At 39.8% G+C, this 288,358-nt stretch overlaps 10 protein-coding genes and 1 pseudogene across 19 annotated transcripts in view; 4 read left to right on the forward strand and 7 right to left on the reverse strand.

Moving 5' to 3' along the window:
* Positions 1 to 449: 449 nt before the first annotated feature.
* On the reverse strand, positions 450 to 6,955 carry LOC130922458 (prefoldin subunit 5-like). Its single transcript, XM_057847287.1, has 6 exons — positions 6,820 to 6,955; positions 6,454 to 6,556; positions 4,269 to 4,300; positions 4,094 to 4,168; positions 772 to 877; positions 450 to 633 (listed from the first exon to the last, which is right to left on the reverse strand). Exons 1-6 carry the CDS (start codon positions 6,883 to 6,885, stop codon positions 560 to 562), a joined length of 456 nt encoding a protein of 151 aa, XP_057703270.1. The 5' UTR covers positions 6,886 to 6,955; the 3' UTR covers positions 450 to 559.
* A 1,868-nt stretch (positions 6,956 to 8,823) lies between these two features.
* On the reverse strand, positions 8,824 to 51,566 carry espl1 (extra spindle pole bodies like 1, separase). Its single transcript, XM_057844863.1, has 32 exons — positions 51,431 to 51,566; positions 48,225 to 48,376; positions 44,554 to 44,850; positions 43,730 to 44,479; positions 40,404 to 40,505; positions 40,180 to 40,291; positions 39,934 to 40,061; positions 34,456 to 34,649; positions 34,132 to 34,374; positions 33,850 to 33,994; positions 30,641 to 30,800; positions 30,414 to 30,553; positions 30,129 to 30,263; positions 28,744 to 28,860; positions 28,493 to 28,664; positions 26,617 to 26,745; positions 26,379 to 26,535; positions 24,441 to 24,550; positions 23,246 to 24,327; positions 22,780 to 23,164; positions 20,789 to 20,911; positions 15,318 to 15,531; positions 15,006 to 15,205; positions 14,804 to 14,931; positions 12,087 to 12,209; positions 11,747 to 11,896; positions 11,509 to 11,676; positions 11,306 to 11,410; positions 11,115 to 11,230; positions 9,727 to 9,810; positions 9,470 to 9,634; positions 8,824 to 9,339 (listed from the first exon to the last, which is right to left on the reverse strand). The coding sequence occupies exons 2-32, from the start codon at positions 48,303 to 48,305 to the stop codon at positions 9,138 to 9,140; spliced, it is 6,417 nt and encodes a 2,138-aa protein (XP_057700846.1). The 5' UTR covers positions 48,306 to 48,376; positions 51,431 to 51,566; the 3' UTR covers positions 8,824 to 9,137.
* An 8,469-nt stretch (positions 51,567 to 60,035) lies between these two features.
* Positions 60,036 to 65,458, forward strand: LOC130922083 (odorant receptor 131-2-like). Its single transcript, XM_057846597.1, has 2 exons — positions 60,036 to 60,188; positions 64,679 to 65,458. The coding sequence occupies exons 1-2, from the start codon at positions 60,036 to 60,038 to the stop codon at positions 65,456 to 65,458; spliced, it is 933 nt and encodes a 310-aa protein (XP_057702580.1).
* A 5,332-nt stretch (positions 65,459 to 70,790) lies between these two features.
* On the reverse strand, positions 70,791 to 106,521 carry matn4 (matrilin 4). 4 transcript variants are annotated; one of them, XM_057845809.1, is made up of 16 exons: positions 106,391 to 106,521; positions 89,029 to 89,151; positions 88,726 to 88,901; positions 86,714 to 87,104; positions 86,447 to 86,569; positions 85,945 to 86,067; positions 85,754 to 85,876; positions 83,260 to 83,382; positions 82,903 to 83,025; positions 79,174 to 79,296; positions 79,012 to 79,109; positions 78,825 to 78,956; positions 75,309 to 75,492; positions 73,333 to 73,485; positions 73,163 to 73,267; positions 70,791 to 71,236 (listed from the first exon to the last, which is right to left on the reverse strand). In XM_057845809.1, exons 2-16 carry the CDS (start codon positions 89,126 to 89,128, stop codon positions 71,178 to 71,180), a joined length of 2,136 nt encoding a protein of 711 aa, XP_057701792.1. In that variant the 5' UTR covers positions 89,129 to 89,151; positions 106,391 to 106,521; the 3' UTR covers positions 70,791 to 71,177. The 4 variants fall into 4 exon arrangements, with proteins under 4 accessions (XP_057701792.1, XP_057701790.1, XP_057701791.1 ...); XM_057845807.1 differs by lacking the exon at positions 106,391 to 106,521 and adding an exon at positions 90,730 to 90,851; XM_057845808.1 differs by lacking the exons at positions 83,260 to 83,382; positions 106,391 to 106,521 and adding an exon at positions 90,730 to 90,851.
* Positions 103,800 to 141,174, forward strand: LOC130922084 (recombining binding protein suppressor of hairless-like protein). Its single transcript, XM_057846598.1, has 12 exons — positions 103,800 to 103,857; positions 106,353 to 106,419; positions 113,076 to 113,189; positions 113,262 to 113,332; positions 113,403 to 113,512; positions 116,646 to 116,835; positions 116,902 to 117,039; positions 119,508 to 119,623; positions 124,424 to 124,564; positions 124,704 to 124,871; positions 130,237 to 130,340; positions 140,094 to 141,174. The coding sequence occupies exons 1-12, from the start codon at positions 103,800 to 103,802 to the stop codon at positions 140,389 to 140,391; spliced, it is 1,575 nt and encodes a 524-aa protein (XP_057702581.1). The 3' UTR covers positions 140,392 to 141,174.
* Positions 140,113 to 167,499, reverse strand: LOC130921658 (potassium voltage-gated channel subfamily KQT member 2). 3 transcript variants are annotated; one of them, XM_057845805.1, is made up of 19 exons: positions 167,221 to 167,499; positions 166,843 to 166,990; positions 165,268 to 165,358; positions 163,993 to 164,119; positions 163,754 to 163,929; positions 160,724 to 160,849; positions 160,538 to 160,648; positions 160,262 to 160,357; positions 160,088 to 160,182; positions 155,884 to 155,952; positions 155,773 to 155,802; positions 152,523 to 152,602; positions 152,272 to 152,448; positions 151,587 to 151,634; positions 151,410 to 151,518; positions 146,927 to 147,058; positions 146,732 to 146,852; positions 146,482 to 146,660; positions 140,113 to 141,750 (listed from the first exon to the last, which is right to left on the reverse strand). In XM_057845805.1, exons 1-19 carry the CDS (start codon positions 167,351 to 167,353, stop codon positions 141,138 to 141,140), a joined length of 2,661 nt encoding a protein of 886 aa, XP_057701788.1. In that variant the 5' UTR covers positions 167,354 to 167,499; the 3' UTR covers positions 140,113 to 141,137. The 3 variants fall into 3 exon arrangements, 2 of the variants coding, with proteins under 2 accessions (XP_057701788.1, XP_057701789.1); XM_057845806.1 differs by lacking the exon at positions 151,587 to 151,634; XR_009064387.1 differs by lacking the exons at positions 140,113 to 141,750; positions 146,482 to 146,660 and adding an exon at positions 151,258 to 151,282.
* A 5,436-nt stretch (positions 167,500 to 172,935) lies between these two features.
* Positions 172,936 to 216,743, reverse strand: LOC130922188 (ral GTPase-activating protein subunit beta-like; annotated as a pseudogene).
* A 6,054-nt stretch (positions 216,744 to 222,797) lies between these two features.
* LOC130921589 (transmembrane protein 74B-like) lies at positions 222,798 to 233,867 on the forward strand. 4 transcript variants are annotated; one of them, XM_057845659.1, is made up of 4 exons: positions 222,798 to 222,921; positions 223,714 to 223,782; positions 226,487 to 226,615; positions 230,496 to 232,792. In XM_057845659.1, exons 3-4 carry the CDS (start codon positions 226,535 to 226,537, stop codon positions 230,943 to 230,945), a joined length of 531 nt encoding a protein of 176 aa, XP_057701642.1. In that variant the 5' UTR covers positions 222,798 to 222,921; positions 223,714 to 223,782; positions 226,487 to 226,534; the 3' UTR covers positions 230,946 to 232,792. The 4 variants fall into 4 exon arrangements, with proteins under 4 accessions (XP_057701642.1, XP_057701643.1, XP_057701641.1 ...); XM_057845660.1 differs by having other exon boundaries at positions 222,825 to 222,921; positions 223,730 to 223,782; positions 230,496 to 233,867; XM_057845658.1 differs by having other exon boundaries at positions 222,826 to 222,921; positions 223,559 to 223,782; positions 230,496 to 232,784.
* LOC130921588 (proteasome inhibitor PI31 subunit-like) lies at positions 231,553 to 252,128 on the reverse strand. The gene is made up of 7 exons (XM_057845657.1): positions 251,085 to 252,128; positions 245,306 to 245,458; positions 245,145 to 245,227; positions 241,924 to 242,106; positions 241,806 to 241,862; positions 238,139 to 238,300; positions 231,553 to 232,609 (listed from the first exon to the last, which is right to left on the reverse strand). The coding sequence occupies exons 1-7, from the start codon at positions 251,211 to 251,213 to the stop codon at positions 232,558 to 232,560; spliced, it is 819 nt and encodes a 272-aa protein (XP_057701640.1). The 5' UTR covers positions 251,214 to 252,128; the 3' UTR covers positions 231,553 to 232,557.
* Positions 251,803 to 263,917, forward strand: pigu (phosphatidylinositol glycan anchor biosynthesis, class U). Its single transcript, XM_057845654.1, has 12 exons — positions 251,803 to 251,970; positions 254,578 to 254,642; positions 254,713 to 254,772; positions 256,703 to 256,765; positions 256,841 to 256,950; positions 258,910 to 259,010; positions 259,065 to 259,162; positions 259,244 to 259,398; positions 261,726 to 261,869; positions 263,097 to 263,221; positions 263,287 to 263,429; positions 263,520 to 263,917. Exons 1-12 carry the CDS (start codon positions 251,841 to 251,843, stop codon positions 263,631 to 263,633), a joined length of 1,308 nt encoding a protein of 435 aa, XP_057701637.1. The 5' UTR covers positions 251,803 to 251,840; the 3' UTR covers positions 263,634 to 263,917.
* A 1,049-nt stretch (positions 263,918 to 264,966) lies between these two features.
* The window catches only part of LOC130921587 (cytochrome c1, heme protein, mitochondrial), a 41,356-nt gene continuing 17,964 nt past the window's right edge, over positions 264,967 to 288,358 (reverse strand). Inside the window, exons 1-7 of one of the 2 annotated variants that reach the window (XM_057845656.1) lie at positions 276,425 to 276,585; positions 272,319 to 272,509; positions 270,929 to 271,055; positions 270,690 to 270,847; positions 269,427 to 269,587; positions 265,315 to 265,415; positions 264,967 to 265,242 (exon numbers count right to left, since the gene is read on the reverse strand). In XM_057845656.1, the coding sequence (XP_057701639.1) occupies positions 265,138 to 265,242; positions 265,315 to 265,415; positions 269,427 to 269,587; positions 270,690 to 270,847; positions 270,929 to 271,055; positions 272,319 to 272,509; positions 276,425 to 276,508 (927 nt within the window). In that variant the 5' untranslated portion in view covers positions 276,509 to 276,585 and the 3' untranslated portion in view covers positions 264,967 to 265,137. Of the gene's footprint in view, positions 265,243 to 265,314; positions 265,416 to 269,426; positions 269,588 to 270,689; positions 270,848 to 270,928; positions 271,056 to 272,318; positions 272,510 to 276,424; positions 276,586 to 288,358 lie in introns of those variants that run through there. The other variant, XM_057845655.1, reaches the window with a different exon arrangement.

Genomic DNA, 288,358 nt, shown 5'->3' on the forward strand with positions numbered 1-288,358 from the left:
CTACTCTAACCACCTCAGCTCAAGAGTAACTACATGCAATGTTGAATTTTAAACAATGATATGTTTTTTTTCTCAGCACATCATCTATTCGATCTTATTATTACACTGTACTATGACCTATTACATCACCACATTAGTCCATATCAAGTCTCCAGTAGAAAAATAGACAAGTGCCAAATAAAAACTGAGAGGTTGAAATTCATGCTTTTTGGGTTATGTTTGCAGAAACGCTTGACTGCAATTAAGATTACCACTAAAATGTTTTGGACAACACTAAAACATTGCCGATTCCTGATTTTCATGTCGATCTCCAAGTTTTGGTTCTATCCTTCAATTATCTGTAAATGTCAAATGGGTTGACTTGAAGCCTCAAACTGCTGTAATTAAAAAATAATCCTTATTAACTGAAAACATGCTAGCTGCATGGACATACATAAGTAGAGAAAAACTAATTATATTCACTTCTTTATTCACAAGTTATGAAAGAAGACTTCATAATGCAGGACATTTTACAGTTCTTTTTCACTCACAACACAGCATTGTTTAAGTCTTGCCCCAATTAAGCCTTGGTGCTGGAAGTCTGTTTACTCTGTTGTAGCTGTTGGATCTTCATGTTCATGACTTCAATCACAGCTATCAGACACCAGAAAGGACACGGAAAAACAGATTAAAATGAGGTGCTTACAAAAACACAGACCTATTGCAGAAAAATTCAACCAAGCTGTTTTTAACGTTTCTACTCCTATGCTTGTAAAGATTTGCGGGACTCACCTTGTTTCATGGCATGTTTTTCCTGAAGGGCGGGCTGAATTTTTTCTATTTGCTTTGTGAGGAAATCTAGTTTCCGTTTGAAGAATGCCTTTGAATCTGCTACATTCTACAAGAAAGGCAAATACAAGTTATACCTTGATTACCCGGTTTAATATGTTTACCGTAATTTTTGGACTATAAGCCTCTACCCACCAAATTTGACACCAAAACGGCATTTGTTCATAGGTAAGCCGCACTGGACAATGATCCACAGCTGTCCTCACTGTAGTATGGGATCTTTATACCAAAAGATATTAACCGGTAAAACTTTATTTGATAGCGGCATCAAAAGATGAAATGAACCACCATGAAGCTTTAAACCAATTGGCTTCAAAGCTTCATTTGGTTGTCACTGCTCCCTTGGGGTACACAGTCAACCTCTGCTGCTACCTGCTGTCAACACTGTTTTCATCCAACATGCCTCCTAGCATGCATGACAGCTAGTACTGCAACAATTAATCGATTAATTCGAGTATTCGATTAGAAAAAAAAACATTTGAATTTTGCTGCCTCCACTATTCGTTTAATCAAAGTGGTGTTGTAATGGTTTGTTTTGAAAGTGTTTGCATTTAATTTTATTTATTTAGGTGGATAACCTTTCCTCTAGTCTGCCTCATTTCACATTTCTGAACCCAGTTGCTCCCTGTTAAGACAAGCCAAGTTTTTGTTTGAGCTATTTTTTTTTTTTTAATGCATTCGTAATTTAGTTTAAAGGTATATTTAGCCTTTTTTTGTAGGAATATGTGTTTGAATTATTTGTTAAGAGCATTGTAAAAATGTTGGCATCTTATAGCATTTAAACTAGTGTACTTTTGATATGTAAGTTAGCCAATTGTTCTTTTGTTGCACATATATCCTCATTTATTTTTTTAATACCATTTGAAGCCCAGGTCAGGTATTTACATTTTTTATGTTCCTTACCCGATTAGTCATACCAACTAGTTCATCGATTAATCGAGTACTAAAATAATCGATAGCTGCAGGACTAATTACAGCGCTACAGATGTAAATAACACTTGAAATTCATGCTCTAAGTTAAATATTTCTTCAGTTACTCTTCCAGTTGTTTCATTAATTGCTAGCTCTGGTATTTGGTAACACTTTATTTGACAGTGGCACCATAAAACTGTCATAAGACCATCATAATGATGACATGACACTGCCATGACCATTAAAGAATGCTTATGACAAATGTGATGTTGTGTCATCCGGGAAATTATCTTACTTTTGAATAGATGTAAAAGATCCGAGCTGGACAGAAATGGAAAGTTGGTGACATACTTTGCCGGATGATACTTAATGACATCTGTCATTAGTAAGGGTGTAACGGTACATGTATTGAACCATTTCGGTATGTGGTGCTCGGTTCGGAACGGAGGCGTACCGGATGAGTTTCTGACGTAATGTAACCCTTTTCGAGGCTGTGAGTCGATCGGGTTACAGTTTGTGTAGATTATATTTACTCCGTCTTCTCTACTATAATGAGGACCAACACGGTAGGACAGTATAACCCAAAAACGTCAACCACGCGACAACGTGGCCGCCGCGAGAAGGCAGTGAAACGCGGGCGTTAAAGTCAATCAGCCAATGCACACCAGTCGCAGTGCGGCCGCGTGTTAGACGAGTCCCGGAAGCGGCTCAACACAACGCACGCGAAAAGAACGGCAGAGTTTATTATTTGACGCGAGACACGACCCTCCTGCGTCAATACTACTCCCGGCAGCTAGGATCGGGTAGACCGGAAGTCACTCGTGTAAAAATACGGTGGATCCGGTCAATTTTCAAACTAATATGCAATCGTAACCCAATTTTTGAGTCCATCAGATCTCTTGAGTGGTAGATCGGAGCACATTTGACTTGTCTTTGATTTACTGCCGTCTTCTCTGCTATAATCATAACCAGCACAGCTCCGTGTTCAATACAAAACCCTCCTACCACAACAAAACAAAAAGGAACTAATATTCACATACGAAAAGTTATATGTTACGACCCTGGCCGTCTAATAGTTAATTTTATGAGATTCTTCCAGTCAGCTGATCGTCGCCTCCACCAGCTGGCTACTTCCCCTCCCACTGTGACGACAGCTGATCAACGCAGGACGGACCGACGATGTCACCGCCGATGATTGGCCACGGAAAAAGACGCCAAGCTTCTTAAACCTGCCGCTGTCAACGCTCTATGAGGTCACATTTGACAGCATTCTGCCACGGTCCTCCTCGCCAGCTGTTTGCTCGCCATTCAGGCTCGTTTGCATTTGATCGCTAGTCTGATACACTCCCGCTTTTTCGGTGAGGTCTTTTGTGTTTATTCGTTATTGGATCGTTTTTGTTCACCACTGTAAATAAGAGCACTGAAGCAAGTAAGGGTAACTCACCATTTCTGTTCAACCCGTTTTCTCCTGTTTTGTATAGAGATTGTTGTGTAAATAAATTTGTGTCCACTCGTACATTTGTGTGGCTTGTTTTATGTTACGCCCTTCGCGAGCCGTACGATATAAATGAATACTACATCACATTTGTAAAATATAAACTCATAATAAAATAAATAATAGCCCATTTAAATAAAATAAATTGGAATGAGCTAAAACACCTGTAATTAAGTAATAAGAATACATAGATCCGGCTTACACAATTAAATTTATTAATTTCTGTGTGGCGCTTTAACTTGAGAAAATCCATCAATAAAGCTTTTGAAAACCGTTCATAAGAAAAAAAAATGACTCATTGAGGCATTTCATTTGTAAAATACATGTTAAAATCTTTGTCATTGGGATTGCTTTTCTCTTTAGCACAGGACTTCTTTTTTCTTCTTTCAGAAAGAAAGCTGACCAATACGCGGGGTCTGAAAGGCAAATTGTTGTTGGATTATCTTTAAATACCCACTACTTTTTGAGCAGAATTCTAGCTTTGTATAGGCTAATGTTCCTATTGTTGAAAGCACAAAGGTGTGTAATAAACAACTAGCACATTTATATTTTGCATTTTGTTTTCTTACTGTACCGAAAATGAACCGAAACGTGACCTCAAAACTGAGGTACGTACCGAACCGAGATTTTTGTGTACAGTTACACCCCTAGTCATTAGCATTCATTAATGCCCATGATAGTGTCATAATTATGATGTATGGTAGTCTTATGAAGCCCCTGTCAAATAAAGTGTTCCTACTAACCCAAATAAACAAACAAGTCGCAGGTATCAAAATGAGGGGGAAAAAGTAGCAGCTTATAGTTAAAAAATTACAGGTGTTATACAGGAAATACATTATAACGAAAGTGTTTACTTACCTTTTCAACATAATATCCTGTCCCCACATCTACTAAAACACGCTCCACATCATTTAATGTTCCAGGCACATACATCTACATCAAGTCATGTCAAGGAAAATTGCCTTTAAAGACTCATTATTAAAACAATGCATTGACAAAAGGGCTAGTGATGCCGAATACAGCTCAAGGATACAGAACTAGTTAGTGGGACAAGTAATTCTTTGCCTGCAAGACAAGATAAAAGCTCGTCAATAGTTGAGATCGAATATAGCATCATAGTAATTCTAATGAATTCACCATAAATCTAGGGATTTTTAGCATTTGGGCGAAATTTCATGATTACTTGAAAATCCACAATAAACTTCACGGTCCCGTTTATGCTCATCGCACCCGGGCCCTGTTCACATTTGTTCCGCCCCTGTGTCCGTGCATTGGCAAGTTTTATTCATTTCGTTAGGAGTGGGAACCCCTTGGTACCTCACGATACGATACGCGATACAAAGCTCACGATAACGATGATCTGACGATATGGCGATACAAAGATTATCGATACATTGGTCAGGAAATCATTCTCGACTATTCTACAAAAAAACTAATAAACAGATTAACAAGCTTCTGCTGTGAATTGGAATGAGTTTATCACTAGTAGACGTCAAATCCATTTGAACTGGGAGGGTGGCAGCGAATGAACGTTCATTCGCTGCCATCCCTCCCACTTCAAACTTAACAGTGGCAGCCAATGAGGTAATTTTGGGCTATTTCAGGTCAGTTACCTGGTGATTTTCAGTTACTTCCTGTTGATTTTGGGATATTTTACGGGTCGCTTCCTGTTTATTTTGAGTTACAGAACAGAAAGTGACCTGGGAATCACACAAATGAATAAGCAGTGACTCAAATTCACCAGGAAATGACCCGTAAATGCCCTAAAAATCGGACTCAATGACTGAATGCTCTGGTTTCGAATGAACGACCGTTACCAGTAGGGCTGCAGCTATCGAATATTTTAGTAATCGAGTAATGGTTTGAAAATTCTATTGATTAATCGAGTAATCGGATACCACATTTTTTTTTTTTTTTTTTTTTAAAGGTACAGAGCAATTATAAATATACATGAGAAAAAAAGACATTTAATCCAATATTGAACCATTTTCAGTCAATCAATGTCTATTTTTTCTGCAGTTGTTGAAAACAGCCAACAATTGAATCTCAGATGTGACTAGAAAAAATAATTCACTGCTTTCATTCAAAAAACTTCTAGATCTTATTAAAAAAAAAAACAAAAACATTTCTTACCTGAAAATGTAATTACACTTGATAACACAAATCACATGAAAGCTACGTGTTTCAATTGAATTTCCATTTGTGTCAAGCTGTTTTTAAGTTCTAGTTAAGTTTTAAGTTAGTCTAAACTGTAAGTACCGAGTTCTTGCAGTGTTCAAAATAAATGTATGATGCCTGCTGCTGTATTGGAGCACATTAGGGACCAGTGCTACTTGGTGTTTTATTCAGCAATGACTACTGAGCTAAAACCGAGTTAGCTTTACTATATTTTACACCCTCATCACTCTAGAGCGCTGTTTTTACAGATTAAATAAAACCTGTATGTAAGACACGTTAGCCACGCATCGACAGTGGTCATAATCAATCGAAACCTAGCCCTCCGAAGGGCTAACGTTACGTGAGCAAGTGACAGTAACGTTATATTTATTAGCGCTGGGAACGAGAAGTGTACTGCTTAAAGATGGCGGCTGTTTACTAATGCTGCCCAGACGCAGCCAAGTCTGTCATTTCGCATCTAGTTCTAAATGCATGCAATATCTATGAGACGCATCGGACACTACCTGCTAACGCACTAGTATCATGCGGGCGTAGTTTGTAGCGTTTTTTTTATTTATTTATTTTTTTAATTGCTTCTTCCTCTACGCACGTGACGTCAGCGCGCTGTCCCGCATTAAAAGTAGTCCGGGCAAAACGTGATGCTTAGAGCTGACAAAATTGAACGATTCCTCAAGGTCAATAAAATTACTCGGATCAGTTTTTAAACTCCAGTTACTCGAGTATTCGTTTCAGCTCTAGTTCCCAGTCTAAAGGGATTCGGCGTCATGCACCGTCAATGCTATTATGGTGGAAGATTTTGGTAGCAACTAGTTGGTTCCTTTTAATTTTAGACATTGACACCTTTTTAAAATGATATCTCGGTTCTTGGCAGGAGCATATCGATAACCTTTTGTGATACAAAGTATCACGATATATCACCATTTCGATATTTTGTCACACCCCTAATTTCGTGTCTAAACGAACATGGTTTCGAACGTTGACCAACCTTTAACTAGTTATTAAGTGCTGAATTACCCAGTATGAAAACATATTCCACCTACCTTGATTACTTTTGTTAAGAGAATTCAAATTATCTTTTGCGTCAGCAAATTTGGCCTGGACAACTTTGAGCTGGCTTATTGAGGACGTCAGGAACTCTATCTCCTGCAAAACAAAAAAACGATTTAAAACAGTGGCAATACCAAAACTGAAGCATGTACAAATGTCTGCAAACAACCACGCCTCATTTGGCTTATAACGGATTTTAATGGTGCAAAATAAGTGTGGGAGGTGAAGCCATGCCATCCATCTAAAAAAAAAAACCGTGGAGTATACTGTATTTAGTTCAATTACAGTCAATACAGAAACAACATTGTTTTTAACAGGCATTAACAAAAATTACAACAACAATAATAAAAGACACTTGCCTGGTCTAATTGGCTCTTTAGTCCCTCAAGTTGAGGCAAAGTCAGGTCCGCGAGATTTATCGCCATATTGGGAGTATGAGTGAGGATTTTCAGCGATTGCTTCCGGTTCAAGGAAGTTGTTCGGTTGTGTGAAAAGACGCCTCCTGCTGGGCATTCACGGGCATGCGGTACATGCGCGCGTGTCCAAAATTAAATGTTTCTCATTTTTTGTAGCCACCGCACCAAACAAAAAACGTTCCAAATATTGAATCCCAGGCAAAAATGATGCAAAATATTGACAACCCAAACCTTTAGTCACTTCAAATGGCAACTCTGTGGCTTTAAGAATTACTAACAGCACATCTACAACCCCTAGCAAAAAGTATGGAATCGCCAGTCTCGGACGAGCACTCACGCAGACATTTTATCATGTATAACAAACTCCGATAAAAAGCTTAGAAAAAATAATGAATTAGTTAAAAAATGCAAATCTTTAGCATTCAGAAACACTAAAAGAAATAAATAAAAACGTTGTGTTCAGTAAATGTTACTTTTATAGAGTAAGTGCAGGGAGCTATATGTAATCACTCCATTCTGAGGGGGGGGGGGGGGAGGAATCATGAGAAACAAAGAACAATCAAAACACATCTCTAGTATTTAGTAGCACCACCTCTAGCTTTTATGACAGCTTGCAGTCTCTGAGGAATGGACTTGAGTATTCTTCATCAATTTGGTGCCACCTCTCTTTGATTGCAGTTGCCAGATCATCCTTGCAAGTCGGAGCCTTGCTGTGGACCATTTTTCCCATTTCCGCCACAGGTTTCCATTAGGGTGGAGATCTGGGCTATTTGCAGGCGATGACATTGACTGGATGGGTCTTTCTCCCAAAATTCTTTAACAGTTTTAGCTCTGTGGTATAATGCATTGTCATTTTGGAAAATGACATTTTCAATTAAAGGGATAAGAAAGTTGTCTAAAATTTCAATGTAAACTTGTGCATTTATTGAAGATTTAACCACAGCCATCTCCCCACTGCCTTTGCCTGACATGCAGCCCCATATCAACGACTGAGGATATTTGAGGTTTTCTTCAGGCAGTCATCTTTGTAAATCTCACTGGAACGGCACCAAACAAAAGTTCTAGCATCATCACCTTGTACAATGCAGATTCTTGACAAGAATCTTTACAATGCTCAAACAAAAGTTCCGGCATCATCACCTTGTCCAATGGAGATTCTTGACTCTTGACAAGGTGATGATGCTGGAACTTTTGTTTGAGGAGTCATTGATGGCTTTCTCCACTTTATTGTGGCAACAATAAGAAAATTAAAAAAAATAACAGCAGACTGAAGCCACATTCGACCGCTAACTTTTGAGTGATGACGTGACTCGCAGTTCCCAATTTACTGCTAAATCGACTCGCAGGGGTGTCAATTGTTGAAATACCCTTCTGAGATTGAGAGTTGGTACGCTCTGTACGCAGCGGCGGTTTGTGCTGCGATAAACCAGCACAAACGATCGACAGTTGACACAATTTGTCGTTTTCAATCATAATGGGGGGCTACTTCAGATTGACCTATAAGAGTAAATATCTTCAAAACAATAGCAGCACAAACAAAACATTTTACAGTAGGAACGTAACAATTGACATCATTTTTATATAAATTTGCATCTGATGGGGGCTAACTTCACCGAGGTGTTTCAATCTAGACAAGCATTTGTCTATTTTGCTTGTGCTGGGAGTCACACATAATACTGTACCTAACAATTTAAAAATCAGAAAAAGTCTAATTAGGTATTAAGTGTATACTTAGCCAGGCCTATTTAATAAACTTGAACTCAGTTCTTCATGAACTTCCTGACTTTCCAGCTCTGATTTCCATTAAACATGTGTTGTGGCAAAATCAGCATATTTTGCAAACACAAACTACTGAAAAAAAAAAAAAAAAACTTGTAGATAAATTATGGTCATGCAAATTATACACCACAATTTATCATGTAATTACTACTTTCTGGGGTAAACTCAGACCAAACATTAGATATAAACTCCCACAAGAAAATGGATTTATTAATTTACAAATAACAGTGAATTATGGAACACAAAAGTTTAATTAAAAAAAACATATCAGTCTCATACCAGACTAATTACAAAATTCCATAAAATTTTTCAGCCTCACTAAACTATCGTTAAAAAAAAGTAACATTTTAGCTCCGACCAAGTACTAATACAAAATCTCAAAACCAAAGGTGAAGTTTAATCACCTTGAAAAGAATTAGGGGGCTTGGGGAATTAATATACTGCTTTATGCGTCAATCGGAGCTATAGATAACTGGCTTGCACTACCTCAACTGAATTGGCAAACCGTAGACTACAGGTGCGGCTCCTATGAGGTGTTTCATGTGTGTGGCTTCCCGTGATGGCCCCATATAATCCAGCAGCGCACTCCCAGATGTTGATGCGAACCAGGAGTCCAACAAAGCTTTGGTGAAGCGATTAATATCTCGATCCGTTACGTCCCACAGGTTTCCCAAAACAAAGGGGCTGAAGAGGAAGGAAACAATTTATCACAGATTTAGTACAGTAACTATACTATATATACTATACTATATATAGTCCTATACAAGTGTTTTTTTTTTTTTTTTTTTTAATTCCATGAAAGCCATTTTCTCACCAGCCTGCCATGAGGTAATAGAGGATAATGCCTTGACCCTCCTGATCCCCCCGCACAGCCAAAGCGGCACTGCTGCAGCCGATCAGCAGAGATGCGGCTCTCATTGGTCGATTCAGGACTGCCTGCTGGTCAAGGAATCGTGCGCCTGCACCATGCCCCAAATAACTAAGTGTCCAAAGGGATGGGAAAACAAGGTTATCTGCATTTAAAAAGCAAAACCACAAACAAAGTACCAAAAAGGTTCTTCCAAAACTTACAGGTATAGATCCTTGGTTGCAACCGCTCCTTCCAGCTGTCCCGATTTTGGTGCATGTCCACACACACCGTCCAAATTCAGCTTACTTAAAAAACGGTAGCAATGTGGGTGAGGAAACAGAAAAGTAAGACGTCGTGTAAATTTGTCCTCAGGTCATACAGCACATCTTTCTTTAGCTTCCGTCAGTTACCGTATTTTTCAGACTATAAGTCGCATTTTGGGGAGAAATTTGATAAAATCCACCACCAAGAGCAAACATTTCATCTTTAAAGGCAATTCAAAATAAAAACAGAATAAAGAACAACAGGCTGAATAAGTACACTAACGTTATATGAGGCATAAGCAACGAACTGAGAACGTGCCTGTTAAGTTAATGTAACAAAGCTATTAAGGCTGCAGCTTTCAATTATTTCAGTAGTCGGTTAATCGATGAACTAGTTAGTTCGAATATTCGAGTAATCGGATAAGGAACGTAAAAAATTTAAATGCTCGAGCTTAGCCTCAAAGGGTATAAAAAAATAAATGAGGATCTAAGTAAAACAAAACAATTGGCTAATTTACATTGCAAAAGTCCACTAGCTTGAATACTATAAAATGGCAACTTTGTTTTACAATGCTCTTAACAAATGGTTCAAACACATTTTCCCACCCAAAAAAAAAACAACAAACAAAAAAAACTGCTTAATACACCTATAAACTAAATTACGAATGCATTAGAAAAAAACTAGCTCAAACAAAAACTTAGCTTTTGTTGGTCTTAACAGGGAGCAGCTGCATTCAGCCATGTTAAATGAGTCATGTGATATTCACTGTTGTGAATAGAAGGTATCCACCCAAATAAATAAAACTAAATGCAAACACTTTCAAAACAAACCATTACAACGCCACTTTAAACGAATACTCGAAGCAGTAAAGGTTAATTTGAATCTTTTTTCCTAATCGAATTACTCGAGTTAATCAATTAATCGTTGCAGCACTAATAGCTTTTAAGTTATTCAGATAACTATAACAAAGAACAAGCTAACAAGTTCACTACTTGCAGCTTGTAATCTGCAGAATATGGTTTTCTTTTTGGTGCCATTTTGTTCAGCCCTTCTCAGTTGTTTTTATAAGTTACCGCCAACAGTTGAAACAAAGGCCTTTAGTGCCCTCTTGCGGTTTAGTGTAAAAATAACATGTGAAAGGATATAATAACGTGTTAACAATTTCACACAAGTCGCTCAAGAGTATAGGTCGCACCCTCGGCCAAACTATGAAAAAAGAAAAAAAATGACATAGTTCGAAATATGCGGTATTTGATTTTAGCTTGGATTTTTTTGTTTGGGCTTCTCTACCACCAGGTCTTTCAAGCTTTATGGGCAAAAACCATCATGTAACCCTTTGTCTCACCTGCTAAGCAACTCTTTGAATTCTTTCTGCGTGTTTTCCAAATTGGCATCAGGGTCCAAAAGATAAAATGATTTCTGTGTGTCCACACCACTGTTCAGGATGGACTGAGGGTCATTCTGAAAGGGGAAGATGACAATGTCTTGATGACCGATTTCACACAGAATATGAATACAATCAATAAGAGATCACACCTCTTTCTGGACGCTCAGTCCTATCAACGACTGCAAAGATGGCATTCGGCTCACAGATCGGAACTTTAAGAAAGAGATGCTCTCCCATGGTAACTTCTGAAGGTGCTGTAAAGTAAATATCAGTTTGGAATCCATGAAAATCCAACCTCAGATGGCAGAATATATTGTTTGGTGTGACAAATCACGAATTGAGACTTCAGTACCCTATCCAGAATGAGGACCGTGTGACCACAAGGCACCTCTCTGTCTGGAAACTGCCAAACAGCAGATCGGAGAATCTGCTCACAATCGTCATCCCATTCGGGACAGACCCCCTGGGCAAAGCTTCTCAAGTCTTTTTGAGAGAGTAACGGGCTTGCAGAAAGAACAACCTAGACGAAAATTAACTTGCTGTTCTATTGCTCAACAGGTTTTTCAGATGGAAGGGACTGGGGATCATACCTTTAACATCTCCTCACTGGCTGTAATCCCCTTGGCACACAAAATCTTGGAAAGGTGCTTGGCCTGAGATGCGAGCTTTTTATCCATTGAAAGAGGCAGAAAAAGGCTCTTCCAGCATCCCAACAATTGCTCCATCTCTTTCAGCAATAGCTAGAACAAGTAATCCAGATTAAAATCAACACTTAATTTAGTAATATTTGGCACAGTACAATACCCTTGCTCATCCATGCAATAATAAAAATAAAGGTCATTTGATCACCTTGGACAATAAGTATTGGTCTTGCTCAATATTTTGTTTTGGATGTAATATTTAGTGATTAGAAGTGCACCTGTTCCATACCTCAACTCTTAAGTCAAGCGCCCTGCAGCCTTCCCACCACAGAGCTTTCTCAGACACATGGAGCACAGTCTTCTGATCCACTTTAATAGCATCCATCTCCTGGACCAGCCCTCTTATAGAGTGCTTTACAACAGAAGAGAGTTGTTGGCCAAAGTGTCAATGAATGAAACGTGATTTTAGTCACCAAGAAGTGAAGGCTGTGTTTTGTTGAGATAAATGCTCGGGATGCGCTGAAAAAACCGAGGTTGAAAACCTTCAACAATGCACAACATAAAATAAGATTTTTTAAAAATCCATTTTAAACACTACACTTTTTGGTCAAAGGTTGAGATGCATGACGTTTTGCCCAGACTATTATTAATGCAGCACAAGGTCCTGACGTCACATGCGTAGAGGAAGAAAGGAGAGGCGGCGGATATATTTGATTTCAACCACGCATGAATATATAGGTAACGAAGAAGTCGACGAAAGCGAAGAGAAAGGCACCAAGAAAAAGCAGAAAATGTCAAAAGTATGGGAGCATTTCAAGCTGGAGACCAAGGCGAACACGGTTTCATGTATTCACTGTAAGACAGCGCTTGCATAACTCTACCCCCACCCGGCCCTGGCTACCCCGCCGATGCTTCCACACCCCGCGACCGATGCCCGCCCCTGAAACCCGGGCCCGCTCCACCGAAGGCACCACGTCTAGCCCGAGAGCTGTTAACGTAGCGCTTATAAATAAAATTAACGTTAATGTACCTTGCTAATGTAACATTAGCCCTGCGGAGGGCTAGATTTCATTTAATTATGACTACTGTCGATGCATGGCTACCATGTCGTTCATACAGGCTTTATTTAATCTGTAAAAACACAGCGCTGTAGAGTGATGGTGTTAAATAAAAATAAAGCTAACTGTAAATTTTAGCTTGTTAGTGACTGATGGATAAAACACCTAGTAGCACTGGTGCCTAATGTGCTCCAATACAGCAGGTATTAGGGTTGTTCCGATCATGTTTTTTTGCTCCCGATCCGATCCCGATCGTTTTAGTTTGAGTATCTGCCGATCCCGATGTGATTGCTTTTTTTTGCTCCCGATTCAATTCCAATCATTCCCGATAATTTTTCCCGATCACATTTTGGCAATGCATTAAGAAAAAGATGAATAAAACTCGGACGAATATATACATTCAACATACAGTACATAAATACTGTATTTGTTTATTATGATAATAAATCCTCAAGATGGCATTTACATGATTAACATTCTTTCTGTGAGAGGGATCCACGGATAGAAAGACTTGTAATTCTTAAAGGATAAATGTGACTTTGTATATTGTGACTAAATATTGCCATCTAGTGTATTTGTTGAGCTTTCAGTAAATGATACAGCAGCCATTTAACTTCTGCCCAAATGCATGATGGGAAGTGCAACCATGACTGTGCGTAGGGGCACCAATTGATAAATCTTCTCTGCGTTGGGAAAGAACAGAGTTTTGAGAAAATGATCAATTACTACCTTTCTTCCCCACATTGCCTCCCACGTTATTTTTAATTGCTGAGAGAGGTATTGTAAGGCTTTAGCCACATAAAAACTGGTTCCAAAGGCTGTCAAAATTCTCTCTACTCATTATACGCTGCCTTTTAGCGCTATCTATGGGTAAAACGGCGTCTATATAGATTGAACGCGACAATGCGTGAGTGGGTCGTGCAGCGCATGCGTGAATTATTTAACGTGATTAATTAAAAAAAAAATTACCGCCGTTAACGCAATAAATTTGATAGCCCTACTTTAAGCCAAAACTACCCTGGATGAGTGTAAGACATTTTGTCTGTAACGTTAAATACAATTAGAAAACGATTTAAATAAAAAAATCATATATGTATTAAAGGCATGTCCGATATTTTTTTGCCGATTCCGATACTTTGAAAATGACGTGATCGCGATCGATCGGGACATCTTTAGCAGGTATCATACATTTATTTTGAACACTGCAAAAACTCAAAATCCTAACAGGACTTACAATTTAGACTTCAAGTTAAAACTTAACTAGAACTTAAAAATGGAAAATTCAATTGAAATACGTGGGAAAAACACCTAACTTAAGTGATGTGTGTTCTCAAGCATGAAGTGGTGAAACACCTGAGCTTTTTTTCCAGCCATCGAAGAAAACAAAGTTACTGGTATATGAATACTTGGGCTACTATAGAAAAGTTACAGACGGTCGCGGCTTTAAGGAAGAAGGCCAACCAAAATGTAAAACATTTGCGGACGGTGGCTGCCAAAGGAGGTAATACCTCCAATATGGTTTCGCATTTATGTGAACACCAAAATTACACCCATTAACCACGAAAAACGAGGGATCACTGCATTTTAAATTTTATTTAGAATATTTGTTATTTTTTTACATTTTAACTTAACATATGTTACAATTTGCTAATATGTTGTTTTGAAAAATTAAAATCCTGTTCAATGAAAAAACTTATTTATTCTTTTAACCCAGACACCTAAACAACATTTCAGAGCTGTAATTGCAATACCGTGATACCGAGAAATTTTTGCTTAAGGTTATCATACCATCAGAATAACATACCGGCACAAGCCTGATCTCTAGTAAATGATTGTAATTTGTAACTAGTCACCCCCCCTTTCAAATCTAAAATTTAGTAATTTCTTCCTCATTGTTACAATCCCGTAAAAGTATGAGACTTCTCAGATGCCAGCTAAGAATGCTTACCGGCTCTGCGGGGGTGGGAATGTGTACAGTCACAGGAGTGGACCCCTTTTCAAGACGGGTAAGAAGGATACTTCCACCCACCTGCCCGACCTTTACTCCAAGCACTGACATCACACACACAGTCACACCTAAGGAAGAGAGGAAGAATCATGTGGATGCCTTCTGCTTTTTTGCAGTCTTTTAAAAATACTGTCTTTGTTACCTGAAGGAAGATGCTCAATTTGTTGAATAAACTCTTGGCAGTGGTTTTGAGGGAAGGCTGAACAGTCAGCAGTTGAAAAGGAAAATATGCTCTCCAACTGAGATAACTTCTGATCAGTTATACTCGCAGTGGGACTGGACTCATCAAGTGTCAAGTTATCCATTTGATCTGTAAGCCCAGTGGCCGTTTTTCTTTGCTTCCTATAGACACGATCAACAAGTGAACAATTCAAAACACACCTAGCAGACGTCAGATGATGTTGCATAAGCACATTCTTGTATTATACCACGACGCATGGAAAAAAACACCTACTTGAGACAGTTTGCTAGGTGTCTGATGGTGAGATGCCGACTCGTGATGCCCAAAGACTGGGAATGAAGCATCGCTGTAGTTATGGGATGCTGTTGTCCCATCGATAAAGCCAGAAAGGAACAAAGCGTTGGAAAAATGGTAGGCGAGGGGAAGTGCTGAAGCTTTAGCCAAGCTGAGCGGAGTAACCCCTGAATGTCCTCCAATGAAAGATTGTCTACAACACAGAAGGAAACCTATTAATCAGATGAAAAAAAAACAGTTCATACATTAACCCAGTGGTTCTTAACCTGGGTTCGACTGAACCTTAGGGGTTTGGTGTGTAAGTCTAAGGGGTTTGCCGAAGGTAAAGAAATGCATTGCCATATTTTTGTACGCAGATTAAATCCAGACAAAGTGGCTTTTCAGGCCAGGTTTTGGACTGGTTTGCTCCCAATTTACAGGCTTAGTCCATTTCTTTCAGCTGCTCGTCCTCGATCAGATGGGAGGAGGAACTAGTTTGCTCAGTGGAAGGTTGACTCACATTTGGTATGAGGGAATATAACCGACCAATGGGCAGCGTTATCTCAAATTTGACCCTTTTACAAAACATGCTGTCAAAATAAGAAGAATTTGAATGGGAATTTGCTAAATTATTAGCTTGCTTGCTAGCTTAGACTTATTGGTTTTGAATTTGGGGAAAAAAGGTTTATTATTGAATTCCAAAAGGTTTGGTGAATCCACATGTGAAACTTGTGGGGTTCAGTACCTTTAGCAAGGTTAAGAACCAATGCAGTATATGAACAAGAACATATCGGGTTCTAATTAGACTAGTGTTTTTCAACAGTTTGAGTCACGGCAAGTTTTTACATTGGGGGGAAAAAAAGAAATCTTGCGGCACAACAAAATCTGAAAAATGTTCCAAAATGACTATGTACAGCAGGGGTAGCCAACTCCGGTCCTCGAGGGCCCCTATCCAGCTGGTTTTCCATGTCTCCCTCCTTTAAAACACCTAAATCAAATGATTAGCTCATCAGTAAGCTCTGCAGGAGCCTGATAACGATCCTGATTATTGGAGTCAGGTGTGTTGGAGGAGGGAGCCATTGAAAACAAGCTGGATAGGGGCCCTCGAGGACCGAAGTTGGCTACCCCTGATGTAGAGTATATTTAATTATAATATAATTTCTCAATATTTGTACGTCTGATTCTTGATGGAACGTGAAACAATGGAATAGGTTTCCTCTCATCCCCGGTGCAGGAAAAGCAGGGGGTTCTTTTGTGTTTATTTCTGGGACATGTTATGTAAGGGGGGAGGAGATTTAACATATTCATGTCACACTGCTGTTGCCATAGTTGTGCGCTCCCTGCTGTTGTAGAATTACGGTAAAAAGAAACCTAAGGGATGAATTGTATGCATATGTGATGAGAAGCACACTAAATAAAGAAGTGTTGTCCCACTCAAGTCTTGGCCTTAAATGTACTTAGGTTGAGAACGTAAATTGAAAAAAATTTTTTATAACTACGACTTGAACTAGGGCCTTTGGTCTTGGTCAGAAATCTTGTCCAGGGTTTAGTTTGGATTTCAAAGTTGTCCTTTTTAAAAACTTATCCATGATTGCCACCACGATTTCCGTGTGCGTCACAAGGAAGGTCCTCTGTCGCATGCTTGGTAATTGCTCTTCCTGCGTTCAAGAACTTGCTCGAAAGTATAGTCATCAGCCACCTTGCTGTCCACGTCAATGTGGACCCCAGCAAGTCGACTGTATATTATTTGATCAGACTTATCAAGTGTCGATATACACAAAAGTATCCTTTCCATTTTATCCATATGTGACAACCGTCATTCCTCCCCTCGAGTTTTATTCAAACTAGCAGTGTCAAACGATTAAAATTTTTTAATCGAGTTAATTACAGCTTAAAAATTAATTAATCGTAATTAATCGCAATTAATCGCAATTCAAACAATCTATAAAATATGCCATATTTTTCTGTAAATTATTGTTGGAATGGAAAGATAAGACAAGATGGATATATACATTCAACATACGGTACATAAGGACTGTATTTCTTTATTATAACAATAAATCAACAAGATGGCATTACCATTATTAACATTCTGTACTCTGAACCCGAGTGGTGTTCCGTTATTGGACTTCTGTGCTCGTCACGGTTTGTCTATAACGAACACCATGTTCAAACATAGGGGTGTTTACATATGTGCACTTGGCACCAGGACACCCTAGGCCGCAGTTCGATGATCGACTTCGTAATCGTGTCATCGGACTTGCGGCCGCATGTTTTGGACACTCGGGTGAAGAGAGGGGCGGAGCTGTCAACTGATCACCACCTGGTGGTGTGTTGGCTCCGATGGCGGGGGAAGATGCTGGCCAGACCTGGCAGGCCCAAACGTATTGTGAGGGTCTGCTGGGAACGTCTGGCAGAATCCCCTGTCAGAAAGAGTTTCAACATCCACCTCCGGCAGAACTTCTCCCTTGTCCCGGGGGAGGTGGGGGACATTGAGTCTGAGTGGGCCATGTTCCGCACCTCCATTGTTGAGGCGGCCGATCAGAGCTGTGGCCGTAAGGTGGTTGGTGCCTGTCGTGGCGGCAATCCCCGAACCCGCTGGTGGACACCAGCGGTAAGGGATGCCGTCAAGCTGAAGAAGGAGGCCTATCGGGCCTCTTTGGCCTGTGGGACTCCGGAGGCAGCTGACAGGTACCGGCTGGCCAAGCGGACTGCGGCTTCGGCGGTCGCCGAGGCAAAAACACGGACATGGGAGGAGTTCGGCGAGGCCATGCAAAACGACTTCCGGACGGCTTCGAGGAAATTCTGGTCCACCATCCGGCGCCTGAGGAGGGGAAAGCAGTGCACCATTGTGTATAGTGAAGATGGTGTACTGCTGACCTCGACTCGGGACGTCGTGAGCCGGTGGGGAGAATACTTCGAGGCCCTCCTCAATTCCACCGACACGCCTTCCTTTGAGGAAGCAGAGTCTGGGGACTCCGTGGTGGGCTCTTCGATCTCTGGGGTTGAAGTCACTGAGGCGGTTGGAAAGCTCCTCGGTGGCAAGGCCCCGGGGGTAGATGAGATCCGCCCGGAGTTCCTGAAGGCTCTGGATGTTGTAGGGGTGTCGTGGCTGACACGTCTCTACAACATCGCGTGGACATCGGGGACAGTGCCTCTGGATTGGCAGACCGGGGGGGTGGTCCTCCTTTTTAAGAAGGGGGACCGGAGGGTGTGTTCCAATTATAGAGGGATCACACTCCTCAGCCTCCCTGGTAAAGTCTATTCAGGGGTGCTGGAGAGGAGAGTCCGCCGAGAAGTCGAATCTCGGATTCAGGAGGAGCAGTGTGGTTTTCGTCCCGGCCGAGGAACAGTGGACCAACTCTACACCCTCGGCAGGGTCCTCGAGGGTGCATGGGAGTTCGCCCGATCAGTCTACATGTGTTTTGTGGATCTGGAGAAGGCATTCGACCGTGTGCCTCGGGGAGTCCTGTGGGGTGTGCTCCGGGAGTACGGGGTACCGAGCCCCTTGGTAAGGGCTGTTCGGTCCCTGTACGACCGGTGTCAGAGTTTGGTCCGCATTGCCGGCAGTAAGTCGAATTCGTTCCCAGTGAGGGTTGGACTCCGCCAAGGCTGCCCTTTGTCACCGATTTTGTTCATAATTTTTATGGACAGAATTTCTAGGCGCAGCCGAAGCGTTGAGGGGGTCCGGTTTGGTGACCTCAGCATTGAATCTCTGCTTTTTGCAGATGATTTAGTGCTGTTGGCTTCATCAAGCCGTGACCTCCAACTTTCACTGGAGCGGTTCGCAGTTGAGTGTGAAGCGGTTGGGATGAAGATCAGCACCTCCAAATCCGAGATGGTCCTCAGTCGGAAAAGGGTGGAGTGCCCTCTCCGGGTCGGGGATGAGATCCTGCCCCAAGTGGAGGAGTTCAAGTATCTTGGGGTCTTGTTCACGAGTGACGGTAGGAGGGAGCGGGAGATCGACAGGCGAATCGGTGCGGCGTCTGCAGTAATGCGGACTCTGCACCAGTCCGTAGTGGTGAAGAAGGAGCTGAGCCAAAAGGCAAAGCTCTCGATTTACCAGTCGATCTACGTTCCTACCCTCACCTATGGTCACGAGCTTTGGGTCGTGACCGAAAGAACAAGATCCCGGATACAAGCGGCCGAAATGAGTTTCCTCCGCAGGGTGTCCGGGCTCTCCCTTAGAGATAGGGTGAGAAGCTCGGTCATCCGGGAGGGACTCGGCGTCGAGCCGCTACTCCTCCGTGTAGAGAGGAGCCAGCTGAGGTGGCTCGGGCATCTGGTTCAGATGCCTCCCGGACGCCTCCCTGGAGAGGTGTTCCGGGGATGTCCCACCGGCAGGAGGCCCCGGGGACGACCCAGGACACGCTGGAGAGACTATGTCTCTCGGCTGGCCTGGGAACGCCTTGGGATCCCGCCGGAGGAGCTGGTTGAAGTGGCTGGGGAGAGGGAAGTCTGGGCTTCCCTGTTAAAGCTGCTGCCCCCACGACCCGACCCCGGAACATGCGGAAGATAATGGATGGATGGATGGACATTCTGTTAAAGCAATCCATGGATAGAAAGACTTGTAGTTCTTAAAAGATAAATGTTAGTACAAGTTATAGAAATTTTATATCAAAACCCCTCTTCATGTTTTGGTTTTAATAAAATTTGTAAAATTTTCAATCAAAAAAACTAGTAGCCCGCCATTGTTGATGTCAATAATTACTTACACAACGCTCATGGGTGCTGAAGCCTATAAAATCAGTCGCACCCAAGCGCCAAAAACACAACAAGTACACCTTTCTCTGTGCTCTCATTTTAATCTGTTTGAGCGGGGCATTTGTGCGTTAATTACGTCAAATATTTTAACGGGATTAATTGAAAAAATTAATTACCGCTCGTTAACGCGATAATTTTAACAGCCCTAATTCAAACACATTGTCGTGGACAGCAAGGTGGCTGAAAGCTAGAAATCCGAGCAGTAACTAACAGCTTCCACCTACTCCTTCCAACTGCAACTCCGCCCGACAACGTCCGCGTGCTGTTAACAAGGCTGAGTGTCCTTCAAAATACCCCAGGGGCCTCCCAATTTTTTTTTTTTTTTTTTAAATAACGATATTGAATAATTTCTCACGGCACACCTAACGATCTCTCATGGTACACCATCAATTTTGTTCTTTATATTTTTGCAATGGCATGCTTCCCAATGTGTCTTTTTACAGGTTAAAAGCCTGTCAAGTCGACACTCAGGTGGCTGTTCTTGTGGACACAAGTCCTACTCCTCAGTTATTCATGAACCCATCGTCTTGAAACTTGATCGCTATCAGCGTGAGCCGGTACGGTGAAAATTTGAATACTGACACTCATACGTTAACATTTTCCACTCTTAAATATTTGTAACTTTGTCAGCAGTGTACTCAACTGCTATGTAATCCAAACATGTTTATTATATTCGTGTTTCAGTGAAGGACAAGGTAAAGCCTCACCTGGCCCAGTGTCTGAATAAAATATATGTGGCTGAGGATCTCTTGCTGGATGTTTACTCTTCCTTAGAAAGTCATTCCTCTCCAAATCACAACTCAAATCCCTCCTCATCACTTCGACAAAATCTGTTTAAAGATGGAAAGAGCAAAACAGTTTTAGATAATGCTTGATTGCCCAGTTTAATGTGTGATGTTGAGCTACACTAGTCATTTTTAGCCATCTTTAACCAACTGTTACTACCATTCATCATTATGCAGTTAGCTACATTTAACTGCAGTACAGTGGCACATCTACTTACGAACGTCTCTAAATACAAAATTTTCAGGTTATGACACACCTCAACGTGAAAATATTGCCTTTTCATTGGCCCCGCACGCCATGAGGTGTTCCGACAGCTATACGTGAGTGTATTAACTTTTATTCAGTATAGACCCAAAGAAAGTGATGGTGAAAAGGGGTGGGGGGTTGTCCATACATAGACTTCACCATAAGTTGACGAGACAGCTCCTACAAACATTGCGCCACAGCCGAGCGAGGCAGAGCGTCGTGGCAGCTTTCACCGCGATAAACTCAAACACACATTACGTTCTAACACCAGATTTAGGTGGAAACAGGACTAAAGTTTTAGTGCATACATGCAGGCAGAAGTGTCTCAAGAGTGATTTGGTCGGGGATTCAAGGTACTTATTACATAAAATACCACCATTCATGCACTTTGAAACGGTGTGAAAAAAATGAAATGGATGGGGAAAAATTAGTGTAACTTTAGCCTGAAATATTCATGTAAAATGAATGATAACTGCCCGTTTTTTTTGTTGCTTTTAACCAAAAATCTAGACCGTTTTACATTCATATCCATAGAAATTCTGAGATTTAAGAATTATATAGATATAAGAATTTTCCACTTAAAAAGCTTTGTTTTGTGATGGCCACCATGTTGGATTTTGTATCCATACACAATCGCGTAACTTTACATTCATATAGGTAATTTTCGGCCAACTGCCAGTTTTTTTGACAAAAAGAAATTTACACATTTCTGCATCCATATGAGAACAAAAAAAAAAAAAAAAAAAAAAAAAAAACGGCTTTTACTCACTTTATGTAACATGTAACAAACACAAGACGTGCTGAGGCAGTAGTGACATTGGAATTCAACCTAAAGAAGCTGTGACTAGAAAATGCAAAATTTGCTTTTTTTTTCGGAGTAAAATTGAGATGATTCTGCATGCTTTCCTCAAGTATTACGTTTCTGATGTGAAAATTGATTTATTAGCTGTTGAAAACTTATGCCAAAATTGCACTAAATAAATTTAAGTCTCTATTTCGGGCAAAAACTTGTATATGTTAAATATTGCTATTGATCCTGAAAATACAGGTGATTATCCCTGCATTTGGTGATTTTGTGCATCTAGTGTAAAATCTGAGACTTTTATAGCCATTTTTAAGTTTTGTTATACTTATAAAAAAATAATTGTGATTTTATCACGGAACGACTTAATTTTTTGATGCCGCTTCTAGACTCATATGCCTAAGGGAGGTGCCTGTTTTGGTTTTAGGTGGCTAGCAGCTTTGCTCTTGAAAATATTCTAAGTTTTTGAAAACAGGCCCCCTATGGAGCAGCCCCGCACAGTTTCCCATCAACTGATAGTGAAGTCTATGGTCCATACAAAGCAAGAGATAAAAGTATGAAAAAAGGATGGGTAAATGACCATTATGCACAACTCCCATTCTATGTTTATTGTGCAATAATCAGATTGTAACATGTATTTGTTACATGTGTTGACGCATTTTTTTATGCTTTATAAAAAGATTTATGTCTTAATTTTGGGATGCTAGGAACGGATCAAGGCATTTACCGTACATGGAAAACGTGTCTACTTACGGAATGTTCAGTTTACGAAACCACTTCCAGAACCAACTAATTTTGTACATAGAGGTACCACTGTATTCATTTCAATTAATTACCCATCAGGTTATACATAATTGACTTTACCTTTACAGTCTTTTGTCTCAGTTTCTGATGTCTCTAAATACTCGAAGCTCAGGTTTAAAACGTCATTAGTTTCCTCATCAATTGACCTCATTTTGTCTGGCTCTTCCTCAAACTCCGACTCCTTGCCAGAAACTTTTCTGCCTCTTCTAAGTCTTGTTGAAGGACCTCGAAACACCAGAGTTTCATCTTCTGACGATGTGTCTCGAGTTAGCGCGGTGCTCTTATGCCGAGCCGGCCTTGTAGGCAGGATCTTCGCAGAAGGGGTAGCTGAAGAGGCTTTACTTTTGCGAGTAGCCTGTCTGGTGGTGGTGGTCTTTTTGGACAGTTTTTTAGTATATTCTTCCTGAGCATTGTACTCTACATCACTCTCATCACTAAAATCCACCTGCAAATTTAGACCGTTCAAATTATTAAGAGTTAATTCAAAACAAATAAAAGCCAGTTCTTAATTTCGTCATTTCATTACCTTGAAACGAGATTTCTTAGTGCGCCTTGGAGCAGCAGGTACAGTCTTAACTTTGTCTTGAGCGGGTGGTAATTCAAACACCTGAAACTGTACCTTGGGAGCAGTTTTTGGTGACTTCTGATGCTTAGCTGGGGCTTTTGCTTTCTGAGCAGGTGTATGGAAAGATGCGAGGACGTCTGTACTGAAGTCAAAAATGCTAAGCTCCCTTGCAGAAGACTTTGATTTATTCACAGGAGTCTTTGGAAACACAATTGGAGTCAGGACCTTTCCTTTGGTTGCGGAGCCTGGGACTTTAACCTTTGTTGGCTTCTTTTTTTCAGATACTGACAAACTTTTAGGCTCCTTAAGAGAGGATTGGTTCGTTTTCAGAACTTTCACATCTTTTGGTGCCTTCCAAGTCCACACATTTGAGAAAAGTTCCTCTAGCTTGCAGTTCTTTTTGGTAGACAAGATAATCATTGACACAAGGGCTTTGGTTGCCATGAGATTTGCTTTCACAGCTCTGAGTTCTGGAGAGTTCACGGAATCAACAAAGGCTAAACCAGCTTCGATTATTTTCGATATGTTGCAGACCTTACTAAGGCTGGGTTCAAGGCTAGAAAGAGCCATGTGAAGGTACACGCGGGCAATCACACTATGCATCAGAGAGGGCTTAGGGGACCGCTTTGCTGGGTTGAATTCGGCCAACTTAGCCTTGAGTTTGGCAGTGATCATCTTACAACGAGCCAATGTTTCCTTTTGAAGTTTAAAACTCACTTTGGCTTGAGCAGGATCTACCTGAAGAACCAAGGCCTGTGCTGCAGCCCAGCGGGCAGTAACACGGCCCAGGAAGGGCTCCGAACAGCAAAGGCACAAGCAGGTCGGTTTGTGCGAGAGGCATGAAAGCCAAAGATGAGGTTTGGCCTTGAGAGGCGGCGAGCTAGATTCATCATTCACAATTGCCTCTTTAACAGTCCACCTTGTACTCAGGATATCCTCCAGGTCATCCTCCTTTACAGGCATTGTGGAACGAGATTTCTGCGATGGACATCCTTTCCTCGGTTTGATTTTAACTTGCGACTTGCACTGGAGATCTGAAAAATCTGAACAGACAAAGGAATCCGATTTAAGACTGAACATCAAACGAGTAATAACAGAAATCACATTTAGAACGGGAAAGTCTAGTAACTTGAATGAACTACCCGTCTGTGCAAACCTGAGTAAAATTCCAGAAGGGTCTTGACTTTGTCTAAATCAAATCCACTTTCTGCTACCTCCCCGAGCATTAGTTCCAACTCCGCTTTCACTACCAATAGCTCGGCACATCTATGAAAATCAGAAAAAAAGGAATCAAGGTAATAGATAAAATAAGTGCCTAATAAACATGAGCAGTGATTGAAATTATGAAACGCGGTAAATGCGCTTAATCCAAGATATTTGATGACAATCAGTATGTTTAAATAGACAAAATGTTTTCAATCCGATCAGCGTTCGGATTAAAATTATGATCAGATGCACTGTGTTCATGTAGACTAAAAATATTGATTGAATTACTGTACGTCTTGCATGTTCATGCTACTGAACTTTAGTTGGAACAAATTATTTTGGAGTTTTTAAATAAGATTTATCGTCAATTTGCGTTTTTTTTTTTTTTTTTTTTTAATGTCAGCATAATTATGTAGTGTACACATTAATTTAAAAAAAATCTTATTTTTAAAGCAAGTGTTCACTAAAACGTTCAGTTACAAATAGGCATGTGCCGATAACCGGTTTCAAGGTATACCGTGGTACGACAATGTCAAGGTTTCAAAAATTTTCTATGACACCGTCCATAAGGTCTTGGCTATTTTTATGTCCCAAAAATGCATGGAGAAATTCCTCGCTTGCAGATGTAAGGCTCAACCCTTCCCCACCGGTTGTTGCCCAGCATCAGCAACTCAGCTGTGCTACACGATGGCTGGAGGAAGTGAAACTCTTAATCTTTGCCCCCCCTCGAAGAAAAAAGAAATCACTGGTATGGGAATACTTCGGATACTGAAGTTACAGGTGGCTGCGGATTAGAGGAGGGCCAAGCGACATGTAATACATGTTTGCAGAGGGTGGCTGCCGAGGAGGCGATACCTCCAATTTGATTTTGCATTTATACAAAATTAAAGGTTAGTAGACACTGTCATTAACGTTTCTCACCAGCTAAGGGTTAACTCCAGCATGTTTAGTGTGTCTAGCGGTGGTCAAACAAATGTTTTTTTTCCCCTTCTCTCTGGCAACTGTCTTGTTAAGAAAGAGTGTATGATTAATGTAAACATGATAAGAGTCATACACGCGTGCTTTTTATGGGAAAAAATATTTTTTTTCTGATGGTAATAATGTTGTTATTCAGAATATTTTGTTTTTTTTTGTTTTTATTTCAACTTATCATACTTTATGTTCCAATTTGCTCATATGTTTTGAACAACATTCACAACTAAGATAATGTTTACTGTGCAATAACCTAATTGTAACATGTATTTGTTACATGTTTTGATGCATTTTCAAAGATTTTTGTCTGAATTTTGAGCTTGGAATGGATTGGGGCATTTACATGGAAAACTCTCTGCTTAAAGAACTTTCAAGTTAAACTACTTTCAGAACCAATTACTTTTGTAGGTAGAAGTACCACTGTATTTCTATGAATTCTCTTGTTGTTGTAGATAAATTAATAGGTCTAAAACAGTTATTTTCAAACCAAAATGAAGTCCATGTCTGGTATGTCTTTGTGCTACGACGACAAAAGCACATGAACAGGACGTACTCGTAGTTACCAGTGAGGTAAGGTTCATCTTTCCCTGCGGCATGTGAAAGCAGCATGACCAAATATATCAGAAAGAAATAGAAGAGGAAGCCCTATTGCCTTCCGTGCCAACAAAACACCATTCTGTCCATTCACACATGAAAGGTTAGCATTATTAAATTTATTTTCCCCATTTTTCCACCATCGTGTCTTTCAACATCAGGGTTGTTTTCGGCTAGATCGGGTTAGAATATTCCTAATGGGTGTTGTACATTAAACCATTTTTTCCCGACCAGGATTTTAATCCGAATAAAAGTGTCCATGTAAACATACTGTACTTAGTGTGGCTACACTAGTATTGCTGCAGAGAGAGCAAGCACTTACTGGCTCAGCGCTTGTAACTTGATGGCAAGTTTCAGGGCTTCTCGGCATTGCATTCTAGCATCATTAATGGCACCACAGGTAGTTCTCAGCATGATCACTTTCATTGAGCAGTTCAACAGTTCCGACAGGAGCCGCCATTTAAACATAAGATTATTTCCTGCAGCAGATCATGACAAGTGTTACAATATAACCAAGGTCATAATTAATCAGAACAGTTTGTTCCAATGACATACAATACCTGTGTCAAAGAAGCGTACATCTGAGCCAATGACATGAGCCCCATAAAAGCCGTTCCCAACAAAAGAGGCTAGCAAGGAAACGAGAAGCTTCTGGCTTATAGCCAAGGTGGTATCTGGGCTTTTAAAACCTGCGATAGAAAAATATCTTCGTTCAAGCCGTAGTTTATAGCCACTTCATATTATGCAAGCGAAACACGAGCATGTGACTGTCTCCAATACAGTCCAATACAATCTTTGCATATTACAAGATGTGGTTTAGGAGTGGGAAACCTCTGGGTACATCACGATACGATACAAGGCTCACGATAAACCACACAATACGGCGATACAAGTTATCGATACATGGGCCAGGAAATCATTCTAGGATATTTTACAAAACACTTATTGAACAGAAAAAAAGCTCTCTCCATCCTTTTTTGGAATTGGAATAAGTATCACTAGTACGTGTCCAATCCGTTTAAAATGGGAGGGTGGCAGCGATTTGTTCATTCGCCGCCATCCCTCCCACACCAGAAACAGCGGAAGTAAACACCGGCAGTAGACAACATTCTTGTATCCGTCATGGGAAGCTAATGCTATGATAGCATATCGACTGTGGGCAGTACAGTGATCGCTCGCTACTTCGCGCTTTAAACTTCATGCCCTCAGTCCATCGCGGATTCCCCCCCCCCAAAACTTTCACTTGGGCTCCCTCCCTCCCTCTCCCTGCTTTGTTCGTCAGGCAGTGCACGTGCACTGGAGTTGCTTATTAAAGTTAACGATGATTGGCAGATGTTTGTTTGATCTTGCCAGAGCCACGAACTTCAAAAGCGCCGCATGTGTCAATCATCGTTTAACTTGTTAAACAGTTGCTGTGGCAACTCGTGTGTGAGTGAGCAGCTTGAGAGGATTTGAGTAAGACTCACTCAATAAAGCATTTAATAAAGCCAAGCGTTTTTCTACTATTTTATTCTTGTTTAAAAATAATTTGGTGGGACAGTAACATGTTTAAAATATATATATGACATTAAATATAATATTTTTAATAATTTTTTTTTTTTTAACGATACACGATAATATCGGTCACCGATAATTATCGGCCGATAATGGCAATTATGACGTCACACTGATAATCCAGATAATAAAAAAATTCAACCGATAATGCAATCCGATAATTATATATTTGATTTAGCCTCCAAATGTGCGCAACCGAAGAATTCAGCACGCCGCCTCCTCAACCCCTCCCCTCTCTGAAGCCCCTGAGGGAGGAGGGGTTGAGGAGGCGGAGTTACACGACAAGAAGTAGTTGAATATTATGGCGGCTGTTACTAAAAAAACGACGGTCTCGCCATCTGCGAAACATGTACCGTAGAAGTTCCACGAGGCAGAAAGAAAGCGTCCTCATTCAAAACCACTAACCTAGCAGCCATTTAAAACTGCATCACAAAGATTTTTGGAACGAATACGAGGCTGCTGCTAGCGGGAATGCTAAAGCTGTTGTAAACACTAACTAAGTTAAACTACAGGGCTTGTGACGATACAGAGTCGGGCTGTAAGGGAATGCAGCCCAAGGCGGGTGGTAAATTCGTATCTAAGGCTAAACACCGGCACGAATGGAGACCGACAGTCGGCAAGTAGCAGTCTTCCGACGGAGCCCACCGCTCTGGCCGGTCCGGCAGGCCGCCGCCGCCTCGCCATAGTCGGGGCGGGCCGAGCCCGGTTCCCCGGCCTCGGGACTTCCGGCAAACACCCCGGTTTCTCGAGGATCACAGTATTGAAATATCTTACAATTTGATGTGCTTTTTGGACCGTTCTACCCTCTTCAGAAACTGACAGTGGTGCTTGACTAACAGCACTGGATTAGAAACCCACTGACAGATTGCCCATATAGCCTACCATGCTTTATAATACGGCTCCGCTGGGTTTGTGGCAGGGAAGCAGTGTCCAAACTAAGGTAGGAGCTGCAAGTCTGGAGGGCTTGAGCTCGCAACATATACCAGCTCTTTGTACATTTTTGCTCGGTGGCCTCTTTAAGCACATCACACAGGTAAGAAACCCCACGATCCACCTGTAGAAGTGCAAATGTCAAACAAAATCAAATCATATCTTAGGCGTGGTTCTCATATTCTCAAATCTAAGTTACCTACCAGTCCAGTCATGTAACAGCACTGAGATTTCAGTAAAATGATGAACAGGGAGAGAGGGGAGGGCCCTTCTATGCTTGCATCACTTTTGACCATTTTTTCTGCTTGTTCAGTCTGAGCCTGAAAACATGACCCAAAATGTCATTTTCAATCATTTGAAAATGAGTTACGTAGCTGTACAGGTTGTCCATAAAGTCTGGGCATACAGTAAAAAACACTAACAACCTCTAGGTAGCTCACAATACAAGGCTCACAATAACGATGATCTCACGACATGGCGATACAACACGTATACATGATTAAGGAAATAATTCTAGAATATTCTACAATACAACTAATAAACAGAAAGACAAGCTATTTTGAAGCTTTTGCTGTGAATTAGAATTAGTTCATCACTAGTAAGACGTCCAATCCATTTGAACTGTGAGGGTGGCAGCGGATGAACATGTTTATTCGATGCCATCCCTCACACTTCAAATGCCAGTCATCGCCAGGCAATGAGTTAATTTTGGGGCATTCATGGGTCACATCCTGTTAATTTTGGGTTACTGAACAGGAAGTGACTCTAGAATTTCCCCCGATTAATAGGAAGTGACTTAAAGCCATCAGGAAGCAACCTGTAAACAGCCTAAAACAAACAGGAAGTTACCTGTAAATGCCCACAAGCTGTAAATGCTCTGGTTTCAGTGCCACTGATGGTGCTAGACGTCCAAGCAAGTAAAAATGGAGGTCTAGTTGTGCTGCAACGATTAATTGATTAACTCGAGTAATTCGATTAGAAAAAAAGCTTTAAGTCAAATTTTGCTGCTTAGAGTGGTGTTATTATGGTTTGTTTGGAAAGTGTTTAGACTTATTGATTTGAGTAGATACACGGTCCTCTACTGGCAAAAGTGAATATGACATAACTCCTTTAACATGGCTGACTCCAGCTGCTCCCTGTTAAGACCAACAATTTTTTAAATGCATTTGTAATTTAGTTTATAAGTATGTTTAGCCGTTTTTGTTGGAACATGTGTTTGAACGATTTGTGAAGAGCACTTAAGCAAGTTAGCCAATTGTTCTTTTGTTATACTTAGATCCTCATTTATTTAAAATTCTAATACAGTTTGAGGCTATGCTCAGGTATTTTATTTTTAAATAAAAGTAATTCTGCTTAGTTTGAAGAAACACTCGGAAATTTTATTTTGTGTTCGCATATAATGCACTTTTCAAAGTGCAAACTTGGCAAGCCATTGTTTTACATCTCCTAAAATTCTGCAACGCATCAAATGTTCCTAATCAGATTACTCAATTATTCGAACTCACTAGTTGATAGATTAATCGACTACTAAAATAATCACTTCATGGATACCCTTTATAAAAGTGAGTTCAGCTTCAACAAAACTTACCAGAGCCAGTTCAGAGGAGCCCATTTCCAAAAAGAGACTGGCTGACTGACAGAGGGAATATACACATCCTTCCGTGTCAGAAAGTTGGCGAGAAAGTTCAGCAGAAAGTTGATATGCTTCCAAAGCTTTTAATGGCTACATTAGAGAAATACAAGGAACAAATTTAACACACAGAGTGCCTGAACTATAAACCACATTAGATTGTACTTTTGAACCTGTATTAAGCTCTCCAGGTCAAGTGGATAAAGTCTCCATAGAATTGCAAGATAAAATACACTTTGTTACCTTTCCCATTAGTTGAAAGAGCGACGCAGTGATCACAATAGAGTTGTACGTCCATTTTGGATTCCTCACGCTGGGCAAAACTGGAGTGTGAAGAAGAGCAGCCCATTCAGTAAGCGCTCTTTCCAAAGGTTCACACAACTCTGCAGCACAAACAAAATTGTCACAACAAGATTCAAGTATGCATTGCGAAGATATGCTGCAAATTTAAAGGACAAATAAAAACATACTGTTCTGTGCAGCCAGGCTGAATTGCAGACCATCATGTACCAGGGTGTTGTCCTCATTATTCTGCTTGCCTTCGTAATCAAAATCATTGGTCCCTACTGGATTTTCTACACCCGCAGACTGCTTACGCATCTCTTGAAATCTCACATCCCTTTCAATTGCCTAGCAAGAAAGATAAAGAATGAACACTCACAAACATCTTAAACAGCAATAGTCGTTTCAAAACAACCCTACATAACAACAACCACCAGTTTTTCCGCGTCCATTTTTTTTTTTTTAAACAAAAAGTTCCAAACATGTTACTGTCCCACCATGCTGCCTTCATAATGTGAATTATTTTTTTAAACAAGAACACAGCAATATGCTTGTCTCAATTAAATGCTTCATTAAGTCCACTCAAGCTTTGACGCTCACGCTGCTGAGAAAAGCATCTCACTTACACAAGGAGTTGCAACAGCTCACTTATGACTGGGCTGCAACGATTAACTCGAGTAATTCGATTAGAAAAAAAGATTCGAATTTTGCTGCTTCGAGTATTCGTTTAGTTAAAGTGGCATTACAGTGGTTTGTTTTTAAAGTGTTTGTATGTAGTTTTATTGATTTGGCTGGATACACTGCCCTCTAGTGGCAACTCTGAATATGATAAATCTCATTTCATCTGGCTGAATACAGCTGCTCCCTGTCAAGACCAACATAAGCCAAGTTTTTGTTTGAGCTAATGTTTTTTTTAGTGCATTCGTAATTTAGTTTATAGGTATATTTAGCGGTTTTCTTTGTGGGAATATGTGTTTGAATTATTAAGAGCATTGTAAAAAAGATATATGTTACCATTTTATAGCATTCAAGATAGTGGATTTTGCTGTGTAAATTAGCCAATTGTTCTTTTGTTGTACTTAGATCCTCATTTATTTATTCTTTTATATCATTTCTCCTTATCCGATTACTTGAACGATTAATCGACTACTAAAATAGATACACATACAAGACTTTTTTCGCCATCTTTCTCAAACTAGAACTTAAAAAAATAATTAGGGCTGTCAAACGATTAAAATTTTTAATCGAGTTAATTACAGCTTTAAAATTAATCGTAATTCAAACCATTTATAAAATATGCCATATTTTTATGTAAATTATTGTTGGAATGGAAAGATAAGACACAAGATGGATATATACATTCAACATACGGTACATAAGTACTGTATTTGTTTATAACAATAAATCAGCAAGATGGCATGAACATTATTAACATTCTGTTAAAGCGATCCATGGATAGAAAGACTCGTAGTTCTTAAAAGATAAATGTTAGTACAAGTTATAGAAATTTTATATTAAAACCCCTCTTAATGTTTTCGTTTTAATAAAATTTGTAAAATTTTCCAATCAAAAAATAAACTAGTAGCCCGCCATTGTTGATGTCAATAATTACACAATGCTCATGGGTGCTTAAACCCATAAAATCCGTCACACCCAAGCGCCAGCAGAGGGCGACAAAACTCCAAAAAACACAAGTAACAAGTGGAGATTGCACTGTGCTGACATTTTAATCTGTTTGAGCGGGGCATGTGTGTTAATTGCGTCAAATATTTTAACGTGCAGGGGTCGCGTTAACCGGATATTTTCCGTCGTTGACCGGTTTTTTTAAAACTGTGACAGAAAAAACTGAAGTCCGTCCGTCATTTTGACAGGTTGCAATTCACACCCCAGACCACAGGGTGGCGAGTTAGCATATTAATTAGCTATTGTCTCTCTTAATGCATGACGTCGTTGGCTCTTCTGTCAGAATATTGTAGCCAGGGCTCTGATTGTAGCGTCACCGGGGTCTGGCGGCGGCACCGTGATTGACACATCAACGCGAGGTTCTTATTGGTGCACCCGGTGTGCCAGCGCGTCATCCAATTGATAGACAATATTGCCACCTGTGTATACACCCCAATCACATGACGTCACAACTCTGCCCCCCTGACCGGAGCCGCCATATTGTGTGTCAGCTCGTCATGTTTACACATTACCGCTACGTACACGCCTCCTATTACGGCGTGTTTTTCTGCTCGTTAATATTAATAATCAAAATGGTGAAGGCGTGTGTGGTGGTTGGTTGCTGTAACAGAGAAGATAGACGGAGAGACTTGAAGTTCTACCGTATTCTGAGAGACCCAAAGATGAGAGCGAGATTGACTGCTGTAATTCGACAAGAAATCTGGGCACCAAACGATCACCACAGACTATGTAGTAGTCATTTTATATCTGGTAAGATGCATTTAATATATATTTAGAAGATTTTGGGCTGACAACCACAATTAAGATCATTGTGTGACGTTGGTGATTGGGGTCTATATCGTTGCCTCTTTTTCTTTGGGGGCGGAGTTGTTGGCGGTAAGCAGAGTAAAAAGGGAGAAAAATACCACGACTTCCGTGTCTAATTTTTCGCCGCCAAGCAAGCGTTACAATATTAATTAAAAATGAATGAAAACTAAATACTATTGAATATGTCATCATTATCATTTTAAAAATTTAAGTGACGGGTAAAAATAGACTATGACCGGATTTTTATGACCCTGTCAGTCAAAATGACAGACAACGAAAATGTCTAGCGCAACCTCTGTTAACGTGATTAATTAAATTGATTACTGCCCGTTAACGCGATAATTTTGACAGCCCTAAGAGAAATACTTGTATAGGTTTTTTTGTTTTTTTTTAATAAATGGTTTTTAAGCAGGTCAAATGTCATAACTATGATAAGTTTTAAAGATGTTACTGTCCAACCGAATTATTTTCAAACAAGTAGAAAAATGCTTGTCTTTATCAAATGCTTCATTGAGTGAGTCCACTCAAGCTGCTCACTTACACACAATGAGTTGCCACAGCAACTGTTTAACAAGTTAAATGATAATTGACGCACGTGGCACTTTGAAGTTTCGTCTTCCAAGAGTCTCTGGCAAGATCAAACCGTAACAACTGTCAATCATCGGTAACTTTAACAAGCAACTCCAGTGCACTGCCTGAACAAGAAAAGTGGCAGGAGCAAGACTGAGCGACTATAGGAACGGATCGGGACAGCTCTATAAAACACTGCATTTATTTATTTTTAATTGGGGGAAGAAAAAAAACATCCGTGAGGGATCATTGTGTGTATATGTAAATTATATATACGAGAAGCTCCAACACAACAAGTTTAAACTTCATAAAGTCATGCGCATCTAACACAGCTCACCTCCTGAAGATTCTTCTCAAGAGTGCAGATAAAAACCCAAAGCAAAGCATGGGCTTTGTCGTCCTTTAGTCGGTTTGTGTTTTCAGGAGTCTCTGGTTCCTCTTCCAGGAGCCGTAAAGCCTCACAGGCAAAATCTACTGCTGTGCTGTCAATTGAAAGGGAAATAAACGATTAGCAAATTACATACATCACATTCCAAAATAACTGTAGGCATCACACTTTTTTCTTTGTAGTCATTGAAAGAAAGTCAGCTCATTATCAGTGACAAAAAGCAGCTCTTACCAATCAGTCTGTTCACTGAAATCCTGAAAACAAACAACCTGGGCCATTTCGCAGAGGTAAACAGCACGTTGATGTTTATGGGAGCTGTCCTCATGACAGATGTCAAGCAGATCGCAAAGAGTATTGTAGCGTTCCTTGGACGTGTCGCCTGCTTCCTCCTTATAGGCACGCAATTCTTCCTCCAAAAGGCAAAGCATTAGTCTTTCATCCAGAAGGCCAGGAGCAAAACCATCACAGAGAGTCCTGTTGAGGGCACGATCGACACGGTCAAGTAAAATGAATGAAAATTGATAAGAAGTTTGAACTATAAAAAATGACATTGACCTTAGTCTGAGGTCTGCTTCAGAGTTCCGTGCAGCGTCAATCTTGATTTTTACCCACAAAGAGATTGGCACCTTCATGTGCAAAGTTATTTTATCCCCAAGCACCTTCAACCACAGGATAACCCAGTCAAGTGCTCGTTCTAGGTGTCCCGCTCTCCGGGACGCCTGCACAGCGAGCATGAAGGGTGGGTTCAACTGGGGAGTATAAATAAAATAAATTACTTTTGATCATGTCATCGGAGTATACATTTATTCAACTATTCACTGACACTGATGGCAATAGATCACAAATTCATTTAACTGCAGGGTTTGCAGTGGGTGACAATTCTATGACCTTGAATGACTGTCATAATATTTGCAAAATTTCTCACTATATTAAAAATGCATTATGTAGTGGCATATCGATATGACACAGTATTAAATGGCCCAAACAGTACTGTAATTTTCGGACTAAGACGCTACATTTTTCCTTCATTTTGAATCCTGCGGCTTATAGTCTAGTGCAGCGTATTTGTTAATTCATTTGGGTTAAGAGGTAACACCTCATTTGATAGCGGCGTCATAAGACAGTCATAATTATGACATGACAATAGCATGGGCATTACTGAATGCTAATGACAGATGTCATTAAGTGTCATCCGACAAATTATATCACTAACTCCATTTATGTCCAGCTCGGATGTTTGACATCCATTCAAAAGTGAGATAATTTGCCGGATAAATATAAATGACAACTGTTATAAGCATTCAATAATGTTCACCACAGTGTCATGTCATAATTCTGATTGTCAAATGACAGTCTTATGGCGCCAAAGTGTTACCACATACCATAACAATGAAACAACTAGAACAGTAACTGAAGAAATAATTAGCACAAAACATGAATTTTGATTGTAATTTACATCTGTAGCGCTGCAAAGCTCGCTTGGAGGCATGTTGGACAACAACAGTGTTGACAGCAGGTGGCAGCAGAGGTTGACCGTTTCCCCCAAGGGAGCAGTGCTGGCCAAATCCTCTTGAAGCAATGAAACTTTGCAGCCAATTTGTTCAAAGCTTCATGGTGGTTCATTTGGTCTTATGAGTGTCATATGATGCCGCACTCAAAGTGTTACCGTTTAATATCTTTTGGTGTAAATATCCCAAAATACAGTGAGGACAGCTGCGTCTTACAGTCCAGTGCGGGTTATGTTTGAACAAATGCCATTTTCGTGCCAAATTTGAAAGGTGCGGCTTTTAGTCAGGTGCGCCTTATAGCGCAAAAATTATGGTAATAGATTTTTTTTACATATCGCATAGCACTGGTTCAATCAAATGTTGCCTCCAGTTCCCCTCGCATTTGTTCTCCCCATTCATTCTGTTTCAGACGTATTGCCTTCAGTTTTCTGAACTGGCAATTTGATGTCTGCCCATTTTCAACATATTTAGCAACACTGCACGATGATTTACCTTCTTGAGTTTGAGAAGCCTCAGGGCTAGTGCTGGGTCATGAATGGTCTTAGTCAATGTGGCTTAACAGTATAATTAATAATCTAGCAACCTGACCATGATAGATAAATAATTTGACAACAGAAATGATTTTAATTGGTCAAAAATTGCCGCATTTTTCAGATAATAAGACGCTCCTTTTTTCCTCTCCGTTTGTACTCAGGCTTATATAACAAAGCAGATTTTGGGGATTTGTTTTTAAACAAACACATTTAATATTTTCATTAAAAAAGAAAAAAAAAAGTGGGGGAGTGTTCCAGTTTGACAACACTCGAGTTCCCACGGGTATCCGTGCACGCTCGGTGTGTATTAATTTCTCCAAATGCACCCTTAGCTAGTTAGCTCCCGTAAGGTAAGACCCTCCCTGCCACTACAGAAGAGCAATCAAGTTTAACCATGGAAATTTATACATTTTAAAGGAGTCTAAATTTGGCCATGACATGGCTCTCAGCTGCTACACTAACACCGACAAAGCTTCTGGGGATTTTGCAGATGAATACGACTCCATCTGATGCGATATGCCACTAGAAAAGAACTATTTTAAAAAGGATGGGCATCCACAGTTCGTTACGACAAGAGGAAACGACACTAGAGCGTCATTAGCAATCTTTAACCAGCACTCAGAGGACCTTATTGCCCAGAACTTCTTTTCTTCGGTTCCTTCGGGCAAATCATATCACATTTTGTAATTGGAATGATTGTCAATGATACCGATGATGATGACAATAAAATTCCATAAATAAATAAATAAAAATTTGTTTCGGTTCGATGCTTGATCCCATTACAGAAGAACAGTTTAAGGCTAGGAGTGTTTTGACTTTGTTTTAAATTAAGAGTGCCACAACAAACCTGCTAAACAAAGGGTTGGTGCGAGCATTTAGCACTGGGCCTGAGTATATCAGAATCAATAGCGGGGATTTTTAAGACTTCTTTGTCCACTTCAAGCTTAAGAGGCAAAGTAAAGTAGATTATACTTTGTCTTCTTTGTAAATACAGTGACTGTTTTTTTTTTTTTTTTTTATTGTCAGTGTTTTTTTTAAGGCTTCAGTGAACACATGTTGGATTTGTCTGGCTCCCCGGGGTGACAGGTTGCTGCATAGGCTATGAATGAGAACGAAAGATGTGTTGATCAAGATATTTCTGTGTAACATCTCGCTACGTAAATATCCTAGATTAACATATGTATTCTTTCAGTCTATAGTCAGGTGCGGCGTATATATAGATTTCCTTCTTAAATGTCTTGAAATTTGTGCAGCTTACAGTCCGGAAATTACGGTATACACACACTGTATGTTAGGGATGTCCCGATCCAGGTTTTTGCACTTCCGATCCGATACCGATATTGTTTTGCACTTCCGATCCGATACTGGCCGATCCAGACCTATCTGAGCATGTGTTAAAGTTTAAAGTTATTTAGCCTCCTTACTTAGTTGTCAGACTCATGTTGAAAAAGGTTTTAGTACTCTTGATAACAACTAGCCAGCTGAATTAGGTGAGTTTGAATAACACACAACGGTTGGTAACAAGAAACTGACCTGTTTATTCAGTGACAAACACAAAACATTATAAATAACAAACAGAAATGGTATAGTCAGTCAGTAAAACGTGCAAATATTGTAAACTGTCTTTAAAAAGCAAAACACACCAACAACCTCAGTGCAAAATCCCACAAATCCCCCAAGCTATTAGATGCTTTTAATGTTTTGTGCATTAGTTACAAAAATTGTATAAAAAGCCTCTCAGGTTTAAATAAACGACTATTTCACTATCAAGTTAACATTTTAAAACAGTAAATACTCAAGTCCCCCTTCTGTATCAGCAGCTTTAAACTACAGTGGTACCTCTACATACGATCGCTTCGACACACGAACTTTTCGACATCCGACGTAAAATTTGACTCGCCATTTGTTTCTACATCCGACGACATGCTCGAAATACGACGACAATGGCAGCACCGCAGACGAATGCACGGAGGATTTTCTTGTGTGACAAATCAACACAGGTTTCAGAAAAGGTTGGTACAGGTGGTGAAACAAGGAAAAAGTTGATGCTTACCTTCGAAATGAAGATGCAAATGACAGAAAAATACGAGCGTGGGGTGGGCATCCGTGAAATGGCTCAACAATACATCTCCACGGTCCTCCTCCGACCATCGTTCGCCAGTCTTTATAAATTAAGCTGACAATTCTTATTGTCTCCAAAGAAATCGCCAGCTTCGCCACGTTTTCATCATTTCTTTCACAACTTATTCAACACAAAACGCCTGCTGTCTGCCGCAATTGATGGCGTTTTCAAGAGAACATTCAAAGTGAAAGTGAAACTCAAGCTCACCGGTCCGTCTCTGGCACGTGAGCCCCGCGGTGCGTTCAGGTACACAAAAAAACGTCCGCCTTATTAGAACCCGATTCGTTACACTATTACTGGAATTATTATTATTCTTTTTATTACATTATTCCAATTTTGATTTATAATTTATTTGTTTTGCTACGTGTAATTGCCATTTGTAATAGCACCAGCAGTATTTTTTAAGGATTTAGTGCAGGTTTTTGGGCTGTGGAACGAATTAATGGAATTATAATGTATTCCTATGGGAAAATCCTGCTCGACATACGACCATTTCGACTTACAAACAAGGTCCTGGAACGGATTAACTTCGTATGTAGAGGTACCACTGTACATTCAATTCATTTAATTTTGCGAATCAACTGTTAAAGTTGTTAAAATTGCTCCACTTATTCCATAATTTCCCTTCTGTCTACTTTCGACATGAGAAAGTTTTAAAACTGTTTTGAAGATAGATTTAAGTCAAGATTTTGCCGATTTAGGAGTATTTTAGATAATAAGTTAATAAAGTTCGCTTGGGAGGTTCACAACAGCCTACTAGGGAATTCTTCTGCTTTAAGATGGCAGGTGTTTACTAACGCATCTGGTTTTCAATACTTCAATGTTGCTAACGCAGTCGAGTCAGTCGTCCAGCATCTAGTTCTATATACATATGATATCTATTATCTCCAGTAAAACGACGTTGACGTAGTTTGTAGTAGCGGCTGTCAGCAGTAGTTATGTATTGTTTTTATCAAGCGGCATGAGTTGAGCTAAAGCCGTGAGTTGAGCAGTGGCATTACCCGGGTCTATGACAAGCTTTATGTTTACTTTCGGGACGCAATGCGGTCAGTTTCTCATTGCGTCCCGAAGACTGCGCTGTGTATTAGTTCCGCTTTACTTGACATATTTCAATAATTGGAATTTGGATGTTTGTGAATCGTTCTCGAATCTTCCACGGCCGAATCGTTCAAGGATGTAATGACGGCTGGGCATGTTGTACCATGGTTCTAAGTGTTGGATGGTGCGCTTTTACTCACGTGAGATAATGGCTCGTCATCCAGAATGAATTCTTCGGCAATGACTCTTGTTATTCCCTAGGCTTTGGGACTGTCGAGTGCCAGTTTGTCACGCATAGCAAAAGTTTCTGCCAGTGTTAGTTGTGTTGGACCTTTCTTTTTGTCTTCGGTTTTCTTAACATACTCCTCATATTGTTTGTGGTGGTATTTCGCTAAATGCTTGATTAGGTTGGTTGTATTAAAACTTCTTACAGCTTTACCACCACGCTTGACTTTATTGTGGCATATGTTGCACTCTGCCTCTTCGTCTTTGTCGTCCTTTAAGGTGAAATGATCCCACACAGCTGACATTTTTACAGATAAAGTCTCTCGGTAAATTGGGTGACGGTAATGTAAATGTAGTGTGTTAAAGGTGTGCCATAAAATGCGGACCGGATTTTAGGGAAATCAAAGAAAAACTGGAATGGATTATGTAAATCGGTGCGCTGGAAAACCCGGACCAGACTTTTAAAAAAAAAACTGGATCGGAATTTTTCCGTGTGCCGATCCGATACCGATGCGCATTTTTTTTGCCCATATCGGCGTCCGATCCGATCCAAATACCGGATCAGGACATCTCTACTGTATGTATACCCATAGATCTAAAAGCTTACCTTATCAATAGGGAATGAAGCATGGCAGTTGTTTCTTAGATCGTGACACAGGATCTCAAGAAGTGTAAAGGCCTCGTCATACAGACGCCGGTTGTACAAGGCACAGGTCAGGTTGTTCACCGAAACGACTGCACATGCAGGAGGGATAATGGCATGAAAACAATGTATGATCGTGTAAAGATTCGGTTTTGTTTTTGTTTTGTTTTTAAATCACCATGCACCCCCACACCATAGGGTCATACTCACCTGCTTTAAGGAGAAGATTTTCATCAGACCGTTTGTGCATTTCAGTCAGCATCTGTCCAGCTGCTGCATTACAGTAAAGCAGCACCCTGGTCAGTGTATCCTTTTCCTCCAGCTAACAGACAATGCAAACAAAATATATATTTAGATACATAACTTCTCCACAGGAGTTTTGGCAACTTTGTGTCAACCTTATTTATGATTCATGCCCAAAAGAAGCTCTTCACCTGTGATTGGACCATGCTTTCATAAGCAAATCCAAAGCCTTGCAAATAACTGACACAAAGGATCTTTTGTAGTCTGCTAAACTCGCTTTTTAACACGGAGCTCTGAAAATGAAAACAAATACAGATTTGTCTAAAAACAAAAGCTAGACATTCAATACTGTACAGGGGTACCTTGAGATACGAGGTGAATTTGTTCCATGATGACACTAATTTTATGCTCCAACGATTAATCAATCAACTCGAGTATTCTATTAGAAAAAAAGATTCAAATTAAATTTTGATGCGCCGAGTATTCGTTTAATTGAAGTGGCGTTCTAATGGTTTATTTTGAAAGTGTTTTCATCTAGTTTTATTAATTTGGATGGATACACTGCCCTCGAGTCTGCTTCATTTAACATGGCTGAATCCAGCTACTCCATAAGACCAACATCAGTTTTTGGCTGAGGCAATGTTTTATTTTTTTCCCTAATGCATTCGTAATTTAGTTCATAGGTATATTTAGCTGTTTTTTGTGGGAGTATGCGTATGAACCATTTGTTAAGAGCAAATTGTTCTTTTATTGTACATCGATCATTTTTTTAATGTTATATTTTTTATATAAATACCGTTTGAAGCTCAGCCCAGGTATAATAATTTTTAATGTTCCTTATCAGATTACTCGATTATTCAAACTAACTAGTTCGATTAATCGACTACTAAAATAATCAATAGCTGCAGCCCTACACTAATGCGAAATACTCACAAAAAAACTATGGATTTTTTAAAAATTAGTAGTCTTTTAAATAGTATAAATAATATACAATTTCATTTTACTGCTCATTCAGATATGGAGAATTCGTCTCTTGGCTTGATCAAAAAGTCTTTCTTTGCTATGACAATGAATACACGTTCTAGGGGTGGGACAATATAATCGAAAAGGTGATATAGAGAGATACTTTGTAGCCCAAAAGGTTATCGATATGCTCCCACCAAGAATAGACATATATAGTTTTAAAAAGGTGTCACTGTTTCAAAAGAGGAACCAACAGGTTGCTGCAGTACCAAATTCTTCCATTAGAATAATGTCTATGTTAGGTAATGTTAGCCATTGACGGCGCTCGACATCCAGTTCATTTTGACTAAATTCGATGCCTAGCACCGTCAATGGCACTGAAACCGGAACATTCACAGCCAGTCTTTTGTGGGCGTTTACAGGTCACTTCCTGTTAATTTTAGGGCATTTACAGATTACTTCCTGTTGATTTTGAGTCCCTCTTTATTTGGGGACACTCGAGTCACTTCCTTTTAAGTAACCCAAAAATCAACAGGAAGTGACCCGTAAATGCCCCTAAATCAACAGGAAATCACAGAAAATGCCCCAAAATTTACTAATTGCCTGGCATTGGATGTGACTGATGGCCATTGATGTCCAACCCATTTGAACTGGGAGCAACGTGCTTTTATTTTGAAATGTTTACCAAAAGTACGTTTGCTAAACCGCTAACAGTTAGCTTTACACCCCGCAAAAAAGCTCTTTTTATTCATTGCATGTGGTGTCTGTGATCAATTTTTTTCGTTTGCAAATGCTGTTAACCAGCGATTTTTCATGTGTTTGAAGTGTCACTTTTTAGCCGCAAGTTCACGTTTTGGAGAAGACAATGTTTTATAGTAGGCTAAAGTACGTTGTCTTTTCCCCCCCATTAGCCTCAATGTAGAAATTCTAACGTTTACAGTGTTTAATATACATGTTTGCTTATTTTGTATGTTTGAACTTTAATTCTTCGGCATGTTGTTGGCCAATTAACTTCTGTGAAAGGAACTTGAGTCTCATATGCCATCGAAACGTAGGTGTACACGCACGCGCAAATGTACGCACGCACGTACAAGATGATAAAACGCAACTGAATATTACAGCCTTCATTTTTATTTACAACTTCAATAAAAAAATGTGTTAGAGTGACTTACTAACTGGGTGACGGCGCTTTAGGTGTTCATTCACGGCTGACGTGCAGCCAAGCTTGGCATTGAAGAGACAGGACAACAGTGAACCCTCCTTTGTTTCATTGAAATAAGTCAATGTTTTGGCCACCCTGGAGCACTTTTTTGGTTTTGTGCAGCTTTCCCTGCTTGCATACCAAGCATCAGACATTAAAAAAAAAAAAAATCTCCCGAACCCCCCCCCCCGAAATTTTCTCCTCGGATATACACAATTCACGTAGGTCACCCTTTTTTACTTCAAAACAGCGAATTTCGTCGAAAAGTGAGATTTTCATGCCTGGATAATTGTTGTATCGCCATATCATGAGCCCTGTATCGCAAATTGTACCGTATCGCGAGGTACCCAGAGGTTTCCACCCCTAATATGTTTGTCATTGTTATTCTACTATTCAAATATCTTTTGCCATTGGGTAAAAACTGCTAAATATCAGGTTGTTCATATCTCAAGGCACTACTGTACATAAAATAGTGCATGTATAATCTATAAAAGGCCTTTGTTCTAATTCATCCCAAAAGAGTTTTAAGAAATTCTGGATCATTAAGCAGCTCACCATTGCTTTGCAAGAAATACATTTGCGTGTGACAAAACTAGGGCTGTCAAACGATTAAAATTTTTAATCGAGTTAATTACAGCTTAAAAATTAATTATTCGTAATTAACTGCAATTAATCGCAATTCAAACCATCTATAAAATATGCCATATTTTTCTGTAAATTATTATTGGAATGGAAAGATAAGACAAAAGATGGATATATACATTCAACATACGGTACATAAGGACTGTATTTGTTTATTATAACAATAAATCAACAAGATGGCATTAAGATTATTAACATTCTGTTAAAGCGATCCATGGATAGAAAGACTTGTAGTTCTTAAAAGAAAAATGTTAGTACAAGTTATAGAAATTTTATATTAAAACCCCTCTTAATGTTTTCGTTTTAATAAAATCTGTAAAATTTTCTATCAAAAAATAAACTAGCAGCCCGCCATTGTTGATGTCAATAATTACCTACACAATGCTCATGGGTGCTGAATCCTATAAAATCAGTCGCACCCAAGCACCAGCAGAAGGCGGCAAAACTCCATAAAACACAATTAACAAGTGAGCGTTTCACTGTACAGTCATTTAAATGTTTCCGAGCGGGGCATCTGCGTTAATTGCGTCAAATATTTTAACGTGATTAATTTTAAAAATTAATTAGCTCCCGTTAACGCGATAATTTTGACAGCCCTAGACAAAACATTTTCATTTTATAATACTCAATATTTAAAACCTTATTGACAGAAATGTTTGATTAATTTGTTTAAAAGTCAACAAAGGAAATATTTTTTAAAAAAGCACTAACCTTCAGGATCCTCATGATCAGTTCTTGATGCTCCTCAAGAAAAGAAAGCCACGCTAGCAGCACAGTAGCGTTAAATCCCTTCTTGTAACAATTTTCCACAACCCAGCATACCAGTTCGCATCCTTCCAGGACAGAGTAAGCTTCACATTCACCCAACTCAAGCGGAAGCGATCTCAAGACCCTGGTACATTCTCTCAAAGGCTTATCACTCAGCTCTTCGGGTGTTATCATAGAGTGGATTTTAATGGCCGATTTCCCAAGCTTCAAAGCTGCAGCCTGACAGTCAGGATTGTTCTTCACCTTGTCCACAATATCATTCAGAAAGACTGAGGCCAGACTATAATGTCCAGTTTTACACAGCATCTTGACTACAACAAGCGCCATTTCAATAAATGTGTATATGCCCAATTTATCAGTAAACTGTGTTGATCCATCAATCTTTCGGCCTTGGCCACTATGCCAAAAACTTGAGAAGAGAGTACGAATTTCATTGAGAACAAATGATGCATCCTCTTCACTCCCCGCTTCCCAGGTTTTCACAAACTCATTGACAGCAAACTCCAAGTATACATGAGCTTTGGACAGCAAAAGAGTAGCAGTTTCGTTGTCCAACAACAGATGGAAATTAAGGGCTTGAAACTGGAAACGCAGTTTGTCTTTGGGATTGAGGATGTTCTGGTCCACAGTTGTAGAGAGTCTATTCCACAAAACACTGAAGCAGTTCCGCACAAGAGAGTAATAGTGCTCATCCTAAAAAGAAGGCGGAACAATGTGTTATTGTAATACGGGATGGAAAATCAAGAATAAAAAGTCACTTAACAAACCCGCGGTAGTGATGCAAGCCTGGTATGAAGCAACGCAGCGACACGGCGGCAGAGATTGTGGACCTGTAGAGAGCAGAGCCTACTGACTACATGGAAAATGATCTTTTCCATGTACAGCGGACTGCTTTTGGCAACTGCGTAGACGTCATAATGATGAAGAGCGACCTCCACAAGCTCTACTAATTGGTTGATGTGATCATAATCCAGCGATACAAATCCAAGTTGATGGTGACAGGCTCTAATGACCCTGTCACACAGCGTGCGGCCATGATGACAAGGTAGACTCTTGTCCAGTTGCTAGAAAAATCACAAAACAAAAAGGTTTAGATTTTTTGCAGTTACAATTACATTTTCAAATTTTAAGGCATCTTTAAGTTACAAAAAAGGTACACCAATCTATATTTAGATACAAACTGAATGGTGTAACAATATAACATCTTCCAATAAGAATGTACAGTGATCCTCGCTACTTCGCACCCTCAGTAAATCGCAGATTAATTTTTTTCAATTAAAAATTAAATACAGATGAGCCGATCACGTAGTCTCTCTCCCTCCTGCTGCTTCTCTTCTTCTTTCTCAGGCAGTGCAATGGAGTTGCTTGTTAAAGATGATTGATAGATGTTAAAGCGGAAGTTCAGGATTTTTGACATTAGGCTTAATCTTGGAGTTAGCAGGGGTTTAGTGAGTTGGTGGAGTTGATTTGAACAAATTACGTTTCATTTGCAATTTATTTGTTAGTTTCAGGGCTCTGGAGTAGCTAAACGAGCGCGAGTCAATGGCACCATTATAGCATGCCAATAAAAAAACAACATATGCACACATGAAAATCATCGATGACCCATGCAAACAATAGTGTTGGCTAAGGGTGTAACGGTACATGTATTTGTATTGAACCGTTTCGGTTTGGGGTGCTCAGTTCGGAACGGAGGCGTATCGAACGAGTTTCTGACGTAATGTAACCCTTACTTTTCGAGGCTGTGAGTCGATCGGGTTACAGTTTCTTTGTGTAGATTATATTTACTCTGTCTTCTCTACTATAATGAGGACCAACACGGTAGGACTGTATAACCCAGAAATGTCAACAGCGCGACAACGTGGCTGCCGCGAGAATACGGTGAAACGCGGGCGTTAAAGTCAATCAGCCAGTCAATCACACCAGTCGCAGTGCGGCCGCATTTCAGACGCGTCCCAGAAGGGGCTCAACGCGACGCACGAGAGAAGAAGGGCAGAGTTTATTATTTGACACGAGACGAGAGACCCTCCTGCGTCAATATTACTACCGGTAGCTAAGATCTGGCAGACAGGAAGTCACTCGTGTAAAAATACAGTGGATCCGGTCGATTTTCAAACTAATATGCAATTGTAACCCACTTTTTGAGTCCATCAGATCTCTTGAGTGGTAGATCGGGGCACAGTTGACATGTCTTTGTTGATTTACTGCCGTCTTCTCTGCTATAATAATCACCAAAACGGCCCCGTGTTCAATACAAAACCCTCCTACCACAACAAAACACGTAGGAACTAATATTCCCATAGGAACTAAAATTATACATCATAAAATATACAATATAAAGAAATACTACATCACATTTGTAAAATATAAAAACACATAATAAAATAAATAATAGCCCATTTAAATAAATTAAATTGAAATGAGCGAAAACACCTGTAATTAAATAATAAGAATAATACACAGATCCTGCTGACACAATTAAATTTATTAATTTCTGTGTGGCGCTTTAACTTGAGAAAAGGTCCACTAATAAAGCTTTTGAAAACCATTCATAACAAAAAAAGATTCATTGAGGCATTTCATTTGTCAAATATATGTTAAAATCTTTGTCATTGGGATTGCTTTTCTCTTTAGCACAGGACTTCTTTTTTCTTCTTTCTTTCAGAAAGAAAGCTGACCAATACGCGGGGTCTGAAAGGCAAATTGTTGTTGGATTATTTTAAATACCCGCTACTTTTTGAACAGAATTTTAGCTTTGTATAGGCTAATGTTCCTATGGTTGAAAGCACAAAAGTGTGTAATAAACAACTAACACATTTATATTTTGCATTTTGTTTTCTTACTGTACCAAAAATGAACCGAACCGTGAACTCAAAACCGAGGTACGTACCAAACCGAGATTTTTGTGTACCGTTACACCCCTAGTGTTGGCCATGTTTTCAGGATAAAGTTATTAAAACTGACCATTGTATGTCAATAATTGCAATATGAACAGCAACATTCGTAATCCAGAAACTTTGCAGTGGAGCAGGGCGGAGTGATATCACATCGTTTTTTTTAATTGCTAATTTTTATGTCATACCCAGCAGGAAGTGACCACTTTATGTTTTACGTCGTTCTTCATAGGGGAATTTGTGGAAACTTTCCATTGCACATTTCTTCTGTATGTTTCCACAACCTCTTAATGCACATTTCGCCATGTTGCCGGTCGTCAGTTAACTCAGCAGACTGATGCTACATTCGAGGAAGGTGGGAAGTCAGAGTTTCCAACCTCTGATCTGGAAAAATATCATTAGTTTGCCTCCACTATTTGATCGCTTATGAGAAGTCAGGTTTGGAGGTCAAAATGTGTTTTGAAGGCCAAAAAAAAAAAAAAAAAAAAAAAAAAAAAAAAAAAAAAACTTGTGGCGATCAGCTATTTTTGCTGTTTACATTCGCTTGGAATGCTTTAAGGTCGCAACTGGTACCCTCCGAGTGGGATAAGTCCAACTTCCCACCTTCCTCTAATGCAGCGTGAGAACGAGTGACCGAAGCACTCCTCTTTATTGGGGTCGTATTACACATCCAAAAAAAAAAAAAAAAATAGTCCTGCAGAACGAAAAGAATTACAGCAGTTTGGTGTGACATTGTTTTTGCCGCATGGGTGTTTTGAAAAAATGATCTGTGTTTTGAATTTATTTGACTATGTTGGATCAGTTCTTAGATCTGTATCGTTTTTTATTGGCATGCTATAATGGCGCCAATGACTTGCGCTAGCTTAGCCACTCTGGAGCCCTGAACTTACAAACAACTTGCAAACAAAACGGAATTTGTTGAAATCAACTCCACCAAGTAACTAAACCCCTGCTAACTCGAAGATTAAGCCTAATGTCAAAAATCCTGAACTTCCGCTTTAAAGATGAATCTTTCCAAAGAAGCTTGGAAGCCCAAACTTCAAAGAGCCACATGTGTCATTGTTTAGCTTGTTAAACACTTGCTGTGGCAACTCATTGTTTGTAAGTGAGAAGCGCGAGTGGATTTAAGTGGACTCCTTCATTGAAGCATTTAATAAAAGATGAGCATTTTTCTACGTTATTTTTGTTTAAAAATAATTTGGTGCGACAGTAACATGTTTAAAACTTATAATTATTACATTTGACGTGCTTGAAAAGCATTTTATTACAAAAATATAAATACATAAAAGCTTTTTTTAAATTATACTTGGGGTAAAAATGTGAACAAACGTATCTCTTTCCAATGCTGAATCTGAATAATTACATTGAACACACACACACACACACACACACAAAAAATTGGTGGTGGGGGGTTTGTTGCTTTGCGGTTTTTCCACTGATGGCGGCAGGTTCTGGCCCCCATTAACCGCGAAAAACGAGGGATCACTGGACACTTGTCTATGTTGAAACAGAAGTTTTAGTCTGAATGGTTTCTAAACACAAACCTTGAGTTCTTGACATAACAGCAAGGACTCATCAGCTGAATCTGTCCGTTTGATGTACTCGTCAGCATGCAAAATTTTCATGATGGCTGTGGATAGCTTCGGGGGAAGACTTCTTTTTACAACCACTGGCAATATTCATGGAATCATCAGCCCTGTTGGATGTTTACTCAATTAGTTTATTGTGTAGGAAAAAAAGCAAATCAGACATGATAAAAAAACTGCAACTTTCTAGCTTTAAGAAACACAAAAAAATTGTAGTAGTCAGTAGAGACGTGCAAAATTTCCGATTCTTAGATTATATATAATATATAATATATTATATTATCACAAACATCCAAAGTCCGATTATTGAATTATACCAGGTAAAGCGGAGAAAACACAGTCAGCGCGGTTTTCAGGACGCAATGAGGAACGGACTGAGAGTAAACATCATGTTCAACTCATGCCGCTAGATAAAAAAAAACAAAAAAACAATAATACCTGACTGCGGCCGTCAGCCGCTACAAACAGCGCCCAGTTGCTAGTTGCTACAAACATACGGCAACATACAGCTATGGTAGATATCACATATATCTAGAACTAGATGTGAAATGAAAGACGACGGCCGTGTTAGATCTAGATGAGAAATGACAGACTTTCCCGCGCTAGTAAACAGGCGCCATCTTAAAGCAGTAGACTTCTCTAGAAGGCTCTGTTGTAGCGAACCTAATTACTTTTTATCTAAAAAAAAAAAATGGTTTACAATGGTCTAAGGAAAATCTGGCAAAACTGTTGGATAACTGGATGAAAGTCAATTACTCAGTCAAAAATCACAAATTTGCATTGGGCAAAGCGATCATGAGGGACCGTTTTTGTGGTGCACTCCAATGAAGACATCCAAATTTCCAATCAGTAATGATGCGGGACTGTATGTCTGGGGAAATGACTGGGGAGATAACTGTTGTTACATCTTCAACTCGTACACAAGTTTATATTGACAATTTGAAAACATTTCTTATCTCTTCAGTTGAAAGGATGTTTAGGGATGATGAAATTGTTCTAAAAATGACAATGCACTTTTCCATCGAGGGGTTTGTCAAAGGAGGCGCAGGGCCCTGTGGTGTGCTAGATTAGGTTTCTGACTGGCTGTACCCCAATTTACTTGCTTTATTCCATTTCTTTCAACTGCTTGTCCTCCATCTGATGGGAGGAGAAACTGTTTCGCTCAGTGGAAGGTTAACTTAACTCACACATGTTCAGAGGTGGGTAGAGTAGCCAAAAATCTTACTCAAGTAAGAGTAGCGTTACTTCAAAATAATATTACTCAAGTATGAGGCAAAGTAGTCATCCAAAAAAATGTACTCAAGTACAAGTAAAGAAGTATTTGGTGAAAATAATACTCAAGTAATGAGTGATATTGTGAGTAACTTGGTATGTTTGATTTTTTTTTTTTTTTAACCAATGGTATTTTACTGTTTATATTACACTGTACTATACCATTACACTGTATTATACCATTAAGCCAAAGAAATAATAAAAAAAATTTAAATGAATCATTGAATTCCGGCAAGAGAAAAAAAAAAAGCTGCACAACTGAAGAAACATTCATCCACAGAGCATAAGTGTCCTCTAGAAATTAGTTCCTAGTTTAAATAGTTGACTAGTGAATAGTTCCTATTATGAAATTTAAAGGATCTCCGGTTTTCTGTGGTCAATCGGTGCCAAATTAAAAACTAGGAAAGAGGGGGTCGCCACATTGGCTAACAGACTAGCATCACATTTGACATATTTACATAAAATAAATGCCCCTTTTTTGCCTTTAACCAAGAACCGAGACAGTTTTACATCCATATCTATAAAGAATTCAGGGATTTAAGCATTTATTCACAAGAATTTCAACGTAAAAAGCTCTTGTGGTGACAAGGCGGCGCCACAATGGCATAAAGACCAATAGCACATTCGACATATTTACGTAAAATGTATGCTAACTGCCCGTTTTTTTTGTTTTTGTTTTTTGTTTTGGCTTTTAATCAAGAATCGAGAGTTTTACGTCCATATCTATAAAGAATTCAGGGATTTAAGCATTTATTCACAAGAATTTCAACGGAAAAAGCTCTTTCTGGTGACAAGATAGCACCACAATGACAAAGACCAATAGCACATTCGACGTATTTATGTAAAATTAATGCTCTTTTTTTTGTTTGTTTTTAACCAAGAATCGAGACTGTTTTACGTCCATATCTGTAAAGAATTTAGGGATTTAAGCATTTATTCACAAGAATTTCCAATGTTAAAAACTCTGTTTCCACTCGGTCAGCTTTGACAGAGATGGGCCCCCTGTTTATCGGCCCAGCGTCCCGCCAATATCATTATGAAGTCTATGAAAGAGGCTAAAATCCACGCTTTCAAGTCATGTTGACAGTAGTGCTCTATGTCAAATACTTATTTTTTTTACGGTACTTCACAGACGCCATGTGATTGAACAGGCCAGCATGATCATGGAACGGCAAGCCTGAGTCCGATTGGTATAATGGAGTCATGTGATTATTGTTGTGACAACTCATTGGTGAAACTGCTACAGCAACAGTTGGCATCACTTTAAAAAAAGTAAAATCTAATATGTAGAATAAAGAGGAAAAAAATGTAACGACTATTGTAGCCCAACGTAGCGGAGTAAGAGTAGCGTTTCTTCTTCACAAATCTACTCAAGTAAAAAGTATGGCTTAGTAAAACTACTCTTAGTACATTTTTCTCAAAAAATTACTCTAGTAAATGTAACGCGTTACTACCCACCTCTATACTTGGTATGAAGAACTTGGGCAGCGTGGAGTCAAATTTTGACCGGTTTTAAAATATGCTGTCAAAATGAGAAGTTGAACGGGAATCCGCTTAGATATCTTGGTTTTGAATTAGATTTTTTTTTTTTTTTTTTTTTTTTAATTATCCACTTCCGAATGGTTCCGTGAATGCATATGGGAAACTTTGGGGTTTAGTACTTTTAGCAAGGTTAAGAGCCACTGGTGTGGATGCAAACATATTTGCTTCATTTATACACAGTAAAAGAACCGAGAGAACATCAACGAGGACGGGTGTTTCTATAATTTTAGCCTAGGGTTGTATTACGCCATATTTTCAAAGTGAGCCAATTTGGCTAACGACCACTCAACAGTAACATGACGCGACATAACTGACATGAAACGTTGTGAACAAGGTCATCGGCGACTTACTTTGATTTGAAGTCCTGTGCAGCAATACTAGTAGTTACATAAGTCAAAAAGACATTTCTTCTTATATGGCCACAAAACTAAACAGTAAGCAACGGCACTACGGCTGGCAAGTGTGTATTAAACTCGGAAAGAGTACTACCGCGCACTACTTTTGAAAGCATCGCTAACCAATCAGCTAGTACTGCCGGACTACACGGAAACGTGTGGTATTATGGGTAGCGTAGTTTTCATCGTCATACATGACACAGGAACGCCACCTTTTAAGGACCTCATTTCCCAAATTATCATTTATGCGCAAAATTCTGGCGCAATCATTTGAATGCAATACATTTTTTTCTGTGTTTTTGCACTCAATTCCATATACCGGTAGTCATTATTTATGGACTCACATGCTGTGGTTAAAATTTCATTCTAATTGCTTATGTATGGAAATAACTAATGAGAGAACATTACTTATTTTCCTCATTATAAATTTGCCCAGTAGATAGCAGCAATGCATCTTTAATATTATTGACAGGTTTTATACATCAAACAGTATAACTTTCAGGGGCGTCACTATGTTTTAAGAACAGGGGGGTTTAGCACCCAGAAGTTGCACAGGATGTAAGTGAACGTAGCGTACAAGCACAAAACTTCACCAACAGCTAACAGAGACTGATAATTTACACATATATGTATATATCAGGCCTGTCAACAATAACGCGTTAACGACCATGATTAATCTGGAAATATTAAAGCATTAAAAAAAAAAAAAAAAAAAGCAATTTACCGCTCACACTAAGTTTGGCCACAACTTCCTCCCGTAGTACCACACGCTGATGTTTACATTCTCCACGCGGCAATGCAGGACGTAATGCAGCCAGCCACGATGAGTGAGGATGATGACCAAATTCCGTTTTTTAAAAAGCTGCCTAATGGAAATCTGGATAAAACCAAAGTTGTGTGCACATACTGATGTAATGAACTGTCGTTTGATCGAAGCTCAACCAGCCTAAAGTACCACCTTCGGGCACAGCTAGTGTTAGCAATGACGCCAACACTGCGGGAAACAAGCCGCAGTCATCAAGCTACACTGGCAGAGTGCGGACTCGGACTTGTCAACAAAAGACAACAAGTAGGTTGACTACTGCTATCGCTACATGGGTAGACAGAGACTGTAGAGTGTAGACCCATTAACATAGTCGAAGACGAGGGCATTGAAAATGACAATGACAACAAACAACAACGACAAACCACTAGACAGGTACAAGGCAGTGCCAGCATGGACTCATGTCCACTACAGTGGTGGTCTGTGCACAGTGGTGCCCACAGTAAGCTGGCCCATGCAAAAAAAAAAGTATCTGGTCACACCTGCCACAACCGTTTCCTGCGAGAGACTGTTTTCTTTGACAGGGCACATTGTTCAAAAGATAAGGTCTGCTCTGTTATCTGAAAATGTCAACAAGCTAGTTTGGCTGAGCAGTTGGTTAAAAAAAATAGAGTATGACTGGCTAACTTAAGCAGTGTTTCTAAACACCTTTACACACAGTTTAGTGTAATGTTTTTCAGTTGAATGTGTGAAAATTGACAATTTTTTTTATATCTCACACAGCTTTCAGGCCATTTAGTTTAAAACTGCAAATGCTGCATTTATTTGTGTGAAATGTTCAATTTAACAGACAAGTTGTTTACACATTTTTTGAAACACTAGCTACTTGTTACTGCATTGTGCTTGTCTGCTCTTTAAATTGGCAGTTAATTTTGGGTAATATGCCAAACGGTACTTGAGCCACATTGTTAGTCTGAGGCACTTTAATCTGTTAAAGCTCTTTGCTGTATCATACTATTTATTTTATTTATCATTTTATACGAGCTGAGTTGTTAAATAAAATTTTAAAACTGTATTTGGTTAAGTATTAATTCATTCACACATCATACATTTCATCTTAAAACAAATTTTAAGTCAATTATAGTATTTTCCTAGATTTTTTTTTCTGAAGAGCAACTTTATTTATCCCAAGGGAAATGTGATTAATCATGATTAATCACACAGTTGACAAATAATTAACTAGATTAATTTTTTTTAATCGTTTGACAGCACTAGTATATAGACCCTACCCACCGACGTCACAAAACCACGTGCTCGCTGTATGGTTCCGCCCACTTGTCCGTCATTTTGTCTCTGTATTAGCAGTGGTTTCAATTGATCGAGGAATTTAAAATGCATTTCATGGAAGACCCGGTGCTTTCTGATGCCGTAAACTCACTGGATGTGTTGCATAAAAGGCGTTATGTGGAAAAGCTTCGTTCTATACAGTCGCCAGATCCATATTTGATGCCCAAATCGATGTTTTTCGACCCACTGTCTTCGCCCTGTCTGCCTGACATCTGCTACGCTGATATTTACAATTATCTTGTCCACACAAAATCAGCCTATTCTCACGAAAGTTTGAAAAACCTTAAGAGCTTGGAGGCTTATAAATACTTCGTTGCTGGTTGGGTGAAACAGGTCCTCGTCCACGAAAATTCGGCAGGAATCTATCTTGTGCTTGGAAAGGTGAGTTACGAAATTTTCAATTCAAAATCTTTTGTTCTTGCTAACATCCACTGTCAAGTCTAATGTATTTCATGTCATTTGTCAATGGAGCTAGGGCTTTTAATGTTTATACGGTTTAGCGATAGCACTCTCACTACATACATACGTGTATGTTGTCGGCGATTAGCCTAGCAATGATCTTAATTGTGGTTGTCAGCCCAAAACCCTCTAAATATATATTAAACGCATCTTACCAGATATAAAATGACTTCTACATAATCTGTGGTAATCGTTTGGAGCCCAGTTTTCTCGTCGAATTGCAGCAGCCCATCTCGCTCTCTCCTCTCCGTGTCTCTCGGAATCCGGTAGAACTTCAAGTCTCTCCGTCTATCTTCTCTGTTATTGCAACCGACCGCCACACACGCCTTCACCATTTTGATTATTAATGTTAACGAGCAGAAAAACACGCCGTAAATAGGAGGAATGTACGTAGCCGTAACAGGTCAACACGATGTGTTGACGGACAATTGGGCGGCACCAGTCAGGACAGCGGAGTTGTGACGTCACGTGGGTAGGGTCTATATATGAGAGAGATAGAGGCTAATGCTATTACTTTCGCTCACAACACAGTGATCGTTTGTTCCCAAATATTTGTAAATCGCACAGATTACATTTTGGGCACATACGTAACAAAAATGGCTGTAATTTCAAACCCTGAAAAATACTACTAATTACTTGAATTTATCTAATATCTTTGTCAGGCTAATTTGCCTTACACACACGCACACAAACATACAGTATATTCAAACATTTTACATACATACAGTCCAGGCCAAAGGTTTGGACACACAATTTCATTCATGCATTTTCTTTATTTTTGTGTCTATTTACATTGTACCTTTTCACTGAATTCAATTAAAACTATGAATGAACATGTGTGGAATTATGTACTTTGCAAAAAGGTGAAATAACCAAAAACATATATAATATTTTAGTATCTTTAAAGCAGCCTCCCTTTGCTCTGATTATTTTTTATTTTTTTCACACTCTTGCCATTCGGGGTTGGGACCTTCAGTTGTGTTGTATTGAATGAGGTGTGTCCAAACTTTTGGCCGGTACTGTACGTGAATGAGGTCAGCCCCTGTACTCGTCTATGCGTAACGTGAGAAACAAAGCTGATGCTCCAGAAGGAAGTCACCCCAAAGATAGAGGTAATAAGACTGCACACTTAACTCTACTAGGACCTTCACAATGCATTTCAGATTAACTAGCTAGCAGTAGCTATGTAGTAGCGTTATATTAGAGCTGGGATGTAACTTTTGACCGCAAAATGCGGAGCATTTGGTTTATTATTACATGGGACTTTCTGCTGTTAGCTGGGGGCTGGAGCTAACTAACTGTTACTATCACCAGTGATAAATACTCACTTTCTTGAGAAAACTTTTATGTCTATCCTTCATCCATCTATTCACGTTCACGCTCTGCTCTGTGTGCATCAGAGGTATACACACCCCCACAGTGCCGGTAAGAGCAAGGTCACAAAGAAAACGCAGGATCCTCAACCTCCCAGGCCTCTGGTAGAGGACCCCAGCTAGAGATGAAAAGCCACATACCCTACCAGGGGAAATGGGGGGGTTGGTGAGGAAAGAGGTACAGTGGGGCAAATAAGTATTTAGTCAACCACTAATTGTGCAAGTTCTCCCACTTGAAAATATTAGAGAGGCCTGTAATTGTCAACATGGTTAAACCTCAACTATGAGAGACAGAATGTGGAAAAAACCCCAGAAAATCACATTGTTTGATTTTTAAATAATTTATTTGCAAATCATGGTGGAAAATAAGTATTTGGTCAATACCAAAAGTTCATCTCAATACTTTGTTATGTACCCTTTGTTGGCAATAACGGAGGCCAAACGTTTTCTCTTCACAAGCTTTTCACACACTGTTGTTGGTATTTTGGCCCATTCTTCCAAGCAGATCTCCTCTAGAGCAGTTATGTTTTGGGGCTGTCTTTGGGCAACACTAACTAACCCTTTCCACCATGATTTGCAAATAAATTCTTTAAAAATCAAACAATGCTATTTTCTGTTTTCACCACATTCTGTCCCTCATGGTTGAGGTTTACCCATGTTGACAATTAAAGGCCTCTCTAATATTTTCAAGTGGGAGAACTTGCACAATTAGTGGTTGACTAAATACTTATTTGCCCCACTGTATATACCGTATTTGCCCAAATATAAGACTGTATACTGAATACTTTATCTGACAGCGGTATCATAATACCAAATGAACCACCATGAAGCCTTGAACCATTTGGTTTCAAAGCTTCATTGTTTCAAGAAGCTTCTTTTGGCCATCACTGGTCTTGGGGGAGACAGTCAACTTCCAACTGTCAACATTGTTGTTGCCCAACATGCCTCCTAGCATGCATTGCAGCACTACAGATATAAATAGCAATCAAAATTCATTTTCTGTGGTAATCATTTATTCAGTTACTGTTCCAGTTGTTTCATTCATTACTAGTTATGGTATTTGGTAACACTTTATTTGACAGAGGTGCCATAAGACAATCATAATTATGACATGACACTGTCATGAGCATTAATAAATGCTTATAACAGATGTCACTTAGTGTCATCCGACAAATCATCTCACTTTTAAATGGATGTAAAAGAGCTGGACATAAATGGAGTTTGTGACATAATTTGCCGGATAACATTGAATTACATCTGTCATGAGCATTCAGTAATGCCCATGATAGTGTCATGTCATAATTATGACGGTCTTATGACAATCTTACGACGCCACTGTCAAATAAAATGTCACCTACTAACCCAAATAAATCAACAAATAAGCTGCACAGGACTATAAGCCACAGGATGCAAAATGAGGGAAAAAAGTAGTGGCTCATTGTCCAAAAATTACAGTAGTTCATTCTGAAGACAAACCAGCTGCAAAAAAATGATGTTTTCACCAGCATTTAATAGCTGTAATGTAGTTAATTAAGTTTATTTAGTGGTGAACAGTGTTGCGTAATTTGGGGAATTTTAGACAAAAGGTTAAACCTGGGATTTACTGGACCATAAGAGATTTCCCCACAAGTGTTTCAGAGATTATGTTGTTGGTTGTTGAGTTTTTCAGGTAATTTTTTTCACTTGGATCTTAATCCAATCTGTGAAGAAAAAAAAAAAAAAAAAACCTCAAATGAGACAAACAAAGCTCATAACGTAATGTTAGCATGACATTAACATTCAAGTCCTAAGAGTAATTGCTGTTGTGATAACAAAACTGCTGTTCCTCTAACGAGCTCGTTGACCTTCAAGGTTCCCCGGCGGATTTGAGTTCCTCTGAGAATTGCCGCTCGTTTTTGACAAACCTCGCTGGAAAAACAACCGCAAAGGTCAGACGGCATCTGAGGACATGTTATTCGACGTTAAGTTCTCCTCCGTAGAGACTTTTGGGCGTCACGTTTCCTTTGTTTACGTGTATGCATGGGCTGTCAATCAAATCAGGAAGTTCATACATCTTTAAAACTTTCTATATCTTGAATTTGTGCTGTCAGTTAGTGTTAGCTAGCTGAGACCAAGACTTGCCCGACACCAGAACTCATCGACGCCGAGACTTTTATCAGGTAGACTTTTGCACAGATATTGATACTAGTATCGGCACCGATACAACACTAAAATGATGTGCTCGGTATCGGCGAGTCCTAAGAAATAACATGCTGATGCTGCTCAATATGTAGTTTTCAAGATTGCGCTTCATACTAATGGTCACCCCACCCAAGATGGGCGCCAGCTAAGAAAATGAGCACTTGTCGCTAGGGTTGCCAACAGTCCCGAACTGGGTGGGACAACTCAGAATTTTGGATGTTCGGATTGGTACCGCTGCCGTTGGCAATCCTATTTGTCATCCTTCCCGATTTGATGATAGATGTCCAATCGTGTGGCGTCCAATCAACCTTCTGCTGTGAATTTTAGATAGTTTATCAGCAGTAGACATTCGTTCATTCGCTGCCAGGCTTCCTACTTTGAACTGATTGACCAACTAGAGTCGTGAATGGCAGCTGCTGATTAAATAGCAGATGCATTGGCATTGATGAATTCATCTTTGAAAGAAATATGTGATTTATGACTTTGAAGGGAATGTTGCCCACCCTAAAGCCATTTTGATGGGGCAATAAAAGGTTTTTTGTGCTTCTGCCATGAATTGAAATGAGTTTACCCGTAGTAGACGTCTAATCTATTTGAAGAAGGAGCGTGGCATGTCCCACTTCAAATGGATTGGACGTCTATGGCAGCCATCGAGCTAAAGCAGATCCTTTGACAAGAAATAAGATAGTTATAGCTTAATTTGAATGTCAATTCATTGAGTTTGACGGGAACCCCGTCCCTACCAACGTGGCCTGTGGGCGGCCATGTTTGTAGGGGCTATGAAACTCTTTTCCTGCTTCTGCCATCAATTGAAATGAGTTTATCACTCGTTGACGGCCGATCCATTTGAAGCGGCAGGGTGGCAGCGAATGAATTTTTGTTTATTCCCTTCCAACCCTCCCGCTTTGAATGAATTAGATGTCTATTCACGTCAATGGCAGCCAATTGTTTAAGTAGGGTCTGATCTAAACATGATATCATTGACTTTACATTCAAGTGGGTATGCAGTCATTTAGTATTAAAATAACAGGTTGGCAGTGAACCCAAGCGGGTGGTATGTAAAATGCCAGGCGACCTCATGAGGGAACACGTCATTCTTGTGTCAACATGGAGGACGACATGTGTGTGTGTGTTTCGTGCATAAAAAGCGGCGCAGAGGGCGTGCGCGAGGTCCAGGTCGGTCCATCTGATACAGGTGAGTATCCACTTTATCCACTTTTTCATCTTTTAGTTAGTGGACAGCACATATAATTTATTATACATTTGGTAATACTGTGTGAGGCAGCTTTATAATATGCTAAAACAAAATGCTAATTACGAATAGCTCTTTGGTTTTTTTTGTATTGTGGTCCACGAACAAAGTTGACTTGCTTTTTTGTCTCATTCCAATAATTAGATGACATTTTTGAAGAAATTACATGGCAATACAATCTTGCTAATGTTTTGGGGGGGGGGGGGGGGGGGGGTTGGGTAAAAAATGTGAGGATGTGAAAAGTCATCTATTTTGCTAACATTCATATGACAGATGAATGATGTGAATAGGAAAATAGGTTAACTTTGAATTTGAATGTGTCACTTTGATTCATTGGGATTTTGGATTTTTCAATATCGTCAATGGGATTTCCTGGGGAGTTTTTTGTAATAAAAAAACCAAAACAATAGTCGGATTTTGGTCAAAAATGTAAAGGCATGTGACGTGTTAAGTGAATAAGTGATAACGTGAAAAGAATGTTATGATGTGAAAATTATATTTTTGAATGTGTTAATGGGATTTTATGACGGTTTTTTTTGGTCAAAAATAGTCAAATTTTGGTCTGAAATGTGAAAATATGTGTATATATTTTTGAATACGTACAAATGGAAATGTGTTTTGGAATGTAACATGGATAGAAATGACAGAATGTGTAGTGTGTCAATGGGATTTTATCGAAAGTTTTTGGTTAAAAAAGGTCGCATTTTGGTCAAAAATGTAAAAATATGTCAAATGTTTTGTGAAAATAATAGAATTGAAAACGTGTGAATGGAATTTGACATGAATAGCAACTATGTGAATGCTTAATGTTGAAAGTTTATGGTTAGAAGTGGTCAAATCGTGGTGAAAAATGTGAAAAACTGTTTTGTGAACATGTCCAAATAGAGATGTGTGAAACTTCACATGAATAGGACACTATCAATGTGTCATGTGTCAATGGGATTTCATGGGAATATTTTGGTAAAAAATGTGAAAATATATTTTAGTTTTAAGGATTTAGCTTTCTAGTTTTTGAGGATTTTTTTTCAATATCAGATGCAGCAATTTGTGTGTACGGGTGTTTTTTTGGCTTCTCATCCACACAAACACTTCTTTTTTTGTGGAATTTATTTAATCCCACGCTGTAGATGATATTTCATTGAACTCCTGTGAAACCGTTGTACTTTTCAGCATCCGTGCGGCGACATGAGCGAAGCGGCGCTGGTCAATGCCAGCGTGGTGGTCCAGTACCGCGACTCGCTGGGCAAAGCGGTGGTGAAGAACGTCATCGTGATGGCCATCGGACTCACCATCAACTACATAAACGTCAGCCTCATGTACACATTTTGCAGGCACCAAGTAAGAAAAACGGACGGACGAAAGCTCGGCCTGGACAAAATTTCGGCCAAAGTTTTTGGCCTCTGGATACCAATTTTGAAACTGTACAGATACCACATTTTTGCGGAAAAAATATATAGTATTTTTAAGATACTAAATTGCTGCATATTGAAGGAATCTGACCTTTTAGCCAGACTGCCAGAATTGCGCCAGCCGAACTGCCGGACCCGCGCTGGCGCAGCTCCAACAACCCGGGCCGACAGGACCCCAAAATCCCGGCTAAAAGGCCAAACTCAGCGCGTTCACCTTAGTCTTAACCCTTTGTTCTGACTTCATTTTGAAAGGTTTAAACAAGGCTCACCGAAAACAAGTTGACAATTTATTCAGGTCGACAGCGATCAAACAGCAAGGCGAAACAGAAACAGACTCAGACGGGGAAGCAAGGTCAACCTATAACCCTTCAACAAAAGGTTTCCAAGAAAAATGACCACGATTAGTTAAACATTCAGTCTTTTGAAGGCTCATGCGGAGTGGGCTGTGGCCAGAAGAAAGGTGTGTTTTGGATAATCTTCTATCGCAGTTTGGGCTGTTTAGTTCAACTGAGGTGAGATGTTGGGCCTGCCTGGATGCCTGAGAGCAGGGGTGCCCAATCCCGGTCCTCGAGAGCCCCTATCTAGCTTGTTTTCCATGTCTCCCTCCTCTAACACACCTGAATCAACTAATCAGGATCTTTATCAGGCTGCTGCAGAGCTTGCTGATGAGCTGATCATTTGATTCAGGTGTGTTAAAGGAGGGAGACACGGAAAACAAGCTGGATAGGGGCTCTCGAGGATCAGGATTGGGCACCCCTGCCTGAGAAGCCCCGTGCTATCAGACTTAGTTTTCCTTGTTCTCGGGTCTTACTTTGGTAGGCCCCACCGAAGATATGACGACGGTGTCTTTTCCTTTGCTTATCAGGTGAGGGCTGATATGGAATGTACTGACTCAGCGCTGGCTTGTCAGGAGTGCATCTGTGTATTATAACCTATATTATAATTCTTATATTAATATTAAACTATGGTCTTTTTTATTATCGTATTGGCCAGAATATAAAACGGTCCAGATTATTTGACGACGCCCTCTTTTTCAAGACTCAAGTTTGAAAAAAGACTTTTTGAACACCAAATTAGTTTTTATACAGAAAATTACATCTGAAACAAATTATTATAACAATATATTTGAGAGAAAAAGCATGTTATTTTGCCTCCATTAAATCTTAATATCTGAACATTTAAATATGTAAACTAAAGTGCAATCACATTCGTAAATGAAGGGGTTCTGGTTTTTGAAATATAAATAAACCAATCTATTGTGATAAAACAACAAAATTGCAATAACTGCATTAACCATCAAAGTGAAGTCTGACTGTAACTGTAGTCTTAAAACAAATCTGAATAAGGAAAAACATTGCCATAAAATAATGCAAACTGGTCAAACTTGAGATAAGCTGAGATCTGTCATGACAGAACATCGCTTCAATGATATATGGCACCATCTAGCATCGTGAATGGGGAGAGTAGCTGAGATCTGTGATGACAGAACATCGCTTCAATGATATCTGGCACCATCTAGCGTCGTGAATGGGTATAATGCCTAGAACGCGAATATAAGACGACCCCCTCTTTTTCAGTCTTATTTCAATGCAAAAAAACACTGTCTTATATTCGGGCCAGTACGGTATATCGAGTTTGTTAGAATAATACAAACAGTTAGACGGTGCCTACGAGAAAAGGCACTATCTCCTTCAATTACTCACTTGAATGTAAAGTCATGACTTATCGTGGCTCATTGTCTACTATTGACGGGTCTAGAAGTCCAATCCATTTGAAATGGGAGGGATGGCAACGAATGTAAACGTTCATTCGCTGCCACCCTCCCACTTCAATGGAGGAAGTCGACGTGATGTCACGATGACGTCACCTTGCTTAGCAACGTGTTGCCATTTTGTGAAGGGGGAGCACACAGCTAAACATTCCATAGACAAACGTCTGAAATTAATATATTTCAGGTGTGTTTTGCGTCTATTTTCCTAAAAACGTCTTAAACGTGGCTTACTATTATCACGAGTCACTGCCGACAGACGCGAGGAGGCGATGCAATTTAAAATGAGCGGTTATTGGCTTACAAAGCTGCCGATACAAAGTCGCAGCTGATAGCTGGTTAAACAAAGGAATGGCCTGCAGTGGAGTTCGGAAACATCTACAACTCCCTCATAAAGTCACCCAGTAAGTTGACCTTTATCATTTACGTGGAATATGTACTGTGTGGAACTGAGAAAATTGGTAGTATATGGCGGAAAACACTCAGGTGACTTGAAGTTCCGCTCTGAGACCGCCAATTTGGCCAGATTTCAAAATTGTCCGATATGCATGTGTCATACATCATTGGAAAGCTTAAAATCTCAATTTTCTGGGGGACGAAAAATTTGAACTGGAGGGCATTTTTGAAAAAAAAAAAAGTTTTTTAAACAGCAAAACCCTAACTGGAGGCGAGAGCACGCGAGAGCAGAATTAAAGACACCACGATTTTAACGAGATATTATCGCATACTTACCTCCATGTAGCATGTATCACTGAGTGTCAAGACACAGCTGTGAATGGACACAGCCAGATTTTTTTGGGATTTTATGGGTGAAACATGGTGATATAACAAGGGTCGCAATGCAGAAATCGCAGGCAATAAGGAGTGGTTGAGATTTTCTTTTGCATATAGTTACCCTTTTAAACATTATTTTTCAAATTTTCTTTGTTTGGATCGATTATTTACCATCTAACATATCGGGGAAAATGCGACAGTAACAAAAAAAATACAATTAAGCGATAGTTATGAGGTAGATATCCGTGACTTTTTTACAGACGCCAAATTTTTAATTGTGACGTAATTCGTTTAATAGTTTAAAATATGCGAGTGAATAATTTTTTAAAGTCGTTTTCTTTTTTTAAACTAAATATTAGACATCAATTAAGGATTCTAAGCTAAAAAATGACAGACATTTTGAATAATAAATATAATTATCTTCTTTTTATGGTAAGGTTGAAACAAAAACGGTTGCGCGGCGTCTGTAAACGGGGGTTTCCAGTGTAAAACGGGCAAATTAAAAATAGTTCAGGGGCTTAATGCGCCATGAATCTGCTATGGCAGCATATAGACATATTGTTCTATCAAACACAACAGTTGATTTGGCTTAGAATACAACAGTTTCTCTGCAAGAGGAGTGCAAGGGCAGAAACTGCTTTTTCAGTCTTGTCTGTGTTTTCCGCCATATACGAAGTGATTATTTCTGCCGTGACCGGTAATTCGCCTCCAAGCGTTATTTAGCCGTGGGCATGTCACGGCAAAATAACCAATTCCCACCAGGCCAATAATATACCGATTGACTAATCAGAGCAGTTCACGGCAAAAGAAAAATAACGCTTTGCGAGTTGCCGGTTACGGTAATAATAACCACTGCCTAGTCTATTGAATCCTAGCAGCTAATTGGGGCAAAAAAAATCGACTCACCAGTAATAAAATGTCAGCTGCAAACGTAAATGTGCTTGGATCTAGGTTCCCACAGGCGAAAATAGTCCACGGAACCGTCTTCTTTTACTCTTCCTCGATTAATTGCTCTCAGCCATTTGTTTCTCCTTTTCTTCTCACGTGGAAGAATGAAGAACTTCAAATGCGGCTCCGAACTCTTCCTTGTGTGACAACTCGCAACACAGCAACTTTTAGTCATTCCGACGGAAAAAAGAACGCAAATAAAATGAAAGTTAAACGCGTTTGTATTACAATGCACGACAGAGCAACTGCTTGTGACTCGTCTTTTGCCCCATTGTCAATGTGCCGACGCTTTGTTGTGGCTGGTGACGTCATTAAATGCCCGGATGTCCGACTTCCTCTATTGGATTGGGGGCCTACAGTTGATAGACACATTTCATTTCACTGCAAAAACATCGCTTCTACCAAAATGGCCTTAGGTGTGGCGGCCATGTTGGTAGGGCGATTTTTCCATCAAAGTAAATTCACTGACATTTGAATGAAGGAATAATTAGCTTATTTCTTATTTCTGTTTCTTTCCGACAACGCTATACGTCCAATCCATTTGAAGTCTATTCATGATTACTCGTTTCAATTGACGGCAGTAGCATATAGACCTGTCATTGCTCCTACCAATATGGCTGTCCTGTGGTAACGTTCACATCAACATTCAAAAGTAAATCCAATTTCATCAATGTTGCTATTTAATCGTTTTCTAATAAGGCGCTAGATTCCAATCCGTTTGAAGAGGGAGGGTTAGCAGGGTTAGCAGCGCATGAACAATCAATTCACAGCAGAAACATAGATAGCACGATCGGCTATCTAGAGTGGGGCACGTGCTCGTAAACTAGATCCAAAAATGTACATATGATAAGTTGTTTCTCATCACCCCCGATACCGACGACGTCATTTTAGCATCGTATCGGTATCGATACCTATGGTGCGTTTTGCAGATCTTCTACTCCAACCCTCGCTACATCCTGTTCTTCACGCTGGTTCTGAACGACATGATCCAGATGAGCGTGGGCATCACCCTGTTCGTCATCAGTTACGTCCTCTACCGGATCACCGTCCTGTCGTGTGCCCCCTTCATCCTGATGGCCATCATCACCACGGAGAACACACCCCTCATCTTGGCCTGCATGGCGGGAGAGTGCTACGTGGCCGTGCGCATGCCGCTCCACCACGCCCGCATCTGCACCGTCCCGAGAACCCTGCTCCTCATCGCTGCCATTTTGACTGCCAGTTTCATCTCCGCCTTCCCGGACCTTTTTGTCACACTGGCCATCGAGCCCGCTGACTACTTCTCCAGAAAGATCTTCTGCCTTCGGGAAACCGCTTTCCCAAGCCCATTGCTCATCCAGAAACGGGACATCACCTACATCGTCTACCTGGTCCTGGTCTGGTCGGTCATCTTTTTCACTTACTTCCAGATCCTGTTCACGGCCCAGACGGCCAGCAAGGATGCCAAGAAGGCCAGGAAGACCATCGTACTGCACGGCGTTCAGGTCCTGCTATGCATGACCACGTACGCCGTGCCGCTTGTGAAGGACGCGTTGCTCCGAGCCTTTCCTGAGAGCTACTCGGACTCGCTGTTCGCCTGCTACGTCATCGTGCAGGTGTGGCCCCGCTCCGTCAGCCCTATTATTTATGGCGTGAGGGACAAATGCTTCAGAAAGTACCTCAAGCACTACCTGGTCTGCAGGACCGCACCACATGGAGACATGTCTTGATTTGGAAAAACATTTAACTTTGCGCTCCCATTGCTCACCTCCTGTAGGGTTTTGGTCACTTCCTGTTCATTTTTGGGAGTTTTGGGTTTTGATTCCTGTTGATTTTGGGCCACTTTTTGTTGATTTCTGGTTACTTCCTTTAAATTTTGGGGCATTCCGGGGTTGCTCCCTGTACATTTTGGTACATTCAAGGGTCCCTTCCTGTACGCTTTTGATTGCAGGTAGTCCCCAGGTTAGGAAAGAGTTCCGGTCCTACGCTGGCGACCAGTGTTATTAATAACGTTGTTAGAGTATAACGGCGTTACTAATGGCGTTATGTTTTTCAGTAGTGAGTAATCTAATTAATTACTTTTCTCATCCTGGCAACGCCGGTACCATTACTGAGGATGTAAAGGCGTGCGATACTAAGTGTTACTACGTTGGTTGAATGACACGAGAAAAGTCCGAGAGACACGGACTCACGAAGACTGTAGCCGATAACCTGCACACTACGCCCACATGATGCTATGGTAGATATCACATAGGACTAGATACGAAATGATAGACTCGCCGGCGTTAGTAAACAGCCGCCATTGAAAGCAGTAGACTTCTCAGGAAGGCTCTGTTCTAGAGAACCTTCCTAGCGAATATATGAACGTGGGGTGCGCATCCGTTAACTGGTTTGACAATACGGCCACACTCAAAAAAATGGAGTGTTGAACTGACATTAAAAATTTGTGGAAAGAATTTGCACCTGATAATATTGCTTTCCTTCAGCATTTAGCAATCGTGTCCTTTTAACATAAAGCACACATGTCTAGCCAATATTAGGCACTCACGTTGCGCGAATATAAAGCACTCTTGTTGAGCCAACATAAGGACCTCATGTTCACCCCAAAATAAATGTTGAACCGACATTAAAGAAATACATCATTTGCACCTGATTAAATTGCTTTCCTTCAGTATTTAGCAATTGTGTTCTTTTAACATAAAGCACGCGTTGAGCCAACATAATATCGCTTTAACGGGCGGTAATTAATTTTTTAAACTAACCACATTAAAATATTTAGCGCATGCACGGAACGGCCCAATCACTCATTGCCGCAAACAGCCTACAATGGTGACGTTCTACGTATATACAGAGTTAAGAGGCAGTGACAAGTGAGTGGAGTGGATACAGGCATTCATTTGGACCGTGCTTTTATTTGCGTAAAGCTTTGCCATCTCTTCCACAACAATTATAACTACTGAGGCGAGCAACGTGGGGAAGAATGACAGGAGTTGATCTTTTTCTTAACACCCTGCATTGTACACAACACAGATAAGATATATTATTTGCAGCCGCCACGCACAGTCATGGTTACCCACTTCCCATCATGCATTTGGGCAGAACAGTTTTGTCACTACATTATCATTTACTGAAAGCTCAACACATACACTAGATGGCAATATTTAGTCACAATATACAAACTCACATTTATCCTTTAAGAATCTATCTGTGGATCCCTTTCACAGAAAGAATGTTAATAATGTTAATTTAATCTTGTGGATTTATTGTTATAATAAACAAATACAGTACTTATGTACAGTATGTTGAATGTATACATCCGTCTTGTCTTATCTTTCCACTCCAACAATAATTTACAGAAAAATATGGCATATTATAGAGATGGTTTGAATTGCGATTAATTACGATGAATTAATTTCTAAGCTGTGATTAACTCGATTAAAATTTTTAATCGTTTGACAGCCCTAATTTTAACGTAAATGGCCGTCAGTGGCATCAATTTATATATGCCTCAATGGAATCCAGTACATTGGCATCAATAGTAGCGACATTCATGATAGTCAATGGCATGGACGTACATAGCTGTCAGTGGTATTGACTTACTTAGGCGCCACTTCAATGTCAATGGGCTGTAATGGTAAGTGGTCAAAAATCACAACCACCTATGTTTTCCTGTTATTTAAAATGAAGAGAAAATGTTTGCCATTAAAAATGAATGGAATTCCGGTCATTTTGATATTTAAACGGTGCCGGTAAGTCAAACGGTTTGGAGTCTCCACTGTGCCGAAAAAATGTGGATAATAAGATTACGAAAGAAAGAAATAAAAATAAAGTTGAGGAATTTTACTAGCTGGGCCTTAGCCTTTCAAAGTCCCATCTAATAAAAAAATCTCTTTTCACATACAAAATAATAATTCAATGGTGACGGTACCAATGAGGTGTCCCTTACATTTTCAGGGAGTTGGCAATCCTACTTTTAAATCTCACGAGAAATCACAAGACTATTGCAATTAGTTGGAAAGACACACTAACATTATGTTGCATCAACAATATCTAATCAGGCTCCTCATTCACTTTTCATGTTTATGTAGAGACTGCATGATTCAATCATGCTCACCTTGGAAACATGATGGTTTCTTGCTGAAAATGCACACTGTCTTTTAGTATACTTTACAACCTGCCTGATTCATTTTTTGGAGTGCATGGTAGATTGTCTACGATCTCAACGGTCCTCCTCCGACTTCCGTTCGCCAGTCTTTATAATTTAAGGTGACATTTATTATTGTGGTAACATCGCCAAAGAAATTGCCAGCTTTGTCAAGTTTTTATCATTTATGTCAGAACTTACCCGACACAATACGCCTACTGTCCACCGCAGTTGACGGTGTTCTCAACAAAACAATAAAAGAGAAAGTAAAATCTCAACCGCACTCTCTATCTCACTGTCATGTCAGCGACGCGGTGCATTCAGGTACAGCACTAAAATCATGTCTGCCACATTAGAACCCGATTGTTACATTATTACAGGAATTATTATTATTATTAATTTACTATACCGGTTTTTATTAATAATTTATTTGTTTTGCTATGTGTAATTGCCATTTGTAACAGTACCAGCAGAATTTATTAAGGATTTAGTGTAGGTTTTCGGGCTTTAGAACAAATTAATGGAATTATCATGTATTCTTATAGGAAAATCCTATTCGTCATACGACCATTTCGACTTACAAACACACTCTTAGAACACATTAACTTTGTATGTAGAAGCACCACTGTATACTGTACATAAGTTTTTTTAAAATTATACTTTGGGGCAAAAAGAGAAAAAACATGTCTTATACGTGTCTCTTTCCAATGCTAAATGTGAATAAATACATTGAACACACACACACACACACACACACACACACACACACACACACACACACACACACACACACACACACACACACACACACACACACACACACACACACACACAAAAAATGGCGGAGGGGACGCTACTTCGCGGCTTTTCACTTATAGCGGGAGTTCTGGTCCCCATTAAAAGCGAAAATCAAGGGGTATTTTATTTAAAGATGGAGGATACACTGCCCTCTGGTGGCAATGTTGGGTGTGGCTGGACTGTCGACTATACAGTAGGTCTAGGACACTCGTCTGACATAGACAGCTGCCCTCTCGTTTGGCCGTAAGGTACATATTATGTTTGTGTATGCATTTATAAGGTAATGCATTTTGTAAGTTTAGAGCTACAGTTTGTGGAGATATGTGTGAGAAATTTGCTATGAAAATTGTAAATACATTAGCATTCGTAGCATTTAAGATGGTGGACATTTGCTAGGCAAATTAGGCTAATTTAATCTACTAAATTCACATTTTTATCAGACGAGATGGACGTTTGAACACCAATTATTTTTTCTCAGGTGTTTTATTGGTAAAATTTGTATCGTTTTGAACATAAGTGTATATATGTGTGCTACAGCTTCACAAATTGTCCAAAGTGAAGGAAGGAAAAAGCATCAAAACCCCAATTGCTTTGTTTGCTGTCTGTCAAGCTGAACAACTTCACGTTTAATGAGGACAGAATGCGTCAAGTTAATGAAGTTGAAAATGAGATACTGTGTGGTACAATAAGGTTCTGTTTATGCAGCTTAAAAAAAACGACTGGAGACAATGTCGGACGAGACTCCGCGTCGTGAAGTCGAAATCGCGTATGTTGAATCCATTGTAACCCGGGTACTACCTGTATTTCCTGTTGATTTTGGGACATTCCGTGTCACTTCCTGTTCATTAATGATTTCCTTTTGATCGCTGCGCGCATACAGGTGATTTTTTTATTTTTTTATTTTGGGTTGCTTCCTGTACATTTTGGGGCATTCCGTGTCACTTTGGTTATTTCCTGTTGGTTTTGAGACATTCTGTGTAACTTTGTTCTTCGTTCGTCACTTCTACTTTATTTTCAGGCACTTACAAGTCACTTTTTGTTTATTTTGGGTTATTTCCTGTACATTTGGGGATATTCCAGGGTTACTTTCTGTACACTTTGAATTATTTCCTGTTGATTTGCGGGCATTCAGTGACACTTCCTGTTCATTGGTCACTTCCTTTTGATTTTTGGGTACTTACAGGTCACTTTTAGTTTATTTTTGGGTTACTTCCTGTACATTTTGGTACATTTCATTGTCACTTCCTGTACACTTTTATTTCCTGTTGATTTTGGAGCATTTCCAGGTTACTTCCTATTAATTGGGGGGGTCGCTTCTTATTGGTTTCAGGTCACTTCCTGTAGATTTTGGACCATTTCCTCATGATTTTAGAGTATTTCTGGCCCGCTTCCTGTTCATTGGCCTCGTCCTCTTGATTTTTGAGCATTACCACGTAACTTTCTTTCAATTTTGGGTACTATTAATTGAATTATTTCCATTATTTTCAAACTTACATGTACCCCTTTTCACTTCCTGAATGCGCCGGTCCTCTTTGATTGGCTGATGACTTGACCCACTCCCAACACACACATGCACACTCACAATCACACAGCCCCGACAGAAATACATGAAGACAACATGCCGCCTCCACCGCCCTCCTTCGAAGAGGGGGAATGTTGAAAGTTTTTTTTCGGCCAGCAGCAGTCACTGTAAGTAATTAAGAAAGACACCAATGTTGTAGAGGTGGGAAACACGCCACTAATTTTGCTACTGAAGGTCCGACCTGCATCAGAGTTATCATAACATTAAACAGTGTGAACTTGCTAACTTGCGAAACTCGAGTAGGAAGTTGCTTAGAGAGAAGAGTCCTACTGTACGAATTCCAGGTTCTCTCCAGTATGTTTTGGATAATTTTCTGTTGATTTTAGGCTATTTGGATGTAACTTTCTGTTGGTTTGGGGGCACTTAAGCTCAGTTTCTCTTGATTTAAGGGCCTTCCTGAGTCACTTCCTGTACATTATGTGTCACTTCCTGATAATTTTGGCGCAATTCGATGGAGGTTTTGTTTTGTCAAAAACAATGACCACCAATGGAAAAACACTGAAAGAGTTCATAAAAAAATAAGTTTTAATTGGTGGTATTTTAATTATGTTGTATGGAAAACGATATACAAGTATTTTTTAGGAGTTGAAAATGTTAGTATTGTGTCAACAGCAATTAGTTGTTTATTTTAGTTTCACAAACACAAAAACAAATTCAAAAGGCAAATGAAGAAAAGGCAAAGAAAACAAAACATTTTTCGTCGGAAAGTTACAAATTGGACTTTCTTGGATCCACCGAGACGCCAAAAACTTTCCTTTTGAAAGTCCCATCGGAGGTTTAAAATGGTCCAGTGGTAAAAAAATAAAATAAAATAAAAATCATCCCAACGGCAACAACAAGACTTCCTGTTCTTGGATAAATTAGCGCAAGGAAAAATACAAGCGAGGCTTCACTACTTATGTCCTCGTGTCCCGCTTTCCACATGTCACTTCCTGTCCAGCAGCTGCTGTTCCAGCCGCTCCAGTCGGACGCTCATCGCCGTCAGTGCACGTCCGGATGTTAAGGAACCAAAAAATATATTGATAAAATATTTATTTTTGCCCCCCAACATTTCAAAGTAAAAAACTTTCTCTGTTTTCCATCTGTCCCAAGATTTAAGTTTAATTTTAATTTACCTGGTTTCAAAATCAATTTATTCCATTTCCTTTTCACATTTCAAATTAGGAGACCGCCCTTTTTTATTCATCTTGTGTCCTGCTTACAAAATAAAACTAAAATAAATTACTAGAAAAATATCAAGAATCAACAAATAAACAAAATAAAGCAAAAATTAAAATAAAAAAAAAACCCATTGTTCTAAAGTTACAAAATTAAACTAAACCAATATGAAAAATAGATAAAAAGAAATAAAATGTGAAAGTAAAAATAAATATAATATGAAATAAAGTAAAAAAAAAAAAAATACTCAAAAGATAAAAATTAACAAATAATTAAACAAAAAGGCAAAATAAAATTAAGAACATTTGTTTAAAAGGTACAAAACTACACAAAAATAATATACATAAAAATAAAGAAAATTTGAAGTAAAAATTAGGGCTGTCAAAATATCGCATTAATGGGCGGTAATTGATTTTTTTAGTTAATCACGTTAAAATATTTGACGCGATTAACGCAAATAGATTAAAATGACAGCACAGTGTCATGTCCACTTGTTACTTGTTTTTTTTTTGTCTCCCTCTGCTGGCGCTTGAATGCGACTGATTTTATGGGATCAAGCACCATGAGCATTGTGTAATTATTGGCATCAACAATGGTGAGCTAATAGTTTATTTTTTGAGTGAAAATTTTACAAATTTTAATAAAACGAAAACATTAAGAGGGGTTTTAATATAAAATTTCTATAACTTGTACTAACATTTATCTTTTAAGAACTACAAGTCCTTCTATCCATGGATCGCTTTGACAGAATGTTAATGGTAATGCCATCTTCTTGATTTATTGTTATAATAAACAAATACAGTACGTATGTACGGTATTTTGAATGCATATATCCGTCTTGTGTCTTATCTTTTCTTTCCAACAAAAATTTACAGAAAAATATGACATATTTTATAGATGGGTTGAATTGCGATTAATTGCGATTAATTAATTTTAAAGCTGTGATTAATTCGATTAAACAAATTTAATCATTTGACAGCCCTAGTAAAATATAAAGTAAAAAATTAAACGTTTTTTTTATAACTGCAAAATAAAAAAACAAACAAACAAATACAATAATTGAAAACTATAATACAAGAAAAACTATAGCAAAAACTAAAATAAGTAATTAAATAAATGAATGAAATAAAAACAAAATTGCTGGAACTTAAAGTAAAAAAAAAAAAAAAAAATTGAAAACTATAATACAAGGAAAACTATAACAAAAACTAAAATAAGTAATTAAATAAATGAATGAAATAAAAACAAAATTGCTGGAACTTTTTGGTCTTAATTCCATTCATAGTGTTTGGAGGAAGAAGAATGATTTGTACCATCCCAAGAACACCATCCCTACTGTGAAGCATGGGGTGGTAGCCTTTGTAAAAGCACTAACAGGTCTTTGAGGCTCACAATTCTAGCTAATAGACAGGTGTTCAAATATGTATTTGCAGCAGTATAATACAAATAAATTGATAAGTACACTGTGATTTCTGGATTGTTTTTCTTTAGATTGTCTCTCACAGTGGATAAGCACTTACCATGAAAATTTCAAACCCGCCATTCATTTCTAAGTAGGAGAACTTGGCTGTTCAATACTTTTTTTTCTTTACTGTATGATTGCAAAGCATCCCCACAATAAAGTAATAGAAATTAAATAAACTGATTGTCTATCCCTGTCAATAAGTTAAGTCCCACCTGTAAACTTAAAAATTGTGTGAGTAACAGAGCAGAAAAAAACTGGTTAAATTCAGGAGGGCATGAAAAGGATATGCGATTGCGTAACACGCTCCAGGTCGCTAAGGGTGGCTTGCTGAAACTCCACCAAGTTCTCGCAGGCGCACGGATCCTTCATCTCGATCTCGCCTTGGCTTTCCTCTGCGGACGGACGGTTCAGACAAACAGAGCAACGGGCTGACCTTTCGACGGCGCTTTCGCCCTACCGGGACACACGTTGAGCTTCAGGTTGAGCGCGATGGCTCCGATGGCGCTGAAGTCGGAGGCGTAGAAAAAATGTTTCTCAGCAGGCTCCGAGGCTATCTGCCTGAGCTCCACCTCTAAGGCCTTGCCCACGCCCACCGCGTACATGGTAATACCTGTCGGCCGTTGGCAATGTGGACAAAACATTCAACAAAAATTCAAGGAAAAAGTCAGGAAAGGACATCAACTCCTTGAAAGTGGGAGAAAACAAAGAAAATGGCCAGAAAAGGGAAAGAAATGAGGGGAAAAATTGCAAGAAAACTTAAAATGGCTAGCAAATGGGGGTGAAGTTCAAGAAAAATGCACTGGAGGAAAATGCAGATGAAGGATATTGGAAGAAATGGAAGAAAAAGTAGGAAAATAAGTGAAAAAAAATAAAAAGCAAGCATTGTTGTTTTTGCCAGCCCTTTTAATTTTCGTCTTTGTCTTTTGGATGAAAATACTTTTTAGTAGTGATATTTTAGTCATTTCAAAATGTGTTCATCTTGGTCTAGTTTTAGTCAGTGAAAACTCAAGACAAATTTCATCTAGTTTTAGTCAACAATCACTCAAAATGTTTTCGTCTATAAACTTCAAACGTTTTAGTCCATGAATAAATACAGTAAATCAGTGAAAGGTTTCCAATTACCGTACTGGCCCGAATATAAGACAGCCCTGATTATAAGACGACCCCCTTTTTCAAGACTCAAGTTTGAAAAAACAGTTTTTGAACACCAAATTAATTTTTATACAGAAAATAATTACAGTACATCTGAAACAAATGATCATAACAATATATTTGAGAGAAAAAGCATGTTATTTTGCCTCATTCAAATCTTAATATCTGAACATTTAAATATGTAAACTAAAGTGCAATCACATTCGTAAATGAATGGCTTCTGGTTTTTGAAATGTAAATAAACCAATCTATTGTGATAAAACAACAAAATTGCAATAACTGCATTAACCATCAAAGTGAAGTCTAACTGTAACTGTAGTCTTGAAACAAATCTGAATAAGGAAAAACATTGCAATAAAGTAATGCAAACTGGTTAAACTTGAGAGTAGCTGAGATCTGTCATAACAGAACATCGGCTTCAATAATATCTGGCGCCATCTAGCGTCGTGAATGGGTATAATGTCTAGACTGCGATATAAGACGACCACCACTTTTTCAGTCTTATTTCAAAGCAAAAAAAACTGTCTTATATTCTGGCCAATACGGTATATATTGTTAGTTAATTTTATTGCTGATACTGCGTTTCGGGGCCATCAACATGATTTGCCCACCTCCCACAAAAGTCAAACTTCGACTATGAAGAAAACTGTTATAAAATGGTTGGAAAAGGTAAAAACAGCAAGCAGATGGTGAAAAAAACAAAACTAAATGGGGAATGTTGTGAAAATTGAATGAGCTGGAAGAAAATACAGATGAGGAAAACCATAAAGGAGGGAATGGGTAGAAAATCAGAAGGAATGGGAAGAAAAAAAATTGAACAGCAAGAAAACTGGAAAAAAAAGTCAGAAAAAGGTTAAGTAAGCAAATGGGAAAAAAACAAATGAAATAGGTGAAATTTTAAGAAATCTGGAGGAAATTGGGTGGAAATGGGAAAAAAAGCAGGTCAGAAAGAAGAAGAAATGGGAAGAAAATTGAAAAATGAGTGGAAAAGAACAGGTAAGCTGGAAGAACATGGTTGGAATAGGTAAAAAAACAGCAAGCAGATGGGAAAACACAGAACGTGAACTAGAAGAAAGGGGAAAAATTGAAGAAAACTAAAAATGGGTAGAAATTGGGTGGGGAAGGTCAAGAAAACTGAAGAAGCTGGAGGAAAATTTGTACGAAAAAAAATGTAATTAGAACTTCAAGAAAAAAAGGAAAACGAAGAAAAACGGGTAAAAAATGAGGAGTGAAATAATGTACGAAAGCGGGTGGCAAAAGAAGCGGCTGCGGCGTACGGACCGGCTTGTTTGGCCTGCGCGGCGATCTCGGCGACATCGTCCTGCGAGCGTCCGTCGGTGAAGACCAGGCCGATCCTGGGAATCCCGCGGGAGAGCGGTCGCGCTCCCTCCGCCTCCGAGAAGCTGCGCTCCAGCATGTGGCTCAGGGCCAGGCCCGTCATGGTGCCCTTCTCCATGTACTCCATCTACCATAACAACATTTACAACCTTCTCCACTTCTCTAAATCCACCATTGCCTTCTCCTTTCAAAGAAAAATCAGTTGCATTTGGAAAAAACTACCATACATTTCTATACTAAAATGAAATTGAAGTACATCATTCAAATGATATAAAACTTAAAAGACCGTGAGGTTAAGCGGAACAGACATGAAGTAGAAAGAAAAGAATTAAAAATAAATAAATAAATAAAGAATTAAACCAAATATAACATGAAATATCTAATGACAATGGATAAGACGTAAAATTAAAGTTATAAAATGTTAAAGTCAAAGGAATATAAAAGTAAAAGTGAAGTAAAAGGTAGGGTAGGGCAGGGTAGGATAGGGTACAAGCAGGAGTGAAAGTGGCTAGAATTTCTTGCTGGAACTGACATAAGGTTCGCCACGGAGCCAGAATTAAATTCAACCCTCCTAAAACCACAGAAATGCAAAGAAAACTGCTTTTGGCAGTTATACCTATAAAACACAACAGGTTTTACACATTCATTAGGCTACTGCAATACACATATACAAGAAACTGATTTTCATTCAAAATTGTATTTTTTTCAATGATGTGCAAAATAACAGTTAACAAAAAAAACATACAGTAACACCAACCACCATCTCCTAATTTTTATTTTCCCTCATTTTCTCACATCTTAATGCAAAACCTAATTTTTAACTACCTAAGAACAGAAAAATGTACAGTACTTTAAAATGGAAGGTAATGTAAAAAATGACATATATTTTATTTAAAAAAAAAAAAAAAAGTACCACACATTAAAAAAAAATACAAATGACTTATATTGTGCAAAGGCAAATATATTATGTTATAATAAAATATATAATATTAAATATATAATAAATACTGTATATATATGATATATTTTGAAGCTAACACAAACATTGCCTTTGACTTTTTATAGTAAATGGAAATAAATAAGTAGCTTAAAATAACTAAATGAACAAAAATAAATCCAAAGTGCACATCAACTATATTGCCAAATATATCACCTTTGAGACCAGCATTTCTGGACCTCATTGCAGTACAATTTTTTTGTTTAAAACTAGGACTGTCAAACGATTAAAATTTTTAATCGAGTTAATCACAGCTTAAAAATTAATTAATCTTAATTAATCGCAATTCAAACCATCTATAAAATATGCCATATTTTTCTGTAAATTATTGTTGGAATGGAAAGATAAGCCATAAGACGGATATATTCTTTCAACATACTGTACATAAGTACTGTATTTGTTTATTAAAACAATAAATCAACAAGATGGCATAAACATTAACATTTTGTTAAAGCGATCCATGGATAGAAAGACTTGTAGTTCTTAAAAGATAAATGTTAGTACAAGTTATAGAAATTTTATATTAAACTCTTAATGTTTTCGTTTGAATAAAATTTGTAAAATTTTCAATCAAAAAATAAACTAGTAGCTCGCCATTGTTGATGTCAATAATTACACAATGTTCAGGTGCTGAAACCCATAAAATCAGTCGCACCCAAGCGCCAGCAGAGGGCGACAAAACATCGAAAAATACAAGTAACAAGTGGACATTACACTGTGCTGTCATTTTAATCTGTTTGAGCGGGGCATGTGCGTTAATTGCGTCAAATATTTGAACGTGATTAATTAAAAAAATTAATTGCCGCCCGTTAACGCGATAATTATGACAGCCCTATTTAAAACCTTATTGTGTTCAATCTCACTTTAGTTATATTTGTTTTACCACCACAACTGCATGTAAGGCTAAATATATAATTTATGATACGAATTAGAGAATATATATAGAAACTAGGGCTGTCAAACGATTAAAAATTTTAATCGAGTTAATTACAGCTTAAAAATTAATTAATCGTAATTAATCGCAATTAATCGCAAATCACACCATCTATAAAATATGCCATATTTTTCTGTAAATTATTGTTGGAATGGAAAGATAAGACACAAGATGGATATATACATTCAACATACGGTACATAAGGACTGTATTTGTTTATTATGACAATAAATCAACAAGATGGCATTAACATTATTAACATTCTGTTAAAGCGATCCATGGATAGAAAGACTTGTAGTTCTTAAAAGAAAAATGTTAGTACAAGTTATAGAAATTTTGTATTGAAACCCTTCTTAATGTTTTCGTTTTAATAAAATTTGTAAAATTTTCAATCAAAAAAGAAACTAGTAGCCCGCCATTTTTGACGTCAATAATTACTTACAATGCTCATGGGTGCTGAAGCCTATAACATCAGTCGCACCCAAGCGCCAGCAGAGGGCAGCAAAACTCCATAAAACACAATTAACAAGTGACCGTTTCACTGTACCGTCATTTAAATGTGTCTGAGCGGGGCATCTGCGTTAATTGCATCAAATGTTTTATGGTGATTAATTAAAAAAATGAATTAACGCCCGTTAACACGATAATTTTGACAGCCATAATAGAAACTAATTTTTTAAAAAATTGTTTAAGAAATGTGTTTACGGACCACATAAAGCTTTAAAAAAAAAAAAAATCAGAATTTTCTGTTCATTATTTCTGGGGCCAGTCATTATAATAACATAGTAAAATAAAATGGGCATCTTCAACTCTTTCCTTTCTTTTAAAGATCTGATCAGTTTTCCGTTGCGTTGCCCTTCTTTATCGAATCAACTCAACAAGTTTGTTCTTTTTTTTTTTCTTTTTTTTGTTGTCCCAGAAACATGTGGATTTGAACCGATCAGAGCTAACTATCCATAATTTTCACATGTCGGTTTGTCAGCCACTTGAACGGACAACTGGAGTCCAGGCAGGGTGATTTGCTGCGCGCATTCGCACATTGACGTGAGTCGACTGTCTTGTCGGACTCGGATACACACACTTGGAGAACTCCGTGGAATAAATAAATAATAAGTATTGTTGGAAATGGTTGACGCTTCACAAGCACTTTATGAAGTTTTATATAGTTATGCGTGTGTGGCAGCCTGGAAGTTTATTTTTAACATGGAGGTTTGACAGTTGCCGTCATATTTTCCGGATCAAAGTACTGTTCCGCCACTGAATTTTATACTGGAACGGTGTTCCGGACCATTTCGGCCTACTTTCACCCCTGCATAAAAGTGCAGTTGAAGTAAAAGCAAAGAAAAGTAAAGTAGAAATAAAGTAAAAGGAAAGTAAAATTAAAGTAAGAGCAAAGAAAAGTCAAGTCAAGTAATGTAAAAGTAATGTAAACTAGTATAAAATAGTATACAAAACTAAATAAAATAGAATAAAATAAAATAAAAGAAGTCAGCTGCATTGATTCCAGGCTTCCTTCCCAATTGAGGACCTTCATGACAGCGGCTTTGACGTCATCAGCATTGTGGTAGCGGTCCAGGGTGAACTCGGTCCTGACCCGACTGGAGTACTGCACCAGGCCCACGCGGGTTCCGTGCTCCGACACGTCCAGGGTGTCCACCACCTATGAGATACCAGTTCAGCTGCGTCTCTACACGTCATCTATCGGCGGGCGTCACCTCATTGACGAACTTCTTGACCAGTTGAAAGTTGCGTGGGCGGACGCTCTTGGAGCCGTCGATCAGCAGGACCAGGTCGATGACGGACAACTTGCACGCTTAACCGGCACCACAATTAGCCACGTGTCCTCAACACATACCCTTACGTCGGTCGGTCCTTACTCCCGCATCTCTTGCCGTCCTCCCGCAGCGTTTGTCCTTCCGGGCAGGCGCAGTAATACGAGCCTGGCACGCTCACGCAGCGGTGCTCGCATCCGTGATCCAGTGAGTTGCACAAGTCTGAGGCTGCGCCAGAAAGACACTTATTATGGATTCCTGTTTGTAGTATTAGCATTTGGGTGGACTCTTTCTACTTGCTCAAACAGTCTTTTTTACCTTCAAAGGCTGTATCTTGACCTTGTGCTGTCAGTTAGCGTTAACTAGCTAAGACCAAGACTGGCCCCATACCAGAATTCACCGATTTTTGGTAGACAGACGGAGACGAAACCCGCAAAATGTGGTCTCCAGCTCAAGTTACAACTAGTGTTGCACCGGTATTGATACTAGTAGGGCTGTCCCAAACGACTCATTTTCTCCCGATTAATCAGCCGACTATTTTTACGATTAGTCGACTAATCTTTTCATAAAAATTTTTTTTTTTTTTACTAATTTAGCAATGAAATTTTTGTTGACGCTTATCAATTCACAAAAACATTTTGGAACACTTAAATTCTTTATAAAGTACAAATAAACATAAAATACAATAATAAATCACAAACAATGAGTTCAAATGCTGATAGAATTAACTTGTGCAAAAGAATGGAATGTAAACAGATTCAGAACACTGACTTCACTTTTCCAACATGATTCAAAACAATTCTTAAAAAAATACCTAGCTTGTGCAAAAGAATGGAATGTAAACAGATTTAGAACAATGACTTCACCTTTCCAACATGATTCAAAACAATTCTTAAAAAAATACCTAGCATTAATATTATAGTATACTGTAGTACTATATATAATAGTATTATAATAATTATTCATTGGCAATCAGACTTTTCATAAAGGGTGTCATTTTAAAGGTATTCTTAGTGTAGAATCTGAAATATGTGGGATTAACTCCAGAAATCGTTATTTATATGACGAACATGACATGCTTTTATTTTTAAATGTTCACCGGAGTACGCTCGCTAAACCGCTAACTTATGCTTTACATTCCACAAAAAAAAGTGCTTTTTGTCATTGCATGTTGTGTCAGTAATAGATTTTTTGTCCTTTTGTAAATGCTGTTAACCAGCGATTTTTCATGTTTGAAGTGTCACCTTTTAACTGCAAGTTTTGGACAAGGCTGCCTGTTTTATAGCCGGCTAAAGTAGGTCGTCTTTTTTCCCATTCACCTCAATGTAGCAATGCTAACGTATATAGTGTTTAATATAGATGTGTTTTCTTATTTTGTATGTCTGAACTTTAATTCTACAGCGTGTTGATGACAGAAAAGAACTGGAGTCTCATATGCCATCAGCACGCACGCACAAATGTACGCACGCGCGCGCAGCGATAAAACACAGCCGTGAAAATGACCGCCCTCATTTTTATTTACCATGCGATAAATGGAATCATTGCATATCGCGACAGGCTTAGCAACTTCAATAAAACATGTCATTAGTTAGTTAGATGGACTTATAATCTCCTGTCGTTATCATTCACGGCCGACGTGCAGCCAAGCTTGGCATTGAAGAGACAGGACACAACAGTGTACCCTCCTTTGTTTCTTTAAAAATAAGTCAATGTTTTGGACTCTCTGGTGCGCTTTTTTGGCTTTGTGCCGATTTCCCCGCTTGCATACCAAGCGTCCGACATTCGGAACTTTCCACGCATATATATATTTTTAACCCTTCATTAACCGTAGACGGGATGTTGTGCTCGTCGACAGATTTACGTCATCGATGACGTCGACAATGTCGACTAGTCGGGACAGCTCTAGATACTGGTATCAGTACTGATATGGTACTAAAAGGATGTGATTGGTATCGGGGAGTACGAAGAAATAACATCCCGGTGCTGCGTAATATGTACTTTTCGAGATCTAGTTTCAAACCGCTGGATGCCCTTCCGGATACACACACGCTGAGGCCATTTTGGTAGGGTGTTGAAAGGTCTTTTCGTGGTTTTGCCATGAAATGAAATGATATTATCACTAGTAGATAGTAGATGTCTAATCGGTTTAAAGTGAGGGGGGGGGGGGGCAGCGTCAGCCCTCCCACTTCAAATGAATTTGGACGTCTAGCTGCATCAATGGCAGACAATAAGTGAAGCTGTGTCTAACCCAGTGCTTCTCAATTATTTTCTGTTACGCCCCCCCCCAAGCAAGACGTAAATGTTTCGCGCCCCCCCAAACTATCTGCCGCCACTGTAAATAGTATCATTTGTCTATAAAATTACTATCATAAATACGCATCTGCCTAACACTGTGTCCTTTTTTTCTAATAAAGAAAAAAAGTAACATAGATCAACTTATAATAAAGTATAACTTTATTAACGTTGTTTTGTTTGTAACAAAGACTTGACGAGCATCAATTTGCCTGAATTAAAAAAAAAAAAAAAGTCAACGTTCAAACTGTAAAAATACACTCAAGGTACATTTTTGACCATTTGATACAGAAAAATAAAATGTAATAAAATCAGTAAATAATAACATTCGAATTGATTAGAAACATTCACTCATGAGGATAATATGCCAAAAAATTTGACCGTAAAAAACAAAAGTGAATAAAAGAAAAAAAGAGTGTCCTTGGACAGAAGGACAGTTTTTATTTTTGTTGCTCACACTCAGTATTACCTCCTTTGCAATGGTGTGGAGTTATTTTGCAATGAGCATGCGATCAATGCTCACTGGTTTACTGATATAACACTGACAAAGCAGGACGACTGTTGGCAATATTCGGCACGTTTTCGCTGAAAAACAATCAAGCGGCTTATCAATGAGATTGGGGTCGAATGTCTTTAAGTGGCGTCTTAATTGATTTGGCTTCTGGCTGTCCGCTATAAATATTTTTGGACACAGTAAACAGTGGTCTTTCCTCATCACACACTGTATTAAAAGTCAAAGCTAAAAGGAAACGGCACGAAAAAGGCGCATTCTCGGCAGCCGAGGTAGAACCGTAGGTGAGGGCGGTCGACGTGACGATCCCAAGCCGAAAATGGCACTTCTCGGGCGGCGACGTGAGAACCCGACAAGACCGTGGGTCGCTGCGTGAGTGAGTCCGGTCGGAAAATGGCTTTCGAAAACGGCGGCGGCGCACTGCTCTTCATATCTGTTTTCTGTGTGCTGAGTGCTCTTCCTTAGTTCAAAAATACTGAACGCACTCTGTAAATGAGAGCGCCACTGCCACCCACTGAGTGGATGTGCAAGTACACGTTATTCCAGTACGGCCAAAAAAAAAAAAAAAAAGCATGTTCCCCGAGGACACATGCGCCCCCCCTGGCATCGCTCTGCGCCCCCCCAGGGGGGCGCGCCCCACTATTTGAGAAGTACTGGTCTAACCAAACCATGATAGTACTGACCTTCTATTCAACTGAGTATGCAGTAATTTAGTGTTTTAAAAAAAAACTATACATTTCTCCAAAATGGGGTATTGGTACAATATCAGCCGATAACACACAGCCTGATTTTGGAATCGGTATCGGAGGCCCAAGAATGGTATCAATGCACAACACTAGTCTTTTTTACTTGCTTTAAATGAATGATAGCCCTCTTTAGATTTTGCTCCCAACGTTTATTGGACGTATAGTGCCATCAATGACCCAATGAGTTAACAAGGAAGTGACTAGAAAATTGTTGTCAAAATGGCGGCCTTCCTAGTCCAAAGACATGTATGTCCGCCAATCGTAATATTAAGAATTGGGACATACCGGTGCAAGTCTTGTTATCGGGGTTGAGCGCAAAGCCCGGTTCGCAGTCGCATGTGAAGACGCCGGGAGAACTCACGCAGATCTGCTGGCAGTCGTGCCTGCCTTGGACGCACAAGTCGATGGCTACGACACACAAATTGTATCCATGAAACCACAGATGTCACAAACTCTTAAAATTCAATTCATATCTCCTCACAGTCATTTTTTTTAACTGTGCATGGAGTCATTGTCTCCAATTGAATTAAATTGGGTTGAATTGGTGGTCTTTTCTTGCTACACATATATCAAGAAATGTATACGTTTTTGCCTGTTTGAGTTCCGCACAAGAATTTAACCTATGTGTGTGTGCATACATACGCGCGCACGTCTTGTTGTCATGGTTAAGCGCGAAGCCCGGTTCGCAGTCACATGTGAAGACGCCGGGGGAACTCACGCAGATCTGCTGGCAGTCGTGCTTGCCCTCGGCACACAAGTCGATAGCTGTCATAAATGCAAATTTGGATCATTTCAACGCGCTGTCGGTAGGTAGGTGGGTAGGTAGGTATGTGGTTTGAACCTAGACTGGTATGTAGGTAGGCAGGCAGGCATGCAGGTACTGTAAGTAGGTAGATGCTAGATTGGTAGGTAGGCAGGTAGGTAGAAGGTAGATCCTAGGTAGGTAAATATGTAGGTAGATAAATACTAGATTCCTAGGTAGGTAGATGTTGGATTTGTCAGTAGGTAGATGATGCTAGATAGGTAGGGAGGGAAGTAGGTAGGTAGGTAGGTAGGTAGGTCGGTAGGTGTGTGGTAAGGAGGTACGTAAATGGTAGGGAGGTAGGTAGATGGGGAGGTAGGTATGTGCAGTAGGTAGGTAGAAGTTAAGGAGGTACGTAAATGGTAGGGAGGTAGGCACATGATGGTAGGTAGGTAGGTAGGTAGGTAGGTAGGTAGGTAGGTAGGTAGGTAGGTAGGTAGGTTGGACTGGTCAGTAGGTAGATGATGCTAGATAGGTAGGTGCTTGGTAGGTAGGTAAATAATAGATTCCTAGGTAGGTAGATGTTGGATTGGTTGTTTCAACGCTCTGTCGGTAGGTAGGTCGTTGGTAGGTAGGTAGGCAGGCATGTAGGTACTGTACTGTAGGTAGGTAGGTAGGCTGGTAGATGCTAGATTGGTAGTTAGGCAGGTAGGTACGTATGTAGTAGGTAGGTAGGTAGATGCTAGGTAGGTAAGTATGTAGGTAGATAAATACTAGATTCCTAGGTAGGTGGATGTTGGATTGGTCAGTAGGTAGATGATGCTAGGTAGGTAGGGAGGGAGGGAGGTAGGTAGGTAGGTAGGTGTGTGGTAAGGAGGTACGTAAATGGTAGGGAGGTAGGTAGATGGGAAGGTAGGTTTGTGCAGTAGGTAGGTAGGTAGGTAGGTAGGTAGGTAGGTGTGTGGTAAGGAGGTACGTAAATGGTAGGGAGGTAGGTAGATGGGAAGGTAGGTATGTGCAGTAGGTAGGTAGATGTTAAGGAGGTATGTAAATGGTAGGGAGGTAGGCACATGATGCTAGGTAGGTAGGTAGGTAGGTAGGTAGGTAGGTAGGTAGGTAGGTAGGTAGGTAGGTAGGTAGGTAGGTAGGTAGGTAGGTAGGTAGGTAGGTAGGTAGATGCTAGGTAGTTAAGTATGTAGGTAGATAATTACTAGATTCCTAAGTAGGTAGATGTTGGATTGGTCAGTAGGTAGATGATGCTAGAGAGGGAGGTAGGTAGGTAGGTAGGTAGGTAGGTAGGTAGGTAGGTAGGTAGGTAGGTAGGTAGGTAGGTAGGTAGGTAGGTAGGTAGGTAGGTAGGTAGGTAGTTGTGTGGTAAGGAGGTACGTAAATGGTAGGGAGGTAGGTAGATGGGGAGGTAGGTATGTGCAGTAGGTAGGTAGAAGTTAAGGAGGTACGTAAATGTAGGGAGGTAGGCACATGATGCTAGATAGGTAGGTAGGTAGGCAGGTAGGTAGGTAGGTAGGTAGGTAGGTAGGTAGGTAGGTAGGTAGGTAGGTTGGACTGGTCAGTAGGTAGATGATGCTAGATAGGTAGGTGCTTGGTAGGTAGGTAAATAATAGATTCCGAGGTAGGTAGATGTTGGATTGGTCGTTTCAACGCTCTGTCGGTAGGTAGGTCGTTGGTAGGTAGGAAGGCAGGCATGTAGGTACTGTACTGTAGGTAGGTAGGTAGGCTGGTAGATGCTAGATTGGTAGATAGGCAGGTAGGTACGTATGTAGTAGGTAGGTAGGTAGATGCTAGGTAGGTAAGTATGTAGGTAGATAAATACTAGATTCCTAGGTAGGTGGATGTTGGATTGGTCAGTAGGTAGATGATGCTAGGTAGGTAGGGAGGGAGGGAGGTAGGTAGGTGTGTGGTAAGGAGGTACGTAAATGGTAGGGAGGTAGGTAGATGGGAAGGTAGGTTTGTGCAGTAGGTAGGTAGGTAGGTAGGTAGGTGTGTGGTAAGGAGGTACGTAAATGGTAGGGAGGTAGGTAAATGGGAAGGTAGGTATGTGCAGTAGGTAGGTAGATGTTAAGGAGGTATGTAAATGGTAGGGAGGTAGGCACATGATGGTAGGTAGGTAGGTAGGTAGGTAGGTAGGTAGGTAGGTAGGTAGGTAGGTAGGTAGATGCTAGGTAGGTAAGTATGTAGGTAGATAAATACTAGATGCTACATAGATAGGTAAACACTGGATGGTCAGTAGGTAGACGATGCTCGATAGGAGGTAGGTAGGTAGGTAAATACTAGATTCCGAGGTAGGTAAATGCTGGATTGGTTAGTATGTAGATGATGTTAGGTAGGTAGAAATATGGACGGATAGATTTGTGAGCGTTGTACGTGGTCACCCACGGCGGCATGCAGCACCGTCCTCCATCAGCAGGTATCCGTCTTGGCAAGCACAGTGGAATCCGTTCAGCACGCTGACACACTGGTGCTCGCACGTGTGATTACCAAATGCGCAAAAGTCCAACACTAAAGAAAACACAACCACGTCATAAGTTTGCCCATAGAAGTCAAGTCAGTGAATAATAGTGCCCTACTTGTGCACGTCTTGTTGTCGGGGTTGAGCGTGAAGCCCGGTTCGCAGTCGCACGAGAAGACGCCGGGAGAACTCACGCAGATCTGCTGGCAGTCATGTTTGCCTTCGGCGCACAAGTCGATAGCTACGACACATACAGAAATGGGCATCTTTTTGACTGAATTGCTTTAAATATCTACCATTCTCTTTTGAATATTTGATTAGAAAAACAAAAGTACTGTACATTTTTAATGGAACCCCAATGAGCCAGTACGACAACATGGCTAATGTAGGCTCAAAATCAACAAGAAGCGACGTGAATTGCCCCAAAATTAGCAAAACGTGTCCCAATGTCAACAGAAAGTAACTCAAAAGTTCCCCCAAATCGATGGGAACTTACTCAAAATCATAGATATCACATCCTGTATATAGAGCTAGATCGGTAATGCGTGACCAGCATAAAAGCGGTCCCATGCAGTTCCTCTAGAAATGGCATTTTCCAGTCACAGTGATTCAGCGTTTACCTGTGCAGGTTTTGCCATCGTTGTTGAGCGAGTATCCGGGCAGGCACAGGCAGCGGAAGGAACCCGGAGAACTTTCGCAAATGTGCTCACAGCCATGTTCGGACTCCACGCACAAATCCACACCTGCGACGATAAAAATGCTGTTATCCACAGTAGTACCACATTAAAACGAATCATACTATTCCCCAATCCCGATGACGTCATTTTAGTGCCGTATCGTTATCGGTGCAACACTACTCTATATATTTGATATCTATGTTATCTCACCGCAAAGTTTATCCTGGAACTGCAGTCCGAACTGGTGGATGAGGTCAAAGGTCTCCACCAGGAAGACATGGTCTTCGAAGGGTGGCGATGCCATGGCCCTGAGGGAGGCCATGTCGGCACGGGCCACGCCCACTGCGAAAATCTCCACGCCCTTGCCGCGAGCTTCGGCCGCCACCTCCGCCACGCGGTCTTGGGGGCGGCCGTCCGTCACAATCACTGCCACATTGGGCACCTTGCTCCTGTCACCACGCGGCTCACTGAAGGCCTCGTTGATGATGTAGCGGATGGCCAGACCCGTCATGGTCCCCTGGGCCAGCGGGACCATCCGCTGGATGGCGTCTACCATGTTGGACATGCTGTCGTAGGAGTTCAAGGAGAACTCGCTGCGGACCTAAAAACATGCAATTATTTGCAGAAAAATTGTTAATGAATAAAAATATGGTTTCTTCTTAAGCCTAAAACCCCACCAAATCTTCAAAAATAGAATTGCGCTAAACTACATTAAGTCATACCTCAAATGAACTCTCTTAATGCCATGTTCCTCAAGTGGTCATCATTTTCTCAAAATACACGTTTTAGTAACCGTAGACCCAAAATATGCTTTTTATTTGGCCTGAAACCTTGGCCAAATCTTCAAAAAGGGAATTGCGTCAAGCCACATTGAGCCATACCTTAAAGAAACTTAATGCCAAGTTTCTTGGATGATCATTATTTTTTGTCAAAATACACACTGGGGTGATTGTAATGACCAAAAACATGCTTTTTTTTGGGTCTGAAAACTCACCAAATCTTCAAAAATTGAATTGCACCAAACCACATTGGTTTCTCAATTTGCCCTTAGTTTCTCAAAATACACACCCGGATAACTGTAATGACCAAAATATGCTTTTTTTGGTTTTTTGGACTCACACCGCATCAAATCTTCAAAAATTGAATTGTGCCAAATTACATTGAGTCATAACTCAAATTAACCGAGTTAATGCCAGGCTTCTCAATTTCCCCGTATTTTGTCAAAATACACACCCGGGTAACCGTAATGACCAAAAATTTGCTTTCTTTTTTGGCCTACAACCTCATCAAATCTTCAAAAATTGAATTGCGCTAAACTACATTGAGCTATACCTTAAATAAACTGTCGCAATGCCAAGTTTCTTGGATAATCCTTATTTTGTCAAAATACACACTGGAGTGTTATGATCAAAAACTTGATTTTTTTTTGGGCGTGAAAACTCACCAAATCTTCAAAAATTTAATTGCACCAAACCACATAGAGTCATATGTATATGAAGCTTCTTTATGCCAGGTTTTCAATCTGCCCCTATTTTCTGCAATTACACACCCGGGTAAGCTAATGACCAAAAATATGCTTTTTTGTGTGTGGGGGGAGGTGGGGGGACTGAAACATGATCAAATCTTCAAAATTTGATTCGCGCCAAACTACATTGAACCATACCACAAATAAACCGGGTTAATGCCAGGGTTCTCAGTTTGACCTTATTTTGTCAAAATGCCCTGCTGCATTGACCCCAGATGTTCTTTTTTGGGGCATGCAAGTGCAGGTACAGGTAGTCCCTGGCTTAAGAACGAGTTTCATTCCTACGATGGCTACGTAACACGAATTTCCGCGTAAGTGTGAATTAACCCTTTAAGAACCCCTGAGTCTCAAAATAACTATCCAAAAACATATATGTATGTCATTGCACTGTCCTTGCCAAGATGTTGGAGCTAAATCATAGATAAACAGCGAGCTAAGCTCCGAAATGACGATGTCAGACGTCCGTATGGTTTGCTGACTTTATTCAGGTACTCACTAAAATAAAAATGAAATTAAATCAGTTTCATCTTCAATAACAGCAATTCAAATTTGTGTTTATAACTAACTGCTGATACAGTAATAACAACCCACACAAACAATTAGCATGTACCAGCATACCTCAAATGAGCAGTCTTAATGCTGGGTTTCTCCAGTCCACTGTGGTCAAAGGCAACCAATTTGTCAAAAGTGGGCGTACCTGACTAGAGTACTGGACCACGCCCACTCGGGTGGCATTGAGTCCCACGTCTAGCGTGTCCAAGATATCAATCATGAACTTCCGCATGCTCTCAAACTCGTGCGGCCGCACGCTTCGCGAGCCGTCGATCAGGAACACCAGGTCCACCGGGCCCGACTGGCACTTTTGCTCAGAACCTGCCGCGTGCGACACATTGTTCAAAATGCTAATACTTATATAAGTATGTTGCCACAGTGACATTCTTATCAGTCAACCAGACGCTGAAAGAGTATGTAATCAAAATGTATTATTACGTGATCTCACCTGCTTGGGGCCGGGCTGTGACGACGGCAGCCATGTTGAACAGCAGAAAGGCCGCAGCTGTGGCTACGCACTTTGACGTCATGAAGACAGCTGCCCGCATAACACACGCTAGAATAATGTGACCTGCAAAAGTATAAGAAAGTTGAATGAAATTCAATGAAAATTTTAAAATAAACAATAAAAAAAAAATAATAATAAAACAACAATTAAAGCAAAACTAGGTAACTTTTCAACCTTTATAAAAATATTTTCATAACATTTGTGATAATATGTCGACTGACAGCTAGTTGAATGACACCTCTTTTATATCTTGAAGGGGCCTGTATTGCTTTCACAGGCACTAATTAACTTTGAGGAGGGTGGCAGGAACCCTGCCCCACATAAAACTACATATGTGCTGACTGCTCTATGGCAGATGGCAGAGCAACAAAAGAGACAAAAAGGTTTGTCTGAGGAGGAAAAAAGAGAGACTACCAGGGTATACAGAATAAACGTAGGCCTGGCTTTCTCTTGCTGGTGTGATGCCCTCCCACCCCCTCAACTGAACTGTGGAGTGGGGGGGTTCGCCACACTAAGTCACACAGTTGCTAATCATCATATGCTAATGTTACTATTCATCCTTCACACAGCCGCTGGAAACAGAAATGTTCTTCAATCCATCTGCAGGCGACCGGGAGATTGATTGATTGATGAATTTACGACACTTTGCGGGTGTGCGCTGGTCCTCATGGGAAACGTAGTCTTCCTTAAGGCAAAACACTACTGCTTTTGTCCATGGACGTCGCTAAAGTTGACCAAAATTGTAAAAATACCAACTGTTTCTTTAAGAATGATCAATTAGGAATGAACTATTCCAAATGTTAAAAAAATTAAAATAAAAACCTAACAATTGTCAAAAAAAATGAAAATAAATTCATTAAGATTCAAATGAAAAAAATCTCAATTTTTCCATCGAAAAAATATATTAACATAATATACAACAAAACTTTAGAAAAGTTGACAATTAAAAATTAACCATTCAAAATTAAAAAAAATAAAAATGGGATTCAATAAATTAAAATTCAAATGAAAATCTAAATTTTTTATTTAAAAAATAGATCCATTAAAATTTATATAAAATTAAAAAACTAAAAACAAAAAATTGATAAAAATTGAAATGAAGCTTTTAAATATAAAATTAAAAAAATTAAAAGTTAAATGAAATTCAGGAACATCTGCAATGTACTAGGGAAAAAGTCATACACACAAAACTGCTAGAACCAGAGAAAGAATAATAAAGCTAGAGGTTAAGACAGAAAAAAAATAAAGAAATTAAAAGAAAATAAATGAATACATAAAGTATATTAAAAAAAATAGCATAGTTAAGATAAAATAAATCAAATAATTAAAAAGAAGAAAAACATCTGGAATGTTGAGTACTCCCAGGTGTTCTCTGTCACTCGCGCTGTCAATTTGAAAAAAAGCTTTCGACTTTTCCGCTACTGATTAAAGGTTGCCGAAGAATTCCAGACACGGACGGCGCGACGTTGTGCTCCCTCTCTCGTAAAAAGAAAGCTTGAAACAGCTGCTGTTAATGGAGTGGAGCTTCACGGGAGGACAAACGCCAGCGGGCGCCAACAAAGGATACTTGTCCCTCCGTTCGCTCGCATCTGCTTAAACTTCCTGTCTGCCCCGCTTGCTCAAACTTCTGTTTTTGCTCACCCAATAAACGGCCCAGGAGACGACATCCTTGAACGTCTACTAGTGATAAGCTCATTTGCAAAAGCATGAAAAGACCTTTCATCGCTCCTACCAACATGGCAGCCATGTTGGTAGGAGCGACATTCCCATCAAAGCCAATGCACTGACTTTCAAAATAAGCAATAACTGCTTTCTTTCTCTTTTTAAAAGATTATTTTATTAATGTCAAAGCATATTCTACTGATTCATTGACTCAACGGATATTTTGACATCATCTGCTCGCCGCTTTGAAAACATGTCAGGCGTTACAATTACAACAAAAACACTCCACAATTGCTTTCATTCATCATTTGGCGCCACATGTGCGCCCAGTGCACAAAGAGGCCTTAGAAAGCCGCAATAAGCCCTTCCTGTCGCTATCGTTCCCCGCCGCATGCTAGCGTCCTGCTCGGCACACACGTTCATTTATCGGCAAAGGTTATCTTTCAGTAAACATAAAAAAGCATGCGAAATTACCAGAAAGTCATTTTTTCAGAGGTGGGTAGAGTAGACAAAAAATTCTCTCATGTAAGAGTATAAAATATAAGTAGTAATATTACTCAATTAAAAGTAAAATTATTCATGCAAAAAAAAAAAAAAACTGTAAAAATTATTTGGTGAAAATAGTACCAAAGCAATGAGTAACATTGTGAGTAACTGTTTATGATGTTTGATTTGTTAAAAAAGCAACACTAGGTAACTCTTCAACCTTCATGAAATATTTTCAGAACATTTGTGATGATATGTCGACTGACAACTTAATGAATGATGCCTATTTTATATCTTGAGGGGGTCTGTATCCCTTTCACCAGCACTAATTAACTTTGATGAGGAACCCTGCCCCACAAAAAAAAGAGTACAAAAAAGCTGACTGGGTTATGGCATAGGTCTCCTTCCTTTCCCATTATTATAAAGACAGAAGTCGATGCGAATGCTTTCGTGCAAATTCTACAAAGATGGCAGAGCAACAAAAGAGACAAAAAGTTATTTCCGAGGAGGAAAAAAAATAGGAAGGCTACCAGGATACTCAAGAATAAACATCGTTTTAGGAGTGGGGGGGTTAGCCACACTAAGCCACACGGTTGCTGACCGTCATATGCTATTGTTTATCCACAACTGGATTCATTACCTTGTTACTATTCATCCTTTATTACTATTCATCCCTCACACAGCCACTGTAAGCAGAAATGTCGTTGTATCCATCTGCATGCGACAGGGAGATCATGATTTTACAACACTGTGCGGTTGTGCGCTGGTCCTCATGGGAAACGCAGTCTTTCTTAACCCTTTAAGGTCTGGGCCTATTTTGTCTGATTTTGCATGCCTTTGAAGTTGCCTTTATATTTCAAAGAAAGAATTGTTTACGATGGCCTGGTTTGGTCCCTTTTTTTGTGACACCTTGAACTTCATGTCCAAACTGTTGTTTCCTTCACTGACCAATTATAAATCATCATTTTGGGCCCAAAAAGACCAAAAATTCCAAAATCGTTTTGTCAAAATTTTTAATATTGATGTCCAATTGACAACCAAACATGCATAACGAACCGTTTTGAAACTTTGTAATATTTATTCAACATGTTAGGATGAACATTCAACCAAAAAATTTTAGAATAAATAGTCTTATATTTGACAATTCAACATAAACAACAGGTATAGCCATAGGCGTTTTTTGCCTTTATACATGCTCTAGTCAAAACAGGTTATATACAGCAGACCAAACAGTGAAGAACAGTGAAAAAATATATACCATCTAACACAAAAAGTGTTTAGAGGCCATCTCTTTATGAGTTTAGGTATTGCGGCCCATCACCTAATGAAAACTATGTACACACAATCAAGCTTCTTGAACACACATTTATATACACAAATTGAGAAGACTGATTGTGGGGAAAAAAAATATATATATAACATTGGAAAAAAAGTATTTTCAAAAATATTTACAATAAACAAGTTAAATTTTTTTCAGGCATGCCACTCCGAAAAGCAGTTTCGTCCTGGAATTAGACACAGGGCTACATCACACTTCCATGGGGTGTCGGTCCTCTTTCTACCCTTCCACCCTTCCATTTTCATTTCACTTTACTTTCATTGTCACTATAAATGTACATGAAAAAAAGTCAGTATTTATGAAAATAATAAAGTATAAAATAAAAATATATACAGCAATAAATAATAATGGAAATCTATATGTATGACAATAGAAAGAATACCATAGCTGAATATGTGCTACATCCCTAATCTTCATATAGAAAGAACACCACAAATTATAAATTCCTGCCTGGGATACACACAGCGCACGTACGACTTTGATCTGATATGCACATTTTATTATTATATACACAAACACCCACTTATATTGCATCAAAATTAACTTTGTCTTGCAATATCAAAAGAAACGTTTTCAGCATAAAAAAAAAAAAAGTGAGTTGGCTTACCTCTGCTCGTCGATGGCGTCACCCACGTGTTCAAATCCGTCACTATCTTCACTCGAGGACTCTTCTGAAGAAGACGATGATGACGAATTTGGACCATCCTCTTCCTCAAGTTGATCAAAAAGCACAATTGCTTGCGCTAAATTTAGTTTTCCGTTCATTCTCAAAGTCACACAAAGTCGCTGCTCGATCCACACGGCCGTCGCTCGCCACTTTGCTGCTTCAGAACACTCCTCCCTCTCGTTCAGTGGAACCTCGCACGGCAGTTATATTTATTTAAAAAACACATTTTGTGCTTCCACTGTGACTTCGAAAGGATTCGTTTGATTTGTGTTTTTTTCATGGAGCTTCCGTTTTGAAAAAGGACAAGAAATGATGGAAATATAGAAATAAACAAATGATCCATGCAGCGTTTTAATGTTTTTTTGAGAGGACAATAAAACTATAAAACTTAAATGACAATATCTCACGTTTTAGTTGGTTGATTGACTTCAAATAATAACGAGAGTAAACCGCAACTTCCGCACTTTAAAATGAGACCAACCAACGGCATGTGGGTGACGTAATTAAAACGTGAGGGCGCTTCAAAGACGACGTGCGCTGACCGGCGCGTCCTTCGACTCTCAAGGGTTAAGGCAAAACACTAACGCTTTTGTCCACCGGCATCGCTAAAATTGACCAAAACTGAAAAGTTACCTGGTGTTGCTTTAAACATTGGTATATTTCTTTCTCAGCACAATGTGACAGAGAACACCTGGGAGTACTCAACATTCCAGATGTTTTTTAAAAAATATATTTTAATTTTAATTTAAGAAACTATTAAATAACCACATTGAGCAAAAGAAACTGAAAACAAAACAAACAAACAAACAAAAAAAACATTGATTTCCGGCGCAAGAAAACAATCTACAGAAATGACACATCATTCGTCCGAAGAGCATTAGTTCCCTCTAGTGGAGAAAACATACGGTGGGGCCAATAAGTATTTAGTCAACCACCAATTGTGCAATTTCTCCTATTTGAAAAGATTAGAGAGGCCTGTAATTGTCAACATGGGTAAACCTCAACCATGAGAGACAGAATGTGGAAAAAAAAATTGAAAATCACATTGTTTTATTTTTAAAGAATTTATTTCCAAATTATAGTGGATAATAAGTATTTGGTCACCTACAAACAAGCAAGATTTCTGGCTGTCAAAGAGGTCTAACTTCTTCTCACGAGGTCTAACGAAGCTCCACTCGTTACCTGTATAAATGGCACCTGTTTTAACTCATTGTCGGTATAAAAGACACCTGTCCACAATCTCAGTCAGTCACACTCCAAGCTCCACTATGGCCAAGACCAAAGAGCTGTCAAAGGACACCATTGACAAAATTGTAGACCTGCACCAGGCTGGGAAGACTGAATCTGCAATAGGTAAAACGTTTGGTGTAAAGAAATCAACTATGGGAGTAATTATTAGAAAATGGAAGACATACAAGACCACTGATAATCTCCCTCGATCTGGGGCTCCATGCAAGATCTCACCCCGTGGCGTCAAAATGATAACAAGAAAAAAATCCCAATACCACACGGGGAGACGTAGTGTCTGACCTACAGAGAGCTGGGACCACAGTAACAGACTACTATCAGTAACACAATGCGCCGCCAGGGACTCAAATCCTGCACTGCCAGACGTGTTCCCCTGCTGAAGAAAGTACACGTTCAGGCCCGTGTGCGGTTCGCTAAAGAGCATTTGGATGTATTTGGAACATTTGGGTAATTTCTAGTTAATTGGGGGCCATCTACGGATTATTTCCTGTGGATTTGGGACCATTTCAAGGTCACTGCCTGTTGATTTTTAGGTCACTTCCTGTTGACTTGGGCGCATTTCTCGGTCACTTCCTAATGATTTTAGGGCACTTCCTGTTGACTTTTGGCCATTTCTTGGCCACTTTGTAATGATTTTAAGTCACTCACTGTTGATTTGAGGGTGTATTTGGGACACTTCCTGTTTATTTGAGGTCACCTCCTGTTGATTTTTGGTCACTTCCTGTTTATTTTGTAACCAACGGCCATTCCAGCAGTGGACTTCTCAGGCTCTGTTGCAGCGATCCTAATGTGACTGATTTTATCCACTAAAAATACTCTTAACTTGGCAAAGATTTGATGGATTTTTAAACAGTTTGGTTTATTAGAAACTATCATTATTTTAAAGTATTCAGTTAATTTACTGCATGTTTGACATTGATGAAAAACCAAGCCATTTGAAAAATGGTTGAGAATGGAGTAATTAATTGCTATTTCAAAATACTTATTGTCGTGTTTATCCAATGGCAATGGCACAAGATGGCCGGCAAGAATTAACTGCAGTTCTGATTGGAACACAGCTTGCTTTTCACATCATGTTATATATACTGGTACATGCAACATCTATCATACATGGGATATCTTTGATCAGGTGTATATGTGTATATTTTCTTTGGAGTTCTTACATTTCATTACATTTGTGAGGTATGGATTATCATGCCGAATTGACGGTAATGACATATTTTTGGAATGACTGAGGGATTTTCACTGGCCATTTTGGGTAATGCGAGAATCCCCGACAGCTCCACGTAAGTGCAGAACCAGGAGAAGAAATGAAGAGGACGTTGTGTTCCCAGCGGGGTCAGAGGTCGACAGCGTTTGTTGACGTTGGCACGAGCGCCGAACGAGGGCCACCGGACGAGCGTCTGCCCGACATCCGCGCGCTAACGACCGACCTTTGCATTAGGCCGCTCCGCCCCCGTCACCACGGAAACCCACCCCACGCGGCGAGGGGTTCTCCGATTTCTATGCTTAACTCCTTCACTGCCGTTGACTGAGTTCCCTTTTATGTCTTCAGAGTGTAACATTCCAATTGACGTGGCGTCTATTTGAAATGCTTCATTAAAGGGAACCTCAAACTTAAAGACTTGTAGGCTCTAATAAGCCACAATTGTTCTGTTTTACTAAAATTAGGGCTGTCAAACGATTAAAATTTTTAATCGCGCCAATCACAGCTTTAAAATTAATTAATCGTAATTAATCGCAATTCAAACCATCTCTAAAATATGCCATATTTTTCTGTAAATTATTTTTGGAATGAAAACATAAGACACAAGACGGATATATACATTCAACATACTGTACATAAGTACTGTATTTGTTTATTATAACAATAAATCCACAAAATGGCATTAACATTACTAACATTCTTTCTGTTAAAAGGATCCACGGATAGAAAGACTTGTAGTTCTTAAAAGATAAATGTGAGTACAAGTTATAGTAATTTTGTATTAAAACTAGGGCTGTCAAAATTATCGCGTTAACGGGCGGTAATTAATTTTTAAAATTAATCACGTTAAGATATTTGACGAAATTAACGCACATGCCCCGCTTAAACAGATTAAAATGACAGCACAATGCAATGCCAACTTGCTACTTGTGTTTTTTGGAGTTTTGTCGCCCTCTTCTGGCGCTTGGGTGTGACTGATTTAATGGGCTAAAGCACCCATGAGCATTGTGTAATTATTGACATCAACAATGGTGGATACTAGTTTATTTTTTGATTGAAAATTCTACAAATTTTATTAAAACGAAACATTAAGAGGGGTTTTAATATAAAATTTCTATAACTTGTACTAACATTTATCTTTTAAGAACTACAAGTTTTTCTATCCATGGATCGCTTTAACAGAATGTTAATAATGTTAATGCCATCTTGTTGATTTATTGTTATACTAAACAAATACAGTACTCATGTACCGTATGTTGAATGTATATATCCATCTTGTGTCCTATCTTTCCATTCCAACAATAATTTACAGAAAAATATGGCATATTTTATAGATGGTTTGAATTGCGATTAATTGCGATTAATTAATTTTTAAGCTGTAGTTAACTCGATTAAAAAATTTAATCGTTTGACAGCTCTAATTAAACCCCTCTTAATGTTTTCGTTTGAATAAAATTAGTAAAATTTTCAATCAAAAAAATAAACTAATAGCTCGCCATTGTTGACGTCGCCAAGTTGGACATCACATGGGCTCCCCTCCGTTCTTCCACAGTGTATTTAACTACATAAGGTAGTGATTGAAATACTCCACAAGGTGTCAATGGCGAGTTTTAAATTAATTAGAGATCTAGCCAAGGCAAAGTCTGAGTAAGCTTTATGTGTATTTTTCATAGCTATTTTGATTGGGAATGCCATATCTCTTCGCATTGAGTGCTTTTCTTTCTGTGAACATTAATTTTTTTGAGTGATAGGAATATTATTTTTGTTGTGCTCTCACTAAATGATACTGTAGCGACTTAACTGTTCCGCCCAAATGCATGATGGGAAGTTGGGCAACCATGGCTGTCAGTGGTGGCTGCAAATGGTATACTGCATGTTCTGCAATGTGTTAAATATCACATGTTAATAAAAATATCATCTCCTGTCATTCTTCGCCATGTCGCTTGCAACAATAATTATGTTTGTCGTAAAAGAGTTGCCAAAGCTTATGCAAATAAACGGCGCGGTCCAATGAACGCCTGTGTCCACTCACTTTTCTCTGCAAAAACGGCGTGACTGTAATGTTTGAGGCAATGCATGAGCGGGTCATTCCGCGCATGCGTCAAATATTTTAACGTGATTAATTAAAAAAATTAATTACCGCCCATTAACGCGATAAATTTGACACCACTAACTAAAATATGTTATTAGAAACACATAAAATATTGCCATTGATTTAAAAATCTATAATATTTAGTATATATTTTGACCTACGGAGGGCACCATGTTTTACGCGCGCAATGGACGCTCTGGGCGATGATGTAGATTGCCACTGTCACTCGACTGGTTACTGCAATTCCTTCTACACGGCAAGACGTCCAACAAATGCGCTCATCGGTTAAAAGCGGCGAGTACTTACTGTTTGTGTTTTTATCGAGTCTTTTATTACCTTTTCATTGCCTCAAAATACTTTTTGCATGTGTTTCCTCTGGTAGCTTATAGCAGATGGTTGATCTTTTGACCACAATAGTCACGTAGGATATTTAAACCATCCTTATTTGATTTTACTACATTTAAGTGTTTTCTTAAGGCATCTTTAGTATGTTCTCTCTGTATGCATCTAAACAAAACAAGCTAAAAGCGCACGGTAGTACTTTGGGTGTCAAATTCGCCTCTTGGAGGAAGTTTCACCGGTGTAGCACATTTTGGCCGAACACCGTTTTTTCCGTCTAATCTCATCTCATCCCGTCTTTCCTGTTCATTTTCTTTTTGCTGCTCGTTTTGTGAAATATCAACAGTGCTGTCAGCTCATTAATGTTCCTCTCGGGTTTAAATTGAAAGGGCTTAACAAATTACATGTTTATGTTGCTAGAGTCATACTCTGGAAGCTCAGCAGCGTAAACATGTGACGTCACTCACACTGACGGCACTCACCACCCTGCGACATCAACAACAATGGCGACCTACGAGTTAAAGTACTGTAATTTTCAGACAATAACTACTTTTTTCCCTCATGTTGAATCCTGCGGTTTATACTCCCGTGCGGCTTATTTGTTGATGTACTTGGGTTAATAGGTAACACTTTATTTGACAGTGGCTTCATAAGACTGCCATAAGACCGTTATAATTATGACATGACATTATCATGGGCATTAATAAATGCTTGTGACAGATATCATACAGTGTCATCCTGCAAATTATTTCACTAAATCCATTTATGTCCAGCTCGGATCTTTTAAATCCATTCAAAATGAATATACTTTGCCTATTAATATTAAATGACCTCTGTTAAAAGCATTCATTAATGCTCATGTCAGTGTCATGTCTTAATTATGATGGTCACTGTCAAAAAAGAGTGTTACCAAATTCCATAACTAGCAATTAATGAAACAACTAGAACAGTAACTGGAGAAATAACTACCACAGAACATGAATTTTTATTTGTTATTTACATCTGTAGCACTGCAATGCATGCTAGGAGGCATGTTGGATGACAGCAGTGTTGACAGCAGGTGGCAGCAAAGGTTGACTGTCTCCCCCAAGGGAAGAGTGATGGTCAACTGAAGCTTCTTGAAGCAATGAAGCTTTGCAGCCAATTGGTTCAAAGCTTCATGGTGGTTCATTCAGTCTTATGTCAGGCCTATGACGCTGCTGTCGACGAAAGTGTTACCAGCTGGTATATTTAGGTGTAAATATCCCATAATACAGTAAGGCAGTGCTTCTCAATTATTTTCTGTCACGCCCCCCCAAGGAAGACGTAAATGTTTCGCGCCCCCCCAAACTCTCTGCCGCCACTGTAAATAGTATCATTTGTCTATAAAATTACTATTATAAATACGCATCTGCCTAACATTGTGTCCTTTTTTTCTAATAAAGAAAAAAAGTAACATAGATCAATTTATAATAAAGTATAACTTTATTATAAACATTGTTTTGTTTGTAACAGAGAAGACTTGATGTGCATCAATTTGCCTGAATTAAAAAAAAAAAATTCACATCCAAACTAAAAAATACACTCAAGGTACATTTTTGACCATTTGATACAGAAAAATAAAATGTAATAAAATCAGTAAATAATACCAAATTAAAATTGATTAGAAACATTCACTCATGAGGACAATGTGCCAAAAAATTTGACCGAGAAAACATCTGAATAAAAGGGGGGGGGGGGGGGGGGGGAGTGTCCTTGGACAGGACAGTTTTTATTTTTGCTGCTCACAGTATTTATCTCCTTTGCAATGATGTGGAGTTATTTTTCAATTAGCATGCTAACAATGCTCACTGGCTTACTGATATAACACTGACAAAGCAGGACGATTGTTGGCAATATACGGCACGTTTTCACTGAAAAAATCAAGCGGCTTAACAATGATTGATTTGGCTTCTTGCTGTCTGCTATAATTATTTTTAGACACAGTAAACAGTGGTCTTTCATCATCACCCACTGTATTAAAAGTCAAAGCTAAAAGGCAAACGGAACGAAAAAAGCGCATTCACGGCGGCCGAGGTAGAACCGTAGGTGAGGGCAGTCGTCGTGACGATCCCAAGCCGAAAATGGCACTTCTTGGGCGGCGACGTGAGAACCGGACAAGACAGTGGGTCGCTGCGTGAGTGAGTCCGGTCGGAAAACGGCTTTCGAAAACGGCGGTGGCACACTGCTCTTCATATCTGTTGTCTGTGTGTGCTGAGTGCTCTTCCTTAGTTCAAAAATACTGCGCGCACTCTGAAAATGAGAGCGCCACTGCCACCTACTGAGTGGATGTGCAAGTACACTTTATTCCAGTACGGCAAAAAAAAAACAAAAACAAAAAAACACATAAAACATGTTCCCCGAGGTCACATGCGCCCCCCTTGGCATTGCTCTGCGCCCCCCCAGGGGGGCGCGCCCCACTATTTGAGAAGTACTGCAGTAAGGACAGCTGCGGCTTATAGTCCAGTGAGGCTTATCTATGAAAAAAATGTTGTTTTCGTGTCAAATTTGGTGAGTGTGGCTTATAGTCAGGTGCGGTAATTTTACAAATTGTATAAAAACTAAAACATCAAGATGGGTTTCAATTTCAAATTATTTTAACTCAGAATAAACTTAATAATATTAACTTTTCTCCATGGATGGCTGTTTTTTGACCCCAAACAACAAATAAAGGTTCCTTGAATTGCCACAAAATAAACAGAAAGTGACCCAAAATGTACAGGAAGTGACACGGTACTGCCCCAAAATGACCAGAAAGTCACCCTGTAAGTGCCCGAAAACCAACAGAAAGTCACCTGAAATCAACAGGAAGTGTCTAAGAAATACACCAAAATCAACAGGAAGTGACCCAAAATGTACAGGAAATGAACTGGCAATACATCAAAATCATTAGAAAGTAGGAGTGGGAACCTCTTGGTAACTAATGATACGATACAATACAAAGCTCACGATAACGATGATCTGACGATATGGCAATACAACGATTATCTATACATTGGTCAGGAAATCATTCTAGAATATTCTACAAACAACTAATAAACAGAAAAACAAGCTTCTGCTGTGAATTGCAATGAGTTTATCACTGGTAGGCGTCCAGTCCATTTGAACTGGGAGGGTGATAGCAAATGAACATTCGTTCATTCGCTGCCATCCCTCCCACTTCAAATGGATTGAACGTCTATGGCTGTCAGTGGCAGCCAATGCCAGGCAATGAGGTAATTTTGGGCTATTTAAGGTCATTTACCTGTTGATTTTCAGTTACTTCCTGTCGATTTTGGGGTATTTTACGGGTCACTTCCTGTTTATTTTGAGTCACAGAACAGGAAGTGACCTGGGAATCACCCAAATGAATAGGCAGTAGGAGTGGGAACCTTTTGGTACCTCAAGATCCGATACAATTTGCGATACAAAGCTCACGGTCACGATGATCTGACGATATAGCGATACAACGATTTTCGATACATTGGTCAGGAAATCATTGTAGGATATTCTACAAAAAACTAATAAACAGTAAAACAAGCTTCTGCTGTAAATTGGAATGAGTTTATCGCATTGGATAAGGGATGTGCTGATGAACCTTAGGCTCGAGAAAATCAGATATATTCTTCGCGGTTCTGAAAAGAAATTTTACAGTACATGCGGACCTTTTCTTTCATTCTTTGATAACACCGCTACACAAGTACAGGAATGACATATGCACTGTTACTGTACATTGTTAATTTAGCTATGGGGGATGGGCAATAGTATGGTCGCTTTCCATGCTGCTCCTATTTGGACATTTGAACGTATTGCACGGTATTTTGATTCTGCAACTATTATGTATTGAGAGTGATGGCACGGAAGAACCTTCTATGGCTCTCTGGACATTTACGATTAGACTTGGACTTCATGGTTGGCTGTGTTTGATAACTTAGAGTGAAACATTAATTTTTTTTTTTTTTTTTTTAAGTTGGGGGGGTGTTCTGTATTTTGGTAAAACCAATAAAAAGAAATTTGAAAGAAAGGAATGAGTTTATCACTAGTAGACGTCCAATCCATTTGAGGGTGGCAGCGAATGAACATTTGTTCATTCGCTGCCATCCCTCCCACTTCAAACGGATTGAACGTCTATGGCCAACAGTGGCAGCCAATGCCAGGCAATGAGTAATTTTGGACCATTTACTTGTTGATTTTCAGTTTCTTCCTGTTGATTTTGGGGTATTTTATGGGTCACTTGTTGTTTATTTTGTGTAACAGAACAGAAAGTGACCTGGGAATCACACAAATGAATAGGCAGTGACTCAAACTCAACAGGAAATGACCTGTAAATGCCCTAAAATGAAAAGCAAGTGACCTGTAAATGCCCCGAAAATCGGACCAAATGACTGTGAATGCTCTGGTTTTGAATGAATGAACGTTCCCAGTCTAAATGGATTGGGCGTCGAGCACCGTCAATGGGAGCCTTTTTTTGTTTTGTTTTAATTGACACCTTTTAAAAACGATATCTCGATTCCTGACAGGAGCATATCGATAACCTTTTGGGAGACAAAGTATCACGATATATCACCATTTCGATATTTTGTCACACCCCTAATAGGCAGTGACTCAAACTCAACAGGAAATGACCTGTAAATGCCCTGAAAATCGGACAGGATGACTGTGAATGCTCTGGTTTCGAACAACCAACGTTCCCAGTCTCAATGGATTCAGCGTCGTGCACTGTCAATGCAGCGTAAGAGTTAACACTATTATGGTGGAAGATTTTGGTAGCAACTTGTTGGTTCCTTTTTATGTTTTTGTTTGTTTTGTTTTTTAGACATTGATACCTTTTTAAAACGATATCTGGATTCTCTGCAGGAGCATTTCGATAACCTTCTGGGATACAAAGTATCACGATATACCACCATTTCGATATTTTGTCACACCCCTATTAGAAAGTGACCGAAAATCAACAAGGATTTGATCCAAAATGTACCAGATGTGACCCCAAATCAATAGGATCAGGATGTGACTTGTAAATACCTTAAAATTACCAAGGAATTCATGAAAAAAAAACCTCAATGCTTGCCAATGACAAGGAAAGATGTCCAGTTCATTTCAATCGGGAGGAGTCGCTGTGAATGCTACGACTTCATTTTATTGTCAATGCATTGACTTTGAGGGGACCGTCGGCCATCACCCTGCCAACATAGCCACCCTGAGGCCAGGATTTTTCTTGCTTCTGCCATCAATTGAAATGAGTTTATCACAAGTAGACGTCCAATCCATTTGAAGGAGGTACGGTGGCACCCAGTGAGCATTCGTTCATTTCTGGTTTTGCTTTCTGATTTGGATTCTTTGTGTTCCATCGCTGGGTTTGTTGAGCCGGTTAAGCTAACTTCCATCACAATGGTATGACGACCCTCCCCGCCCGCTACATATTTTCCAGGGAAAGTCGACGTGTTTTTTATTGGACCAGTAGGAGCGTCGTGGGAAGCTGACAGCTGACTGGTTGTGTTTACACACGTCCACGCGCACAATGATACATAAAGACACACAGGTGAGTTAATAAACGACTGTTAATGCAGGCGTGCTAACAGTTGTAGCGAACGCAAAGACCGGGAGAATCATAAGAAAGATAGTGGGTTAGCAGGACATTCTTTTTCGTCTTCTTTTCGGTCACATGTTGGGCGAAATGGACGTCGCCGCCATGATGGACGAGCTGGCGGAAGCGATGGAGGACGGAGGCCGAGGTGGGACTGCGAGGGTGCTAACACACTAATGCTAATTGTTTAAATCATGACGCATGAGATTGTCGGGGGACAATCCTCCGGCGTATAGTCCAGTTCGTCTTTTTTGTTGATTTATTTGTGTTAATAGGTAACACTTTATTTGACAGTGGTGTCATAAGACCGTCATAATTATGACATGACACTATCATGGGCATTAATGAATGCTTATGAAAGATGTCATTAAGTGTCATCTGGCAAATTATGTCGCTAACTCCATTTATGTCCAGCTCGGATCTTTTACATCCATTCAAAAGTGAGATAATTTGCTGAATGACATTCAATAACATCTGTTATAAGCATTCATTAATGCTCATGACAATGTCATGTCATAATTATAATTGTCTTATGACAGTCTTATGGCACCACTGTCAAAAAAGTGTTACCAAATACCATAACTAGCACTTAATGAAACAACTGGAACAGTAACTGAAGAAATAGTTAGCACCGAACATGAATTTTGATTGTTATTTACATCTGTAGTGCTGCAATGCATGCTAGGAGGCATGTTGGATGACAACAATTTTGACAGCAGGGGGCAGCAAAGGTTGACTCTCTCCACCAAAGGAGCAGTGATGGCCAAATGAAGCTTCTTGAAGCAATGAAGCTTTGCAGCTAATTGGTTCAAAGCTTCATGGTGGTTCATTTAGTCTTATGACAGTCTTATCACGCCGCTGTCAAACAAAGTGTTACCGGTTAAATATCCCATAATACAGTGAGGACAGCTGTGGCTTATAGTCCAGTGTGGCTTATCTATGAACAAATGTCGTTTTCGTGTCAAATTTGTTGGGTGGCGGCTTATAGTCAGGTGTGCTTTATAGTCTTAAAATTGTTTTGTCAGCATCCTGCCTGTGAGTGTCAATATTCTTTTTTTTTTTTTAAACATTGCAAATTTTGTATGTACAGTATTGTTTGTTTAAAGAGAAAAATATATATTACTAAAACATTAGTATGAGTTGCATTCTTATATTTTAGTAATCTGCCAGTTTAAATAAATTGGACTGACACATAATAATTCAATGCCAGCCATTCCAGATGCTAAAATATGTTAGCTCGCCAAGTGTGCCTCCTATATTACATTAGCATCAAGCTAGCGGGTTTTGGGGAACTATGGAATGTCAAGTGATTGTATTTTGTATATAACTATTCGATTTTTTTTTTTTTGTAATGGACGCTTGCTTCTTACTCAATGTTTGCTGGGTCGTCTGCTCATGCATGGAAGTAAGAGGGAGCGTTTGTGTACGCAGGGGGTTTACGGCGCTCGCCTCCACGTCACCTTGTGAACCCGACAGTCTAAATTAAAAGCTAGGCGCGTCTCTGCAGTATTTTGCTCATTGATTAGTCTGTCCATTTTTTATTTTGTTGGATGATGGGCAAGAAAATTGTCATTCTCTATACTGATAACCAGGAGATTATTGAAAATTGACAGTGCATGAAAAACATCTCTAAAAAAGTAATGCAATTAAAAAATGGAAGAGTGTAAAAATGAAAAATTACAGTGCATGAAATGCAACAAACTTTTTTTTTAGTTTTATATGAAGATTTTTAAAACTCACTATTCATTGTTTTATGATAAGATTTTTTAAATAAACTGACAGTGAGTGCAATTATTTAAATATAATTTTCAAGAATACATTTAAATTGCTATTTTCTATTATGAAATAATTAAAACTGAAAGTGCATTAAAACAAAAAATATATTTGCAAAATGATTAATAATTGTTTTTTTTTTTTAAATTGACAGAGCATATTTTTAATTAAATGGGAATTTAATAGTAATTATTTGTATAATAAAATAATGATAATTATAAATAAAAAATAATGATGAAAACAATAAAAAAAAAAAAAAATTAAAATATTAAAAAAGTAAATATAGGAAATTAATTGAAAAAATATCTTTGAAAAAGTAAAATAAACATTTTAAAAAGTAAAAATGAGTTTAAAAATCAAAGTAAATAATATATATATATATAAATATATATATACAGTACATAAAAAATTTAGAAAGGAAATTAAATAATAAAACCATCTACCCATTTTCTCCACATATCTGAGGTTGGGTCATGGGGCAGCAGGTTTAAAAAATTTAAAGGATTAATCTTTTAAAAATGTCCTCCTTTTTATTATTAAAAAAAAGAAAAAAAGTTTAATTAATTTGCTTTAATTTTTAGTTTAAATGTTGTATTTGTGATCATTTTTTCTATTTTTTGTAAAAATCTTTTATTTTTTCCAGATTAATTTTGTATATTTAGTTTACATATTTTGTTTATATTTAACCTGACTCAAACCCTACTGTTACGCAAAATCCTCACTGTTATTATTATTTTTTTCAAAACTAAGCCTTTCTTAAAACCGTACACATTCAAATTTGCCGTCCATTGACAGCCACAGACGTCCAATTCACTTGAACTGGGAGTTGAGCATCTATAACAGCCATTTTCTTTTGTAAATATTTTCCAGAAGATTCTGCCTGCTTCCGGACCGAGCCGCTCACTCACCTGTTGGAGCGACGCCTGGACTGGGACAGGTGAGACGCACGTCGCCGGGTGGAAAAAAACGGTCCGTTTTCAGGCACACGTGGAGGAAAGTGCAGAGGATTTATCCGGACGGGCTGCTGGCAGGAATGAAGCGGCGGATGGGGGGGTGCGCATGCCTATAAGCGGCCGACACTCCCCGCGCGCACACGCATGCTCCACCTTTTAAAAAAAAAAAAAAAAAAACCTGAGCTTTTCACTTTAGGCTCTTTTTTTCAATATACCTCCACGTTTTGCACAAGACAGCACTTTTATTGAAATATTGCTGAAAATGACAACTATGCAGTATTCATTTGAGGTAGGGACCAACCCCTTAGAAAAAAAACTAAAATCAGCACCGAACTTGTCCAAACAGATGTGGAGAAGCATGGATTTCATTTTTTGAAGTAATTTTGTCTTCATTCCTACCACAAGAGCTGGTGAGGTTCTTTGCGCAGCTGCAGCCACTCCAGTCTATCATGAGTTAAAAAAGCCATATTATTGTTTCCCCACCCTATTTAACATTAATGGACAGAGGAAATGTTATGAAAATGTGCTATTAATTTTCTTTTTTTGTAGATTTTCCAAAAATAATCTTTAAAACTAGAGTTGGACCAATGTCATTTTTTTCACCAATACTCTGCCAATACCGATATTGTACCGATTAGGGCTGTAGCTGTCAATTATTTAAGTAATCGATCAATCTATCAATTAGTTAGCTTGAATAATCGAGTAATCAGAGTAGGAATATTTAATGCGTTGCAGAATAAAATTTTAGAAGACGTTTAGCATAAAAGGCTTGCTAAGATCCACTTTCTTGCGCTCGTCTAGTTATGTTTTAGTCTCCCTGAACACGTTTTTAGCTCGTTATCGTCTCGTCATCGTCATGAAAAAAGTGTTCGTTGACGAAATACTTTCGTGATCGTCATTGTTGACGGAAACAACACTGGCGACAAGTGCTCCTTGATGTAGCTGGCGGCCATGTTGAGTGTGGCGAACAGCGGTTGGAAACTGCTGGAATTTTCACACTATAAGCCGCACCTAACTATAAGCCATCACCCACCAAATTTGGCACGAAAACAGCATTTGTTCATAGATAAGCCGCACTGATCTATAAGCAGCAGCTATCCTGACTCTATTATGGGATATTTACAGCAAACGATATTACCTGGTAACACTTTATTTGACAGCAACATCATACGACTGTCATAAGACCAAATGAACCACCATGAAGCTTTAAACCAATTGGCTTCATTGCTTCAAGAAGCTTCATGTGGCCATCACTGCTCCCTTGGAGAGACAGTCAACCTCTGCTGCCACCTGCTGTCCACACTGTTGTTGTCCATCATGCCTCCTAGCATGCATTGCAGCGCTTCATATCTAAATAACATCATCAAAATTCATGTTCTGTGCTAATTATTTCTTCAGTTACTGTTCGAGTTGTTTCATTAATTGCTGGTTACGGTATTTGTTAACACTTTGTTTGACAGTGGCACCATAAGACTGTCATTAGACAATCATAATTATGACATGACACTGTCATGCGCATTAATGAATGCTTATGACGAATGTGGTTTAGTGTTATTTGGCAAATTATCTCAATTTTGAATGGATGTAAAAAAACAAGCTGGACATAAATGGAGTTGGCGACGTACAGTGGGGCAAATAAGTATTTAGTCAAAGATTAGGGAGGCCTGTAATTGTCAACATGGGTAAACCTCAACCAACAGAGACAGAATGTGGAAAAAAAAAACAGAAAATCACAAAAAAAAAAGAATTTATTTCCAAATTAGAGTGGAAAATAAGTATTTGGTCACCTACAAACAAGCAAGATTTTTGCCTGTCAAAGAAGTCTAACTTCTTCTAACGAGGTCTAATGAGGTCTAACGAAGCTCCACCTGTTACATGTATTAATGGCACCTGTTTTAACTCATTATCGGTATAAAAGACACCTGTCCACAACTTCAGTCAGTCACACTCCAAACTCCGCTATGGCCAAGACCAAAGAGCTGTCGAAGGACACCAGAGACAAAACTGTAGACCTGCACCAGGTTGGGAAGACTGAATCTGCAATAGGTAAAACGCTTGGTGTAAAGAAATCAACTGTGAGAGCAATTATTAGAAAATGGAAGACATACAAGACCACTGATAATCTCCCTCGATCTCGGACTCCATGCAAGATCTCACCCCGTGGCTTCAAAATGATAACAAGAACGGTGAGCAAAAATCCCAGAACCACACGAGGGGACCAAGTTAATGACCTACAGAGAGCTGGGACCACAGCAACAAAGGCTACTATCAGTAACACAATGCGCCGCCAAGGACTCAAATCCTGCACTGCCAGATGTGTCCCCCTGCTGAAGCCAGTAGACGTCCAGGCACATCTGCGGTTCGCTAGAGAGCATTTGGATGATCCAGAAGAGGACTGGGAGGATGTGTTATGGTCAGATGAAACCAAGATAGAACTTTTTGGTAGAAACACGGGTTCTCGTGTTTGGAGGAGAAAGAATACTGAATTGCATCCGAAGAACACCATACCCACTGTGAAGCATGGGGGTGGAAACATTATGCTTTGGGGCTGTATTTCTGCAAAGGGACCAGGATGACTGATCTGTGTAAAAGAAAGAATGAATGGGGCCATGTATTGAGAGATTTTGAGTGAAAATCTCCTTCCATCAGCAAGGGCATTGAAGATGACATGTGGCTGGGTCTCTCAGCATGACAATGATCCCAAACACACAGCCAGTGCAACAAAGGAGTGGCTTCGTAAGAAGCATTTCAAGGTCCTGGAGTGGCCTAGCCAGTCTCCAGATCTCAACCCCATAGAAAATCTGTGGAGGGAGTTGAAAGTCCGTGTTGCCCAACAACAGCCCCAAAACGTCACTGCTCTAGAGGAGATCTGCATGGATGAATGGGCCCAAATACCAGCAACAGTGTGTGAAAAGCTTGTGAAGAGTTACAGAAAACGTTTGGCCTCCGTTATTGCCAACATAGGGTACATAACAAAGTATTGAGATGAACTTTTGGTATTGACCAAATACTTATTTTCCACCATGATTTGCGAAGAAATTCTTTAAAAATCGAACAGTGTGATTTTCTGTTTTATTTTTCCACATTCTGTCTCTCATGGTTGAGGTTTACCCATGTTGACAGTTACAGGCCTCTATTTTCAAGTGGAAGAACTTGCACAATTAGTGGTTGACTAAATACTTATTTGCCCCACTGTAATTTGTCGGATGACACTGAATGACATGTCATAAGCATTCAGTAATAACCATAATAGTGTCATGTCATAATTATGAGTCTTATGACAGTCTGATGACGTTGCTGTCAAATAAATTTGCCCAAATAAATCAACATATAATCCGCGCCGGACTATAAACCGCAGGATTCAAAATGAAGGAAAAAATAGGGGATTATAGTCCGAAAATTATGGTAGATTTGGAAAAATACATATTTCGCAGCATCAAAACATTATTTCTTAGTTCTCCCTGATAGCAATGATGTCATTTTAGCACTGTATCGGTACGGATACCGATACTAGAATATATTTTATATAAAGCGTTAATTTAAAAAATAGTGTTTTTAATTTATGTAATATATAAAATGATACATAAATATATGTACATACGTTTGACACCATGAAAACATGAATAGGTTGTTTGAGTAGTGGTCACTTTTAGCGTCTTGTGTTGTGAGTCAAATAAAGATCACATGAAATTTCCCAGCTAGACTTTTTTTTGCAACTGTCCTCAAAGTTGCTTCTTTACCCACTGTGTTAGTTGACCTTTCACCCCTCACGAGGGGAAGGTCTCATTTAGACGCGCGGTGGCACCCTAGTGACTGACCACACAATGTCCAGCACGCCGGTGGGGTTTGCTCCCGCTAAGAATGCAAAGGTCAAACGGGAGCTCGGGAACGTTCTCACAACGCTGACTGGAATGTGTGCCAGCGATTGGCCAAGTTGACAAAACTTTGTGGCAGTAAAAGCTTCTGTTTTGGGTCCCGCTGTGTGAAGAAAGGACCGTCAAGGGTAGCTTTGGCGCAGTTCGAGGAATACGTCACGTCACTAACCTCACCTCTGGATTGAGAAAAAAAAGTCATATATTTGAAGGTTCTTCTAGCTCAGAGTAAAACTTAGCTATTATCTGGATGCGTGTGTCCCAAAGGTTTTTTTCTTAACCTGATCATTTGACTAGTTGCCCCAATACTTTGGTCTCCGAATGCAGATGCCCCAACTCTATCATACCAGATCTATTATGTGTCCCAATACTTATGCATAGACTCCACCATCAGTTGACAAGACGACTCCCACAGACTTTGCGCCACGCCTTCCCGTAGGGGGCCGACCCATAGAGCGTTTGGGTGGCTTTCACTATTCACTGTGGTAAACTCAAATGCACGCTTCATTCTAATGCTGGATTTAGGTGGAAATAGGATGAAGGCTTTACCGCATACAAGCAGGCAGGAATGTCTCAAGAGTGATTTGGTCGAGGATTCAAGGTAATTATTATACTTTTCGCACCAATCATGTACTTTGAAACGTTGTGAATACAATTAAATGAATGGAAAAAATTAGCCTAACTTTAGCTTGAAATATTTTCGTAAAATGAATGAAAAATGCCCGTTTTTAAAAAAAAATTTTAACCACGAGTCTAGATTGTTTTACGTTCATATCTACAGAAATTACGCGATTTAAGCATTTATCTGCAAGAATTTTCAACTTAAAAAGCTCTTTGTTTCATGACGGCCGCCATGTTGGATTAAACAAAACCGTAACTTTAGCTTGAAATATTTACGTAAAATGAACGATTACTGACCATTTTTGCTTTTAACCAATAATCTACACTGTTTTACTTTCATATCTATAGAAATTCCGTGATTTGAGCATTTATTTACAAGAATTTTCAACTTAAAAAGCTTTTTGTTTCGGGACGCCCGCCATGTTAGATTAAACAAAATCGTAACTTTGGCTTGAAATATTTACGTAAAATGAAAAATAACTGCCCGTTTTTTGCTTTTAACCAAGAATCTAGACAGTTTTACGTTCATATCTATAGAAATTCAGTGATTTAAGCATTTATTTGCAAGAATTTTCAATTTAAAAAGCTCTTTGTTTCGTTGCGGCTACCATGTTAGATTAAACAAAACCGTAACTTTGCCTTGAAATATTTACGTAAAATGAACGATTACTGTCCGTTTTTTGCTTTTAACCAAGAATCTCAACTGTTTTACGTTCATATCTACAGAAATGCCGTGATTTAAGCATTACTTACAAGAATTTTCTACTTAAAATGCTCTTTGTTTTGTGACGGCTATGTTGGATTTTGTATCTCTACACAATAGCAGAATTTAACCTAAATAAGTTGTGATTGAATATTGAAAAATGCAAATTTTGCTTTTGTTGAGTAAAATTAAGATGATTTGCATGCTTTCCTCAAGTATTAAGTTTCTGATTTGAAAATTGAGTGATTTATTGGCTGTTGAAAACATGCACTAAATTAAAAAAAAAAAAATTAAGTTGCTATTTTAAGCAAAAACGTGATTTGTTAAGTATTGCTATTGATCCTGAAAATATAGGTGATTATTTCTGCATTTGGTGATTTGTGTGCATCTAGCGTAAAATTTGAGAATTTTATCGCAATTTTAAGTTTTGCTGTACTTGTATACAAAAAAAAATAATAATAATAATCGGGATTTTATTAGGGAATGACTTTGGATTTTATTTATGTCGCTGCTCATGGAGACTCATATATGCCTAAGGGAGGTGTCTGTTTTGGTTTTAGGTCGCTAGCGGCTTTGGTTTTGAAAATATTTGAATTAAAAATGTTTGAAAATAGGCCCCCTACAGATCGGCCCCGAACCCTGTGTCCCGTCAACTGATGATGAAGTCCATGACTTATGTCCACATGAAGTTTTGGCCAAGCCTCCATTTCATTTCAATTAGGCCTCCCAGTACATTTGTCCGAGTGAGGCTGTCTTAATACTTTTGTCCCAACTCCGTCATTGCACATTTATTAGGCACCCCAATACTTTTGTCCATTTGCACTTGTTTCAATACTTTTGTTCACATTCAGTTGTCCCATTTTGTCCCACTTGCCCCAACTCCATCAGTTCATGGCTATTAGATGTCCCAATACATTTGTCCACATGCAAATGTCCCAATACTTTTGTCCCAACTCCATCATTGCGCATTTATTTCACATCCCAACAATTCAGTAGTCCCAATACTTTTGTTCAAAGTCCATCATTTCATGGCCATTAGATGTCCCAATACATTTGTCCACATGCAACTGTCCCAATACTTTTATCCCCATGCCATCATTGTGCTTCTATTAAGCGTCCCAATTGTTTTATCCACTAGCAGTTATCTCAATACTTTATGCAATACTCTGTTACCTCAGGGCGGCCATATTGGTAGGGGCGATGTTTGCTTCAAAATCAATTCATTGACATTAAAATTAGGTTCCAACTAGCTTATTTCTCGACCGATTATTTTATCGGTATCGATTCAACACTAGTAATGAGGCACCTGCATATGGACAAAAGTTTTGGGACATCTCCAAGAAGTGAAAAAACGATGGAGTTGGAACAAAAGTAATGGGACAGCTGCATTTTGAGCAAAAGTATCGGGACAAGTAACAGACTTAATTTTTTTCTGTTCAATCAGACGAGCGGAGCCTGCCCGCCAATCATTTGCTCCTCAAGGCGGCGCTCTCGGCGACCACTCAGTGGTCATACTGCACGCCAAAGTCGCCCAGAAGTCGTACGGCAACGAGAAGAGGTGTACTTCCACCCGTGCCCGTTTCATGTGGTCATCATGTTCGTTCTTGTGTTCATCCTCTTTATCGTTCAGGTTCTTCTGTCCTCCGCCATGCGTTTACATCGGCGGCAATATTTGGAGGCTGATGCACGACCTCCTACGAGGTGCGGATGCGTAGTTGTCTGTCCCCGTTGTCGCTGGTCTCTCACTTCCTGTCCAACTTTCTGTGTCCAGCTGGCACGTGCGGTCCCGATGGCGGCGTGCGTGGGTACATGTGCGTGGACAGTGCCGCGCAGACGCACAGCGACGCCTACAAGCTGAACTTTGAAACCTTACCCAACACGGTCAGGCATTATTCTCATCATGTGTTCATCATGTCATTCATGTGGTCATCTTGTCCATTTTTACATTAGTCGATTCCGCCAATGATGTCTGTCCGCTCGTGTATGTAATGTCAGTTCCGAATATTTACTACTTCAGAGTGTGCGTTTGTTTTCTTTGTTCATGTTTTCATAACTAGTCACATCAATTCATGTCTTCATGTCCATCCACCAATCGTGTTGATTACGTCCTGTCATATATTCATTCATTGTGTCCGGACATGTCTAGTAATGTGAATTCATATATTGAATTGTGCCAGTTTGTTTTATTCATGTGTTCATATCGTCATGTTACTTACATATATGTTCTGTTCTTTATGTCTTTCGCGTCAATTCATGTGTTTGTTTCTATTTGTTTTTTTTCCGCAGGACCATTCATGCATTCATTGTCTATGCATGTCTATTCACAAGTTCAGCGGCATTCATGTCTATTCTCTCTCCATTCACCATGTCATTTGCTTTCATGTTTTCATATGCGTACCTTTCAATTAATCTTCTGGTGTTCATCATGTGAATTCATATATTGAATTGTGTCAGTTTGTTTCATTCATGTGTTCATATCGTCATGTTATTTACATATATGTTCTGTTCTTTATGTCTATCGCGTCAATTCATTTTTTTGTTTCTCTTTGTTTTTTTCCGCAGGACCATTCATGCATTCATTGTCCATTCATGTCTGTTCACGAGTTCATTGCCATTCATGTCCATTCATGCATTCATTAAGTCCATTCATGTCTATTCACAAGTTCATGGGCATTCATGTTCATTCTCTCTCCATTCACCATGTCATTTGCTTTCATGTTTTCATATGCGTACCTTTCAATTAATCTCCTGGTGTTCATCATGTTGAGTCACATTTTTATCAAATCAGTCATGGGCGCATTTGCCATTCATGTGTTCATATTATCATGTTATTTGTATGTTTCGTATATTTCTATCGCGTCAACTCATGTGTTTTCTATTTTTTTTTTTTCCACCTGTCCGTTCATGCATTCGTTGTCCATTCACGAGTTCATTACCATTCATGTCCTCATGTCCATTCATGCATTTATTACACCCATTTACATCTATTCACAAGTTCATTGGCATTGACCATTGCAATGCACTGCAATGTGCATTCATTCTATTATAGTCTATTCTCAAGTTAATTGCCATACAAGTCCATTCTGTCTCCATCATTCATGTATTCACCATGTCATTTGCTTTCATGTTTTTACACTAGTATGTGATCCTTTCAATTAATCTCCTGGTGTTCATCGTGTCCAGTCACGTTTTTATTATGTCAGTAATCGGCTTGTTCGCCCTTCATGTGTTCATATCGTCATGTTATTTATATTTTACGTTCGTTTATGTCAATCCCATCAATGCATGTTTGTTTCTGTTTGTTTTTTCCTCATGTCCATTCATGCATTCATTGTGTCCATTTACGTCTATTCACGAGTTCATTGCATTCATGTCCAGTCATGCAATCATTACATTCATTCACATCTGTTCACAAGTTAATTGCCATTCACGTCCATTCTCTCTCCATCATCTCCATCCATGTCATTTGCTTTCATGTTTACATATCCGTTCCTTTCAATTAATCTCCTGTTGTTCATCATGTCCAGTCACATTTTTATAATATCAGGCATGGGCTCGTTTACCATTCATGTGTTCATACGACATTTATAATGTAATTTCTGTGTTCCTCACGTCCATTCATGCAGTCATTATGCACCTTCGTGTTCGTTCATAAGTTCCTTTCCATTCATCATGTCTTTTGGTGTATTTTGCTATTTACGTGTTCATCATGCCAATTCATGCGTTCATTGTCATTCATCCACTGTTGATGTCTATTCATGTCTTCATTTCCATACATGCAATACAGCATACTCATTTGAATTTAATGTAATTGCGATTATAGCTGGGTCAGACACTTTTTAACTCAATGGCTGCCATTGACGGCACCTTACGTCCAATCCATTTAAAGCAGGAGGGCTGGCAGCACAGCTAACCCTCCCGCTTCAAATGGATTGGACGTCTACTACTAGAGTTGGGAATCTTTGGGCACCTAACGATTCGATTACGATTACGATTCAGAGGCTAGGATTCGATTATAAATCGATTATTGATAACACCCCTCCTCTTAGCTGCTTTTAATGTTTTGTACATTAGTTACAAAAACTGTAAAAAAAAAAAAAAAAAAAAAAAAGTCTCGCAGGCTTAAATAAACGACTATTTCAGTATCAAGTTAACAGTTAAAAACAATAAATAATATACTCAAATCCCCATTCCGTTTCAGCAGCTTTAAACTACATTCAATTAATTTAATATTGTGAATCAACCGTTAAAGTTGTTAAAATTGCTCCCGTTATTCCATAATTTCCCCTTTGTCTACTTTCAACATGTGAAAGTCTTAAAACTATTTTAAAGATAGATTCAAGTCAATATTTTACCGATTTAGGAGTGTTTTAGATAAAAAGTTAATTAGGTTCGCTTGGAAGGTTCGCTACAACAGCCTTGCAGGGAAGTCTACTGCTTTAAGATGGCGGCCGTTTACTAACACCGCATCTAGCTTTCTGTACATGTGCTGCTAACGCCACCGAGTCTATGTTGCATCTAGTCCTATATAAATATATCTACAGTAACATTATGTGGACGTACTTTGTAGCAGCTGTCGGCAGCAGTCAGGTATGTTGTTGTTTTTTTTTATCTCGCGGCATGAGTTGAGCTAGAGCCGTGAGTTGACCATTGGCATTACCAGAGGGGCCGGGTAATGACAAGCATGATTTTTAGCTACTCTCACTCCGTTCCTCATTGTGTCCGAAGACCACGTGCCGCGCTGAGTGTGTTTTACTTCCGCTTTACTTGACATATTTCAATAATCGGAATTTGGATGTTTGTGAATCGTTCTCGAATCTTCCACGGGCGAATCGCGAATAATCTAAGAATTGGAAATTTCGCACACCTCTACTACTGATAAACTCATTTCAATTGCCAGCAGAAGCATAAAAAGGCATCTTATCGCCCCTGCCAACATGGCCTCAGGGTGGCCATATTGGTATAGGTGACCTTACCATCAAAGTCGATGCACTGACATTAAAACTGTTCGCAGACGGGGATGTTGGCGTGCGCCAAGTCTTTGTTCATCTCGGACGCAGACAAGAGGAAACACTTCCGCCTCCAACTCGGGCTCTTCCTGGATGCGAACGGCGAAAGACAGGAAGTGGGTTCCTTCCACAGCCGTCTGATCAAAGTCATCTCTAAGCCCTCACAGAAGAGACAAAGCATGAAGAACGCAGACCGTCAGTACGCGCTACTTCTTCCTTTTTGACAAATTTCTGCCCGTAACCGTGTGGCGTGTGTTTCAGTGTGCATCTCGGCATGCTCGCGCATCGCGCTCTTCAACCGCCTTCGTTCTCAGACGGTCAGCACTCGCTACCTGGCCGTGGAGGGCGGGGCCTTCGTTGCTAGCGCCCGACGCTGGACGGCTTTCACCATCACGCTGGGTACGTGTCTGCGGTTGGCACGTAGCTTAGCGTTCCGCTGCTAGGGGAAGTGTGTGTGAGAACCAGAAAATGAAATTTATAGAGAAGTTGAGTGGGAATACTTTTGTGCTGGATTTTAATGTACTTCCTGTTGATTTTGGGGCAATTAAGGTCACTTCCTGTTCATTTTTGGGCAATTCCTAGTCACTTTACATTGAGTTTTGGCCAAGACCGAGTCATTTCCTTTTCGTTTTGGAGCATTGTTTTGTTAGTTCCCATTGATTTCCAGTCACTTTGTATTGATTTTGTGCCATTTTAGGTTGAAATGGGCAAATGAAGCCTCATGAAGACTTGAACCTTTCCATAGTTTGAGAAAAGGTTGACTTCTTGAGGCTTCGTGACCACACCACCACCCCCTGCTAGTCAAAACCTTTACTGACCTTTGAACTGTTTGTGACGCCTCTTGGTGCATGGAAATCACTGCCAACATACAGTGGTATGAAAAAGTATCTGAACCATTTGGAATTTCTCACATTACTGCATAAAATCACCATCAAATGTGATCTGATCTTTGTCAAAATCACACAGATGAAAATACAGTGTCTGTTTTAACTAAAACCACCCAAACATTTATAGGTTTTCATATTTGAATGAGGATGGCATGCAAACAATGACACAAAGGGGAAAATAAGAAAGTAAACCATCTGCCTGAGGAGACTTAAAGAGCAATTGAAATCAATTTTTACCAAACATTTTAAGTCAGGTGTGTGCCCAATCACTGACGAGTCATTTAAAGATGTCCTGCCCACTATGAAACACACAATTGGTAAGAAATGTCTTGATGAGAAGCATTATCTGATGTGCATCATGGCTCGGTCAAAAGAGCTGTCAGAAGACCTGCGATCAAGGATTGTTGATTTGTATAAAGCTGGGAAAGGATACAAAACCATCTCGAAAAGTCTGGATTTTCATCAACTGACAGTCAGAGAAGTTGTCTACAAATGGAGAGAGTTTGGCACTGTTGAGTCTCTCCTAAGGAGTGGCCGTCCACCAAAGATAACGCCAAGAGTTCAGTGCACAATATTCAGAGACGTAAAAAAGAACCCAAGAGTGTCTGCTAAAGACTCACTGGCACAGTCCGATATCTCTGTGCACACATCAACTATATATAAAACCATGGCCAAGAATGGTGTCACGGGAGAACTCCACGGAGGAAGCCACTGCTGTCTAAAAAAAAATATTGTTGCTCGTTTAATGTTCGCAAAAAGGCACTTGGGCACTCTACAGAAGTTATGGCAAAATATTTTGTGGACAGAAACCAAAGTTGAATTGTTTGGGAGTAACACACAACGTCATGTTTGGAGGAAAAATTGAACAGCTCACCAACATCAACACCTCATCCCCACCGGGAAGTATGGTGGAGGAAGCATCATGATTTGGGGCTGTTTTGCTACCTCAGGGCCTGGACAACTTGCAATCATTAATGGAAGAATGAATTCAAAAGTTTATCAATATATTTTGCAGGAAAACCTTAGGCCGTCTGTCAGACAGTTAAGCTATAAAGACGATGGATGCTGCAACAAGACAATGATCCACAACAGAGGAGTAAATCAACTTCAGAATGGTTTCAGAAGAACAAAATACACGTTCTGGAGTGGCCAAGTCAAAGTCCAGACATGAACCCCATTGAAATGCTGTGGCGTGACCTAAAGATAGCGATTCCTACCAGACATCCCAGGAATGCGACGGGGCCAAGATTAGCCCTGATCGATGTGCCAGACTGATCTGCAGCTAAAGGAAGCATCTGATAGAAGTTATTGCTGCCAAATAAATGTCATTGTTCACTTACTTATTTTTCACCCTTCTGTCATTGCTTGCATACTATCGTCATTAAAATATGCAAACCTATAAATGTTTGGGTGGTTTTAGTTAAAGCAGACACTGTTTTTTCATCTGTGGGATTTTGACAAAGCTCATTCCAAAGGGTTCAGATACTTTTTTACACCACTGTAAATAAAAACACCAGGAGTTGATTGAGTATGAATCATTCATTTTGTTTTCTATTGATTTTAGAACAACTCCAGGCCACTTTCTGTTTTATTTGCAGGGTATTTCCAGGTCTTTTCCTGCTGATTTCGGGTCACTTCCTTTTCGCGAGTCAGCTAAAAAATTTTGGATGAATAGTTTACGTTTTGTTTTTTTGTCAAAGAACCCACGTTTGTGAAAGTTTAGCACTCTAATTTTATTTGCGTGGTGATTTGACTTAAGCCTTCCCACAATGAGCAGCTGGCCTCCTCTCCTCTCAGCGTTTTTCCCCTCACACACGTGGGAGTCGTTGTTTGTTTAACTCCCACCTCGGACCACCCGGCAGCGCCGCAAGGCCTCACCGGTCCGTCGTTCCGCTTACACGCACACGCGAGGAAGCTTTGCATGTTCAATTTATAAACGCGTGCGTATATGTGTATTCATGTGCGTTTGCGTGCGTGCAGTGGAAGAGCATCGGGCCGAGCATCAAGGCGACTTTGTGCTGAGTGAAGGATTCGTCTGTTACGGTTCTGTGGTCCAACTTGTGTGCACGGAGTCCGGTCTCACTCTGCCTCCTATGGTAACGTGCGCGCGCCAAGATTTTGGGTCATTTCTACTTGATTTTTGGGTCAATTCTTGTCGATTTTGAGGTATTTCCTGTTGATTCGGAGTAAGCCCGGGTTTACTTCCTGTTGATTTTCAAGCATTTCTGTGATTCTTACTGTTAATTTTGGCTCAAAATGTTGATTTCCGGTCATTTTCTGTTGATTTCAGGTCATTTTCTGTTGACTCTGGGGCATTTCCTATTTATTGGAGTAACCATGGGTCACTTCTTGTTGATTTTCAAGCATTTACCGTAATTTTCGGACTATAAGGCGCACCTGACGATAAGCCGCCACCCACCAAATTTTCCACGAAAACGGCATTTGTTCATAGGTAAGCCGATATTAACACCAAAAGATATTAACCGGTAACACTATATTTGACAGCAACATCAGAAAATAGTCATAAGACCAAATGAACCACCATGAAGCTTTGGACCAATTGGCTACAAAGCTTCATTGCTTCAAGATGCTTCATTGGGCCACCACTGCTCCTTTGGGGGAGACAGTCAACCTCTGCTGCAACCTGCTGTCAACACTGCTGTCATCCAACATGCCTCCTAACATCCATTGCAGTGCTACAGATGTAAATAACAATCAAAATTCATGTTCGGTGCTAATTATTTCTTCAGTTACTGTTCCAGTTGTTTCATTAATTACTTCTTATGGTATTTGGTAAGACTTTTTTTGACAGTGGCGCTATAAGCCGGTCATTAGACAATCATAATTCGCTGCTCAGCCTTCAATTCGTACAGACGCACTCTGAGCTACTGAAGCACTCTCTTATCTTAACCGATAAGCGCTCAGGGCCAGCAAGCTCGACTCCCAGTATGGATCCAAAGAATTTGAAACCTGAAGACTTGGATGAAATAAAATCCTCCATACAGAAGTTGGACGTCTCCTTGACTGGCTTGATTCAAAACCAGAATCAAGAAATCGCCAGAGAGCTCCAGTTACTTCGCGCTGAAAACAAGAAACTCAAGCAGGCGGTCGAGGAGAGAGATGTTCGCATCAAGAAGCTGGAAATTTTGGCTGACGATCTCGACCAGTGCTGACGCGCAGATGAGCTCAACTGACGCCTAGCCCAGGGGACACAGTGGCACAACTGGCAATTGCTAAGCTGAAAGAGTATGGCATAAACATGGAACCGCTGGACATCCGTCGCTGCCTTCTATTCCCATCTGGGGGGAGAGGACCGGCGACGGTGCTCATGAAGCTCGGAGACCACAAGACCAAGACTGCTCTGGTTAACCAGCGCCTAGGAATGGGAATTGATAGGATTGTTATGATTCCGATTCCATTATCGATATTGCTTAACGATTCAATTCTTTATCGATTCTCTTATTGATTCTAATTTGGGGGAAAAGAAGAACAAACGTTTTGATTGGCATCGAGTTTGTTTAATCAGAAGTCACAACCTTACAAACTCACAACGAGATCAAAAGAGGCCCAAAGCCTCAATGTTAACTGTGGCAATAAGTGGCAAATACACAAGAATGTGTAACATTTTACTGAAAAATTTATCTAATAGAAATAAAAAATATTTGTATATATTGGCAGATAGGTTGTTTTTCTGCCTTTGACAATATGTGTTAAAGCAGGGGTCCCCAAACTTTTTCCTGTGAGGGTCACATAACTTTTCCCTTCTCTGATGAGGGGCCGGGGTCAGTTTGTAACAGAAAAAGTGTGACGATTGCAGAAGTGCATAAATGTAAAAAATTATTGTTTTTCAGAAAGCCACAATCAAATAACCCTTTCTCGATTCTTCACAGAATGAAAGTAAATAAAATAAAAATAATAATATAATATAATAATAATAATAATAATTAATAATAAAAACACTATTAATTAAATAGATAATAACCAAATAACCCTCTCTGAATTCTTCAAGGAAAAGACCAGGAAATAAATAACACGATTGAGAAAAAAAAAAAAATCATCAAAATGGCCGGACCAAATGTGGAGGCGGGTCGTATTTGGGCCGCGGGCCGCAGTTTGGGTTAACGTGTATTATTTACCATTACATTGAAATGCATGCCTTTTAGTTTTTGTGGCGCTTACACGCTCAAGTGGGGGCGCCCTTGCGCTCCCTCACGCGAAGAAGAACGCGCTCACGTGAAGAAGAGCGTGCTTACACCCGAAGAAGAAATGCCGCATCCAAGCGAGTGAGCAAGTTAGTGAGAGAGGGAAACACTTCTACGAGCCTACGTTCTTTGTTAATGTTAATATCTACAGAGGCAACTCCTGTATGTATCATCTTTTGTGTTGTTGTTGTTGTGTTTCCACTCGCGATCGGACACTTAAATCCAGTCGTGTAGTGGTTTGAACGATGTGCTAATGCTAGTGAATGAATGCTAACCATTTGTTATTACTGTTATTAGCAGCTAATCATCGCTGATTTACATTGATGCAAACCTGTTTGTTATTGGGGACGAAATTGATTTGTTTCATTTCTATTCTTAGTTTCACTCTTCAAGTGATGGTTGAATAAAGTCAGCAAATTATACCAACGTCTTCTGCATCGTCATTTGGGAGTTTAGCTAGCTGTATAGCCAGGACTGAGCCTTAGCCTCTCTGTGAGGACAGCGCAGTCGTATTCCCTCCCGATGCAGTTATCTCCACCTTGCAATGACTGCAAGTCGCTTTGTTGTAATTTTTCCACGTGAAGTGAAGACACACTTTCGAGCGTTTGAACCTACGTGCTGTCATTGTTATGTTTATGGCTGCAATGCTCGTGCTTACCTGTCGAAACCTTTCATTTTCACACTCTTTCCTGGTGAAGTGTAGTCAAACTTTGGAGCGAGTGGTTCTTGGCGCCATGCTAGTTTGATGCGTCTGGACAACAAGACACGTCACGAGTCACGACGCAATACGTGTCTTTAGGAATCGTCAAAGGGATCGTTAAGGCTTTTTCATTGTGATGTCGAGGCCTCGAAACACTCGGAACCGGTTCCGAATTGGAATCGGATTTCGATTCCCATCCCTACCAGCGCCGCCACCTAAAAGGGTCGAAGATTTTTTTTGAATGACAACTTGACTCGCCGAAATGCCGAAATTGCAAGAAAAGCTCGTCAACTCAAGAAAGCTGGGAAAATAGCCAACACCTGGGTCTTGGATTGCAGGATCCTTGTCAAGACGCAAGATATGAAGATAACAGCGATCACGAGTCTTGACCAGCTAACTATAATAGCTGGATAACTGTAAACACCACACAGCGGACCAGTATAACAACTCGTGGATGTGGACGGTAAGCTGAAACCTATCAACGGCAGGAGTCTCTACAAGAATCTCGAGCACACTAAGGATTATCTACTAAAGATATCAAAGGCTCTGACTTTAATTTGCACGGACATAACATGACACGAATGGATCAGGCATCTAAGGGGAGAGGGGGTGTTGCAATCATGATTGACAATCTCCTTGAATGTATTACAATTGAACTCCTAATCCCCAATTGTAAAAACATAATTATCTGCTGTGTCTACCAAGCTCCTGATTCAAATGTCTAGTATATGGAAAAGATACTGTATAAAATGAATAATAAGCATGTTTTGGTTGTGGAGACATTAATCTTGGGATAAAATATGTACAGCATGTTGTTTGATTTTATACATACATGTCTGATGAAACTGTTACAGTGACCTTTGTGTGCTCCAATTGTTGCCGCTACTCACACCAGCTGTGATAACACATAATCAATTTTGCCACAACAAAATGTTCCACAGCAAACAGATGCAAAAATGTCAGGGACATGACTAAGCCATAACCTTGTACGCCCTGAAATTAATTGAGCTGCATGACTGGGCGCTAAGTTACTAAACTCAGATTGTTGATTGTGTTATTGTACAGTTTTGATGTATGTTCCATGCCTGAATGTGCGTCTTTAGTTGTACGGGGGACGGGAAACTAATAAGCATATGCTTCATCTCGTCCGCCTTTGTCTTCTTCTTCGGTTCCTTCGGGCAAATCATATCACATTTTGTAATTGTCAATGACTGTCAATGATACCGATGAGGATGACAAGAAAACTCCATTCCATTCCATTCCATACCATAATTATGACATGACACTGTCATGAGCATTAATGAATGCTTATGACAGATGTCACTTAGTGTTATCCGGCAAATTATCTCACTTTTAAATGGATGTAAAGATCGAAGTTGGACATGAATGGAGTTAGTGACATAATTCATAATGTCATTAATACCCATGATAGTGTCATGTCATAATTATGACGGGCCTTATGACGCCACTGTCAATGAAAGTGTTACCTATTAATACTATTAATCAACAAATAAGCAGCGCCGGATTATAAACCGCAGAATTCAAAATGAGGGGAAAAAGTAGTGGTTTATAGTCCGAAAATTACGGTATGTTGATCCTGAAGTATTTCTGAGATTCTACCTGTTGATTTCGGGTCTTTCCCTTTTGATTTTGGAGCAACTCCGGGCCATTTTTTTGTGGAGGCAAATAGGCAATTCTCGATCACGTTCTGTTGTTTGTAGGCATTTCTGTGATACCTCCTGTTAATTTCAGGCCACTTCCTGTGATTTTGGTGTATTTCCAGGTCACTTCCAACTGATTTTAAGTGATTTCCTGTTGATTTGGGAGGCATTTCCGGGTCAAATCCTGTTGTTGTTGTTGGGGCACTTCATGTTGATTTTGAGGCATTTTTGTGATACATACTGTTCCTTTTTGGTCACCTCCTGTTGATTTCAGGTCATTTCCTGTTGATTTTAGGGTAACTGGCTTTGCGTATCTGTCATTTTGGGGCTCAGGTGATCCGCAAGGTGAACAAGCAGCACGCCATCTTGTGTGTGGACGAGCCAGTGTCTCAGCTGCACAAATGCGCCCTGGAGATGCGAGACACGCCGCAGGCCTTCCTCGCCGTCTCCAACGACGCCATCGTGCTGCACCAGGTGGCAAGCGGCACCCTAATTAAAGAGAAATTACGCAAATGAGCCACGTTTCAATAGGGTTGATGGATAGGATGCCCGTGGCAGTCAGTGGCGACCAAGGAGTTATTGGAACTTCTCATCCCTTCCTTTCACATCTCAGGCCACTTGGAGCCCGAGGGAGTCCGGCCGAGTGCTCCTGAACGATGGCTCGTGCTGGACCGTCACAGGAGCCGAGGTGGTGGAATTTGCCTTTCGGCCGGGTCACGACAGCTTCGCCGCCCGTATCCGGATGCCCGTCACTCCTTTTCCCAACGTCACCGGACTGGAAGTCAGTCACACTCATTCTTTGCCTCAAGATGTTTACTCATTCATTCATTCGGTATCGCATATCATTCATTCACTCAAACAACATTGAGAATACAGTATGTCAACAGTTCACATGCATGACTTCATGACATATCAAGATGTGCACTCATTCATTTCCAATATGTCAACATTCATTTGTTCAATCATTCATCCATCCATCCATTTATTTGTCGTTTATTCGGGACAGTGATTCAGACTCTGCTCCCATTTACCCAATCACAACATTCCACATCATTAAATATTTCCTATATCAGTCTTATATGTGTCATTCACTGCATTAAAAAAAAAAACTGTCATTCATTTATTCATGCTATTTTCATTCACTCACCCATTCAACATTCAATACTTCAGTCGTTTTTTCATTTAGCCAGGCATTAATAACTGTCAATCCTTTATTCATTCATTAACAATACTTGACAATTAAGTGTTCATGCATTCATCCATTCTTCACACACACAAAAAAAAACCATCAATTCTTGGCAGTCAACTGTTTATTCAGACCGTCACTCATTCACTGACGACATAAATACTTGGCAGTCAACAATCTATTCATGCATTCATCCATTCATTCCAATGAGAACAATCAATACTTGGCAGGCAAGTGTGTATTCATGCAATCACTCGTTCACTGATGATATCGATACTGGCAGACAATCGTGTATTTGTGCATTCATCCATTCATTCACAAAAAAACCCAAAACATTCATGCTTGGCAGTCAAGTGTGTATTCTGACGGTCTCTCATTAACTGACGACAAAAACACTTGGCAGTCAATGGTCTATTTATGCATTCATCCATTCATTCCACTGAGAACACATCAATACTTGGCAGCCAAGTGTGTATTCATGTAATCCCTCATTCACTGATGATATCAAAACCTGGGAGACAAGAATGTACTTATGCATTCATCCATTCATTCACTGAAAACGCTTCACTACTTGGTATTCAACTGTACATTCACACTAATTCCATTCACTCACTCATTCAACATTCAATACTTCAGTCATTCATTCATTTAGTCAGCTAGTCAATAATTGTTAAACATTCATTAATTCATTGACAACAATATTCGGCAGTTAAGTATATGTTCATGCATTCATCCATTCGTTCACTAAAAAGCAATACTTGGCAGTCAAGTGTGTATTCAGACCGCCACTCATTCACTGACGACATAAATACTTGGCAATCAACGGTCTTCATGCATTCATCCATTCATTCCACTGCGAGCACATCAATACTTAGCGGCCAAGTGTATATTCATGCAATCACTCATTCACTGATGATATCAACACTTGGCAGACAAGTGTGTATTTGTGCATTCATCCATTCATATACTAAAAAAAAACATCCATACTTTCAGTCAAGTGTGTATTCAGACCGTCACTCATTAACTGACAACATAAATATTTGGCAGTTAACTGTCTATTCATGCATTCAACTGTCTATTCATGCATTCATCCATTCATTCACTAAAAAAAATTCAAACTTGGCAGTCAAGTGTGTATTCAGACCGTCACTCATTCACTGACGACATAAATACTTGGCAGTCAATGGTCTATTCATGCATTCATCATTCATTCAGTAAAAAAACATCCACACTTGGCAGTCAAGTGTGTATTCAGCAGTGTTGTTAATCTTACTGAAAAAAAGTAATTAATTATAGTTACAAATTACTTCTCCCAAAAAGTAATTGCGTTAGTAACTCAATTACCTGAATGTAAGAGTAATTAGTTACTTGGCAAAGTAATTGGTGATAATTACTTTTTTTTTTTTCCTCAAAAAAAAAAAAAAAAAAAAAAAAAAAAAAAAAACATTGACCACACTATGTGAAGTTTTTTGTGAAGGTTTTTGGTACAATTGGCCCGAGCCCAATTCTTTACCCTAATTTACCCTTTACCCTGAATCAACTGTTGAAAGTTGTTAAAATTGGTCCCATTATTGCATTTGTTCCCTTCTCTCTACTTTCGACATATGAAAGTTTTAAAACGGTTTCATCATTTAAAGATAGATTCAAGTCAAGATTTTGCCCATTTAGAAGTATTTTAGATAAAAAGTTACTTGGGTTCGCTAGGAAGGTTCTCTACAACAGAGCCGTCCTAAAAAGTCTACTGCTTTAAGATGGCGGCTGTCTACTAACGCATTTAGTGCCATGCAGTGTTGTTAATTTTACTTTAAAAAAAGTAATTAATTACAGTTACAAATTACTTCTCCCAAAAAGTAATTGCGTTAGTAACTCAGTTACCTGAATGTAAGAGTAATTAGTTACTTGGCAAAGTAACTAGTGATATTTTTTTTTTCTCAAAAAAAAAAAAAAAAACAAACAAAAAAAAACAGGTCACACAATGTGAAGCTTAAAGGGTTTGGGGGACAATTGGCCCAAGCCCAATTCTTTACCCTCCACTTAACTAGACACAAGGGTATTGCGATAACTAGCTAGTAACCTTTGCTATGTGTGGAAGTCATTTAAAGTTGTGAATCAATCATTAAAGTTGTTAAAATTTCTCCCGTTATTGCATTAGTTCCCTTCTGTCTACTTTAAACATGTGTAAGTTTTAAAACTGTTTCATCATTTAAAGATGGATTTAAGTTAAGATTTTGCCGATTTAGGAGCATTTTAGATTTTTAAAAAATTACTTAGGTTCGCTAGGAAGGATCTCTACATCAGGGCCTTCCTGAGAGGTCTACTGCTTTAAGATGGCGGCTGTTTACAAACGCATGTAGTCCTTAAAACATGTTGGCAATGCAGCAGTGTCTGTCATATGCATCTAGTTGTATAATATGATATCTACCGTGTCATGTGGGCGTAGTTTGTCGTAGTGACGGGATCTGTCGTTCACTTGAGTAAACGAATCCATTCCGGTTCGTTCAGTAAAACGATTCGTTCAAACGAATCGTTCAACGAATCGTTCGCCCCCCTCATCTCCCTCCCCACCCAAATGAATCGTTCGGTTAGTGAACGGGAAGTGACGTTGCCGAACGAATCACCAAAGACCGCTTCGCAGTATAACTGAACGGGAAGTGACATTGCTTGGTCCCTCCCTCTCTTGCACATTGACCACTCGTCGTAGTTTCAGAAATGAGTGACAGGCGATATCATTCTGCTCTCAGAGACAGCCTCGTCTCCCTCCCTCCCGCTGCTGCAAAAGCGAGGGAGGACTTCCGCGTCGTCTGTCCTAGTTCTATGGGCTCAAAGTCATGGCTCGTGCTTGCATTTCGAATTAGGACACGGTTAAACATTTTCCTTTTGAGGGGGAAGTCGGGGTTTGGGGTCGGGGGCGCACGGACTTTCTTTAGCATGATCTTGCTCACATATACAATGCTGCTGCTAACAGCCAACGCGGCATGCTTGCTGTCACGAAAATAAAAATAAATCGAAAGTTTAATTTCTAATTATGGAACGGCCAACACATCATATTAACCTCTCGCTCTGTTGTATTTTTGTTTTTTATTATTAAGATGATCGTTTTGAATTTTTGCACTGGTATTAATAAATAAAATAATCCGGTCAGCTCCCCTGTCGTCCCCGCATCTCAGATCGTCAAATGCTGACGAGAAATAATTGTTTGCTTTATGATTTCGCCTTTCTACTCTTATTAGTCTGTTAAGAAAAATGTAGACATATTGCGACATCTCCCGTGTCCGCGCGCTTTGTTTTTGGGGCGCTTGAGTAGCACATGATGGACGGATTGACATAATTTGTCAAACCAACCGACACCCTCTGACACGAAAAAAAAAAAAAACACTCGGAAAAAATTGACATGTATATACAGTTTCATTGCAAATCAGTATTATGGTGATCATACTAAATATTATTTTTTTTCTGTGCACATATGAGGTACATATCGCTGCCATGAAGCCTCCATATAGTGACAGTTCTCTGCCCGCTTCACTGCCGTCACGCGACCGCAGCTCAGGTTTTGCTTGCCTCGTAGCTACGTGTGTTTTAAATTACTGTAAATTTGATAGTATATCGTCATAGGCACAGTCCCGAGTCTGTTGAGAAAAGTAGAACACTAAACCATGCTCGCTAGATTTGTGTGGTGTTTTTGTCTTTTTGAGCAGCATTTGATAGGCTCCACGTTAACAAATATGTGACAAAGTCGTTTCCTTTCATTTTATGACTCGTTCACCGCATAGTCATTACTGGAAAGTCAAGTTAGCAGCAAGCTAGGTCAGGAACCGGAGGACCGAATCACTGAACGGGAAGTGACAAAACTCAGTCTTTCCCCCCTGCCTGCACGCTGGCTGCTTATTGGCCACACGTGGAAATGAGTGACATACGCCATGATTCTGTTTCCGCTCCCTCCCCTGCCCGCGATGAGGCTGGCGTCTGATTGGTCTTGTGCGATGTCAGAAGACGCTGCTGCTTGCTCAACGCCCTCCCACGCAGCGAACAAGCGCCACCAACTTCATAGAACGAATCAGTGCAGATGGTGATTAGTTCGGTCTCGTTCACCCAAACAATTCGTTCAAAAAGAACGAATCGTTCGCGACCGATACAACACTAGTTTGTCGGCTATGGCTGCAGTCAGGTATTATTGGAGCCATCTAGCATCGCGGTTGCAACGGCGTCTTCCCCACTCCTGCTCTGCTCTCGACCCCGTGAGTCCGTTTCTCTCAGACTTTTTTTTATTTAACCAACTTAGTAACGCATAGTAACGCACGCCTTTCCCGCCTCAGTAACGGTAACGGCGTTGCCAAGATGAGAAAAGTAATTAATTAGATTACTCATTACTGAAAAAAATAACGCCGTTAGTAACGCCGTTATATTGTAACGCCGTTATTAACAACACTGGTATTCAGACCGTCACTCATTCACTGACTACATAAATACTTCAGTCAACGGTCTAGTCATGCATTCATCCATTCATTCCACTGAGAACACATTAATACTTGCCAGGCAAGTGTGTATTCATGCAATCACTCATTCACCTATGATATTAATACATGGGAGACAAGCGTGTATTTGTGCATTCATCCATTCATTCACTGAAAACTAATCACTACTTGGCATTCAAGTGTACATTGATGCGTTCATCCACTCACTCATTCATTCAACGATGACACATCAATACTTGCCAGTCAAGAGTGCATTCATGCATTCATTCACTCACTGAAAACACATCAAAACTTAATAGTCAATTGCATATTCATGCATTCATTCACTGGCGACACGTCAATACTTGGCAAACAAACATGTATTCATGCATTCATTAATCATTCCATTATTTGATTCTGTGATAGCAGAGTAAAGTACTTGGCACTCATATTCATGCATTCGTCAATCGTCCCATTCATTCTGACGTGTTGGTGTCACCGGCCGGCAGCTGAACGGCGGCGGTCACGTAGCCACGCTGGAAGTGGAGGGCGAAAACTTGGGGCCTCACCTTCAAGTATGCTTTGGCCAGCAACGTGCAGACACCATCTTTAAGTAAGCCAATGAAACTATACAGTAGATATTGCATGTTTATACAGTACAACTAGATGCCAAAAGCCTGTTGTGAGTCAATCAGGACAGCTCACTTGTTAGCCATTTTGTGTCAGTGCCATTCGGTAAACATAACATTATATAGCCAATGGAGCGAGTACTTTTTTGACCCATAAAAAAAAAAAAAAAAAAATACTCAAATTGCCCCAACATGAAATTGAAACCAACAGAAAGTGACCACGAATGTGCCCTAAACCCAATAGAAAGTGACCTGAAATCAACAGGAGTGACCACATAAAGCAACATTAGGTAACTTTTCAACCTTTATAAAATATTTTCATAACATAAATAACACCTCTTTATATCTTGAGGGGCTCAGTATCTTTTTCACCGGCACTAATTAACTTTGAGGAGGGGGGCAGGAACCGTGCCACACACACAAAAAACTACAAATGTGCTAAGTGCTTTATGGCATACGTCACTTCCCCGTTTAACCATTCATTATAAAGACGGAAGTCGATGCTAATGCTTTCGTTTGAATTCTGCAAATATGGCAGACCAACAGAGACAAAATGTTTTGTCTGAGTAGGAAAAAGAAAGGGAGTCTACCAGAATATACAGAATAAACATTGGCCCGTCTTTCACTCGCTGGCATGACGCGCACCCCCCAAACAAACTCGTCAGTGCTGAAGAGTTCAGGTGGGATGGCGGGGGGTTAGCCACACTACGCCACACGTTGCCTAACCGTCATAAGCTATTGCTTAGCCACAACTGGATTCATTACCTCATAACTTTTTATCCTTCACACATCCGCTGGAAAAAGAAATGTTGTTTGCAGGCGACCAGAAGATTGATTGATGGTTTTAGGACACCATGCAGGTGGTCCTCATGGGAAACGCAGTGTTGGTCCTCATGGGAAACGTAGTCATCCTTAAGACAAAACACGACCACTTTTGTCCACCGGCATGGCTAAAATCGACCAAAACTGAAAAGTGAGCAAGTGTTGCTTTAAATACCCCTAAAATGCGGGAAATGGCCTGAAATCAACAGGAAATGACCCAGAAATACCCCCCAAATCAACAGGAAGTGACCAATGAACAGGACATACCCCCAAAATGCAGTATTCCTAAATGGTAAATGGTGTTATACTTATATAGCGCTTTTCCACCTTTCAAGGTGCTCAAAGCGCTTTACACTATCTCACCATCCACCTACTGGTGACGCAGTACCAGGAGCAAAGGCAAAACCCTTAGCATTTTTGTCCACAGACATCGCTAAAATCGACCAAAACTGAAAAGTGACCAAGTGTTGCTTTAAATACCCCAAAAATGCAGGAAATGACCTGAAATCAACAGGACATGACCCAGAAATACCCCCAAAACGCAGTCTTCCTTAACCCTTTAATGCCTGCAATATGAAGCAATTGTCAGAGAATCACAAAATTTGAAAATAAGGTCTTAACAGAAACTGACCAATGAACAGGAAATACCCCCAAAACGCAGTCTTTCTTAAAGCAAAATCCTAGCATTTTTGTCCACCGGCATCGCTAAAATCGACCAAAACTGAAAAGTGACCAAGTGTTGCTTTGAATACCCCAAAAAATGCAGGAAATGACCTGAAATCAACAGGAAATGAACAGGAAATACCCCCAAAACGCAGTCTTCCTTAACCCTTTAATGCCTGCAATATGAAGCAATTGTCAGAGAATCACAAAATTTGAAAATAAGGTCTTAATGAAACCTTTTTTTCAAATTTGTAAAAAAGAAAAAAAAATTAATATGTGTAATAAGCGTTCTAATATCTATAACCCTTGCTAAATCCTGTTTTTTTTTTCTCATGGAACCTGCAGAAGCATGAGTTGACTTGCATCCATTATTTATTTATTTTTATTTTTTTGAGGAAAGATATTTCAAAATTCTGAATTAGTCTCAAAATCATGAAATTCGAAGTGTATCAAACGTGATACATTTGGCAAGAGAGGGTTAAGGCAAAACCCTAGCGTTTTTTGTCCACCGACATTGCTTAAATCGACCAAAACTGTAAAGTGACCAAATGTCGCTTTAAATACCCTAAAAATGAAGGAAATGATCTGAAATCAACAGGAAATGACCTGGAAATACCCCCAAAATCAACAGAAAGTGACCAATGAACAGGAAATTCCCCCCAAACTCAGTCTTCCTTAAGGCAAAACACTAACGTTTTTGTCCACCGGCATCGCTAAAATCGACCAAAACTGAAAAGTGACCAAGTGTTGCTTTAAATAACCCCAAAATACAGGAAATGACCTGAAATCAACTGGAAATGACCCGGAAATACCCCAAAATCAACAGAAAGTGACCAATGAACAGGAAAACCCCCATAATGCTGTAAAATTAACAGAAACTGGTTCAAAATGTAATGGAAGTGACTTGTAAGTAAGTAAGTGATCCAAAATTAAGTTGTTGCCTGCTGTTGGCAATGATTTGTGACCCCCCCCTCCAAAAAACATCCTCAAATTGACCCAAAATTAACAGGAAGTGATCCAAAATGTGTAGGATGTAACTGATGAAAACCCTCAAATCATCTGAAAGTGACCCAAAGTTAACAGGAAATGATTAAACATGTACAGGAAGTAACCTCGGAATGCCCCAAAATGTGCAAGAAGTGACCCAAAATGAACTCATTGGTCTCCATTGACAAAAATAGACATCTAATTCATTTTGTTTAGGAGAGGCAATTGACATTTTAAAAATGAACCCCAAAAAATTAAATATGTAAAAAGGTTTTTTTTTTTTTTTCCAAATTGAAAACACGTGCCAGTGAGGCCCTCTCTTCCAGACGCGCCCCTGTTTCCTTCTGGAATATCCGTCGCTTTTGATCGGTTGCTCGACCGGCGGGCGCCACGGAAACGCCGCGGGCGGGCGTCGCTTCGGAGGAACAATCCAAAGGCTCTTCTACTTCTTTCCCGGCGGGGGAGTACAAACGGACGCGCGAGTATGTCGACGCTCACCCGTGTTTGCGCAGCCCCGGCCGAGCCACAAGGTGGGCTTTGTGGAAGTCGAAATAGGGCGCCCGAGGAGGCGCGGGGCCAGCGGGGAGCGAGCAATCCAAAACCTGACATATATATTTTTAAAAAATACAAGTTCAAGTATGCCCCGAGTTACAACGTACTGGACTTGCATCATTTCTACACTGGAGTCTTGTTCGCCGTTTTTATTAATTTTTTTGTCGCACATTCTAATGTATCTAATTGTACCTCACAGTATCTTATTTTTTTACTTTACTTTATTAACATGACTTGTTCTGTCCTCATTAAACATAAAGTTGTTGAGCTTGACAGACAGCAAACAAAGCAATTGTGCTTTTTGAAGATTTTTACTTCCTTTACTTCTGACAATTTGTAAAGCACAAATATGTATACGTCTGTTCAAAACGACATGCCTTTCAACAATAAAACTTTTGACACAAAACAAATAGTGTTCAAACGACTATCTAGTTTGATCAATATGTAAATTTAGTAGATTAAATTAGCCTAATTTGCCTCACAAAAGTCTGCTAGCTCAAATGCTATGAATGCTAATGTATTTACCAGGGGTTAGGGTGACCAAACGTCCTCTTTTGCCCGGACATGTCCTCTTATTATGTGCTCTCCGGAGGGTCCGGCCGGGTTTCATAAATTCATGAAAATGTCCGGTTTTTATGATTTTTCACGGGACCAATTTGAAGAGAATCCCTCCGGCCGCTAGGAGGCAGCGCCTGCCTGCGTTGATGTGGCTCTGACTAGTAGGGGCAGGAGAAGGAGTAGATCTTCTTCCTGTTTTTTGTTGGCAGTTTAGCCTTTGTTTCATGGGGAATTGCAACCATCTAATGTCGGTTGACAGTTAGTATTATATTTTAAGTAGGAGCGCCTGCCCAGTTAAGAGTTTTGTTCGATAAATATGTATATAACGGCAACTGTTGACTTCTGTCGGAGATTTGTACTGGCGTAATCTGTAAAATCCCGTTTGGTGTTGCATCGTTGCGCTGCCGATGATTGTAAACTTTTATAGCAAAGTTTGATTTTGCCTCGCCCGGTACTCGCTAACAGGGTAGCTATCAGTTTGCTCAGCCGCGCTAGGCATTATGGGCGATGTAGTTTTGAAGTGTTGCGTTTGGAAACATGCTGGTTCAATAGCTTGTCAGTTTATTTCAGTTATTGTTTGCGTACAATCTAAAACACTGAATGCGAATAAAAATTGAGTGGGAATAACAATTTGTCAACGACAATTGTCGTGATAGTAATTTATAAAAATGTTGAGTTGGCACATAGCCTACTGTGTGTGCGTATTGACTGGACTACATTTTCATGGGTCTGCATTATATATATATTTTAATCATTATTCGTTTTTTTTTTAATTTTTTTATTTAAGGTTTGATTTTTTTGGGGGGGAAGAATAAAGCCTGTTGAGTAACCAGTTAAGTAAAAAAATATTTCCATATAGTGTATAATATATACTATATGGCAATCGGCCTATGTTTTTTTTTTTTTTTTTTTTTTGTAATAAAACTGAATTTTTCTATCCGGACGGAGGAGGCACACTTTAAATATATTAAAGTTATATAGGCATCTTTGAGTGGACTTCGAGTAAAATTCATGTATCTCGAGGACGGGCCGAGTGTCCTCTTTTTTGGAAATCAAAATATGGTCACCCTACCAGGGGTGTAACGGTACACAAAAATCTCGGTTCGTTACATACCTCGTTTTGAGTAAGTTTGAAAACGATAAACCGATACGACCGGATATCCGGTTTTACAAGTGAGAGATACAGATGTATCGATAGTGAAGTTGCCATTCGACAGTAATTAGCCATTAAATATTCAATGAACCGATAGTAGAGATAGAATTCGGCTATCGCAAGCACAAGAATCGGCCTCTAATGCCTAGGTCAATGCATTGCTTAATATGATAATAATTTAGCTTTTACTTCACATGCTGCGCTTGTCTCATTCACCACACAGCGCACTTAGATCGAGACCGCACGCATGATATAATATGGACAAGCACTACTCACAGTCGTGGTTGCCTCAACTTCCCATGCATTTCGGTAGAACTGCTACTAGTCGCCGTCATTACCCAATCGTCAAGGGCGTGTCATAACAACGCGAGAGCCAACGAAACCACTGTAACGCACGCTCCGTAGCATTTTCTTCACAGCCCAAAACGAAACTAGTAGTGGCAACGAAGCAACGTGCTAAAACAACGGACAGTGTGATCACCGACGCCAGCGACGTGCAGCGATTGATTTTCAACGCACCCAGCAAAACAAAAGTCGGACTTTGAATTGAGGAAGGCAGCCAGATCTTTTCGCATGGGACAGAGCTTGTGTGAAGTGTGGAGCGGTACAGAGATCGTGAGTTTTTAACCCTGAAAAATAACCCACTACAATGGTGGAAAGGGTGGCATGTTGTTTCCACGAAAGGCAGTCTAGTTAAACATGAACATGTGGATTAGTTGATCTTCCTCAAGAAAAATCTGCCCTTCAAAAAAGATATGGACAGTGATGAGGAATAAAAAAATGAGGAAGCACAGGCATAAGTGAATGATTTTGCTGTGTATTAGGTTAAAGTAATGATTATTGACCTGTCTGTCTAAAATGCCATGTTTTTATTCCCCCAATTATACCAGTCGTAAAGCATAATTTATTATTTATTTATGATAAAACTAGCAGGTTTAATTCTTTTTTCCTTCAGCTGCTGCATATAATAAATATTTTTTGTTTGTAAGATGTTTACGTTGAAAGTTTGCACTTAAATTACTTACCTCTTGTGTTAAAAACACATTGAACAACAAATTGAATTACTGCACTTTATTGTTGTCTGTCCCTGGAGTTTTATTTTATTATCAATCCCATCCAACAAACTGACGGTCATATTGTAAGCCTTTTTTTTTTTTTCATGAAAAAATAAAACATAACATTGGTGTGAATTTTTAAAAATTTTGCTATATTAGAAATGTGGTCTTTTTATATGTTTAAAATACTGTACAAACACAACAAATATTTACTATCGTATCGTTTTCACTCTATCGAACCGTATCGTTCTTACACTGTATCGAATCGTATCGAATCGCTCGGCCTTAGAAATGTATCGTTATTTAATCAAATCATAACCCGTGTATATAGATACATATCGAATCGGCTTCATGCCAGAGATTCCCAACCCTAGTTTTGAGGTCACGGTTTGGTTCATTTTTGGTACAGTAAGAAAACAAAATGCAAAATATAAATGTGCTAGTTGTTTTTTACACACCTTTGTGCTTTCAACAATAGGAACATTAGCCTATACAAAGCTAGAATTCTGCTCAAAAAGTAGCGGGTATTTAAAGATAATCCAAATACAATTTGCATTTTCAGACCCCGCGTACTGGTCCGCTTTCTTTCCAAAAGAAAGAAGAAAAAAGAAGTCCTGTGCTAAAGAGAAAAGCAATCCCAATGACGAAGATTTTAACATGTATTTTACAAATGAAATGCCTCAATGAGTCTTTTTCTTTTCATATGAACGGGTTTCAATAGCTTTATTGGTGCATTTTCTCAAGTTAAAGCGCCACACAGAAATTAATAAATTTAATTGTGTAAGCAGGATCTGTGTATTATTCTTATTATTTAATTACAGGTGTTTTTGCTCATTTCAATTTATTTTATTTAAATGGGCTATTATTTATTTAATTATGTGTTTATATTTTACAAATGTGATGTAGTATTCATTTATATTGTATATTTTATGTCGTATAACTTTAGTTCCTATGTCAATATTAGTTCCTACTTGTTTTGTTGTGGTAGGAGGGTTTTGTATTGAACACGGGGCTGTGTTGGCTATATTATAGCAGAGAAGACAGCAGTAAATCAACAAAGACAAGTCAACTGTGCCCCGATCTACCACTCGAGATCTGACTCAAAAAGTGGGTTACGATTGCATATTAGTTTGAAAATAGACCAGATCCACCGTATTTTTACATGAGTGACTTCCGGTCTGCCCGATCCTAGCTACCGGTAGTAGTATTGACGCAGGAGCGTAGCGTCTCGTGTCGCCGTTCTTTTCGCGTGCGTCGTGTTGAGCCACTTCTGGGACGTGTCTAACACGCGGCCGCACTGCAACTGGTGTGCATTGGCTGATTGACTTTAACGCCCTCGTTTCACTGCGATGTTGCGGCGGCCACGTTGTCGCGCCGTTGACGTTTCTGGGTTATACTGTCCTACCGTGTTGGTCCTAATTATAGTAGAGAAGACGGAGTGAATATAATCTACACAAAGAAACTGTAACCCGATCGACTCACAGCCTCGAAAAGTAAGGGTTACATTACGTCAGAAACTCGTTCGGTAAGCCTCCGTTCCGAACCGAACACCACGTACCGAAACGGTTCAATACAAATACATGTACCGTTACACCCTTAGTATTCACAATTCTCATCGCAAATCGCTCACCCGTAACTTCACAAACTGTAGCTTTAAACTTAATTACAAATGCATACACAACCCTATGTTAGCTGAAACAACTTACAGCCTTATGTGGGCCAAACCAGAGCGCAGCTATCCTTTATCCATTTCAGACGTCTGAGTCTGCTTAGTCTTACAAGGCGACAGTCTAGCCAGACCAAACACTGCCACCAGAGGGCAGTGTATCCTCCACCATTAAACAAAATGCAATACGTTTGGACTTTTTGAATAATTATTTTGAATTTTTAAAGGGTTAATTACAACTTACGCGGAAATTCCGGTTACGTTGCCAGCATAGGAACGAAACTGGTTCGTAACCCGGGGAGGAACTGTAATAACAATTATCTTAAATCACAGGTGTCAAACTCGAGGTCTGAGCCGCCACATCATTTTGCGTGGCCCGCCAAAAGTCAATCGTGTGCATCCATACGCGGAGATTAAGGGCCGAAAATGTCATTGCATGTAATTGACTTTCCTATGCGTGAATTTAAAATTAAGACTTAGACGGTAATATGTTGTCTATAAAAGTTGTAAAGCAATAAAACAAACAACAAAAATGAATGAAATGAACAAAAGATATTTAGAATGGGTCAAAATTATTTTTCGAACACATCATGTGACTGTCACCTTAGAGACAGCCATTTTCTTAGCCAAAACCAAATGAAGACAGATTCTGTCTGGCATATTCAGTCACAGAGGATGCGGCTTCCACTTCTTCACTAGGTAAGACAGAAAAAAACGCGCATGCTCTCACACACACACACAGCTGGGATGCCAGCATGTACGAGCATGGGCTAAGCTACTATCCGAGCATATACCGTATTGGCCAGAATATAAGACGGTGTTTTTTGCATTGAAATTAGACTGAAAAAGAGGGGGGTCGTCTTATTTTCGCGGTCTAGACGTTATACCCATTCACGACACTAGATGGCGCCAGATATCATTGAAGCGATGTTCTGTCATGACAGATCTCAGCTACTCTCAAGTTTAACCAGTTTGCATTATTTTATTGCAATCTTTTTCCTTATTCAGATTTGTTTCAAGACTACAGTTACAGTTAGATTTCACTTTGATGGTTAATGCAATTATCGCAATTTTGTTGTTTTATCACAATAGATTGGTTTATTTACATTTCAAAAACCAGAAGCCATTCATTTACGAATGTGATTGCACTTTAGTTTACATATTTAAATGTTCAGATATTAAGATTTGAATGAGGCAAAATAGCATGCTTTTTCTCTCAAATATATTGTTATAATCATTTGTTTCGGATGTACTGTAATTATTTTCTGTATAAAAATTTATTTGATGTTCAAAAAGTCTTTTTTTTTTTTCAAACTTGAGTCTTGAAAAAGAGGGGGTCACCTATATTCGGGCCAATACGGTATATTGTAAGTTAATTTTATTGCTGACACTATCGACATGTTTTGTAAATGTCCTAAAATCAACAGGAAGTGACCCAGAAATGGCCAGTTTTTGGGGCATTTACAAGTCACTTCCGGTTCATTTAAGGGCATTTACACTTCACTTGCTATTGATTTTGAGTCCATTTGGGGACATTTTGGGGGTCACTTCCTATTCAGGAATCAAACAGTGACCTGTTCAGTCCTACTAAAACTATTGTGTGTTCATTTTGGGGCACTTCCAGGTCACTTTCTGTTAATTTTGGATCCTTTCTGAGTGACTTCCTGTTCAATTTAGGTCAATTCCTCATTCCTCACTCATAATTGCTATTATCGGACCAGTAATTATCGTGCACCTGTAATTGTTATAGTGGCCCTTACCAAAATAGTCTCAAGGCCGCCATGTTTGTGGTGGCAACATTACTATTAAAGGTCAATGCATTGACGTTAAAATGAAGTCATAACTATCTTATTTTTTGAAAAGATTGTTATCCAAGTCAAAGTATCTGCTGTTTACTCACTGGCTGCTATTGAGGGTGCTAGATTTCCAATTTGGGGTGAATGAAGGTTTGTTTATTGCCCCCCCCAGTCAAAATGGTTTGGAAGTCTTGTGCCATCAATGGCAGTCAAAGAGGCATATTTTTGTTAAGACCTGTAAATACAGTCTGCCTTGCCGATTTCTTTTTCATTTTGATTTATATAAAATAAATATTAAAAAGAATATTATTTTTTGTAATTTTATTTATTAAAAATAATAAATTTATTTCATTTTTCAAAATGTTTATTTTTATTTAATTTTCTATTTATTCAACTATTTTTTTTTTTTACAAAAAAAATATTTTATTATATTTTTGTATCAATATATATAAATAATTTAAATGTATTTTTCATATTAACAATAGGTCTATAAAGTCCCTGGTGTGCGTGGTTCCCGACGTGTGCGCCTTGCACGGGGGCGGGGTCAGGTGCGGTGCCCTGACCGTGCCCATTACTCTGCGGCGTCTCTGCGACGGTGTGCTGTACAGTACCGCCTTCAGCTTCACGTACACGCCGGAGCCCGAGCGTCTGCCTCCACCCATCAACGAGGGCGCCCGATCGACTCGTGGGAGGGATGGCGCCCCGCCCGAAGACGACGCCCTGCTAGAGAGCATCCATCACGAATTCACGAGAACCAACTTTCACCTCTTCATGCAGCCATGAAATCCGATGGCTTCGGACTCCAACAAGTGAAAATGGTGATATTAAAACAAAACAAAAAAAAAAAACGACCCCATGACTTGAAACCGTAATTTGCAACCCTACCCTTTAATTCAAAGGCTAATGTTAACTATAAACTGCCATTTATGGCGCGATACGTCCAATCCATTTGAGGTGGTAGCTGCCAACCTACCACTTCAATTGGATCGGACATCTACTAGTGATAAACTCATTTCAATTCACCGCAGAAGCATGAACACCTTTCATCGTCCCTGTCAACATGGCCTCAAGGTGGCCATGTTTGTAAGGGCAACATTCCCATCAATCAATGAAGACATTAAAATGAAGTCAAAATGAACTTATTTCTCGACCAATTTTTATTTCATCAATGACAAAGCATCATTGTCTTCCATTTACGTTAAAAGACGTCCAATCCATTTGAAATGTATTATTATTTATTCACTCCCACCCTCCCACTTCAAATGGATTAGACATCTAGTAGTGGTTAACTCACTGAAGTTCACAGCAGATTGATGACTGGACGCCACATGAGTGGCGTGCATTGGCGGCCATCTTAGGTAGGGCTACCAGCGGTTGAAAACTAGATTTTTAAAAGTACGTATTGCGCAGCATTCTTAGTACTCCTCGATACCGATGACATCATTTTAGGACCGTATCGGTACTGATATCGGTGCAACGCTAATTATGATTATTTATTATACTCAGAGCTATGCTGGTTCAACAGGAGCCTACTCAGTTCCGGGCCAGACGCGGTCCAAATGTGGCGAGGGCGCGCAGAGCTCCGAGTCAGAGTCCGACTCCGCTTGAGCGATGTACGGTCTTACGGTAGCGCGGCGGGGGGGACCTGCCGGCCCCCCCAAGTTGCTGGAGGAGTAGAAACCGTTGTTGAGGAAGTCCATGTTCTCCCTGGACTGCGAGATGGAGAACCCGCTAAAGGAGTGCTCCAGTTCATCGTGGTCCACGGACGGGATGGACAAGGAGCGGTCGCTGTCGGGCTTGGCTTCTTCTTCACCTCCGGCCCCACTTCCTTCCTCGCCGCGCCTTTCGGGACCGCTCCGCTCTCCTGTGCTGTGGCGGTAAGGCCGATTCCCGCCTATGCGTTCTCCGGCCGGGGGCGGCGGAAGACGGACCAATGACCCGTCGCCCGCCGGACTCGGGGTGTTCCCACTGTTACGTTGCAGAGGTGCTGGAGTATTTTGAAGGAGTTGGGAGCTGATTGGCTGCCAGGAGGTGGAGGGAGGGCAAGTAGCAGCTCTGTGATTCTGTGGAGCAGTAGAACTGCTGGAACGAACCATCTTGCTTGCAAATTGACTCTTGTCAACGTTGTCGCCTGGCAACACTCTGAAAGAAGAATAAATTTGACAGGGAACGTACGACGAAGTATTAGCGTCAGTCAAGAAGGAAAAAAAATAGGACAATAAGAATTAAGTCATAATATTACGAGTTTAAAATTGGAAAATTAAAAGAAAAAAGTCCTGCATTGTAATAGGACGAGATTAAAGTGCCTGTGACACGAAAAAGCATGTTTATTTCATAATACACGCGGAATTTTATGCTCCTGGATTAAATGGACCGCTTGGATGTTTGTAGAAGCAATCGGTTTATTTCAAGGGTGTCAAAATTATCGCGTTAACGAGCGGTAATTAATTTTTTAAATTAATCCCGTTAAAATATTTGACGCAATTAACACACAAATGCCCCGCTCAAACAGAAAGGACAGCAAAAAGGACTGCAAAGTGAAAGGTGCACTTGTTGTGTTTTTCGGAGTTTTGCCGCCCTCTGCTGGCGCTTGGGTGCGACTGATTTTATAGGCTTCAGCACCCAAGAGCATTGTGTAAGTAATTATTGACAGCAACAATGGCAAGCTACAAGTTTGTTTTTTGATTGAAAATTTTACAAATTTTATTAAAACGAAAACATGAAGAGGGGTTTTAATATAAAATTTCTATAACTTGTACTAGTTATTATCTTTTATTTTCTATAAATTTTTATAAATCTATATTTATATATTTACATATTTTATTTATTATTTTTATGTATCTTTTAAGAACTACAAGTCTTTCTATCCATGGATCGCTTTAACAGAATGTTAATAATGGTAATGCCATCTTGTTGATTTATTGTTATAATAAAGAAAGGCATGTCGCATATCCCCCCGCCGGGAGAGCAGTATACTCGGCTTATTTCCCCTTTCATGTGCCGGGGGTTCTGTCCAATTTTCCGACCGATCAGAAATTGCAACTTGAGTTAAAAATAGCCGCGAATACAGCGATTACAAAGTTAACACTACAAACTTTCTTTAAATAAAGGACTACTTACGTTTGAGCACCGTAAAATGTACCGTAAAAAGCTCTCCTCATACACATTAGCTGCACATGTTAGCTGCACAACAACTACAGCCGCCCTCCTCGCTGTTTACGACTTCGCCGTGTAGTAAAGCATTATTTTGTTACTCCCCAAGGTTTCTCATTTTCTCCCAAAGAGTTTTTGGAGTTTTTCCTTGCCGACATGGAGGGTCTAAGGATGGAGAATGCCCAGGACTTGAACTTTATTCATTTCATCTTCTGTTTCTGACTGTGTATCATACTGCCTCTGCAAAGCCCTTTGAGACAACCTTTTTGTGATATAGGACTATACAAATAAAATTGAATTGAATTATTTTGCCATATTTGTGTTGACCATTTGGCAGCTACACGCTCCTCCGACGTCGGCCGGTTTGTTCGGCGGTCATTGTCCAGCTGCTTCCCTGGCGAGCACTCCTGTCCATTGTAGCAGGGTAACGAGCTGTAAATTGCTCTCTGCCGGGCGGTTTGCCGATCGGCAAAGACAATCGACAACCCAGTTGTCATGTGAAATGATCCGGGCTTGCCTGGCACGGCCAGACTGTTCTCCCTGTGTTTTTCAAACACTGAGAGTATAGTCTGGGACCCAGCCCATTAACGGCCTCTCGAGCAAGTACAAAATCAATCGACAAATCAGATTTGTTTATCTGCGTGACGTGTTCTTAACGAGCAACGTCACTCTTCCGCGTCGGGTGTTGTCTCCACAACAACACAGATGGCGAACAGGAGAGCCGAGAATATGTTCCAATCCACGGTAAAATCAGTTTTAAATTACCAAAAACACATCGACACAAGTCAATGACACCAGTGTCTAGCGCTAGCCATGTTGAATAAACTCTGCTCTCCTCGTATGTTTACTTCCGCGCGCAAGTCCCTCGTCCCGCCTGTCGCTGATTGGTCCACTCCGCTGTCTGTTTGCTGTGGCTTGCTCCGCCCTGGAAATTTTATCCGCTTAATGGTGGCCAGACTCAATAGCTGGAACAGCGGTGAGTCTGGAGTACCAGGCTAGATCCGGGCTAGTTATGTGCGATTTTCCGCTTCGAAGACTTCGAAGACTTGCGGCTCTCTTCGTCATGTTTTCCTCGTTCTGAATAATTCCCTCTCAACGGGCTGACTGGTCCTTCTCAAGCCATTTATTTAGCTATTGGGGAAAAATACTTGGATAAAAAGAATATCCTGTAAATATATCGGAGTAGAGAGACTGAAACAATGACATTTTGCGGCTCTCTTCGTCACGTTTTCCTTGTTGTGAATAATTCGCCCTCAATGGGCTGCATACTAAATCAGATGAAATCGTGACTCCGCTGACGTCATCCACCTGTTGGGGGCGCTAGAGCCCTATAATGGTAGGCGTGGCGTCTCAAAATATGATTCTAATTCACATAATAATCCTATTTAAGATTTTTTTTCTCCTGTCGTACACACTTTAAGGTCATACCACAGACCCCGCAATCAGTTGACAAGACAGCTCCCACAGACATTGTGCCATGCCGTCCCGTAGGGGGCCGACCCAGGCAGAACGATGAGTTGGCTTTCACTGTGATAAACTTAAAAGCGCTGCGTTCTAACGCCGGATTTAGGTGGCAATATGACGAAGGTTTTACTGCATACAAGCAGGCAGGAGTGTCTCGAGTGATTTGGTCGAGGATTTAAGGTAATTATTATATTAAATCGCACCATGCATGCACTTTAAAACGTGGAAAAAAATCAATGGATAAACTTAGTGTAAGTTTGGCTTGAAATTTTTACGTAAAATGATTGATAACTGCCTGTTTTCTGCTTTTTACAAGGAATCTAGACTTTTTCTTTCATATCTATAGAAATTCAGTGACTTAAGCATTTATTTACAAGAATTTTCAACTTGAAAAGCTCTTTGTTTCGTGACGGCCACCATGTTGAATTACACAATACCGTAACCTTTGCTTGAAATATTTACGTAAAATGAACGATAGCTGCCCCATTTTTTGTTTTTAACCAAGAATCTAGACGGTTTTACGTTCATATCTATAGAAATTCCATGATTTAAGCTTTATTTACAAGAATTTTGAACTTAAAAAGCCCTTTGTTTTGTGATGGCCGCCATGTTGGATTTTGTATCTCTACACAATAGTGGAATTCAACCTAAATAAGTTGTCATTGTATATAGAAAAATGCAAATTTTGCTTTTGTTGAGTAAAATAAGATGATTCTGCATGGTTTCCTCAAGTATTAAGTTTCTGATGTGAAAATCTAGTGATTTATTAGCTGTTGAAAACTTGCACTAAATTAAAAGAAACAAAATTAAGTTGCTATTTTGGGCAAGAACCTGACATGATATGTTTAAATATTCCCATTTATCCTGAAAATATAGGGGATTGTGTCTGCATATGGGGATTTTTGTGCATCTGGTGTGAAATTTCAGAATTTTATTGCCATTTTAAGTTTTGTTATACTTGTATAAAAAAAAACAATCAGGATTTTATTAGAGAACGACTTTGAATTTTTTGATGTCGCTGCTCATGGAGTATCATATATGCCTAAGGAAGGTGCCTGTTTTGGTTTTGGGTCGCTTGCGACTTTGGTTTTGAAAATATTTGAATTTTAAGTTTTTGAAAATAGGTCTCCTACGGATCGGCCCCGTGTCCCATCAACTGATAATGGGTTCATGGTCATACTATTACAAATTCAAAGACGTAACGTTACGAGAATTTGTTGTAATATTACGAGATTAGAGTTGTAATATTACGAGCATAAAGTCATGTGTTGTAATATTACGAGTTTTTGTCATATTATTACAAGATTAAATTGGTCATTTTGCGAGAATATGTTTTAATATTATGAGATTAAAGTGGTGGAATTAGTACGAGAAAAAAAAAACAATATTACGAGATTAAAGTCATAATATTTCAAGTTCAAAAATGTATTATTCCGAAAATATGTTGTAATGTTGCCAGATTAGTCGTACTTTTAGGATGAGAAAAGGGTCGTAATAATACAAGTTTATTCTCATAAAACTACGAAAATAAAATTATGTGTTGTAATATTAAGATTAATCTCGTAAATTACAAATTTAATATTTTAATATTACAAAAATATGTAATATTGCGAGAATAGAGTCGTAGCTTTAGTATGAGAAAAAGGATTAAACATGTGTTACTATGGAAATAAAGTTATATGTTGTAATATTAGGAGACAAATCTCGTAAATTACATTTTAAAACTCATATTACGAGAAACTCGTATTATTACAAGAATAAAGTCATACCTTCTAATATTACGAGTTTGAAGTAGTACCATGAAGAGAATACGTCATAATATTACAAGTCATAGTATTCGAGAAAAAAAGAGATTAAATTTGTAATACTTCGAGAATGAAGTCATGTGTTTTAATAATACGAGTTTAAAAACGTAAGGTTACGAGTTTAAAATCGTAATATTACAAGATTAAAGTCTTTATATTACATGACGTAATTGGTGTTGGATGCAGAACGGCCAATGAAACTAAATTAGCTGCTTTGTACTGTACTACTGCGTAGCGCTAAACCTTGTGTTACCCAGGCCATAAATTACATTAACATACTCAACAATCAATCAAACTCCTTGATGCTTATGTATTCCTCCAATGCTTCACTTATAGTTCTTAACTCATCGTCTGCCATTGACAGCGCGAAACATCCAATCCACATTGCCATTGATTGGAGTTTACTCACGATAAACACATTGATAGAACGACTAACTAAGAAGACACTAACTGAGGGATCATCTTGTGAATGGATTGGGTCTTCTCCAACTGATCCACTGGACTGTGGTATGGTGGTGCCGGGTCCGGTTCCTTCGGCCCAAAGTAGGCGTCCGTCTCGGTCTGAGGAATTCCCATTCGCTGGATGTAGATATTAACAAGAAAATCCAGCTTTCTCTCCATGGACAGAACCTGAATGACACCAGAGCAGATGAGGATAAGTCGCCGGTCAAACCCCGTTGGTCCCAGCCACGATTGGTCACCTGCTTCTCCACCTTTCCCAAACGTCCCATCATGCTGGGGTCCTCGGGTAGCTCTTCGCCCGCGGCTTTCGGTCGGTCCTTGTCTGCCATTGGCGCACCTCTGCCCACAATTTGGTCTACCCTAAAACCAGGAAGAAAATGCTGCATTCACCGAAGAAATTACAACCTGGACAAAGTCGAGGATAAATATTGCACCTGCACTGAAGGTTTTTGATACGTGCTAGCATGTCCAGGTGGCCAGCAGAATACTGTTCGATCACGTCCATCACGTCATATGGACGAAGACTCTCCTTGAACTTCCTCTTGGACACCATGAAGCGCATAATACTGGGAGACAGGGAGTAATAAGTCAGCACCATTTAACGACTTTAGTAGTGTTGCACCGATACTAGTATCAGTATCGGGGAGTACCAAGGGCGTAGGTTTGGTCTCAACATTGGCAGGGATGATACGTATAACGGCATAACCTGCATTAACAGTTTTTGTTGGGGACGGGACGAAACCGATGGGGTGAACTGGGTCAGGGCTACATTTCTCACAAATATGAACCTAATTGGTTGATAGGCTAAACGATCAATGCAAAATAAATCTGTATTGATTTATACAAAATTTAATATGTATTGGTCCAGGTGATACTCAGATTCAAAACCTTTGTTTTCAAAAACTACTATAGAAACAGTTTGAAAACTTCCACAATAAATGTCCAGATTTGATTAGCAAATTTAAATTGCAATATTTTAACACAAATTATATTAACATCTCTAATCTCTAACTATCCAGGAATGCAAAAAAATAAACTTTTGTCTTAAGACCACTCAACATTATCTGCATAGGCGGAGTTTGACTTTTGGGGCTGAGGGGGGCACAACATGTTAATGATCCCAAAACGCAGTGTCAGCAATAAAATTAACTTACAAGAATATTTATAATAATAAGTAAAAAATGAGCGTTTTTTGTTTCCTGTCATTCTTGAGGGGAATTCTAAATCAGGCTGCTTAGGGCAGTTCTACTTTTCGCCAAGATCGTCATCCATTGAATATGGTGCGCCTGCCGGTGTCGTGCCAATGTAGTTACCCCATCAAAAATTGTATCCCCTGGGCGGAGCCATATGGAGGTGGACTTATGTCGTCATTATTCGATCCCCCAAAAAAGTTGTTTCAATCAAAATATATATTTTCAATTAAAAAAAAGTCACTTCAATCAAAAAAATGTGTCTGAATGCAAAACTAAATTTGAAACTCAAAAAATGCATTTGAAAGCTATTTTTCTTTGAATTTTTTTTTTTTTTTTTTTTTTTTTTTTTTTTTGATTGAAGTCAATTTTTTGGGGGGTTGAAGCAACTTTTTTGATTGGGCCACATTTTGACTAGGACATTTGTGTATTATTCAATCAAAAAATAAGTTGCTTCAAACAAAAAAATATATGTTTTCAAAAGAAAAATTACTTTAATAAAAAACAAACACACATTTCAATCAGAAAAAAGTTTTTGAATGTGAAAAATAATTTGAGACTCAAATATTTGCATTTGAACACTTAATTTTTCATTAAAAGTTTTCTTTGATTTTTGCAATCCTTTTTGTGTGACATTTGTGTCTAAATCATTCAACCCCCCCCCCCCCCCCAAAGTTGCTTCAATCAAAACAAGTATTTTCAAACAAAGAAAAAATCATTTGAAAAATAAAATTGCCCTCCCCCATTTTTAAATTTTTTTTGGAAAATAATATGCGAATCAAATGACCGTCTAAGGTGCTCGTCACATGATTTGTTCGAAAAATCATTTTGACTTATGATTGTCTGTCTTCATAAAGAAATTAAATATAACTGAAAAAATTTCCTAGTCAGGAAAAAATAGATAAATAATGATAATAAAAATACATAGAAATAGAGCCTTCTTTCAAGTTAAAAAAAACAACAACAAAAAACTGCTGCTTTTGTCCACAAGCACAGCTAAACTCAACAAAAAATACTTTTTACCTCGACTATGATTAACGTATGATTATCTGAAAAAATGTCTGCAGGCTCAAAATAATAATAATTTAAAAAAAAATTTTTTTTTGAAAATAAACAAGTTACTTATAAATAAGTGCAAGTCATCAGCCAATCAAACAAGCGATTGAGGGGAAATTCAAGTGAAAAGGGATAAATGTAAGTCTGAACATAATGAAATTAATTCACTTAATAATGGTAGGGTCAATTCTATACTTACAACATATGGGAAGACAATCTAAATGACCTATATAACTGAACTCATTATATAATGCAAATAACGTTGCTTTAAAAGTTGGTAGGGACAAATTGAGCATCCTGAAAAGTTTGTAGTGTTATGTCCCTACCGTCCCTATGCAAATCTACGCCCTTGCGCGGAACTAAGAATTAAAGTGCCGATGCCACGTGGTGGTGATTGTCGAGATCTAGTTTCCAAACACTGCTCGCCCCACACAAGATGGCTGCTGCAAGAAACTTAACTTTGATGGGAATCTGAGCGCTGATCTCCCTTCCCAAGATGATGATAGATGTCCAATCGAATGGCATCCAATCATCCTTTTGCTGTGAATTAAAATGGGTTTATCGCTAGTAGACCTCCCACTTCAAATGGATTGGACATCTAGCACCGTCATTGGCAGACAATAAGTAAATAGCAGACGCTTTGATAAAATAATATAACGAAATAAGCTAGTTATGACTAGGTATGTGCCGGTTCCTGGTTTCAAGGTTTACCGTGGTATAAAAACGTCACAGTTTCAAAATCGCTAAAACTTTACGTCATATCGTAGTACGGTATTAGCTATTTTTTATGTCCCAAAAATGCAGCGACAAATCCGTGGCTTGGAGCAGCAGTGCTTGTGGTGGTTGCTCTGTCCTGTGTCTGTCACTGTGCTTTAGAATAAACTGAAGGTGTTGAAAGTACACCAGAGCTTTTTCCCCCCCTTCAAAAAAAAGTCGCTAGTATGGGAGTACTCCGGCTACCGAAAAGAAACAGACGGCTGATTTCACATTTACGTGATCATCATCCATCACTTTACACAAAATTTAAGGTAAGTTAACGCTGTCATGAATGTTTCCCACCAGCTGGTTCATTGTGTCTTCTAGCGATCAAGCGATGGTAAAACAAATACTATAACGTAAGCTTGTTAACGAGGCAGATCACGTGACTAGTTAGCATGCCAAGAAGTCTAACTAGTTTCCCCTCTACCATGAGCCTACTTTTTTAAAGTCTTCCACAATTGTAAACATCTGTTCAAAATAACATTTTCATAATACAGCCTGAGGTATTTTTTTCCTCTCTGGCGACACTCTGTGTTGGGAGAGTGTGTTTTTATAACGTGTAAATAATGATACGAGTCATACACATGTGCTCTGTCTCTTGCTCTCCGTTAATACTCAGCTAATTAATATTAATAGTAGTAGTGGTATGTGTTTTACATCAAATGAATTTGATTATATATTGTTTAAGTCCAGTTCTATATTACCAATGGTTCTTGTTGTAATGTTCAGCAACTTTAGCTGTGGCTGTGGGTTAAGTCTATAAGTTCTATTTATTTCAATTTTATTTAAAATCTATATTATAGTCATGTTGATGTTCCAATTTGCAAATATTTAGTGAAAGTCATGTAAAATCCTGTTCAATGGATTTTTTTTTACCCATAAATCTCAAAATAACACAGTTTGGAGCTATAATTGCCATACCGTGATACCATGGTATTTTTGCTGAGGGTATCTCACCATCAAAATCTCAAACCAGCACATGCCCAGTTATGACTTTATTTGAATGCATTGATGGGTCCGTTGCCCCCTCCAACATGGCTGCCTTGAGGCCGTTTTCGGTACAGGCGATGAAAGATCTTTTAACACTTCTGCCATGAATTGAAATGGGTTTATCACTAGTAGACATCCAACTTCAAATGGATTGGAAGTCTAGCGCTGTCAGTGACAGCCAATGATTAAATAGCAGATGATTTGACATTGATAAAACAAAAATCAACTGAGAAAGAAGTTAATTACGATTTCATTTGAGTGTCAATGCGTTGACTGAACGTCGCCTCAGGGTGGCCATATTGATGGTAGCGATGAAAGGTCTTTTTATGCTTCTGCTGTCAATTGAAATTTTATCTCTAATAGACGTCCAATCCTTTTGAAGCAGGAGGGTGGCACCGAATGAAACTCATTTTAATTCATGGCAGAAGCATGAAAAGGAACCTTTCATCACCTGTCCCAAAATGGCCTCAGGCCTGCCACGATGCTAGGGGCAACATCCTCATTAAAGTTACGTTTTTACAGCGATGTGCATAGCTGGCGGCCATCTTGGGTAGGAGGACTAGCTGTTGGAAACTAGATTTCGACAATCACATATAGCATTGCATCGGCAGGTTATTTCTTCGAACGCCCTGATAACAATGATATCATTTTAGCGCCGTATCGGTACCGATACAAGAAGCCCAAACGACAACAAAAAATCAACCAGGAAAGTGAGACGACAACACAAAGAAAACAAGACATGGAAGCTATTTGGTGTCAGTGTCTCTTACCGAACAACTGATGGTGACGTTGTTCCTGGGGTGAGCAAAATAAACATAAAATGTGAACCCAAACGTGAATCAAAAGGCAAAGAAACGTCGAGCAAAGCCATGAGTGGAGTCGACAAAATGGCTGGAATGAAGGGGAGCTCCCCCCACCGTACCAGACGGCGCGGATGGTGACCTTGATCCCCGGGGTCAAATCCTGTGGGACGAACTCGCAGTGGCAGCTCTTGTTGTCGTCGGCCATGTCTTCTCCCGGCAAGCTAGCGTCTGCGAGGGCCGAGCAAGCGGGTTAGCACGTCGGCCGCGCGTGACGCGGACGCTACGTGTGCGCTAACCTGGCGAGCTCTTCTGTCTGAACTCTTCGTCCTGCATCTCTATGAGCACTACACGAGAAGAACACACCACACGCTTCAGAATCAGCATACCTCGTCAAATACCTGAGGAGGACCACAGTTTCGCACCCTGCAAGTTGGTTTGCGTAGCTTCGGGATTAGCAGCCCAGGAATTGTCGCTCAAAGTGAAGAATCATGGCCCCACCTTAATCTCCGCGTATGCCCAAAATTAATAGGAAGTCCCTCAAAATCAGTAGGAAGTGACCCAAAATCAAAATGACGTTACTCAGCAAGGATCCAAAATCAACAGGACGCCAATTGGCAATATCACAAAATAAACAAGAAGTCACCTTTAAATGAACAAAAACTGAAACAAAATCAATCCCTCCAAATATTAATCTATCGACAGCGCGACACTATCCTGATGACGATGAGAGCTGAGCAAGAAAGATCTTCTGGTTCTTTTTTAGCCTTTTCCTCCTCACTTCCGGACCTGCCTCCTTTCCTATCCTCCTACCCTCCTTGGTGCTACGTGACTAAAATCAACACAGTTTGCGGGCGTGGCTTGTACTGTGACATCACTGCTATCAACACCCAAAAGCTGTGACGTCATTTTTGACGTCCAAGACGATGATTTCGACTGGACGCCAGCGTACGGTCTTCTGATCGGACGGGCAGAACATCCTACCTTCAGAGTTCTGACGAGATGCAGCTCCCCGGATCCTGAAGGCCTGCCTGGTTCTGCTACGTTCTCCGAAGCTCCAGCTCTTAGGAACCTTGCTGGGACTGTCCTCCAGACTGGGATCTAAGCTTGGGGAGCGACGCAGGGCCTGAACCCCTCCGGGTACTCCAGGAACCGGGACCGCTGAAGATGGGCAGTAGATAGCACAATTTGATCTCCTGGCGTGAGTCGAGATGGACTACTCGGACGAGGCTCACCGTGTTGAGGAGAACCTTTTCCTTTGGTTCCAGAACTGCGAGGCGATGAGAAGACTCGCTCCTTCAGACTCACTTTCTGACTGTCAGGACAACAAAGTTTTTAAAAATTGATGATGCTAATGGTTAGCGATGCAATTGAAAAGTGGTGACTAGCACCCTCTAGAGATAAAATAATCTCTATTTACTCAAACGGTCAAACTTTGGACTCCGACAGTGTTGTTTTCGTCAACGATGACCATAACAAAAATGTTTCGTCAACTAACACATTTTCATGACGATGCGGAGACGAAAACATGGTTTGGGAGACTAACACATAACGAGACTACAGCCAATTTTCGTTTGACAAGGCAAGAACGAGACAAAAACGTGCAATAGTTACCATCACATCTTCACAATGTGTGACATTTTATGTGTAATCTGCAGTGTTGGGAGTAACGCCGTTATAAATAACGCCGTTACGTAATGGCGTTATTTTTTCAGTAACGGAGTAATCTAACTAATTACTTTTTCCGCCGTTACAACGCCGTTACCGTTACTGACGGTCAAAAGCGGTGCGTTACTTACTCTGAATAAATTGAAGAAACTACCGGCCGTGTCGAGTCGACTCTCTGCTCTGTTGATTTGTCATCCAAGACTTGGGGTGCGTTCAGGTTCGAGAATAGCGCACGTACTTCTGACTCCAAGCTGTTTGTCCCTGCTCATTCAATTAGACAATGCTTTCCAAAGTTTGGTAACGTTTCTGTGTTCGCTACACCTGATGCTAGCCTCGTTCCCATCTCCCAATGTCAGCCAGCAATAATTCTGCTTCCATCTTGAGGACGGCAGACGCTTTGAAGGTGACGTGAATTGTCGGGAAACTAGCCTACCTGAATGCAGCCCCTCGAGAGATGCGATGGAAGTGATTGTGATTGGCTGAGGGTTAGAGTCATGTGTCGTGGTAAGCCAATCAGAGCCGGTGATTTACAAGCAAACCGGAACAGCGCGTGCGGCAAACACACACACAAAACAGATGCACAGGGTCGAGATGGCAGAGTAGTCAGAAGAAAAATTGTCCTTTAAGAGGTGGAGATATAGACACTATTTCAAGTTTGTCGAAATTAAAGGAAAGAACCTGCATGTAATGTGTAATTTATGTCCCGGGGCAAAGCTTTTGTCGACATCTGTGGTAAGCAATTCAAATCTGCTGAAGCACCTCACAAGTTAACTACCTGTCTGTTCTTCTCTATTCCACTGACTCGAATACTGCTCACAAAATTTCAAATTCTTTGACATACAACAAGTTCTTTTACCTAACAAGTTAACTACCTGTCTGTTCTTCTCTATTCCACTGACTCAAATACTGCTCAGAAAATGTCAAATTCTTTGACATACAACAAGTTCTATTTAAAGTAACGGAAATAGTTACTTTCCCTGGTAACTAGTTACTTTTACCATAGAGTAATTCAGTTACTAACTCAGTTACTTTTTGGAAGAAGTAGTGAGTAATGTAACTAATTACTTTTTTAAAGTAACGTGCCCAACACTGGTAATCTGCATCGTAGCAGTGTCTGGTTGTGTCACTTGTGACGTGCTGCGCCCCCCCCCCCGTCCCGAGTCATCGGTGTGTCGTCTCCAGTCTCCATGCAGGCTTGCACACACGGTAAGATTTGTTTTCTAATCTTAGCCAGACAGAATATGCAATGTTGCTTTGGCCTTGAAAGGTCTTTGCTGAATGATCATCACACACTCAATGTAACTCGTAGTGTTAGCATAGCATTCGTGTTTGCATCAGGCTAATGCTAAGGGTGAGCTCCTCTAAACTCTGACAACTTTTTTCACGTAAAGTTCGTGGTGTCGTGGCTATAATTGAAAAAATGTTATTTCCCTGCTGAGTGTGTATAATCACCAAGCGCTCCACGCTAAATGCTAATGCTAACGAGAACGCCTTTCGTGAGAATATGCAATGCTGCGCTAGCCTTCAAAGGGCTTTGCTGAGTGATCATCACACACTAAATGTAACTCGTAGCATTAGCATCGCATTCGCGTTAGCATTAGGCTAATGCTAAGGGTGAGTTTCTCTAAACTCTCAGACAACTTTTTTACATATAGTTCGTGGTGTCATGGCTATAATTAATTGACAATAATGTACTGTTTTCCTGCTGAATGTGTATAACCACCAAGCGCGCCACGGTAAATGCTTATGCTAATGACAACGCCTTTAGAGAGACAATGTTGCAATGTTGCTTTAGCTTTTAAAGGTCTGTGTTGAGTGATCATCACACACTAAATGTAACTGGTAGCGTTAGCATGGCATTCGCGTTTACGTTAGCATTAGGCTGATGCTTAGTGCGAGCTCTAAACTCTCAGACTTTTTTTACATATACAGTAGTTCGTGGTGTCGTGGCTATAATTAATTGAAAATAACGTACTGTTTTCCTGCTAAGAGTGTATAATCCCCAAGCGCACCACGGTAAATGCTAATGCTAACGAAAACACCTTTAGTGAGAATATGCAATGTTGCTTTAGCCTTTAAAGGTCTGTGCTGAGTGATCGTCACACACTAAAAGTAACTCATAGCGTTAGCATAGCATTCGCGTTTGCGTTAGCATTAGGCTAATGGTTAGGGCGAGCTCCTCTACACTCTCAGACAGCTTTTTTTTTACATATACAGTAGTTCGTGGTGTCGTGGCTATAACTAATTAAAAATAACATACTGTTTTCCTGCTAAGAGTGTATAATCCCCAAGCGCGCCACGGTAACTGCTATTGCTAACGAAAACGCCTTTAGTGAGAATATGCAATGTTGCTTTAGCCTTTAAAGAGCTGTGCTGAGTGATTGTCACACACTAAAAGTAACTCATAGCGTTAGCATAGCATTCGCGTTAGCATTAGGCTAATGCTTAGGGCAAGCTTCTCTTAACTCTCAGATAACTTTTTTTTTACATATAGTTCATTGTGTTGTGGCTATAATTAATTGAAAATAAAATCTTCCTGCTGAGTGTGTACAATCACCAAGTTGTCGTTGTCCTTGTAGACGCTACATTATATGCTCGTTTGTCAATGTTCATTCGAAATAGTTATTTATTTTTGGAGTAATTTTTTAAAAATTTCACAGATGAAAGCATTTTTAGTAAACGTCGACTAAAACTAGACGAAGACAAACACATTTGAGATGACTAAAATATGAATAAGACTAATAAGTATTATCGTCCAAAAGACTCAGACTAAGACAAAAATTATAAGGGCTGCCAAAAACAACACTGGACTCTGACCTCGGAGAAGGTTCTTGCTGGACGTCCTTCCTGCAGAGACACAAGAAAGGTCAATGATAATCATTGTAATACTAATAATAAATAAATGAAAAACTTGTTGGTGTAAGAGACCTGAATGAGAGTCCGGATTTGTTCTTAAGGTTTCTCAGCAGGTCCAACTGGTTGAGAGGTGGAATTAACCTGGGAAAAACACCACAAAATGTCACAACTCATGTTACCAGTCCATCTTTTGGTCTAAACGCATCCTGAAATTGGCTGGCGACCAATCTTTTTTTTCCCCCCAACTTTTTTTTTTTAAATGAATTTTCAAACTATAATGGGATGGGTACAGACAAACACAGTAAGCATAGAGACGTGAATAATAGTTTCGATGACACAAAGTGAGCTTCTCTCTGAAAGGGACATTCTCATTCACAACTTACACACCACACATACAAAAAAAGGGGGGAGGGGGTGGTAGCTCAATGGTTTTCAGCTTCAATATTTATGGAATCTATGTAAAGTAGAAAAGGCTACCAGGTTCTGTCAAAGATTTGCAGGAAGAATTTTTTTTAGGGATGTCAAACGATTAAAATTTTTAATCGAGTTAATCACAGCTTAAAAATGAATTAATTGTAATTAATCGCAATTCAAACCATCTCTAAAATATGCCATATTTTTCTGTAAATTATTGTTGGAATGGAAAGATAAGACAAGGCTGATATATAAATTCAACATACTGTACTTGTTATAACAATAAATCCACAAGAGGGCATTAACATTACTAACATTCCTTCTGTGAAAGGGATCCACGGATAGAAAGACTTGTAATTCTTAAAAGATAAATGTGAGTTTGTATATTGTGACCAAATATTGCCATCTAGTGTATTTGTTGAGCTAAACGAAATGTTTGAATAGAGTTTGACCAAAGTCTGAGTATTATTTTGCATAGCTATTTTGATTGGGAATGGCAGTTGTCTTTGCACTGAGCGCTTTTCTTTTTGTGAACATTATTTTTATTTTGAGAGAGAGATAGGAATATATTTTTGTTGTGCTTTCAGTAAATGATACTGTAGTGACTTAACTGTTTTGCCCAAATGTATGATGGGAAGTTGAGCAACCATGACTGTCAGTGGTGGCTGAAAATGGTATCTTCTCTGCGTTGTGTTTAATGCATGGTGTTAAGAAAAAGATCATCTCCTGTCATTCTTCTCCAAGTCGATGGCCACAATAGTTATAATTAGAGATGTCCCGATCGATCGGCTGATCAATCGACCGATTGATCGGGTCTGATCACGTCATTTTCAAAATATCGGAATCGGCAAAAAAATATCGGACATGCCTTTTTTTAATATATATACAGTATATTTTTTAATTAAGTCATTTTCTAATTGTATTTAACGTTACAGACATAATATGTTACACTCATCCAGAGTCTTTAGTTTAGGCTTAAGGTAGGGTTATCAAATTTATCCCGTTAACGGCGGTGATTAATTTTTTTAAAAATGTATCACGTTAAAATATTTAACGCATGCGCTGCACGACCCACTCACGCATTGTCGCGTTCAATCTGTAATGGCGCCGTTTTACCTATATATAGAGCTAAAAGGCAGCGTAAAATGAGTAGAGTGAATTTTGGCAGCCTTTGGAGCCTTTTTTTAATTGGCTAAAGCCTTACAATCCCTCTCCCTACGATTAGAAATATCGTGGGAAGCAATGTGGGGAAGAAAGGTTGTAACTGATCTTTTTCTTAACACCCTATGTTATTTCCCAACGCAGAGAAGATATATCAATTGGTACCACTACGCACAGTCATGTTTGCACTTCTCATCATGCATTTGGGCAGAATAGTTAAATGGCTACAGTATCATTTACTGAAAGCTCAACAAATACACTAGATGGCAATATTTAGTCACAATATACAAAGTCACATTTATCCTTTAAGAATTACAAGTCTTTCTATCCGTGGATGTAAATGCCATCTTGAGGATTTATTGTCATAATAAACAAATACAGTACTTATGTACTGTATTTTGAATGTATATATTCGTCCGGGTTTTATTCATTTTTTTCTTAATGCATTGCCAAAATGTATATGACCGGGAAAAATTATCGAGAATGATTGGAATTGAATCGGGAGCAAAAAAAAAAAAAAAAAGCAATCGGATCGGGAAATATCGGGATCGGCATGCGTGTCCAGAGAGGTCGACTGTTTGGAATGCCAGTATTCCAGTAAAGAATCTTGCTAATATTATGATCCCAGTAGTACCGTCGGACGTCTGGTAGAGCCAGACCTCTGAGAAATTTAGGGAGCTGAAGGGTCGATCTTTTGCGAGCTTGTTTACCCCCCATAAGAAAGGGTTAACACTGGAAGTCCTGTTTTTTTTGGGCTATAATGAAATACCAAAAAGGCATCAAATGACTCCGATACCACACTAACGACTTTGCTTTGTCAAACAATAGACCACCCAAACAAGCAATCAAGCAGCCTAGGTGTGAAGGGGGGGTTTCACTCCGGATAGCTGCAATTGGAATGCATCTTAAATATTTGCAAATCCAGACTTGTTAACTCCTGGGTTAGTGTAAAAATGATGAGAGGGCCATGTGGCATGAAACTCAGACTAGCATTCAGAACTGTAGCTAAACCAGACTGTCTACATTTTAGAAAATTGAGTGTTAGAACATCTGGGACAAATCCCATCAAGTACCTTCACTTTGTCTTGACAAGTCCAACATTCAGTTGTCAAGTTTCACAGTTTATTATGTTGAAGCACACAATGACCAAAGAACTTTCCACAGCAGCTCAAACTGGTGTTTTGTGACAGCAGTACACAGTTCATACTAGGCCTGAACGATATTGGAAAAAAGACTTGTTGCGATTTTTTTGGGGTTTGCGATATATTGCGATATTTTTTAAAAAGTATATATATTTTTTTAAAGAAAATTTCACTTGATGACTTGAATAGCTGTTTGGAAAGACTTTGGATGACTCACCATCACCACAGTGTACAGTGATCCCTCGTTTTTCGCGGTTAATGGGGACCAGAACCCGCCGTGATAAGTGAAAAACCGCGAAGTAGCGCACCCCCCCAATTTTTTTTTTTTTTTGGTGTGTTTTTTGTGCTCAATGGTTTTATTCAGATTTAGCATTGGAAAGAGATACATATAAGACATGTTTTTTCTCACTTTTTCATCCAAAGTGATTTAAAAAATGTATATAAAATGATTTTTAAGCACTTCATATGTCAAAATTATGATCAGTTTTAAACATAACTGTCCAACCAAATCATTTTTGAACAAGAATAAAGTACTGTAGCAGATAAATGCTTGGCTGTATTAAATGCTTCTGTTTATCTACCTTAGCTGTGACAGTTGGAGTGACATTTAGAAATTTCAAACTCCTCATGATCACTTCTGGCATTTATATGTCTCCAACGTCTCCACACACACACACATTCATTCCAGCGCGGCTTCCTTGCAGAAACTGTTGAACAAGTTAAACGATGATTGACGGATGCCCGTGTGAAGTCTGCTTCTTTGGCCAGATCAAAGCCATCGTTAACTTTTAATAAGCAAGTGCCGCAGTGACTGAGAGGAACAAAGGACTGGGAGAGGGAGGGTGTGAGGCTGTGCGCAGAGTAGAAAGCAAGACGTATATGGATTTAAAAAAAAAACAAAAAACTATCGCACGTGCTTGCGATGGGACTATCGCGCACGTGCACATCGCGATGGCGATGTTTAAACGATATATCATTCAGGCTTAGTTCATACTGTAAAAAGGTTGTCCGCCCGATTGCCTGCCTGAGCGGTCCACTGTCAGCCCTGGCAGCCCTGCCCAGCAAACATTCAAGATGCTAATTGGAGCAATCCAACCCTGTTGTTTTGCGAGTGTGAATGGAAATGACTAATGAGGACCTCAATGCTCACAAAAGATATGCTGATTAGAGTCAGATGACCCTTCTCTGGTAACAAAAGTGATTTGTATCAACTGATCCAACCATGGTAGTTCTAGTGTTGTTCATCGGATCAAGTGTGGTTAAAAAAGATTTGCGTACTTCTAAAGGAACATGTTCGAATATGTAAAGAAAGTGAGGTGGTATCGTCATTTTAATGAGGTTAGCCCGACCCAGAAATGGACAAAGGGAGTGTTGACCACTTTGTTAAATCTAATTTCCAACCTAAATGTTAGCAGTCATGTTCGCTATTATGCTAGCAAATCTAGGCCGAGGGCTAACTTAAGCACAAAATGTCCCCTCTATTACATCCAAATGGCACCCTATAAAAAAATGACAGAACTGATTGCAGACACAACTCTTAAGACTACATCGGCGCCAACCTGTACATGGGGGCGGATACGGTCCTTTCATAGTAGTCCCACGTGGACGTCAGGTCGGATCGACTCAGATTGGTGGCGTAAACCCTCCAGGCAGCCTATGAATGCACACACAAGCCCAGCGCTCCCTTTAATCAGAGCAGGGTCTACTCGTGGCCGGACGTTCCGCGGCGGTACCTGAATGAGTCCAGCCGCTGGGTTTCGTCTTTTTTCAAAATGTTTTTGCCTGTGCTGCTCTTGGACCTTCAGAGCAAAACCGGAACCCAGGATGCCCTGACATGTAGATAAGAAACACATTTTTTGACCAAAAATGAACAGGATGTCACTAAGCAATGACTCAAATTAAATAGGAAATGACCTGGAAATATTCTAAAATTAGCAGAAAGTGAGCGAAATCAACAGAAAGCGACTTAAGAATGCGGGAAAGTGGATTGATCATGCGCCGATACTCACGGCTGGCAGAGCGAAGAAGGACACGCCGATGAGCGTGAAAGTGGCCGCTAGTAGGCGACCGTTCCATGTGATGGGGAACTTGTCCCCATAGCCGATGGTGGTCAGCGTGATCTGAACCGTCAGAGAAAAGAACGCCGTTAGACACCGTACCGCGGGCGCCGGGAGATAAGGCGGGAGCGGTCTCACCAGTCCCCACCAGAGGGCATCGGCGTATGTCTCGAATTGCTCATTGTCTTCTTTCTCCGCCAAGTACACCAGGAAGCTAGCCAGGATCAGGCACAGGAAGCCGATGTACCAAGCCGTGATCAGTTCCTGAAAGTGACGCGTGCCCTTCAGGCTCACTTTCAATCAATGCGCGGGACAATGTGATACTTCCTGCTGTCTCACGCAAATGTCTCTGCTGCATTGCGGTGAGCGTCCGTCTCTTGATATTTTTGTCTATGCGTCTTCTAACGCTGGCTGTAAAATGTTCGGTAATTAGGGGACTTGAAAGTGTCCTGACATTGGATGGTCCTTTTTTGTTAAAATGTGTCCTGACATTGGTTGTGACCGTTTCATTTTATTTTGTCTAAACATGTCATGACCAGTCCATTTTTGGGGGACCAAAACATGTCCTGACATTTGCTGGCGACCAGTCAATTTTTTTTGTCTAAACGTGCCCAGACATTGGTTGCCAAGCAGTCTTTTTTTGGGGGGGTCAAATTGTGTCCTGATATTGGATGGCGACGAGTCCATTTTTTGGAGCTAAAAATGTCCTGACACCTTTTTTTGTCAAAACATCTTGTGATATTGGCTGGCGACCAGTCCAAATTTTGGGGTCAAAATGTGTCCTGACACTGGCTCGCGACTAGTCCAGTTTTTGTCTAAATGTGTCCAGATATTGGTTGCCAAGCAGTCAATTTTTGGGTCTAATTGTGTCCTGACAGTGGCTGGTGACCAATCCACTTTTTGTCTAATTGTGCCAGACATTGGTGGCCAAGCAGTCATTTTTTTGGGTCAAATTGTGTTCTGACATTGGATGGCGGCCAGTCCATGTTTTATCTAAACATGCCTAGACATTGGTGGCCAAGTAGTCAATTTTTTGGGTCTAATTGTGTCCTGATATTGGATGGTGACCAGTCCATTTTTTGGAGCTAAAAATGTCCAGACATCTTTTTTTTTTTTTTTTGTCAAAACATCTTGTGACATGGGATGGTAACCAGTCATTTTTTTTCTCAAAATGTGTCCTGACATTTGCTAACGACCAGTCCATTTTTTGTCTAAACGTGCCCAGACATTTAATACATTTTATTTAAAGGCGTCTTTCTGGCACTCAAGGTCGCCAAGCAGTCAACTTTTTTGGTCAAATTGTGCCTTGATTTTTTGGGTCTAATTGTGTCCTGATATTGGATGGTGACCAGTCCATTTTTTTGGAGCTAAAAATGTCCAGACATCTTTTTTTTTTTTTTTTTGTCAAAACATCTTGTGACATGGGATGGTAACCAGTCATTTTTTTTCTCAAAATGTGTCCTGACATTGGCTAGCGACCAGTCCATTTTTTGTCTAAACATGTCCAGACATTGGTGGCCAAGCAGTTAATTTTTTTGGTCAAACTGTGTTCTGACATTGGATGATGACTAGTCCATTATTTGAGCTAAAAATGTCCTGACATCAAAACGTCTTGTGACATTGGATAGTGAATCCATTTGTTATCTACACATAAGCTGGCAACCAATCCATTTTTTTTTGGTCAAAACGTGTCCTAACTTTTGAGAGTGACCAGTCCATTTTTTTATCTAAGCATGTCCTGCCATTGGCTGGTTTGTCATGACCAGTTCATTTTTCGGTCAAAGCGTCTTGTGACATTGGATGGTGACCAATCCATTTGTCCTGATATCAGCTGTCAACCAATCCATTTTTTGGTCAAAACGTGTCCTAGTGACCAGTCAGTTTTTTGGGGGGGTCTAAACATGTTCTGACATTGGTGGTGACCGGTCCATTGGTTTTATAGTTTAAACATGTCTTGACCGGTCCATTGTTTTACCGGTGGGGGTGGCGGTGGGTGTCTAAACGTGTCATGATATTTACTGGTGACCAATCCATTTTTGGGTCAAAACGTATCCTCACATTGAATGGCGACCAGTCCATTTTTTGTCTAAACATATCCTGACATTGGCTGCCTTATCGTGAACAGTTCATTCATTTTTCAGTCAGAAAGTCTTATGACATTGTATGGTGACCAATCCATTTGTTGTCTACACATATCAGCTGGCAAACAATCCATTTTTTTGGTCAAAATGTATCCTAACTTTTGCTATTGACCAGTCCAGGGTTTTTTTTGTCTGAAAATGTTTAAACATTGGTGGTGACCGGCCCTTTTGGTTTATTGTCGAAACATGTCATGATAGGTCAATTTTTTTTGTGGGGGCAAAACATGTCCTGACATTTGATGGCGACCAGTCCAGTTTTTTTTGGTCAAAATGTGTTCTAAACTTTGCTAGTGACCAATCCTTTTTTTTTTTTTTTTTTTTTTTTTAAATCTAAACATATTCATACATTGGTGGTGACCAGTCCTTTTGGTTTATTGTCGAAACATGTCATGATCGGTCCTTTTTTTTTTTTTTTTGGGGGGGGGGGGGGGGGGGGGCGCAAAACATGTCCTGACATTTGCTGATGACCAGTCCAAATTTTTTGGTTGAAATGAGTCTTGACATTGGCTGGCTTGTCGTGAACAGTTCATTTTTCGGTCAAACAGTCTTATGACATTGGATGGTGACCAATCCATTTGTTGTCTACAGATATCAGCTGGCAACCAGTCCATTTTTTGGGGTCAAAATGTGTCCTAACTTTTGCTAATGACCAGTCCATTTTTTTTTGTCTAAACATGTTCAAACATTGGCGGTTATCGGTCATTTTAGTTTATTGTCAAAACATGTCGTGAACGGTCCATTTTTTGGGGGGGGGCAAAACATGTCCTGACATTTGCTGGCGACCAGTCAAAATTTTTTGGTCAAAATGTGTCCTGACATTGCCTGGCTTGTCGTGAACAGTTCGTTTTTCGGTCAAAACGTCTTGTGACATTGGATGGTGACCAATCCATTTGTTGTCTACAAATGTTCTGATATTAGATGTCAAACAGTCTTTTTGTAACACGTACTGACATTGAATGGCGACCAGTTCATTTTTTGGTCTACACATACCCTGACAATGTCTGGCGACTGGCCGGCGGTTCATCACCTTGCTGTGAGCATAGACGACCGATCCCAGCAGCTTCCAGGTCCCTCCTCGCCGGTCCATTCGGATCATACGCAGAATCTGAAGGAAGCGAAGCGAGCGGATGGCAGAGGTGGCGAAAACGTTCCCCTGCGTGCCCGCCGCCAACACCGAGATGGACGCGATCAGGACCATGATATCTGCGCACAAAGACAAAAAGGTCAGACCGCGCTCGGTCGTCGTTTGTCCGTCTGCTTGCCCACCGATGACGCAAAAGGGTTTTCGGGCAAACTTGAGTCGTCCTCGCCAGCCTCGATACCGACAGCAGCAACCCGCCGCCCAGATGCGGACCGTGTACTCCACGCCAAACACCACGATGGTCACCACTTCCTGACAAACAAGCCAAATCAACAGGAAATGAGGAAAAAGGACCCCGAAATTCTCGAGGAAATAACGTGAAATCAAGTGGAAGTGAAATGTATAATATTTAAATATGTATATATGTAAATATGTATATATGATTTTATGTCATATATATACGGAGAAGTTCTTAACTCTTTCCTTAACCGTTGCTGTCTCAATATTTCATTTAGCAAATACATATCAATAAGCATTAGGCAGCACAGTAAGTACATGAAAATGAAATATGGAAATTAAACAACAACAAACAAACAAACGACAAAAAATGGGAAAATCCTAAAAAATAAATAAAATAAATTAGAAAATATAGAAAATTTATGAAATGTAAAAAAAAAAAATTATACTTAAACTAACAGATGAAAAATAGAAAATAATAAAAAATAATATATATGGAAAATAAATTAAAAAATACAACAAAAAATTGGAAAATCCAAAAATATATAAATAAATAAAGAAAATTAGAAGAAAATAGAGAAAATTAATTAAATGTAAAAACAATAGTAATAATGATTAAACCAAGAGATGAAAAATAGAAAATAGTAAATAGAATATAGAAAATATAAGAAAAATTAAAAAAATTAAAAATTAAAAATGTTGAAATAATTATTTTTTTTAAAATCAGACATATATAAAAAATGTAAATTGTGACATAAAACATTTTTTAAAAATCAGACATTAATTTAAAAAATGAAAAAGGAAGAATTTGTGAATATATTCTATTTAATTTTTTAAGTGATGAAAAAAAATTAATATTTATTAAAATTAAATAAATATATATATAAGTATATGTATACATTTTTTTAAAATTAATTTTTTACGTTTATATACTTTAGTATTTTTCAGAAGTATTTTTCAATTTAATTTTCTATATTTAGCTTCTTAATTTATTATGTATTCTTCCACTGCTTTATGTATATTTTTTAACCCATTGTCAGCCATTGACGATGCTGGAACTCCAATCCATTTGAAGCTGGTGGCAAACGAAAGTTGGTTCATTCGCTACCAACCCACCCGCTTCAAATTGGTTGGACATCTAATCGTGATTAACACGCTGATTAATGGATGATTGGGACGTATGGCATCTTCAACGGCAATGAAATGGGGCATGGAGGGCTTACCAAGATGTAGAGAGCGTCTTCGGAGCTCTTCTCGTACTCGCGGATGGTGGAGAAGACTGATAGGACGAGGCAGGAAAACACCAGCAGGAACCTGATTGGACAAAGCGGACAAACATCTCGGTTTTTGAAAATCAACTCATTGGCTGCCAATTAATTCCATGTGGGAAGGTTCGCCAGCGAATGAACTAACTTTTTTATGTGTATTATTTATTTATTACAGATGAATAAATCTCTCCTTATTTTTTTTTTCATTTTCAAAAAAATATTTTCCCATTTGAATTAATGTTCTATATATATTTTTTTCAATTTAGAATTGTACATCTTTATTTGTTCAATTTGATTTTGAATCCTTACTAATCTATTTGTCTACCTCTGTTTATTCATCTTCTAAAAACATCTATTTATTGTTTTAATACACAGAATAAATTCTTCCATATTTGTTTTTTCCCTCCCCAATTTTTTTTCAGATTTAATGTTTAACTTTATATATTTTTATATATAATACAAAATTGATAAATTAAAATAGTTAGATATAAAATAAATGATAACATGAATAAAAGAAATAAAATAATACATTATTTTTTAAATAATTATCTATATTTGTCTACTTTTTATTCTTCTAAAAATCTTATCTTTTTTTTTGATGACGGATTTCCCCATTTTTATTCAATTTAATTTTCTATATATTTTTTTCTTTTTTAAATATTTTTTCCCCATTTAGGATTTTCCAATTTTGCTGTACAATTTTTTAAAATCACAAAAAAGATTAAAATGTAAATAATAGATATAATAAGTAAATTATATTTTTTGAGTAATTATCTGTGTTTGACATCTTTTTAATTTTCCTAAAATATTTTTATCATTTTTAATATAAGAATTAAATTTTTTTAAAATTTAATTTTCTTTTCTTTTTCTTCACATTTGCTGTACATTCTTTTATTATAAAACAAATGAAATAAAATGAATAGAAATAATGAATGATAAAAAAAAAAAAAAAATCATTATGAATTATCTGCTTGACTACTTTTTAATTATTTTTCTAAAATATTTTAAAAATATTTTTATATAAAAAAATACATATAAAATATATATAAAAAATCAACTTAATTTTCTAAATATTTTTTAACATTTGCGGTACAATTTTCTAAATTATAAAATACATAAAATATAATGAATAAAATATAAATAATAAATAATAAATTATTTTACAAAAAGAATTATCTGTGTTTGACGATTTTTTGTTTTTCTAAAATATTTATCATTTCTTATATAAGAATTTCAAATTAAAAATTTCACTTAATTTTCTATTTTTTAACATTATCATTCTTATGATTAATTTGCTGTATTTACAAAATCCCCCAATGCTTTTTGCTGTATATTTGTTTGACTTAAATTCCCATATTAAGGGGTTACATTTGTAAAAAGGAAATATATACATATACATAGAGATTTCAATTCAATTTTAGCCAGCGATGCACATCATTTACTTTCGCAGGCCACACAAACCAATGCGGCAGGCCATATCCGGCCCCCAGGCCGAGAGTTTAGGACCCTGTGCAGGTGTGCGGAACTCACACGTAGGCGTGGTATATGAAGGCCCATCCCCTCGGTCGCTCCAGGACATTGTAAAGGAAGTTCTGCAGCCGCCTGTAGAGGGCGTTCCTCTTAGGGGGCTTCTTGCCCCCCGACACGCTGCTGCGCTGACGCCGAGGTCCTTCATCGGCTAAAAAGCCAAACAAACGCCGTCAGTGGAACTCAAAACACCATCAGTCCGTCACATGACGTCACGAGTGTTTTTTTTTTTTTTTTTTTCTTGTTTTGTTTTCCAGCATTTGCGGGTCTCTGCACCTGCGAGAGCAAAACACAACAAATCCAGCAAGCTTCTGCTGGATTTCATGGGTTTTGCTTCTGGTTTAAGCAGCATATTTGTTTCCGTCTTTTGTTCTTTTTTACCTGCGATGAGAAGCGCTCCGTCCCTGCTGGAGTCCGTCCCGCCGGCCTCCAGACCCACGAAGCCGACTTTCAGCTTCTTCTGGTCGGCCTGCGCTCCGGGGAACACGCCGCCGTTCCTGGATTTCTGCACCATGACGACGGAGGGTCGGAGAGAAGAGCCCGAGCTAGTGAGCGTGACGGCCGGCAGACGGAGCTGCAACGGCGGCCTGGTCGGCTCGGAGCATCGCTGCCAGCTTGCCTCAAGAGATGCTGATGAGGAGGAAGATGAACCGCAGCGAATTGTTTTGCTTATAGATATCGTTTATTATATGAGGCTAGATGTATAAAGGCGGAATCGGCGGCGAGAGTAAATGCCGGCCATCTTGCGTCGGGAACGTAATGTTACTAACAATAAGAAAGGAAAGCATTTTTAATTATTCAATCGTTCAGCACATCAGCAACTTATAATTTGTTCACAAAGATTCTGGAATGTCTGATTATATGTATGTCATTTTTTCACGGTGTTTTTCTTCATTAATGTTTAAAAAAAAAAAACTTTTCAGGTGATGTAGTAACTATAAGCGGATTTTAGGGGGGGCAGCCCCCCCAGTGGCCCAAAAGTGTCATTGCATGTAATTGACTTTCCTACATATACAAGTATTTGATACACTGCCAATGGGAAAACCCATTGGCAGTGTATCAAATACTTGTTCTCCCCACTGTACATATATAACAGTTGTAAAGCAATACAACTGCAACAAAAATGAATGAAATCAACAAAAAAACATTTTTATAATGGGTTGAAATTATTTTTCAAGCACCTTGGACAGTCATTTGCTTTGCATGTAATTATGTATATATATATATATATATATACACACTCACCGGCCACTTTATTAAGTACACCATGCTAGTAACGGGTTGGACCCCCTTTTGCCTTCAGAACTGCCTCAATTCTTCGTGGCATAGATTCAACAAGGTGCTGGAAGCATTCCTCAGAGAGTTTGGTCCATATTGACATGATGGCATCACACAGTTGGTGCAGATTTGTCGGCTGCTCATCCATGATGCGAATCTCCCGTTCCACCACATACCAAAGATGCTCTATTGGATTGAGATCTGGTGACTGTGGAGGCCAATTGAGTACAGTGAACTCATTGTCATGTTCAAGAAACCAGTCTGAGATGACTCCAGCTTTATGACATGACGCATTATCCTGCTGAAAGTAGCCGTCAGAAGTTGGGTACATTGTGCTCATAAAGGGGTGGACATGGCCAGCAACAATAATCAGGTTGACTGTGGCGTTCCAACGATGCCCAATTGGTACCAAGGGGCCCAAAGAGTGCCAAGAACCGTTGATACAAGGCAGGATGGATCCATGCTTTCATGTTGTTGACGTCAAATTCTGACCCTACCATCCGAATGTCGCAGCAGAACTCAAGACTCATCAGACCAGGCAACGTTTTTCCAATCTTCTATTGTCCAATTTCGATGAGCTTGTGCAAATTGTAGCCTCATTTTCCTGTTCTTAGCTGAAAGGAGTGGCACCCGGCATGGTCTTCTGCTGGTGTAGCCCATCTGCCTCAAAGTTTGATGCACTGTGCGTTCAGAGATGCTCTTCTTCCTACCTTGGTTGTAACGACTGGTTATTTGAGTCACTGTTGCCTTTCTATTCGCTCCAACCGGTCTGGCCTTTCTCCTCTGACCTCTGGCATCAACAAGGCATTTCCGCCCACAGAACTGCCACTCACTGGATATTTTTTCTTTTTCGGACCATTCTCTGTAAACCCGAGAGATGGTTGTGCGTGAAAATCCCAGTAGATCAGCAGTTTCTGAAATACTCAGACTAGCCCTTCTGGCACCAACAACCATGCCACGTTCAAAGTCACTCAAATCACCTTTATATATACATATATATACAGTGGGGAGAACAAGTATTTGATACACTGCCAATGGGGTTTCCCATTTCCCATTCATATATAATATATATCCCATTTGGCCAAATTTAAAAAATTGTCCGATATGCATGTGTGATACATCATTGGAAAGCTTAAAATCTCAATTTTCCGGGGTAAGAAAAAATTTGAATAGGAGGGCATTTAAAAAAAAAAGTTTTTTAAACAGCAAACCCTATCTGGAGGCGAGAGCACGCGAGAGCAGAATTACAGACGCCATGATTTTAACGAGATATTATCGCGCACTTACCTTGTTTCGATCCAAAAACTCCATGTAGCATGTATCACTGAGTGTCTAGACACAGTTGTGAATACCCACAGCTGGATTTTTTGAGGGATTTTATGGGTGAAACATGGCAATATAATAAGGGTCGCGATGCAGAAATCGCAGACATCAAGGAGTGGTCAAGATATTCTTTTTCATTTATTTACCCCTTTAAACGTTTTTTTTTTTTTTTTCCAATTTTTCTTTGTTTGGATGGATTATTTATCATCTAACATATCGGAGAAAATGCGACAGTAACAAAAAAAACTATAATTAAGCGATAGTTATGAGGTAGATATCTGTTACTGTTTTACAGACGACATTTTTTTCATTGTGACGTCATTTGTTTAAAAGTTTAAAATATGCAAGTGAATAATTTTTTTTAAAGTTGTTTTTTTTTTTTTTATAAAACAAAATATTAGACATCAATTAATGATTCTAAGCTAAAAACGACAGACATTTTGAATGATAAATATAATTAATTACCTTCGTTTTATGGCTGAACAAAGCGGTTGCGTGACATCTGTAAACGGGGGTTTTCAGGGTAAAACGGACAAATTAAAAATAGTTCGCGGGCTTAATGCGCCATAAATCTGCTATAGACATATTGTTTTATCAAACACAACAGTTGTTTTGGCTTAAAATACAGCAATTTTTTAAAAGAGATTTTTCAGTCTTGTCTGTGTTTTCCGCCATATACAGTACATATGGAATGGGAAAACCCATTGGCAGTGTATCAAATACTTGTTCTCCCCACTGTACATATATATATATATATATAAAATAAAAATAAAAATCGTCGGTTCGCCCACCCGGGCGGTATGGTCTCTCCTTTCAAGCTCGGGTCCCTATATATATATACTGGACTGTCTCAGGAAATTAGAATACACAATATTCTAATTTTTTGAGACAGTCCTGTGTATATATACAGGACTGTCTCAGGAAATTAGAATACACAATATTCTAATTTCCTGAGACAGTCAGGAAATTAGAATATTGTGTATTCTAATTTCCTGAGACAGTCCAGTAAATACACACACATACATACATATATATATACATCTATACATAAAAATATATATATATATATATATATATATATATATATATATATATATATATATATATATATATATATACACACATATACAGTGCCTTGCAAAAGTATTCAGCCCCCTTGAACCTTGCAACCTTTCGCCACATTTCAGGCTTCAAACATAAAGATATAAAATTTTAATTTTTTGTCAAGAATCAACAACAAGTGGGACACAATCATGAAGTGGAACAAAATTTATTGGATAATTTCAACTTTTTTAACAAATAAAAAACTGAAAAGTGGGGCGTGCAATATTATTCGGCCCCCTTGCGTTAATACTTTGTAGCGCCACCTTTTGCTCCAATTACAGCTGCAAGTCGCTTGGGGTATGTATCTATCAGTTTTGCACATCGAGAGACTGACATTCTTGCCCATTCTTCCTTGCAAAACAGCTCGAGCTCAGTGAGGTTGGATGGAGAGTGTTTGTGAACAGCAGTCTTCAGCTCTTTCCACAGATTCTCGATTGGATTCAGGTCTGGACTTTGACTTGGCCATTCTAACACCTGGATACGTTTATTTTTGAACCATTCCATTGTAGATTTGGCTTTATGTTTTGGATCATTGTCGTGTTGGAAGATAAATCTCCGTCCCAGTCTCAGGTCTTGTGCAGATACCAACAGGTTTTCTTCCAGAATGTTCCTGTATTTGGCTGCATCCATCTTCCCGTCAATTTTAACCATCTTCCCTGTCCCTGCTGAAGAAAAGCAGGCCCAAACCATGATGCTGCCACCACCATGTTTGACAGTGGGGATGGTGTGTTCAGGATGATGAGCTGTGTTGCTTTTACGCCAAACATATCGTTTTGCATTGTGGCCAAAAAGTTCAATTTTGGTTTCATCTGACCAGAGCACCTTCTTCCACATGTTTGGTGTGTCTCCCAGGTGGCTTGTGGCAAACTTTAAACGAGACTTTTAATGGATATCTTTGAGAAATGGCTTTCTTCTTGCCACTCTTCCATAAAGGCCAGATTTGTGCAATGTACGACTGATTGTTGTCCTATGGACAGACTCTCCCACCTCAGCTGTAGATCTCTGCAGTTCATCCAGAGTGATCATGGGCCTCTTGGCTGCATCTCTGATCAGTTTTCTCCTTGTTTGAGAAGAAAGTTTGGAAGGACGGCCGGGTCTTGGTAGATTTGCAGTGGTCTGATGCCCCTTCCATTTCAATATGATGGCTTGCACAGTGCTCCTTGAGATGTTTAAAGCTTGGGAAATCTTTTTGTATCCAAATCCGGCTTTAAACTTCTCCACAACAGTATCTCGGACCTGCCTGGTGTGTTCCTTGGTTTTCATAATGCTCTCTGCACTTTAAACAGAACCCTGAGACTATCACAGAGCAGGTGCATTTATACGGAGACTTGATTACACACAGTTGGATTCTATTTATCATCATCGGTCATTTAGGACAACATTGGAACATTCAGAGATCCTCACTGAACTTCTGGAGTGAGTTTGCTGCACTGAAAGTAAAGGGGCCGAATAATATTGCACGCCCCACTTTTCAGTTTTTTATTTGTTAAAAAAGTTTAAATTATCCAATAAATGTTGTTCCACTTCACGATTGTGTCCCACTTCTTGTTGATTCTTGACAAAAAAATTAAATTTCATATCTTTATGTTTGAAGCCTGATATGTGGCGAAAGGTTGCAAGATTCAAGGGGGCCGAATACTTTTGCAAGGCACTGTATATACATATATATGTAATAAATATATATGTACTGTATATATATACATATATGTAATAAATATATATATACTGTATATATATATATATTATATATATATACACATATATATATACATACATTTATATATATACACACACACATATATACACATATATACACACACACACATATATATATATATATATATATATATATATATATATATATATATATATATATATATATACGTACATATATATATTTGAGAAACAAATATTAAAAAAAAAAATTTCTTCGATTGAAAAAAAAAAAATTTAATTGAAGAAACTTTTTGGGGGATTGAATGATTTAGACACAAATGTCCTAATCATAATATGGGATTGCTTCAATCAAAGAAAACGTTTTAAATGAAAAATTAAGTGGAAAATTTGCATTTGAACAATCTCAAATATTTTTTCGCACTCAAAAACTCTTGACTTTTTCTATGACTGAAATTTTTCTTTTTTTGATTGAAGTGATTTTTGTTTTTCTCTTGAAAATCTATATTTTTGGAAGCATATTATTTTTGATCGAATAATAAAATTGAGCTTTTTGTGAAAGCGTACATTTTAAACATAACTTTGACTTTAACACAGCTATTCTTTGCTTTAGTTACATCCCAAACATCTGAATAATGTTTTCCTTTCACAAAATAAGATAAACAACAAGACAAATAGAGCTTTTGATAGCAAAGTAACAATTTATTTACACATAACTAACTGAAAGGTGACGCTATTGTGGCTGTGACTGCCGGTTAAACTTTTCCCTCATTGTTGCCTGTCTCAAAAAAATGAATTTTTTTGAGTCTCTGCTGGCTCTGCTCGCAAGCAGCACGGACTCAACGGCATCTAGTGGTCCCGGTCGTTCTGCCCGGTCGTCCAGCGCCTGGCATCCATTCGGTCGTCTTCCGCCTTCGCCCTGGCTTTGCGGCTTGGCCGTTCGTTGCCGTTGAATAGGGTTGCGGGTCTTACCAAATGCGCTACTGCCCTCCAGTGGCCAGTTTTATTGCTTCAAAATGGATTTTCAGCTTTGTGCTTTGGAGCTAAATTGAATCAGAACCCAGAGATGTCTCTTTTGGACAAAAAAAACGTAGAAGACATATAAATACGTCTTTGGGACACTGAAACAATTAAAAACAGAACGTATTTATACGTTTTTGGGAGCAAATGAGTTAAGAGGAAAAATATAATGACTGTTGAGTAACAGTAGCATTTTTTTTCTTTACAAATCTACTAAGTAAACAGTATCGCTTAGTAAAAATACTCTTAAATCTACTAAGTAAAAAGTATCGCTTAGTAAAACTACTCTTAGATGTAAAAATTTCTCAAAAAGTTACTCAAGTAAATGTAATGCGTTACTACCAGAGGTGGGTAGTACGCGTTACATGTACTACGTTACATTTACATGTCAATGGTAAATGTAATGCGTTACTACCAGAGGTGGTTAGTAATGCATTACATTTACTCTGTTACATTTACTTGAGTAACTTTTTGACAAACATGTAATGGAGGGTGCTACTTTGCAGTTTTTCACTTATTGCGGCAGGTTCTGGTCCCCATTATCTGCGAAAAATGAGGGATCACTGTATTACAAACTGGCTCCTTTCTTATGTTGTTTCTTCGATGGCACTGACGCAAAATGGCCGACGGATGACGACATCCGTCCCTGTCGATTCACAACACATCAGAAATCTTGCTTTATACATGTGATATCTGTGTTTCTTTGTGTGTCAACCACCACCTTACCTCAGCAACCTCGTTTCCGTGACAACCGCAGCAGGGAAGGAAGGAGACAAACAAAGGATGTGCAACCAATCGCAATGTCAGCCCGGGTTTTGGGCAATTGATTGATTCATTGATGAATTCCAGCACGTTGTACTTTTAATTTAATATTTATTCATTGTGTTATTTCTTTATTATTAGCACCACTTTATTATTATGATTATTTTTCATTATTTCGATAAAAATAAAGGGGGGGAAAATAATAAATATTCTCTATATATGTTTAAATTGTTTTCAATTTTAATGGCTTTAATGTTATGAGGAAAAAATAACTCGTTGGGTGTCAGTGACCGTGATGGACATCCAATCCTTTAGACAGTCAAAATGAATTTGACGTCAATGGCACTGAAAGATAACCAGTCATTCCAGGTTCAATAACTTGTAAATAGCGTGCAATGAGTTCATTTTGGGTCCCTTTCGCGTTAGTTTTAGGGCACTTATCGATCACTTCCTGTTGAGTTTGGGCCACTTCTGCTACATTTTGGACCACTTCCAGCGCAATTTGGATCGTTTCTTGTTGAGCTCTGGGCATTTCTGGGTCACTTCCTGTTGATTTGGGGGCATTTCCAGGTCACTTCCTGTTGTGTTCGGGTCGCTTTCTCTTGATTTGGGGGTATTCCTGGGCACTTCTTGGATAGTTTGGGCTACTTCCGTTGTTCATTTTAGGGCGCTTAAAGGTATACAATTTTGAGCATTTCCTGTTGATTTTAGGACATATCCGGAACACTTGCTGTTCATTGGTCACTTCATGATGGTTTTGGGGCACTTACAGGTCACTTCCTGTTAATTTTAGGTCTCCTCCTTCTATATTTTAGGGTACTTATGGGGAGTGTTGTTAATCTTACTTTAAAAAGTAATTAATTAGTCACAAATTACTTCTCCCAAAAAGTAATTGCGTTAGTAACTCAGTTACCTGAATGTAAGAGTAATTAGTTACTTGGCAAAGTAACTGGTGATAATTTTCATGTTTTTTTTTTCTAAAAAAACAAAAACAAAAAAACAAAACAAAACAAAAAAAACAGGTCACACAATGTGAAGTAAAGGGTTTTTGGGACAATTGGCCTTAGCCCTTTGCTATGTGTGGAAGTCATTTGAAGTGAATCAACCGTTAAAGTTAAAATTGCTCCTGTTATTGCATTAGTTCCCTTCTGTCTATTTTCGACATGTGTAAGTTTTAAAACTGTTTTATCATTTAAAGATAGATTTAAGTTTTGTCGATTTAGGAGCATTTTAGATAAAAAGTGACTTAGGTTCGCTAGGAAGGTTCTCTACAACAGAGGCTTCCTGAGAAGTCCACTGCTTTAAGATGGCGGCTGTTTACTAACGCATCTAGTTCTTTATTATAAATGTTGCTAATGCCGCCGTGTCTGTCATTTACATCTAGTTCTTGTGATATCTACCGAAGCATCATGTGAACGTAGTTTCTAGGCTATCGGCTAAAGTCAGGTATTATTGGAGCTACCTAGCATAGTAGCATCGCATTTGCAACGGCGTCAAACTCCCTTGCCTCCTCACCACAAATAACGCCGTTAGTAAAGCCGTTATATTCTAACGCTGTTATTAACAACACTGCTTATGGGTGACTTCCTGTACATTTTGGTTGGCTTTCTGTTAATTTTAGGGCAATTTTAAGTTCATTCGCCCCTCCCTGTCCAAATGGATTGGACGTCTAGTGTCGTCAATGGCAGCCAATGAGTTCAATGAGTATCCTTGAAAGGGTTAAGAGATTTTAAAAAGCGATTAAAGGGTTCAGAAGTCTTTTGCAGGTAAGACTTTCCGGTCCAATCGTGTGAGGCGATGCGGTGATGTGACCCCGGTGGTAGCATTGCCATAGCAACAGCTCAAGGCGTTTGGAAGAGGGCGCAGTAGAAATCGGCGGGCTGCGAGCGGCGGCTGCGGTAGCGCCGGATCAGGTCGCCGATGGCCAACTTCCTGCGGACGTGTGGCGGAGGGGTGGAGTCGCCGCGCCGCCGTCGCCAACTGTTGAGCGTCTCGATGACCAGCGGGCCTGCAGGACGGATAAGATGGGTAGTATTGCACCGGATATTTTTTCTATATGAGTTCGGCTGATGTCAATACCATACCAATATCACATTCTTTCCTAGAATCCAACATATATACACATACTAGTATATTTAAAAAACTAAATTGCTGCATTCTCACTTAAATTGTAAAGTAATTGCTTTCAGGGCTTGGTCAGACGCAACTCATTTGCTGCAATTGATGTTAATAGATGTCAAATCCAGTTAAGGTGAGAAGGTTGTCAGCTAATTTCCCACTTAAAATGGATTGGACGTGCATTGGTGATAAACATAAGCGGATTTTAAGGGGGGGCAGGGGGTCCAGGCCCCCCTGGTGGTCGACAAGTTTCATTGCATGTAATTGACTTTCCTATATAAATATATAAAAGTTGTAAAGCAATATAACTGCAACAAAAATGAATGAAATGAACAAAAAAACATTTTTATAATGGTCGAAATTATTTTTCGAGCACCTTAGAGTCATTTACTTTGCATATAATTTAAGAAATATATATATATTTATATAAATATTAAAAAAAAAAAAAAAAAAAATTTAAATATATGGCGGAAAACACTCAGATGACTTGAAGTTCTGCTCTGAAACCCCAAATTTAGCCAAATTTAGAACATCATTGGAAAGCTTTAAATCTCAATTTTCTGGGGGAAGGAACATTTTGAACAGGAGGGCATTTTAAAAAACTAAATAAATTTTTATACAGCAAAACCCTATCTGGAGGTGAGAGTGCGCGAGAGCAGAACTACAGACGCCATGACTTTAACGAGATATTATCGCGTACTTACCTTGTTTGGATCCAAAAAGCCCATGTAGCATGTATCACTGAGTGTCAAGACACAGCTGTGAATGTCTGCAGCTGGATTTTTTGGGCATTTTATGGGTGAAACATGGTAATATAATAAGGGTCGCGATGCAGAAATCGCAGACATCAAGGAGTGGTCCAGATTTTCTTTTTCATATATTTACCCTTTTAAACGTTTTTTTTTTTTTCCAATTGTTTTTGTTTGGATCGATTATTTATCATCTAGCATATTGGAGAAAATGCGACAGTAACAAAAAAAATACAATTAAGCTATAGTTATGAGGTAGATATCCGTGACTTTTTCACAGACGCCATTTTTTTCATTGTGTCGTAATTTGTTTAAAAGTTCAAACTATGTGAGTGAATAATTTTTTTAAGTGTTTTTTTTTTTTTTTAAACAAAATATGAGACATCAATTAATGATTCCAAGTTAAAAATTACATTTTGAATGATAAATATAGTTAATTTCCTTCGGTTTATGGCTGGGTTGAAACAAAAGCGCGACGTCCGTAAAGGGGGGTTTTGAGGATAAAACGGACAAATTAAAAATAGTTTGGGGGCTTAATGCGCCATGAATCTGCTATGGCAGTATATAGACATATTGTTCTATCAAACACAACAGTTGTTTTGACTTAAAAATACAGCAGTTTCTTTTAAAGAGGAGTGCAAGAGCAGAAACCACTTTTTCAGTTTTGACTGTGTTCTCCACCATATATATATATATATATATATATATATATATATATATATATATATATATATATATATATATATATATATATATATATATATATATATATTAGAGAAAAAAATATTTTTAAAAATGATTTTTTTCTTTGATTGAAATTTTTTTCTTTTTTTGATTGCAGCAACTTTTTGGGGGATTGAATGATTTAGATACAAATGTCCTAATCATAATATGGCCCAAACACAAAAATGATTGCTTCAATCAAAGAAATCTTTTTCAACTAAAATCTAAGTGTTTGGATGCAAAATTTTCAATCTCAAATATTTTTTCGCATTCAAAAACTTTTTTCTATGATTGAATTTGTTTCTTTTTTTTTTTGATTGAAGTGATTTTTCTTTTTGAAAATCCATTTTTTTTGAAGCAACTTATTTTTTGATTGAATAATAAAGAGAAAAATGTCTTAGACAAAATGTGGCCCAAACACAAATCAACATTACTTCATTCAAAAAGTACATTCAGGTAACTGAGTTACTAACGCAATTACTTTTTGGGAGAAGTAATTTGTGACTGTAATTAATTACTTTTTTAAAGTAAGCTTAACAACACTGCTGCTAACCTCCTACTTCAAACGGAATGGATGTGTATTACTGATAAACGCATAGAATTTCGCAGCAGAAGGATGATTGGACGTTATTTCTTTTTTTTTTGTCACAGCAGCGTGCATAACTGGCGGCCATCTTGGGTAGTGCGACTGCCAGTCAGAAACTAGATCTTGAAAAATGCTGCTATTTCTTAATACTCCCCAATAGCATTGACATTTTAGTGCTGTATGGGTGCAACATTAGAAAGGTCATGTTTTGAAGGTCAAGGTTATATGAAGCAGACCAAGAATGGTCCTCCTGACGACCGTCCCGTCGACCAGTGGGGGAATCAAAGGCAATTTGGCTCCGCCTTCCCCGCGGGAGAAGATCCGGAAGAGTCCACTTTTCAGGCCGTGGATGAAGAGCACATGAAAGTCACGTGCGCTGACGGACAGAAGGAGGGATAGGCAGAGTTAGCGGCTGGCCAATTGTATCTGCCTACAGCTAGCAAGACGGGGGCGTCACTCGTTGTTGTTCTTGTGTTATAACTTCTTAAAAATCATGATTTGCCAATTAGCTAGCTTCCGCTAGCCTCCTGCGCTGAATTAACTCCTCAATGCGTGAATTTACATTTAACACATATACATCAAAAAGCATTGAAGGAATACATTAGTATTACTGTAATTTCTGGTCTAAAAGATGCTACTTTTTCCCCCTCATTTTGAATCCTGCGGCTTTTAGTCCAGTGTGGCTTATTTGTTGATTTATTTGGGTTAATAGGTAACACTTGACTTGACAGCGGGTTAGGCCCCCCTGGTGGCCGAAAAGTTTCTATGTACATATAAAAGTTAAAAAGCAATAAAACTGCAACAAAAATGAATGAAATGAACAAAAAAAAATTTTTTTTTATAATGGGTCAAAATTATTTTTCGATCACCTTAGATGGTCATTTGCTTTGCATATAATTTAAATATATATATATATATTAGGGTTGCTCCGATCGTTTTAGTTTGAGTATCTGCCGATCCCGATATTTCCCGATCCAATTGCTTTTTTTTTTTGCTCCCGGTTCAATTCCAATCATTCCCGATAATTTTTCCCGATCATATACATTTTGGCAATGCATTAAGAAAAAAATGAATAAAACTCAGACGAATATATATCCATTCAACATACAGTACATAAGTACTGTATTTGTTTATTATGACAATAAATCCTCAAGATGGCATTTACATTATTAACATTCTTTCTGTGAGAGGGATCCACAGATAGACTTGTAATTCTTAAAGGATAAATTTGACTTTGTATATTGTGACTAAATATTGCCATCTAGTGTATTTGTTGAGCTTTCATTAATGATACTGCAGCCATTTAACTTCTGCCCAAATGCATGATGGGAAGTGCAACCATGACTGTGCGTAGGGGCACCAATTGATATATCTTCTCTGCGTTGGGAAAGAACATAGGGTGTTAAGAAAATGATCAACTACTATCTTTCTTCCCCACTTTGCCGCCCACGTTATTTTTAATTGCTGAGAGGTATTGTAAGGCTTTAGCCACATAAAAAAAGGCTCCAAAGGCTGTCAAATTTCTCTCTGCTCATACGCTGCCTTATAGCGCTATCTATAGGTAAAACGGCGTCATTATAGATTGAACGCGACAATGCGTGAGTGGGTCGTGCAGCGCATGCGTTAATTACTTAACGTGATTAATTTTAAAAAATTAATTACCGCCGTTGACGCAATAAATTTGATAGCCCTACTTTAAGCCAGAACTACTCTGGATGAGTGTAAGACATTTTGTCTGTAACGTTAAATACAATTAGAAAACGATTTAAATCAAAAATATATATACAGAATATTAAAAAAAGGCATGTCCGATATTTTTTTGCCGATTACGATACTTTGAAAATGACCTGATCGGACCCGATCGATCGGGACATCTTTAATATATATGTGTATATATATATATATATATATATAAATTAGTCCAAAAAAATTTGAAAAAATGATTTCTTTTCTTTGAAAATATTTTTTTGATCAAAGCACCTTTTTTGGGATTGAATAATATGGCCCAAACACAAAAAAGATTACTTCAATCAAAGAAAAATTTTTCAATGAAAAATTAAGTGTTCAAATGCAAATTTTTCAGTCTCAAATATTTTTTCGCATTCAAAAACTTTTTATACGATTGGAATTTTTTTTTTTTTTTTTTTTTTTTTGATTGAATTGACTTTCTTTTTGAAAATCTATTTTTTTTTTTAAGGAACTTATTTTTTGATTGAGCAATAAAGACAAAAACGTCCTAGCCAAAATAGGCCCAAACATAAATCAACATTACTTCAATCAAAAAAGTTGCTTCAATCAAAAAAACAAAACAAAACAACAATCAAGGTTTTACATGCATTTTTTTTTTAGTTTTTTGAGTTTTAAATTTATTTTTGCATTCACATTTTTTTTATTGAAGCGACTTTTTTTGGGGTTTGAAAATATATATTTTGATTGAAGCCACTTTTTTTTTTTTTATCTAAGCAATTTTTTTTTATCGAATAATAAAGACACAAATCTACCTCCATATGGCTCTGCCCAGGGGATACTATTTTTGACTGCGGTAACTACATTGGCACAACACCAGTGGACGTACCATAATCAATAAATGATGATTTTGGCGAAAAGTTTTGCCTAAGCAGCCTGATTTAGAATTCCCCTCAAGAATGATGGGGAAACAAAAAACGCTAATTGTCAACTTGTTATTATAAATATTCTTATAAGTTAATTTTATTGCTGACACTGCGTTTCGGGGTCATCAACATGTTGTGCCCCCCGTGCATTCATTAATGCTCGTGGCAGTGTCATGTCATAGCTATGATGGCCTTACGACAGTCTTATGATGCCACTGTTATATAAAGTGTTACCAAATACCATAAATAGAAATAAATGAAACAACAACAACAGTAACTGAGGAAATAATTAGCACTGAACATGAATTTTGATTGTAATTTAATTCTGTAGCGCTGCAATACATGCTAGGAGGCATGTTGGACGACAACAGTGATGACAGCAGGTGGTAGCAGAGGTTGACTGTCTCCCCCAAGGGAGCAGTGATGGCCAAATGAAGCTTCTTGAAGCAATGAAGCTTTGCAGCCAATTGGTTCAAAACTTCATTTGGTCTTATGACAGTCTTATGATGCCGCTGTCAGATAAAGTGTTACCGGTTAATATCTTTTCGTATAAATATTCCATGATACAGTGAGGACAGCTGCGGTTTATAGTCCAGTGCGGCTTATCTATGACCAAATGCCGTTTTCATGTCAAATTTGGAGGGTGGTGGCTTAGTCAGGTGTGGCTTATAGTCTGAAAATTACAGTACACATTATACATTAGTACATAAAAATAGTATGAATTAAAACATAAAACTAAATATAGAAAATTAACTTGAAAAATACAGCTAAAAGTGGGAAATTCTTAAAAATGAAAAAAATCCTAAAAAACATTTTTTCCCAGTCATTTAAAAAAATTATATACAAATAATACACTGTAATTTATATTTTATTTTTTTAAATCTTTTTTGTTTTAATCCAAAATTTTCCAAGTTTTAGCTTTATTTTTCAATTTAATTTTCTATATTTTGTTTATTCATTACAATTATTATTATTTTCATATTAGTCTTATTTTTCAATTTAATTTTCTATATTTTGTTTATTCATTACAATTATTATTATTTTCATGTATTCATGTATTCCCCCAATGCTTTTTGATGTATATTTAATGAATGTAAATCCAGGCATCAAGGGGTTAAAAATCATTGGCCACTGTTGGAATTGTTGTGCATAGCCTACAGTTAACATTTATGCTTTCCTTATAGTTACTCACCTGACAGGATAACTTGTCTAGTCAGTCTTTCCTTTGTTCTGGGCCATGTGGCCCTCATGTAATCTGCTCAATGTTCTATGTTGCTGTGCTGACCCCTCCCATCCTATTGTTTGCCCCTGAATAAAGAAGGCTGCTATCACAGCAGCTGGGGTGAGCAGCTACCAACCTCCACAAAAGCTACATCGACTTCCTGCGTGTTCTTTTCAGCCAAACTAGGTGTACATTAGAGGTTAGATTTTGTGCCCGAACCCGAACCCGACCCGACCCGACCCGAATGTCGGGTCGGGCCCACAATTTAAGCATTCACGTTCGGGTCAGGTCGGGTCGGGCCGCCATGCCGGACTAATAAATTATTTTTTAAAAAAAAAAAAAATGGAGAGCATGCTCTCTGTATTGCGCTTTTGCTTGTGCGTGTGCACGAACGCCGTGGCGCCGGCCGCTTTTTCTTCTTGTCCTCCCGCTGCACGGCCGAGGCGCCGCCCTCTCCTGTTCCCTCTCCTTGTCAGAGAGGCGCGTCCATGTGAGAACAATATCCCACACATTTAGAAATATGTTTAACAAACTTTCCCAGCGTTATTTCGTTGTGTGAATGCTTTGATAATTCTAAAAAAAATATGTAGATTATTTAAACATTAAGAAAACTTGCGTTTTTTTCTGCCAACTCGAAGAAATGAAAATAAATTGCTGCTGCTGCGTTTTTTCCGCGTCACTCAAAAAAAAAAAAAAAAAAAAAAAAAAAAATCGGGTTTTTCGAGCTCGGGCCTGCAAATCTAGTTAAGTGATCGAGCTCGGGCCGGGTCGGGCCTCAATACCAGCGGGCCGTGTCGGGTCGGGCTGGATTTTTTAGGCCCGAACTAGGCTCTAGTGTACATAAACCTAGCTTCAAATCTAACATCCACTAGCTTCTGCTTGCTACAACTAGCTTCCGCTAGACGCCTTGCAGACCGGGGCGTGGTCGAGGTTCAGGTTACAAATAGGGTTCGCCAACGAACACATGCCAGTAACGCCCTCGTTACTATGACTCGCCCTCATTTCGAGACACGCCCCCTGCCTCGCAAGCCGCGGTCAGACCCTTCTCCAGCGGGTGGCCACAGGGTGTCAGTGTTGTTTGCTTTATTACCAGTTGGGAGGTTGCCGATTGGTTAGCTGGCAAATGGGAAAGCCTTCTAAAACAAACAGAGCGCGTGACGTAACCAGTCTGAAGCAGAGACCGTGACGACCAGGACGGTGACGCCGCTTACCTATGTCTTCCGGTCGCTCCAACCACACGATCATCGCAGATGACTCCGCCTCCTTCTGGCTTTTTAACCAATCAGCTGCCGAAAAGACAACACAGGAAAATCATTGACTGATTTAAAAAAAAATGTATTCTTTTAATTGGTCAACTGCCAATGACGACACTTTTTTTATGGTAGACTGAGTCAGTGTGGTCCAATCGGGTGAGACGCTGAGGTTTCGGTTTAAACTCATTGGTTGCTATTGACATCCAATTGTATGGCGTCCAACTACCCTTCTTCTGTAAATTGGAATGAGTTTATCACTAGCGCTTTGAGCGCCTTGAAAGGTGAAAAAGCGCTATATAAGTATAACACCATTTACCATTTAGTAGTGGCAGCGAATGTTCATTCGCTGTCAGCCCTCCCACTTCAAATGGATTGGACGTCTAGCACCGACAATATCGAAATAGAAGATGCTTTGAAATTCGGTCGTGCGTGGATGTTGCCTGCTACGGCGGGGGACCCTGCCCTGCCCTGGGCTTGGTGGGCCGCTGGGGGCCCCGTGGCGTGCCGTGTCGGCTGGGGGGCTGTGGCGGCGGCTCGTGGCACGGGTGGGCGGACGGGTTTGGGGACGGGCATGGGATTGGTGGTGCGTCCCCTCTTGCCATCTCCGAGGGCCGGTAGATGGGCGCGCGGGTGGCCCGGGGGACCACCCTGGATTCCGGGGGGGCGTGGCCCTGTGTCGGCGCCCGCGTGGCATCTCCGCTTGTCTGCGTGGCTGCTGCGTGCCCGGCGGGGCTCGCGTGCGTATGGATTTTATTGGGCGCGTTCGGGCGGGGGGTCCCGGTGCCGTGATTGGCGATGGGGCGGCATTGGGTCGGTCGCCAACGGGCTTACATTAACAAGGGATTCACACGATTACTGGGTTCTAGATCACAGAGATGATTTGTGTACACTTTACCCCTTTCTATCACTTAGCTTATAGACTCGCCCACCTCCTTCCCCATCTTTCCCTGGTCAACAGGCCCCCCACATGATGTCAACCGGAAATACATTTAGCTGACGATAGCTCCAACATATTAGTAGTTAGTGTATATAAGTACTGTCGATTTACCATTTACCATTTTAGTTAGGCGTTCAATGTATTCCTTGTTGTTGTTTGTGTTTCTTGTCTTTCTTCTCTTGTGTTTCTTTTCTTCTGTTCCCCCATAACCCCTTCCTGTTCGCTGTTTGGTCATAATAAATGAGGGTATTACGCCGGCCCGAGTCGTTAGAATTGCGCTAGCATGGTTCTGGCGGTTCGGTTGGCGTGATTCCGGCAATCATAGGAGGCAAAAAGGTCAAATTCCAACAACTTTAATCTGATTTTCAAATCGGGTTTGAAGAGCACACTGACCGTGCGTTGATGACGAAGCAACCACAAAGGTGATATCTGCCAGGGCGTCTGCGTATTTGAAGACCAAATGGTTGTCTCGTTCTGGGAGGCAGAAGACAAAGTGCTAAGGCATTCAATTTCGCGTTCCCGCTAACACTGACCCGTATCCTCACGTCCGGTTGCCGCCGGAAGGCCCAGACCAAACAAAAAGTCCAGGAAGTGACGAGAGATGCTCTGGCCTGACTCTGTGTTCCTTAAGATCTACAAAAGAACAAACAAGTTAGGGTTTTTGTCACATGTCACAGAGTACGTGAAGGGGCCAAATCTAAAGAACTACGTAGGGCTGCAGCTATCGATTATTTAAGTAATGGAAAGAACAATTGGCTAACCTGCATAGCAAAATTCCGCTTGCTTAAATACTATGAAATGCTAACATTTTTTTTTTTTTTTTTTTTTTTTACAATGCTCTTAACAAATTGTTCAAACATATTCCCACAAAAAAACAGCTAAATATACCTCTAAGCTAAATGACGAATGCCTAAACAATCGTATTACCTCAAAAAAAAAAAAAACTTACAACCTTACTGTATGTTGGTCTTAACAGGGAGCAGTTGCATCCAGCTATGTTACATGTGTCATATTCACTGTTGCCACTAGAGGGCAGTGTATCCACCCAAATCAATAAAACAAAATAGGGCAGTGTATCCACCCAAATCAATAAAACAAAATGCAAACACTTTCAAAACAAGCCATTTCAATGCCACTCTAATCAAACGAATCCTTGAAGCAGCAAAATTCTATTCGAAGCTAATCGAATTACTCGAGTTAATCGATGAACTGTTGCAGCACTCGAACGATGAGAATTATCAAAGTGCGTGAGCTGAGTAGTGGTTAAATTTTCTATATTTTGTTTTATTTAATGACTATTTTATCTGCTTATTTTTATTCCTCAAGGCTTTTGGATGTTGAAGGGAATAGTATCTTTTATTTACTGTTTGACTGTATGACTCTCAAACACTCAATAGAAAATGAATAGCATTTATATAATAGTTTAAGAAAATCAAGGAGAATATATTTGGTATTATGAACAGTTGGACTTGAAATGATTAGAATTTGCAGCACCGAGACAACGGGCATAAAAGGGCAGAACAGATACAGGACGCCTTCTGACCACGGAAGCCCAACCTGCACGTCATGCAGCTGACTGAGCAAGATTGACGCTGACAAGCAGATGATAGGCAAGACATCTACAAGCCCACGTCTGGACCACCAAATCCTGCAATCAGCTCTTCTGTACAGTCCAGAACAAATGGCTAGACATCTTGTCTCGCCACAAGGAACATCTGATAACGAGGAACCCGCGACTGAGAAGTTGACACTCAGCACTGACGTGCGCTGCGGTGGCAAAATCCTCAACTCTGATTGCCCTGACAACAGTAACGCCTGAAACCCTCCTGCCCGATAGAGAATAATCCCATACAACGCCCAAACACACCCTTCTTCCAGGTCATAGCCCACCTCACCAGAGCCTTTAAAAGCCTGAATGTTTAGCTAATCGTGGTCATTTTTTCGGGAATCTTTTGTTGACTCGTGATATGGTGACCCTGGATCCAGTTTGCTTCCTCGCCTGGGTCTCTCTGTGCTGTCTGATTGATGCCGACTTGGAATAAATTGTCAACTTGTGCTTTTCCAGCTTTTAAAATTGTGTCAGTATAAGGGTTTGAAACTAAGGCGAATGCGTGTAGTCTGGCCTTTTGGCCGGGCGTTGTGAGTCTCGCCAGCCTGGGTCGCCGGAATTGCGCTAGCGCTGTTTTGGCGGTTCGGCTGGCGTGATTCCGACAGTCTGGCCAAGATGTCAGATTCCTTCAATGTACTGTATATACAGGTGATTCAGGCATCAAAGGGTTAATTGTAGGGCTGTCAAACGATTAAACTTTTTAATCGAGTTTCTCACAGCTTATAAATTAATTCATCTTAATTAATCGCAATTTAAACCATCTATAAAATATGCCATATTTTTCTGTAAATTATTGTTGGAATGGAAAGATAAGACACAAGACGGATATATACATTCAACATACTGTTCATAAGTACTGTATTTGTTAATTATAACAATAAATCAACAAGATGGCATTAACATTAACATTGTTAAAGCGATCCATGGATAGAAAGACTCGTAGTTCTTAAAAGATAAATGTTAGTACAAGTTATAGAAATTTTATATTAAAACCCCTCTTAATGTTTTCGTTTTAATAAAATTTGTAAAATTTTCAATCAAAAAATAAACTAGTAGCTCGCCATTGTTGATGTCAATAATTACACAATGCTCATGGTGTTGAAAGCCATAAAATCAGTCGCACCCAAGCGCCAGCAGAGGGCATAAAACACCAAAAAACACAAGTAACAAGTGGACATAACACTGTGCTGTCACTTTAATCTGTTTGAGCGGGGCATGTGCGTTAATCGCGTCAAACATTTTAACGTGATTGATTTAAAAATTAATTACCGCCCGTTAACGCGATAATTTTGACAGCCCTAGTTAATGATTTTAAAAGTTGCCTTCCGTCTCACGGATTTAAAGGTAAGGTGAACCGAGACCTCAGCCGCCGTCTTCTGCCTCGCCCTCACGTAGAAGATCAAGACCGACTCCTCGCTTCTAGACGAGAGCATGTCCAAACTTCTCAGATCCTGGCAAAATCCCGACAACGACGCGTCCAGAGACGCCAACTGAGCCGGAACGCCTCCGCCGCTGACTTCCTGCGCACAGTTCGGGTTTCAAAGAAGGCTTTTAAGACTAAGAGTGGCTTTTCTCAGAGCATACCTTCAGGGTCTCAGGAGTCATCAGGCCCAGGTGAGAAAGGAAGAGCCTGGCGGTTTGGACGCCGGCAGCGGGAAGAGGAGGCATACACGTCGTGTCGCCCACGGAAAGGTGGGACTCTGCCTCCGCTTGCTTTTGTCGCTCTAGGGTTCCTCTAAGGAGATCCAGGCACTTCTTCAGCTGAAAGAACACCAAAATTTCCTATTTATTCTCAGGTCACTTCCTGTTCAGTAGCCCAAAATTTATAGGAAGTGACCCAGAAATATCCTAAAACTAACTAATTGGCTGCCATTGATGGTCATCGACGTCTAATCCGTGGTAAAGTGTTTTTTCATGACAGAAGCATGAAAAGACCTTTCATTGCCCCTACCGAAATGGCTTCAGGGCGGCCATTTTAGCAGAACATCAAAAGTAAAGTCATTTAGAGCGGTGTGCGTAGTTGGCAGCCATCTTGAGTAGGGCAATCAGCAGTTAGAAACTAGTTCTCGAAAAGTATATATTGCACAGCTTCGGTTCTTTATTTCTATGTACTCCATGATACTGATGATGTAATCAGTACCGTATCAGTACCGATACTAGTATCGGTGTCAGTGCAACCCACAAGCATCTCCTCCGCCTCATCCCCAGGTCCTCACCTCCTCACTCAGGCTCTCCCATAGGTCAGGAATACTCAGGTCTGCTCTAACCAAAGGAACTGTCTTGATGTCATCGATAAGCGGGGAATTCTCCGGACCGGTGCTGCGGTGCGATATCCCTGCATGCACCTGGGCTCCACTGCCACCGTCCTCAAGGTTGAGCGCTTTCTGCAAAAAAGAATCAACATACGCGGTCATGTATTCGGAGCAGGGTGATGTCCTGACGCACTTTTGGCCTGGTTTTTCCTTCTCCGGCCTCAGAGTTGTGCGTTCCTTCTCTAGGCTTGAGGCGGTGCCGGAAATTCCAGGAGCGGAGCGAAAACGGTCCTCGGATCAGCACTGTGAGTGAGTCTAGGCAAAAGAACCTCAATTCATCTGGAGTCTTCTGGACATTTGGTCCACGGCAAAAAAACCTGGTTCAGATTCCGGTTCTAGAATTCCTAGGATCACGGAATCATCCAAAGAAAAGTATCGGAATTTTTTCAGGGTTCTTTCGCTCAGGCCAGAGCTGGCTTCTTTGTCCAAAGACGGGGATGCTCCAGATACCTGCATGATGCTGACAAGATGACGTTCCTGATGAGAATTTATTCAGGACTCAACATTCGTCTTGACACGTCGACTTCACAGATCAATATTTACCAGTTGAACGTGGCCTCAGCTGCCTCTTTGACTCTCAGAGAGACGGGATTCATTTTTTTCTCCCCTGGACACCATACTTCCTCTTCCTGTCTGGACTTGCTGCCGGACACACCGAGTTCCACCACCTCCAGAAGCTCCACCAAGAACTTCTGGATACAAGGAAGACACACAGATGTTAGTAAGTAGATACGGTTAGTAATGTTGGCATTGACACCATTTACCATTTACCATTGAAAGATGACCATTCACAGCCTGTCCTCAAAAGTCTATTGCTGTGAATAGGTATGGGTTACTTCCTTGTTCATTTGAGGGTACTTGTCAGGGAAGCTCAAATTTTGAACTCCAAGACAAGTGTTACCTCGATAGCTCGATTTGAGAAATGAATACGACCCCAACCATGGATTGCTTTTCTTCGAAGGCTTTACGAACAAGAGCGCTCGGGTACAAACCTATGTGACCCAGCAAGGAGCTGTGATCACCCAGAAAGTACAAAGAAGTACAATAGAGGCTGGACATTTATACTGTTGAAAGGGCGGTGGCGAAGCCCACCGTGAAACGAAACTTACTAAGAAACGAAACTCATCATCTCACAAACCTGGGTATTTTTCCATCAAAAACATCTTTGAGCTGAGACCTTGAACACCGGCTGTGGCTAGAACGAAGTCTGATAAGCCATAGTTGCCACATTGTCTTCATTCAGGGCATATTGGAAAACAGGAACATAGCGGTTCATATTTGGGCATATTGTGAAGGCTATGGGGAGGCACACTTAACAGATTAATGCTATAATGTTCTCATGCAAGCATAACAAAAGCATACAAAATATGATGTATAATGGTTGTGTTTTAAGCATTAATAAAATTCTCTCACAGTACTTATGGGTCACTTCCAGTACATTTTAGCCTTACAAGCAAGACAGCACTTCCTGATTCATTGATACATCACATACAGTGAAGAAAGTAAGTATTTGAACACCCTGCTAATTTGCAAGCTCCCCCACTTAGAAATCACTGAGGAGTCTTTTTTTTTTTTTTAAATTTTAGGTGTATGGCCACTGTGAGAGAGATAATCTAAAAAGAAAAATCCAGAAATCATAATGTGTGATTTTTTTTAACAATTTATTTGTGTGATGCGGCTGCAAATAAGCATTTGAACACCCGTCTATCAGCTAGAATTCTGACCCTGAAAGACCTGTTAGTCTACCTATTAAAGGTCCATCTCCAGTCCATGTATCATCCTGAATCACATGCACCGGTTTAAGGTTGACAGCTGCATAAAGACACCTGTCCACCCCATACAATCAAACATGTCACATGGCCAAGACAAAACAGCTGTCCAAAGACATCAGAGACAAAATTGTACCCCTCCACAAGGCTGGAAAGGGCTACATAGCAATTGCCACGCAGCTTGTTGAAAAAGGGTCTACTGTTAGAGCAATCATTAGAAATTGGAAGAAGCTAAACATGACGTTCAGTCTCAATCAGAGTGGAGCTCCATGTAAGATATCAGCTAATGAGGTCTCAATGATCCAAAGAAAACTGAGGAATCAGCCCAGAACTACACGACAGGAGTTGGTCAATTACCTGGAAAAGAGCTGAGACCACCGTTTCGTAGGTTACTGTTGGTAATACACTAAGACGTCATGGTTTGAAATCATGCATGGCACGGACGTTTCCCCTGCGCAAACCAGCACATGTCAAGGCCTGTCTTAAGTTTGCCTATGACCATTTGGATGATGCAGAGGAGTCATGGGAGCAAGTTTTGTTGTCAGATGAGAGCAAAATAGAACTTTCTGTTTGTAATTCCACTTACCGTGCTTTGAGGAAAAATAATGATGAGTACTATCCTGAGAACACCATCCCTACTGTGAAACATGGGGGAGGGGTAGCATCATGCTTTCAGGGTGTTTTTCTGTGCATGGGACAGGACGAGTGCGCTTTATTAAAGAGAGGATGACTGTATTGCCCTGTAATGTGAGATTTTGGGGAACAAGCTCCTTCCCTTAGTCAGAGCATTGAAGATGGGTCGTGGCTAGGTCTTCCAAGATGACAATGACCCGAAGCACACAGCCAGGAAAACCAAAGAGTGGCTCTGTAGGAAGCATATCAAGGTTCTAGCATGGTCTAGCCCAGAGGTGGGCAAACCTGTCCTCGAGGGCCGCAGTGGGTCCTGGTCTTTGTTCCAACTGACCCAGCACAGATAGTTTAACCAATGCGGTTTCAGCAGAAATGCGAAGCACCTGACAGCAATCGACTGATTGCACTTGTAAAACAGCAGATCGGTGAAAAGGTGTCCTCTTAATGGGTTGCAACCAAAACCCGCACCCACTGCGGCCCTTTGTGGAATAGTTTGCCCACCCCTGGTCTAGCCAGTCTCCAGACCTGAACCCAATAGAAAACCTTTGGAGGGAGCTCAAACTCCGTGTTTCTCAGCGACAGCTCAGATACCTGACTATTCTAGAGAAGATATGTAATGGAGGAGTGGGCCAAGATCCCTCTGACTGTGTGTGCAAACCTGATAATGAAACCATGAAAACGACTAAATATTAACATTTGTTTTCTCAGATGTTCAAATACTTATTTGCAGCTGTATTACACAAATACATTGTTTAAAAAATCATACATTGTGGATTTTTCTTTTCATATTATCTCTCTCACAGTGGACATGCATCTACCATGAGAATTTCAGACCCCTCCATGATTTCTAAGTAGGAGAATTTGCAAGATAGCAGGGTGTTCAAATACTTATTTACTTCACTGTAGTACCGTATTGCCAATCTCAACTGTCTAACCACTTCTCCGGTCATCTGATGTTCATTTCCTGTTGGTTTTGAGGCTGTTAAAATTATAGCCTTTTCGAGTCACTCCTTGTTTAAAGATCACTTCCTGTTTAGTTTGGGGCATTTTTGGGTCATTTCCCGTTAATTTCAGGTCACTTTCTGTTGGTTTTGGGGCAATTACGGGGTCATTCACAGTTGATTTTGGGGTACAGATAGTCCCTGGGTTATGTACTTGACTTGCGCGATTTCGACTTTATGATGCCAGAGTCTCGTCTGCCATTTTGTCTCCAGTCTTCTTTTTTTTTTTTTTTGTCGCACAAACAGTACCGAATTGTACCTCACAGTACCTTATGTTTTACTCTGCTTGATTAACATGACTTGTTTTGTCCTCGCTAAACATGAAGTTCAGCTCGACAGACAGCAAATTGTGCTTTTTGAAGCTTTTTCCTTCACTTTTGACAATTTGTAAAGCTGTAACACACATACTGTATGTACACGTCTGTTTAAAACGACACGCATTTTAACAGTAAAATACTCGACACAAAACGATTGGTGTTCAAACGTCCATCTAGTCTGATCAATATGTAAATTTAATAAACAAGCCTAATTTGCCTAACAAAAGTCCGCTATCTTAAATGCTACAAATGCTAACGTATTCACAATTCTCACAGCAAATTACTCACACATTACTCCACAAACTGAAGCTCTTAAATTAATTACCAATGCATAAACAAACATATACAGTATTAGCTGAAACAACTTACAGCCTTATGTGGGCCAAACCAGAGCGCAGCTATTCTTTATCCATGTGAGACGTCTGAGTGCTCCTGTATCGAAGCATTATTATTAGGGCTGTCAAACGATTAAAACTTGTAATCGAGTTAATTACAGCATAAAAATTAATTCATCGTAATTAATCGCAATTCAAACCATCTCTAAAATATGCCATGTTTTTCTGTAAATTATTGTTGGAATGGAAAGATAAGACAAGACGGATGTATACATTCAACATACTGTACATAAGTACTGTATTTGTTTATTATAATTATAAATCTATAATAATATAATAATAATATATTATGATATATAGTATATATATAATATATATATATATAATTTATAAATAAAATAATGGCATTAACATTATAAACATTCTTTCTGTGAAAGAGATCCACAGATATAAAGACTTGTAATTCTTAAAAGATAAATGTGAGTACAAGTTATAGTAATTTTGATAGTTTGTATATTGTGACTAAATATTGCCATCTCATTTGTTGAGCTAAACGAACTGTTTGAATAGAGTTTGACCAAAGTCTGAGTAAGTTTTATGTGTATTTTGCATAACTATTTTGATTGGCAATGTCAGTTCTCTTTGCATTGAGCGCTTTTCTTTTTTGTGAACATTATTTTTTTTGAGGGATAGGAATATTATTTTTGTTGTGCTTTCACTAAATGATACTGTAGCGACTGTTCTTAACTGCCCAAATGCATGATGGGAAGTTGGGCAACCACGACTGTCAGTGGTGGCTGCAAGTTGTATATCTTCTCTGCGTTGTGTTCAATACAGGGTGTTAAGAAAAAATCATCTCCTGTCATTCTTCCCCACATAGCACACCACAATAGATTTAATTATTTTGGAAGCGATGGCAAAACTTATACCAATAAATAACGCGGTTCCAATGAATGCCTGTGTCCACGCCACTCGCTGTTCTCTGCCTCTTAGCTCTCAATACACATAAAAAGGCACCATTGTAGTCTGTTTGTGGCAATGCGTGAGAGGGTCGTTTCGCGCATGCGTTAAATGCGTTAATATTTTAACGTGATTGATTAAAAAAATTAATTACCGCCCGTTAATGCGATAATTTTGACAGCCCTAATTATTATATCGGGACAGTCCAGCCAGACCCAATGGTGCCACCAGAGGGCAATGTATCCTCCACCATTAAACAAAATACAATACTTTTGGACTTTTTAAATAGTTATTCTGAATTGAAGGGTTAATTCTGATTAATGCGGAAATTTGGGTCACGTCACCAGCGTAGGAACGGAACTCATTCGTAACCTGGGGACTAACTGGATTCTCGAGTCACTTCATGTTAATTTTGGTGCGATTCGAATAAAATATAGCGACCACCAATGGTTAAACGCTGAACGGGTCAATGATAAAAAAATAACATTTAATTTTGTTTTTTTGTATTGGAACTGTGTTGAGTACTTTTTTGTGTATCGATAACGAGTTGAAAATGTTAGTATGGTGACAAGAGTAGCGTAAACCTCATCTTCCAAGATATCAGGGTGCCTTGTAAGCCACACGCTCAGGCAGTGGAAGGCCGCCACAATGATGGAGTGAAGTTCTCTGGAGTGAAGCGGAGGAGGACGACCGCACTGGTATTCGATGTAGCGACAGACCGAAGCGACCGCTCGCTTCTTTTCCTGCAGGGCCGTTCTCACGTCCACCTTGGCCAGTCCTCCTAAAACCTCCACGGCTGACAGGCAAACCGCCGAGTCGTCCGTCCAGCGGTCACTCAGGTGTTGAGTCAGCAGATGCATAAATTCCACCCACAGGGCGACCGCTGTGACCGATTTGTCGCAGTGGAAACACGCGTGTTAGGCGGCAATTTGACAGCGGAACGCCCAAATATGAACTCACCGGGTCGGTCGTTAGCTCTTTCATGTTCTGCATTGGGGTGTTTTCGCATCTGTTGAGCTTTGCCTTTGTGGTGAGTTTTTAGCGCTAACTCCATCGCGGCGCAGTCATGGATTACGGTCAAGATGGCCGCTGCAGAGACAATCACAAATACTTTCAAGCGTATGTATTTAAGTACTGTACTATGAAATAACATTAAAAAAATAGAGTTTTTGGGGGGAGCCATAAGAGTAAGTGAACCTAAAATGCTACAAAAACAACAGTAAGTGACACAAAATCAACAAAAAGTGACCCAGAAATGCTCCAAAATTAACGGTAAATGCTCAAAAATCAAAAGGAAGTGACCTAAAATCGACGCCAAGTGACCGGGAATGACCCAAAATCAACATGAAGTGACCCAAAATTGACAGGAAGTGACCATGAAACCAACAGGAAATGACACAAAATCAACAAGAAGTGACCCAGAAACGCTCCAAAATTAACGGTAAATGCTCAAAAATCAAAAGGAAGTGACCTAAAATCGACGTCAAGTGACCGAGAATGACCCAAAATCAACATGAAGTGACCTAAATTTGACAGGAAGTGACCATGAAACCAACAGGAAATGATACAAAATCAACAAGAAGTGACCCAGAAACACTCCAAAAATAACGGTAAATGCTCAAAAATCAAAAGGAAGTGACCCAAAATCAACATGAAGTGACATGAGAATGCCCCAATTTTAACAGTAAATGCCCAAAAATCAATAGGAAGTGACCTAAAATCAACAAAAAGTGACTCGGACTGCCACAAAACCAACTGAATGTGTTGCAAAATCAACCAGAAGTGACCCAGAAAGGCTCCAAAATTGACGGTAAATGCTCAAAAATCAATACGAAGTGACCTAAAATCGACGCTAAGTGACTGGGAATGACCCAAAATCAACATGAAGTGACCCAAAATTGAAAGGAAGTGACCATGAAACCAACAGGAAATGACACAAAATCAACAAGAAGTGACCCAGAAACGCTCCAAAATTAACGGTAAATGCTCAAAAATCAAAAGGAAGTGACCTAAAATCGACGTCAAGTGACCGAGAATGACCCAAAATCAACATGAAGTGACCTAAATTTGACAGGAAGTGACCATGAAACCAACAGGAAATGATACAAAATCAACAAGAAGTGACCCAGAAACACTCCAAAAATAACGGTAAATGCTCAAAAATCAAAAGGAAGTGACCCAAAATCAACATGAAGTGACCTTAGAATGCCCCAATTTTAACACTAAATGCCCAAAAATCAATAGGAAGTGACCTAAAATCAACACAAAGTGACCTGGACTGCCACAAAACCAACTGAATGTGATGCAAAGTCAACCAGAAGGGACCCAAAAAGGCTCCAAAATTAACGGTAAATGCTCAAAAATCAATACGACGTGACCTAAAATCAACGCTAAGTGACTGGGAATGACCCAAACTCAACAGGAAGTCACCCAAAATTGACAGGAAGTGACCATGAAACCAACAGGAAATGACACAAAATCAACAAGAAGTGACCCAGAAAAACTAAAAATAACGGTAAAATGCTCAAAAATCCAAAGGAAGTGACCCAAAATCAACATGAAGTGACCTGAGAATGCCCCAATTTTAACAGTAAATGTCCATAAATCAATAGGAAGTGACCGAAAATCAACACAAAGGGACCCGGACTGCCACAAAACCAACTGAATGTGATGCAAAATCAACCAGAAGTGACCCAGAAAGGCTCCAAAATTAACGGTAAATGCTCAAAAATCAATGCGAAGTGACCTAAAATCGACGCTAAGTGACTGGGAATGACCCAAACTCAACAGGAAGTGACCCAAAATTGACAAGAAGTGACCATGAAACCAACAGTAAATGACACAAAATCAACAAGAAGTGACCCAGAAACACTCCAAAAATAACGGTAAAATGCTCAAAAATCAAAAGGAAGTGACCCAAAATCAACATGAAGTGACCTGAGAATGCCCCAATTTTAACAGGAAATGCCCAAAAATCAATAGGAAGTGACCTAAAATCAACACAAAGTGACCCGGACTGCCACAAAACCAACTGAATGTGATGCAAAATCAACCAGAAGTGACACAGAAAGGCTCCAAAACTAACGGTAAATGCTCAAAAATCAATAGGAAGTGACCTAAAATCGACGCTAAGTGACTGGGAATGACCCCAACGCAACAGGAAGTGACCCAAAATTGACAGGAAGTGACCAGGGAATGCCACAACATTCACAGTAAATGCCCAAAAGTCAATAGGAAGTGACCTAAACTCAAAACCAAGTGGCCGGGAATGATCCGAAATCCACCGGAAGTGACACAAAATCAACAAGAAGTGACCGAGAAACGCTCCAAAAATAACGGTAAATGCTCAAAAATGAAAAGAAATTGACCTAAAATTGACGCCAAACGACTGGGAATGACCCAAAATCAACATGAAGTAACCTGAGAATGCCCCAAGATTAACAGTAAAAGCCCCAAAATCAATAGAAAGTGACTTATAATCAACACGATCTGACCCGGAGTGCCACAAAACCAACAGGAAGTGACGCAAAGTCAACAAGAAGCGACCCAGAAACGCTCCATAATTTATGGTAAGTGACCTAAAATCAACGCCGAGTGACTGGGACTAACCCAAAATCAACAGGAAGTGACCCAAAATTGACAGGAGGTGACCAGGGAATGCACCGAGATTCACAGTAAACGCCCAAAACTCAATAGGAAGTGACCTTAAATCAACAGGAAGTGACCCGGGATGCCACAAAACCAACAGGAAGTGATGAAAAATCAATAAGAACTGACCCAGAAATGCTCCAAACACAGCAAATGCCCAAAAATCAATGGACGTGACCTAAAATCAATACGAAGTGGCCAGGAATGACCCGAAATCCACAGGAAGTGACCCAAAATCAGCAAAAAGTGACCCAGAAATGCTCTAAAATTAACAGTAAATGCTCAAAAATCAATAGGAAGTGACCTAAAATCAACACGAAGTGTCACAAAACCAACAGGAAGTGACGCAAAATCAACCAGAAGGGACTTAGAAATTCTCCAAAATTCACAGTAAATGCCCCCAAATCAATAGGAAGTGACCTAAAATCAACACCAAATGAACCGGGAATGCCCAAAAATAAACAGGAACGTCCCAAAATCAATAGGAAGTGACGCATTAATACCCCAAAATTAACAGGAAGTGATCCAAAGTCAATAGGAAGTGACCTGAATTTAACAGGAAGTGACCAGGAACGTCCCAAAATCAGCAGGAAGTGACCCAGTAATGCCCCAAAGTTAACAGGAAGTGATCCAAAGTCAATAGGAAGTGACATGAATTTAATAGGATGTGACCAGGAATGTCCCAAAATCAACAGGAAGTGACATGGAATGAATAGGGATGCCTCGAAATCAACAGGAAGTGACTGATAAAAGCCCAAAGATTAATAGAAAATGAACAACTACAACAGAAAGTGACCTGGAATTGCACTTAAAGCAGTAATGTGAAGTAATTCTTCTCATGCCAAATAGGGTCACAAGTAAAGTAATTAAACATTGTCCAACAAAAAAAAGCATGAAAAAATTATTTATATGTTGTATATTTGACAAAAAAAATCGCGTTTCCGAAGTTCGAGCCTGAAAGGGGGCGAACCCGGAAGTGATACGTCACACCGGGAACGCGATGGCAGCTCCATACATACGCCCGCCATACAAAGCCCTTCAAACAATGATTCAAACAGCGATATAAGCGATAGATCGAGCGCAAGGGAGGAGATCCAAGTTTTTAAAGAGTTGGAGGAAGAAGAGGAGCTTGGAATTTTTTGTTGGACCTCACATGTATTAGCCAGACGCTAATCAGGATGCAAACAATGTGCCTCGACTACCTGACATGCAATGGATACAAGACCCATCGAGATTACAACATTGGTAAGATATATGCTGTTATTATTTTCATGATTTGAAGATGCAGGCATTTGTACATAATTTTATGTTTTTGTCTATCTGATGACATTGTTAAAAAAAAAAATAATCAGACTTCATGTTCATTTTGGCAGATCCGGCAGCTCTCGTGCATATAAAATAATAATATAAAAACGTTGGGGGGAAAGAAGGAGATGAGTCGTTGTTATATCTTGACCGAGTGACCCACACGACACCTTTATTGGCTTTTACAACTTTACTCAACGTCTTGCCAAGTGACTGAACAACAACTTTTATTTAGTCAAGGAGTAAGGCACAAACAATAACACATCTAAATGACATGCGTACCCTCTACTGGTGAACTCCCGTATTACAACTAAATAATATCCACTATATCACAGTCGTCGATGGCTTTCTCCACTTTATTGTGGCAACAATAAGAAAACAAAGTGGCGTCTAATGGCGTGAGGAAATGTAGTTTTTTCACACAAGCGAACAGATTACAAAGCACCACTTCAGTGTTGTCCCGAGACTACATTTCCCATGATTCACTGCGTGACCGGCGCGCTCGCTGATTCGCTGCCAGCAGACATTAAAAGCAACACTTGTCACCTGTCAGCGGCTCTCGCGAAGCGGCGAAACACAAACTAGAAGGCTATCAAGCGATCACCGTGAAAGAAACGGCGAACCGTACAAATGCAATGCAATGCTTGAAGCATAAAGGTGGAAATACATAATACAAATACAAATAAATGTGCACAGACTCACCGGCGGTGTGTGTCTCTTACTGCAACGTGACCGTGAATTACCGCGACGCCGACCCGCTTATGTGCACATCCACACCCCTTTCCTGATTGACAGTGGATTAACCCTTTCGGACAAGATTGTAGATGACGCACAATTTAAACACGCTTAACCTAGCGAACGCAACAACAACTATGATCGGAGATTGCCACGAGTTAACTTTAGGCTAACGTCGCTAGCTTATACTGTTCATTCCACAACAGTTGGCAGCTCTGCTTTGACAAAGTCATCAGTCATCTATCCAAAAATCACACTTACTTTTTGGCAAATCCTTGATGATAAGCAGACCGGTTAAGGAAGCAGGCATCTTTGAAGTGTTTGCAGCAGAGAACACTACTCGATGATGGCGTGAAATTCATTCGCTTCGTGCGAACGAAAGATGTCCATTTACGTGCCCTGCTATCCTTTGGCCACTCATACAACTTTTCGTTTGAGTGAGAACAAAACATCGCCACACACCGCCGTGGCATCTTACCGAGAAGCAATGCAACAAACAATACTGTTCTATGGCGGACTTCCCTCGCACTACCCGGTGTGACGTCATTTCTGAAGATTGCCGAAGAAAAGCATTTTCGTTGTCAAGGGCGTTGCTATGGGTTAAACAAAGAATCTGGAAGGGTTGCTTTAAAAAAAAATGAAAATATGCTTAAAACTGTTTAGCGATTGAAATTATTCAAAAACATGGTTGGCCAACCTTACTTCACATTACAGCTTTAAATCAATAGGAAGTAACAAAAATCAACAGGAAGTGACCTGTTAATGCCCCAAAATCTACAGGAAGTGACCTTTCTAGTATTTATCAACATGTTATTAATTCATAGATGTGTTTATTATTCAAAAACAAAGTGTTTAAATGACCAGACACCATTCGACCAACAGATACGGACGTCCACCAACCGAGGAGCATCTGCGTGTTTGCGCTGTCGGTCTCTGTCCGCAGATAGCCAATCAGCAAAGCGAAGAGGCGGGGCTTCAGGGACCAAACGCTTCCTGCCAGGAGTTGATCGGCGTCCAGCGGCGGCTGAATATACCGTCAGTGGAAGCGTGGACGCTAACGAGAAGGCGATGAGAGGTCTACCGTACCTTCAGGTGGAGTGATCCGAACTGCTGTGGCAGGGGCAAGAGTGACATCAGCACCGAGATGGATGCTCGTCGCAGGTCCACGGGGCTCACGAAAGACTGGAAGCTAAACAGCTCTCTGGAACGGAGACGGACACACGGACGGGAAATCCGAAAGTAGAACTAGGCGCGGAGGAGGTACCTTTCCTGAAGAACCTTCTCCAGGATGGAAACGAAAGAGGGGAGCAGCAAGTTGACTCCGGGTAAGTCACGGCAGAACAAGGAGGACGAGTGGAGGACGACGGAGGAGACGACGGGAAGACTCATGTCCTCGCCCGCTCGCAGACTTTGGAGGAGGACCGCGTAGAACCTGGACGGCGGACGCAAGAGGGAGTAAGATCGATAACTCTCATTGGCTGCCGCTAGACGAGATGTCTGTCCTCCCGGTTGAAATAAACTCATCGTTGTCTAATGGCAGACAATGAGGTCATTTAGGTTCACTCACTTGTTTCTAATGGGATGCCAATGACAGCCATGTAAGTCCAAATTTCCCATTCATTTCCAATGGCGTTTACTTTGCATTGACACCCATGAACACAAATGCCAATGACAGTCATGTGTGACGATTCTATTGATGTCAATTTACTTGGATTCCATTGACGCATATGTAAGTCGGTGCCATTGACGAGGATGAACGTCCAAATTTCTCATTCATTTCCAATGGCATTTACATTGCATTGACGCCCATGTACACAGATTCCATTGACGGATATGCATGTCAATTCTATTGATGCCATTGTACTTGGATTCCGTTGATGCATAGGTAAGTCGATGCCATATGTCCAGATTTCCCATTCATTCACAATGGCATTTACTTTGCATTGACGGCCATGCATGTCAATCCTATTGATGCCAATGTACTTGGAATCCATTGACGCATAGGTAAGTTGATACCATTGATGGCCGTATATATCCAAATTTCCCATTCATTTACAGTGGCATTTACTTTGCATTGACGGCCATGCATGTCAATTCTATTGATGCCAATGTACTTGGAATCCATTGACGCATATGTAAGTCGATGCCATTGAAGGGCATGTACGTCCAAATTTCCCATTCATTTCCAATGGCATTTACTTTGCATTGACGCCCATGAACACAGATGCCATTGGAGGCCATTTATGTCAATTCTATTGATGCCAATGTACTTGGATTCCATTGACGTATAGGTAAGTCGATGCCATTAACGGCCATATATGTCCAAATTACTCATTCATTTTCAATGGCATTTACTTTGCATTGAACTGATTTCACCAGGACATATCCCCCAAATGTCCCCAAATCAACACGAACTGACCTGATATTGTCCCTGAATTGTCCCCAAATTAACCTGGGCGGGGCTAAGATCTGTATCTACCACAGCAAAGCCCCATTGTAATTTATTTTAGGGTGCTTACAAGTCACTTTCAGTTGATTTTGAGTCATTCAGTGGGTCACTTACTGTATATTTTGGATGATTTCCTGTTGTTTTTAGGGTACTTCCTGTTTATTTATCACTTACTGTAGATTTTGGGGAATTTTTTGGACCACTTCCTGTTGATATCTGGTCTTTTTATAATAATAATAATAATACATTTTATTTGTAGAGCGCTTTTACCAATGCTCAAAGACGCTTTACAGTAGGAACAGAAACAGCAAACAACGTGGACAGAACAAAACAAGAAAATAATTATAAGTTAAAAGCTAGTTTAAAAAGGTGAGTTTTTAACAGTTTTTTGAATGTGGGAAGGTCTGAACATGAACGAATGGGTTTTGGGAGTGAGTTCCAAAGGGAGGGGGCGGCAGCGGAGAAGGCTCTGTCCCCCCTAGTTCGGTGTGTTCTTTGTTTGGGCGGTGCGAGGATGTTTCTGTTAGAAGAGCGGAGGTGACGGGAAGGGGTGTGGGGACAGAGAAGGTCTGTGAGGTAGGGCGGGGCCAAGTTATTGAGTGCTTTGTAAGTGAGAAGGATGATTTTGAACTGAATTCTGTATGAAATAGGAAGCCAGTGCAGTTTGTGGAGGACGGGGGTAATGTGGTTCCTATAGGGGGTCTGGGTGAGAAGGCGTGCAGCAGAGTTTTGGATATATTGTAGTTTATTGATGAGTTTGGATGGAGAACCGAAGAGAATGCTGTTGCAGTAGTCAAGTCTGGAGGTTATGAAGGCATGGATGAGGGTTTCAGCAGTAGAGAAGGTGAGGGAGGGGCGAAGACGGGCTATGTTCTTGAGGTGGAAGAAGGCAGTTCTGGTGATATGGTTGACGTGGTGGTCGAATCTGAGTTTATTGTCAAAAATGATACCAAGGTTGCGGGAATGTGTTGAGAAAGGCAGGGTGCAGTTGTTGAGGGTGAGGGAAAATTGACTGTCTATGATGTGGGCTGCAGGGTCGAAGATGATTATGTCTGATTTGTTACTGTTGAGTTGAAGATAGTTTTCTTGCATCCAGGAATTAATTTCACTGAGGCAGTTTTGAAGTGTGGATTGGGTGCTGTGCGAGATTTGTTGTGTGGTTATGTAAATTTGGATGTCGTCAGCGTAGCAGTGAAATTGGAGTCCATGTTTGCGGATGATCTGACCAAGGGGGAGGATGTAGAGAATGAAGAGGAGGGGACCTAGAACTGAACCTTGGGGGACACCTTGTGGTAGGGGAGCAGGAGGGGATGTGCAATGATTGATGGCGATGAATTGTTGTCGGTCAGTGAGGTAGGAGCGAAACCAGGAAAGTGCGGTACCAGTGATGTGTAAAGATTCTAATCTGGAGAGCAGGATGGTGTGGTTGATTGTGTCGAAGGCAGCAGTGAGGTCCAGAAGGATGAGGATGGTGAGTTGTCCGGAATCCAAGGAGAGAAGAATATCGTTGGTTATTTTGAGAAGTGCTGTTTCGGTGCTATGCTGTGATCGGAAGCCAGATTGAAAGAGTTCAAACAGGTTATTATTGGTGAGGTGGGTTTTGAGTTGAGAGGCCACGGCCCTTTCCAGGATTTTTGACAGAAAAGGGAGATTGGAGATGGGGCGGTAATTGCTTGGTATATCGGGGTCTAGGCCAGATTTCTTTAAGATGGGAGTGATGGCAGCCATTTTGAGAGTTTGGGGGACAGAGCCAGAGCGGAGGGAGGTGTTAATGATGTCAGTGATAAGTGAGGAGATTACAGGGAGACAGTCTTTTATTAGAACAGAGGGAATGGGATCTAGGGTGCAGGTGGTAGTTTTAATTCCAGACATTATGGTGGCAAGTTGAGTGGTTGATATTGGAGAAAGTTGAGTGAGTTTCTTGATCGGAGTGAGCATAGAGGCAGATGGAAGGAAGGATGGAGGGGTACGTAAAGCAATGGGACAGATCCTGGAGGTATCTTGGTTTATCTATTGGAAATGAATGGGACCATTGGACTTTTGACTGACTTGACTGATTTATGGGTCACTTCCTGTTCAGTGGTCACTTTCTGTGGGTTTCAGGGCTAATTTAGGCCACTTCCTGTTGATTTGAGGTCATTTCATGTTGGCTTTGGGGCTTTTTTGGGTCACTTCCAGTACTTATAAGGTAACTTTCTGCAAATTTTGGGATGCTCCAAGGGGGGGGGGGGGGTTAACTGTCTTGTTAATTTTAGGGTACTTACAAGTCACCTTCTGTTTATTTGGGGCTCCTGCATATTTTGGGTAATTTCTTGTCGATTTTACGGTAAGTCTGTTAATTTTGGGTCACTTCCTATTGGTTTTGGGGCACTTACAAGTCACTTCCTGTTTATTTTGGGTAATGTCCAGTTAATTTAAGGATACTTCTGGGTCACTTCCTGTTGGTTTTGGGGCACTTATATGTCAATTCCTGTACATTTTGGATATGTTCCTGTTCATTTTATGGTATTTGGGGGGCACTTACATGTCACTTCCTACACATTTTGGATAACTTCCTGTTGATTTGAGGATACTTCTGGGTCACTTCCTGTAGACAGTGTTGTGCATGAACGCGTTGAATGATCGATCGTTCATGAACACGTTCATATTTTGGGCGAACGTGAATTGAACGCATCATATTTCTGTCTCATGAGCGTTACTGTGAACGCGCTCATTCTAGCGGTTGTGAGCGGTGCTCATAACTTCGTTCATGAGTTCATCACATTTAGAGCCTTACCGACAAAACTGCATATAAAGCCATAGGCTAAAAACACACAATTAAAAAATTAACCTTAATAGCGGAAAATTATCCAACCTGGCAACCCAAGCTGCCTGTCACGGCCGTATTGTTTAAGCAAATACGTCATCACAACAACGGCAGCATGGACACAGAAGCTGGCAGCTCTCAAAACCCGGCCCGCTCAGAGCAACTTTCTACACAGTCCCAGCATTTAAAAGAGTTTTACGAAAAAGTCAGTACCGACCCGGATGGCAAAAATATAACGTTTACTTGTAAACTTTGTCCACCTGGATTAAAGAAGACCGTCCCTACGTCGGTAATGTCTTTAGCCAACCTTAAACGGCACATCGAAATAAAGCATGCAAAAAGCCTTGCTAGGTATCTGCGACTGCGAGCATGTGCGATTAAGAAAGAGACAGTAACGGTTGGCCAGAGCAGTACCTTTGCCACCCAAATACCGCTAACAGCATACCAGAGTGGCCCCGTTTTCTGTATCTCCCAGCCGCAGCTAGACAACCTAGTTCTGCAGTATATTGTGGGAGACCTACAGCCTTTGAGTAAAGTGGAAAGGCCAGCTTTCATAAACCTAATTAGGGTAGTAGTAATAATAGCTTGCAACAATTTTTGGCGAACAAAAAGAACTGAACTACAAAAGTTCATTTTTTGGAACCATGAACTTCAGTTCAAAATTTTGAATTATGAACTGAACAGTTCATTTTAAAATTTGTGAACTGCAATTTGAACTAGTTCATGTAGAAAATGAACTTTCCCAAAACTGTCTGTAGATTCTGGGGTTGTTTCGGGTCACCTTCTATTGATATCTGGTCTTTTTTCCCCTATTGGAATTAAATGAGTACATTGGCATAGTACGGGTAGGACTTCGCCAAGGTTGCCCTTTGTGGCCTTAGCATTGCATCTCTGATTTTTGCAGATGATGTGGTGCTGTTGGGTTCATCAAGCCGTGACCTCCAACTCTTACTGGAACGGTTTGCAGCCAATTGTGAAGCTGTCGGGCTGAAGATCAGCACCTCCAAATCCGAGACCATGGTCCTCAGTCGGAAAAGGGTGGCGTGGCCTCTCCGGGTCGGGGATGAGATCCTGCCCAAAGTGGAGGAGTTCAAGTATATTGGGGTCTTCTTCACAAGTGAGGGTAAGAGGGAGCAGGAGATCGACAGGCGGATCGGTGCAGCGTTTGCAGTGATGCGGACTCTGCACCGGTCCGTAGTGGTGAAGAAGGAGCTGAGCCAAAAGGCGAAGCTCTCGATTTACTAGTCGATGTACGTTCCTACCCTTAACTATGATCACGAGCTAGGGGTCGTGACCTAAAGAACAAGATCCCGGATACAAGCGGCCGAAAATGAGTTTCATCCGCAGGGTGGCCGGGCTCTCCCTTAGAGATAGGGTGAGCCGCTACTCCTCGAGTTGAGAGGAGCCAGTTGAGGTGGCTTGGGCATCTGGTTCGGATGCCTCCTGGACGTCTCTCTGCAGAGGTGTCCCATCGGTGGGAGACCCCGCGGACGACCCAGGACACGCTGTAGAGACTATGTCTCTCAGCTAGTCTGGGAACACTTTGGGATCCCACCAGAGGAGCTGGTTGTAGTGGCTGGGAAGGGGAAAGTCTGGGCTTCCCTGCTAAAGCTGCTGCCCCAGCAACCCGACCCAGAAATTTGAATTCTTTCTGTAACTGTTACAAACCTGGAGAGATACTCGGGAAGGATGTCTTCCGAAGACTTCTTACTGCAGAAAATCCGACAAAGCGTCCCACAGGCTTCGGCTCGTCCTTCTTCCCTGCGCTCTGCCGTCAAAGCTGTACTTCCTGTTACCGCGAGAACACAAATCTAGGAGAGGTTTAGTACTTGACACCCACCATCAAGAGCAGAATTTTTGTCCACAAGGGCGGCGTCAAAGAGGCAGAAACCAAACAAGTGGAGCAGGGAGTCCACGCTGCCCCTCAGAGGGGAGGGGGAACCGCGGGGTGATGGGTACAGTGCCCAAGAGAAGACGGGAAGACCGGAGGACGACCTCCACGGTTGGAGGGAGGGTGACGTCTGAAAAAAGAAGACGCCACACCAGACGTGAGACGTTGACAAAGAAAAGACGTGAGATGTCTAATCACTTGTGGAGACACTGCACGAGGTTTTCCGGCCGTCTCAGAGAGAGACGTCTTCTGCGATTTGCCGGGCACGCTCAACAAGTTTCCGGGGGTTGGAGGAGCACTTCCGGAGCGAGGACGGGAAACACCTGAGGACACGTCAGAAAAGTTTTTTTTAATCTAATCGACCAATCAGGAGTCTGTAAGTCGGCAAGGCCTACCATATGTGGGCAGTCTGTCTTTGAAAGGACTTCGGGTGACGGCGACACCTGGAGAAGACGAATGTCAATTCAATTGCGCGTCCAAAACAAGGGCGAGAGGAAAGGTTCAGTGGTTTTACCAAGAGAAGGCAGTCGGTCTCGGAAATGGATTCTGGCCGAAAACCCTGGAGAAGAAGAAGAAATTGAGTAGAGACGCTTCACTTCTATGGGGCGCCGTTTGTAAAGCAGCACATGCTGAAAATTGCGACATTTTCTCACATTTAGCGCCACGCAGTGTTTAAAATGTGGGGTAAAATTTTTAGAGTCACTTTTTTTGCACATTTAAAACATTATTTAGCAACTTAAATATTTATTTTTGAATAAGAAGTTTTGGACCTGGTTGTTTAAATCCAGAACTCAATATTTAGTTTAAATCTTAAATTTATGTGCTGCATCCTAAATGTTAAATCTGGAAACGCTTGGAACTAAATATTTAGCTTAATATGCAAATTCACATGACTGAAGACCGAAAGTAACAAAATAAAAGCTGGCGCACACAAAATACTCTTTAAATAGCTTCTCCTAAATGTGGATTTTAGCTATATATTGTTATAATCACAATGACTCATGTCCAAGAGCCGACCAACTGCCACCGTTGAGTAGGTTTTATTCATTTTTAATTAACGTAAACAGACAGTCTGAGCTGCTCCAGCTTTTATTTTGTTACTTCCGGTCTCCAGTCACGTGAATTTCCATATTAAGCTAAATATTTAGTTCCAACCGTTTCCATATTTAACATTTAGGATACATGATATAAATTTATGATTTAAAAATTAAATATTTAATTCTGGATTTAAACAGTCAGGTCTAAAACTTCATATTAAAAATAGGGCTGTCAAAATTATCGCGTTAACGGGCATTAATTAATTTTTTTAATTAATCACGTTAAAATATTTGACGCAATTAACGCAGATGCACCGCTCAGACACATTTAAATGACAGTACAGTGAAACGCTCACTTATTAATTGTGTTTTATGGAGTTTTGCCGCCCTCTACTGGCGCTTGGGTGCAACTGATTTTATAGGCTTCAGCAGAGGCGTAGCAAGGGTCCCCGGGGGCCCCAGGCAACATGGGGCCCTTTGAGCATGTGCAAGTTAGGGGGACAGTTGGACTTGGAGCAATAGCATATTTAATAAAAGTCTAATAACGCCTCGCTCTCATAGAGCGCTTTTTAGGACACTCAAAGTGCCCCCCCCCAATTGCATTATTCATTCACTTCACACTATCCTTAATTATTTACACATAGAGTCACGTGACACACATATATTTGCGCAGTAAAATGAACACGAAGGTGGGTGGGGGGGGGTCGAGTGCGTGCTGCGTGCGGTCATCTTGGCCATAAAAGTGGTGAAAACTAAGCACTTTACATTCATATGGATGTACAACATCATTTTAAGATGCTGGACTAACACCTTCCCTCTTGAAGCAAATGTGCAATGCGAATATAATGTAAAGAACGCTCTCCTCGACGCAGCGAGAACGAATGGGATCAACCAGCCGACGTAACAGGGAAAACACGAAACGGTCACGCTGATAACGGCTCTAACTTATCATAAGAACTTTATGGCATGAAGAGGAAATTCTTACATTTGTTCATGGACGCACAGATTAATCCTCTAACAGGTGGGGTGGCCGTCCTCTGCTCGAAATGCGCACCTTACGCTTACGCCTATTCTGGTTCTCAGAATATGCAGCGCTTGTGATGTAGGACAATAACAGGACTGGTTGCTATGGGAACGTACGCAGCGGCATACCGCATACCCAAGCAACCTTGCTAAAAGGAGTATTAAAATTGCTGATAAAATCGTTTAGGATTATTTTGGATGCATATACGTTATATTTTTCTGATAGAGTATTCAACGAGGAATACGATAGGCCCATTAATAGACTTTCTTGGAAAAATCACTGTTTCTTTAAGTAGTCACATGAATAATGAGTTGGCCTGTGAAAACCAACATAATATATTACAGCCAGGACTTTTCCTAAAATTTTTGGTGAGTCAATCTTTGCACATACATGCAGCAATAACACTGCTTGGACTTGCTTAAACATGTATGTTAATTGGGCCTGATAACAGAATTATTAAGCAATCTGCCAAATGATTCCATGGTATTGAATCACTCCCAATACTTAAAGCTACAATAGTGCAGTGAAGCTGAGTGTGCTAAATCTTTGTATGGCAAACCTGTTGGCCCTCTGGGGGCCCCTGCTGGCTGGGGGCCCTAGGCAATTGCCTGTGTATGCCTAATGGGACGCTACGCCTCTGGGCTTCAGCACCCATGAGCATTGTGAAAGTAATTATTGACATCAACAAAGGCGGGCTACTAGTTTATTTTTTGATTGAAAATTTTACAAATTTTATTAAAACGAAAACATTAAGAGGGGTTTTAATATAAAATTTCTATAACTTGTACTAACATTTATCTTTTAAGAACTACAAGTCTTTCTATCCATGGATCGCTTTAACAGAATGTTAATAATGTTAATGCCATCTTGTTGATTTATTGTTATAATAAACAAATACAGTCCTTATGTACCGTATGTTGAATGTATATATCCATCTTGTGTCTTATCTTTCCATTCCAACAATAATTTACAGAAAAATATGGCATATTTTTATAGATGGTTTGAATTGCGATTAATTGTGATTAATTACGATTAATTAATTTTTAAGCTGTAATTAACTCGATTAAAAATTTTAATCGTTTGACAGCCCTAATTAAAAAATAAATATTTAAGTTGCTAAATAGCGTCTAAATGTGCAAAAAAAAAAAGTGACTAAAAATTTCAAACCATTTTAAACACTGGGTAGCGCTAAATGGGAGAAAATTATGTCGTAATTTTTAGCATGTACTGCTTTACAAACGGCGCCCCATACACTTCCTGTAGATTTTGGTCACTTCCTGTTTATTGCTCATTTACTGTTTATTGTGGGGCACTTCTGGGTCACTTCCTGTTGGTTTAGGGGCACTTACAGGTCACTTTCTGTTGATTTTTAAGCATTCACTAGTCACTTTCTATACAACTAACATTTCTTGTTCATTTTGGCAAATTTCCGGGTCACTCCCTATTTATTTGTCACTTCCTGGCTTGCAAGTGTGAAAACCAGCAAAATCGGCAGTGTATCAAATACTTGTTCTCCCCACTGTATGTACTGTAAAACAACGGCCAAGAATGGTGATCGTGGGAGGACTCCACGCAGGAAGCCACTGCTGTCTTTAAAAAAAAAAAAAACGTTGTTTGTTTAATGTTTGCAAAAGGACACTTGGGCACTCCACAGAAGTTTTGGCGAAATATTTTATGGACTGATGACACCAAACTTGAACTGATTGGGAGTAACACACAACGTCATGTGTGGAGGAAAAATGGAACAGCTCACCAACATCAACACCTCATCCCCACCGTGAAGCATGGTGGAGGGAGCATCATAATTTGGGGCTGTTTTGCTCCTTAAGGGCCTGCACAACTTGCAATCATTAATGGAAGAATGAATTCAAAGGTTTATCAGGATGCTTTGCAGGAAAACCTGAGGACGTCTGTCAGACAGTTGAAGCTAAAAAGAGGATGGATGCTGCAACGAGACAATGATCCTAAACACAGAAGTAAATCAGACTTCAGAATGGTTTCAGAAGAACAAAATACACGTTCTTGAGTGGACAAGTCAACGTCCAGACTTGAACCCCATTGAGATGCTGTGGTATGACCTAAACAAAGCGATTCATTGCCAGACATCCCAGGAATCTGACTGAACTACAGCAGTTTTGTAGAGAAGAATGGGCTAAGATTAGTCTTTATCGAAGTGTCAGACTGATCTGCAGCTACAGGAAGCGTCTGGTTGAAGTTATTGCTGCCAAAAGGGGGACCACAAAATATTAAATGTGATGGTTCACTTACTTATTTTCCTCCTTCTGCCATTGTTTGCATACTATCCTCATTAAAATATGAAAACCTATAAATGTTTGGGTGGTTTTAGTAGAAGCAGACACTGTATTTTCATCTGTGTGATTTGACAAAGATCAGATCAAATTTGATGGTGATTTTATACAGAAATGTGAGAAATTCCAAAAGGCACAGATACTTTTTCATACCACTTTATTTTCTAAATGTAAATGATGTGGATGTGAAGGCATTGACTGACGGCTACCTTTGTTGATGAACATGTCCTCGCCTCCTTCTCGGCAGTTTAAAGAAACACCTACGGGAACACCGGGGAACCTTCGTGAGGCGTGTATAGTCAACCCCAAAGTTTCTGGTTCTTGGTTTGTTTTGAGTACCCAGAAAGGCGTCCACCAGTCTGCTGACGGTGGACATGGCTGTGAGGAAGACGTCCCCAAGGGCCGGGGGTGGCAGGCCGTCTTGCGGAGGACGCTTCAGGTCCGCGGGATTGCTGAGGGAGGAAACCGAGGAGCATTCAGATGGATACTCGAGGAGCACGGGAGATGATGTTCCTCACCCGAGCAAATGCAAGAACCTAAACCAAATGTGTAAAGTGAGTCGCCGATCCATGTCTTCAGGGATGAGCGCGGCGTCCTCATCTGGGACCTCGAACCGGGGGAAGGCGGGACCCAAGCTCAGATGCAGCAACCTGCCGGTGACGTGACGTTTCTCTGGAAGTCAACGGATGGGCTGGCGGGCAGATGCTTACCTAGATGTCAGAGCGGAGACAATCCGCGTCCACTGGTCAAGCACGGCGGGCTGAAACCTCCAGGTGGTCATCATCTGTTTCCACGACAGCCACCAGGATGGAGTAGGGCGACAGTGGGAGCAGGACGCCAGACTAACCTGGAACAGGACCTCCACAGACGGCAAGGACGCGGCTGAGCCGAAAAACGAATGGGTGAAAAGCCGCACCAATAGATGGAAGAACGGATAAATGGGCAAATGGATGATAGTAGAGGTGTAACAACTAATCGATTAGCAAATTAATCGAATTAATCGTTTAGGACCTTCTTCCCCTAAAAGTGCATGTGACACGAAAAAGCATGTTTATTTCATAATACACGCGGTATTTTATGCTCCTGAATGATATGGACCGCTTGGATGTGTGTGGAAGCGATCGCTATATTTATTTAGTTTTTTGAATCCCGCGCCATGAAAATGAGTGACTTCTGGCTTCGGTCTTGCATTGAGGAGGAGGGCGCTGTGACGTGTACGGGAGAAGGACTCCTCTTCACTATACAGCCGACTGTTGTGTATGAGGACTAGGGATTCAGCTGATTTTTCGGATTAATACGTTTATTTTTTGCATCACGCCAGCCAAACGGCTGCAAAAAAAACTTGCTGTATGAGGGAGAGGCGTGTGCGCCTTTTTTGAGTTTCAAATGGTTCCCATTCACCCGTGGATATTGGCCAAAACAAACCCTACTACTGTGGGACCATTGGACTTACGAGGAAGAGAGTAAACATCTTGTTTTGTATTATGTCAAATACGAATACAGCGATTACAAAGTAAACGCTACAAACTTTCTTTAAATAAAGGACTACTTACGTTTGATCATTGATAGGCATGTAAAAAGCTCTCCTCATGCACATTAGCTGCACGTTAGCTGCAAAACAACTGCAGCCGCCCTCCTCCGGGGAACGAGCTGTAAATTGCTCTCCGCCAGGCGGTTTGCCGATCCACGAAGACAATCGACAACACAGTCGTCATGTAAAATAATCCAGGCTAGTTATGTGTGATTTTCTGCTTCGAAGACTTTGAAACATCACTCGGTTCGGGTTAGCATGTCGGCTAGCTGTCACGCCTCTTGGTTTGTTTACATTCTCCGAAGCCAGGGAAGGGAAATGACATATGTCCGATTTAGGTGTCATAAAATATCGTTCGGGAGGTGCGACAGTAAAGGTGAAGTCGACAGTTTTGACCATTATGGAGTAATTTTGCCATGTCGTCCTGAATAAGTGCATTTTAAGACTGTTATTTGTCATGACCATGCCATTTATTTAGCAGTTGGGGAAAATACTTGGATAAAAAGAATATCCTGTAAAAATATTGAAGTAAAGAGACAGAAACAATCACATTTTGCAGATCTCTTCGTCGCGTTTTCCTCGTTATGAATAATTCCCCTTCAATGGGCTGTATAGTAAAACCGATGAGCCCAGTCTCCCGCTGACGTCATCCACCTGTTGGGGACGCTTGAGCCCTATAATGGTAGGCGTGGCTAACCGGCAGATTAAAAGACTAATTTCTCGTCATCTGCGCTTTGCTAAATTGTTGAATATAGTCGAATCATCTCAAAATATGATTCTAATTCACATAATACTGCTATTTAAGACTTTTTTTCTCCTGTCGTATGCTCTTTAAACTTGTCTAAATTCTTGAAATTATAACACATAATTATTAGATTTCTCCATTATATTTTTGTTTAGTCAAAGTAGGATATGAACAAAAAATCTGCTTCATAGCAGTTCATAGAATTTAAAAACTCGAGAATCGTTTGGAACCGGAATCGAAACGTGGAATCGGAACCGGAAGCGTTCAAATTCAAACGATGCCCAACCCAAGTGGACGATGGATGGATGGATGGATGGATGGATGGATGGATGGATGGATGGATGGATGGATGGATGGATGGATGGATGGAACAAACAGACAGGGTTATTGATGACTGTGTGATGCGTATGAATCTTTGCATGAATAAGGGATAAACATGATGCATATGAATCGGTGCATGAATAAGGGATAAACACTATCCCTGATCGATCGGGATGGATCGGGTCCGATCACGTCATTTTCAAAGTATCGGAATCGGCAAAAAAATATCGGCCATGCCTTTTTTAAAATATATACGTACATTTTATAATCAAATCGTTTTCTAATTGTATTTAACGTTACAGACAGAATATGTTACACTCATCCAGAGTCTTTAGTTTAGGTTTAAGGTAGGATTATCAAATTAATCCCGATAACGGTGGTAATTAATTTTTTAAGAAATGTATCACGTTAAAATATTTAACGCAATTAATGCATGCACTGCACGACCCACTCACGCATTGACGCGCTCAATCTGTAATGGCGCCGTTTTACCTATATAGAGAGATAAAAGGCAGCGTAAAATGAGTAGAGTGAATTTTGGCAGCCTTTGGAGCCTTTTTTTAATTGGCTAAAGCCTTACAGTCCCTCTCCCTACGACTAGAAATATTATGGGATACAATGTGGGGAAGCAAGGTTGCAATTGATCTTTTTTTTAACACCTTATGTTATTTCCCAACGTAGAGAAGATATATCAATTGGTAGCACTACGCACAGTCATGGTTCCACTTCCCATCATGCATTTGGGCATGCTACAGTATCATTTACTGAAAGCTCAACAAATACACTAGATGGCAATATTTAGTCACAATATACAAAATTGAATCGGGAGCAAAAAAAAGCAATCGGATTGGGAAATATCGGGATCGGCAGATACTCAAACTAAAACGATCCGGATCAGATGGGAACAAAAAAACATGATCGGAACAACCCTAATAAACACATGAATAAATATGGGGGGACAATGGATGGATGAATGAACAAACAGACGAGTGGATGAATGCGGCGCAGTTCAGTCACTCACGTGCAGAGTCAGGTGTAGCTAGCGTCGCTTGATTTACGCAAAGCAGGAAGTCGAGCAGCGTCTCCCAGGTGTCGCCGGCCATCCGTGCGCCTTCTCTGACCAGCGTCCGAACCGCGCTCAGCACACGTTGGCAGACGGACGAGTAGGCCGGACTCCGTCTGTCCGGTCTGAACAGGATGCGCGCTTCGACTCAAAGCCGGATGAAAGACGGAGTGGAGAACACATACCTAGGTAGGAATAAGACGCTCAGGTGCCTGAGGATCTTCTGCACGTAAAGGTCGGGCTCCTTGACCACGGGCGGCGGGATGGAGTCCGGCGGGGACACGGGTACCGTCAGCCAGTGGGCGTAAACGTCCAGGCAGGCCGACAGCGTGTCGCAGTCCATCGGGAGGCTCAGGCCAAAGCGCAGCACCTCCATCGTCCATTTCAGCTGAGTGCAAAAGCAAAACTAGGACGTCAGTAAGGAAGGGTTTCCTCCCAAAACGTTTGGGACAGAATCCGCCAAAAATATCTATTGGTGGTCATTATTTTTGACATCAAAAAAACTTCACAAACTGCCTATAAATTAACTTGGAAGTAACCCAAAATGAACAGTCATAGACTTCACTGTTACTTGCCGGGACAGCTCCAATAGACATTGCGCCACACCTTCCAGAAGGAAACTGGACACACCCTGCGTTCTAACACCAGATTCAGATGGAAACGGAAACAGGACGGAAGTTTTAGCGCATAGAACACAGGCAGGAGCGTCTCAAGAGTAATTTGATCGAGGATTCAAGGTAAACATTATATTTTCGCACTATGCATGCACTTTGAAATGTGAATACAATGACATGAAAATGGAAGAAAATAGCCTATTGAAATATTTACGTAACATGAATAATAACAGCCCAGTTTTTTTTTCTTTTAACCAAGAATCTAGACTGTTTTATGTTCATATCTATTAAAAAAACTCTAGGATTTACACATTTATTTACAAGAATTTTCAATTTAAAAAGCTTTGTTTTGTGACGCCCGCCATGTTGGATTACCCAATAGCCTAACATTAGTTTAAGATGTTTATGTAAAATGAATGATAACTGCTCGTTTTTTTTGCTTTTAACCAAGAATCTAGAGTGTTTTACGCTCATATCTATAAACAATTCCCGGGTCGACGCATTTATTTTGGAGAATTTTCAACTTAAAAAGCTCTGTTTTGTGACGGCCGCCAAGTTGGATTACACAATAGCCTCATAGCTTGAAATATTCACGTAAAATGAATGATAACTGCCTGATTTTTGTGCGTAAAATCTGAGAAATCTATAGCCACTTTAAGTTTTGTTATACTTATATAAAAATAATGAATCGGGATTTTATTAGGGAAGGACTTTATGATGCCTGTGCTCATAGAGACTCATATATGCCTAAGGTAGGTGACTGTTTTGGTTTTAAGTCGCTAGTGGCTTTGGTTTTGAAAATATTTGAATTTTAAGTTTTTTAAAATAGGCCTCCTATGGATCGGCTCCATGTCCTGTCAAGTAATAGTGAAGTCTATGGTACAGTGGCCAAGGAATGCTATACAATCATCAGAAAGTGACCCAAATTCAACAGAAAGTGACCCAGAAATGCTCCTTGAGAAACAGGAAAATGACCCCAAATCAACAGGAAGGAAGTGATCCGGAAATGCCCCCAATTAACAGGAAGTGACTAATGAACAGTAAGTGACTCAAAAATGCTCTATAACGAACAGGAAATTATACCAAACCTAACCTAACCTAACCTAACCTAACCTAACCTAACCTAACCTAACCTAACCTAACCTAACCTAACCTAACCTAACACCCTACCCTACCCTATCATGAAAAACAACAACAACAAAAATCAGGTTTTCAGCCATTTTTTATCTTAACTTCAGGACATAATATAGCACACATCTACATTATATTGCATAAACAAAAACGTATCTACAGTAGACAAATACACACAGAATATGCACACTCATCACACACCTGCGCCGAGGTTCGCGGCAGACTCCCGCCATCGCCGAGTGCGGTTACCACGGAAACAGTGACGTCTCTCGCCACGTTGGCGGGAAAGCAAGCCAGCGAACTGCCCTGGCCGCGCCCGCCGCGAGCCGATTGGTCCATCGCTTGCAGAGTGGAAAACAAATGATTTGCTAACTTGATTAAAGTTGGTTACAAAATAATAAGTGAAAGAGATGAAACATTAACATCAGCAAGCGCACGATTCGCCGGGGGAAGGGTGTTGAGTCAAGGCTGCGTTTTAACTCATTGTCTGCCAGTGACAGCTCTTGCGGAAATGCCCCAAAAACAACAGGAAGCTATGAAAATAAACAGGACAGAAATGACCCAGAAATGGCCAACAATCAACAGGAAATGAGCCCCAAAACACGAGATGTCCCCAAAATACACAGGAAATGACCCAGAAATGATCCAAAAATCAACAGGAAGTGACAAAATCATAGGAAGTGATGCAGAAATGCCCAAAAGTCAACAGGAAGTGGCTCCCAAAATCCGTAAAAATAAAGGAACTGACAAAAATGCACAGAAAAAATCGAGAGACAGCGAGAACGAAAATTGGTATTTGCCATGTGGCAAAATGGATTTTGGTTATGGCGTTTTTGCAGGCCATGCACGTCCATGCCATTGACAGCTATGCACGTCCAAATTTTCCATTCATTTTAAATGGCAGAAAAACATGAGTGGCTGTGATTTTTGACTTTACACTTACCATTTATGCGCACTGACATTCTACTGGCACCCAAGTAAGTTTGCCACATCCCCTAAAAAATGCTAAAAGATGTTTATTAAATACATTTTGCCATATGGCATTAACAATGCTACATGGCTATAAAAATGCCACTTGATTAAATCTACTGTATATTGCCACATTGCAAACACAATCTTAATAAAACCCAATAACACACGGCTAAATCCATTGTATCATCAAGCAATATGCATGCCACAGTACAAGTCCATTTTCCCACATAGGATATCTCACTTTGTCACATGACTTCATCCAGCCGATTTGATTACTAACCATTGGGTCTATATAATCCAAGATTCTTGGGGTTTGTTTTGTGAGCAGACCATTTGCATTCATGGTACAAAAAGTAAATGAACAATAAATGATTGAAAAATAATGAATTATAAACTCAATACGTATAATTACTGTATCACCAGAAAGAAATAGTCTCTAAGAAAATGTTAAAAAGTAATAAAATACAAAAATCTATTGAAAAGCCCAGCAACGTGCATTTCGGGAATTGTCGTTGCATTGGCATGTCCTATGATTGCCTGCCTGTCCTTGTAATGCTTTGGTCGCCCTCTAGTGGTTCTTTGGAGTAACTACTGTAAACGTGATTTCATTGTGAATGATTCCTTTTATTTAATGATGGACATTTTGGCTGATTTTAATTGATACTATTCATATTTAATTTCTAAAATTTCAGCTGAAGTTGTTCTTTTAAGTTTCACAGAATGTTTATTTTATTTGGAAAAGTTGTTACATTTCACAATAACACGTTAAGTGCACGACTGCGTATACCGGAATTAGTTTCATATCGGTATCGGATTTTTTGGAGTTGGACAATAATAATAATAATAATAATAATAAAATGTATTTGTAGAGCGCTTTTACCAATGCTCAAAGACGCTTTACAGTCGAAACAAAAAACAGCAAACAACATGAATAGAACAAAGCAATAATAGAAAAAATACTTATAGGTTAAAAGCTAGTTTAAAAAGGTGAGTTTTCAACAGGTTTTTGAATGTGGGAAGGTCTCAACAGGTACAGATGGGTTTAGGGAGTGAGTTCCAAAGGGAGGGGGCAGCAACGGAGAAGGCTCTGTCGATCAATATCGAGGTATTAGTTATGATGGATTATATTTCCATTTATTCACATAATCATATGTGGACATTGCATTTTTCATCATAAGACAAGTTCTTTGTTCTTTGTTCAGTGAAAGCCATTGAATAGTTGCACATCTGGAAAGTATTTGCGGGTGCTAGCAAGATGGGGGAGGGAGAGACCCTCCCAAGTGAGGGGGAATTAAAAAGAGCCTATGCACGGGGAGGCCAGAGCACTTTTTCTTTGTCTTGGTACCATAATGTCATGTCTTGTCTGTTTGTCTGTCTTTAAGTGTAAATTCTTTGTTCTTTTTTATTCCCGAATTCTGTGTCATCATCTCCTGTTCGTTATAAAACAACCAGTAACAAGGAAAAATCGACTCTTTTCCTTCAAATGGCATCAAAATATCGAGGTATTAGTTATCAGTTAAAAGTCATTATCGGATAACTCTACTAAAATCAATAGGAATCGATGCCGTAATGCCGACAGGAAGAAACCCAAAAATTACCTAAATAAATAGGAAGTGTCCCAAAATCAACTGGATGTTACCCATAAACAGAGGCATCGCGTCCCATCAGGCAAACCAGGCAATTGCCTTGGGCCCCCAGCCAGCAGGGGCCCCCAGAGGGCCAACAGATTTAGCACACGCAGCTTTACTGCACTGTCGCAGCGACAAGTACGACAGTGCCAGTGTGCGAGAGTGTGTCTGAGTGTGTCACTCACTCTACCCCCCCCCCCCCCCCCCCCCCCGAGTGACTCAGAGTGACAGAGTGGCTTTTTTTGAATAGGCGTATATCCAAAATGAAGAGAAGTTATCCTTCTGGAAGTGACAGAAGAAAGAAAAAAAGCAGAAGAGGAGAAAAGGAAGCAAGACAGCGGTGAGTGTACTAAGTTCCTCTAGTTTTATGTCCTAATGTAGTAGAAGCCGGGCACTTTGAGTGTCCTAAAAAGCGCTCTATGAGACCGAGGCGTTATTATTAGGGCTGTCAAACGATTAAAAATTTTAATCGAGTTAATTACAGCTTAAATTTTAATTACCCTAATTTTCGCACTATAAGGTGCACCTGACTATAAGCCGCCCCCCACCAAATTTGGCAGGAAAACGGCATTTGTTCATAGATAAGCCGCACTGGACTATAAGCCGCAGCTGTCCTGTAGTATGTATGTATGCATGTGTGTATGTCATTTAGTATGTATTATGAGATATTTACACGAAAAGGATATTAACCAGTAATGCTCTATTTGACATCAGCGTCATACCAATTACTTTGAACCAATTGGCTGCAAAGCTTCATTGCTTCAAGAAGCTTAATTTGGCCATCACTGTCAAACAGTCAACCTCTGCTGCCACCTGCTGTCAACACTGTTGTTGTCCAACATGCCTCCGAGCATGCATTGTAGCGCTACAGCTGTAAATAACAATCAAAATTAATGTCCTGTGCTAATAATTTCTTCAGTTACTGTTCCAGTTGTTTCATTAATTGCTAGTTATGGTATTTGGTAACACTTTATTAGACAGTGGTGCCATAAGACTGTCATAATTATGACATGACACTGTCATGAGTATTTATGAATGCTTATAACAGATGCCATTTAGTGGTATCTGGCACATTATCTCACTTTTGAATGGATGTAAAAGATCCAAGCTGGACATAAATAGAGTTATTGACATAATTTGCCGGATGTCACTTCACAACATAAGCATTCAGTAATGCCCATGAAACTGTCATATCATAAGTATGAATGATGGTCTTATGACAATGTTATGATGGCGCTTAGTAATAAATTGTTACCTATTAACCCAAATAAATCTTCAAATAAGCCGCACTGGACTATAAGTCGCAGAATTCAAAATGAAGGAAAAAAGTAGCGGCTTATAGTCCGAAAATTACGGTAATCGCAATTCAAACCATCTATAAAATATGCCATATTTTTCTGTAAATTATTGTTGTAATGGAAAGAAAAGACACAAGACGGATATATACATTCAACATACTCTACATAAGTACTGTATTTGTTTATTATAACAATAAATCAACAAGATGGCATTAACATTATTAACATTCTCTTAAAGCGTTCCATGGAGAGAAAGACTTGCAGTTCTTAAAAGATAAATGTTAGTACAAGTTATAGAAACTTTATATCAAAACCCCTCTTAATGTTTTCGTTTTAACAAAATTTGTAAAATTTTAAATAAAAAAAATAAACTATTAGCTCATCATTGTTTATTTCAATAATTACACAATGCTCACTTATGGTGCTGAAACCCATAAAATCAGTCGGACCCAAACGCCAGCAGAGGGCGACAAAACACCAAAAATTAGAAGTAACAAGTGGACATTACACTGTGCTGTCATTTTAATCTGTTTGAGTGGGGCATGTGCGTTAAATGCGTCAAATATTTTAACGTGATTAACTTAAAAAATTAATTACCGCCCGTTAACACGATAATTTTGACAGCCCTAGTTATTATACTTTTATTTAATATGCTATTGCTCCAAGTCCAACTGCCCCCCTTACTTGCACACGCTCGAAGGGCCCCATGTTGTTTGCTGTTGATAAAGTCAATAGAAAATGATGCAGAAATGCATCAAAAGTCAAAAGGAAGGGAAAAAAAAAAAAAAAAATCCCCAAAAAAGGAAGCAAAAATACATAGGAATTTATCCAAGTAATCAAAAAATGACCTGAATCAAAAGGAAGTGTCCTAAAATCAACAGGAATTGACCTGGGATTTTAGTTTACTTTATTGACCAGCAGAACACTTCAAAAGGACAATAATTCATAACAAATTAATTATACTGTATTACTATTCAAAGTTTTGTTTTTTTTTAAGTCAAAAAAATATTGTCACTGGCCCTACAAATGGCTAACTCACTGTCTGCCATTGACAGGAACAAATGTTTAAACCATTTAAATTTCAAACGGTTCGCATAAACTAATTTCAATTCACAACAGAAGGATGATTCGACACCACAAGATTGGACGTCTATCACCGTCAATGACACTGACTGGCAGTGATTATCATGTTTCATTGCCATTACCGGCAATAGCTGTCCAACTTTTAAGAGATGTCCTTGAACTCACCTGTTGCCGCGCGGTCAGCGTTGCCCTCCGTGAGACTCTGGTGGAGAATGCCACGCCCCCTTTCTTGGGTCCAGGAGTCACGTGGCAGGCAGGCTAATGTTGACTATCAACAAGGCAAGCAAAACAATGGGACGGTCTAGGGTTCACCTTTCAAAAGGATAGTTTCATTTGATTATTTTACATTTCATTTATGTTTTCATTATTACTATACATATGTTCAATTAATATGTTAAAGTTATAATTAGCTTGAGCTATGCTAGGCTATAAGAGATTTTTTATACATAGAGCAAAACACACTTGGTCAACACTTATTTAAAAAAAAAAAAAAAAGTTTAAATGTATTAAAATTTGTTTTGTTTATTCTCATGGATTTATGACATTTATAATTTTTTAATTAGAATTATTTATGTAGGTTTTATTTGCTAATTGTTTTTACATTTATTATACATTTTCTTATATTTTATGTGAATAATTTTCTGGGATCTTTTATATACAGGTTGTCCCGATTTACGTGATTTCGACTTTACGACGCTGGTGTTTTGGCCGCCATTTTGTCTCGAGTCGTTTTCCCCCCTCCATTTTTTAGTCGAGTAACAGTTCCGCGTCTGCCATCTTATCGCCAGTTGCGCACTTTTCACTTGTAATTAATTACCGTAATTTCTGGACTATAAAGCGCACTTTTTTTTAGAAATAAAAATTTTAGAAATAAATCCACATACATGCAGTACCTGACTCTAAGGCGCAGGTGTCCATATCTTAACATTGGATATTTACATAGATGTTACTTTGAAATATTTGATTGATCAAAAATATATTAGCCAGATAAACACGTATTAACATCACCTACTCGTGTTGTCTGAATGCTTCAAAACAAAATAACTTTAAAAACAGGTCACTACATTTGCAAAGATAGATAATCCACTTTACCTTGCCTTCTAAACTTGAAATAGATGAAATCCTCCTAAAAACGGTTAACAGCTAGCGCTAGCCCTTATGTAGCAACTTTGTTGTTGCATACTGTGGCAATAAAGTCCTCTGAGGGCCAGTTGAAAACAGCTAATCAACACTAGCATCACGTTCTCTTGTCGTAGCAAATAGTGGATGCCCATCCATTTTAAATTGTTCTTTTGTGGAGCTATATTCATCTATAAAATCCTGAGTTTTGAGTAAGTCTGACGAGCTTCTGACGTTAGCTTCTGTTGCTAGTGTAGTGGCTGGGAGCTATGTCATGGCAAAATTTGGATAGCCATTCTTTCAAAATATGTCTAATTATCCATTTTTAGTTATTTTTAACAAGAACATATGAAACTCATCTGTAAAAAAACAAAAGCTTCAGGTTAGAAATGGCGAGAAAAAAGTAGCAGCTTATAGTCTGAAAAATATGTTAAGAGGGTGTTTAGAAGTACTTAAAATGGCAATTCCGATTTACACAGAAATGCGGGTTACATCGCCAGTGCAGGAACGGAACTCTTTTGGAAACCGGGGACTACTTGTATTTTATTTAGAATTATTTATGTTACATTTGTTTATGATAGTTTTTTTTAATTTATTTAATACTATTTTACATATTTATTAATCATTTTAAAAAATGTATTAAATTTTCCATTTTTATCCTAGTCATTTTCTGGGTTGTTTTTCATGTTATTTAGAATTATTTACCATTTTAATTTCTCATTTTGATAATAACGAATAATTAACACATATTTATTTCACGATTTTTATTTCATTATTTTATCTGATGATGCCTGAATTTAGAGAACAAAATAAAAAATAATACATTAGGGGGTACTTGAGTACATAACAATAATCATAAATACATATATACAATTGAAAAATACAACAACAACAAATACAAACAGGATAATCTAAATGGAAAAAGATTAGTACGCCCTCTGGCGGCCAACTACGGCACAAGTGGATGCTGCATCCGCATCTTGTGCGCATGCGCGTTTCTCCTCGAAGCTCGCCTATCCACTCCGCTTGTCATCCCTCCCTCGTCCACCCATCCATCCTTCCTCCCTGCCTCCCGTCAGGTAAGCACATTCGTCCTCTTCTTTTTCCTCCTCGATTCATCCTACGATCATGATATGTGATCGTAGCGATTAATTGCGTGTGGAGATGCGTCTTTAGACGCTGTGTGAGCACGGAATAATGTGAAGGTCGCGCGCGCCACTCGCTCGCCACGTACGCATGCGCGGGACAGGTCGTCTTTGAGGGGAAATATGACGTCTTTAAGTCAATAGGAAACGTTTACGATACTCCCAGCGTACTCCTATTCACCCATTGGCTAATTTTTCATGTTTTAAAGAGTTTCACGTGTGTATGTTTCAGCTAAATTTCACCTAAAAACCACGATTCATTATTTTGGGGTTAGGCCTATGTATTAAATTTCTGATAAATTTCATGTAATAACATAATGAACAGAAATAAAAGCGCTTTGCTCTGGTATTTAATTCAATTACTGGAACATACATGCAGACTTTCTGTTGATTTGGGGGCATTCCGGGATCACTTATTTGGCGCACCACCTGTTGATTTAGGGGGCATTTATGCGCCACTTCCTGTTGATTTTGGGGCACTCTGGGGTCACTTCTTGTACATTCTGAATCAGTTCTGTGCTAATTTTAGCGCATTCCTAAGTCACTTTATGTTCCTTGGTCACTTACGTAGGCGGAGTTTGAGTTTTGGGGCAGGGGGGGGCACAACATATTGATGACCCCGAAACGCAGTGTCAGTAATAAAATTTACTTACAAGAATATTTATAATAATAAGTTGAAATGAGAGTATGAAAATGATAATTTTTTTGTTTCCCATCATTCTTGAGGGGAATTCTACATCAGGCTGCTGGTAGGACAGCTATACTTCTCACCAAGATCATCATCAGCTGAATATGGTACGCCCGCCAGTGTCGTGCCAATGTAGTTACCTCAGTCCAAAATTGTATCCTTGGGCGGAGCCATATTTTTTGATTTGTGTCTTTATGATTCAATCCAAAAAAAAGTTGCTTCAATCAAAAAAAAAGTTGCTTCAATCAAAAAAAAAAAAAAAAATGTTTGAATGCAAAAATAAAATTGAAATTCAAAAAAATGCATTTGAAAGCTATTTTTATTCGATTTTTTTGGATTGAAGTCCATTTTTTCGATTGAAGCAACTTTTCTGATTGAAGTAATGTTTTGCGTTTGTGCCACATTTTGGCTTGGACATTTGTGTCATTATTAATCAATCAAAAAAATAAGTTGCTTCATACAAAAAAAAATTTTTTTTTTTCCAAAAGAAAAATCATTTCAATCAAAAAAGAAAAATTTTGATCATACAAAAAAGTTTTTGAATGCGAAAAAATATTTGAGACTAAAAAATTTGCATTTGAACACTTAATTTTTCATTTAAAAAAGTTAGATTTTAGCTATCCTTTTTGTGTTTGGGCCTTATTATGGGTAGGGCATTTGTGTCTAAATCATTCAATCCCCTTAAAAGGTGCTTCAATTATAAAAAAAATATATTTTCAATCAAAGAAAAAAAATCATTTATAAAAAAATAAAATGCCCCTCCCCATTTTTTTTTAAATGATATGCAAAGCAAATGACCGTCTAAGGTGCTAGTCACATGAGCTGTTTGAAAAATAATTTAGACCCATTACAAAAATATATTTTTTTGTTCATTTCATTCATTTTCCTTGCTCTACAACTTTTATATATATAGGAAAGTCAGTTACATGCAATGACACCTTTCGGCCACCAGGACTCAGCTTATGGTCACTTACTGTTGATTCGGGGACTTTCTGGGGTCACTTCCTGTTCTTTGGCGCAACACCTGTTGATTTTGGGGGCATTTATGGGCCACTTCCTGTTGATTTTGGGGCCTTCTTGGGTCACTTACTGTACATTTTGGACCAGTTCCTGCTGATTTTAGGGCATTTCTGGGCCACTTTCTGTACCCTGGGCACTTCCTGTTGATTTGGGGGCACTCTGGGGTCACTTCCTGTTCATTCTGAATCAGTTCCTGCTAATTTTAGGGCATTCCTGGGTCACTTTATGTTCCTTGGTCACTTACTGTTGATTTGGGGCATTCTGGGGTCACTTCCTAATGATTTGGCGCTTTACTTGTTGATTTTGGGGCACTAGTGTGGGTCACCTTCTGTTGATTTTCGGTCACTTTCTAATTGTTTTAGGAAATTGCTGGGCTACTAACTGTTGATTTTGGAGCATTTTTGGAACATTTCCTAGTTCACGCTTTGGCTGGCATTGACGGCGCTAGACGTCCAATTAAATTTGACCGGGAGCATTTTAAGGCATTTCCGGGTAACTTCTTTATTGATTTGGGGGTATTTATGGATTACTTCCAGTTAAGTTTGGGTCATTTCCTGTTGATTTTGGGTCATTTTCAGTTGACTTTGGGGCATTCCAGGGTCACGTCCTGTGTCCCAGTACATCATCCGTTGATGTTGGGGTAGCTATGGGTTACTTCTTGTTGATTTCGGGCCATTCTGGGAGTTCACTTCCTGTACATTTTGGATCAGTTCATGTTGATTTTAGGGCACTCCTGGTTGATGGTAGGGTCACCATCTGTTGATTTTGTGTAACTTTTTAACTGTTTCAGGCATTTCTGGGTTACTTCCTGTTGAGCCTTTTTGGGTCACTTTCTAGTTCACTCTTTGGCTGCCTGCCATTGACGGTGCTAGACGTCCAATGTATTTCGACCGGGAGCATTTTGGGGATTTCCCAGGTAAATTCCTTGTTAATTTTGGGCCATTTACAGGTCACCTCCTCTTCATTTTGGTTCTTTCAGTTAATGAATGCGTCAAAATTAACCGAACCAAAAATGAACAGAGGGACACGTAAATGCCCTGAAATCAACAAGGAGGAACTGAAGTTTTTATTTTTTGTTTTTATTGACTCACTGGCTGCCATTGAAGGCATTAGACATCCAATTCGTTCATTCGCCAATCCCAGTCAAAATTAATAGGACGTTTTTCGTTGTCAATGGCAGAGAGTGGCTAAAAAGAACGTTTTGATTAAAGGCAAGGCCGGCCCAGCCTATACGCAAACTATGCTGCTGCTTAGGGCCCCTGACCACTAAGAGCCCCCAATCTGGCAACCTCATTTTATACGTTATTATTAGAGCATCGTGAATAATGTGTTGCACATTGCCGTTTATCGGTGCAAACATCCATTTTCTTGTCATTACAATCTGGCAACCTGAGGAATGACGTTGAAACTGCTTTGCAATGATTGGTGCTCAAACTTGCTTGGAAAATAGATGCACGAATATGTCGAAGAGAATTTATCCTTATGGAGCAGAGAAACGAAAAATCTGATTAATATACAAATTATGCACGTATGGGTTGGATTGCATGTATGGGTTTCACAGTACACTGTGACGAAAAATATGGGCCCCTTGGCATTATTTTGCTTAGGGCTCCCAAATGGCCTGGGCCCTGATTAAAGGTGGCGCCAGTGCAAAAATAAAACTCAATGAAAACAGTATGAAACTAACCCGTCCTGTTATTGGTACTGTTACCTTGCTCATCAATTAGCTAGCGAGTGAAAGATGAGGCGGAATTATGACGCTACTAATGCATGTGATGTCACTGCGTCCAGTGAGGAAGATGCCGATTGGCCACGGCGCGACACCACCATCCACTTCCGATGTCCTCGTCGCCGGACGACGCTGACGATGCCGGGCCTGGCTTCCGCAATGCCGGCTATCAGCCTGACTCCGCCCACAAGGTTGGACATAAGTATCTGGACACCGAGCCAAAAACTACGACTATGTACTAGGGCCAGAAAAAAAAACCCAAAGTAAAAAAGATAGCAGAGCAGAGGTGGGTAGAGTAGCCAAAAAAATTTACTCGAGTAGCGTTACTTCTAAATAATATTACTCAAGTAAAAGCAGTCGTGCAAAAATGTACTCAAGTACAAGTAAACGTTGAAAAGAAGCACAACTTCATCTATATGAACTGTTATTATTATACTGTACTATAACCTATTACACGACCATAGTAGGCCAAAAAAATGACCATAAAATCATCGAATTCAGGCCAGAACAACACAGCATGAGTGCCCTCTAGCAGAGAAAAAACATTGTTACCTCTGAATGGTATAATGGAGTCATGTGGTGATTTTTGCGACGTCTCATTGGTGAAACAGAGAGCCACTGTCGATTTATCTGGCAAAACTAAAGTCAATATGTACAGTAGTATAAAAAAGTATCTCAACCTATTCCAAGTTCTCACATTTCTGCATAAAATCACGATCAAATGTGATCTTTGTCAAAATCACACAGATGAAAATAGTGTCTGCTTTAACTAAAACCACCCAAACATTTATTGGTTATTTTAATAAAGATAATATGCAAACAATGACAGAAGGGGGAAAAATAAGTCAGTGGACCATCACATTTAATATTTTGTGCCCCCCCCGCCCCCTTGGGAGCAATAACTTCAACCAGACGCTTCCTGTAGCTGCAGATCAGTCTGGCACATAGATCAGGACTAATCTTGGCCCATTCTTCTCTACAAAACTGCTGTAGTTCAGTCAGATTCCTGGGATGTCTGGCATGAATCCTTAAGTCATGCCACAGCATCTCAATGGGGTTCAAGTCTGGACTTTGACTTGGCCACTTCAGAACATGTATATTGTTCTTCTGAAACCATTCTCAAGTTAATTGTTTTTTGGATCACTGTCTTGTTGCAGCATCAGTCCTCTTTTGAGCTTCAACTGTCTGACAGAAGGCCTCAGGTTTTCCTGCAAAACATCCTGATTACCTTTTGAATTCATTCTTCCATTAATGATTGCAAGTTGTCCAGGCCCTGAGGGAGCAAAACAGCTCCAAATTATGATGCTCCCTCCAACATGCTTCACGGTGGGGATGAGGTGTTAATGTTGGTGAGCTGTTTCATTTTTCCTCCACACGACATTGTGTGTTACTCCCTAACAATTGAACTTCATCAGTCCACAAAATATTTTGCCAAAACGTCTGTGGAGTGTCCAAGTGCCTTTTTGCCAACATTAAACAAGCAACAATGCTGTTTTTTTTTTTTTTTTTAGAGCAGTGGCTTTCTCCGCGGAGTCCACCATTCTTGGCCATGGTTTTACATATAGTTGATGTGTGCACAGAGATATTGGACTGTGCCAGTCATTTCTCTAAGTCTTTAGTAGACACTCTAGGGTTCTTTTTTTACCTCTCTGAGTATTCTGCGCTGAACTCTTGGCATCATCTTTGGTGGACTGCCACTCCTTGGGAGAGAAGCAACAGTGCTAGGGGCGTAACGGTACACAAAAATCTCGGTTCGGTACGTACCTTGGTTTTGAGGTCACGGTTCGGTTCATTTTCGGTACAGTAAGAAAACAAAATGCAAAATATAAATGTGCTAATTGTTTATTACACACCTTTCAACTTTGGAACATTAGCCTACACAAAGCTAAATCCTGCTCAAAAAGTAGCGGGTATTTAAAGATAATCCAACAACAATTTGCCTTTCAGACCCCGCGTATTAGTCAGCTTTCTTTCTGAAAGAAAAAAGAAGTCCTGTGCTAAAGAGAAACGCAATCCCAATGACAAAGATTTTAACATGTATTTTACAAATGAAATGCCTCAATGAGTATTTTTTTTTTCTCTTATGAACGGTTTTCAAAAGCTTTATTGGTGGATTTTGTCAAGTTAAAGCGCCACACAGAAATTATTGAATTTAATTGTGTAAGCAGGATCTGTCTATTATCCTTATTTAATTACAGGTGTTTTAGCTCATTTCAAGTCAACTGTGCCCCGATCTACCACTCAAGAGATCTGATGGACTCAAAAAGTGGGTTACAATTGCATATTATTTTGAAAATCGACCGGATCCACCGTATTTTTACCCCAGGTGCTTCCGGTCTGCCCGATCCTAGCTACCTGTAGTAGTTTTGACGCAGGAGGGTCGCGTCTCACGTCAAATAATAAACTCTGTTCTTTTCGCGTGCGTAATGTTGAAATGTTGAGCCGCTTCTGGGATGCGTCTAACACGCGGCCGCGCTGCGACTGGTGTGCATTGGCTGATTCACTTTAACGCCCGCGTTTCACTGCGTTCTCGCGGCGGCTACGTTGTCGCGCCGCTGACTTTTCTGGGATATACTGTCCGACCGTGTTGGTCCTCATTATAGTAGAGAAGACTGAGTAAATATAATAATCAAAAAGAAACTGTAACCCGATCGACTCACAGCCTCGAAAAGTAAGGGTTACGTCAGAAATTTGTCCGGTACGCCTCTGTTCTGAACCGAGCACCACGTACCGAAACAGTTCAATACAAATACATGTACCGTTACACCCTTAAACAGTGCCAAACTCTTCATTTGTAGACAACTTCTCTGATGGTCGATTGATGAACATCCAGACTTATAGAGATGGTTTTGTATCCTTTCCCAGCTTTATACAAATCAACAATCCTTGATCGCAGGTCTTCAGACACCTCTTTTGACTGAGCCATGATGCACATCAGACAATGCTTCTCATCAACATTTCTTACCATATGTGTGTTTTATAGTGGGCAGGGCAGCTTTCAACCACTCAGTGATTGGTCACAGACCTGACTTTAAATGTTTGGTAAAAATTGGCTTCAATTGCTCTTTAAGTCTCCTTAGGCGGAGGGTTCACTGACTTATTCCCCCCCCCCCCCCCCCCCCCTTCTGTCATTGTTTATATGCTATCCTCATTAAAATATGAAAACCTATAAATGTTTGAGTGGTTTTAAAGCAGACACTGTATTTTCATCTGTGTGATTTTGACAAAGATCAGATCACATTTGATTGTGATTTTATGCAGAAATGTGAGGAATTCCAAAAGGTCCAGATACTTTCTCATACCACTGTACATATATATATATATATATATGTATTAGGGCTGTAGAATTATCACGTTAACGGGCGGTAATTAATTTTTTAAATTAATCACGTTAAAATATTTGACGCAATTAACGCACAAATGGCCCTCTCAAACAGATTAAAATGACAGGACAGTGAAATGTGTACTTGTTGTGTTTTACGGAGTTTTGTCGCCCTCTGCTGGCGCTTGGATGCGACTGATTTTATAGGCTTCAGCACCCATGAGCATTGTGTAAGTAAGGGGTTTTAATATAAAATTTCTATAACTTGTACTAGCATTTACCTTTTAAGAACTATAAGTCTTTCTATCCATGGATCGCTTTAACAGAATGTTAATAATGGTAATGCCATCTTGTTGATTTATTGTTATAATAAACAAACACAGTACTTATGTACCGTATGTTGAATGTATATATCCATCTTGTGTCTTATCTTTCCATTCCAACATTAATTTACAGAAAAATATGGCATATTTTATAGATGGTTTGAATTGCGATTAATTACGATTAATTTTTAAGCTGTAATTAACTCGATTAAAAATTTTAATCGTTTGGCACCCCTAATATATATATATATATGCTGTATATATGTAGATATATGTTTTAGCTGCAGTCTGTTTTAATGCCCCCCCCCCCCCCCCCCCCCCACAAAATCATCAAGAATTTTGGGCCTCCTTTTTCGGGGTGACTGCGCCGTAAGAAACAAAACAAAAGCATTACTGGCTTTTTTCCCCCTCCGTGTGCATCTCCAGGACTCGTTTGGCGACGATGACGACGAGACTTCAGAGGTCACAGAGCGTCCCGTCCGTCGCCACGACCGGCGCTCATCCGACCGGGGTTTGGCGCTGGCCGTGGTCCTGCTGCTGAGCGGTGTAGCCTTGGTGCTGGTGGCCTATGCCATCCCGCGGGAGGCTCGTGTGGACCGGGATGCTGTCTCAGCCCGCCAGATGGAGCGTCTGGAGCTTTACTATGCCCGGCTGGGATCGCATTTGGACCGCTGCATCATCGCCGGGCTGGGCCTGCTCACCCTGGGCGGGATGTTCCTCTCAGTGCTCCTCGTGGCGTCCGTCTGCCGAGGCGGGGTTGCCTCATCCCGCCGCGCGCCCTTCCTTGGCCCCAAAAGGACATACGGGTCCGTTGGGATGAGGATGAAGCAGCTCGCCAGCGGCGATGAGGAACCACCGGCGCCGCTGGATGAGTGACATCGCATGTGGGAGAAGGATTAAGGGTGGGAAATGTCAAGAAAATTGGGACACACACACAAAAAAAAAAAATTGGTATGAAACTATTGAGACCCCAAAAAAAATGTGCAAGGTTAACAGATGTTTTGGGACCAAAAAAAAAAAAAAGTTTCGGAGGGAAATGTGAAGCCTTGGATGCCCACAAGTGGGAGCAATATCAAGTTGATAGGATCAAATATTGGGACAAAAGATAAATGTGGAATTGGGACAAATATTTTGGGAGTGAAATTCTTTAAATTTTAGCAGGGACATTTGAAGCCAAGTCTAACAAGAGTATTGGGATGCCAACTAGTGGGAGCGATTTCAAGAAGATATTGAAATCAGGGCACAGAAATAAAATTTGTTTGGATGAAAACACGTATTGAAGAAAAAATGTGGGGAGCAATGGGAAAAAAAAAGTTGGGAGTTGGAATGAAACTATTGAAAAAAAAAGATAAGTGAAGAAATGAAAAATTTGAATTCTTAGGAGGAACCCTAACCACATAGGAGAGCAATATCATGTGGAAATTGTGATGCAAAAAATGACTAAATAAGATGAGTGAAAAGAAACAAGGATTATAGACAAATGTTTTGGGACAAAAAAGGAATTTTATTTTGAAAATGTGAAACTTAAGTATGGCAATAATATTGGAGCGCCCACCTGGGGTAGCAATGTCAAGAAAATGTGAATGTTTGGGATGCAAAAAAATGAAAAGTGGCAATTTGGACCAAAATTTAAGAAATATGGAATTTGGACAAAAGACTTATACAATAACGTGAATGATTAATATCAGAATTTGGATGGAAAGTCAGACAAAAAAGTAGTATTGGTTGCAAAAAAAGATAAACATGCAGGATTTGGATAAAAGTCAACCTGCATTTTGGAGGCCAATGTCCCCACCCTCCCCCAAAAAATATTATATAATCGTAATCTGCACAAATATTTTGGCACAAAAAAAAAAAATAAATGAAATATGGGAAAGAACGCGTGGCTTGTATTGTCAACAGCATGTTTATGGAAGTGAAAGGTGAGAAAATGTACCAACAAATGTAAAAGAAAAGTTTGAACCAAAATGTTGAGAACACATAAAACAAAGAAAATGCAGAATATTTGCAAAAATAAGCGCAAAAAATGTATACTCTCCCTACGTATCTATGTGTTTAATAAGCCTTAAATACCTCTCATCTCACATCATTGGCTGCCACTGACGGCGATCAACGTCCGACCCATTTGGACGTCAATTGGCGTCGATGGCACTGAAACGTGACCCTTGTATTTTGGGGTTGTTTTTGTGTGTGAAAATAATAATTAAAACACAAAATCTAGATGAAAATGATATCAAAATGTTGAAGTTGATATTTGCTATTGCTTAGTTTAGGTAGCTATGACTGTGTGATTTAAAAGGGGGCGGAGTCAGCAGACAAAAAAAGAGGTGTGGTCTTGGTTGTTGTTGTCAAAGAAAATGTCTATTTATAGCACACGTCATCCATTTTGTTTACTAATACACTTCAAAACAAAAGGTTACTTTGTAAGTAAGATTTTTTTCCTCATAAGAGTATCCTGTGCCGTGATTGGCTAGAAGACAGGAAGCGGCTACATGAACATGTCGTCGAAGCCTGGCGGCGGCAGATGGTCCGGGTCGGGCCTGTGACAAGTGAGATAAAAGAACTCGCGTGACCATAGATAGCATAGGTATATACAACTAAATGCGAAAAACACCACGTAAGCTAATCAGGACGGGTGCTGTCACTTGCCGGCCATTTTTGGTCAGAGCCATTCATTGAACATAATATTATATTCCATGGAGTGTGGAGTTTTCTGGTGTTGTCAAAGTATGGAAAAGTATCGAAGTATCAAGATACTGAAATGTATCCATATGGCGGAAAACACTCAGGCGACGAAGTTCCGCTCTGAGACCCCCAATTTGGCTAACTTTCAAAATTGTCTGATATGAATGTGTGATACATCATTGGAAAGGTTAAAATCTCAATTTTCTGGGAAAAGAAAAATTTTGAACCGGAGGGCATTTACAAAAAAAATTATACAGTAAAACCCTAATTGGAGGCGAGAGCACGCGAGAGCAGAATTAAAGACGCCACGATTTTAACGAGATATTATCACGTACCTACCTTGTTTCGATCCAAAAACTCCATGCAGCATGTATCACCGAATGTCAAGACACAGCTGTGAATGACCACAGCTGGATTTCTCTGGGATTTTATGGGTGAAACATGGTAATATAACAAGGGTCGCGATGCAGAAATCGCATACATCAAGGAGTGGTTGAGATTTTCTTTTTCATATATTTACCCTTTTAAACGTTATTTTTCAATTTTTATTTGTTTGGATCTAATATTTATCATCTATTATATTGAGGAAAATGCGACAGTAACAACAAAAAAATACAGTTAAGTAGAGATGTCCCGATCGATCGGCATCCCGATAGATCGGGTCTGATCACGTCATTTTCAAAGTATCGGAATCGGCAAAAAAATATCGGACATGCCTTTTTTTCATATATATATATATATATTAGGGTGTCCCAAAAAAGTAAATCCAGGAAACTAATCTCGCACACCCTCTCAATGCATTGCACTTCTTGCCAAAGTACTGTGAGAAAAAATTCACAATGATCGCTTAATATTTAGGGTTCCCTCAGAGCACATGTAATGTCTGCTATGCTGTATACAGGGGCCAGCCGGGTAGGGGCGTCATCCTGATCTGTTTTCAACTGTCCATTTGCACTCAAATGTATAGAACGTATGCGGTGTTGCCTTTACCTGGTGTTGACAGTGGCCGATCCAGAAAAGCTATCTGAAACTCGAAAGGGGGGGAGGGGGGTTCCCCCCCAAAATATTACCGATTTTGAAAAACTCGTCGGATTTGGGAAGCTTACCACGTGGGAGGTGGTTTAAGCAAGTCTTTTTCTGATAGAATGTGACTTTACTTTGAGAAAATCGCACTTTCAAGCGATCATAGCATGGAACTGGTCATTGCGGCTGTCTTCGACCTCTTCTTCCGATCCTCTGGCCATGATATTTCCCTGTTCGTCTGCTTCAAAGCAGAATGGAATTTTCTGGACAACTCGAAGGCATCTCCCTTTGACGACGATCCGAACGACAACCTCTCCGAGTGGGTGCGTCTCAAGAAGGACGAAGTCGTCAGGTTTATCGACAGCCAGCTGGAGACCACCCACCACAGGGACGACTACCGCAAGTTCCTCCTCCTCGCCCGCTTCTTCCTCACGGGCCCCGGGACAGAAGTTGTCTGCTTCAACCGGACTGGGGCGTACCACCGGGCTCGATGGATGGCCAAAGGCATCTACTCGCTGAAAATCTACATCTTCCGGAAGCAGTTCCAACTCACTCCACATGAAGCAAGAGCTCTGCACAAGATCAACGTGTTCGCAGTGACGGTCTACCTCAAGCGGTGGTTCGAAGCTCCAGTGACCGTCGATGCACCTGTCAATGACCTGGAGATGTGCGAGAAGCTGGACAGATACACAGCTGTTGACAGTGAAGTCGGCTCGGTTGCTCTCAAGAAGTTCTGTGGGCATCTCTGGTACTTGAGCGAGGACTTGGCCCCCCTGGCGATGTTTTCAACGAAGACTGAGGAAGAGGAGAAGGCCAAGATGCTGCACAACCTCTATGAGGCTGAGAGGAAAGGGAAGGAACTGCGGAGGCTGGAAGGAAGGAGGACCCTTACACTCAAGAGGGCTGACCTGGGCAACTTCATCACCCGGAGGTCGCAGAACCTGTTCCACTGCCTGAAGCTGCCTCTCCCAGCTACAGTCGTGGATCTGCGGGAAGTTCCAGTTGTCGTGTCCGAGCTGAAGTCGGTGAATGATGTTGCCGAGCGAGCGGTGAAGCTGGAGACCGACTTCAACCAGTGCCTGACGAAGGACGAAGACGAGCGGCAGCTCATCTTTCAGGTCGTCGAACATCACCGCCGCCAATTCCCCACGGCTGACAAGGCCAGCTTCCAGTAGTGCAGCTGTCACTTCCCTGTCTTCAATTGTATTGCTACTATCCAGTTGTATTGCACTTCAGTTGTATTGCACCAGTGCATGTAACACCTTGTCCAATGTGAATTGTGCAAGGTAGACAATCGGTCTGGGAGAGTGGCGATCATTGGTCAGAGGAGTGCGAGACCAACACGTTAACCACTGCCAGTCCAGTAGGAATGTCAATGAGGGAAGCCTTAGCAACCAGCTATGGGAGTGAAATTTCGTGTGCTCGGTTCTTTTAGCAAGTGGAATACAATGAAGGGGTGTGCGAGTCCAAATCTGTTAATATGTGATTTTATATAGGGGGCCTGGGACACCCTAATATATATATATGTATATATTAAAATTAAATCATTTTCTAATTGTATTTAACATCAGACATACTATGTTACACTCATCCAGAGTCTTTAGTTTAGGCTTAAGGTAGGGTTATCAAATTTATCCCGTTAACGGCGGTAATTAATTTTTCAAAAAATTTATTGCGTTAAAATATTTAACGCAATTAACGCATGCTCTGCACGACCCACTCACGCATTGTCGCGCTCAATCTGTAATAGCGCCGTTTTGCCTTTATATAGAGCTAAAAGGCAGCGTAAAATGAGTAGAGTGAATTTTGGCAGCCTTTGGAGTCCTTTTTTAATTGGCTAAAGCCTTACAATCCCTCTCCTTACGATTAGAAATATTGTGGGAAGCAATGTGGGGAAGAAAGGTAGTAATTGATCTTTGTCTTAACACCCTATAATATTTCCCAACGCAGAGAAGCTACATCAATTGGTACCACTGCGCACAGTCATGGTTGCACTTCCCATCATGCATTTGGGCAGAAGTTAAATGGCTACAATATCATTTACTGAAAGCTCAACAAATACACTAGATGGCAATATTTAGTCACAATATACAAAGTCTCATTTATCCTTTAAGAATTACAAGTCTTTCTATCCGTGGATCCCTCTCACAGAAAGAATGTTAATAATGTAAATGCCATCTTGAGGATTTATTGTCATAATAAACAAATACAGTACTTATGTACTGTATGTTGAATGTATATATTCGTCCGACTTTTATTCATTTTTTTCTTCATGCATTGCCAAAATGTATATGATCGGGAAAAATTATCGGGAATGATTGGAATTGAATCGAGAGCAAAAAAAAAGCAATCGAATCAGGAAATATCGGGATGAGCAGATACTCAAACTAAAACGATCGGGATCGGATCGGGAGCAAAAAAACATGATCGGAACAACCCTACAGTTAAGCGATAGTTATGAGGTAGATATACGTGACTTGACAGACGCCATTTTTTTTCATTGTGACGTAATTTGTTTAAAAGGTTAAAATATGCAACTGAATAATTTTTTTAAGTAGTTAATTTTTTTAACGAAATATTAGACATCAATTAATGATTCTAAGATAAAAATGACAGACATTTCGAATAATAAATATAACTACTTACCTTCTTTTTATGGCTGATTTGAAACAAACGCGGTTGCGCGACGTCCGTAAACGGGGTTTTCCAGGGTAACACAGACAAATTAAAAATAGTTCGGGGGCTTCATGCGCCATGAATCTGCTATGGCAGCTTATAGACATATTGTTCTATCAAACAACAGTTGTTTTGGCTTAAAATACAGCAGTTTCTTTTAAAGAGGAGTGCAAGAGCAGAAACTGCTTCTTCAGTCTTGTCTGTGTTTTCCGCCATATACAATATTTGATTGCAAAAATATCGATACTCGAGTAATTGTTTTTAGTTGTTGCCATGGGGTAAATAGGATTTTGCACTACTCTTGACAGTAATGGTTATTGCAGGATATTTTTGCATGTTAACTCATTGGCTGCCATTGACGACGCTGGACGACACTCCCGGCTGGTCTAGAGGAATTGGACGTCCAGCACCGTCAATGGTACTGAAACATGGGCATTCGCAGTCGGGAAGTGGCCACAATCAACAGGAAGTGACCTGAAATGATCAGGAAGTGACCTGCAGGAGCTTTAAATAGTTATTCTTAACTCATTGGCTGCCATCAACGGCCAGACGTCCAATCCATTTGAAGTGGCCAAGGCAAATGAACAGTCGTTCATATTACTTGCATGCAATATTTGTTTTACAGCAAATATATTTTGCTGTTCTTCAGTTTTTCAATTTTTTGCTTATTTCGTTTGCTGTTTGTGCCTCTTATTTTTCTGCAGGTTTTAATAGTTGAAAGAAAACAAACTTTTCACGATTTCCAGGGTTTTGGGATTTGTTGCGGTTTCTGCATTTTTTCGTGTTGTTTCAATTATTATTTTTTTGTAGTTTTTGCATCATATTTTTTCGCCTTCTTTTTTTGTTTTTGCCCAGTAGCAGTTTTCCAAATGGATTGGACATCTACTAGTAAAAAACCTATTTCAATTCACAGCAGAAGGATGATTGGAGACCATATGATTAGATGTCTAACATTGTCAATGGCACCGACAGAGTTAAAAAAGATATATATATATTTAATTGTGATACCTCTACTTATGAAATTAATTGGTTCTGGAAGTAGTTTCGTAACTTGAAACTTCTGTAAGTAGAGACGCGTTTCCCATGTAAATGCCCTAATCTGTTCCAAGCGCCCCAAAATTCAGACATAAATCTTTTATAATGCTTTCAAATGCATCAAAACATGCAACACATATATGTTCAGAATAGATTATTGCACAATAAACATCGAATCAGAGTTGTGCATAATGTAAAAAACAAAGAATAGAGTAAATAATAAAAGTTAATACGTTTACATAAAGCTGTCGGGACACGAGGGGCGAATGAAGAGGATGCTCGGATACACACATACAGCAGAGGTCCCTCTTAGCCAATTGGATGCCAGGAAAGCTAGGCAATAGCTAATGGCAGAGCAGTTATAAGTATGTTACGTTCAAGTAAACTCTAGGAGCTACGAGTACCAGCCATACTGTATTTTTGCCTTTCGTATCCTGATATTTCTTTCGTAAGAGGCAATATTTTGCAGTTGAGGCGTGTCTTCACCTGAAAATTATGTGTGTAGCGACGTTCATAAGTAGAGGTACCACTGTATAATTTAATTCATGTGGTATCAAAAATTGTTTTTTTGAGTAGCTACACCGAGTTGAAAATGTTAGTATTGTGACAACAGTAAAATACTTAGACTTTTCGCGTCTACACTTACTTACCCGGGCCGGTGTCGTCCGATCGGTCCAAACGGGTCGAAACGAGCGCCGGGCGGCACGGCACCAGGAGGCAGGATGTCTGGTATGCCGCTCGACGGGTCGAAACCTGAGCGGGGGTAGCCCATACGGAGGGGGTCCACGATCATACCGCCGCCTGTCACCGATCTGCCAAGAGTGAGGGAGACCGCCTTAAAACTTTTTCACTCTAGTCTTACAATGCTGACAGGCACCAGCACAAAACTTTGATGCTAGCGCTGCCGAGAACAGCCTCTCTCTTACACAATGAATGAGTTGGCAAAGCGCACTTCGGCCTGGCCTGCAAGTTTAACTATGATTAACACATTTGTGCCTTTGATAGTCGAGCTACAGAGGCTTCTCAGGCCAAATCAAAGCTACAAAACTGTCAATCATTGTTAATTACCAAACGCCAGCTGCACTTGTAACTAGAGGTGTGCAAAATTTCCGATTCTTAGATTATTCGCGATTCGGCCGTGAAAGATTCGAGAACAATTCACAAACATCCAAATTCCGATTATTGAAATATGCCAAGTAAAGCGGAAGTACAACACACTCAGCGCGCCGAGCGGTCAATGAGGAACGGAGCGAGAGTAACTAAACATCATGCTTCTCATTACTCGGCCCCTCGGGTAATGACAATGCTCAACTCACAGCTCTAGCTCAACTCATGCCACGAGATGAAAAAACACAACAACATACCTGACTGCTGCCGAAAAGCTGCTACAAAGTACATCCACATAATGTTACGGTAGATATCATTTATATAGGACTAGATGCAATTTAGATTCGGTAGCGTTAGCAGAACACCTACAAAAAGCTAGATGCGGGCGTTAGTAAACGGCCGCCATCTTAAAGCAGTACACTTCCCTGCAAGGCTGTTGTAGCGAACCTTCCAAGCAAACCTAATTAACTTTTTATCTAAAATACTCCTAAATCGGTAAAATATTGACTTGAATCTATCTTTAAAATAGTTTTAAAACTTTCACATGTCGAAAGTAGACAAAAGGGAAATCATGGAATAACGGGAGCAATTTTAACAACTTTAACGGTTGATTCACAACATTAAATTAATTGAATGTAGTTTAAAGCTGCTGATACAGAATGGGGACTGGAGTTTTTTTATTTACTGTTATTTTTGTATATTTGTTTACTGCTATATGTTAAACCTGATACTGAAATAGTAGTTTGGTTTAGCCTAAGAGTATTTTTGAACAATTTTGGAACTAATGTACAAAACATTTAAAAAAAGGAGGGGGGTGCATCAATAATTGTTTTATAATCGAATCGGAGCCTCTGAATCGTAATCGTAATCGAATCGTTAGGTGCCCAAAGATTCCCAGCTCTACTTGTAACCCAAAAAAAAAAAAAAAAGTTTGGTCGCACTGCCTAGCATTAGGGAGGGTGAGAGGCTTTGGCGCTGTACAAACATGCAGCAGAAAAACATGAATATATTTTTTAGATTAAAAAACACGATCCTTTTCACACGGTTCCGATCCTCTCAAAAATAGTGCGATTGGCCCAATTTTCGATCACATGATTGGATCGGGGACTTCCCTAATTTATATGATGCGGTTTAATCCATGCTTGCTGTACATAGAGGGATCCAGGATCTGCACACTTGCTGCTTTTATGAAGTGAAACAAAAGTTTACATGTTAAAAAAAACAAACAAAAAAAACAATTACACGTCCTGTGATGCGACTATTGCGCATGCGCACATTGCGATGGCGATGTTCACATAATATATTGTGCAGGCCTAATTGGGACACACATAGGAAGTGATAATGGAAGGAAATGTGGTACAAAATGTTTTGGGACAGGATTATTGGGAAAATTTCGAGCTGGGACAAAAGTATAGGGACACATAGAAAGTGATCATGGAAGGAACAGAAAAAGACAAAAGTATTAGGACAAAAAAAAAGAAATTTGGAGCTGGGACAAAAATACCAGGACACGTGATGTTTGAAGGAAATGTTTTACAAAAGTAGAAAAGAAAAGAAAATGTGAAATATGGATACGTGTAAGGGACAGGAATTAAGGAAAAGTTTGGATAAAAATATCGAGACGCAAAAAGTGATCATTTAAAGCAATACGTGAAAACAATGTCAACTAGTGACGTGATACTAATAGTGTGACAATATCTCGATACAGCGATATATCGCGATATTTTGCAACCTGATCGGTTATCGATATGCTCCTGACAAGTATCGATACTTTTATTTAACATATTGGCCATACAATAGAGTATGGATGCTGTAAACTGCTCAATGTTTGTTGAGCAATTCCTTGGCGGTCTACTAGGGGCGCTCATGAGTGGCGGTGAAGGTAAAGTGCGCACAAGTCGTCTAGAGAAGAAGAGAGGAAGCTCCAAGTGGTTTGAAAAAAATAGAAAAGCTTCGTGAGAACGGTGGAGGAAAAAGTGAGAAAAATATTGCTACAAATCACACATGTGGACCCACTTTGCATTTTACCCCAACAAGAAAGGAAGTAAGGTGAACAAGGACTTTGCTGTATGCAAGAATTGTCTAACAGAAATAAGGTTCACTGGCAGTTGGTGACGAAGTGGACACCGGACTTCTTCACTTCTTTGCTTTCATCACTGGAGGTAAGAATGTTTTGCTATGTAATTTATATTTCAATTTACATGTATTATTTTGATGACATTTGGTGTTGAATGATATAAAATAAACCAGGACCCTAAACTGGATGAAAATGAATATCGAACAAGCCTACATGAATTTACTGATTTATTTGATATTATTTGAGAACCACTTTCCATCAAGTTTACTACACAAACTGTTATTACTGCCATTTTGATACAATAAGCTATTAATATAATAGCTTCCAAGATATATAAGGTGATGTGCATGATAATGAATGTAGCCTACATATTAAAAATAGGTAATTATTGCATTTTTAATTTCTATACAGTCCAGTAATATTTTCTTAATTCACTCAATACTTCCAACACAAAAAAATCAGGATTTCAACTCAAAAGCTATTAAGTAGTTAATATTTTTTGTTTTATTTTGTTGTTTTTAAGGTGAGGAAGAATGTGACTGACTCAGTCCAACATCTCAAATGCTGAAGTAGATGGTGGAAATGCTCAAACCAATGCTTTTGGCAACAAAGGTCATATACGAAGAGAAGACTCACCAATTTTATCATTGCCCCACTCCCAGCTCAATTTGCTGACTGACACCTACAGCACTGTCATGTTTTTTTTTTTTTAAGATTTTAAACTTTAAAGAAATTAAGGGTGCCATTCATCATGATCTCTCCAAGAGATATCAGTGGTTTTGGTTCGTTTCCTCCATATGCAGGTACACAATTTGCAGTAGATTTATATTTTACAGCAATGTTGCTAAGAAAAGGTGTCACTGTTTAATAAATGACAAACAGTATTTTTTCTATTTTGAAATATCTTTTTTTTTTTTCCGTTTCAACAGTTGTATCATAGAATATCATGGATCAAATTTCTGACCAATATATCGATAATCGCTGCATAGTGATATCGTGAGATAATCGTTATCGTAAGCCTTGTATCGGAATCGTATCGTATCGTGAGAAGCCCTGAGATTCCCACTCCTACGTGATACTAAAATGTAATGTTGTATTCTGATGTGGATGACGTCGCGAGCGGCCGGACTTACCCCAAGGGATCCAGATCGGCGCCTCCCACCGAGAACGGCGGACCCATAGGGTCGGGCCTGAAAAACGTAGCGGAGCTCAGTTGCCACAGGAAGCGAGGGAAGTCAACGGCCGACGTACCAGTGCGGCTGGGCTGCATGTCTGGGGTGCCTGTCGGGGATGCGCATGGGGTCGTCGTCCGGGTGGTGGTACTCGTCCTGCCTGCGCGCGCGCTCGCTTTGCTCTGCTTGCGTCAGTTTATCCCGCGATGGCAGCAGCTGAGACCGGACTGCCGCCGCCAGGCCACCAGCATCCTTGAACACTCTGGACACATGACCGCGTTGACATTTTAGCTGGAAGTGTGCATTGTGAGCAAAAACTACACAGAAAAAAGTACAGTATTAGGACATGAACATTAACCCTTTAACACTGAACGTGTCGGATGCGACACGTTTACGCATATCATCTTTGAAGCCTCGTAACGCTGTAATTACGTCACCCACGTGCCCCTGGTTGCTCTCGTTTGAAAGTACGGATGTTGATGTCCACACCAGTTTTTATTTGAAGTCAATCGACCAAGTAAAATGGGAGATAGTGTCATTTGAGTTTTATATTTTTATTGCACTCATAAATATGCATTAAAACGTTGCATGGACCATGTGTCTATCTCCATATTTCCATCATTTCTTGTCCTTCTTTCAAAACCGAAAGCAGCACAAAAGACTACATATCCAAAGAGCCGTTGTGATGTCAAGAAGGACGAACCTAATGTGAACATTTTTAATAAATTGACGAGCAAGGCGCCAACTAAGGGAAAGGAGACACGCGTAGCAAGCAACGGCCGGTTGGATTCAGCGAGCGACTTTGAAACGTGCAGAATGAATCGAAAACTAAATTTAGCACAAGGTAATGCATTATTTCATTAACTCAAGGAATAGGATGAGCTGTGTTTGTCAGTGTTTTCCTTGGATCAGTCGGCGTCTCGGCGAGTAGAAGTGACAGCAGCGCGCAAACGGCAGATGAGTAGGCTGTGTGACATTGTATGTGATGCAGCTTAGTGACATGTTCAAAAACAAACTTTATTGAGTGCGCAAAAAAAAAAAAAAAAACCTTTGTTGGGTCGCATGCCTAAAAAATTGAATTGAACTGAACCACTTGTCAATATTTTTGAAAATACTTTTTTTTCAATGTTTGTTATTTTTTCTTCACGATGAATCTTTTCAATTTTCATATAGATGTGTGTTCGAGAAGCTTGATTGCATGTACATATATACCTTTGATAAGGTGATGAGAACAATACCTAACTTCACAAAGAGATATCCTCCAAACCCTTTTTTGTGTTGGATAATATATATAATTTTTTTTCTCACTATTTTGAACTGTATATAACATGTTTTGACCATAGTATGTGCTAAGGCCAAAAACACCTTTGATCATAGCTGCTGTTTGTGTTGAATTTTCAAACATAAAACTATTCAATCCTGTTTTTTTCTATTAAATGTTTATCCTAGCAAGTTTAATAAATATTATCAAGCTCCAAAACGGTTGGTCAAGCATGTTTGGTTGTCAGTGGGACTTCAACATTACACATTTTGAAAAAAGATTTTTTTGTCTTTTTGGGTCCAAAATGTGGATTAAAGTTGGTCAGTGAAGAAAACAACAGTTTGGACATGAAGTTCAAGGTATCCTGAAAAAAAGGGACCCAACTTGGCCTTTGTGAACAGTTTTTTCTTTGAAATATAAAGGCAACATCAAAGGCATGCAAATTCGGCCAAAATAGGCTTAGGTGTTAAAGGGTTAACTCATTAATTAGTAATTACTTAATTGGCTTCCACTGACATCAACCCTTTAACACTGAACGTGTCGGATGCGACACGTTTACGCATATCATCTTTGAAGCCTCGTAACGCTGTAATTACGTCACGTACGTGCCCCTGGTTGCTCTCATTTTAAAGTACGGAAGTTGATGTCCACACCAGTTTTTATTTGAAGTCAATCGACCAAGTAAAACGGGAGATAATGTCATTTGAGTTTTATAGTTTTACTGCACTCAGAAATATGTATTAAAATGCTGCATGGACCATGTGTCTATCTCCATATTTCCATAATTTCTTGTCCTTTTTCAAAACCGAAAGCAGCACAAAAGACTACATATCCCAGGAGCCGTTGTGATGTCAAGAAGGACGAACCTAATGTGAACATTTTTAATAAATTGCCGAGCTATGCGCTAACTAAGGAAAAGGAGGCATGAACACCGGTTGGATTGCGCGAGCGACTTTGAAACGTGCAGAATGAATCGAAAACTAAATTTAGCGTAAGCTAATGCATTTTTTCATTAACTCAAGGAATAGGATGAGCTGTATTTGGCGTTCTTTTCCTCGGATTAGTCGGCGTCTCGGCGAGTACAGGTGACAGCAGCGCTCAAACGGCGGAAGAGTAGGCTGTGTGACATTGTATGTGACGCAGCTCAGTGACCTGTCCAAAAACAAACTTTATTGAGTGCGCAAAAAAACTTTATTGGGTCGCATGCCTGAAAAATTGAATTGAACTGAACTACTTGTCAATATTTTTGAAAATACTTTTATTCAATGTTATTTTTTATTTTTTTCTTCACTATGAATTCTTTTCAATTTTTATATAGATGTGTGTTCGAGAGACTTGATTGCATGTACATATATACCTTTGATAAGGTGATGGGTACAATACCTAACTTCACAAAGAGATATCCTTCAAACCCTTTTTGTGTTGGATGATATATATATTTTTTTTCCCCTCACTTTTTTGCACTGTATATAACCTGTTTTGACCATAGTATGTGTAAAGGCCAAAAACGCCTATTACCATACCTGCTGCTTGTGTTGAATTGTCAAACATAAAACTATTCAATCGTATTTTTTTCTATTTAATGTTTATCCTAGCAAGTTAAATAAATATTATCTAGCTTCAAAACGGTTGGTCGAGCACATTTGGTTGTCAGTGGGACATCAACATTACAAATTTTGAAAAAAGATTTTGGGATTTTTTTTGTCTTTTGGGTCCAAAATGTGGATTAAAATTGGTCAGTGAAGAAACAAACAGTTTGGACATGAAGTTCAAGGTATCCTGAAAAAATGGACCCAACTTGGCAATTGTGAACAATTTTTCCTTTGAAATATAAAGGCAACATCAAAGGCATCCAAATTCGGCCAAAATAGGCTTAGGTGTTAAAGGGTTAATAGATCTGCATTCGCTGCCACCCTCCCACTTCAAATGGTGTGAACGTCTACTAGTGATAAACTCATTAGACGCCACATGATTGGACCTCAATCATCGTCAACGCCGCCGAAAGAGTTAAAAAATAGCCGAAACGACGTGGCTCCCACCTGTCGAAGGTGCGCAGCTGCGCGGCGTCCACGTGCTCGTTGAGGTTGACGATCACGTCCGAGCTTTGCTGCGTGCTGCGATTCTTCACATGAGCCCAAAACGCAAAAAATTAGGCTAACTGCGTTGGCTGCCATGTTAGCGAGCACGCCAAAGTTCTTACCATGAGGTTGAAGACCAACGCCGAATCCACCAAGAGTGCTTTGAGCAGCAGCTGTGTGTCGCCCAGCTCCGAGGCGTACCTCAGGGCGTACTCCACCTTGTTGCTGCTCCAGCCCGACGGCAAAAGTTCAGATTTTTTGTCGCTGCTCGCAGCCTGACGAAAAACATGGCAAAAACAAAGCCCCATTAATTTCCAAAGGAAAAACTAACATTTTTAAAATGCTACTTTTGTCCAGCAGTTTTTTTGCCCAATTTACATACATTGAATAATTCACAAAATCAAGGTGCACAAAATTTAACAGCCAGTTTTTGGCAGAAAAAAATACAATTCCACCAAAATATGACAAAAAAAAATCATACATTTTCAGTGGCCCCATTCATTCCCAATGGCACTTTCAATTCATCACAAAAACTTGTCTATTTTCAATTTGGACCTGCAAAAAGAAATCTCCATTGATGGTCACTATTTTTGACAAAAAAAAAAATCTCATATTGCTGGAAGTGACCCAAAAATGAACAGAAAGTGATGCGGAAATGCCCGCAAAATGAACAGTAAGTGATCAATGAACAGGAAATGCCCTCAAACAAACAGGAAATAATCCAATATGTACAGTAAATGGCCCCTGAGAATTCTACTAAATAATCAGAAAGTGACCCTGAAGCGCCCCAAAACCAACAGGAAGTGACCTAGAAATGACAAATGACAATGAAGTGACCCGGGAATCTAAAAAAAATCAACAGGAAATTATGCTAAATGTATAGGAAGTGACCCCCAAATGCCGCAAAATCATCTTAAAGTGACCCAAAATCAACAGAAAGTGACCCCTAAATGCCCCAAAACCAACAAGAACCCTTCTTGTTGGTTCTAAATCTACAGGAAGTGACACAGAAAGGGCCCCAAAACCAACAGGAAGTGACCAAACCTTAAAACCAATGCCTTAAAACCAACAGAAAATGACCCAAAATCAACAGAATGTGACCCGTAAGCAGTGTTGTCAGTAACGCGTTACTGTCATAGGCTAGGGTGACCAAACGTCCTCTTTTGCCCGGACAAGTCCTACTTTCACGCAGTATCCTCGTTGTCCGGGCGGGTTTTGTAAATTCATAAAAATGCCCGGTTTTTATGATTTTTTTTTACGGGACCAACTTGAAGAGAATTCCTCCGGCTGCTAGGGGGCAGCGCTTGCCTGCGTTGACGTTGCTCCTACTAGTAGGGGCGGGAGAAGGAGAAGATCTTCTTCTTCTTTTTTGTTGGCAGTTCACCCTTTGTTTCATGGGGAATTACCACCATCTACTGACGGTTTGGCGAGAGCTCAGACTACAGTAAGGAGTTCAATAAGAAGTTCTAAAAGACGTGGCTCCATACACCTTTCTGTAAGTTTCTCCTGTTAATGTCGATCATGTGTCTTCTGTTGTACATAGGGTTATATGTGTACACAGAAATGCAGTATATTGTATGAGTCTTGTAATTGTTCTGCGTTAGTTAGTGGTTGAATGCTAGTATAGCTAAATCGCTGTGTTGCTGATGAGTTTTTTTTACGATAAATACGTATATAATGGCAACTGTTGACTTCTGTTGGAGTTTTGTACTGGTGTAATCTGTAAAATCCCGTTTGTTGTCGCATCTTTGCGCTGCCAATGGTAGTAAACTTTTATAGCAAAGTCTGATTTTGCCTATCTCCCGTATTGGCTAATAGGGTAGCAATCAGTGAGCTCAGCTGCGCTAGGCATTATGGGCAATGTAGTTTTGAATTTGAACTGCTGCGTTTGGAAACATGCTGGTTGAATCGCTTGTCAGTTTATTTCAGTTATTGTTTGCGTACAATTTAGAACATTGTATGAGAATAAAAATCGAGTGGGAATAACATTTTGTCAACGACAATTGTCGTGATCGTAATTTTAAAAAAATTTGAGTTGGCACATAGCCAACTGTGTGTGTGTATTAACTGGACTACATTTCCATGAGTCTGCATTATATTATTTTTTTAATAATTATTCTTTTTTTTTTTTAATTGTTTGATTCTTTTTTTTTTAGGAAGAATAAAGCCTGTTGAGTAAAAAAAGTGGGAGAGGGGTGCAGAACATGTTGATGACACCGAAACGCAGTGTCATCAATAAAATTAACTTATAAAAATATTTATAATAAGGTGAAAATTAGCGTTTTTTGTTTCCCATCATCCTTGAGGGGAATTCAAAATCAGGCTGCTTAGGCTATATTTTTTGCCAAGATTGTCATCCATTGAATATGGTGCGCACACCAGTGTCGTGCCAATATAGTTACCCCAGTCAAAAATTGTATCCCCTAAGCGGAGCCACTGCGCTGCAATGATTTGCTTGACGTGTGTGTTTTGATGATATAGTTATTTACGAAGTTTTAAAACATGGCACATCCATACAAAAAAATCCCCCCTTTATTTTTCTGTGTCGTATAACGTAACATACGTACTGAATTTAAAAAGGCAATGTTTCACTGTTTTACTCTTAGGATTACCTATAACTGTTATTACTGTAATCCAAGTCCTGTATGGAGTTTCTCCGGTTTAATAAACGTCGCTGTCCAAAATATATAACTGTGGTTCTTTTCTGGCTTCAATTAATTGTTTAAGTCGATGTAACTCATAACTAATGTGTGTGTGTGTGTGCGCTCCCGCGGCCATGGAACGCAATTTTTGACGGGGGTAACTACATAGGCAAGACACCAGTGGTGGCTCTGTTGTACAATTAGCGTCTCCATCTTGCCTCTTCAGTCCTCGGGCGGTTCTGGTTAAGCAAAGCAAATAACCGCCTAAGGTGGAGTCACATGATCTGTTCGAAAAATATTTTGGCCCATTACAAAAATATCTTTTTTTTTGTTCATTTCATTCTATAGACAATATTTTACTGGAAAATTATTAATTTTAAAATCATATACTGTATAATAAAGTCAATTACATGCAATTACACTTTTTGGCCACCGGAGGGGGGCCTGGCCACCCTTAAAAATCCGCTTATGGTTACTGTAATCTGATTACTTTCTTTCAGTAATGAGTAATATTCAGTAATGAGTAATATAACGCATTCATTTTTCCAACCTAGTATTCTGATTAAAGTTAGTTTCCGTAGTGTCTGTGCGTTACTATGTTGTTATCGCTTCATAATGTATTTAGAATGAAGACTAATGTAGTCATGTACAAACAGCATTTCTAATAGAAATGTTGCTCTTGAGTTTGGAGTGACATCACACGTCATGTTTACTCACCGGAGAAAAAAAAAAAACAGGTCACATATATTACCATGCTGTGTGAGCGGCGCTGAGAGTGTGGACAAAACAATAGCATAGCCACCTCATCAGGACGCGAATAATGAAAGAACCAAGAGAAATACCACAAACGGCTGCATTTGCTCTCTGGAAACATAGCCATTACTTCACATTTCCAGTAAAGATGACAAAAATATTTCCGTGCGTTGCAAACTTAGCGCTGGCTCAAAAACACTGTAGACCAGTAAAATTTCCACATCCAATTCAAGGAACCACTTGGAATTACAGCACAACGTGTCAAAACTCGAAGCAAACCATACAGGTGGCGAAAACGCTTCAACGGTTTCTTAACCAGCCTTTACGTACATTTTATAGTTACAGTTTGTAGCAATAGGCAGAGTTAGACTTTTGTGGAGGGTGTGGGGCAAAACATGACTAGGGGTCCAAATGGTTTGGCAACCTCGTGCCGTAAATGGCAGGCAATGACTGTCCTATTGGGGGGATAATGCAGGGGTCAGCAACCTGCGGCTCTAGAGCCACATGTGGCTCTTTAGCGCTGCCCTAGTTGCTCCCTGGAGCTTTTCAAAAATGGTTTGAAAATGGAAAAAGACGGGGGAGGGAAATATCTTTTTTGTTTTAGTATGGTTTCATTAGGAGGACAATCATGACACAAACATTCCTCTTATGCATTATTATTGTAATGAAGGTGGCATCGTATAACAAAGTAATCACATGGTGCGTCATTCTGTATGGCATGCACTGCAGGGAAAATTAACATTTACTGTATTTTCCGCACTGTAAGGCGCATCAGAGTACAAAGCGCACCTTCAATGAATAGCCTACGTTAAAACCGTTTCATGAGTAGCGTGCGCTGCATTTACAACCCCGAGCAAAAAGTATGGAATCACCAGTCTCGGACAAGCACTCACTCAGACATTTTATCATGTAGAACAAACTCAGATAAAAAGCTTGAAAAAATAATGAATTAGTTCAAAAGTGCAACTCTTTAGCATTCAGAAACACTAAAAGAAATGAATAAAAAACAAGTAAATGTTAATTTAATACAGCAAGTGCAGGGAAATATATATGGAATCACTCCATTCTGAGGAAAAGAATATGGAATCATGAGAAAGAAAGAATTGACAATCAAAACACATCTCTAGTATTTAGAAGCACCACCTCTGGCTTTATGACAGCTTGCAGTCTCTGAGGCATGGACTTGATGAGTATTCATCAATTTAGTGCCAACTCTCTTTGATTGCAGTTGCCAGATCATCCTTCCAGGTCGGAGCCTTGCTGTGTTTTTTTTTTTTTTTTTCCAATTTCCACCACAGGCTATCAATAAGGTTGAGTTCTGGGCTATTTGCAGGCCATGACATTGACTGGATGAGTCTTTCTCCAAGGAATGCTTTAACAGTTTTAGCTCTGTGGCATGATGCATTGTCATCTTGGAAAATGACAAACATATTTTCAATTGAAGGCCGGGATAAGAAAGCGGTCTAAAATTTTAATGTAAACTTGTGCATTTATTGAAGATTTGACCACAGCCATCTTCCCAGTGCCTTTGCCTGACATGCAGCCCCATATCATAAAGGACTGAGGGAATTTTTATGTTTTCTTCAGGCAGTAATTATTGCAAATCTCACTGGAACAACACCAAACAAAAGTTCCAGCATCATCACCTTGTCCAATGCAGATTCTTGACTCGTGACACCGTGTCCAATGCAGATTCTTGACTCTTGACAAGGTGATGATGCTGGAACCAGCTAAAGAGTTGCAGTTTTGAACTAATTCATTATTTTTTCAAGCTTTTTATCCGAGTTTGTTCTACATGATAAAATGTCTGAGTGAGTGCTCGTCCGAGACTGGTGATTCCATACTTTTTGCTAGGGGTTGTATAAGGCAGAGTAGTAGTTGTTGGTGTTATGTCTCCACAAGATGGAGCTGGGCTAATCATGCCATGATTAACCAACAGTGATTTATATACAAGGCACACTTTCGGCTTTTAAGAAAATGTAAGGCTTTCAGATGCGCCTTATAGTGCGGAAAATACGGTAATTATGAAGGCTCATTATGCATTTGTAACCAACTTAGTCATTCTGATAGTAGGCTAATCATACAGCATGTGTTGCCTTCATTATAAGGCATGTAAGGCTTTCAATGTTTTGTGGCTTCAGACATATTTGTTTTTTTTGCTCCAATATGGCTCTTTCAACATTCTGGGTTGCCGACCCCTGGGATAATGCCATCAGAATAATATAAAAATCAAGCAACTAATCCGAGTAAACATAAAATGAACTTATTAGGGGGATGACTTTATTCATTAACTCATTGGCTGCCATCGACAGTGATCCACTTCCAATCCATTTTAACTGCGACAACAATAGCACCGACACATGATCACCAATTTTAGAAGACACGTAAAGAAAAAAACAACCTAAAATGTCTCCTAAAATGTCACATGACTCCACATCTTTTAGCATTCGCATCATTAATTGGCATTAATGGCTAAATCGATCATTTAATGACACGAGCCGCTCACCTCATCGCCGGAACCGAGGCACTTGTATCCACTTTTGACGACCTCCCAGTGGACAAAAGACACGACGGCGTCCTGCGGACATGAGATGGAGTCCCCGCAGCACGAATACAACAGCTCCAAACCGGCCATTGGACAAAAAAAGCGTCCAAAAGCGAAACCAAAATGAAGTGAGAAGCGGGCGCACTTTACGCCTGGTCTTTTTAACGTAAAACCGAAAAGAACGAACAGCACTCTTTGTTACTTTTTCAAAAAGAAGTTATTTTAACGAATATGTTATTATAAAACGCAATATCTATGACATAGAATGACTATGCTCAGTCAGCAGTCGCCATTTTATAATCTTTCTTCTTCGTTCTCCTCAGGTTTTATGCTAATTTTAGAGATTTTTATACTCTAAACCAAGTTCCTCTGATTAATATTAACTAATAAAAACGAATTAATAAAGTCCCAGTTCTATTTTGTCCACGAAATAGGGTACCGGAAGAACTCTACTTTAGGCTTCGGTCGTGTTTTGATCCGAGCAAATAATGTGTCCCCCTAGAAACGTTAGCCCGCGCTTTTTATCCTCCACTCAAACAGCAAAAGCAGTGGTTTACGTGTCATTAAAATTTTAAACGTGTGTTAATTCTTTAGAAAGCATTCAAACCGACGTAACGTTATTCTAAGTATTTGTTGAGAATTATTTGTGATGTTGCCTTGATCCCGTCCGAAAACTCAATTTCCCATCATGCCACGCGCAGAGGTGGGCACGGAAAGATGGCGGCTCCGTTGACTCTCCTGCTGATTGTGGCTGTGTCTATCCGCGCAGCTCTTTTTAGCTCCACTTTAGCACATTTCATCGCTGAGAGGGTGGAGGTGGTGTCCCCGTTAACTGCCTGGAAAAGAGGTGAGCTTGGCGGCCATTTAGAGGGTCTTCTAGAGGCTTAATTGTACCGGAAATCGTGCTCCAGTGTCCTGCTTTGAAAGCCGGTTTGACTACCTTGTTAGATCATTGTCAGTGTCTTCAATTTAACAAACAAGCAAGCTAATACGAATAAATATACGTCGTCCTCAATACTTTAGAACGTCATTATACATTATCGCCAATATTTTTGATCATTTGTTGTGGTGACATCATAAGTGCCCGGATGTTCCACACTTCCGCCATGCGACTACACACTGGACACAATAAAACTAGAATATTGAGGCTAAATGAGTTGGGGGTTTTTTTGTGATTGAAAACCTGCGATTTAGTTTTTTTTCTTTACCCTTATTGTGTGGTGAAGTAAACCATTCACTGGCTGCCACTGATGGCGATAAACAAACCAGAGTTGCTTATAGACTAGGTGTTTTTACGTCACAGTACGTAATTTGACTTATTAGTGCTTAAAAACCAGAAAGTGGGAAGACAAATTAACAACTTCCCTACTGTTAAAACGGCTTAAATGTTATTTTTTAGAAAAAACTAATTGGCTGGTATAAATTAGGCATGTCCCAATCAGATATTTTTGCACCTGAGTCAAGAATCCGCGTCACCTGATTTTGAGAATCTGCCAATACCGAGTCCTGATACAATACTGTATAAAAAAAAGCCCCCCCCCCCCCCCCCAAAAAAAAGAAATGTTTTTTTTAAACATCTTACTATCCCACCGTGTTACCATCATAATATGAATTACCGTGGTACCTCTATTTAAAAATTAACTGGTTCTGGAAATAGTTTAACTTGAAAATTATGTATGTAGAGGTGAGTTTTCCCATGTAAATGCCCTAATCCGTTCCAAGCCCCCCAAAATTCAGACATAAATCTTTTATAATGCATAAAAATGCATCAAAACATTTAACACATACCATAGTCGGAGTTTGACTATTGTCAGCAATAAAATTAACTTATAAGATATATGCTTGATTAGTAGCTTAACCCATGCTCGTAAATACAGGCATCCCAGTTATGTGGGTGTGCGTGCGTGCGTGCGTGAGCACACATTTTTCTGTGGAGAAGTAGACGCTGATTTTTGCGTTCCGCGGAGATATCCAATTTAATACCAAGTTTTTCCAGTGACTCACACCCTTGAATATTGTACCCCGGTTGTGGCTCTGTTGTACAAATAGCATCTTTAGTGGACAAGCTGAAACTCCACTCACCATCTTGGCAGTGCTCTCCGGTGTTTCATGGTCCACATCTTAAATCCTCGGTTCTCGCTCAGCAGTTGTTGTCATTTTTTTCTTTTGTCCTCAGGTGGTTTTGGCTAAACAAAGCAAATGACCATCTCTAGGGTGCTAGTCACATGATCTGTTTGAAAATTAATTTTGACCCATTATAAAAATATATTTTTTTGTTCATTTCATTTTTTGGTGTTTGTTTTGTTGCTTTACAACTTTTATAGACAACATTTTACCGGCAAAGTCTTAATGTTAAATTTAAGTATTGGAAAGTCAATTACATGCAATGACAATTTCAGCCATCGGGGGGAGTGGGGGCTATGCCCCCCTTAATCTCCACGTATGACAATTACATGTTATAATTTGATTATTGCACAATAAACATAAAATCACAGTGGGGCTTCATAAAAAAAAAAAAAATTTAAAAGAATAAAGAATAAAAGTTAATACACTCATGTAAAGCCGTCGGAACATGAGGGGCAAATGAAGACGAGGCTGGGATGCACAAATACACATACAGTAGAGATCTCTCTTAGCCAACTGGATGCCAGGAATGCTAGGCAATAGCCAATGGCAGGGCAGCAATAGTATGTTATGTTCAGTGAACTCTGTATTTTTGTCTTTCGTATCCTGAAATTTCTTTAATAAGAGGAAATATTTTCCCGTTGAGATGTCTTAACCTGAAAATTATGTATGTACAGACATTTGTAAGTTGAGGTACCACTGTATTTTTAAACAAGAATAACATAGAAAAATGCTTGTCTTTATTAAATACTTAATTGAGTGAGTACACTCAAATCCGCTCACCCTGCTGAGAACAGCAGCTCACTTACACGTACACAGTAAGTTGCCACAGCACACTACCGCTAGTGTTTAACAAGCTAAATGATGATTGACGCATTCGGCGCCTTTGAAGGTAGCGTTCCTAAGCTTCTCTGGCAAGATCAAAGCTTCAATGTCTGTCAGTCATCGTTAACTTTAACAAGCAAACACCCCGTGCACTGCTGACCAAGAAAAGCAGCAGGAGGAGAGTGAGTGGCTGTACGAGCATGAAGCAGAAAAACATATATTTCTTTAATTAAAAACCTGATCCTTTTCATCCGATTCCGATCCCCTGGAAGATGGCGCGATCGGCTCGATTTCCGATCATGTGATTAAATTGAGTCATCCCTAGTATAAACCTTAAAAAATATCTGTTGCATTAAAAAAATTGACCGTGTCAAACGGAGTTTGCGTTACGCTGTTATTAATAATTTATATATGTGCACTGACAGGGATTGATGTTAAATATCATTTGAATAGAAGTGAACAACTGCTATCGTTTACCTGAAAAGTAACTGTGTTTTGTTTGTAGTGATCGAAGGTTTGGCTCTACTCGATTTGGGAGTGTCGCCATACGCAGGAGACGTGTTCCATGAGGTGAAATGTTTTCTTTGTTAGTTGTAAAGACAACGTTTGATGATTAATTTTCTTCATTTACTTCTTTTAGACTCCTCTCATCATCTACCTCTTTCACTTCCTTGTGGACTATGCAGACATTACATTTGTGGTGAGTAACAGGTCTATGATACTACTTGTAAACCCTGGAAAATTTGCATAGGTTCAGCGAAAGTACTGCTATGGTGCCTGAATTTACATATAGTACAGTGCTTGACGTCCAATCATGTGGCGTGGAGTCTGCTGTGAGTTTATCACTTGTAGACGCCCAATCCATTTTAGGCTGGAGGGATGGCAGCAAATGAACGAATGTTTCCAACTTTTCAGCGCCGTCAAAAGTTTTGAGACACTTCACCATTCAGTAGGATGAGAAAGTGTCCCAAAATGTTTGACTGCTATATAATATATATATATATATATATGGCGGAAACACTCAGGTGACTTGTTGAAGTTCCGCTCTGAGACCCCCAATTTAGCCAACTTTCGAAATTGTCCGATATGCATGTGTGATACATCATTGGAAAGCTTAAAATCTCAATTTTCTGTGAGAAGAAAAATTTTGAACAGGAGGGCTTTTTTTTTTTTTTTTTTTTTAATGTTTTTTAAACAGCAAAACCCTATCTGGAGGCAAGAGCACGCGAGAGCAGAATTACAGACGCCATGACTTTAACGGGATATTATCGCGTACTTACCTTGTTTCAATCCAAAAACTTTATGTAGCATGTATCACTGAGTATCAAGACACAGTTGTGAATGCCCACAGCTGGATTTTTTGGGGATTTTATGGGTTAAACATGGCAATATAACAAGGGTCGCGATGCAGAAATCGCAGACATCAGTGGTCGAGATTTACTTTTTCATATATTTACCCCTTTAAATATTTTTTCTCAATTTTTCTTTGTTTGGCTCGATTATCATCTAACATATTGGAGAAAATGTGACCGTAACAAAAAAATACAATGAAGCGATAGTTATATGGTAGATATCCGTGACTTTTTTACGGACGCCAGTTTTTTTTCATTGTGATGTCATTTGTTTAAAAGTTTGAAATATGCGAGTGAATAATTTTTTAAAGTCCTTTTTTTTTTTTTTAAACGAAATATTAGACATCAATTAATGATTCTAAGCTAAAAATGACATTTTGAATAATAAATATATTTAATTATCTTCGTTTTATGGCTGGGTTAAAACAAAAGCGGTTGCGCGACGTCTGTAAACGGGGGTTTTCAGGGTAAAACGGACAGATTAAAAATAGTTCGGGGGCTTAATAAGCCATGAATCTGCTATGGCAGCATATAGACATATTGTTCTATCAAACACAACAGTTGTTTTGGCTTAAAATACAGCAGTTTCTTTTAAAGAGGAGTGCAAGAGCAGAAACTGTTTTCCGCCATATATATATAAACATGTTTTTCACTTTTTTTCCCAAATAAAAAAAAAACATAATAAATGGTTTAAGCACTTCAAGTGTATTAATTATGATAGGTTTTAAACATGTTACTGTCCCACCGTATTACTTTTTAATTAAACAAGAATAAAGCAGAAAAATGCTTGTCTTTAATAAATGCTTCATTGAGTGAGTCCATTCAAATCCCGCTCAAACTGTTCACTTACACACAATGAGTTGCCACAGCAACTGTTTAACTAGTTAAACGATGATTGACTCATGCGGCACTTTGAAGTCCGCTTTTCTGGCAAGTTCAAACACAAAAATCTGTCAATCATTGTCAACTTTAATAAGGAACTCCAGTGCACTCACCATCTGACCAACAGAGAGCAGGGAGAGGGAGGGAGGAGAGTGACTGCTCGGGACAGCTCATCTGTATTTTTTTTCAATTGGAAAAAAATCCGTGATGGGCAGAGGGCACGAAGTTTGAAGCGCAAAGTAGTGAGGGAACTCTGTACTTAAGCTTTTTTTTCTTGTAATAGTTGTATATATTTGTTTGATCGCTGCCAGCCCCTCCTGGTCTTAATGGTTTGGACGTCCGTTGCCGTCAGTGGCAGCTAACAAGCAAGACGAAAAGACTTTGTTTGTTTTCCAGCTGGCTGACATCATCACGGCGGTGGCTTTATACTACGCGGTGCAGGACTACAACAAACAATTGGTGAGGGAAGCAAAGTAAGTGCCGATGCTATTGGCTCAAAGTAGTGACATTGATCTTTCGCGCACACGCACTCAGTTCAGGAAACAGAAATTCGCCCTGGAGGCGGAGCGCTACCCCGCCGACTGTCACGAGCTGGTCCGAAGCCCTAAAGAGATGCACTACATCCCCCTCAAGGTCGCCATGTTGTGAGTAGCAAGCAAAAAATAGATTTTTTAAACCTTTGCCACATGGAAGTTTGCTGTCCTATTATCATGATAAAAATAACAAATTATAGTGTCTTATTTTTCTTGCGTGAAAATTTAGAATATATAAAATATAGAAAAATACGTTGAGAAATGGAAGCATTATAACGAAAAGAAAAAAAGATTGAAAGGGGAAAAAAACACCCTGAGAATAAGATATTGAAGAAACACATAGAATTAAATTTTTTTTGGGGAAAAAATATTTTTACAAATTAGATTTAAAAAATGTATTCATGAATTCCGCTTTTGTAATCTTTTATTTGTTAATAAAACATATATAGGTATATCAAAAAGCATTGTACCGGTACTTGAAAATAATAAATGATAAAATAAAAAATTGGGAAATCCAAATCAAATTTTTTTTTTTTTTTTTTAAATCAAAGATTACAAAAATATGAATATAAAAAGATATAAAATGATGTATTTTATAAATAAAACGTTTTGGGGTAATATAAAATATTTTATTAGTTTTAAATTATTCTTTCAGGATTTCAATTTTTTTTTTGCTGTATTTAATTTTTTTATATTCAGCAATTTTTATTTATTTATATCTAAGTACTATTTTTAATGTACTTTTGTGTACGTTCAATACTTTATGTACTGTTTATTGAACCAATTTATTTAAAATAATTTTCTAAATATTTTTTCATCTTGCTCTTTTTAAATTCTTTATGGAATATATTCTATATTCTAAATTCTATTCTATTCTCTATAATTGCTATATTTTAATTTTCTATATTCCAATGCTTTGTATATATTCAACTCCGTCCGCCATTGACGGCTTTAGGCGTCCAATCTATTTAATGTTGGAGGGTTGGCAGCAAATGTTCACCCGCTGCCGGGTTGGACGTCTTCTAACGACAAACTAAACTGAATTAACGGCAGAGGGGGGAATGAACACCTAGCATCATCAACCGCACCGAAAAGTTAAACGTACATACAGTGCTGCTCAAAAGTTTGTGAACCCCCTCAACATTTTGGAATTTTCTATTATTTCAACCTGATTTCCTAATCAATCAATTCAGTAGTTTTTTTTTGTTTTTTTAACAGTTGTGTTGTCGAGACTAAATTAAAAAGAGTTTTCATCAACTGATGTAGGTGCAAAATTGAACTGTTTGGTCACAACCAAAACCGCCATGTCTGGCGAAAAGTCAACACTGCATACCACCAAAAGAACCTTCTCCCAACAGTGAAGCATGGAGGTGGGAATGTCAAGATCTGGGCTTGCTTTTCATCCTCAGGACCTGGACAACTCCACATAGTCCAGGGAATCATGAATTCTGAGGAATATTGTCAAATCCTAGAACATAACCTGACGCCATCTGTTTTGAAGTTAAAGCTTGGCAGAAGGTGGATCATGCAACATGATAATGATCCAAAGCATTCCAGCAATACAACCAAGGAATGGCTGAAAAAGAAGAAGATTCGTGTTCTGGACTGGCCCAGTCAAAGTCCTGACCTAAATCCCATTGAAATGCTGTGGCGGGACCTGAAGCGAGCAGTTCATGCCAGACGCCCATCAAACCTCTCTCAACTGACTGCGTTCTGCAAGGAAGAATGGGCAAAAATCCCCCAAAGTAGATGTGAGAGGCTGATTAGTCACTACAGAAACCGTTTGGTTGAGGTAATCTCTGCAAAAGGAGGCGCAATATCCTATTAACTGAAGGGGTTCACATACTTTTGCACACATGATATCTGAGTTTTTCTTAACTATTTCTTTTGTTTCAGTCCATTATTTGGAATGTCAGTATTGTGGATTTGGGTATAACTTAACATTTAATAAGGTTATTTTAGTTTTTTTTACAAAAAATCTGACCATCGCTGTGGGGTTCACAAACTTTCGAGCAGCACTGTAAATCCTGGCATCTGCCTCCAAATATTTTTCCTCTCCAAATCCCTCAGTTACCTTCTCAACCCGTTCACCGTGCTGTCCTGCGTGGCCAAGTCCACTTGCGGGCTCAACAACGCCGTGCTGTCACTCTTCATCCTGGCCACCGTCAAAGGTAACGCCGCCATTTTAGCTCGACGTCAACACACAGCTAACGCCTCACTGACAGGAAACGTGTTGCTGAGCGCCATTTTCCTGGCGTTGGCCACCTACCAGAGTGTGTACCCGGTCACGCTATGTGCCGCCGCACTACTCTACTTCATGCAGGTAAGCGCCGGCTAGCAAGCAAAAAAAAAAAAAAAAAAGTTTTGTTATTCCAGTGGAAAACACACACTTGTCGGCACGTAGCGGCAGTTTATCCCCGTCAACGTGCGACGGATGAGTTTCTGGTGGTTCGTGGCACAGTACGCCTTCATGTACCTGGGCAGCCTCTTGGTCACGGTGGGCCTGTCCTTCTTCCTGTTGGGCTCGTGGGACTTTCTGCCGTCGGTCTATGGCTTCATGTGAGTAGTAGCGCATCTAATGGTGCTATGAAATGGTGAGCGTGAAAATGACTTCACCAAACCTATGGGTACCTCACAATATGATACAATTTGCGATACACGGCTCACGATCAGGTTTAGCTCACGATCAGGCGATACAATTCTCGATATATGGGTAAGAAAATGATTCTAAAATGTACAATATATAGTTTTTGGGTCATTTCCTGGGAATTTTGGGGCATTTCTGGGTCATTTCCTGTGTATTTTGGGCCATTTACATATCACTTCCTGTTGATTTTGTGTTACTGAACAGAAAGTGACCCAACAATATCCCCAAATAAGGTGATATTGCCCCCCAAAACGGCCATTTCTGGCTAACTTCCTGTTGATTTTGGGTTAGTTAGCAGGAAGTGAACTGGGAATGTCCACAAATGAACAGAAAGTGGTGTAAATGCTCTAAAATGAACAGGAACTTACCCCCAAAACCGGCCTTTTCTGGCTCACTTCCTTTTCATTCACTGAATATCAGCAACTGGAATGTCTTCAATTCAACAGGAAATGACCTGTAAATATTTCCAAAGCCGGCTATTTTTGGCTCACTTCGGGGTAAAATAAAGAATACAGTGGTACCTCGACATACGATCACTTCGACACACGATTTTTTTGACACCCGACGTAAAATTTGACTCGCCATTTGTTTGTACATCCAATGACATCCTCTAAATACAACGATTTATGACAGCGTCGCAGTTTGTTTTCCCTCAAGACTGACGCGCGGCAGATTTTGAGAGAAATCACAGGTTCCAAGAAGGTTAGTGCAGGTGGTGAAACAAGGAAAAAGTTGACGCTTACCATTGAAATGAAGATGGAAATGATAGAAAAATATGAGCGTGGTGTGCGCATCCGTGAACTGGCTCGACAATACGGCCGTAGAATGTCTACTCTTGACGGTCCTCCCCAGACCTCCGTTCACCAGTCTATATAAGTTAAGGTGACTAATATTGTGGTAGCATCGCAAAAGAAATCGCCAGCTTCGTCAGGGTTCTAATCATTTATTCCATCAACTTGTGCAACACAACACACCTACTCGTTGCCGCAGCTGAACAAAGTTAAAAAAATGAAAGTTAAAAAGCCCTATCTCAGTCTGTCAAGTCAGCATTCAGGTACACCATTCGAACACATTCGCCACATTAGAACCAGATCCGGTACATCATTACAGCATAGACTTCAGAATGATATTTACGGGGTGCAGGGCCGATTAATAAGGGCCCTGCATTGTTGGCGTGGCCGTCAAAACTGACTAAGTAGAATCACAAAGAGCTTTTTTCGTTGAAAATTCATGTGAATAAATGCTTAAATCCCTGAATTCTTTATAGATATGGACGCAAAACAGTCTTGATTCTTAGTTAAAAGCAAAAAATAAAAAATAAAAATGTGCAGTTAGCGTTTATTTTACGGAAATACGTCGAAATACGATGCTAGTCAGTCAATGTGGCGGCCGCCATAGGTAAACAGAGCTTTTCCGGTGAAAATTCTTGTGAATAAATGCTTAAAACCCTGAATTCTTTATAGATACGGATGTAAAACAGTCTTGATGGTTAAAAGCAAAAAAAAAAAAACAAACTTGCAGTTAGCATTTATTTTACGTAAATATGTTGAAGAATGATGCTAGTCTGTTAGACAATGTGGCGGCAGCCTTACAACGAGCTTTTTCCGTTGAAAATTCTTGTGAATAAATGCTTAAATCCTTGAATTCTTGGTTAAAAGAGCAAAAAAACATGCAGTTAGCATTTATTTTATGTAAATATGTCAAAGAATGATGCTAGTCAAACAAACAAAACAAATATAATTGTCTTGAATCTTCGAACAAATCACACCTGAGACAATCCTTCCTGTTTGTATGCGGTACAGCTTTTGTACTTTTCCAACCAAAATCCGGCACTGGATTGCTGCGACCAACTGCAAATAGCTGAAGCAGATTGTTGGATGGCCCCCTACTTGAAGGCGTGGCGCAGTAAAGGTCAAATTTGACCCCCCAATATCATTTTGAAGTCTATGATTACAGGTATTATTCCTATTTTTATTCATAATTTATTTCTTTTGCTCTGTGTAATTGCTATTTGCAATAGTACCAGCAGTATTTATTAACGATTTAGTATATGTTTTCTGGCTGTGGAACCTATTCATGGAATTATATTTTCTTATGGGGAAATCCTACTCGACATAAGACTATTTCGACTTACAAACACCTGGAACTAATTATCTTTGTATGTAGAGGTACCACTGCACTTCTCGATGGGTTAGAATGATTTGTATGAATGACAATTAAAATGTGCGTTTTTCTTCAGCCTGTCCGTTCCTGACCTGACGCCCAACATCGGCCTGTTCTGGTACTTCTTCGCAGAGATGTTCGAACACTTTCGACTCTTCTTCCTGTGCGTCTTCCAGATTAACGTCTTCATCTACACCGTCCCGCTGTCCATTAAACTCAAGTGAGTCCTCATATTGATATTGAGGCCAATATGGCACTGTTGGACTTCTAACAGTGATAAACCCATTGACTGGGCACCAGACATCATCTCTGGAAGGGTGACAAGTTTTTTTCCCCCTCAGCCATCTTTGGTAGGGCAACCAGAGGAAGACTACCATAATTTTCGCACTATAAGGCGCACCTGACTATGAGCCGCTACCCACCAAATTTGGCACAAAAACGGCATTTGTTCTTAGATAAGCTGCACTGGACTATAAGCCACAGCTGTCCTCACTTTACTATGGGATATTTAAACAAAAAGGTATTAACCGGTAACACTTTATTTGACAGAGGCATCATACGACTCTTGTAAGACCAAATGAACCACCATGAAGCTTTGAACCAATTGGCAAAGCTTCATTGCTTCAAGAAGCTTCATTTGGCCATCACTGCTCCCTTGGGGGAGTCAGTCAGCCTCTGCTACCACCTTCTGTCAACACTGTCGTTGTCCAACATGCCTCCTAGCATGCATTGCAGTGGTACAGGTGTAAATAATAATAAATCATGTTCTGCGCCAATTATTTCTTCAGTTACTGTTCCACTGTCATGACAGTGTCATGAGCATTAATGAATGCTTATAAACTATGTCATTTCGTGTTATCCGACAAATTATCACTTTGATTGGATGTAAACGATGCAAGATGGACATAAATTGAGTTAGTGACCTAATTTGCCGGATGACACGTCATGACATAACCATTAATGCCCATGATGAGTCATTTCATAATTATGACGGTCTTATGATGCCGCTGTCAAATAAAGTGTTACCTATGAACTGAATAAAACGAATAAGCAGCAAGATTCAAAATGAAGAAAAAAGTAGCGGCTTATAGTCCGAAAATTACGGCAGATTTGGAAAAGTCCATATTGTAATTGTGCAGCATTAGCATCGATGCAACACTTAGTCCAAAACAAGTTTTTGCATACATATTTAAAAAAAAAAAAAGTACCTTTTTGCAACAAATATTGTTATGTGATTAATCAAGACTTATTTACTAAACCTGTAATTATTATTTTAATAGAATCCCACCTTTAATATATTATTTTGGAGTACGATGTTTAAGCAGTACACGCTCCATTGACTTCGTTAACTTGATCGAACAGCACTGACACAAGATGGCCTACAGGTGCACTTTATACACGTGATATCTAGGAGTCCTTTTACCTCGCCAAATGTTTACCTCTTCAGGGAGCATCCGGTGTTCCTCATCTTCATGCAGCTGGCTATCATCTCCATCTTCAAGTCGTACCCCACGGTTGGCGACATGGCGCTCTACATGGCCTTCCTCCCCGTCTGGAGTCACCTTGGCAGATGTGAGCAGAGCAGAGCGGTTCTCCCACGGAGAGGACGACGTTCATTTTTGTTTTTGCTTTTGCAGTCCTTCGGAACATGTTCCTGGTGGCCTGTGTGATCCTTGCGTGTTCGGTGCTTTTTCCCGTTCTGTGGCACTTGTGGATTTACGCGGGCAGCGCCAATTCCAACTTCTACTACGCCACCACGTTGCTCTTCAACATCGCCCAGGTCAGACTGGCCAATCTATGAATTCGAACGTCGTCTGTCCGAATTTCTATCATAGTAATTGAGTTCAACTCTGTGACTGCTCGTTTTCAGGTGCTGCTGGTATCCGACTACTTCTACGCCTTTTTGAGGCGAGAGTACCACCTGGTCCACGGACTCTACCCCAAGAGGAAAGATGGCTCAGAGGCCACGTTGGTGCTTAAATAAGACCCACAAACGAAAGGGAGAAAGGACCAAAGAAAAAAGAAAAACGCTAATGGTCGATAACCTCTTCGGCAGTTCAAGATTTTGGGGTCTTTTTCCCCCACCCCCCGCTGTGATCATGCGACCACTAACAAAGAAGTCAAATGACAAAGGGCCACACCAGGAATTCTTTTTTTTTTTTTATACATGTCTCAATAAATGTTAATATGATAGAAAAAGATGACCATCAGGAGACAAACATTTGGACTGGTAGCCAGCCAATCATAAAGCGTGTACGGAAAACCCAATTTTTTCCTTTTTTAAAATGCCTTTTTTAACATGAATGTCTTCACTGTAAAATTGTTTTGTGGTTGGGCCAAAGTAATACGAGTATTAAGTCTGCAACGATCTCGGTGTTGAACTTTGATAGGGCAATTTTTAAATTCAAAGTATTTAATTCAATTTTATTCGGTTCTAGTCCCCAATAACCCTCCAGAGTTGATTTCTCATAGAAATGTCCCAAGTCAACAGACAGTGACCCAAAATTAACAGGTGACTACCCAACACTGACAGAAAGCGGCCCATAAATGCAGCGAAATCTGGAAGTGACCCGCAAATGCCCCAAAATTGACAGGAGGTGACCTGTAAACGCCCCAAAATCAACAACCCTGGAATGCCCTAAAACCCAAACCTGGTAACAAAATCAACAGGAAGTGACCCTGAAATGCCCCAAAACCCAAAGGGTGTGAACCAAAATCAACAGGAAGTAGCCCGTAAATGGACCAAAATCAATAGGAAGGGCGCTGTAAATGCCCCAAAATCAACAGGAGGAGACCCAACCCTGGAATGCCCCAAAACTCAAAGGTGGCGACACAAAATCAACAGAAAGTGATCCTGAAATGCCACAAAACCCAAAGGTTGTGAACCAAAATCAACAGGAAGTGACCCGTTATTTCCCGAAAATCAACTGGTGATGACCCAACGTGGACAGGAACTGACCATGCACATGGAAGTCAACAGGAAATGACACATGAATTCCCCAAATTCGACAGGAATCGGCCCGTAAATGCACTGAAATCAACAGGATGTGACCCTGGAATGCCCAAAAACGACAGGCAGTGACCTGTAAAAGCGCCAAAATCAACACCCGAGTAATACAGAAAATGACCCACGAAAGTGAACAAGCATCCCCACGCATTTTTTTCCTCATCGAATGTTAAATATTTGCCCCCCCCCCCCCATTTTCTCGGGGGGCTACGGCCACGTGAAGCAACTTTTCTAAAGCACGTTTTGTTTACACTGAGAATGTTGTGTGATGAATGACTCATCTTTGATATTCGCTTACAAATGAACCCAATTTGTTTGATATAATTTATTTTGTACAGTAAAACAGAGGCGTGGTTGAGTATTTAACAAACGAAAAAATAGCCATCAGATGTTGACACCAGGACTTTGTTACCTATTTTGCTTGTGTAATAAACACGATGGAAAGAAGCGTTTGTCACGTATCGCTGCTCCTCCCTCTGCCTTATTTGGGCGGCCTGTAGGCGATCTTTCTGCTCTTGAGTACCGCCCACCTGTGTCGTTTCATGTAGTAGAGAAGCGGCAACAAAATGGCTCCGCCCATCAGAAGCTGTGGCCAAAACAAAGACAAAAAGTTGGTATTTTGTGCTTTTTTTGGCAAATGATTTAAAACGAGTGATACCTTGAGGCCCATGCGCTTGCGCTGGTCGTGCTCGGGTTCTGACGCCCACCTCAAGAAGGTGCACACGTCCTTGGCCACTTGGCTCATGGTGGCGGGGGTTCCTAACACCACAAACACTTTTTAATACCTATACAGTACACCTCTCAAATATCCATTAACGCTGGTAATCCATATGACTGCCCATTAGCCCATTGTGAGTTCATATAGATTTATATTTAATTAATACGACAGTACCTTTAAAATACAGTGCTACTTTTGGTTCATTATAATTCAGAATGCGGGTAAAATTGGTCAGCCTCTCCTACTTCAAATGGATTGGATGTCTAGGGCTGTAAATGGTACTGGTGTCAACAATAATCGATGCGGCGATGCATCCCGATGCGGGCCATGGACGATGCGATTCGATGCGGGCAACAAGCCGAATCGATTCAGCACATATTAAAATATATAAGTCCGCTCAAAAATCTTCCAGTGATGCAATGGATTTGGTTTCACCATTTGTATTGTTATTCTCATGTTTACCTGTAGAGGGAGCTATTGTACAAGCAATGCAGGGGGGATGAGGAACTAAAATTGGCTTCCTCACGGGAGTAACGTCACAGACATGCGCAATTGCGCAGTGGCACTCAAAGCAGAGATAAGACATAATAACAATGGCTAAAGCGGAGAAAGAGGAAGCGCGAAAGATTATTGACGCACCAAAGACATTGAAAGCAGGCATATGGAGACATTTTGGCTTCTATGAGGTTGGTGGGAAACTTGACCAAACTTATGCGGTGTTTAAAAAATGAAAGGCTGCTAGTGTGTGTAAAAAAAAAAAAAGAAAGAAAGAAAAAGAAAGAAAGCCCTGGTCTCATTCAAAGCACTAATTAAATGCTGTGATGTTTTTTTATTATTTTTATATATATTACTATTTTCATTTGACTACAACCAATGACACAAGAGCCTATAAAAAGGTGTTTAATGTCTGACCGCTTGTGTTGCCTCATGATTCACGAAAAATATGCTTTGTTTAGCATTTTAATGCATCCCAGGCTTTAATGCATCGTGATGCATTGCCGAATCGAACCGAATCGAATCGTGGCCCTCTTAATCGAATCGAATCGAATCGTGGCCCTCCAAATCGTAATCGAATCGAATCGTGAGGGCAGTGCCGATGCACACCTCTAGTAAATGGCAGTAAAGTTAAAGTGAGTTAGCATTGTTACATTTTAAATTATAACTTTATGACTGTCATTACAATGTAATTAAAGAGAAATTTTGAATTGGTTGTGAATTTTGTCATACGTTTTTCAGTGACATCGACGTCCAATCTGAACATTAATCGCGATTTCTGGTCATCCTTCTGCTGTGAATAGTACAACTAGTGAACGTCCAATTCATGTGAAGCCGTGGTTCAAATTAGTGCTGCAACAATTAATCAATTAACTTCAGTAATTCGATTCGTAAAAAGCTTAGAATTTAATTTTTGCTGCTTCGAGAATTCGTTTAATTAAAGTGACTTTGTAATGATTTGTTTGAAAAGTGTTTGCATTCAATTTTATTGATTTGGTTGGATACTGCCTTCTAGTGGGAACAGTGAATATGACAATTTAACAAGGCTGAATCTAGCTGCTCCCTGTTAAGGCCGACATAAGGTAAGTTTTAGAGCTAATATGTTTGTGTATGCATTCATAATTTAGTTTAAAGGTATAACGTATTGGCCCGAATATAAGACGGCCCTGATTATAAGACGACCCACTCTTTTTCAAGACTCAACTTTGAAAAAAAAGACTTCTTGAACACCAAATTTTTCAACAGAAAATAATTACAGTACATCTGAAACAAATGATTATAACAATATATTTGAGAGAAAAAGCATGTTATTTTGCCTCATTCAAATCTTAATATCTGAACATTTAAATATGTAAACTAAAGTGCAATCACATTGGTAAATGAATGGTTTCTGGTTTTTGAAATGTAAATCAATCTATTGTGACAAAACAACAAAATTGCAATAACTGCATTAACCATCAAAGTGAGGTCTAACTATAACTGTAGTCTTGAAACAAATCTGAATAAGGAAAAACATTGCAATAAAATAATGCAAACTGGTTAAACTTGAGAGTAGCTGAGATCTCTCATGACAGAACATCGATTCAATGATATCTGGCGCCATCTAGCGTCGTGAATGGGGAGAGTAGCTGAGATCTGTCATGACAGAACATTACTTCAATGATATCTGGCGCCATCTAGCGTCGTGAATGGGTATAATGTCTAGATTACTAATATAAGATGACCCCCTCTTTTCCATTCTTATTTCAATGCAAAGAACACCCTCTTACATTCGGGCCCATACGGTATTTAGCCGATTTTGGGAGATAATGTGTTTGAACGATTTGTTGAGAGCATTGTCAAAAAAATGTTAGCATTTTATAGCATTTAAGCTAGTGGACTTTTGCTATGCAAGTTAGCCAATTGTTTTTTTGTTGTACTTAGATCATTTATTCTAAGCTCAGGTATTTTATTTTTAAATGAAAGTGCAATTCTGCATAGTTTAAAGAAACACTCGGGAATCTTATTATTTAAAATTGACATTTATTTAATTTTTTTTGAAAGTGCAATTTTAGTAAGACTTGGTTTTACATCTAAAATTGTTTCTGCAGCGCGTTAAATGTCCCTAATCCGATTACTCGATTATTCGAACTACTTTATAGATTATTCGACTACTAAAATAATCGATGGCGAAAGCCCTAGTTCAAATAATTTATGAGTTGTCGCAAAATTCATTTTCTGACCTCACAACCCCAAATTTAATCACTTCAGCCGTTTCATATTACAAACAAATCCTGGAAGTTTGATAATATCCCTGGATTCCTTCTTGAGTTATCTTGAACACAAATGGGAAAATATTACCGAAATTTCCGACTATAAGTCGCTTTTTTCCTTCATTTTGAAACCTGCGGCTGATAGTTCAGTGCGGCTCATTTGTTGATTTATTTGAGTTAGTAGGCAACACATTCCACCTGGAACGCATTGCAGCACTACAGATGTAAATAATCAAAATTCATGATCTGTGCTAATTATTTCTTCAGTTACTGTTCCAGTTTCATTAATTGCTTGTTTTGGTATTTGTTAACACTTTGACAGCAGCATTATAAGACCACCATAACTATGACATGACACTATCATTGGGCATTACTGAACGCTTATGACAGATGTCTTTAAGTGTCATCCGGCAAATTATGTTACCAATTCCATTTATGTCCAGCTGGGGTCTTTTACATCCATTCAAAAGTGAGATTATTTGCCGAATAACACTAAATGGCATCTGTTATAAGCATTCATTAATGCCCATGACAGTGTCACGTCATAAATATGATTGTTTAATGACAGTCTTATGGTGTCACTGTCAAATAAAGTGTTACCAAATACAATTACTAGCAATTAATGAAACAACTGGAAAAGTAACTGAAAAATTAGCACAGAACATGAATTTTCATCTGTAGCGCTGCAATGCATGCTAGGAGGCATTTTGGACAACCACAGTGTTGACAGCAGGTGGCAGAAGAGGTTGACTGTCTCCCCCAAGGAAGCAGTGATGGCCAAGTGAAGCTTCTTGAAGTAATGCAGCTTTGCAGCCAATTGGTTCAAAGCTTTATGGTGGTTCATTTGGTCTTCTGACAGTCTTACAAACAAAGTGTTACTGATTAATCTCTTTTAGCGTAAATATCCCATAATACAGTAAGGAAAGCTGCGGCTTATTTTTCTTGTCACATTCGGTGGGTGGTGGCTTATAGTAATGTGCGCCTTATAGCGTGAAAATTACAGTAACTTGGCAGCTCTTGAGATGCTATTGACGGCACTAGACATCCAATCCATTTTGACTGAAGGCTGATGACTTTCCAGTCGAAATGGATTGGACTTCTAGCTCTGTCAATGGTAGACAATGAGTTAAAAAATAAAAAAAGGGCATTACATAACAGCAAGTGACCCATAAATCCCCCAAAATCAAAAGGAAGTTGATTTTCTTAATTTTTTTCAAAAAAATTCATTGTCTGCCATGACAGAGTTAACAGACTATTAAAATAATAATACAGGATTGTGTTTGCAGCGGCTGTCGGGCGCCTTACCGTCATCGTACTCCAAAATCTCGTTGTAGATGGGCGGAGCCATGCCAATGGCCTGTCCGGGGAAGTAAGGGTTGTAGTAGAGTCCCTCCCTCACGGCCACGCCGGCAGGGGGCTCGCAATAGCCCGTCAGCAGACTGAACACATAGTCCTCGCCTCCGTGCCTGAGCAGGATTTACAAAATATCAAATTTGTTTGGTGTGACTCACCAAATCCCTCAAAAAATAAATTTTTCATTTCATTCAATGCTACTTGCCCCTGCAGTTTTTGTCAAATTCACACTTAAAAAATTAACAAAATCAAGGCACACAAAAGTTTGTGGTCATTTTGGGGCAAAGACGTACATGACAAAACACCTTCCTAGGTCACCTTCTCTTGATTTTGGGGCATTAGGGGTGACCCGTAAATACCCCAAACAAAAATGAAGTTCCTTAGGAATGCCCCAAAATTAACAGGCAATGATAAAAATCAACAGTAAGTGACCCACAAATGCACCAAAATCAATAGGGAATCACCTATGTATGCCCCAAAATCAACATGAAGTAATCCAGCAATGCCCCAAAAAATGAAACGACCCAAAATAGGAAGTCACCTGTGAATGCCCCAAAATCAACAGGAAGTCACGCGTGAATGCCAAAAAATCAATATGAGATAATCCAGAGATGCCCAAAATGAGAAATTACATAAAATCAACAGGCAGTGGCCAGTAAACACACCAAAATCAACAGAAAAGACCAAAATTAAAAGGAATGAACCCATAAATGTGCCAAAAATCAACAGGAAGTCACCTGTGAATGCCCCAAAATCAACATGAAGTGATCCAGGAATGTTCCACCAAAAAATAGATGACCCAAAATCAACTGGAAGTAGCTAGTAAATAACCCAAAAACAACAGATGGTGACCTGTAAATGCACAAAAATCAACAGGGAGTAGCCCAAAATAAACAGGACATCACTCATGAATGCCTCCAAATCCACATAAAGTAAACCAGGAATGCTTCAAAATAGGAAATGACCCAAAATCAACAGGAAGCGACCCTAGAGTATTTAAATTTTGTTTTTATTAACTAATTGTATGGCATTGCAGGCACTAGACATCCAATCCGTTTGGACTGGGAGGGGGCAAATGAACCCAGCCAATCAGTTAATAGGAAGTGACCGAAAATCTACCCAAAGCACCCTTGTACGATTTCTCCAGAAATCACATTTTTCTAGCTTACTGCTGTCATCGACAGGGCGATAGCGGGAAAAAGAGCCGGCGCGTACCTGGCGTTGATGATGTAGCTGAGGTCAGGCGGCAGGGCGCCGTTGTTAGCCACGCGGGCCGCCTCGGGGTTGGGGTACGGCTTGGGGAAGTAGTCCGAGAGCTTGCCGGGCCGGGTGAACATCTCGCCTGTCTCGTCGGGACCATCCACCACTTCCACCTGCGACGAGGAGAGAGTGTGGGAAACAGAGCAAAATAGCCGTCGCTGGATCTTGAGGGAGGAGCCTGCCCGACCACCCACCTCCTCGGCGATGGCCTTGACTTCCTCCTCGGTGTGCGAGACTCCCACCAGGTTGCGGAAGGCCAGGTACTCCATGCTGTGGCAAGCTGAGCACACCTGCTTGTACACCTGGTAGCCACGACGAATGCTGGGTGAGGGGAGGGTGTAAATAGTAAATTAGTGTTAATTCTTTGACATTGACAAAATTTGTAACAGAAATAAGCTACTTATTACCTCATATTAATGACAACGCATTGCCTTTAATGGGAATGTTGCCCAAAATGACCTCGTTGCCTGGCATTGGCTGCCACTGACTGTCATAGAAGTGGGAGGGGCCCGTTTGAAGAGGGAGGGGTTCATTCGCTGTCACCCTCCCAGTTCAAATGGATTGGACATATACTAGTGAAACTCACAGCAGAAGGATTTTTCTGTTTATAAGTTGTTTTGTAGCGTATCCTAAAATGATTTCCTGACCAATATATCGATAATCGTTGTATTGCCATATCTTGAGATCATCATAATTGCGAGCTTTGTATCGCAAATCAAATCGTATTGTAGGGGTGTGACAATATATCGAAATCGTGATATATCGTGATACTTGGTATCCCAAAAGTTTATCGATATGCTCCTGCCCAGAATCGAAATATCGTTTTAAAAAGGCGTCAATGTCTAAAAAAACTTTTTTTTTTAAATGAACCAACAAGTTGCTATCAAAATCTTCCACCATAATAGTGTCTCAATTAACTCTAAGGCTGCATTGACGGTGCTTGACGCTCAATCCATTTAGACTGGGAATGTTTGTTCATTCGAAACCAGAGCGTTCAGTTATTCTTTCCGATTTTTAGGGCATTTACAGGTCACTTGCTGTTCATTTTAGGGCATTTACAGGTCATTTCCTGTTGAGTTTGATTTGGGTGATTCCCAGGTAACTTCCTGTTCTGTAACTCAAAATAAACTGTAAGTGACCCATAAAATACCCCAAAATCAACAGGAAGTAACCAAAAATCAACAGATAAATGACCTTAAATGGCCCAAAATTACCTCATTGCCTGGCATTGGCTGCCACTGATGGCCATAGACGTTCACTCCGTTTGAAGTAGAAGGGATGGCAGGATTGGACGTCTACTACTGATAAACTAATTCCAATTCACAACAGAAGCTTGTTTTTCTGTTTATTAATTGTTTGTAGAATATCCTAGAATGATTTCCTGGTCATTGTATCGATAATCGTATCGTCAGATCATCCTGATCGTGAGCTTTGCATCGCAAATCGTATCGTGAGGTACCAAGAGGTTCCCACTCCTATCGTATTGTGAGGTACCTAGAGGTTCTAACTCCTTATAATAACATTTATCTTTTAAGAACTACAAGTCTTTCTAACCGTGGTTCCCTTTAAATTAAAATGTCTTACCTGGCGTGATCCAGGGAGGATAGCGGCCCGGCATGGCTCCAGGGGTAGTTGGGCGGATGGAGCTCCAGTTCCGAGGCTTTAACCGAGTGGTGCAGCGCCAGTGCCAGGCCGGCCACTCCGGCGCCTGCCACGCCCAGCGCCGTCAGTGCCGTCTTCTGCCCACGAGGCAGGCTGGCGAACGACATGTTGGCCTGCACATAAAAACAGTGTTTGTTCATTCACCCCGCCGTCAAAATAGATTGAACATCTAGCGATGTCAATGGCAGCTGATGAGTAAATAAGAATATGGTCCGAACATGCCACAAAATGAATAGGAAGTGACGCAATACGGTAGATTTTCCAGTCTAAAACATTTTTATCTTGCCCGCACCTGGCTTGGAGTGCACGTCAAACGCTTACTTCCACAAATGTTCAAAAAGCTAGCTTAACTTCATTCACCTTAACAAATGCATTTTTATTTTTAGCACATCATCTGCCATTTACAGTACAAAACGTCCAATCCATTTTGACTGGGAGGGCTGCCAAAGATTGTCGTGACAAATCTCCCTGCCATTGTTAAAACTCCAGTCTTTTCTATCCAATTCCGATCCTCTGAAAATGGCATTATCGGTCCCGATTTAGTTGTTCTTGTTACTGGAAATGAAAGGGGCCTTTATTTTTGTCAGAAAAGAATATTTTAAAAAACTCAAATGGCGTGAATAAGTTAAAATGTATCAGCTGGGAAAAAGTGGATGTAAATCTTCGTGGTGCGTTTGTGTCGAAATTGACCTGTTTTCAAGTTTGAATATTGTACAGATATGTGCCATCATATGTTTACTCATTGTACATTCATTTCTATATTATTTTTTTGCCTGGATTAGATTGCAGCTCTCATCTCAGCTTCTTCTCTGAAGCAAGGTCAAAAAACATCACATAGCTGCCCAGTAAAGTTCTACTTTCTTGTGATTCACTTCAATATGGGTTAATATGGTGGCCTGCCTATTCGCATTGGAAATAAAACGTGTATGGGTGGAGAACCTCTGTGAAGTTGCCTCCACCATCAGACAAAAATTTATAATAAAATGACGTCAATCGTTTATGCTGCTATCGTTTTTAAGATATTTACAATTCTTTTACAGGTCAAACTGAGGTCAACCAGCCCTCCATTTTGATTAAAAACTGCGTCAATCATTTATGCTTCTTTATTGCTATTATTTTTTTGAGATACTGAGACACTGATGACGTCACGCAGCGCCCCCCATCTATGAACGGAACCACAATAGCGCTATTTGTTTGTGCTGCCATCGTTTTACTTTTACAGATATTAATTTTGAGTGATGACGTCAATAGCGTACTGCACTAGTGCTATTTTAAGACCGTAACGTCGCCATCGTAACCCAGATGTGGGTCAACATGGACTCGCCCTCGCATACAGTCGATGTTATTACTGCTTGTTTTCTGCCAGTAATTTTTCAAAAAAGAACATGCCAAGTAAACACTGCTGCTATGGAACTTGAAGAAACGACTAGACCTTACGACATATGAAGGAAGTTTTCTTCATTCGTTTCCCGAAGCCAAAAACTCGAGGAAAAAATGTGAACAATGGATCAACTTGCGTGGACGTTTAACGCCAGCAAGGTGAAGCCATTCACATTTCATATGCAGTAAACATTTTGTTGGGGGCCATGGTCCTACAGAGGACAAAGAGGTAAGCTATTTTGATATTTTCACTTATTTTTCAGCGTAGCATTTTGCCGTGCTGCTTCTGTCTGGCAATGAATGACCTGAAATAAAATTAAATGGTATCTGACTGCCACTGTTGTTACCTTGTCTGTTGTAAAAAAATAAATAAATAAAGAGGAAGGAAGGATTAAAGAGGAAGTGTAAATAAATTATAAAATCAAGATTTGTTATTAATGAAAAAATTATAAGTTCGTTGGCTGTCACTGAGTTGCTTTTGTGATCGTTAAACAGAACACATACTAGTCCTTCTAAAAAAATTAGCATATTGTGATAAAGTTCAGTATTTTCTGTTATGTACTGATAAACATTAGACTTTCATATATTTTAGATTCATTACACACAACTGAAGGAGTTCAAGCCTTTTATTGTTTTAATATTGATGATTTTGGCAAAAAGTCGAGAAAAACCAAAAATCCCTATCTCAAAAAATTTGCATATTTCATCCAACCAATACAAAAAAAGTGTTTTTAAATACAAAAAAGGTCAACCTTAATTATATCAGCTATGCACTCAATACTTGGTCGGGAATCCTTTTGCAGAAATGACTGCTTCAATGCGGCGTCCAACGGAGGCAATCAGCCTGTGGCACTGCTGAGGTAGGCCCAGGATGCTTCGATAGAGGCCTTGAGCTCATCCACAGTGTTGGGTCTGGTGTCTCTCAACTTCCTCATTACAATATCCCACAGATTCTCTATGGGGTTCAGGTCAGGAGAGTTTGCAGGCCAATTGAGCACAGTAATACCATGGTGAGTAAACCATTTACCAGTGGTTTTACCACTGTGAGCAGGTGCCAGGTCGTGCTGAAAAATGAAATCTTCATCACCATAAAACTTTTCAGCAGATGGAAGCATTAAGTGCTCCAAAATCTCCTGATAGCTCGCTGCATTGACCCTGCCCTTGATAAAACACAGTAGACCAACACCAGCAGCTGACATGGCACTCCAGACCATCACTGACTGTGGGTACTTGACACTTCAGGCCTTTTGGCATTTCCTTCTCCCCAGTCTTCCTCCAAACTCTGGCACCTTGCTTTCCGAATAACATGCAAAATTTGGTTTCATCGGAAAAAATTACTTTGGACCACTGAGCAACAGTCCAGTACTGCTTCTCTGTAGCCCAGATCAGGCGCTTCTGTCGCTGTTTCAGGTTCAAAAGTGGCTTGACCTGGGGAATGCGGCACCTGTAGCCTATTTCGAGCACATGCCTGTGCACGGTGGCTCTGGATGTTTCTACTCTAGACTCAGTCCAATGTTTCTGCAGGTCCCCCAAGGTCTGGAATCGGCCCTTCTCCACAATCTTTCTCAGGGTGCGGTCACCTCTTCTGGTTGTGCAGTGTTTCCTGCCACACTTTTTCCCTCCCACAGACTTCCCAATGAGGTGCCTTGATACAGCACTCTGGGAACAGCCTATTCGCTCAGAAATTTCTTTCTGTGTCTTAGCCTCTAGCTTGAGGGTGTCAATGATGGCCTTCTGGACAGCAGTCAGGTCGGCAGTCTTGCCCATGATTGCAGTTTTGAGTAATGAACCAGGCTGGGAGTTTTTAAAAGCTTCAGGAATCTTTTGCAGGGGTTTTGAGTTAATTTGTTGATTCAGATGATTAGGTTAGTAGCTTCTTTAGAGTACCTTTTCATGATATGCTAATTTTTTGAGATATGGATTTTTTTTTTCTTTTTTACCAAAATCATCAATGTTAAAACAATAAAAGGCTTGAACTACTTCAGTTGTGTGTAATAAATCTAAAATATATACAAGTCTAGAGTTTATCAGTACATTACAGAAAAAATTTAACTATCACAATGTGCTAATTTTTTTAGATAACAAAGGTTAAGAAAAATAAGATACGTGGGGAGCTTTACATCCCCACAACTAGCAAAAACAGACCTGAGGCGAAGGTAAAAACACGAGGTTGTTCACAGGAAGTCCACTCAAACCTTCAGACGCTAGCAAGTTAGCATCACACAGCCAACTCAGCACCTCGGACTGCCGGTGAAAATCTCCTATTTGTCCTTAGCACTAAAGTCAACCTCGCAAACACAACTCAAAAGCAACTAAATCCACATTTTAAGGTGCTTCCGGTACGGTCAAACGTGGAATAATTACGCTAAACGGATGACACAAGTAGTTGTATAGCCTACTATCATTCCCCAATTACCAAATTATTACTTAACTACGCAGATGTTAAAACAACATTTTTAAAGCCATGTTTCTCTCACAATACAATGATTAAGTTTGCAGGAGATGCCATACCGCGGGTGACCTTGTATTACCCAACCGGCAGCTACTCGTGTTAGCTTTAGCTTGTAGTTTAGCTCGACTTCCCAAGGAACATTCAACATATTTTTTAATATTTGCGGCAGGCGAAGGTCGTCAAAGAGGTTGTGTACCTTCGGTGTGGTGATGGTTTTCGGGGTGCGCAGGAGGGTTCTCCCGCTGCCCGAGTGCACCGCGACTCGTAACGCTGCCGCCATCTTTCTTCTGTCGTCCTTTCAGAAAGTTGGTGCTCGACTCTCATTCCGGCGTTTCCGCTTTGAGCATTCAAAATAAAAGGCTCGTAGAAGATTAAGCGGTAGGCTTGTTTTATTTAGGGGATTCTTGCCACGTCGTGACCGGATGTACCATGAATTTTACACAACATTCGAACTACGTAACATGTTATAAAAGAAAGGTGAGAAGTAAATAAATCAAGTTTCTTTACTGTTTTATCATTGAAATTATGTTTTTGTATGTGTATGTTATACAGTTGGTACTATGTATAATTAAATATAATTTGTATGAAAAATATTTCCGACTCATCCTCATGTTATGTGACCCACTGTACCTTTTTCCCCCAGCAGGTGGCAATGTGGACTCAAAAATTTAGTCCAAAGCAATGGATTACTTTAGGAGGGAGAGACTGCGAAAACCAAAAGTGGTATTTGCCGTGTGGCAAAAAAAATTTAGCCATAAATTGCCACATGGCAAAAAATTTTTTGCCACATGGCAAAACAAAAAAATTGCCACATGGCAAGAATTTTTTGCCACATTGCAAAAAAATGTTGCCACATGGCAAAAAAAATGCCACATGGCAAAAAAAAAAATTGCCACATGGCAAAAAGAAATTTGGCCACATGGCAAAAAAAAAAAATACCACACGGCAAAAAAAAAATTGCCACATGGCAATACAAATTGCCGCGTGGCAAAAATGTTTTGCCACATGGCAACAAAAATTCCACATGGCAAAAAACTTTTGCCACATGGCAAAAAAAAAATGGCACATGGCAAAAAAAAATTTTTGGCCACATAGCAAAAAAAAAAATGCCACATGGCAGAAAAAAATTCCCACATGGCAAAAAATGCCACATGCCAAAACATGTTTGCCACATGGCAAAAAAAAAAAAAAAATTGCCACATGGCAAAAACCACTTTTGATTTTCGGCCCTGCTGGCGGTGGCAATTTGAAACAACGTAGTCAATATGGTTAACGCAGTGGTTCTTACCCTGGGTTTGAGCGAACCCCAGGGGTTCGGTAAGTAAGTCTAAAGGGTTCGCCAAAGGACCCGCAGGACCATATTGTCGTGCGCTCACTAAATCTAAGCAAAGTGGTAGATTAGGTTTTTGACGGGCTTATCCCCAATTTAAATGCTTTATTCTAGTTCTTTCAATTGCTTGACCTCTATCTGATGGGAGGAGAAACTGTTTTGCTCAGTGGAAGGTGTACTCACACTTGGTATGAAGAACTGTAACAGACTGATGGGTAGCGAGGACTCAGATTTTGACCTGTTTAAAAATATGCTGTCAAAATAAGAAAGTTGAATGGGAATCCGATTGGATAAAAGGTGAAATATATTGGTTTTGATTTCTTTTTTAAATCATCTAATACCGAAGGGTTCCGTGTGAATGCATTTGTGAAACTCGTGGGGTCGCGTACCTTTTGCAAGGTTGCAAGGTGTTCTTTTCTTTGAAGGCCTCGTTTTTTTCCTGTAAACTGTACGGTGATGCCTTTTCCCAAAAAGCTCTACTTTTGTCTCATCTGACCTGAGAACATTCTTCCAAAACGTTTTTGGCTTTCTCAGGTAACTTTTGGCAAACTTCAGCCTGGCTTTTTTATGTCTCTGGGTCAGAAGTGGAGTCCATTGTGGTATGAAAAAGTATCTGAACCTTTTGGGATTTCTCACATTTCTGCGTAAAATCACCATCAAATGTGATCTGATCTTTGTCAAAATCACAGAGCAGAAAAAAACACTGTCTTGCCATCCAAACATTTATAGGTTTTCATATTTTAATGAGGATAGTATGCAAACAACGACAGAAGGGGGAAAAAATAAGTAAGTGAACCATCACATTTGATATTTTGTGCCCCCCCCCCCTTTGTGGCAGCAACTTCAACCAGACACTTCATGTAGCTGCAGATCAGTTTGGCATATCGATCAGGACTAATCCTGGCCCATTGTTCTCTACAAAACTGCTGTAGTTCAGTCAGATTCCTGGGATGTCTGGCATAAAACGCTGTCTTTCGGTCATGCCACAGCATCTCAATGGAGTTCATGTCTGGACTTTGACTTGGCCACTCCAGAATGTGTATTTTGTTCTTCTGAAACCATTCTGAAGTTGATTTACTTCTGTGTTTTGGATGATTGTCTTGTTGCAGCATCCATCTTCTTTTTAGCTTCAACTGTCTGACAGACGGCCTCAAGTTTTCCTGCAGTACATCCTGATAAACTTTTAATTCATTTTTCCATAAATGATTGCAAGTTGTCCAGGCCCTGAAGCGGCAAAACATACTCCCTCCACCATGCTTCACGGTGGGGATGAGGTGCTGATGTTGGCGAGCTGTTCCATTTTTGGCCCACAAATGACGTTGTGTGTTAAGCCTGAGTTATGCTCCTGCGTTGCGGTGACGGCGAAGTGACTATGGTGTCAATCAGCATTCGATAGTTCTGCGGTGAGGGTGTAACGCGTTGCTCTGTAATTCACCGCCAAGCCCCTAGAGTAGTGTGGCGTTGTGTTTGGACTGTTTTGGAGCACGCTTGTCGACTTCCTCTAGTTTAACAGAGAAAAAATAAATAAACTACGCAAGATGGAATGCTTGAATGTGGATCTTCAGCTCATCAACATTGAATAAATATTGATCATACAAATGTTGAGGCACAGGCGACGCAGAAGACGATTTCGAGGCTGTCTGTCCGACTTCTGATACCGCACAGAGTTCCAGCCTCGGGTGGAAATCAGCAAGCTGTGGCGGCTAGCTTCAAACTGGCGTCGAGCATTGCGTCCAGCGTTTTGTCCGAGGTCTGCAAAGCTCTCTAGCCCGATCTGTTTGCCGTGTCCTACAACCAGCCAGTAGAAAGCCATAGCAGATTTCTGGCGGCGATGGAACTTCCCAAACTGTGTTGAAAGCCTTGAAGTTAACGTTATCATAAAAAGCACCGAGGCACTCTCAATCAGTGATGATGTGTGTGTTAACTGTCTGTTGTTGAAAATTAAACATCAAAACAACTCTTTTGACAGCAAACCTGTGCTTTATTCTTCATATACTTGACGTGTGACACGTAAATACTTTAAGTCACAGACTAGCAGCAAACATATGCACACAATAAATGATAAATTGCTCCAACCAAAAATATGACATAAAGTGATAAAAAGTTGGCCGTTTTTGCCCGACTGGGTCACCGCTTCGTGTGGCCATTCAATTCCAAACGCACACATAGTGTACTTGTCTCGGTGGTTCTTCCATTTTTTCATTCAATCGCTGGCTGACCTCCAGCCCTGTATTTTCAGCAATCTCCTCCCACGAATTGTTTGCCATTTGGCAATCTTCATATTGTCTTGATGAGACATTGTAGAAGTTGTCATTCTTGCTCTTCGTTGATACTCTCATCGGCTTGGTCCATAAAGCAGTAGACTTCTTAGGAAGGCTCTGTTGTAGAGAACCTTCCTTGCGAACCTAAGTAACTTTTTATCTAAAATACTCCTAAATCGGCAAAATCTTGACTTGAATCTATCTTTAAATGAAACAGTTTTGAAACTTACACATGTCAAAAGTAAACAGAAGGCAACTAATGCAATAATGGGAGCAATTTTAACAACTTTTAACTGTTGATTCAGGGTAAAGGGTAAATTAGGGTAAAGAATTGGGCTAGGCACAAAAACCTTTTAAACTTCACATCGTGTGACCTGTTTTTTTTTTTTTTTTTTTTTGAGGAAAAAAAACCAAAAACTGACAATTATCACCAGTTACTTTGCCAAGTAACTAATTACTCTTACATTCAGGTAACTGAGTTACTAACGCAATTACTTTTTGAGATAAGTAATTTGTAACTGTAATTAATTACTTTTTTAAAAGTAAGATTAACAACACTGTTGGGCACACACCCGATTTAAAATATTTGGTAAAAATTGGTTTCAATTGGTGAAGCTCTCGATTTACCAGTCGATCTACATTCCTACCTTCCCCTATGGTCACGAACTGTGGGTCGTGACCGAAAGAACAAGATAACGGATACTAGCGGCCGTAATGAGTTTCCTCAGCAGGGTGTCCGGGCTCTCCCTTAGAGATAGGGTGAGAAGCTAGGTCAACGGGGAGGGACTTGGCATCGAGCCGCTACTCCTCCGTGTTTCGAGGAGCCAGCTGAGGTGGCTCGGGCATCTGGTTCGGATGCCTCCTGGACGCCTCCCTGGAGAGGTGTTCTGGGCTTTTCCCACCGCTGGGAGGCCCCAGGAACGACCCAGGACACACTGGGGGGACTATTGCTAGGTTCATAACTGCAGGTCTCAATGCACGAATCCAATTTTTTGTCATGTCTGGTTTTTTGGCGTGCCCGTTCAGAGTGCCTTTGTCCATGGAGTCCGTTCAAGTATCACGCATACGCACTAATTCATAGTCCGAGATGCGCTCAGCAAAGTGACCGCATGTGCAGAAGCATCAATACAAATTACACATATGTATGTATGTCATTCCAGGGTGATCATATTTTGATTTCCAAAAAGAGGACACAAATTACAGACATTAATAATCCCCGTTTAGTCCTTTATTCAAAGTTTAAATGGACTGATAGAACGCATACACGCACACACATAAGCCTTGACTTGTGTGCGTGACATGATGTGGAATTTGCCCCGCAATACTGAAATATTGCTCATTTGGCGCATACAATTGAAATCGAAAATTTTCAGGCTTATCCTTTTCTTCATTTACCGTATTGGCCTGAATATAAGACGGTGTTTTTTGTATTGAAATAACACTGAAAAAGAGGGGGTTGTCATATATTCGCGGTCTAGACATTATACCCATTCACAAAGCTAGATGGCGCCAGATATCATTGAAGCGATGTTCTGTCATGACCAGAGGTTGCGCTAGACTTTTTCGTTGTCTGTCATTTTGACTGACAGGGTCATAAAAATCCGGTCATAACCTATTTTTACCCATCACTTAAATTTTTAAAATGATGATAATGACATTGTGGTGACCCTTTGTTTGGCATAATTCACCTTCCGTACTTGTGTGTCCATTTGGCCAAGCGCGTTACCGGTGTAGGTTCAAGCGCCTACACCGGTGTTCTGGCAAAATCTGCTACATCGGCGAAACGTCCTACATTAGTCGAATTTGACACCCAAAGTACTACCGTGCGCTCTAAACTTGTTTTGTTTAGATGCATACAGGCATAACATACAAAAAAAAATGCCTGAAGAAAATACTTAAATGTAGTTATATCAAATAAGGATGGTTTAAATTCGCTACGTGACTAATGTGGTCAACTGCTTCAAAGCTAACACCAAAAAAAACAATGGTTAAAAGTATTAGAGGGTAATACGTGCAAAAAGTATCTTTGAGGCAGTAAAAAGGTTCTAAAAACTTAAATAAAAACAAAAATAGTGAGTTCTCGCTGCTTCTAACTGATGTGCACATGCGGGCGGATGCTTGCGCAAGCGCGCTGAGCATTTTGTAGGACGTTTCGCCGCGTAGTAAGGAGTGGCCGAACACCTGCTACGACAGTCACGTGACAGAGACACTTAAGAGCCGCGCGCGGTCCCCTCACTATCCACTCGCTCTCGCTATATGATTGGCCGAAGAGTCGAAATGCTCTCCCGTGAAATGCCTGTTTAAAAATGTTCCCGTTGTTACTTCTTGCGTTCGCTTATAAGTGCCCATCTAAAAAGGAAAAGCGATGGATGATACTACACACAGAGCGTATTATTAACAAATGTTAAAGTTGTATAATCATATAGCGAGAATAAGAAACGTCACTGAGGCCCCAGTAGGTAGGTAGCCTACCATATGTAGCATATGGAACAATGAAATTAACAGTTCACCTGCTGTGGCCTGAACGTAGTCCAGGCATGAAAATGGGTCAGGGGTTAAAAAGGTGAGAAGGGTGTGGAGGAAATATGTTCCAGTACACTGTACACCCCAACAAAATATTGAGCTCTGTCGACCCACACTGTGTTTCAGCAGGGCCATGCAGAGACCGGTGGAGGGGCGGGTGCTCGTAGATCAAAAGGGGCACTTGAACAAGTGTTTAACACACCTTAAAACAACATAACTTCAATTTTAACCAGCTTTAGATAATAATTGGCTGCGACTGTGACATACTTTAATTGGGAGGGGGCAACAGTGAATAGAAATCAAAACTGTCATCAACACTTTCTGGCTGTGACTCAGTCAGTCTGCCTCTTTTCTTCCTTCAACCTCTGCATCAAAACTTCCTTCTTCAACTTGTTCATCTGAGAACAAACCACATCAGATGGTCACTGAGCCACCAACAGCACAGTTTTCTTAAAACTATTATTTCATTATTATCCATACTTAACAACTCTAGCACCTAATGATTAATAAAGCAATGACATAAAAATCTTATAGACAAATAACATTGTAATTGTGTTTATAATTGTATTTAATACCCGACTATCCTTGCAAACTTGTTCTTACCAGGTCTGCTATTCACCCAGCTGATGAGGTATCCACTGCCTTTAGCAGCCTCATCTAACTCCTTTTTTAATCCCTCAATCTCCCTTCCCTACGACGCATGTCTATGTAATGAAATATAAATATTTAAAAAAAAAACAAAAAAACAGACTCCCCGGTGGCTTTTAGTTTTAAAGCTTTCTTAATTTCTTTCTCTCTCAATAACGATGGAGGTAGATTTGTGTTTTTATTATTCAATCAAAAAACAAAGTTACTTCTATCAAAAACAAAGTTGCTTCAATCGAAATACAGTATATACTTTTAATCCCCAAAAAGTCACTTCAATAAAAAAATTGTTTTTGATTGCAAAAATAAATTTGAGACAAAAAAAGCATTTGAAAACTATTTTTCTTGATTGAAACAAATTTTTCCATTGAAGTAACGTTGTTTTGCGTTTGGGCCACATTTTGGTTAGCACATTTGTGTCTTTATTATTCAATCAAATAAGTTGCTTCAAACAAAAAAATATATATAAAAAGAAAAACTTTGCACATGTGTCAATCACCGTTTACCAAAGCCTGAGAGGGTTTGAGTAGACTCACTATGAAGCATTTAATAAAGCCAAGCATTTTCTTACTACTTTATTCTTGTTTAAAAATAATTCGGTGGGGCAGTAACATGTTTAAAACTTATCATAATTCTTACATTTTGAAGTGCTTGAAAACCATTTATAAATGATACTTTGGTGAAAAAAGTGAAAAAACATGTCTTATATATATGTATCTTTTTTCCAATGTAAAATCTGAATAAATGCATTGAACACGCAAAAAAAAATGGGGGGGGGGGGCGCTACTTCGCGGTTTTCACTTATTGCGGCGGGTTCTGGTCCCCATTAACCGCGAAAAACGAGGGATCCCTGTATTTCTGAAAAATTTTAAGAAGCAGGACTCATTCCCACCACTTGTCGGGCCGGTGTTGTGCCGACACCGGCCGTCAGCTCAAATCCAAGCCGAAAATAACGCGTCTCCGGCGGACGACGGGAGCGATGTGAGGCGCCCCCTTCATCCGAGAGCATGCCGCTTAATTTGACTCAACAGTGTGTTTCTTCGTTTATATTACCGCTAAATACACAAGCTTGATGCCAATTTAACGGGAGGGAGCTATTTTTTTTCATGGGAGATTTGGCTAGCTCTGGCAGTGTTCAACGCAAGCTGCAACGAATGGCAGTAACTTTTTTATGTCGCAAAATGTGAAAACGATTGAAACCATTACTCACCAAATTCAGTCTGCTGGCAAATACAGGCAAGTGTGTATGCTGCGCTCTGGTCTGCCCCGGTGTGGATAACGCCTGCTTTTTGTTTTCGCAGCTTTGCAATGCAACCAAAGGCTCTCCGAGCACTCCATGTACAGTAAGGAGTGCGCGCGTTTGGAATAATGGAACGCAGCTTGGGCCGATGATTGGTTCTTGTCAGCGAAGCATCTAGAAGGATTTGCTGACGGTGTTCTTAAATGCTCAGTTTACGTACTAAGTTAATCACGTGATGATAATAATAATAATAATAATAATAATAATAATTAAATAAAACCTCCGTTTGCATGTTCTCCCCGTGCCTGCGTGGGTTTCCTCCGGGAACTCCGGTTTCCTCCCACATCCCAAAAACATGCATGGTAGGCTGATTGAACACTCTAAATTGTCCGTAGGTATGAGTGTGTGCGTGAATGGTTGTATGTCTCCTTGTGCCCTGCGATTGGCTGGCAACCAGTTCAGGGTGTCCCCTGCCTACTGCCCGTAGTTAGCTGGGATAGGCTCCAGCACCTCCGCGACCCTCGTGAGGAAAAGCGGCATGGAAAATGAATGAATGAATGAATAAAACCTCCCGACCCCCCCCCCCCCACCCCTCCTCCCAAAAAGAATTTCTCCTCGGATCTACGCAATTCACGTAGGTCGCCCTTTTTGACTTCAAAACGGCGAATTTCGCCGAAAGGTGAGAGATTTTCATGCCTGGTAGTCTCACACTTTCCTCCTGGTGCGCATGGACTTGAATTGCGTGCCCGCTTGTGCAGTCCCTCTTTTTTCACCTCTTTTATCAACACCATCGTCGTTTTGGGGCTTTTTGAAGAAACTTCGGACACTCAGTTGCCTTGACATTTTTTCAGAGTAAGGCCAACGACGTCATGCATCAAGAGAGACAATAGCTAATTAATATGCTCACTCGCCACCCTGTGGTCTGGGTGTGAATTGCAACCGGTCAAAATGACTGATGGACTTCAGTTTTTTCCGTCACCGTTTTAAAAAATCGGTCAACGACGGAAAATATTCGGTTAACGCGACCCCTGGTCATGACAGATCTCAGCTACTCTTTTTAGTTTAACCAGTTTGCATTATTTTATTGCAACGTTTTTCTTTATTCAGATTTGTTTCAAGACTACAGTTAGAGTTAGACTTCACTTTGATGGTTAATGCAGTTATTGCAATTTTGTTGTTTTATCACAATACATTGGTTTATTTACATTTCAAAAACCAGACGCCATTCATTTATGAATGTGATTGCACTTTAGTTTACATATTTAAATGTTCAGATATTAAGATTTGAATGAGACAAAATAGCATGCTTTTTCTCTCAAATATATTATTGTAATCATTTGTTTTGGATGTACTATAATTATTTTCTGTGTAAAAATTAATTTGGTGTTCAAAAAGTCTTTTTTCAAACTTCAGTCATGAAAAAGAGGGGGTCGTCTTATTATCAGAGCCGTCTTATATTCGGGCCAATACAGTATTTATTATGACCGTGTTCAAGCCCGCTTCGTGCATAAAAGCAGAGTTCAAGCTAGAAGCTAATGAATAGCTTCCTCCCTCCCGTCCTGCCTGCCGCTTTCGCTTTGCTGATGTCATTGCCATTGCTGCATGAATTCCGATTCGGGAGACTTGAAAGACCGCCAGCCACATTCTGGAAAAATGTGGCCCAGATCGGATTTAGATCACATACGAGAGTGACCCAGATCGGATTTGAAATGGTCCACTTCTATGCGACTTGTCACGTTCAGGCCGTCAAGTTAATGCCTCACTCGAGTCGGAAAAACACGAAAAAATCGTATTCATGCATTAAGACCTGTAGTATGAACGTAGCCTTACTCTCTCGGCTGGCCTGGGAACGCCTTGGGATCCCGCTGGAGGAGATGGTTGAAGTGGCTGGGGAGAGGGAAGTCTGGGCTTCCCTGTTAAAGCTGCAGCCCCTGCGACCCGACCCCGGAACAAGCGGAAGATGATGGATGGATGGATGCAGAACCATGAATGTTAGGGGCGAAATCCGCCCACCCTAAAAAAATTCTATGAGAGGAGGTTTGCTTTGCACAATAATTTGAGAAGGCGACAACTATTTTTTTCCTCCCGACCCCGTTTTATTTATGGCATGTGTCGCGTACATGTGTTTGCGATCGCAAATGTTTTTGGTTGTGGTTATGACCTCTCAAGTAATTGATCAAGACGGGAGTGTTTGCAGGCCTTTTCGGGGAACGTGCCACTTTTGGACAGCTTCGGACGCTAGCTGTTTTTTTTTTTCCCACACGAAACAAAGAGTTCCAGAGTCTTTCACGCTTAGACGGAATGAAAATAAATCTTTTCCCCATTTGAGCACGTTTTGGGTTTTGGATCAATGTCAATGCCTGCCCAGGTCACAGATCATGTGTTGTGGTAGGTTAGTTAGTAAAAGATGTAAATTGGAAATTGAAAACAGCTATTGAGAGCAATAGACGTCCAAATGCTCCTGACAGAGTGGCCGAATGAACATTTGAGTCTGAAAGGAATTAGATGTCTAGCAACGTCATTGGCAGATAATTTGTTCATTGAGTGCTATATAGAGGGATTTATTGCGCAATTTGTCACATTTTGTTTAAAATAAACTCACAATTAGTAATTGTAAATTTGTAGCATTTCAAAAAAATTGTCAACTCATGATTTAGAGCAAATTTGCTGCATTTTTTAGCAGTTGACACTCATGAGTAATCGCAAATGTGTCGCATTTTTAAAATTGTTAACCCGTGACTAATCACAAATTTTTTGCTTTTTAAAAATAGTTAACTCGCAATTATTCGCAAATTTCTTACCTTTTAAATAGTTGACTCATGGCTAATCGCAAATTTGTGGCAAAAGAACCAAAAATGTGCTTCCCCCAGTTTTATTACAAGTACAAGTGTACTTGTCGGGGAAGTCAATCTTTGGTTCTTTTGTAAGGTCCGAGGCTTAAGCTTTTTTCAAAATTGATTAAAAAAAAAACAAAACAAAAAAAAAACACTTTTGGTCCAGTAGGTGCCGGGAAACGTTCCAAACACCCATCAGGACCCTTGGCACAGTCCAAATATGCCAATAAAAGTGTACTTGTAGGGTATCTCATTTTTTGGTTCTTTTGTAAGAGGTTACCCGTAATTTTCGGACTATAAGCCGCTACTTTTTTCTTTCATTTTGATACCTGTGGCTTATAGTCCAGTGCGTCTCATTTGTTGATTTTTTTAGGTAACACTTTATTTGACAGCGGCGTCATAAGACCGTCTAAATTATGACATGACACTATCATGGGCATTACTGAATGCTTATGTTATTAAGTGTCATTTGCAAATAATGTCACTAACTACATTTATGTCCATCTTGGATCTCTTACATCCATTCAAAACTGAGTCATTTGCTGGATAACATTTAATGACATCTGTTATAAGCATTCATGAATGCTCAGGACAGAGACGTGTCATAATTATGATTGTGTAATGACAGTCTTATGGCATCACTGTCAAATAAAGTGTTAGAAAATACCATAACTAGCAATTGATGAAACAACTGGAACAGTAACTGAAGAAGCGTTTAGCACAGAACATGATTTTTGATTGTTATTTACACCTGTGGCGCTGCTGTGTATGCTAAGCGGCATGTTGGATGACAACAGTGTTGACAGCAGGTGGCAGCAGATGTTGACTGTCTCCCCCAAGGGAGCAGTGATGGCCAAATGAAGGTTCTTGAAGCAATAAAGCTTTGCAGCCAATTGGTTCAAAGCTTCATGGTGCTTCATTTGGTCTTCTGAGAGTCGTATGATGCTGCTGTCAAATAAAGTTTTACCGATGTTCTGCCAAAATATCCTACATCGGCGAAACGTCCTACTACATTAGTCGAATTGGACACCTAAAGTACTACCGTGCGCTCTAAACTTGTTTTGTTTAGATGCATACAGGAATAAGGTACTAAAAAAATGCCTGCAGAAAATACTTAAATGTAGTTATATCAAATAAGGACGGTTTAAACACGCTACGTGACTAATGTGGTCAACTGCTTCAAAGCTAACACAAAAAAACACAATGGTTAAAAGTATGAGAGGGTAATACATGCAAAAAGTATCTTTGAGGCTGTGAAAAGGTACTAAATAACTAAATAAAAACAAAAATAGTGAGT

This window comes from Corythoichthys intestinalis, chromosome 9, assembly GCF_030265065.1.
Source record: "Corythoichthys intestinalis isolate RoL2023-P3 chromosome 9, ASM3026506v1, whole genome shotgun sequence".
NCBI classification, from domain to species: Eukaryota; Metazoa; Chordata; class Actinopteri; order Syngnathiformes; family Syngnathidae; genus Corythoichthys; species Corythoichthys intestinalis.

Bases quoted from the DNA above. Each gene is read 5' to 3' on its own strand.
- LOC130922458 (XM_057847287.1), bottom strand. From the start codon at position 6,885: ATGGCGATAAATCTCGCGGACCTGACTTTGCCTCAACTTGAGGGACTA. The intron at 4,169-4,268 runs GTATCCTTGAGC...GACTTGATGTAG, and splicing joins TTGTCCCACTAACTAGTTCT to ATGTATGTGCCTGGAACATT. The intron at 878-4,093 runs GTAAGTAAACAC...CCTTTCTTGTAG, and splicing joins CAGGATATTATGTTGAAAAG to AATGTAGCAGATTCAAAGGC.
- espl1 (XM_057844863.1), bottom strand. From the start codon at position 48,305: ATGAAAATTTTGCATGCTGACGAGTACATCAAACGGACAGATTCAGCT. The intron at 30,554-30,640 runs GTATGTTTTTAT...TTTGTGCTGCAG, and splicing joins CAGCCTGGCTGCACAGAACA to AGTTGTGTGAACCTTTGGAA. The intron at 9,340-9,469 runs GTGAGAAAATGG...CTTCCTCTTCAG, and splicing joins TATTACCTCATGGCAGGCTG to CCCCTTTGTTTTGGGAAACC.
- LOC130922083 (XM_057846597.1), top strand. From the start codon at position 60,036: ATGAGCGAAGCGGCGCTGGTCAATGCCAGCGTGGTGGTCCAGTACCGC. The intron at 60,189-64,678 runs GTAAGAAAAACG...TGCGTTTTGCAG, and splicing joins ACACATTTTGCAGGCACCAA to ATCTTCTACTCCAACCCTCG.
- matn4 (XM_057845807.1), bottom strand. From the start codon at position 90,835: ATGGCTGCCATGTTGGTAGGAGCGATGAAAGGTCTTTTCATGCTTTTG. The intron at 89,152-90,729 runs GTGAGCAAAAAC...ATACTTTTGCAG, and splicing joins TCTCCTGGGCCGTTTATTGG to GTCACATTATTCTAGCGTGT. The intron at 83,026-83,259 runs GTATGTATGCAC...TGTGTGTCGTAG, and splicing joins TGACAACAAGACGTGCGCGC to CCATCGACTTGTGCGTCCAA.
- LOC130922084 (XM_057846598.1), top strand. From the start codon at position 103,800: ATGGACGTCGCCGCCATGATGGACGAGCTGGCGGAAGCGATGGAGGAC. The intron at 106,420-113,075 runs GTGAGACGCACG...CTGTTCAATCAG, and splicing joins CGACGCCTGGACTGGGACAG to ACGAGCGGAGCCTGCCCGCC. The intron at 116,836-116,901 runs GTCAGTACGCGC...CGTGTGTTTCAG, and splicing joins AAGCATGAAGAACGCAGACC to TGTGCATCTCGGCATGCTCG.
- LOC130921658 (XM_057845805.1), bottom strand. From the start codon at position 167,353: ATGGTGCAGAAATCCAGGAACGGCGGCGTGTTCCCCGGAGCGCAGGCC. The intron at 152,449-152,522 runs GTGAGCCTCGTC...GCCCATCTTCAG, and splicing joins AAAAGGTTCTCCTCAACACG to CGGTCCCGGTTCCTGGAGTA. The intron at 147,059-151,409 runs GTACGGTGGGGG...CCTGTCTCCCAG, and splicing joins GTCACCATCCGCGCCGTCTG to TATTATGCGCTTCATGGTGT.
- LOC130921589 (XM_057845659.1), top strand. From the start codon at position 226,535: ATGTCCTCGTCGCCGGACGACGCTGACGATGCCGGGCCTGGCTTCCGC. The intron at 226,616-230,495 runs GTTGGACATAAG...GTGCATCTCCAG, and splicing joins AGCCTGACTCCGCCCACAAG to GACTCGTTTGGCGACGATGA.
- LOC130921588 (XM_057845657.1), bottom strand. From the start codon at position 251,213: ATGGCCGGTTTGGAGCTGTTGTATTCGTGCTGCGGGGACTCCATCTCA. The intron at 241,863-241,923 runs GTACGTCGGCCG...TACGTTTTTCAG, and splicing joins CATGCAGCCCAGCCGCACTG to GCCCGACCCTATGGGTCCGC. The intron at 238,301-241,805 runs GTAAGTCCGGCC...CACTCTTGGCAG, and splicing joins GCCGATCTGGATCCCTTGGG to ATCGGTGACAGGCGGCGGTA.
- pigu (XM_057845654.1), top strand. From the start codon at position 251,841: ATGGCGGCTCCGTTGACTCTCCTGCTGATTGTGGCTGTGTCTATCCGC. The intron at 256,951-258,909 runs GTGAGTAGCAAG...CAAATCCCTCAG, and splicing joins CCCCTCAAGGTCGCCATGTT to TTACCTTCTCAACCCGTTCA. The intron at 259,163-259,243 runs GTAAGCGCCGGC...GTCGGCACGTAG, and splicing joins CACTACTCTACTTCATGCAG to CGGCAGTTTATCCCCGTCAA.